Below are 288,358 nucleotides of genomic sequence, written 5' to 3' on the forward strand. Positions count from 1 at the left end.
CTAGCAGGGACACAGGCAGGCTGACAATACCTAGAGTGCAACATTAGGAACGCTGGTGCCTTGACCTCGCCCACAATTTTCTTCTCCCAAGGATTTCACCGATAGGAACTCATTCAATCCTCACAACACTGTTAGGTAAGGTAGGCTTTGGTTTTCCTTTTTGTAGCACACGGAAACTTAGAGATTAGTGATTTTCCAGAAGTCACATGACAGAGCCAGGACTTAAACCCAAGTCCGTTCATTCCAAAAGCATGCACTTCACATGTCACTATTACTGAGCCCAGACACACACAATGGGCTTTGTGGGTGTAGTGGCAGGAACAATAGAATCTGACTTACAGAATCAAAGAAACTGCCCCAGAAAGGCCTATTTGAACCAGGCCTGGAATAGTAAGAAGGCCTTCCACAGAGAACTGAGAAAAGAAAATGGTCAAAGGCATGAAAGTATATATGAGTGGTCTGGTGGGCCCAGGTTATGAGAGGGAGCTATGGAAGTCAACATGCTTGAAAGGGGAATAAGGGACATATCATAGAAGGTCTTGAGTGCTTTATTAAAGGAGCTGAAACTCCTTCCCACAGTGGTGGGAAGCCACAGAGACTTTTCGAGTGAGGAAGTAAATTCTCTCTGGAAAGCAATTTTGTCATCAGTGTGAAGAATGAGTTTGAGCTAGAAAATCAAATCTTGATAAAAGTTAGGTGGTATTCTCTCCTCCAACAGAAAGAAAGCCAAACCTCGTGGATCTGCCCTAACCCCTGGTGAGAAAGGGGGCAGTCAGAACTGGAAGCTGTGCTGCCTGTTGCCAAGACTAAGCCTTTTTTGCCCCCCTCTTATCAATCCAAACGGCTGGACCTTTGAATAAAGGGCAGGGCAGGGGTGGGCCAGAGCCAGCACCGGCTTACCTGCCCTCCCTCTGCTCCCTGCAGTGCCCGGTGCAGCGCTGTAGGCCTCGGTCTATACTTCTCTTCACCCTCGAACATCCTCTCAGGTGCTAAGGACGGGGCTGTGTGGCCAAAACCCGACTCTTGCCCTTTAAGCTGACTTTATCCTTCAAGGCATGTGTCCTAAGGCCCGCAACAAGCTGGGCCTGCTGAGCGCCACCAGGAGCACAGGAGACTACGGACAGACAATCACACTGAACTTTCTCGCTTCTTCTAAAATGCATGTTTGTTAGATTCATCCAAGTGGAGTTCCACAGTCTTTGAGCTGCAAAACCCTGGGAAGAGAAGAGGGTGAAAGCTGTGGGGGTGTGGGACAACCCTGACGGCCTCAGGTCTCCTTTGTAGATGCAAACCGCCCACCGTTGTCGTGGTTGTGGAATCTCTAACCTCTACCTCTCAGAGCCACTGTGCAAGGCCGTGGAGGAGGAGGAGGAGGAGGAGGAGGACTGGAATACGGTGGAAATTCTCTCCCCCCCCCACCCGTTTCTGGTTTCCGCCCTGCACCGTGATGCTTGCATGCATTAAAGAAACTGGGGCTCCTGGAAGAAAGGAAACTTAAGTATAAAAGTGATTATGATCGTATTGCCATTAGCAGTGGTGGGTTTGGCAGGAGGCCAGGGCCACCCGGACACCAGAGGCCTAAGTGACTAAACGGGAGGCTCAGTCTGACTCAGTTGGGTCCGTCATCAGCCAGGACTGTGCTGGGAAGCCTCCTCCGAGGTGGAGACAGAGGGGATGGCGAGGGGCGGGGAGCAGGGAGTTAGACGGGGTGGGGGACAAGGGGACACGAGGTGGCAACGGAGGGTGTAACCAGACTCGGGGCACTCTGGAGAGCTCGGAGCAGGTGCCACCCACGAAGCGAGGTCTCTGGGGGCGGGGCCCTTGGACTGGCCTGCTACTGTGCCAGCCCTCCTGGCCGGATCCCGGGCCTTCCACAGGCCGCGATCCTACTCCCTCGGGGTCAGGCGTACGCGCACCGCAGGTTCGCCGCCGGACGGCACTGGCCTCTGCAAAGGGAGCGCGAAGAGAGCCCCAGGCCAGGGGAGGGGGCCCCGGGGCCGGCTGGGCTTTGCGGGGTCCCCAGGCTGCGTCTGGGCCACGTGGGCGGAGGCTTGGCGCCTCCACGTCCCCCTCGCGGGGCGGCCGGGGCCGGGGCGGGGTCTGCAGGCGGGAGCGCGCCCTGTGCCCCCGCCGCGCCCCGGCACGAGGAGGGGCAGCCCCGGGGCACCGGCTGCTCGCTCTCGGGTCCCGGCGACAGGCTGCGGGTCATGCCCCTGGGAAGGACAGGAGGGGCCTTCCGCGGGCCACGTGGCCTAGGCGGGCCTCGGGCGGGCGCACTCCGAGGACAGGCCCCCCCCCACCCCCAGCTGTCGCAGCCCGTGTCACACCATGAATGTGCAGGCAGGCGTGCACACCGGACTTTTTCTTTAAAACAAAACAAAACAAACAAACCTACTTGCCCCTCTTTGGGAAGCTGTGTGCCAAAGAGCCGGTGTCATCCCCCACCCCCAGGTGACGGTGCTGCGGTTGCAAAGCCCAGCTCCGCCCCGCCCGGGTTGGGGAAGCTGCGTGTAGCCTGCGCAGGCCGCCGCGCTCCCCGCCAGACGCCAGACGCGTGCAGTGCGCTGTGGTGCAGGGGTTGGGGCACGTAATAAACACGTTGCAGCGGAAACAAACAAACAAAAGCAACCCCTTGACTCCCGTCTCGGCCGCCCCCTGCCTGCGGGACTGGGGCCGTCCGCCCCGTCTGTAAATGGGGCCGAGAGCGCTCTCCTTGGGCGCGGGGCGGCCCCGTTTTCCTCTTCCAAAGGGAAAGGCTCAGCCTCCCCCCTCACTGGCCTCTAGAGCCTGTGGGAGAAGTGGGGGCGCCTGGGGGGCGGCAGCTCTGGTTTCCCTGGAAACGCCTAGAGCTGTGGAGCAGCCTCAGCTCCTGCTTCGAGGAGACCTGAAGTGCATGTGGGGTTCGTGGGAAGCAGGGGGCGCCTCCGTTCCCGCCCTCAGCGGACAGGGTCCATGTGACCGCGGGCTGGCGCTCCAAGGGGAAATCACGGCCAGGAGGGCGCCCCCCCACCCTGCCCGCCTGCACCCGCCTGCACCCACCTGCACCGGCCTACACCCGCCTGCACCCACCTGCACCCACCTGCACCCGCCTGCACCCGCCTGCACCCATCTACACCCGCCTGCACCCGCCTACACCCGCCTGCACCCGCCTGCACCCACCTGCACCGGCCTACACCCGCCTGCACCCGCCTGCACCCACCTGCACCCGCCTGCACCCGCCTGCACCCATCTACACCCGCCTGCACCCACCTGCACCCGCCTGCACCCGCCTGCACCCATCTGCACCCGCCTGCACCCACCTGCACCCACCTGCACCCGCCTGCACCCGCCGGCACCCGCCTGCACCCGCCTACACCCACCTGCACCCACCGGCACCCGCCTGCACGGTCCCGCCGGGCACGGGCAGGGCGCCCTCGCGCCAGCACATCCACCACAGTAAAGTAGCAGGAGGGAGCAAGACCATTGGGCCCGGAAGCCCTGGGTGAGATGTGTTTATTCTGGGGAGCCACTTGGGGCCCTCTGCTCTACTGCTGGGTTTCCTGGCCGTGGCGCCTCTAGTGGTGATTTTGAGCCCCCCCCCCCCCCCCCCCCCGGGCCCCATGTTCATCTCACCCAGGAAACAAACTCATCCGATGGAGCAGAATCTGTGCCTTATACCAAGAGATGGGTTCTTCTTATAGACCTTTTCTCTTCTCCCCCAAGGATATTTCATCATTTACCAAAACAGAAAATGGAAGATAGATTACAGTAAGGAGCCACACGGAAAACACCTGGCAGCGGAGCCAGATGGACCTGGGTTCAAATCCTAGCTCACCGCTGCTTTGTCATGGGACGCCTTTGTCACCTCCTCTGCAGGCTGGTGCCCCAGCCTCGCGGCTCTTGCACTTGACTGGTCAGAACCTGGTGGAGGGCTTCTTAACACAGAGGTTGCTGGCTCGACTCAGAAGGTCTGGGGCCTAAGAAGATTGCCTTTCAGCAAGTTCCCAGCTGCTGCTGCAGCTGCTGATGCAGAGACAGGACCGCACTTTGAGAATCACTGCAAGTTCACCTGTACCAGAGCCTCTGTTCACAGAGAGACAGGCACCTGGCGGGAGGAACGTCACAGTTTGCTGGACCAGGAATCCTGAGGGCTGGTGAGCCCACCGTCCTCTTACTAGCTGTGCAGGGTCCTCAGTCGTAAATGAGGCTAATGCCAGCCACCTTTCAGGCAAGAACATACGAGAAGGTAAAAGTGACAGTGCCTTGTAAAGTATAACATTCTATACGATTATAAAGGATTCAATACGAGGATTACTCTAAGGGTTAAAATTTAATGTGCATATAAAGGTCTGTTGTGCAGTGCCTGGCACATAGTGTGGCTCATTAAATATTAATTAAATGAAAAGACACAATATCTAAAAATAGCCACGGACACCATGCCAGAGATTTTGGTATCTGTCATATATTAAAACAAAAAAAATGGTAATAAAGTTGCAACACATGAAATTCATATTTCAATCGTGGGTGGCAGGGACCTCCTTCTTGGCTTCTGATCCAATTCATTATTCAAATCCTTTTACCATAGAGCACTCCACTGCTTAATGTGGAACCAACTATGGATCTTGATAAGAAGAAAAGGCTGGGCTCTGTTTCCACTTTGCTCTTGGCAGTCCTCAGGCCTCCAGGATAACTTTCTTACAAAATGAATAGTGTTGGCTCCCAGAGAGACCAATCTAATCTCATCTTGTCCACTCAGAAGATCCGTATCAAACATTATAGACTGTCTGACTGCAGGAAGGGGCATCTAATTCCATCTGGATTTGGATCAGTGTTTAAATGATCAAGAAGGGAGCCATTAGCATGGTAGAAATAGAGAAGCAAAATATAACTGGCCCACTTTTTAAACATTGTTCTTGTCTAAGGTTTTATTTGAAAAGCTCCCATATGAGACAAAGACAGAGAGAAACAGCACGAGTGAGAAAGAGCAAGAAGAGAGTTTAAAGCCCATCGCCTCCTTTAAAAACACATATGAATGAATCAACATCCTGATTTTTTACTGTTTATGGGCATGACAGTCTGATCAGATAACCATGCTGTGCCAGGAGACCTAATTACAGATCCACTGGAGAATTTAAATTACTTTTAAAGGGGGAAAAAAAAGTCTCTGGTTACTCTTGGTGGAATAAAATGTCACATTTCCAGCGGGCCGTTTTCAGAAAGACTCTGCCCACCTCGAATGGCATTACTGGTGAGCTGTTACGCAGAAAAGGTGTAACTTCAGACAATCAGTTTTGAGAGAAGCTAAAAAAAAAAAAAAGTCAGTTTCTAACACACAAAACTCTGAAGTCTCCACATGGCTTTTCACCTCTCAACCTGGCTGTGTTATTAACAGGGTCCCCAGAATCAGTAAAAGGGATGTAAATGAAATGTTATTGCCACAGACACTTTGAATCAATCTCTAGGGATGCTTGGTGAAATACCCCAATTTAGGTCAAAATGGCTCACACTTGGGAGAGAAAAACCAAAGTTCAGAAGCCAGATTACTCGAGGCCTGGAGGTCTACCCTTTGCTGGATTTTAACACTCCATCAGATGCAGGCTAAAGCTTTAATTTGCTACTGTAAGAAGGCACTTTTTTTTCCCCGCTAAATCAAATTAGGTGTTCAAATGTCAGAGTTTCTTTGATGTCAAGTTTCTACTAAGAGATTGAATGATTTAAATTGGAAAGAAGGAAGAGAGGGAGGGGAAGAGCCGACCTGTGATTCTAGAATTCTGGGATAAGGACTCTTGGACCTGCTCGACTCCCAGCCTCGGAGAGGATTGCGGAGTCCCCGTCCCCCGTCCACTGCACAGCAGGAAGGATTTCTTAATATTCGCATAGTCCCAAGTACTCGTTGCCTGTTTGCTGGGAGGGTGGGGAGTGTTTAGCAATAAAACAGGAACACAGGGTCAGTCGCTGCACTTGGAGCTCACCGTGTGCCTGTCCCAGCATCACTGACAGGCGACAGCTCTAGGAATCTGCTTTGCCAGGTGTTTGACTGCAACTCTAAAATGAACATGGATCCAACTATGCTTTTTTCTATTTCCCTTTAAGTTCTCAGCGCTAATGATGTGAAACATTTCCAAGCATGATTGTAGTTTTGAGGCTTTGGCTTTAGGAAGATCACAGAGATGAGGCAAAGCCTAAAGGCGACTGGTGTGTCGCACTAGATGCCACCGGGCAGCAGCGAAGTTTCAGGGGGGCTCTTCGCCACACCCTCAACCTGGGGCACAACATCTGCATGAGCAAAAACATGGGAATCGAATATTTGATGGCGACACCATGAATTCTGTCTTTCTGATCCTAGTGTTTGGGCGAACACTAGCCTGTTTTATAAACTTGCGCTTGGAAAATAGCCATCATCGCAGAACTGGGGCAAAGGCGAGAGATGTTGAACATTTGTACAGACGCAGGGTTGGCAAACCCCAGTATTGGCAAACCCCAATACTGCTTCCCACTCTCCATTCACTGCTCACTTCCCATCTGTCACCAAACGGTGGGTTTTTCTGACCCTGAGATACAACCGATCCCCCAGACAACTTGCAGAAACCTCCTCAGGGGTTTCCGTGTCCCCCCTTCCAGCCCAGGAGACCATTCTCTACGACTGTGGCAAGTAGCTTTCAAAAACTCTAACATGACGAGCCTCTACTTACAACCCCCATCACCCACTGGTTAAAATATAAACTGCTTAGCTTTAGGATTCAATAGTAAAAACATCTTCTTGGGGGAAACAGCAGAAAAACAGGAAGGACAGAGCCCTTAGCTTCCTCTCCTCTAAGGGAGGGATAAATCCTTGAATGTTCGGATTACACCCACTTCTGTGCGTTGGGTCCACATGTATACTGGTTCCACATGGGTTTCAAACAACTAGTTTACACTGAATTCTGAGAACACAACCCAATAAGATTGGGACTAGGGATATTGCTTTGTGTTTCTCCTTGTTTTACTGACTTTGGAATTGAAAGGTATTAAAACTTACATCTGAATGTTAGCAACGCCTCTCACAGTGAAACCTTATCCTTCTAACCTATGAACCCAATTAGGTGTCTAGAGAAGTAGGAGGACAGACTCATTTGTCAGGAAATTAAGCCTATCATATGGATGAATATGGAGGCTTACATTTTTGAGCCAGCTAATGAGTCCTCGGCATCTAGAACTTGATTGCCTTGGTGCTGCTATTTCAAGGGCAAAACTAAGAGATGAGCTGTTAGGTGTATTAAATTCAAAGGTCTGAAAGGGGGTTAAGAATATATATATATATTTTAAAGATTTTGTTTGAGAGCCAGAGCGAGAGAGAGCACAGAGGCAGAGGGAGAAGCAGACTCCTCACTGAGCAGGGAGCCCCATGTGGCTGGGGCTCGAACCCAGGACCCTGGGATCACAACCCAAGCTGAAGGCAGACGCTTAACCGACTGAGCCACCCAGGTGCCCCAAGACTCTTTTAACAATAACAAAATAGGTGGTTTACCAGGAAGGTAAGAAAGAGATTTCTGCTCAATGCCCTGCATTTCTTCTTGGCCTTTCTTCTCAATGCCTCGTGCCCACCTTTCACATTCCTCAGGCCCGGCGCCCGCTCATGGATGACTGAGCACACGTACACCTCAGCACAGATGTCTGAATAAATGATTCCTCATCTTTCTCTTTCATCTCCACCACAGAAGAGCACGTTAGCGCTTCTTCAGTGCTCACTATGTAGCAGGAACTAAGTACCAAGTTTACACGCACATTATCTCAATCCTTGAACTGTCCATTTTATAGATGAGGAAACTGGGTCTCAGAGGTTGATGCTCGTGAGCGGTGGTGCTCCAGAGCCCATTTCCTAACTCTCGTGAAACTGCCTCTCTTTCGCAGCCTATCGTGGGACTCTCTATTTTGTAACTGAGTCTTTCTAAGGTGACTGTGAGCAGTCCAGCTCTGAGTGTCTGCAGAAGCAACGTGGTGCCTGGTGAAGGGCCCTGGGGGCACTGAATCCTACAGGAAGAGGGGAGATCAGGTGAAGGCGGAGAGCTGTTTTCAAGGTGAATAGCAAGGTGATATCAAGTTTTGCAGAAAGGGGTATGATGATCTCACCAAGATGGTCATGTGGTTTTGAATACACACAGGGCCAAAAGCTGGAAGGAAAGGAATAACCACCAGTCAGCTCTTAGCGGTTATCTTCTCGTGATTTCCCACAGTCATCGTTTTCAAACCAAAAAAGTCATCTATTCAAGGGACTTTATTCTCTCTTATAAAATGACACGGATAAAAGGTGGCAGCAACGACAAACTCAACTTTTTTCCTGTTGTTACTCCTTGAGTGGTTTTTACATTCATTATTATCTAGAAGTCCACTGTACCTTATATACGTCCTTGGAATATTCTTAAAGCTTATATTTAGTTTCACGCTACTAGAAGAAATATAGCAAATCACAAAGAGAATAGCCTTTATAAATTTTTCCTTGTTTGTTCATTCCTGGAGTAGAAAGGGGGAAAACCTGCATTTTGAATTTTGTTTTTGGTGCTGTTAAGATTTGGTTGCATGGTGACACACCTGTGCTCTGTGGTAACAAAGGTGAGACAGGGCATGGAGAAGACAAGGTCAGGCAGTGGTGGGGAGATGCCTTCAGAGAAAGAAAACCCAGGGACAGTGACTTGGCATGTGCATTTCTGTACGTGTTACTGGGGGAAAGTTCCAGAAGCTGAACTGCTGCTTTAAAAAACAGGTAGTGACAGGGTGCCTGGCTCAGTCGGCAGAGCATGCAACTCTTGGCCTTGGGGTCATGAGTTCGAGCCCCATGCTGGGTGTAAAGATTACTCAAAAAATAAAGAAAGCTCACTAGCTTAATTCTATTTTTTTAAAAAAGGTAAGGATGATGAGAGTACGTGAAGGTTTAGGCAACAATCACTGGGTATTAAATTTGTTCTTCAGATGTCCTAAACACCTGGACATCTAACATGATCACCTGATTCGTAAGTCTAAGGCAAATGTTTTCTTTTCTTAAATAGAGTATAGGTTTGTTTGTTGTTGGTTTTTATGTTGAAAGAGGGCAAACCATTTTAGTCCAGGCATCCTCAGCTTTACACAAGTACTTCTTGGCAGTCCACACTGTTCAAATAGAGTATGTGGGCACAGCCACTTCTGGAATATGCAAGTCCAGCCTCCTTCAGCACAATTAGCACCTCCCACCTCACACTTTTCTCATAGGAAATTTGTAGTTGGAGACAAGAGCAGGTATCAGAACCAAGAATATGTTATGGGCACACAGGAGGCATTATAATAATAACTTGTCAGTAAAAAATAAAATTCAGTGGCATTTGAAAATATTTATGGGATCCCTGGGTGGCTCAGCAGTTGAGTGCCTGTCTTTGGCCCAGGGCGTGATCCTAGAGACCCGGGATGGAGTCCCACATCGGGCTCCCTACATGGAGCCTGCTTCTCCCTCTGCCTGTGTCTCTGCCTCTCTCTGTGTGTCTCTCATGAATAAATAAATAAAATCTTAAAAAAAAATCTATTAAATCTTCTATAAAGTGACACAACTAGCGCTCCGCAGGGTCAGAAGGGCAGGCCAGCTTCCTAACAATATTCTAAGAGAGCATAGAAGAGCTTGTAGTTATTAGTCTGCCCCGGGCCAGCAGTTCATATCCACGATGTCCAACCTTCAGTTCACAGTACTGTTCTCCCCATTTACTAATGTCACACCGTAAATGGAGGCCCCTCTCCCATACCATGTACAGACCAAATTCTGTTTCCAATCTTTTCAGTGAACTGGTATGTTATTCACCACAAGACTATATAATACAAAAAGAAGCAATTACTTGCTCAGAACAATGAGCCAGTGGCTAGAAATTGGCAATCTACACAACTGAGAGTTCCTCCTTTAAGGGTGAAAAAACAATGATTAAAAATGTATATTCGGACCCCTGGGTGGCACAGCGGTTTGGTGCCTGCCTTTGGCCCAGGGCACGATCCTGGAGACCCGGGATCGAATCCCACATCGGGCTCCCGGTGCATGGAGCCTGCTTCTCCCTCTGCCTGTGTCTCTGCCTCTCTCTCTCTGTGTGACTATCATAAATAAATAAAAATTTAAAAAAAAAAGTATATTCTGTAAAAGCATCATGGGCATGTCTGCACTGCGTATAAATGTTAATCAGATTACCCCCCACACCTCCTTTTTATTCTAAGAAGATAGCCCTTATTTCCTTTATTCTTCTAATTAAGTGTACGTATTAAGTATACCTTGTACATTTTCTATCTGAAATTTCAATACTAATGATGAAGTACCAAGCAAAAAAGCGGCAGGGGCATGTCTGTCTGCATGTCACAAATAAGCCAGAAAATCATTACAGACCAATGATGATGCATACGTTTCTTGAGGCGGTGATAGCTGAGACATCCAACACCGAGTCCACTTGGAAAACGTCCATCAGTGTCAAGGCTACGGAAGAAAATATTAAAACAGGACACCAAACCATTTTTCCCCTTCCCACTGAGTGTTTATTTTATAGCTTTTGCATCAGGTAATCAACTGAAACACTTCAACAACAGAAAGCTAGCAGAATGTTAAGGAAGAGGAGTGATTATCTCTCCAACAGATGTGACAAAATGGTTTCAAGTTGGAAACAGTATTGCATAAATGAATCAACTGCGTGGGGGGAGGGGGGGGAGGGAGAGGCGGGAGAGCCGAGACAGGAAGGCCGAGCATCTTCCAACATGGATTGTGGTGGGGAAGGCACTGTTTAGCTCTCCGGAGTATTCATAAAGTAAAAGTCAAAACATACAATCCATGTTTCTCAAAATTACATTCAACGCTGCTGTAAAGATGCTCCCATACCCGACTCTCGTGGAAAGCTAGGGAGGCTGTCTAAAAAAAAAAACCACACAGACAGCACCGGTGGCTCTAAATCACAGGCTCACCAGTCATGTGTCTTAAAGAGATCATCACCATCACGGTCCTTCTATAAATAGTACCGCAAAGGTCACAAAGCTGCATGAACTTAAATTATAGGATAAATCTGACTAACCGATCGCCCATTTCAATCTCTAAAATTCCCACTGCGGGAAATCAGAAAGCTCGCTCCACTCCAGAGGAGCTGAATTGGCAGTGCATTTGAAACAGGGTTGCTTTTCCCTCAAAAGGCTGCCTGAGCAGCAGTATAGTTGGCGAGGTATAGCAATTCCGCAGAGGGTAAAAAGATGCAAAACTCTCACAGCAATTGCCCTGCTTCCTCTCAAAGTAAACAGCACTAATTTAGGAAGAGGCAAATTTTCAAAGCATAAAGTCGAAGCACCTGGGCCTCTTACAGACAAACTTCATAAAAGGTTACAGTACCGTACAGCCTGGTACTTCTCCTAATAAAGCCTTCTAGGACCATAGGTGTGTTTGAGAATGATCAGTGGGAAAACCTAGATAGATGGCTTACGCAGATGTTCTCTATGTGGAATTTGAATATAAATTAAAAGACCAGCTATGCACTTGGGAACCAGCCTTTAAATTCTCTAGCGCTTTTAAGAATTTTTATTTCATTTTATTAGAAAAAGAGAATCATTGTCTACAAACTATTTTCTTTCTAACTATGCAAATACAATGAGCAAATCATCTGCAATATCAAAATACTGTTTGTAAATCACTGATGGCACTAACAATTTTAGGAATTTCCAACAGGACATATATTGAGAAAGAACAACAAGAGATTTCAAATTATAGGCATTAACTGAATTTTAAGAATAGAAAATAAAATTTAAAGTTTAAAAGTAAGTTTAAGTTCTCTGATTTTCAATTTAAACCCAATCATTGAGAATTCAAAAGCACCCAATATGTTCAAAGTTGCACAAATGGGTATGGATGATAGAAAAGTAATCCCCATGCAATATTTTAAGTGTTGCTATCAGATATATTTAAGTGATACTTTACAGATTAAAGCTCCGTAAAATCAAAATATATCCTCCCCATCACATTTTAAAACAGTCACAATAATTTATCAACAGTTGCCATTTCACAGCAATTAGAAAACAGGAGTTGATACAAGTTGAACAAAAAAAGTACTTTTTCCTCTTTTAGGAAATAAACATATGTATATATTTATATACACACACACACACACATACACACATAACATCATCTTTTAAAATTCAGAGTGGTTAATTTGCTTTTGTATTATAAAAAAAAAAAAAAAAAAAAAGATTTTCCCTATGGTCAAAATACTGAAAAAGCGCAAAGGCTGAAAAAAGAAAACCACATTTGCCACTTTTAAAAAATACATTATTGTCTCAGTGGTCCTATTTTTTTAAATTATTATTATTATAAAGTTAGGTATTACGAGGACTCTGCACTCGTCAGACTCTTAGGACTGTACTGGACCAGACGGAATTAAACCTAACCCTTTCTCCGTCTCAAGGAAGGATACTCCTTAACCAATCCTACTAGATGATAGAATAAATGCCTCTATTCTGAACTGTTAAACTGGGAAAGAAAACATGCCCACCTGGAAGCAATCTAAGTCATAAAAGTTTATGAATCTGGGGTAGAGACCGCCTGAATAAGAAAGCTATTCTTTGGATATAAGTTAGGAGCTTTTGGAAGTATATAAACTCTTTTCGGTCACTAGAATACAGATTTAAAAAATGATTTCTCCATAAATAATGATCTAATGCGGGGGTTGGTAAACTACAACCTGTGGTCCCTATCTGGCATGTCACCTGTCTTTGAAATAAAGTATTACTGGAACACAACCATGCTCACTCATTTGTGTGTTGTCTGTAGCTGCTTTTGTGTTAAAATGACAGAGTTGAGTAGTTTTGACAGAGACTGTATAGACTGCAAAGCCTAGAACAGTTACCCTCTGGACCTTTACAGGAAAAGTCTACTGCACTCATGACGTAGGGCACTGCATGCCACTCTAGTTTCCTAAGAGTTAATGCACCTTAAGATTTTAGCATGTGCTCCAAGAATAACCTGCATATTGGGGAGTTCCTTAGCAGATTAAATGTCAAACACCCACCTGTGACGTGGTGTTTTCCTTTTGGGCAAGGGAATAATTTGTATAAATTTCCCATAAATATCCGTAAAAGTTAATAAATACACAAAAAAAGCAGAAAGCCAGATAAGGAAACTATATGCTTGTCAGTGTTCTCTTAATGTTGTCTAATTGCTGGGAGAAAAGGGTGCTAAATGATTCTGGAAACTTCCTTTTTAGCTTTTCTTTATATTTGTTTATGGATTGATAAGTAGTGCTCCCTCCACCCCCCTACCATTAATAACCTTTACAGCAGCTTGCCTAAAATGTTTACTTGTTTACTAGTTTGGTGAGGCCTTGTTCAGAAACAGTATTTATTTAAACTAAACACAGTTTAGTTTAAAGATTAAATTTTTTAGGAAATGTTTCTGAAATTCTTCACCTCTGTTACTCTATGAAGGGTAAGACGGTACAGGGAAATTAAACTCTGCGATATATACCTTGACAACCCAGAGGTATAAAATAGCTACCATTTCTCAATGGTAATGTAAAATAAAAACAGACAAATCTCCCAAATTTGAAGAGTACATTTCCCCTGCCCTGAGTCAGCTAACGAAGTCTTTTTCAAGAACTCAAACCTCCTGAACTCAAGCAGCTGTTCATGAATCTTTAAGAGTTCACAGGTGTTTCATATTTCCAAAGTTGTTGAAACAGGGAAGATACAACATGGAAGATATTTATCAAACATAAATTTATATCAAGATTAACCACTTTTCCAACCAGCTTAGAAGTGGACTTTTCCCTTTCTTTGTCCTCCCCCCCAAAAAAAGAAATGAACGTCATGGAACCATACATGAAAGATGTTTCCATCATCCCTTACTTTTCTAGATCGCGTTAACAGTTTTCAAAGTGCCTTCACGTGCCGTCTTGTTTATTCCTCACAACACCCCTGTGAGGTAGGTACAGCAGGTATTAGTCTCCTCATTTCAAGATGAGGAAATTGAGGCAAAGAGAGGTTAAGTGACTTGCCCAAGATCACACAGCTGAAAAGTGGCAGAGCCGGGACCAGAAATCAAATTTTCTGACTCCTTGGCCAGTACTCTTTCCACTCTGACTACTGCCCCCAATTATGAATAATGTACTGTGTATCAAAATTGAAAGGTTACTGAAGTTCATTTCAGTGATGTCTTAACAGTAAAGTTAAACGAGAACTACAAGAACAGTAGGTCTGATGATTTTACTTGAAATAATAAAACTGGTGCAAAACCACTTTTACCTAATTACTTATAACCTTTTGGTCCAAATACATAAAATATGCAATATTTACAGCATTTTCCTTTCTTTTTTTTTGTAAATGCAATGCTTTAAAACACATTATAAAGCACCTTAGTAAAAATAGTCTACAAGTAAAAGTACAGAAGTAGGGAAATCCTACCCATACCACAGCTCACTAATGAGTCATAATATGGAGTCAAATATGTCAGTTTGCCGCTCTACAAATAACCCATGGAGGAACGTACTAAACTTACTTTTTTGATATTAATGTGTGGAAGCCTTAACTAAAATTCCAGAAAGTGTCAACATTCTTTGAAGTGTCTTCCCAGTCTTAGAGACAGGGGAGACAGGAATGAGAAATACTGCTCTCTTTTAAAATTGGTTTTTAACACTAATGATCAGGTTTGGTTTTTTTTTTTTTAAGAATATTCAAACAACCTACATAAATATGGGCAATTCCAACTATAGCAGAAACATTCTTAGCAAACAGTATCAAACATTCCAATAAATTTCATGAGACATGATTCACAGAAACAAAGCACACACTGCCAAACAGTTAGTAACACTATTCAGTAGAGGTGTATAACCCAAACCTCCAGGTGAAGGTGGAAGGAGCAAATGGATTCATCTTCATTCATGGTTAGGTGAAAAAAACAAAAAGCTTTATCAAAAAGAGAATACCAGAACTTTTTTTGAAATTGTATTTAGCCTCCAATGAGACCTGCTATGTGTTTATTTTTGGTGATGTGTAGGCTTTTTCCAGGCAGGAAATTATAACTCCCACCAAAATTTAACTGGGGGGTGGGGGGAGAAAAAGGAAAAAAGAAAGAAAGAAAAAAAGAAAAAAAAAAGGCAGAAACTTAAACCTCTTAGGCCACTGAAACTTACCAGCCAGTATCCACTTCCTCCGTGTTACTGCCCCCTAACGTGGCTCAATACACATGGTCTTATACACCGATCCCCAACCCAACTTGTGGAGCTGAGTACTAAGGTGAAGACAGGGTCAAGGTTTTAGTTCAAGAACCTAACAGTCACACCTGGCACTCAGTTCGATTTCGGGTAAATCTTTTCATAGAAAAAGTTTTGTGCGAGGATGTAGAGGTCTCCGTCTTTTTCCCGTACAGCGTGGGCTCTGATGAACTGGAACTGCTCTAGCGCAAATTCATAGAACTCATTCTCCATTTTCCAAATGTCAGATTGCTGTAGTTTCGCAATGGTTTGTTTAGTTGGGAGTTTCTTCTCTGTGGTTTTCCTAAGATGAGATTTCTTTCCTACTTACAAAGGAAAAAAAGAAAAGGTGAATAATTCTGAGAACACCCAAAAGAGCGATGCTTCTTTATGTGGAGAGATGGATTGAGTTGATGTGGCACACTGAAGGCCATTAACAACTGTTTTTGCATTAATATCATTCAGGCAAAACTGGTACCCTAATCATACTAGAAATATCATTTAAAAAAAAAAAAGATTTATTTATTTTGAGAGAGAGTAAGTGAGCATGGGGGGGGAGGGTGCAGTGGGAGAGAATCTTTCAAGTAGGCTCCCTGCTGAGTGAGGAGCCCAACTTGTGGCTCAAGTCCCAGGACCCATGAGATCATGACCTGAGCCAAAACCAAGAGTCAAACACTCAACCGACTGAGCCACCCAAGCACCCCTAAAACTGTGATTTATTCTTTTATAGTGTAAATCCTTAACCTGTTAAAGACTTAATGAGGGATGTCTGGGTGGCTCAGTGGTTGAGTGTGTCTGTGTTTGGCTCAGGTCATGATCCCGGGGTCCTGGGATCGAGTCCCACATTGGGCTCCCTGCAAGAAGCCTGCTTCTTTCTCTGCCTATGTCTCTGCGTCTCTCTCTGTGTCTCTCATGAATAAATAAATACAATCTTAAAAAAAAAAAAAAAAAAAAAAAAAACAATGAGATGTCAAATACTAAAAGTAAGGATTACCACTCAGTAAAGCGCAGGCTGTCGCCTTTCATGCTATACTGTTCTAATCTCAAATACTTGGTGCTCTGACTAGTTTAATTTTTCAATATGATAGAATCTCTACTTTCAAACTTAATACTAATTTACCATAACCTGTTAGAAGGTAGGGCATATGCATACTCTAGGAAGAGTTACTATATTGTACCTTACCAAAGAACGGGGGAAAAATCCACATTAGATTGGATTAGAGCCCTGTCACTTCCAGATATGTCATACAGTCGAGGCTGCTGAAGCACATTTCACCAGGACAGACACAGCACATGCTGATCATCATGGGTGGGACTCAGTCTCACCATCCCATCCTTACTCTAAACAGCATTAGGCAGGACTCAGGTGCAATATGGTCATAATGTTTGGTGTCTGGCATTAGCTAATATTACACATTTCTAACTAAGGCTGGTTCTGCAGATCATATCTTTCCACTATCCCTACAATGCCTTCTAACTATCATGTTTATTTGCTCAAAAAATATTTAATGAACACCAGCTGTGTGCCAGGCACTGTTCTGTATTGAAAATGGTTAAGAAGAAACAGGCAATATACATTCCTTTATGCAGTTATTTCTTGTGCTTTGAGTTACTCAAGAAACATCAAATCCCACATATTTTTCAGGTTCCAAACAAACAAAGTTAAAGACAGCTTTAACAAGAAACCTATCCTTTATATACCTGTACGGTAGAGTTCTGTAGCACCCCTGAAGAACCGGGGCAAAGCAGCCTCCAGCAACATGATAAAATCTTCAAGTTCTTCAGTAACTCCCACCAGAAAGTATTCATTAATTAGGTTATACTTGGCTTGATCCATAGCCCACCTGCTTCCCACATTCCTAAAACCAAAGAAAAGGAATTAAAAACCTAGCTGTGAAATCTAAGTATTTTTGATGCCTCTGACACTATATACTATGGAGAAAATAAGCACATGTCCATCCAAAATCTTAATGCCCTTTTATTAATGTCTTTGGTGGGAGGGGAGTTGAAGGTCCTTCCCAGTTCTATGAATCTATGAAACATACTAAAGAAGTTCAATTAAAATCACCTCACTAACGTCCAAAAGAGCAGTACCCTTTTATTGCTCTAAGGCGGGGATTGGCAAACTTTTTCTTGTTAAGTGCCAGAGAGTAAATATCTTAGGTTTTGCAGGCCATATGTTCTTGGTTACAAATATTTAACATTGCTCTTGCAGCATGAATACAGTCATAGACAAGAAGTAAATAAATGGAGATGGCTGTGTTCCAATAAAACTTTATTTATAAAAAACAGGTGATTGGCCAAATTTGGTCTCCAGGTTGTAATTTGCCAATCCCTGTTCTAAGGAAATGATTAAAAATTGAGATGTTCTTCCTATGATTCCAATTCTTTTTATGCTGTTATTATGATCTGATATAGTCTACTGAGTAGGACCTTACAGTTCACAATGATCTAATAACATGTTTCATATAACGAGGAAAAGAAGGCATTCCTTGCATTTCTCATCATGGTTTTAAGGAAGAAATACTAACTTTGAATGTGTTCCTCTTTCTGCTTTTCCTATTAAAATGATTAGAACAAATAAATATATATAAACATGTACTATTTTTTAAAAACTGAAAACTCTGCACATTCAGAGGAAATAAACTCTTCATTAAAGATAAAATTTATTTTCCACCTCACGTTTATTAGCAGACTAAACCATAACCTTGGCTTTTCTCAAGGTAAAAAAATCAGTTAACAGTAAAACCAGGTGAATAATGTACTCACTAAGCCTTTTCTTGATCTAAAATGAGTGGCTAAAACAATAAGCTTAGGAGAAAATGAGGTTTATGAAATGACCCCTGGCCTCTAATTAAGAGCTCTGCTGGAATATAGCAAAACATGGTAATACCAAAAACAATAAATTAAAAACCAGCATCTGTGAAAAGACTGCAAGGATATGATGTATGAAGAATCTTTTCTATGCACTTAAAGGTAACTATAAAACTAGAGATTTAATTACATGCTATTTTTAATCCGGTCTTTCACTAAATGCCCTATATCTAGCCCTTGACTAGTACGTTCACACTTGCGAAATACAGAATACAGAGATAATAAAGAAGATTATCAACTTAAGCTAACTATGTCCCTACCAGCATTCCGAGCTGTGGCCACAGAAGAATGGGATTTGAAGCCAGAGCTTCTCCGGAGCACAGTCTGAGCCGCCTTCAGCTACACACTCATCAAAGGTCTAGAACAGACACAAAGCAACATAGGTGAGCCATAAATGGAGGTCTTAGTTATCAAATACCTTAAAAGGGTAAGTTATGAAATACACAGGCAGCAGCGGGTGGGATGAGCTGGCGAATGAAATAGGTGGGTTATAAAAACATACTTCAGATATTAAGGAAAGTTAAGCAGATTTTTCTCCTATCTTTGTTTAATGCCAATGTATATAGGAGTTTTGGGGGGGTTGTTTTGCTTTGTTTACTGCATGAATTAAATCCTCCCCTCTCCCAGGTAATAATTTGTCTTTGAGAATAAGTACTAGTTCATGCTGAACTTGTGTATTTGCATTTTCTAGCTCCCCTACAAGGGAAATTAAATAAAAACAAGGCTAAAGATTCTCTATGTGAAATCATTTGAAAAGAATATAAAGGAGGACTACATTTAAGTCTTCTCCCCTTTTCTCATTAAAACAAACAAAAATTCATTGTACAAAGCAGAAATGACCTCAGATATTGATGATTTGTATACCCTCCTGGCCAGGGCATCTGACTGAATTATTTAAAAGGGAAAGAGACTCACAGGTTATCAAACTAAAATTAATCAGCTTCACTTCCTCAGGTACTTACTGTTTGTCACAGGCATTTTAACAGTAGGCACTACCTATTTGAAATGATACTGAGATCCCAGAGAACAAACTTGGGAGTTCTAGTTGTCGTTGTGAGACTTTTACAAATGCCACCTGTTAATTCTGAGAAGAAAAAGTATGAAAGAATAGAAAGAGCATGAGAGCTGAGTCAGGCCTCTTGAGTTTCTGGAACCAGGTTTGACCTTATACGTGTCTTTAAGGACTCCAAACCTCAGTTCTCTGAGGATAGAGCCAAAAAATCCTTACAGCTGGTGTTGGGTGGCACTGGACTGGAATGATTCTCTTTATCCTGGCAACATTCAAAAGACAACAGCAGACCACAGTTCATAATCTGCCCATTTGTTTTACAGATGATTTTCTCCATGATATAGCAAAAAGGTCAATGACTTGGGTTTGAATCCTGAACCCAGAAAATGTAAGTTTTGCATTTGTTTCCTTATGTAAAAAAAGGAGGACACGATCTTACTTTGAGGAAGACATAAGGGGCAGCCAGGGTGGCTCAGCGGTTTAGCGCCGCCTTCAGCCCAGGACATGATCCTGGAGACCCAGGATGGAGTCCCACGTCTGGCTCCCTGCGTGGAGCCTGCTTCTCCCTCTGCCTGTGTCTCTGCTTCTCTCTTTCTCTGTCTCATGAATAAATAAATAAAGTCTTAAAAAAAAAAAAAAAACAAGGAAGAAATAAAATCATGGATGCAAAAGAATCTACCACAGTGACTGTTCATTGTAAGCATTAGATAAATGGAATGTGTCTGTCTGTGCCTGTCTCTCTCCCTGCCTTGCCTCCCTCATAGTCAAATACAATGTCTTGTTGGTTCTTGCTCTCCCTGACCTAGATAGCATTTGACCATCTCTCGTTTCTGAAAATCTCTTGGTCTCTGCCCCTAAAGGCTTTTTGTCTATGTCTTTGGCCACTCCCCTTTCTGGCTTTGTTGGTTCTCTGTACCTTTCTGAATGCACTATCATCATCTTCTTTGAAGGCATGTCCTTCCATCGGGTATGGAAATTCATCTCAGTGATCTCTTTTCCCACTCCCTTCCTTAACTTATTCACACTTCTTACTTCCTTGGCTTTATTTATCGTTTCTAGGCACAAGACTTCTACATCTGTACCTCCAGATCAATCACTTCTCATCTTCTAATACTTAGTGTGCATTTTCATTTGACTTTCCAATATTACTTCATACTCAATACTTCTGGCAACTGTGAGGACATTTCTAAATCTTTCTTCTACAGACTACATTTAAGTCTTCTCCCCTTTTCTCATTAAAACAAACAAAAATTCATTGTACAAAGCAGAAATGACCTCAGATATTGATGATTTGTATACCCTCCTGACATCATTGAGGTAATGTCTTTCTTTTTTTTTTTAAATGTTTATTTATTTATTCATGAGACACACACAGAGAGAGAGAGAGAGAGAGAGAGAGAGAGAGAGAGAGAGAGAGAAGATAAGGGCAGAGGCACAGGCAGAGGGAGAAGCAGGCTCCATGCAGGAAGCCTGACATGGGACTCGATCCCGGGTCTCCAGGATCAGGCCCTGGGCTGAAGGTGGCACTAAACTGCTGAGCCACCCGGGCTGCCCAGGTAATGTCTTTCTAATCCATCTCTTCTTTTTTCAATCTTGCTCCTCTCAGGGTCCTTCAATGCCGTGTCTCCATTCTTACAATCATTTTCTAATGGGCTCCCTTCACTCCTTCCCTCAATTCCTTCACCCTGCTCTGTACAGTTACCAGATTAGTCTAAGGAGTCACTTCTAATATCCTCTACTCAGAAACCTTCAATGCTTTCCAATGTCTCAACAAAAAAAAATCCAAACTTTTTATCCTGGCTTTAAGAAATGCTTTATACTCTGACCTTGAAATGCTAGTCTAGCCTTATCTCTATGTGTAACTGCCATGTTTGCCAGATTAGCGTTTTACTGTTTCTCAAGTATGTGATATGTAACTTAAATCTATATACCTTTGCTGACTACATTTTCTTCCTCTAAAAGCGCCTTCCTTCTATCAATCTAGTTTACATGAAGGCTATCTTTCCAATGATTCTGGCCCAAAGTTACTCTTATTTTCTTTGGACTTGTGTAAATTAATTGTATACTACCTTCTAATAGCCAGCTCATAGGCTCTAGTTATGTGTATCTATCTATACACCTTTATCTGAAGAACTTGATTCATGTACTTTTTTTTTAATGTGTATTATATTCTCTCCCAACTACAATGAAAACTTCTTTGAGGGATCATGCAGTATGCATTTGTGTCCTCCACAGCATACAATCTATTGCTGTACAAATTGTCTGCAGAGTTGGTAGTTGTAAATGACTGGAAAGACTGTACTTCAGCGATTTACGGAATATTAAAGGCACAGTTCTAGTGAAGATGAAGATAGGACAGGAACATTTTCTCGTGAAGCATTCTGACAGTCCTTAGAGTTCTCTCAAATTCTCTTAGGCTCTCTCTGTAGCTAGCTAGATACACATTCACAATTACACACACACACACACACACACACGAAATGAAAACAACTGAGTTTACTTTTAAGACTCAATAAACCCCATTTCAGTGGCCATAACATTATTTCTGAATTTTATGACATGGTCTGACTTAGATGTGCTGGCCTAAGTCACTTTCTAAAAAGTCGTTTTATTATCATTTATGCCAACTTGTAGCTCATAAAAATAAAACAACTGATGTATGTATCTATCTCAACCATGTTCCAATTTCCAAGAAATCTTTGGCTCAATGAACTGAGTGATGATATATTGGAAGGTTTCTGATTCCATGCCTATCCAATTTAAAAAAGATCCTAGATCATAGTGAGGTGCCTCTGAAGCTCAGAAGAAGCGCTCTGCTTCTTTACACCTCCATCTGATTAGAGTTCCTGATAGAAAATAAATGAATTATTAAGGTGATTGTGGGTGAATGCACAATCTCTACCACCATTTTGTGTGTTTAAGACACTGAAAAGATTTTCTTTAAATATAAGAAACTAGGGTTTTAAAATGCTGCAGTTTTGAAAGTTTCCATAGAGTTACTCTATGGACAACTTTGGGAATTCAAAGATTCACTATTGGAATAAAAACTAATGAATAGGGACACCTGGGTGGCTCAGCCGTTGAGCGTCTGCCTTCGGCTCAGGGTGTGATCCCGGGATCCGGGATCGAGTACCGCATCAGGCTCCCTGTGAGGAGCCTGCTTTTTCCTCTACCTGTGTTTCTGCCTGTCTCTCACTGTGTCGCTCATGAATAAATAAATAAATCTTTAAAAAATAAAAAAAGTAAATAAAAACTAATGAATACGCATGAATTAAATTCTCTAGTTAGCTCCTAATTCCTGTGTTCTTCAAGTATTTTAGTATTGTAAATAAAACAATGTGTAGTTAATCTTCAAGTCTATTTCTGGCCAGTAGTTTTAAATTTGCTAGCCCACTCTAGCAGTCTACAAAATTCATTCTTCATCCTTCCGGAGTCATATAGTTTTAGCCTCTCTTGCAGTTCTTGTCAGTGGACTGAAAGCAGAAGTGATATGAGCAGGCCCTGGGTCATTTGGTTAAAAGGAAACTGCTTGCCCTCTACTTCCTTCCTTCCTACAGGCTGGAATGCAGATGTGGTGATGACGCAAATCCAACCAAGCACATAATGACAACTTCCTAAAGAAGAGCAGAGTAACAACACAGTAGGAAACTAGGTCCCTGAATAACAGTATGGAGCAAAGTTGCTCTAAGAGCCTAGGCCCCTCACTTCTAGGCTTTCAAGTATGATAAAAAAATAATCTTATTTGGGCACATGGGTGGCTCAGTTGGTTAAACATCCGGCTTCAGCTCAGATCATGATCATGATCTCAGCCCCTCCCCAGGGCTCCATGCTCAGCAGGAAGTCTACTTCTCTCTCTCTCCTTCTGCCCTTCCCCTCACTCATGCTCGCTTGCTCTCTCTCTCTCAAATAAATAAAATCTTTAAAAAAATGAAAATAATCTTAAATTACTTGTGTTTCTTTTAGAAGGCCAGCATCTACTTTAATTCACCGATCAAATACTTTATTAGACAATATAAAAATAGAAAAATAAATTGGGTTTTGCATCTTTTATCATTTGGGAGAGGAATTTTGCTCCCATCAACTAAAAGAAACAATCCAAATATGGCCAAGTAGCAAGAAGACGTGGAGAAAACAAAAGACCATGAAAAATCAAAATTTGGTGAATGTACACAAGTGTGCCAGATCTTAGCATAACAGAAGTTCTCTCATTTCTACATAAGTATTTGATGAATTAAGTAAACCAAGTATTTCCCAGTGAAACCAAATTAAGACATCTCAATTCCATCTTTACCACATACACCTTGATGATTCAGTCCACTAAGATTTTAATCAAGATGAGCTGCTGCATGGACTCCCCAACACTGACCTCACTCAGCACCTGGGCTTCTGTACTCCTAAGGCTCAAGACGGTCACTCAGATGCATGGTCATCAGAATTTTCCCGCTTATTTCCAAATTCTATTAGCCTTCTCCTACACATTTGGTCATATTTCAGAAATAGGATTTTCTCTACATAAATATTTTTCTCTTTTAAATTGAAGTCCTTAAAATAACAGAGCAAAAACAAATGAAAGCACTCCAGACACTCTTTCTCTCCCACAAAACCCAGTTCAGTACACCACAGAAACAAAAAATTATGATCAGTTCTTTCACTTAAAAACCATCTAGTTTTAGAAAGAACAATTCAATATGAGCAAGATACAGATGTTTTTAAAAGCATGAAATATCAAAATGTTCTTTAGACTACTTAGATTATTAGTTTAGATATTTAATTCCTAAAGCTGAAGTTTAAGAAAATTAATCAAAATTCGATGCTTGATAGTGATGGCAATTATATTTACACTCAAATCCTTTTCTGCAAATGATCTTACTTCACACTTTATATAAAAAACTGAGGCTAAGAGTAAGCTCCCCCAATTTCCTGCTTAGACAAAAGCCTATCTGCATCTCTAGCCCCCTGCTGCCCTCATCTTTAAAGAGGTAATTCTTTCTCCTATCTTTGAATACCATCCTCACCCCCTTCTGAGACCCTGCTCCATCAATTTTTCTCTAGTCTCTTGTATCAGCCATCACCCTTGCTCTCTTTAGATATATAATATGCCCAAGTGTCTGTCATCTTAAAGAAATATTCCTGATGCTTTTTGTTCCTTCTAAAGCCAAACTTCTATCTCAAGAGTGGTCTTTTCTCTGGGTCTTAACTTCATTTCTCAGTTACTCCTCCACCCTTTGGATTCTACTTTTCTTCTTTTTTTAAGATTTTATTTATTTCCTTGATAGAGAACAAGCAGGAGTGGCAGGCAGAGGGAGAGGAAGAAGCAGGCTCCCTACTGAGGACATCTTGTCTTTGAAGACAAAGACGAAGATGAAGATGAAGATGCAGGGCCCATCCCAGGACCCCGGGATCATAACCCGAGCTTAGTCTTAGTTAGGCAGACACCTAACTGACTGAGCCACCCAGGCGTGCCCCTGGATTCTACTTATATTACTTTCTCAAAAGCTCTAATGACCTCCTCATTGACAAATCTAAGGTACAGTTTTAAATCCTCAATTCACTAAACCCTTTGCAACTGAAATTATTTTCCTATCCATTTGGACTCATTGGGTCTATCTTCTGATTCCCTGACCTTAATCTCCTTGCCATGCTCCTCTTTCTCTGCCTACTCCTTAAATGCTAGCACGACCCAGAGCTACACATTTGCTCCCTTTCTTTTTCTTCTTCCTTTTTTATTTGGACCTTTTTTTTCCCCCATATTCTAGGTCTTCTAAGTGCAGTTTCATGAACTCCCTTGTTTCAATTCCCTTCCCACCTAATGCTGATGACTCCCAAATCTATAATTTAGTTGCTTGAGATACAAATACAATTTTTGGAGGATACCTAAACTGACTTGTACATGACTAAAAATAATATTCAATTTGAACTCATCATCTCTTTCTTCAACTCCATGATAACTGACTCTTCTGTTTTTTCTCTTTTGGTGAAAGGAAATACCTATGGTCCCATCAGATACCTGAGAAGAAGAAAAGTCAAGGCTGACTCTAGGTTGTTCACCTTTTACTGAGACAAAGAATACTAGTCTATATGTCTGAAGCTTTCAAATAAATATGAGCTATAACAAATTATATTGCTTTCCTGTGATGCTTTCAACATATAAAGTACTTGCTATGCAAACAATTTTTTAAATGCCTTTGTGAGACAGAATTGTAAAAGTCATGTTCCATAAACAAAGCATGGTCAGGGGATTGTGAATTGTTAAGAACTGTACAGGTAGTATTTTGTAAGTTAATGACTGAATTGGCTAGCACTAAGTATAGATTTCTTCTAATCTCATTACTTTTATAAACTAATATATATTTTTGGGTAGAATATTCTAAATTCACTGTAATACTTATAGCTGTCAATAAATCTAGTTAATTTAGAGTAAGAAAAAAAAGAATAAAAATTGGGGTAGAAACTGTGATCCCTGGGACTAGTGAGTACTTAACAAACATAAACTGATTCTCCTTTAGATTGTTATTTTGAGCACTTAACTATTTACTCTTAGAAATATGACTCCCTCCCACTTGGTGTTAACAAAATAATAGTTAAAAAAATGTTAAAAAAATAAAAAATGTTGGGATGCCTGGGTGGCTCAGTAGTTAAAGCATCTGCCTTTGGCCCAGGGCATGATCCTGGAGACCCGGGATCGAGTCCCATGTCGGGCTCCCTGCATGGAGCCTGCTTCTCCCTCTGCCTGTGTCTCTGCCTCTCTCTCTCTCTTTCTCTCTCTCTCTCTCTCTGTATGTGTCTCATGAATAAATAAATAAAATCTTTAAAAAAAAGTTTAATAATCAATCTATAGGGCAGTTCAAAGCTGAAATATTTATAATATTTAGACAATGTGAGTGATGACTATTACAGGCACAGTTAATATTACTTAGAAGCTATACGAAGGCTCACATTGAAAGAAGGACTGAGAGACAAACTATGGATTCAAACTTGGATATTTGGTAGATTATTTTCTCAAAATGAATGAAGTGTACCTGCCACTTGGCAGAAAACAACTGACAGTATTAGTAGCCCAGTGGTTCCCAAATGAAGCTGTTCTGACCCAGCAGATAACACCTGGCAATGTCAAGAGACATTTTGGTGCTTACAACTAGAGAGCGTGGAGAGGATGCTATTAGTTTGAGGTCAGAATCACTGGTTAACTTCCTATGTGTATAGGCAGCCCCTTACAACAAGGAGTTGTTTGGCCCAAAACAACAATAGCGTAGAGGCCGAGAAATCCTGTGGCAGCTGATGACAAAAGTTAAGCTTTCAAGCAAAAAAATAAATAAAATTTTGGAAAACCTGATCTGTCACCACAGGTTTGATAGTTTCCCAATATTTAAAGACTTCTCTGATGAGATCTGTGGCAACATTAATGAATGTGAATTTCTGATATTGTATACGAAAATGTGTCAACATTTGGAAGGTCCACCTAATTTAGTGTATGAATGTTTCCAGTGACCAATGCATGATGTTATACAATTATGTTCAGTTAAAAAATCCATTGAAAATATAAAATATATCAAAGGATTTTAATGTAGCAGAGCATAAAAAGTTCATGGCTATGGTTTCAGATTCCATACTCCAACAACTTTAAGAAGCTACTACTTGTCAAGTTTTAGTGTAATATTAAAGAAAAAACATCCACAATCTTCTAAAAAGGCTATTAAAATCCTACCTTTTCCAATTACATATCTATGTAAACCTGGATTTTCTTTATATACTTCAACCAAAAGAATATATTCAAACAGATGGATTCAATAGCAGATATGAAAATCCAGCTGCCTACATTAAGCCAGATATTTAAAATAATTTACAAAAATGTAAAATACAACTCTTTATGCTTTTTTGAAAAATGGTTATTTGCATTAAAATATATGTTACCATATGATAGGTTTCCTATTGTTACTTTTAAATTATTATTTTTAAGATTTCCCAGTAAATTGGTATATTTATTGATACTGATAAATATCACCCAAACACAGGCTCTATGGGGTCTTCAAGAACTTAAAAGTAAAAGGAGTTCTGAGACCATAAAGTTTGAGAATCACTGATTTCTCTATATAGTTCTTTAGCGCTGACCTTTGTATTATTTAATATCCTTATTTTCCAGGTTCTGGGCAGAGATTACACTAAGTAAACCTCTAGTTACAAATATAAAGAACAGAGTATTTGAAATCTCCCAAATAAAACAAATCTTTTGTTTCTTACAAGATCAACTGAAAGCTATCATAGGTATACATATGCCTGAAATGTGTTTGAAATTACTGTTTGACAGTGTAAGGAGGAAACAGTTTAGATTATGAGGTATTACAGTTTAAAACACAATAGTTGCCATGAGTGCTGAACTGAATATTATCTAATATGCTTTCAAGTATCACGTGAGGTGTAAACAATATACAATTTAATGGAAATGAAGCCAATGCAAGGTATTTCCAACCTTTGCCAGGTATTTCCTACGTCATCATAGCCACCTATTAATCCCCCTTATCTTCAAGTACCTTGCCATTTAAAAAATGTTGTATGTCATGTAGTCTTATCAACTCTATAGATATGAGTTTATTAATGAACGAAAGCTCTTTCCAATTTAAGATATGGAGTTATTTGCAATAAAATAACATCATTTAACTAATTAGGTACCAGAATGTTGCCAACACTTGAGACATAATAAGCCATTTTTAATGTGTATGTTTCAAGACCAAAAGGTCCATTTGCCTAACACAAAACAAAGTAATTGTTTATTTTAAAAAAGCATTTGTAGATGATAACACAAAAGTATTTTGCTGATGTTACTAATATTACATCAAAATATTACAACTAAATAAAGAAGTGTATTAATATGTATTTTGCAATGACATAAAAAGACAAAAACAGGGATGCCTGGGCGGCTCAGCAGTTGAGCGCCAGCCTTCAGCCCAGGGCATGATTCTGGAGTCCTGGGACGGAGTCCCACATCAGACTCCCTGCATGGAGCCTGCTTCTTTCTCTGCCTGAGTCTCTGCCTCTCTTTCTCTGTGTTTCTCATGAATAAATAAATAAAACCTTAAAAAAAAAAAAAGACAAAACAAAACCAAATCAAGCTCCATCATTATCAGAGTAAATGGTTAAGTCTCCAGGCTTGAGAGGGCATATATACCTAAAACTTTCAAATACGAAAGGAAAATGATGTTAAAACATCTGCCTGAATTTTTCTGTGGGTATTGAAAATGTAACATGGGAACATCTCTCACAAATAAATGTCAGGTAACATGTTGTATTCCCTCTCTCCTTTTGAAAGAGAATAGAGGGCTTAAGACGGTGAACTCTGGAATTAGAGTACTTAGGTTTAAATTCCAGCTTTACCATTCACTGGTAGTATAACACTGGACATGGCACTTAACCTTTCTGTGCCTCAGTTTCCTTATCTGTAAAATAGAGACAAGAACAGCAGCCACCCTACAGAACTGCTGTACAGGCTTCCTGAAAAAATACACACATCTGTACATATATAAAACAGTACTTGATACACAATAAGCATTCAAGAGATGTGAACTATTATTGTTCTCATATTAAGTATTATGATTACCCTAATTACCCCAACTACATAGGGCAACAATCACTAAACCATGGTATCCAGGGCTTACAGTAACCGATGTTGCATATAAGACCTGATGTGATCGTACATCTTCTCTTTACCCACATTAATATTCCTTTGGTCAAACGTGTGAAATGGACACTAACATTTACTGAGTAAAAACACTGTAAGTGAAAGGGCTAAAATAAAAAGAAAGAAAGAAAGAAAGAAAGAAAGAAAGAAAGAAAGAAAGAAAGAAAGAAAGAAAGAAAGAAAGAAAGAAAGAAGGAAAAGGAAGGAAGGAAAGTAGGAAATAGTGTTGGAGTGAATTTAGAAATAACTATCAATAAATTCTAAAGTACAAAGTCACAAAAGAGTTACATTATTAGATTTTATAAAACATTGCAGAATCACCGTAATAACTAAGTATACATATTTTTAGAAGATTAAATAATGCTAAGAGATCAATGGACATTTAAAAAAAAGATCTGGTCAGTTATCTGTGTTTGAATGTACTTTTTTCTGTTAGAAATTGCTATTTCTTTCCTAAATCTTAAAGCTTTAGGCAAAAAGTACATTAAAAAAACCCCACTGCCTCATGTGACACAAAAGGCACATCCAACTTAAGAAAAATTAATTGTCAGATCAGGTATCCAGCATCGTGATTATGCAACACTTTAGGTTTCAAAGATGCAGGACTCATTCAGTCAACTCATTTGCTAATAAGCCCTTCACTGTGCTGCACACTAGGGAAACGTGGGAGAGTGAGATACAGCCCCTACTTCAGGAAGCTCACAACCTTCTGAAGGAGACAGATATGTAAACCAGTAACTCAAATACCACAAATAAAGGCTTTAAAAAGGGGTCTGAATAGAGTGCTCTGGGACCCTTCAAAGAAGCGACATAACTAACTGCCAATGGCGCACCAGAAAAGACTTCATCGAAGAGCTACCATTCGAACTGGACCTTAGAAGTGGACGGTTTTCCAGAGGGAAGGGGAGACATTCTAAACATGGGGAACAAAGGTACCCAAGTATGGAGTGACAGTAAGTTTGGAGGACAGCAACATTTCATGCGGCTGAAGCACTGGGCATCCCAAGGACAACAAGGCCGGAGAAGTCAGTCTCAGGTGTTGTCAGATTGTGTCTCATGTGCCTGGAGCAGTCTTGTGAGCAATGGGGTCCCAGTAAAGGTGTTCCACCAGAGAAGTGACAAATCAGTTTGGTTTCTCAGAAAAGTAAAAGTGGTGCTACTCTGAAGATGCACTTAAACAGAAGACAACCCTTTTGAATAGAAGACAACCCAAATCCAAACCTGCTAATGAGTAAGAACTGTTATTTTCATCTTGCCTGAAAAAACCCAGCTGCTTTAGCAAAACAGTGTTCTTAAACCAATGAACAGATATCAATATAAATTGCCATGATTGAGACTAAGAGAACCAAAGGACATATACAAAATCATCACATGAATGAATAGTTATAATGGTCTCACAGAAAATTGTTAGGACTATAGTGAGAGGAATATTCAGCCCTGGAACTGAAGTAAACTATCTTTTTTTAAATGACAAAAAAAAAAAAAAAAAAAAGATGTGTACTCCAAAATATCAACTATCGTTTTACTTTTGCTTCTTCATATTTTTGGCTTCTTTTCCCAAAAATTCCCACCATTAGCAAGTAGTACATTATAATCAAGAAAAAAGTTTTAAAGCGTACTATTCATTGCAGTTGATAAACAATTATCTTTATAGACATCTTAAAACTAAAATATTACCTTTTTGTCTCCTTGTTTTCGTCTTCTTAATCCTGGTCTATAATCATCTCCAAATCTCAGAAAGTAATAGTAAGAAACTAGCCTCTCAATAGGATCCCTTATGACATTAATGTAAATTGGCTTCTTCTTCACACCAAATCTGAAACAGAAGAAAAATGTAAAAGGTAAAATCTGTATTTTCACTTGGTTTAGGGGGGTCCTAAAATGATAAATTCTATATGGAAAGAAAAACATGAATTTAAATAAAACAGAGGATGTAGAGATTAGGAAATAGTTTATGATTATTTATGCTATAATACAGTGAACAGGAAATAATTTAAAAATTACTGCTGACGATAAAGACAGGAAGTTTGTATGAAAAACAATTTTACATTTTACTGGTAAGAATTACAAAAAACATTTTAATTTTATGTAGCAATGATTTCTCATTTCTGGCTCACTGAACGAGACACACGTTATCAATGGATTCAGCTTAAATCCATGTAAGTGTGACCACTGGAGTCTACCTTCTGCCATTGCTGATTTTAAAGACAAGAGTGAAAGACATTCAGTTTCCAGCACAGTTTCCTTAGGGAATGAGAAAGAGGTGATAGAACAGAGGAGACAGAGAAGGCTTTTACTGTAGCCACCGGGGCAGCCCCTAGAATCGTCCAGCTGGCTCCTGTTCTAATATCCGCACTGTCCCAGTCTTGAGATCTTCGTGTTATCTTGACCTTTATTTTCCTTTATCCTTCATTTAGTACAGTTACCAGGTCCTTTTGATTCTTCCTGCTGTTGGCTTCCCCACAGATCTGACCTGTCCTCGTTTCTCCCTTTCCCACCACCACCCTCTCCCAAGGCCTCTTGTTTGGATTACTCCAATAACCTCATTGGTTTTCTTGCCTCAGGCTTACCTTTTCAACCTACCTTCCAGACCAATTCCCAACTGATAATCCAAAAGCACCATTGGTTAGATCATTCTTCTTAGGAAGCTGGAACAACTCTACTGTTTATGTTGATATCAAACCCAAACTCCTTTGTCTGGTTGCTAATGACTCAGGTACCACCTTACTGTCCTCAAAGAAGAAACCATCCATCTGTTACAGTTTGGCCCACCTCTTCTATCTCACCCAACATATACTTATTCCTTACACGCCATATATTTCTCCTTACACGCCTCTGCTCCTTAACTAAAATGCCATTCTCATTTTTCTATTCTATTACATTAGTTCATTTTAAAAAATACTTTTTTTGTGTACCCAATACATGCACCAATATTCTAATGCTACGATTACAGCAGTGAGAAAAAAAAAAAAAAGACAAAATTCCTTGTCCTAATGGAGCCAACGTTCTACTTGGGGAAGACGGAATATAAACAAATAAGTAAATATGTGAGATGGTAAAAAGTATGAAGTATGAAAAAAGTATGAAAAAGTATGAAAAAAGTATGAAGTAAGTAAAAAGTATGAAAGGGAACAAGGACCAAGAGAAGTGGGGAGAGAGTACAATTCAAAATAGGCAGGCCTCACTAGTATTATGTGATGAGAGAAGGGAGCCATGGAGCTATCTGGAGGAAAATGTTCCAGGAAGATGAAACTCTAGGAGTATGAAACCCTCACCCCAAGCTGCTAAGTGCCAGGCATTTTCAAGGAACAGCAAGATTAGCCTAGCTGCAGCAGAATCAGAAAGCAAGTAGAGAGAAGGAGGGGGAGTGGAGGAAGCACAGATCATGTAGACCTTTATAAGCACCAGGAGGGAAGCCTGAGTCAGCACTGAAGTGTCATGATGTGGGTTGTAGTCAACAGCAGGGTGACTAGAGTTACCAACACTGTATTGTAAACTTGGGAGTTCCTACGGAGAGTAGATTCTAAATGTTCTCACCATAACAACAGCAACCACAAGATAGTAACTGTGTGAGGTGAAGGATGTGTTAATTAACCTTATCCTGGTAAACATTTTACAATACACAATGTATGGTAAAATAGCATCACACTATACACCTTAAACTTACACAGTGTATATGTCAATATATCTCAATAAAGCAGGAGAGGAAAAAACAACTGGCTGCTGTTTGGGAATAAAATGCAGTGGGGCAATAATGAAATCTTGTACAGCCTAGGAAGCCGATGGCACACGGTACTATCTATCACTGACACCTGCACCCAGCAGTCACTGCTCTGGCAATTCTACTCCCTGCTTATCCTGCTAGTGTTTCTCTTCTTTTTCCCCTAGTATGTATGATTAAAAGCCACTTGAGAACAGGCACAGTACTGTACCCTTATTTTATATATTTCACAGGGCCTCATATACATAAATACTTGCCCACTCATTAGTACTAATTTCAAAGATTAAAAAAAAATTAGCAATTTCTCCTAAAATAGGAATCACAATGAGAAACAACAGAACTAAGCTTAGGTTGTGTGACTCTGGTAAGAGATGGTGAAAGCTGCTTATTCTTTTAACCACTTAAAAAAAAATTTTTTTTTTATTATTTATTTGAGAGAGAGAGAGAGAGAGAGAGAGAATGAGTGAATGAGCACAAACAGGAGGAACAGCAGAGGGAGAAGCGGACTCTTGGCTGAACAGGGAGCCTGACCCAGGGCTCGATCCCAGGACCCTGGAATCAGGACCTGAGCTGAAGGCAGATGCTTAACCGATGAAGCCACTCAAGTGCCTTTCTTTTTAACCACTCTTGATATTTTCACTCATCTGTTCACAGAAACCTTCAATTTTAGCCAATAGATTATAACTGAAATTTCCCTTCTTACTAAAATCTTTTTCCAAAGGCACTAAAAAAGCATATAGCTGAACTAAACAATTTCACATTTCCCTGTCTTCTGCCCACTGCAATCAATGTCTTGCACTCAGCAGGCATTCTATAAATGTTTTCTACTTCGTTCTTAAGCAATTGAGTAGAAAAGAGACAATAGAAGAGAAAAAAGCAGGGTGCCTGGATAACTCGATTCTTTCAGCCTCTGAATTATTGAAAATTAACTAACCAGGAAGTTTCTAATTTACAAATAGGTTGTAATCTATAAGAACCACTTTGTGTGTAAGAAGGGGTCAGCAATCTTGACTTCTAGTTCTTTTCTATTAAGTGAGTGACCCAAAGTCACTAAAATTCTGTGTACATATGGAAATACTGCAAACTACAAAGAATCCTTTGTCAAACATTATCATAATACTAAAGCTGTGAGTTGAACAGAATTAGTATGCATTTTTTTCACTCATAAAACCATAAAACCAATAACACAGTAAAAAAATTTTCACCATTTGTTAAAAGAGGAAACAGTATCATTGCCAAATATATGGCACTGCCATGTTGGGCATTACAGTAGAAGCTCCTTGAGGGCAGGACTGTTTCCCTCGTATTCATGGCTTTATCACTAGTTGTTCAACATAGTGCCAAGACACACTTGTTGAATATTATAGAATTAGGCTGTATAGACTGCTGGGAAGTAACCACTTAGGAAGCCTTTCTGTAGGAGAGCGAACTCAGTAGTGAGAAGAGGCATCAGAAATGCACAGTTGTGGGGTACCTAGGTGGGTCAGTTTTTTTTTTTTTTTTTTAAAGAGAGATGTGTTTATTCCATGATCAGTACAGACCAAATGCATATTCACCGTATGAAAGTCAAACCAGTTAGTGACTCCAAAGTTTGGCCAACACTAAGCCACCAGCGTCGTGGTGTAGAGTGGGTTCTCATGGCACACGTAACCTCACCAAGGGCTCCAATTATAAAATTAAAAAAAAAAAAGTGGGGGAAGGGGCAGCCGGCTGGTCGGGCTGGGTGGGGAGCTGTGGCTCCCCAGCCCCTGGAGCCCCCCTCATCCCCTGACTCTTCCTTTCCTGGTAAAAAACAACTCAAACAGATTTGACATGAAAAACAAACAAGGGGGGGGGGGAGGGAAAAGAAAACATGGCTTTATAATTAAAAATAGACTAATAAAGTTTGAAACTGAGTAAAATATAGGCAGGTTTTTTTTATGTGTGTTTTGTGTGTTTCTTGGTTTTCAGCTTAGGTTGGATCTTGGGGTCCGGAGATCAAGATCCGAGTAGAGTTCCATGCTCAGTGTGGAATCCACTTCAGATTCTCTGCCTCTCTCTGCCCTTCCCACTCATGCTCTCTCTTTCCCCTTCTTTTTGTCTCTCAAATAATAATAATAATAATAATAAATCTTAAAAACGGGGGCAAGGAGCCTGGGTGGCTCAGTGGTTGAGCATCTGCCTTCGGTTCAGGTCGTGATCCAGGGTCCTGGGATCAAGTCCCACATCAGGCCCCCTGCAGGAAGCCTGCTTCTCCCTCTGCCTATGTCTCTTCCTCTCTATATCTCTTGTGAATAGAATCTTAAAAAAAAGAAAACAATTACACAGTTGCTACCCTAACTGAGAGTGCAGAGAGTCTTGTAATAGGAAGCTACAAGGAGAAGAAAGCACAGGACGATGGACAATGACTCCAATCTTAAACCTGTAGGATTCCCTGGGAACCCCCTTACCATCTCCATTATTAGCCAGTGACCACCCTGAGTCATTCTCATGGGAATTACCTCCTTTCCATATCATCTCCCACCATTACTTCCTTTTTTTTCCTTCTCCCCGATCTCTGACATGTGGGACAGACAGCAACTCTTACCAAGTGCCACTAGAAAGGGGATATGGCGCTTTACAAAATTCTTCTTGCTGTCTGGAAAATGACTTTCTGGGGCATGGCTTTGGGTGACATTTATGTGTATGAAGTATGATTTTAATGAGATAACGTGTGAACTCATTCTGAAGATGGAGAGGATTATTATTTATAAGTTAGTATGGTTATATATATACATGGAGACAAGAGATTTTTTTTTTTAAGATTGTATTTATTTATTTGAGAGAGCGATTGAGACAGTGAACACAAGCAGAGAGGAGGGGCAATGGGAGAGGGAGAAGCAGACTCCCCAATGAGCAGAGAGCCCTATATAGGGACTGATCCCAGGACCCTGGGACCATAGCCGAAGCTGAAGCCAAACAACTGAGCCACCCAGGAGCCCCAGGCACCTGTGTTAGTTAGAATTTCTAACAGAAAACAGACATGATAAAAATAGCATCTGGGCTATTCAGCTCAGCTGGTTAGGAAACAAGCATCCTTTTAGGTTTGTAGGTTTAATTCTTTTGCCAGCCAGGTAATTTTGTACACGGGGAAAATGTGTTCTGTAGTCACAAACTCTACCTTTAACCTTGGCCAGGCATCTGAGCTGTTCCTCAGGAGGGCTCAGGTGAAGAAAGAGACAACCTATCTTCATTCCAAAAATAGAAACTATTATTGACCTGTTAGAAAATGATCTTCTTAGGAAAAGAACAGCATATTGGGTAGGAATGTTCTATAAAGATCAAAAGGCAAAAACTATAATCTGAGGAGCAGGTTGGTAAGAAGACACTTTAGAAACCTTATTCTTGCCACATCAGCATATGTGATACGACACAGCAAGGAATACAAGGTAGGCTCCTGTCTTTACAACTACCCTCCATACAGTTTGGATAAATGGGTAAACATCAAGAATGGTTGAAAGAGTAAGTGCATACTCAGAACATTTGAAAGGAACTTGTCCTTAGCTGGGCAAAGCTGACATGGAACATGATGAAGTTGAAAGAGGGCTGACTAGCTTTGGGAAGCACAATGCTTTGTGATTTTTTAAAAAATATTTTATTTATTTATTCATGAGAGACATAGAGAGAGAGAGACAGAGACATAGGCAGAGGGAGAAGCAGGCCCCCTGCAGGCAGCCTGATACAGGATTTGATCCCATGACTCTGGATCACGACCTGAGCCTATGGCAGACACTCAACCACTGAGCCACCCAGCGTCCCTGCTATGTGATTTCTGCTTCATTTTGGATTTAACATCTCTAGGAAAGCAGCAGTCTCACTAGGGACACTGGTATCTTATATATATATATATATATATTTGTGCTGGACTTTCTTAGCCCTTCACAGAAACTTTCAAATCCTTCCCATGAGACAGGTTCCCATGGTCTTGTTTCAAAAATAGTGAATGACTATTTGGCACTATTTTGGGGGTATTTGGCACTCCCACTGGTGATGTCGTTTTTGTAGTAATTATTTACCTCTTAAAAAGGGCATTCATCTACTTGTATCTATTAGAATGGCCCAAAATTTTAAAAAAGAAACAAAAGAGGTCTAACAATAACAGAGGTTGGCAAGGATGCACAGCACCCAGAACTCTCATACACTGTTGGTGAGATTGCAAAATAACACAGCCACATGAAAAACCAGTTTTGCAGTGTTTTATAGAGTTACTATACAATCTAGCAATCCCACTTCTAGGTTTTACGCAAGAGAAATGAAGACATATGTCCACATAAAACCTATGTGCAAGTGTTTTAGCAGTTTTACTCATAATCACTAAAAGCTGGAAACAACCCAAGTATCCAGAAAATGGTGAATGGATAGACTGCGGTGTATCCACACAATGGCATACTATTTATCCAAGAAGTACTAACGGATGCGTGCAATAGATGCATGTCAAAAGCCTCATGCTAAGTGAAAGAAGCCAAACTCAAAAGACCTGGTGACTGATGAAATGTATGTGGTAAGGAAAGGGGTTGAGTTTTTGGCTTCGAGGTCTTGATAAAGAAAAATGGGTAAAATTCCCAAAAGGGAATAATGGAGGCAAAGACAGAGTCTTGAGCAATGCCTTATTAAGAGTTGGGAATAAGGGCAGCCCAGGTGGCTCAGCGGTTTAGCACCGCCTTCAGCCCAGGGCGTGATCCTGGAGACCCAGGATAGAGTCCTATGTCGGGCTCCAAGCATGGAACCTGCTTCTCCCTCTGCCTGTGTCACTCTCTCTCTCTCTCTCTCTCTCTCTCTCTGTGTGTGTCTCTCATGAATAAATAAATAAAATCTAAAAAAAAAAAAAAAAAAAAAAAAAAAAAGAGGGGACTAAGAAGCGCCAGCATGGATTCAGACTGGGAGAAGAAGAAAACACCAGTAAGACAACGTGGTTACTGAGAGAAGACAATTATAAAAGAACATAACACTGCTTTGTGTGAGACACAGAACCTACTGCTTCACATACATTTTCATATTTAATCCTTGCAACCACCAGGAAGTAGTTACTTTAATTATCTTCACTTTACAAATCGGGAAAATGCAGATCTGAAGCGATGTGGCTGAAACCACAGAGCTGGGAAGGAAGGGGTGGGGGTGGAGGGGTGTTTACTGCAGATCCAGCTGGCTTCAGAGGCTGCTCCAGAGCAGTCTACAGGATCAGTGCTGTAGAAAGAGCTGGTGGTACAAGGTCAATAAAAAGGCAACTCTTACATATTGCCTATAATGATTACAATAACTTAAGAAATGTTTCTATAGTGTTGTGACATATTTGCTGAAAACGATAGAAAATGGTGAAACTTCAACTGGTTCAGCAGAGAAGCACAAGGTAAAAGGGACAACCTCACATAAATCTAAAGACTCACAAACTATATTAGGCCTAAAATATTGTCACTTTATTACTCTCCAAGATACTTCAGACCTAGTGAAGCATTTGATTATGTGTTTCTTGTCCTGACATAGATGCTCTTTACTGATTCACCTCAATTGTTCTGAGAAAGACAATGGGTGATATGGAAAAACCAGAATGACAGTGATTAAGACACACACTCATTCCTGGGCACAGCCACAAAGGCATACACCTGACATGCACCTGGATATGACTGCTGTCTGTATCAAAAATAATTTCCAAAGATTGAAGAGAGATGCTGACATGTCACCCATAAGTAGCTAGATCATAGAAAATCTCAGCAGACTCTGATTGAAACCAGCATTCACACAGTTTTCTTTCAGCCGAACATTATTCACTATAAAGGAAAATGTCACTGAAATAAATGAAAGGGATATTCTAATGTTTTTATTTTGTAAAATCTGAAGAAAATCAAAGTGGAGGTAACAGATGCCTCTGGTAAAGGAGTATGAATTTAAAAGGCAGGATGATCTGTAATATTTTCACTATTTATAATGAAACATAATGAACTGATAATTACAGAAAAAATGAGATTTCAGTGAACTCACTGAGGACAAGAACTACAACTTATTTATTCAACTTTATATTGTCTGCACTCTTAGACATTTTGAAAAAGTCCAACCTACACACATTTTTTAGTAAAAAATTTTTAAATTTTAAATTTATAACATTAATGATCCTATCCAATTTAATTTAAAAATTGTGCTGCCCACCAATTGAAATGAAAACAAAAAGTAATTGAACACTAAAGAGAAAAATGGAAAAAGGAACTAGGAAATGTGCTAAAACAAACAAACAAAAAATCGAGAATAAGACCAAGAGAAAAAGGAGCAACATAGAACAGGACATCTCCTTGAAACAAGGAGATGTTATTATGCTGAAGTTCTGAATAAAACCAGAAAAATATAACCAAAACATGGCTTGAGCACATACAGGCTTGCAAATAAAATGTTTATTTCGTAGTGATCAGTCTAAACCAAAAAAACCAGTTTTCTTTTTTTATTTTCTTTATCTTGCTTCCTGGGTTTCCTGGGATATACTGAATTTGTATGCTTTTTAGGGACTCTTTTAAGGCAATTGAAAAGCTAAGTGATTAAACATTTCTTTCACCAAATTCAACTGTTTTCTCCTGAAGGCAAGTATTTTAATGGATTCCACAAAGTACTATGGCAGTCGAGAATATGTTTTGAAGAATAAAGCATTTTAAAAATTGGTGATGTTTCTTTCCTCTTCCTTACTCATTCATGGTCAGTATGTCTGTCAAACTAAAATTAATTTTAAAAGATACTGGTTACATCTACAGTAGTTCTTGACTATATACTTCAAAATATATTTCTTTTAGGTGATTTCTTTAAAGTGTTTGTTTAAAATCTTGTAAAAGTCTATTGAAATTTCTTACAATAGTTTTCACTTCCAATAACATGAGACCCATTATGAAAATATTCAAAACCTTAAACGTTCATGTTAGTATTTAATAAATGAGATTAATCTTTTCAAGAAACTTTATACTTTTTCAACTGCAAGAACCCTAGCATATACCAGAGCTACAAGTACAAGACTTTTGCCAAAAGCAAAAGCACTCAATATATTATTTTAATAATGGAAACTTCAAGTATTAGAAACCAAGCTGTGTGTGGAAAAAAATAAATCATTTAGGTGAAAGGGTAACAAACATTCAATTGAAGGATAATGCAGCCCTGAGGGAAAATATGCATATGAATGGAGTTTATGAAATTGGTTCAGTGCCTCTGCAAGGAAAAAATAATTAGTTTATTTTAAAGCTGCCTATAAAATGTTTTCAATATTGCAGTATGAATTATTTACAGAAAAATGTACATCTAACTTTATTTTTTTATTTTATTTTTTTTACATCTAACTTTAAAGATACCATTTTACCGAGACAGCTAGAGTATTGTGGAACTAGAAATAAAAATATATTGTTTACTGTACGTAGTATCTGGGAGATTCTCTTTTAATTACATGCCTTTCAAAAAGTTCAGGGCTAGTATCTAAATCAGTGGTAATTCAACTCTTTCTCTTCAATATAAGAAGTTAAAGTGACTGGAATATCAATTTAATTTTCAACTTTGATACAGAATGTTCTCTAGAGCTGACAAATACTTGAGAGTATATTACTATTAAGTCATGACTGCTAATGAAATGACTGAGGGAACATATCTTAGATGAAATAATTTTAAAAATACTAATTAAATATGTCTTTGAAGTTAGTACAGGTTATTGGGGAAAAGATTTGGATTTGAGGTTTTAACCATAATGCTACTCTATGTGTTACAAAAAATATTCAAATGGATTCACAAAATAATCTATGTTTAGAATATTCCTTTACCCAGTTTTCTGAATAGTACCTTAATGTGGCACAGACTAGGGGGGATGGGGGTGTGTGTGGGAAACACAGTGCTTGGATACCATGCGTAGGCCTCTAGTTTTATGAACTTTTCTTGAGAGAATCATGATAGAATTACCCTGAACCCACTCTACTCCCCAAAATATGGAAAATCAGAGATATTTATCATCAGTTTCAAGCAAATCACTAAAGGAAAATCACTATTTTTTTTTTAAAGTCAATTTTGAATATATCACAATTGTAAAGCTAAAACTAGGGAGCCCAAAACAAAGTGTACACTTTACTGTGTCCTGGCTGAAAAGTAGATGCAAAGTGGGTATTGGAGTTCTTTGCTTTCTCAGCTCTCAGTCAATAATGTAGTAAGTCAGAATCTGATTGGTCTCTAGGTTAAAACGTGGGGCTCTCCTAAAACAGTGTCACGTGCTTATACAAGACACACACATAGAATAATGTTAAATAACTTTAGAGTATTACCTGTATTGAGTCTACTTTGAATTTCTAAAATTAATGTGACAATTATCAATTTATGAACACTAGAGGGCAGTAAAACACTAGAAGGTGTATTTAAATTACATACCTAAAAGTGGCAAAGGCAAGCCAGTACACTTTTTAAATCAAAATTCTAACAATTTAATAAACTTGTTTCTTTTTAGGTTGCTAAAGTACAAAGCATTCTTCAGTGTGTCATTTTAGGTATAACTTACTTTGCAAAATCCAAATAAGAAACATGTCCATGATAAAACCCTGGTTTCATCTCTTTCCAGGAAGTTATATTCTTTACAAAGCGTACCTAAAACAGGAGAACACACTCATTACTGAAGTTCAATATAAAGGAAAATGAAATCTGATGATAGCAAAATACTTTCCATTTAGACATTTAAAACAAATCACACCAGTTTGACAATTACAGTGCTTGAAACACAGGTTTCAACTAAGGAGAGCACAGTGTGATCTGTAATTACCAATTCATCACAGAGAGAGCTATTATCACCACACTCAGAAAAGAGTGAGAGAGAATCCTGAAAGAAAAACCCACACAGTGCAATCATTTACAATGCTGCACTCTGAGTAATTCACATGGGCGAGGGGAGAGTGGGTACCAACACATATGCCCAAGTCTGTTTTCCACTCCCAGAGACTTGTTATTCATATAAACTCATACTTATCAACGGTTCAACAAATTAAAACAAAAAGTAATCCTTAAGCCAAAATGATTAAAGAAAATCTGATAATTATCAGAGGACTTAACAAAGAACAGATATCATAAGCTTGTTGATAAAAGAGATTAATAAAATTAGAGAGGTGAAATTTTTTAGGTAAAATTTTTAAAAACTTGAATATCTAATTATTACTATTTTAATTTGCTGGAATTAAAGGTGCTCAAAAGATTAGTTAATAAAAAAATTCTTTTAGTGTAAATGTGCTAAAAAAATTTCAAGAACTGATTAATATAGAACGTGATAAGACTAAGTATCACCAGCTGCAAAGCAGTGATACACAATTTTTCAAAGAAATGTGGTATATATTTTTGATGAGCAAATTTCTGCATTATAAGCAGTAAGTGGTTAAGACTCTCTTCTGGGGACTGGCTGTCGGGTGGTGGAGAAGGGCTGAAAGGAAGGGGATCCACCACCTTAAACTGCGCTAAGGCATCTGCAAGCTGTGACCTCAGCCTCTGGAACACAGGCCTGTCAATTGCGTACTTCTGACAATTTATCAATCTTGCATTTACATTTCAGAATAGCGTATGTCACAGGTAGATATTCTGGACCACTTCTATCAGATTAGCCAATAAATTAATGGCAATGAATGATGATGGCCGCCTCCTAGAAAAGGCCTATTTGTACGGCAGAGTACAAAACAGTGCAGAAGCAGCCATATGTCAGAGAATGTGAACTAGGGAAAAACAGAAGGTTCTGGGGAAATTTATTTTTTAGGGAAAGCATTAATAACTCAGATACTAAGGGAAATAATGGAGTTCTTAGAAGGAAAGTGATATGAACCTTATCTTATTATCTTATGCACACATACACACTTAAATCTGAAAATTGAATGTAGATGGTAAAAGTATGTTGCATTAGAAAATACACAATTATATTTCAACAGATATTTACAATTTTTCCCACTAGAAAAAAGAGCCAAATAAATGTATGATTTGAGGTTCTCATGTTCCTTCCTATCTGTTCTTTGAGTAAGGCACAAGAGAATGAAAATATCAAATGGCAAATGAAAATTAAACAGAAAATTAAAATTATATAACCTAAAACTGAATCCTTAAAAAATTTCATGTTGAATATGAAAAGTCCTTATAAACTGCCACTTACTAGTAGATTATTTCATGTAAGCCTTTGGTTCTGTGAAAATCAGTTCCATTATTTCAGCTGAAAGTGAGGGAGAAATAGAAGGAAAAGAGAATAGGAATGGGAGGTGGTGCTTTGAGGGTACTTAAGGCATATTTAGCAACTGAGCTCTATTTTCCAGAAGCCCAGATTTAATGTGGAGGTGATGCTGTAGGAGAGAAACGAAAGGAGATGCTGGATTGAAATCTGAGAAAATGGTGTTATGTAAGCCAAATGTTAGAGAGGATCAATAGTACAAAGTTAAGAGTACATTGTGCGGTGAAAGACGGAAATAAGATGGAAATAAGAGTTAGGTATGAATATAAACTTCAAGGATACTTCTTTCTTGCACCTTTCTTAAGGATGGTCAGGATTAAACTGAACCCTCCTAAGGACATACTTCATCCAATATGTGCCCTTCAGTGTCAGGTGAAGAGCCCAGGAAGCTGGACAATATGTGGACTGCTGCAGGGCTTCTCAAACAAATGAATCATCTGGGACTCACTCCTGATAAAACGAAGATTTTGATTCAGTCGGTCTGGAGTGGGGCCCAAGGTTCTGCACTTCTTACAAGTCTCCACATGATGGCAGGTCAGCGGAGCACACTGAGGAGCACAGGTAGGCAGGCCCAGGAGCTACTGTGTGGTTTTATTTACATGAAGCTTCTTTTTGTAGTTGCTTTGCAAAGGAGGCCCTGAGGTCTATAAAAGCTCTTTAGCAGAGATATACTCTCATGTTCACTACTTTTATGATACGGAAAAAAAAAGTATACTAAAATATAACTGATTTTTAAAGATCATCTTGTAAGCCACCACAATGTACAAAACAGAAGTGAGGACAGGAGCAGAATGAACCCTGCCTGCTCAGTCTCCTACCCGCACACAGTGATGCCTGAAGCATACTGGAACTGAAGCATTCCAAGAAACACAGTTTAAAAACTAATGAAGTGAGAAAAAGGGTTCTACTTCCAGCTGGACTCTGGAAGAGTTTGGAGATGGGCGAGACCAGAAAAAAGCATGAATCTTCCACTGTTGTCACCAACCTCAAACTCTATAGTTTAGAGAATCAGCATTTTAGAGGTGGAAGGAACTTAGGATATCCTGTACTCTTTATTTTACAGATTAAAAAAAAAAAAAACTGAAACTCAAGAACCACACACCTTAAATTTTGGTCTAATAATCCTTCTAAACCACAAGATAATTTCTTTAATTTATTATTGTTCAAATTAAGTTGAGAGGAAAAAAACCCAGAAGGATGTGAAAAGAGAGTAATTGTATCATGACTTTGATCAACAAACTTGGGCACTGAGAATTTCATGTTTTACCCACTGCTAAGGAAATGTCTCAGATCCAGTCATTCAAAAACACCTCAGGCACCTGGGTGGCTCAGTCTGTTAGCATCTGCCTTTGGCACAGGTCATGATCCCAGGGTCCTGGGATCAAGTCCTGAGTGGGGCTCCCTGTTCAGCAGGGAACCTGCTTTTCCCTCTACCCCTCCCTCCTGCTCTTGCTCCTGCTCTCTCTCTCTCTCTCAAATAAATAAAATCTTAACAAAAAACAAAACAAAACAAAACACTCCTCAACCCACAAGATCTCAATCCACCTTGTTCACTACTCTTTATTGGACAAGGATTTTGCAACGACTGCTGATTTATTCTTGCCTTTCTACTATCTTGGGTAACCTCAGGGGTTGTTGAACACTGCTAGTCAAAACTAAGAGACCTGATTTAAAAGTCTATATAGGACTTTAAATTTTATTTTCTAAATTCATTCCGAGGTAAATTTACATGGGTTATTATTGCTTTTAAATTCTCTATATTATTACTATTAAAGTCTCTTAAAACACACAGAATCTTTCTCTAATCTCCAGCTACAAGAATATTGAAGGCTACATATTTAATATATATGTGCATATGTTTTTCTTTCATCTCATCAATATTTAAGGCAATGTGGTAAAGTCTCATTAATAAAGCTGTGGCTGATTTACAATTTGCAATAAATCAAAAGATGCTGAGACTGACCTTCCCTTTACAGAAAAGAAAGTGCTAAGCAAACAAATGATGTCGATAAGGTTCGAGCAGCGGTTCAGACTAATCTGGCGAACAGGTGGAGCATTTAAAAGTGCCATTTACATACTGCTGAAATTCTAGAACTATCCTTTAACCCCCTTTGAAGAACAACCTTTTTAAAGTTCCTTTTTTTGAGGGGCCTGGGTGGCTCAGTCGGTTAAGCAGATGACTCTTGATTTCAGCTCAGGTCACAATCTCAGGGTCATGATCTCAGGGTCATGAGATGGAGCCCAGCATCTGGCTCCATGTTCAGCAAGCAGTCTGTTTCCCGTCCCCACCCCCAACTCCCTCTCCCTCTGCTCCCCCCATCCCCCCTTAAAATAAATAAATAAATCTTTTAGAAAAGCTTCCTTTTCAAAGTCTGAATTTAGCCACTTCTTTTAGCCATGTTCACTGGTTCTCCCCAGAGTTCACCCTGCAGAGTTTTCCCTGCCTCTCCTCCCTCCATCCCCATTCTCACCCTTTCACCAGTCAGCCTCACTGCAGTTCCTGCCCTATCATTTTCTGCCTTCTGCCCTCTCCTGTACCATTCACCTAGCCTTTCAGTTTTCTTCTGGTTTTCCCCTGCAGTGGGGCGTTCTGCTCAAGACCCTGAGACAAGGCTCTGGAATACAGAGGAATGAGTGGACATGGAGATTAGATGAGCAACCTTCCGCACCACTTACTGTGTGGACTCTCCCCGACTAGACCTGACACTAGTGAAAGAAAGTAGTAGGTGAAAGGAGCAAAATGTTAACAGTAGCAAATGAAGTGAAGGAGAGACTGAAGAAGACACTGAAAACAGTAGCTTGGGGAGAAGAAAGTCACCATACCGACTTTATTCAAAGAGTATTTCCATACTCTGATTGAAAGAGACTATCAAGAAGGATGTTTCAGAAATAGTTGTTAGATATAATACATGAAAAGAGACGTTTTTATAACTAGCCTGGAGCAGATCCGAAACTGTGATTTCTGTCAGATTTTATAAGTCAAGCAGAGTCAGGCTAGCAAGTAACCAGAGAAGACCTTTAGGGAAAACACAAGTGGTATAGGGAATGGTGCTGTGATTCATCTGCTAGTGGATTCAGACCTGAATCAGCGCTAGAGGAAAAAGCTAAGAAAGCACCATCTTATAACAGGGTACTCAGACCTACATTCTTAATAAGATTCATCTTAACATTAATTATCTGAAAGAACTTGTTTTCACTATCCATAAGTAGGAATGTCATCCTGACAATCCTGGCCAAATTCCAACTTTGTAATTACTACCTAGTGAATGAATACTACTATTAACTTGGGTAATGACTATACACCAAACTCCTACTCATGAGTATACTTAAAATACACATCCACTGTAAGGCTGTGGGTAGTTTTATGAGACAAATCTAGAGAAGAAATTTTCTACACAAAAAGGAAAAATGAATAATAATTGAATAAAATATAAGAAAGATCCAGCAGCAATAAAACATAATATTTTCACCAAAGTCCAGAACTGCATTGTTCAATCCTTTCTGCAGAGGCAGGGTGGGTGTGTCCCAAAACACCTGAGGTAAGGGGAGACCATATTACTATCAATCAGAGGGGCTCATTCTGCCAGTAATCATCATTATTGGCATTGTGCTCCACTAAGAACTACTTTCAGTACCTAAGCCCATTCATTTGTTCTCTCATGTGTTCATGTAACAGAATTCATAGAACATATGTACTATGACTCAGACACCATTCTAAACACAAGGAATATAGTGGTAAATAAGACAGGAGCTTATACAGAAGAAAAGACCAATAGTAAACAAATAAATCAGTAAGTAACAGGAAAGATAGAGAAAGAAGGGTGATGGTACATAGTAACCTGGAAGATGCATTTAATACATAGGATGGCCCAGTAAGGTTTTTCTGAGAGGATATCATTTAGAGAATGTTAAAAGGATAACTAATATGAAGTCAATGGTGAGAAACCAGGAGATGTGCATTCTAAGACAGAATGGTTAAGTGCAGACAGCTTGCAATGAGAAAAGCTTGATACAGCCAATGAACCAGAAGACTAGGATAGTGTGGCTAGTAAACAAGAATTTGGAGCAATGGACAAAGACTAGATTTAAAAGGGCCTGTTGGCCAAGATAAGAATTCTGGATTTTGTTGGGGAGGTTGGAATTTGAATTTATTATTTTTTTAAATTTTATGTATGTATGTATGTATGTATGTTTGGAATTTGAATTTAATTAAAGGTAAGTACTTCACTATCCTGGGAAGATTATAATATGCATCTTCTCATAACCCACTGAGAACTGTGTTTTGGTCTTTGCTACTCAAACTGTGGTTAAAGGACCAGAAGAACCAGTTTTGGCCTCAGGTTCCATCCCAGTCCTTCTGAATCAGAATCTGCATCTTAACTGGTGATTAATATACATATTACAAGTTAAGAAGCACTCATCTAAAGTGATGCTCTAAAAAATCAGTATCTGAAACTAACACCAAATCATGGACTGTAATGCAAAAGACCAGAAGGTGCCTTAATAGTGAATTAAAAGGGGAAAAAAGTTACTATGTTGTCCTACAGAGAATGAAAATTCTGGATATTTCCAATACTCAGAAAAGGGTTAAATATGATCACAAACCTAAACAGTTAAGAGTAGAAGAGAATTAAGAAAGATCCTAAAAGACGCTGCCACTTAACACTTGACAGTTAAAAGCAAGATGTTCTCTAAAGCAGAGAGATTTTCATGATAGAAGAGTAAACTTCATTTTCCAACTACAAAAGCCAACTAATTACCTGTCTCCTGACAATCCCTGCCTATTCACTGAGTAAAGCCTGCCTCACAGATATAACTCCCACAACTCAGTCCATCTAAGTCTCGTTGCATCCCACACCTCATATTCTCAAATGTTTATTTTTTCATTTCCTTGTTTTCACTTTCCCTCTTATTTTATTTCAATTTCTTAATTGTGAAAAAATCCCTGAACTACAGAAAAGTTGAAAACTAATATGGTCAACATCTGTACACCCATTCACTAAGATTCACTAACTTCACATTTTGTCAATCTGCTTCTCTTTTTGTTCTCTCCATATGCATGCACAAACTTAATTTTTTCTGAACCATCTGAAAACAAGTAGCAGACATTTTTGATCAAAGATCCAATTACAAATCACACATTACACTTGGTTTTCATATCTCTTTAGCCTTCTTACCTCTAAAGAGGACTGTCCTGCCTTACCCCCAACCACATCTTGTTTGACTGTCACAATGTTGACACAATTGTTCAGGACAATTATTCTGGAGAATGTTCTAACAAGACGGATTTATTTGCTTGTTCAAGATTAGGTCTAGATTAAACATTCTGGTGAGAAACAGTTTGGTTTAAATAATTTGGTAAGAATAACATAAAATGATGTTTTCTTTAAACAGTCCTCATGATTCCTACATCTATGTTTTATGTTTCAAGTTAATTACAAATAAGCTTCTTGAAAGATGTAGCCTTGCTTTTTTATTTCTTTAAGAACGTAGCACAATCTCTGTACATACTATATACTCAGTAAATGAAAACTTGAGAGCATAGTTGACAACTGTTTCTAAGGATCAGAGGATGTGCAGAGATAGCTATTACTCACTCAACAGTCTTATACCAGACTCAAAATATTTGGACTTTGCCTCTAAAATTTGAGAAATAATGAAGTATGTGAACAGTTTAGCACAGTGCCTAGTACAGTACATACAAAATACATCCAGGGAAGAGCTGGAGCTAAAGATTATTTCTCTACTCTGCCCCACACAAACATGTTTTAAGTGCTGTTCATTATGTAATCCAACTGCTTTGAAGATAGTGTTTATGCCTCTCCTCTAATGGTTTTTTTTTCTATATATAACTAACAAGGTATTGAAAGAAAAACAGAAGGTTTATCTCATCCAAATGCAACTGGGAAAATGTATCATTACATGATGCCCGTAAATGTCATATGTGGAGAGCTTCCATAGATTCTTATTTCATGAAAAAAATGGTCAGTCAATGTCACCATCAGACATCTTGTAGCTGCCATACAATTTTGTAATGCTGAACACAAAATAAACACGGTAACTTTATTTTCCTAAAAAATATTACTGAAATAAATCTAAAATTACTATGTATTAAGAGATGTTCCTTTTAAACCAAGATGTATTTTGAAAAGCAATCAAGCAAAGAAATTTAAAATCTACCACACACTATATAAAAACAGATTATTTAGGATACTTGCCCTTGAGATATACAATATTACATAATGAATAGTTTTTATGATCCACTTAGCTTAATAAGCTCATGTTTCTTCTCATTTACAGAAGAGTTGTTTAGTTTGGCTGATGGATGCAGATTTTTGGTTTTATGAAAAAGAGTAATTGAAGATGCTGCAGAGAGCCAAGAATTATATGGCCAGATGATATGCCATATACTATTAGCCTTTATAAACAGCTCTCTAAGAAACCAAATCTTAACTTTACGAATCAATGTTATTCTCTTGCTTCAGTGTAAGGATTTTAAGTATGCTTAAGAGTGGGATAAGAATAAATTCTGTAACAATTAAACAAGTTCAGCTGCCCTCAAAGAGATCAATACATTCTTAACTGTCTATCACAAAACCTTTTCAATAAGGCTACCTTAACATGGTATTTAATCCTAGATAGTATTTTCAAATATTTTCTCCTCATAAGGCCCAATTCCATTCCCTTCAATATTTATAGAGAATTCTTTTTTTTTTTTTTAAAGATTTTATTTATTTATTCATAGAGACACACACACACACACACAGAGGCAGAGATACAGGCAGAGGGAGAAGCAGGCTCCATGCAGGAAGCCTGATGTGGGACTCAATCCCAGGTCTCCGGGATCACGCCCCAGGCTGCAGGCGGCACTAACCCTCTGCACCACTGCCCTACAGAGGGGCTGCCCTTTACAGAGAATTCTACTTATAATTATAATCAGAACTCCGGGTGTGGAGAAAATGTGTGCAACTACTGCTAAAGAGATAAGTGATTTTATTTCATGAGATAATTTCCTCCACTTTTCTTAAAGCTATTTCATATCTATATATTTGTTTATCTAAAGTTTCTTAACAACTTAAGAGGCAAGATTATGTTAAAAATATAAGCCACAATCTCTGTTCTCCAGAGTTTGTATCTAATATTATATAAATTACTAGTAAGGATAAGATGAAGTTTAGGAGGCTAGTCACAAAACTGAGGATACAGAACATAGGTATTCATTAAATAAAGATTTCTCTATCATAAAATGAGATGACAGAATGATTTTATTGCAAGGTATCTTGCTAAAAATATTTCATATTTCTAAAAGGATACCATACTAAAGAGCATCATTTTCTCTTCAAAAATTCAAGCTTTTAATAAGTTCATTAATTTTATGAATATTTGAATATATATAATATGCAAAGAAATGTACCAAATACTGTGAAAGATGTAAAATTACAGAAAAGTTGTTTGGTACAACTTTCCCCAAGAGACTTATAATTCATTGAGGTCAGTACAAAAATTCCTTAAAATGCTTTTTCCTCTTGAGATAAAAAATATGAGTGAGGAAGTGTCAGAAAACATTTATTCATCCTCTATGAGTTTACCTGGTCTTGCAGTGACATCACTGGATTATTTTTGGTAGTGTTGATGTGAAGAACATGGTATTTATTCTTTGCACACAGGTCATAGGCAATATTGGTAAAAGAGGTGCTTGCAGTTTTGGGGACTCTGTTATAAATGATCACCATGTCCTCTTCCTCATCCAGTGCTGCCTCTTGCCGAGGGCCATCCATCGTATGTCGCTGCTCAATTTCTCGAACTTCATGTCTTGCAATCGCCCTTTCTGCAAAGAAAAACAGTTATGAACTCAGATTTTAAAGACAATGAAAATAATTTCCCATTCCTGGAACATAATTTTCCTATTCAAGAAATGTGTAAGAGCACTTGAAGAAATGTTCTGAAGACCGAACATTTAGAATTATTCTTCAAAGGATAATACAAAAGCATATACAGAACAACTGAATAATCAGTCATCAACTTTAGAATACCACAGACCAGAGACCAGTGCAGTTCAAAAGTCACACTACATCCTAACAGAATTTCTACAGCCTGAATTAATTCTCAAATACACAAAGACAGGTTGCATGGAATACTAAACTTCACAGTAAAAATGCACTTAGAAAGTCATTGTAACTTAAAGCAAAGATTCTCAAATTTATACTTAGTATTTAATTACTCTCTGGTTTATTAAAAGGTAGCAGGGTAGTGGTTATAAATGCTGGAGTGATTTTAGAAACTATACCATTACAAATCCTTTTTCTTTTTGGTGTTGCATTACATTCTAAGTCCTCGCTATGCTTACTCCTTAAATTCTATGGTTTGTCTAACTCAAATCACTACCATGCAGTTTGAAAAATAGTTAGCATTTTCCATTCTATTACTATTATTCTCTATTTAATATAAACTTCAGCTTTGAATATTTTTTAGAATAAGGAAGCAAGAGAAGGGAAAGAGAGAAATTAGAGGATAAAAGCCTCTAACAAGATTACAAAAGTTACCTTGCACAGAGACAGCTACCTACACATACTGTGCATCCTCCTACCACCAGATCTTTGTGCAAGCTGTCTCACCTGCTTTGAACACTCTTCCATTTCCCCTATACCCTAATGCTGCCTGGTGAATTCCTCAGCCTCCACACAGAAAGCCCAAAGGGGAAGTATTATCTGATCTCCCTAACTAGGTAAAATCATACACACAACACATGCATGTATACCCCATACCACAGGTCTCATAATTGCAATTTTTAAATATCATGTTACTGATGGTCTGTCTACCATAATACCAATACTCCACTTAATATAATACTCCATAATACTCCACTTAACAAAATGACATGAAAAAGCAATGAGGTACAATTACAGTAACAAGTGCAGACTTCAAATATGGTCAAATCATGCATCTTCTATTTTGGTTCAGAAGATATGGTCACCACTTTATAGAAAGTATACTCTGAGCTGAGATTCACAGTCACAAGACTTAAATAAAAGTTCCTGGCCTGCTCTTATTAGCAGTGGGCTTTCCAAAACAGAAGGAGAAGCACATATATTCTATATGTCTATGCATATATGTGTTCTTTTCTTTTTGTTTTCCTCTTGGGAGTGTTAGATGGGAATGTTCAGTAAAGGAAATGAGCTTAATGATGAACACACTGTTAGATTGCCTGGGATATCCAGATGTTATGTAGATAACTGGGCACATGGGTCAAGAGTTGAGAATAAACACTCAACTGCAAGACATCTGGGAAAACCATAGAAAAGAATGAAACTGCTTAGATAATCTAGAATATGTAGCATGGGAAAGAGGCTGTGGGACAGAATCTTAGGAAATGCCAATATTTAAGGAGCAAGTAGAGACAATCTATAGAAGGAGGCTAAGAAGAAAAAGAAAAAAACAGGACAGACTTTTAAAAAAGCACATGCCACATGATAGAATACTTTTCAAATGGACCTATAAATCAAGGTAATACATGAGGCTACAAGCATCTACATAGGATTTGGAAGCTACCTCAGGTTAAATTCAACAAGCATTTATTGAGAGCCTACACACATCATTTTATTTAATAATTTTTAGGGACTCTAATCTCCCAAACAACCTCGAACTGTCATCATAGTCCAAAACTCTTATGATATTGTTACGTACACATACCATCCTCTTTCCACAAAAGAAAATAAAACAGTGCTGCTGTCATTCAGGTGCTAACAGAAACATAAGAAGTCACCTTTAGCAGCCCAGACATGCATAAAATTGCCTTTAAAAGATTCACCTAAAAGCAACAAGGCTGAATTCACTTTAACTAGTTTTTCTGACATCAAGCATTTGGAAAAGAAGATTTTAGGTGTTATTTCATAAGTGAGTACTCATTTTACCTACAGACTACTTAATGACTAAAGAAAATCTGCACTATTAATGGTTTTTATAATTACTCCATCTATTTAATAAAATTTTACAAGCTCAGTAACTGCTGGGAAAATTAGCTACTAAATTAAAAATATTTTTAAAAAGAAGTGACCATTTAGTTTATGGATTTTTTTATTTCTTAAAGTGGTCACATGTTATAAAAATTAATCATAATTCTTGGCTCATCATGTGTATTTAATTATATCCACTGTATGTTAACACAATTTAAAAAGACTTCTATGAAAAGGTACAAATATGGGAGTCACTACTTTCCTGATTCAAATTATATATTCATATGCATTTCCTGTTTTTCAAGCATCTTTGCTTTGACAAACAGAATAATTAACATAATTAATAACATAATTAGTGTTATGCCTAACACTAATAACACATAGTGTTATGCCTAAAACTACATAAAAAGATAAAATTGCGTGGAACGTCAAGAGAACTTTTGTTAGTAATATTTGCTTATAAAATCAAATCTCGGGGTGCCCAGCTGGCTTAGTCAGTTAAGCATTCGATTCTTGATTTCGGCTCAGGTCATGATCTCAGGGTTCTGAGGTAGAGCTGGGCCCATGTTGGGCTCTGTGCTCAACAGGAGTCTGCTTGAGATTCTCACTTTCCCTCTCCTTCTGCCTCTGCCCCTCCTCCTGCTCATGCTTTCTCTCTCTAAAATAAATAATCTTTTAAAAAAAAATCAAATCTTTAGTTGAATAATAGTAACAACTGCTGATGGTAAAAAACTCTCTCTCCACCTGGGACAAATGTAAAACCAGCAAGGGTGTTTGCAACATAGCCATATTCTTTACTTACTAGGTATTTGACATTTCCAGTTCTTTTTTTTTTTTTAAATCAGAGATGCTTTGCATCTCTGCAGAGCATCTCTGATTTAAAGTTAGTACAGCTTCTTCTGATTCTGAGACTCTCTTAAATCAATGGGGAAGCTTTATTAGTTACAGCACATTTGTTGTGCACTTAGAGAATGTAGGCAGTAATTTAAAATACTTACGATGCTTTCTGAAATAATTTTTTTCATGTTTGAGTAACGAATTATAAAGAATCTGCCATGCAAGCTATTTCAGAACTACCACAAAATGTATAGCACCATGGGATGCGATCTGAGAATCATGAAACTACAGACAGGCCAGGTGCCACTGGCACTAATGCTCCCAACACTGAAGAAAGATACTGAATGTCATGGTAATTCTAGTTCTTTCTAGGCTCCTGTGTAAGGCGGCATATCTTTCAGCCCAATGAACCTTTCCATGTGGCAGATTATCAACAAACTTAAGTCTTTTAAAAGTCCATTCATAACAGCAGTGATTACCTACTTCTGAACTGGAAGGGCAATAAAGGTCTTATTTAGTCCAAGAACATAGTGATGAAGCTACATATAAAACACTGCACTAAATACACCAAGCCAGATCCTACACAGCATTAAGTCACAAAGATGTATGTATCAGACATCTGATACATACAGAAAAACGGAATAAAACAGAAAAAGTTCTTTTTTTTTTTTAAACCACAACACAACTTTTTTTTTTTTTTAAGATTTTATTTATTCGAGAGAGAGAGAGAGAGAGAGAGAGAGGCAGGCAGAGACACAGGCAGAGGGAGAAGCAGGCTTCATGCAGGGAGCCTGACATGGGACTCGATCCCAGGTCCCCAGGATCCCACCCTGGGCCAAAGGCAGAGCTAAACCGCTGAGCCACCGGGGCTGCCCCACAACACAACTTTTTATGACAATTTTTTTAACATTATGATTGTTGTTTTGGGGAAACACCTTTCCTCTTTGAACACGTTATTAAATGTTCATTGTACTAAATAATTTAACTTATATCTTTATAGAGAAATTATAGAGAAACAAGTTTTGTGTTTTATACAAATAAAAGGATCCATGCATATGTAACTCTCTCCCCCTGCCACAGCTCAATTTTAAAATGGCCTTAGCAGGAAATAAATACTTCACAAATGTCCAAAATGTGTAGTATTTCTGTATTGTGGATAACAGATTAGGACCTGAGGGACAAAAAAAAAAAAAGAAGAAGAAGGAAAGAGCAATACATTGCCTTGTCTTCAAATACTGCAACTTCTGCATGTTCAAATAAAAAAATGTAGTTAGGTAACAGGTAAATAAGTAATAAATAAGAGAATACTAAGAAAAAATTACCAACTTTTTTCTAATTATAAGAAAAAATGTAGAAATTGGAAATGACACTATTAATACTTCAGTAGATAATAAGTTAAGGTTTAAAAGAGATATAAATCATATATGCATGATACAGGGTGGAGCAAAGGTATTAGTGGCATTATGACTTTTTGGGTCATGGAATCCTTTAAGAGTATGATGAAAACTATGGACCCTTTCTCCAGAAAGACTGACTTGTGCATTTCAGGAAGGGGGCTCTATGACTCCAGATTAACTATTGCGGGAAAAAAAAAAGCTCCGAGGACAGCAAGCCTAACAGTAAACTGCCTTTAGGCAGTAGGATATAATATTATATAGAAAAAAAATAAGTAAGGATTGTAGGTGGAAAGAACTGAGGAAACCAGCAGTGTCCATCTGAGAAATAGCTATGGGTGAGGATGCCCTGGCACAGAACTTGACCTGTCCAGGCCCCATGGCAAGTGTGCCTATTGCACAGCTAGATAAACTGGGCTCTAAGAGCCTGGTGCCATCAAATACCCTAATTAAGGTGGATCTTCAGCATTCTCTAGGGACAGACTTTCAATTGTGTAAATCCCTAAACCGTGTTACAAAGTATAATTTATTCAGCAGGCATAAAATGTGTACATTATGCAAAGTAGGAAGCGACAAAGTGGCACCAAAAGAAAATTATTATGAAGCTATCGAACTGGTCCTTTCTTCAGCACCATTCCCTGTGAATGTACTATCTAACCAAACACCACCTGATCCTTATATACGTAGTACTTGGCAATCATTATAATTTAAATAAATTGGTTGCCTCATTGTATACATCACTTTCGTAAGAATATTTTTAGTCTAGATCAGCCTTCTTGAAATCAATCACCATGGGGACAAAATAAATTTCTATATGAAAGGCTGAAGACTGGACACTTAACACTGGCAAGTGCTTTCCTGTGTGGCTTCCAAGCAGTCAATAAGGGTGCTTGAGCTATCATTAAAAGTTGTAAATTTAAGTGGATCCTCCTGTAAAACAGAGCTGACAGCACCCTTAACTTTAAGGGAGATGGGTTAAACCAAGGTTCTGCTATTCTTTTCACTACGTACAACTAAAAACCCTGCACGTTATATACAAACAAGCACAAGACTCTCAAAGACAGAGAGAGAAGGCAGCCAACAAGTTAGGGTTCTTAGGACTTAGGAATGACAAAGTGACAAGTTCCCTACCTTTTTTTTTAGCTTCATACATCCCAGATTTGGAGCAATAGAGGCTGATAGCCCAGGAATGGGCACACGCAGAAAGAACCCAAACAATACCCTATTCTCTCTAGCCAAAAGACCAAGAGGAGGACAGCAAGGCAAGATTGAAAACTGGTAGACAATGACTCTACTTTAGTCAAACCCTACAGAAAAAAATTGTGGTCTCATGTCCACCCTCAAAGGTCCAAGGACAGCAAGTCTAACAGGTGGGTAGCCCAGACTTCTACCCTCATCATGAAGCTATAAGAAGGAACTCCATATCCCTGATAGGGTGGTTTCAGAGAAGATCAAGGAGGGAGCCAGGACTTTCATCCTGGGCAGCAGGTCTCATATCACCTCTACAGTGTCAGGGAGACCATGCAAACATACCTACTTCCACATGCCAGTAATGAGGGGCCTCTTCCCCTCCCCTCCTTGGTAGTGTTAGAGGAGACCTAGTGGAGAGTCAGACTTGCACCAACCTCCACCATGATAAAGCCACTCACATCCCTGCCCAGCAGTCCCCCAGATCTTGACAGTGGCTGAGCAAGGACCTGGACTTCCACTTGGAAGTGAAAAAGAGCACACCTTCCCTTGTCAGAGCAGTGTCAGAAAAAAACTAAAAGAGAAGGTTTAAATAAGACTGAGTCTCACATAATATAAAAATGTTCAAGTTTCAACCAAATACTATTCAATGTACCAAGAACCAAGAAGATCTCAAACTCAATGAACAGAGACAAACAAAAAATGACAACACTCAGACGACAGAGATGTTAGAATTATTAAAGATTTAAAGTAGTCACGATAAAAATGCTTTCATGAACAATTATGTACAAGGCTTGAACCAAATGAAGAAACAGAAAGGTTCAGCAAATAGGCTCAGTAATGAAAAATATATATAAAAATAAGGACTTAAATGGAAATTTTATAACTCAAATTTTTTTTGAATAAAAATTAAAAACTCAGTGAATAGGCTCAATAGCAGAATGGTAGGTAGGAAAGGAAAAAAGTTCAGTAAACTGGAAGACAAAACAAAGGAAATTACCCAACAGCAGTAACAGTGAGAAACTCTACTGTAAACAATAGTAGCAAAAGAACCTCAGGGAATTGTGGGATATAACAAAAGATCTATTTATTTTAGAAATAGAGTGCAAGCACAAGCAGAGGGGCGGGGCAGAGGGAGAGAGAAAATCCCAGACTCCGCACTGAGTGTGGAGCCCAACACGGAGCCCAATCTCACAACCCTGAGATCATGAGATGAAACCAGGAGTTGGACACTTAACCAAACGAGCCACCCAGGCACCCTTCTGTCACAGAATCTTGAAAGGAGAGAAGGCAGCACCGTAAGGGTACTGAAAGAATTCACAGCTGAAAACACGACATTCTGACAAGAGACCAAAACATAAATATTCAAAATACTGAATAAACTCCTAACAAGAAAACCAAAGATATCCATAAGAGGACACATCATAATTAAACTCTGAAAAATAAAGACAAAGAAAAAAATCTTGAAAGTAGCCAGAGTCCATGAAGCCCTAACTATAGGAGAAAACTGTAATGACAGGAGAATGACAGCATGAAGTTGTACAATGTACCTCAAGTGCTAAAACAAACAAAAATCCAATACTCAGAGAAAATAATCTTCAGGAATGAAAAATATATTCTCATAAGTAAAAGTAAAAAAGTAAACTAAGAGAACTTACCACCAGTAGATTTACCCTAAAAAACTGGCTGAAGAAAGTTATCTAAACCTTGTATGATGTGGTTCTAAATATATACAGAGGAAGTATTTAAGACAATTATGTTGTAAATGGAAGATAGTAAAGGGATGTAAGTGGAGATAAGGTTTCTATACTTCACTTATGGCATCAGTAGACTGTGACAAGTGATATTTATATAAATACATAAAGCAACCATAAGAAAAGCTATAAGAAGACATTACATTCAGAAAGACTAGATAAATCAAAAGTAATTCTAAATAATAATTTAAAAAAACCTACAGGAATGCAGAAAGAACAAAACAGAAACAACAAAACCAGAGAAAACAAACAAAAAGTAAAAGCATCATGGGGAATTTTAAAAAGACACTGAAGTGAATTAAAAGAAAATTTGTGGGATATGGCTAATGCAGGACTAAGATGGAAATTTACAATGCTGCATGCATACGTAAAAAAAGAACAGTCTCGGGGATCCCTGGGTGGCTCAGCGGTTTGGTGCCGCCTTCAGCCCAGGGTGTGATCCTGTAGTCCTGGGATCGAGTCCTGCATCGGGCTCCCTGCATGGAGCCTGCTTCTCCCTCTGCCTGTGTCTCTGCCTCTCTCTTTCTCTCTCTGTGTCTCTTATGAATAAATAAAATCTTAAAAAAAAAATCTCTAACCAATCATCTAAGCTCCTACCTCAAAAACCACAAAAAGAGCAAGATAAACTCAAAGCAAGAAAGAATGGAATAAAGAAGACAAATCAATGAAATTGAAAACAGAATAACAATAAGGGGGAGATCAATAAAACAAATACTGGCTCTTTGAAATAAATCAATTAAATTGATAAAATTTTAGCAAGACTGATAAAAACAAAGACAAATTACTATTAGGAATAAACAAGACACCACTAGAAATTCTGTAGCGATCAAAAGGTTAGAATACTACAACTTAACACACATAAATTTGATAGCCTGATAAAATGGACAACTTCCTTGAAAAATAAACTGAGAATTCATTCAATATGAAATTTATAACTTGAGCTTCTTTGTAACTATTATTTCATCTAGATGATTAGTGTTTTTCTCAGATTCATAATAAAGTTGTAACTTAAGAATTTCACATTTTAAAATTTGTGTAATAACTAAAAAACTATAACCAAGCTTAGCAAGTATGTTAAGTAAAATATAACTCCTATGCTTTTAACTTAGTAACCTAACAACAAAAAGAATTATATTGATGGTTACTGGATTGATGAGATATTTAACAGCTACTTTAATATTCTTATCTAATCAACTCAAGAGCATTAACTAATATATTTTTAGTGGCAGTTAATCAGTGAGATGAAGTTTGGAAAGAAAATTTTATTTTTATGATATATTTTCATTAATGTTAAGAATTAATGTACAATTAATGTACATACATAATATATATGTAAAACATGATTATAAGGTTTAGGAGAAGTCACTGCATGAGTAGAGAAACTCAGTAATTACCTGTTAAATTAAAAATAAATGAGTGCTGGGATGTCTGGGTGGCTCAGTGGTAATCCTGGGGTCCTGAGATCGAGTCCTACATTGGGCTCCCTGCAGGGACCCTGATGCTCCCTATGCCTATGTCTCTACCTCCCTCCGTGTCTTTCATGAACAAATAAATAAAATCTTAAAATAAAATAAAAATAAATATAAATGAGTGCTTTATACACTGTTGAGTGTCTTAAAAATGCTTTTGTTTAAATATTAATGAACCCATATAAGATCTTGTGAATGTTTTTAATAATTTTTAAAAGTGAAGTTCTTATAACATAAAATTAATCACTTTAAAGTGAAAAATTGAGTGGCATTTACCACATTCACACCATTTCTATCGAGTTCTAAACACTTTCTTCACCCTGAAGGAAATCCAATACCCAGGAAGCAAGTGCTCCCCATTTCCTTCTCACCTGCCCCCTAGCAACTACCAATCTGTGCTGTCTCTATGGATTTACCTCTCCTGCATATTTTGTTATGCATTATCATGATGCTACATCAACAAATATTTATCCATATTCAAAAAATGAGCTGATAGTGAAAACTTAAGAGGTATGTTTATATGTAAATTTTAAGCCCTCATTTTAACTTTCAACCTAAGTGCTACCTTTTTTCTCCTCAGTTTAAAATTTCCTTTCTCTTATATATATTCGAGGGGGAAACACCAACTTACACATATGAACACATACTGATTGTGAAGAAAATACTCACATGGGCAATGTACCCGAATAGATATTTCTCCAAAGATGATAAATGACCAACAAACATATGAAAAAGTGTTCAACAAACTAGTCATTAGGGAAAAACAAATCAAAACCAGTCACACCCACTAAGATGACTATAAGTAAACCAATCCAAACCAACCAACCCAACAATAAGGATGTGGACCGCTAGTGGGAATGTAAAATGGTGATGATGGGAAGGGGCTTGGAGGCACACTACTGAATGATGCATGTAGGCCCTAAAAGTGATTCTTGATAAGGTTAGAATTTGGGAGAAGGGGTAAGGGCAAGGGAAAACATGAGACGGATCAGTGGGCGGAGGCCCGATCAGTGTCTTAATCACCACTGTGGGGATATGAACTTTGAAGTCAGCAGTTCTCAAACTTACTGATCTTGGAACTTCTTTATATACCTAAAAACTGAGGACTCCAAAGTTTTCGTTCATGTGGATTATATTTATCATGATCCTACTAGAAATAAAAACTGTAAAACTTAAAAATATTAATCCATTTAAAAATAATAAAACATATTAGAATAAATGACATATTTTTGTGCTTTTTCCAAAGGAAAAAAAATTTAGTATAGAGTTTTTATGTATCTTTTTAAATGTTTGGGTTAATAGAAAACTAGATTCTCATACCTGTTTCTCTATTCAAAATGAAAACATATTCTTTGGATTGGAGTCTATGAAGAAAATCAGACTCCTACAAATGCACAGTTGAAGAAGAACATTTTAACAGCTTTTGCAAACAATTGGGAATAATCTTTTTTGATGCTACATTAAAATTCAAGAAGTGTTGGTTTCTTAGAGGTTAATTACAATGGGATATAAAACCATATTAATAAACTTTTCATACATTGTTATATTGATCTACCTAATACTGTCACTTTAAAAATACTGGTTCAGGGGATCCCTGGGTGGCTCAGCGGTTAGCGCCTGCCTTTGCCCTAGGGCGCGATCCTGGAGTCCCGGGATCGAGTCCTGCATTGGGCTCCTGGCATGGAGCCTGCTTCTCCCTCCTCCTGTGTCTCTGCCTCTCTCTCTCTCTATGTCTATCATAAATAAATAAATAAATAAATCTTAAAAAAAAAAAAAAAAGAAAGAAAAATACTGGTTCATGGTGTTATACAGATCCTCCAAATATTAATACATTTAATGATACAATCCCACCCCCTGTGCAAAAAAATTACAAGCATTACATCACCATCATTCTCATGAGAAAAGTTCTTAAGTATTGGGAAGATGTCATGTTTGCGGTAGCAGTCACAAGTTTGTCAAATTTTATAACAGCAATAAATACTTTCAGTCAGCTGGTTTTCCTTGAAATGACAAGTTCACTTTGTTTCTTAGGAAATGTCTACCCAAGTTTGAATAAACATAGTTTACCTGTTTATTTTTCTTTCAAGTGAAAACAGTATACTATGAAAAATCGGCTTGTTGAACTTACAATTAAAACAATCAACACAAGCACTTTTCCTCAAGATGACCACTGTACTTTGAAATGCAGAAGTGCTTGGTGTACTTTCCATTTTGTCACAGAATATTAAAAAAAAAATTAAATGGTCAAGATTTAATAAGGTCGATGGTTTTGACTGCTTTATAAAGGATATTCTTACATGAAAATGGCTTCATTTTGTAACTATGAATCAATGTGGTAAAGAATACAAAGATTACTAGTATAGTCTGACATCACAATTGCTTTTGTACCATGAGTACAAATGGCAACTAATGGAAGAGGCAACTAACAACTCAGAATTATTATGGAAATAGTTGTGGACTACTCTCTGAACACCCTGAAAGGATCTTGAGAAGCCCTGATATCCATGGACCATCCTTTGAGAATGACTTTTTTGTAAGCAGTGTAGACACATTCTTGAAGAGTTTTAAGTAACAGCCCATATAAGACCTCTACAATGCAAGGTTCCATGAAGCATCATTTTAGAGGGATACCCCTGGAGTTGACTATTCATCTTCTGAAGACATAGTGGAGATGAAGACCTGAAGGATGGCAGTTGTAATAAGGATGAAGCTAGACAGGTAGGAGACAGGTGAAGAGAGTAGAAGCTTAGGAGAAAAAGCAGATGAGAAGCTGGAAGAGATTAAGGCTTTTCTCTAAGCTGTTGTACCAAGAAGGAAGATGATGCCATTCACTGAGTTTGAGCATTAGGAACAGGAAGAAAAGCAATTGGGATAGGAGAAGAAAGGAATTCAAGACATTTGGGAATTGACATTGAAGTTCAAACTGAGAAATCAAATATGTAAGTGCTATGTTGAAGAGTCTATTTCATAAGGGCTTTTATCTTGAACTTATATAAGAATACTACTACCAAGTTCAAGAGGTCTGGAAGACAGGGTAGAGAAAACACAATAGCGGGAAAGATCTGGAATGAGTGTAATATGGCATTTCCTCTCTCCCAGCCTCATGGACAGCTAGATATCTATATATATCTCCATGTGTTTGAGCTGTTGGGGAAAGGAAAGGCAGGACAATGATAAAGGAGCTGTTTTTAATGAAGAGATCTGTAATACACAGGGTTACTATTTTAGTTAGGGAAACATAAAGTACTAGAACACATAAAATTTCAATCACTTACCACAACAGAAGCTTATTTCTTATTCAAGTACCAATTTGAGTGCTCCAGATTGGTAGAAGGCCTTCTATAGTGAATCAAGGAATCAGCTTCCTTCCTTCTTATAACTTTGACATTCCTCCAGGAACTCAAAGTATTTTGCAGCCACTTAGCAGATATGGCAAGACAGAGCGGAGAAAACACAATAGTGTCTCAACTACCTTGGCAAACATTAGTCATACGGCTACACCTAGCTGCAGAGGTAGTGGTAAAAAAATTTAGCTTTGGGTGGGCAGTTGCACCCTAGCAATAAAGACACACTATGAGAGGGAAAGCATGAATAGTTGTTATATAGTTAGCCAACTTCCTATATGGGCAAACAAATCATATTTACAAGTGACAAAGTATGCCATGGATGGGGGCGGATATTAAGAAATTTCTCTATTTCTACATGAAACTTGGTATCAATCCTGGCACCATGAAGGCTCTAGAACTTTGACATTTTCTCTTGGGGAAGTAGCAAAGACAATGACGCTTGACTGGGGATGGTTGCTCAGTTGACAAAAAGGAGATAGGGAAGATCTTGGAAGTAGAGGGGATTCTTTTTTTTTTTTTTTTCAAACACATTTGAGGTACCTCTGGAAAATTTCTGAAGTATCAGAATGACATTTTAATGGAGAATAAGGTCCTCCCCATACATCTGGGGTCAAGACCAAGAGAAAAATAAGCTACTATGCAATTCTGATTCCATAAACATTCACAGAGCTAGTGTGAGGAAAACCTGGATTATCAATTTTAGACATAATTGGTTTTAGGTGCTATGGAATATCCAGCCAATAATGTGTAGGTTGCTAAAAACATACAGCTCAGGAGAAATTTCTGAATTAGAGATAGAATTTTAGCAGTCACAACCAAAAGCAACAACTGATACCAAGGGAGTGAATAAGCTCATGAAGGAAAAGTAGAGAATTAAAAAGAGTATATAAGTTTCAAAACAGTATATAAGACCACCAGCCTTCAGTCTAAAGATTTCATTCACTAACACTACCTATATGTGCAATACAACCAAAACCAATCTAAGAATATTACTGCAAGATCATGAGTTTACCTACTAATTATAGACATTTCAAGTGTTTCTGACCACACTGACCACTTTTAAATATCCGTATTTAGTGCACTTCAACAAGCAAAGCAGTTGTAAGACCTATACCCTTGGCTTCAATCTTACTGATAGGCCTTTGGAATGCCTTTTGAGTGCTTGATGTGTTTTCTAATTCAGACAGTATATATTTGGGCCTGATTACTACAGAATGCTCATTACTAAAATAAAACTCTACTAGCATTCTTTTTGAAACGTAAAATAAAGATGTGATAACACGAAAGATGTGAAGGTAGAAAGTAAGTTATTCAGGGAAGACAAAAACGGTTCCCAAGGACTCAGATTCTAGCGTAAGTCCAAACTGCCATTAAAATAGATGTGCTTTGATTATGGAAATAAATACCATACCAAGAAAATTAAAGCATTTTCAAAATCAAGAAAGAAACGCCAATACTGTCTACAAAGCTGAATTATTTTCACACTTCAACAACTGCACCTGATGTTCCCTTGACTAGTAAGTAAAAAGAATAAGGAGTAACTAGGGCTCAACTCCAGCTGGGTTTGGAGATCATTAACTAAAACCTAATGCAACAGCTGTTTGAGTTAGAATTTGTGATGCTGAAAACTTGCCATTATTTCACTGGAGCTTGATATACATCATTCCATAAAGCAGTGGTTTTCAGTTTGAGCACGTAACAGAATGACTTGCAGGATTTGTAGAAAAGATATTACTGCCTTCCCACCATCTTCAGTTAATTAATTCAGGGCCCAAGGAATTTACATTTCTGTCAAGTTCCCAGGTGATGTTGATATGATGGTCCAGGAACTGAGAATTCAAGTTTTACAGACTATTTCTTTTGGATCACTATGAAGACAGTTGTAGATGTGATGAGCACTGGGTGTTATACTATATGTTGGCAAACTGAATTTAAAAGGGGGGAAAAAAAAGGAAGATGTATGAAAATGAAAAAGAAAAAAAGTCTCCCAATGTGATGGAAGACTCTGAGTGACCTAAAAGTTGTGCCAATAGGAGTCGTTACAAAGCCTACTAAACAAGACTAGAACCTGGCTAATACATTTTTGTTAATTCTAGTTTATGACCCCCTAGGTATCATTCACCATTTTATCCTTACATAAAACTAACATATAATGGAAGAATTCTCTGAGGCATAACGTCTGACCTTTGGAGGCCATTTGGTTTCTAATAGAGTCCCTGTTTATTTCTCAATTTTGCCTTTTTTTTTTTTTTGTGGCTGAAGATAAACTGGAAATAAAATCTAAATATAATAAAGTGGTCTTAAAGACAAATAAAATTTAGGAACAAGGTTACTTGATAGGATCTACTAAATAATTCAAATTCTTAAATCCTTACTTATAATTATGAAAGTTGATATTTGCACATTAAGAGCAAATAATATATAAACTGCAATGAAAAGGCAAAGACTGTCAAACTGGATAAAAAAGTAAGATTCATCTATATCCTGCCTACAAGCAACCCACCTTAAATAAAAGAAACAAATGATTTAAAAGAAAAAGGATGGAAAAAAACATTTAACATGTTAACATAAATCAAAAGAAAGCTGGAGTGGCCATATTAATAATGAAGGACAGCTGAAGGGCAGGCAGGCAGGGACAATGGACCTTGACCCTAAGAGGTAACCACCCTTAAAAGGATTTTATACCACCCTGGAAGGAGCCCCCCACCCTTTCCCACGTGAACAACTACCTGATAGATAGGATGGACACAGGCACAAAAACCTGGCTGGGTGACAGGCACATGGAGGGCTCATCAGATTAAAACAGCCTGCCAACAAGCCCATAAAAGCCCTTAGACTTAGAAACTTTAGTGGCAACCTTCTTGGGTCCCCTCCCTCTTTGGGAGCTTTGTACTGTTGGCTCCATAAACTTTGCTTTGCTGCCCACCACCCTTCATCTGGTCTACCTCTTCATTTTTCAAAGTAACCTGACCAAGAGCCATGGGCACTAAAAGACAAAGAAATCCTGTAACATTAGTAACATGGATTTCAGAAGAAAGAGTATTGCTAGAGAAAAAAAAAGTTATTCCATTATAATAAAGAGGTCAATTTATGAAGCAGACATAATGACCTTAAGAACCTGTGCACATTTAAGTCTCAAAATACACAAAACAACCTCAAAAAATAGACAAATCTACAAATATAATTGGCGATTTCATCATTATGCTTTCAATAATTGACAGAACAAGTAGACAGAAAACCAGTAAGGATACAGAAAACTTGAATAATACTATCGACTAAGTGGCCAATTGGCATTTATAGAACACTCCAACCAGATCACAGATAGACTTTCTTTTCAAGTGCACCTGGAACATTTAACAAGATAGACCATATTTTGAGTCATAAAAAACAAGGCTTGATAAATCTGAAAGAATTCAAATCATACAAAGTATGTTCTCTGACTACAATGGAATTAAATGAACAATAATAGAAAAGATATTTGAAAAGTCTACAAATATCTGAACTAAACAACATACTTTAAGTAATCCCAAGGACAAAGAAAACAATGAAAGGAAATTAGAAAAGCATTTTTTCGAACGTAACAAAACTGAAACATATCAAAATTTCTAAAAAGTAGCTAAAGCAGTGCTTACAGGCAAATTTAATAGTACTACATGACCATATAAAAAAAGCAGCAAGGTCTAATATTAATGAACTAAACTTTGCCCTATGAAACTAGAAAGAGTAAATAAGAGCAGAAATCAACAAAATAGAAAAGAGAAAATACAGGAAAATCAATAAACACGAAACACTGCTACGTCTGTAGCTAGACTGATGAGAAAAAAGACAAAATTATCAACATCAGGAATAAGAAGTCACTATAGAAAATAGAGTAACATTATATAAACAAGTCTATGCCAATATATTTGACAGCTATGGCCAAATTCTTTGGTAAACAAAAATTAACAAAGCTCAGTCAAGTATGGGTAACTAAACTAAATAACCTTTTATCTACTAAAGAAATTAAATTTGTAGATGAAAACCTTCCCACAAAACAAACAGACCTTCCCACAGATAAAACAGTAGGCCCAGATTGATTGATTCACTAGGAAATCTACCAAACATTTAAGAAAAATACCAATTCAACACAAACTTAAGGAAAACTGAAGAGAGAACACTTCCCAAGTCATTCTACATAGCCTTTATTACTGTGATATGATACCAAAGTTGCTTGCAACCTGCTGTTCATGGAGACGAGAGTTGGACTCTCTGGTCGAGGCTATTATTGCTGGTGGTGATGTCATTCCACATATCCACAGATCTTTGATTAGGAAGGAAGGACAACTGAAAACTGTTGAAAGGATGCCTAGATTCTTATTATCTCAGGACTCTAAATATTCTTAACAGTTGTCCAGTGTTGATGATTCCAGGGGACTATACCTCTGTGAAAAACACGGTATTGCCTCTTTGTAATTCTATTTGAGCAAGTTAGAAGTTTAATTATCTTTCCAACCAACCAAATGTCTGCATTTGAGTTTCAACCATGTTTAAGTGTTACTGTGGCTTCAAAGAAGCTATTGATGCTGAAGCAGTGCATGTTGATTGAGTTGACTGTTTTTAAAAAATTGTTTGGATTTTAATTGTGAGGCAGAAGTTATAACAACAAATGTTTGGTTCCATACAGGAATTATTTCCACTCCAGTGGATAAGCTCAATAAAGATCATATTCTCCACCACCACCAAAAAAAACGACTACAGACCAAATCCCATAGGAATACAGAGGCAAAAATTGATTAATTTATTTAAGTAATTAAGTACAATATATAAAAGGATAATCATCATACCCATGTAGGAATTCAAAGTTGGTTTAATATTCAAAAATCAACATAATTCATAATACCAAGCTAAAAAAGAAAACCTGTATGATCATCTTAATACATGCAGAGAAAGCATTTGACAAAATCCAACATCCTTTCATGATAAAAATCTGAGCACAGTAGAAATAAAATTTCCTCAAAATGATAAAAGTATATCTTTGAGAACTCTATAGCTAACATCATTATTAAAAATTAAAATGGATGTCTTTACCCCAAAATTAGCAATTCAGCACATTTCATCACTTTTATGCAACACTGTCGTGGAGGCTCTAGTCAGTACAATAAGGTAAAAAAAAAAAAAAAAAGAAAGAAAAGAAAAGAAAAAAAAGAAAAGAAAAGAAAAGAAAAGAAAAGAAAAGAAAAGAAAAGAAAAGAAAAGAAAGGCACAGAAATTAAAGGGCAAAAAGTAAAACTACATTTTGTTGCAGAAAGCATGGTTGTCTCTGCATAAATTCCTGAGGAATCTACAAGAGACCTAGGAGAATTAATGAGTTTAGCAAGGTCACAGGAAACAAAAATCAGTAACATGTCAAATTATTTCTATATACCAAAAACAATCAAATATTAAAATTTCAAAAACTACCACTTAAAATAGCATAGAATATGAATAAATTTTCAAAAATATATATAAGACATACAGTGAAAACTACAAAACATCACTGAGAAAAATTAAGACCCAAATAGAGACATACACTATGTTCATGGATGAAAGATTATTGTAAGATGCTGATTCTCTCCCAAATTTATTTATAGATACCATGCCAAAAAAAAAAAATCCTAATTTTTTTGAACGGACAATAGTCTAGCAGGCTTTTTGGTATAAATGTTTGGTATAATACAATTTTAAAGCTTATATGGAAATGCAAAGGATCTAGAATAGCTAAAACAATTTTGAAAAAGAGCAGTATTAGAGAACTCCTACTACTTTATTTCAAGGATATTGTCAAGTTACAGTAGTCAAGACAGTGTGGTATTGGTGTAAAGACAGACATCAAGATCAAAGTAATAGAACAGTTAATCTAAAAATATAACCATATATATATATATGATCAATTGATTTTTGAAAAAGTTAGCAAGGCAGTTCAATAGGAAAACTGATCACTCTTTCATGAAATGATATAGAAACAACTGGATAGGCATATGTTGAAAAACATACTTCACACAAGATAGAATTCTTACTTCACACTACTAGAAAAACAAACTCAAAATGGATCATAGACCTAAACATAGGAACTAAAATTATAAAACTTCTAGAAAAAATACAATCTTAGTAATTTCAGGTTTGCAAATATTTCTTAAATATATCACAGGAACTACAAAAGCAAAAATCAACATATTCAACTTCACTGAAATCAAAAGACATGAAAGTTAAAAGGAAAGCCACAGAAGAGGAAGTAATATTTGCAAAATATATAGCCAAGATTTGCACCTAGTATATGCAGAAAACCAACCAAATTTTTTTGAATGGACAAAATACTTGGATACTTCCCCAAAGGAGACAGAGATAACAGATAAGAATGTAAAGGGATTTTCAAAATTCTTACTTGTTAAGGAAAAGAAAATTGAAAACACAAGGAGATACCACACATTGCTTAGTAAGATGGCTAAAATTAATGAATGACCATACCATACTAAGTCTTCAGAAGAATATGGAGAAACTGGAATTCTCATGAACTAGTGGGAATATAAAACTGGACGACTCTGGAAAAGTTTGAGAGTTTCTTAAAAAGTCAAATATACATCTGACCGTAGAACTCAGCCATTCTACAACTATGTATTTACCCAAGAAAAATGAAAACATATATCCAAAGTCTTATGACCAAATGTTCCCCTTTATTTTTAATAATAGTTTGAAAGAGAAAACATCAATATGTTCATCAAATAAATGGCTAAACAAACTATTAAAAGATAAAAACCTATTGCTATATGCACCATGAATGAATCTCAAAATATTAAGTTAAGAAGCCAGATCCCCATGTCCCTCCAAAAGAATACATACTATACAATATATACAGTAACAAAGAACAAAGTTGCTAGTTTCATTAAGTTCACCTTTTGGTCAACTGTTCATTCCCAAACTACTTTACAACTAGTTATATTTCATATTGTAATTGTATAAATCAATAATATATGCGTGCAAAAAGTAAGAGGGCTGTTGCTTCCATGACAATCAAACTGGATACTCTGGGAAGACCAAGTAAAAGTAAAAATTGCTCTTGAATCATATATTGATAAGACAACTGCAAAAAAAACTTGAGAAAAAAATTTGGAGATCTAGGCTGCTTTGCAAAGGTATTGCTTTTCTCTGTTACATATTAAAGAAGCCCAAAGTAGAACATACAGACTAAGTATTGTGTGCTTTTAATAAAACAAAACTAATGTGAACTCCCATAAGTAGATTCATAGTCAAAGAAAAAATTTTCTTTTATATTTTTGATATATGCATGAATGAATGTACTTATATATTCTGACTTAGAATATTTACGGTACAATTCCCACATATACCAAACAACAAAGAGGGGCTTAGCCCCACTAAATAGGAATAGTTTCTAGGGTCTTTTGAGTGTAGTTTTCTCCTGCTGCAAAAGCTGATACAATCCTGAAAAAGATGGAGTCACAAAACTATAAAGAAGAAGAAAATAACAAACAAGCTCGCCATCCAAACATAACCATTGTAAATATCTAGGAAGATTTCTTCAGTTTTTTTTTTCCTATGCTTTTATTAAACCAGTAACTATAACATACAAATACTTTTGTATCTGCCTCTTCCCCTTAACTTTATACACATTTTAGTTCTCCCGTATCACCGAAAAAAATTGCTGTTTCAAAGAAATGCATCTGCCCCAGGCTTCTAAAATTATTACAGAAGACACACACGCACATACTAATATCTATCTATACTGAGGCACAAAGAGAGCCATTCATTTCTCTTCTTGAACTGAAAATTAGAAATTAAAGACAATATGGATTAAGAAAAGAAAAGCTAAAAACTGGATTCCTTAAAGAGATATGCTAGGCAATAAATAATTGCTACTTTAAAAACAAGGTCTGCTCTATTATTTCTCCCCTTTATTCTCAGTTATTATCTCAGTTTATTTAAATCTATAAAAGCAGCTTCTCAGAAAGGCTGAGACAACCAGAAAATCGCTGCTAACTCAAATAGCAACCTGTGGCATTATCAAAGCACTTCCCACTTCTAAGGAGAACAGTAAAAACAATTACCTACGTGGAGTTTCTAAAACACCCTCATTTATGCGTCAAGACAGAAATATATTCTGACATCTCATTCCTAATGTCTAACTTCCACTTTCCTATGTTTGCACTCCAGAGAATCAATAAAATAAATATGATAAAGATGACAGGAATGGTTAATGATGTCAACTAGGAAGCTAAGAACAAGTATAGCTGAAATGTTAAAAAATGTGGTTACTGACCATAATTGCTGTTTATTTAATGGCTTTTATTTTCTTCTGTTCTAGTTCCATATAGCGACAGTAACACATTTCAAAATTATATGACTGAATAATGCTTGTATTCAATACTACAAAACCCTTTTCCTACCAAGTGGTTTAGCCTGTTGATTACAATTTGTTCTAAGCTCAAATTTCATGATTCTACATAAATTTCAAAGTTTAACTGCTCTGAGACTTAAAATACAGGGGTATTTCCCAGTTATTTTCCAAATTGTCTAAAATAAGCATTACTTTTGGAATCCAAAGAAAATTTATTCTCATAGAATATATTATAGCACAAATATAGTCACCCAACTAAGATACAAACTACTATATATTTCTATACATGCATTTTGTGGCAACAGCTACACTTTTGCTGATAAGCATTAAAGCTGATATATAGAATGAGAGATGATGCATTTAGCAAAGTCCTATGCTAGAAGCATTTTTATGTACTTAAGAATATAAACAGGGCAGCCCGGGTGCCTCAGCAGTTTAGCGCCGCCTTCAGCCCAGGGCCTGATCCTGGGGACCCGGGATGGAGTCCCATGTCGGGCTCCCTGCATGGAGCCTGCTTCTCCCTCTGCCTGTGTCTCTGTCTCTCTCTCTCTCTCTGAGTCTCTGTGTCTCTCATGAATAAATAAAAATAAAATCTTAAATATATATATAACATATATATATATATATATATATATATGTTATATATATATAAACATCCACTTTTCTCAGTAAGAAAGATGTTTTAGTTCCAAATGACCATACTCACAGCAGGGAATGAACTAACCATGCAGAATGTAAGGCAGGACTTTAACAATAAAATCTTTACTTTCACTTCTGACCTAATTAGAATGTAACAAATAATAAATCTCCACCATCTGTTTCTTTAAGGAAAAAATTAAATTTTGCTTTACAATAAGTTTAGAATAAATTTTTTTATTTATTCTAAATAAATACTGATTGATTACTAAATCAGTTAAAGTGAAAGTCACTTTAAACAGGTTTACTTGGTCTTATAAAATGATTCAATCTAAAGGCTTAATTTAGAGCCACAAAGTAACACTATGGACTAGTCTTTGGAATGCTAATCTTAAAAGATTAACAGTTCTTGAATTTACAAAATTTCTTACATAATACCCAGAAATAGGGTTAATTCTAAGGATACAGATCTAGGTTATTATCCCTTCACATCAGTCCTGCTCCATACAAAACAGGGTTTAAATTATCATGAAGATCCTCCCTAGTATCACTTCTTTGCCTTGTAGTATCTTTTGAGTTATAAGACCCAGTTAAGAGAACTGTTCTCTATATAGACAGACTTGTTATATGCATCCCTTTACACAAATATGTTCCTTTCCATAGGCAAAATCTATTCTTGAAGGGTGAAAAAAAAAGGGGGAAAAGAAACAGTAACATAGCTCTTCACTTTCATTTTAAATGATCACATGAAAAGAGCTGGGTTTTAGATATGCTATTAGCAAGGATACACTCATTTAATTTTTTCATGCGTGTAAAGCTGAAAAAAAAGTCTAGAAATTACTATGAATCATATACTTTTTTACACAGTATTTCATTTAACATATTCTCTAAAATACAGTATTATAAAATATAGCCAATTATAATCTATTCAATGATGACTATGGAAATACATACTCTCCAATAAATGGTTTATTTATCATCTTGATGCTCTAGAAGAATTAATACACAAGATTTCTTCATCAAGATTGTAATTTGTTTGGGGGCACTTGGGTGGCTCAGTCAGTTAAGTATCTGCCTTTGTTTCAGGTCGTGATCCCAGTGTCCTGGGATTGAGCCCCATATGGGGCTCCTGCTCAGCTGAGAGCCTGCTTCTCCCTCTCACTCTGCCCCTCCCCGTTTGTGCTCGCTGTCAAAATAGGAGGAGGAGGAGGGGGAGGAGGGGAAGGAGGAAGGGGGAGGGGGAGGAGGGGGGGGAGGAGGAGGAGGAGAAGAAGAAGAAAATCTTTAAAAAAAAAACGGAAGTTAATTTGTTTTGAAGGAAAAGGCTTGTATGTTTAGGTGTATTTGGTGGGCAATGCAAGAGAGCACTTTTTCTCTATTTTACACAGCTAAATCCTATTTCTCCAAAAATGTTAAAAGGAGGCATGCATAAAAAGAAAATGGGCTTTTCATTTTTATTTTAAAAATAATAACTGCTGTAAAACGGAAATGCAACTTAAAATAGATTAAAGACTTAAAATTAAGATTTGAAACTCTAAGACTCCTGGAAAAGCTTCGTGACATTGGTCTTGACAATGATTTCTTAGCTACATCATCAAGCACAGGCAACAAAAGCAAAAGTAGAGGGGCACCTGAGTGGCTCAGTCAGGTAAGTGTCTAACTCTTGATCTCAGCTCAGGACATGATTTCAGAGTTCTGAGACTGAGTCCCATGTTGGGCTCACTGATGGGTATGGAGCCTGCTTGAGATTCTCTCTCTCCTTGTCTGTTCCTCCCTCCATTGCTCACCACCGCCCCCCCCCCCCCCACAGGCGCTCTCTAAAAAGAAAAAGAAGAAAAGCAAAAATAGATAAGCCAGACTACATCAAACTAAAACTCTTCTGCACAGCAAAGGAATCAACAGAATAAAAAGGCAACCTATGGAATGGAAGAAATTACTTAGCAAACCATATATCTGAAGGAACTCCTGTAACTCAGTAGCAAAAATACAAAAACCCAATTAAAAAATGGACAAAAGACTTGAATAAATACTTCTCCAAAGACATATAAAAGGACCAAGAGATATAGGAAAAGATGTTCAACATCACTCATCATCAGGGAAAGGCAAATCAAACCACAAAGAGGTATTATCTCACACCTGTTAGGATGATCATAAAAAAACAAACAAAAAAAGAAAAAATAATAAGTGTTAATAACAATGTGGAGAATTGGAATTCTTGTACACTGTTAGTGGAAATATAGAATGGTATAGTTACTATGGAAAAGAGTACTGAGGTACCTCAGAAAACTAAACAGATAAGTATCACATGATCCAACAGTTATATTTTTGGATATTTATCCAAAAGAATAGAAATCAGGCTCTTGAAGAGGTATTTGTACTCACATGATGACTATAGCATGACTCATAATAGCCAAGAGGTAGAAACGACCTAAAATGTCCATCAGTAGATGAATGAATAAAGAAAATGTGGCATATACATACAATGGAATACTATTTAGTCTTGATAAAAGAAGAAAATCCTGTCATACACAATATGGATGACTCTGGGGGATGCTAAATGAAATGAACCTGTCACAGAAGGACAAGTACTGCACAATTCCCACATGTCAAGTATCTAAGTAGTCAAACTGACAAAAACAGAAAGCATGGTAGCTGCCAGAGGCTCAGAAATGGGAAAATGGGTCGTTCTTGTTCAGTGAGTATAGTTTCAGTTATGCAAGACAAAAAAATGTTCTAGAGGGCAGCCGGGTGGCTCAGCGGTTTAGCGCTGCCTTCAGCTCAGGGCATTAACCTGGAGGCCCAGGATCGAGTCCCACGTCAGGCTCCCTGCATGGAGCCTGCTTCTCCCTCTGCCTGTGTCTCTGCCTCAATCTCTCGCACACTCTCTCTCATGAATAAATAAATAAAATCTTAAAAAAAAAAAAAGTTCTAGAGATCAAGTATACAATATTCATGCTAATAGTTAATAATAATATACTATACACTCAAAAATTTGATATGAGGGTTAAAAAAAGCTCATGATTATTTTTGCCAATTTACTTTTTCCATTGGAAATTTAAAAACAATTCATAATTGGGGATCCCTGGGTGGCTCAGCAGTTTGGCACGTGCCTTTGGGTGTGATCCTGGAGTCCCTGGTCAAGTCCCATCATCAGGCAGGCTCCCTGCATGGACCGTGCTTCTCCCTCTGCCTGTGTCTCTGCCTCTCTCTCTTTCTGTGTGTCTCTCATGAATAAATATTTTTTAAAAAAATTTATAATTGTATATAATAGGCACTCTATTAAAATTATACATTCTTTTGAAGGGGGAAGCCATTTATTCAAGTGGTTCAAATATTAAGAAGTATTTTTAAAAGGATATGCAAAACATCTTGAGAGATCTTATTCCAACTGCCCGATTTCCATTCTTCACAATATGTAACCACTGTTCTTAGTTATCCCTTCAGAGATCATTTTATATAAATATGAGCAAAAACAAATACCTCTTTTTGACACAAATATTAGGATTATATTTTACCTTGCCTTTATTTCTTTTTAACTTAAATATATCTTAAGGATTTTTCCATATCAAAGCATAAAGACCTTCCTTGTTCTTTTTTTTCCCTTTTAAAGCAGCACAACGTACACTATGTAGATGTATCATACTTTCTTCAATCAATCCTACTGCTGGTTTCTGCTCTTTAGTCATAATAAAAATATATTGCATTATCTGGCAGATATATCAAGTTATGGAATTTTTCATCCTTAACAATGAGTGCTGAAAGCTTGAGGTACAAAACTCTTTTTTTAACAGGTATGACTGACACAACCCTTTAATAATTTTTTCTCTCATCTGTAAAATGAAGGGTTGGGGCTGGATTAGATCTCTATGGTCTCTATAATTTTTACCGGACTTTTCATAACATCTGCCACATACAATATTTTTTAGCTCTAGTTTTATAAACTTCAATTAATTTTCCTGAACTTGTGTTTTCATTTGACAGTTTTGAAATTTTTCATGACAGTAACTTTACAAGTAAAAGTTAGAATAATATACAAGAGTAGTTTACTTACATGTATATTGAGTCTCCATGATGGCACCCCTCAAACCCAAAATAAAATGCATGAACTACTAATAATATTTGCTTAAAATAATTATTTCAGTGATAGTGATGAATATACACATCTGTGTATTCAATACATTTCACTATTTTCCTTAGTCATAAAAGATTCATTATGAGATAACTGCTGGGGGCTAATAGCCCAGCATACTGTAACAGAACACATCAAAGCCATCCTGATTAAAAGAATGATCATGACATAACCAAACATAATTTGATAACTTTTAAAGCTGTAATATTAAGAAAGAATAAAGTTTATGTCTATTTATAACTAAAATATCATTGGTTAAAATAAAGCATATTGATCACTAATACTACAAAGCTTTTGCCTATCACTCTTCTTCCATAAGAGCATCCATAATCAAATTCTACCAGATGAACTAAACACTGACCAAGAAACAAGCTCCCAATAAAATGTTAAATGAGAAAAGAGGCCACAAAAATATATAGACAGTGGAATCTCAATTTTATTAAAAATAAAAATTATACACACACACAATATGTTGGGAGTACAATCTGGTACAAATCACTCTGAGGGCAACTTGGCAATATAAAGATATGCATCCTGTGCCAAGTAATTTTGTTTCTAGGCACCTACTAAAAAAGCATTTGCTTATGTGTACAGAGAAACACGAATAATGCCGACAGCTAAATTGCTTATAATTGGTTAAAAAAAAAAAAGATGCAACTTAAAAGTCCATTAGCAGGAGAATAAATGAAAGACAGTACATCTGAGCTACATCACAGCTAAAAGAACTAGATTTAGAAATATCAACATGGCTAGCTACCAGAACTGAGTGAAAATGCAAGCTTTATACAGAATGACACATACAGTGTGATAAACATCTCTGTACATAAAAAACATTTTTTTCTATGGTTACATACATGTGAGTGAAAATATTAGCAAAAAATGGTAGATAAACACACATCCAATACATAATTACTTCTAAAAGAGAGACAGGGTTCAGAATTAGAGATGGTCAACTTTTCAGCTTTATTTGAAATTTCTTTGTTTAAGAAATAATTTATCTGATTTTTAAAATGTAGCTATGGCTAAAAGTCTGGAAGTAAGTACGCTAAAGTGTTAATATTTCAAAATTCTGAGAGAACAGAATTAATTTACACTTTTCTGTATTCTTTTAATTTTTAAACTGTTTTATAAAAGAAAAATACTGAGCATAACTTATGTACAGATTTATTGGGCCGGAGAATTTTATTTTACAGTTACAAACATGCAGAATAAATAGAAAGACTAGAAAACATTTTAATTTGTGCTTTTCACTTTTCAACAGTTATCGAACTCACTAACCACCTTAGCAACCTCCAATGGCTGTCTCACATCACAGGAAGACATTTTTCACTTTTGGACCAAAAGCAAACTATCACCAAGACAGTCACTATTCAAAATATTACATAATTAGTAAACATTCAGGTACCTCTTTACAGATAAAGAAAATGACAGTATCTGTGAATGTGATAATCAAAGAAATAAATCAATTTATATTATTCATTAGAAGAGGAAAACCACTTCAATTACCAAAATGTATACTGTGTCATTTAACAAATATGGTTGGGAAATGATGTGACATATACAAGTGAATTTTCCAGATAACCAGAACTCATCCTTTTAAAATCAAAATCTTACAATTTAACCATTCTGATGAAAATCCCTCAAAAATTACATACCTCCCTGTGGTTTAAAACACATATATCAAAATAACCAACGTTTTCCTTGAAAACTACAAGTCACCATTCATTCATTTATTAGCAAATGAGATCTGTCTTCACAGACCTTCCAATCTAGATGCTCTAATCTTGATATTAAATAATCTGATTAAGGTAATTTTACTATTAGTTGATCAATTTAATTAAAAATAAAATCCAAAAAAAAAAAATCCTACAAAGATAGAAATTTTAAGCACTTTTTCACTTCACCTTAGTATCTCACTCTTTCCCTAAATAAAGCTTCTCTTATGTCCCCATTACCTAGTTCATTTTTTCATATTTTTGAGCCTTTGCTCAATGTTTACTCCACTTGGAATATTCTCCCTCCAACTGCTGTCAGTTACATCCTTCAAAGCCCATCTCAAATTTCAACCATACTATGAATGGTATTTGTTATTTTCCTAATTAAATTAACCATGCTGGGATCCCTGGGTGGCGCAGCGGTTTATCGCCTGCCTTTGGCCCGGGGCGCGATCTTGGAGACCCGGGATCGAATCCCACGTTGGGCTCCCGGTGCATGGAGCCTGCTTCTCCCTCTGCCTATGTCTGTGCCTCTCTCTCTCTCTCTGTGTGACTATCATAAATAAATAAAAATTAAAAAAAAAAAAAAAATCAACCATGCTAAAAATCTAAGATAGTCACTTTTCTCAACAACTTGTTTTATTTCCTAAACTATAGTACTGGAAATTGAACTATATTTATTTTTTATTTTATTTTATTTTATTTTTTGGGGGTGGGGAGGGGCATCAGGAAAGTGAGACAGGGAGATGGGGTGGGGGGCAGAGAGATCGTCTTAAACAGGATCCACACCCAGCACAAGCCCAAGGCAGGGCTTGATCTCACAACCCTGAGATCATGACCTGAACTGAAATCAAGAGTCAGACATTTAACCCAAGTGTTCTTGGAACCTGAATTTTAAATCCTTCTTGGGAAAAAAGATTTACACAGCAAATACTAATTTCTTTCAAACTAATGGTCACTGGGTCACACTCAGGACTCACTTGTAAAATATATATAATGTCAAACTTGCAAAGTTATTATGAAACTTGTAATCTATATAAGGTATCTATAGCAATGATGGTCATATAGTAAATGCATGAAAAACTGATAAATATAACTTACACCACAAGTGGAAAACCATGTTACTTGCCAGACTATCATGACAATATCATTCTTTCACTGGTATGTAGGACCATCAGAAAATCTGGGCCATGGAACTCAACTATGTCATAGGTCTAATAGAAAAAAGTAATTTGCAACAGGGGGTCACTCATTTATCTGAGTACATGGAAAGTCTGAATCCTAAAGGAGAATAAGTTTTTCAAGAAAAAACATATTTTTAAGAAATGTTTAGAAGTACTGCTTATAATGTGAATAGGTCAATGCTACTGTTGAAAAGTATCCCTATTGTTGCTGTGACAAATTACTACAAATATATAGCTCAGAAGAACAGAAATTTATTGTAATTCTGGACTTTGGATGTCCTAAAATCAAGGTGTTAGCAAGGCTACATTCCTTCTGGCAGCTCTAGGATAAAAGAAGCTTCTTCCAGTTTCTAAGAGCTCTCTGTATTCATTCCTTGGCTCATGGCCTCTGCTCTGCCTCTACCTCTACTTCCAAGCTTGCATATCATAACATCTTCAAATATCTGATTATGACCCCTGACTCCATCTTCTCATCACCTTTTCTATGACACTCCTGCCTTCCTCTTCAAAGGATCTTTGGAATTACACTGAGATTACCTAAATAATCCAGAATAATCTGTAGATCTCAAAATGCTTAATTTAATCATGCCTGCAAATCTCTTTTGTCATGTAAAGTAACATACTTACAAGTTCTGGGGCCTATTATTCAATCTACCACAATGAATATTTTTATCTCTTTAATTTTATAAAGATTGCTGACACTTTAATTCTTTTATCTAATTTTAAATAATATTTTAAAAAGGAAAAGCTTACTACAAATACTTGGTAAAACTGTAATTGTTTCTCAACTGATAGAATTCAAAAGGTTTTTGAAAGTTCAGATACTTGCAAAAGATTTTGATTTCTTAAAGCCTCACTCTACTAGCCTGATACAGTATATTTGCATTTTTGAAAATGTAGTTCATTAAGTGGTCACACTTATTATTAGCACATTTACACTTGAGGATAATTTTAGTGAGTAATTTAAAATCCCATAATGAAAAGAATTACAATTGCTTGAAGAATAAAATTATCAATCCCATTATTAATTTATTTTCTTCCCTCTGGAATCCAGGAAAACCATACCTAATAGTTACCCTGAAAGCCACATATCACAGGAATTGAAGAGAAAAAAAATAAAATCCTAAGTGCTCTAGAATAATGATTTTCCAAGTGTATAATATATATTATTTTCCTATAATACTAATATTTCTAATCTCATAGAATTTACATTTTCATTTGTCATTGAATAACTTACTATGATTGTCTTCACTGGTATCTTATTAAGTCATTCTTACAACAAATTCCATTTTTATTCATTTATTTTTTTTAAGATTTATTTATTTATTTATGATAGACATAGAGAGAGAGAGAGGCAGAGACACAGGAGGAGGGAGAAGCAGGCTCCATGCCGGGAGCCTGACATGGGACTGGATCCGGGGACTCCAGGATCAAGCCCTGGGCCAAAGGCAGGCACTAAACCACTGAGCCACTCAGGAATCCCCCACAAATCCCATTTTTAACACCTTGAAGAAAAATAAAAGGTAGGCAGTCTACTCATTTTTTAGATTTAATCAAGATTAAGAACTACTTCTGGGATCCCTGGGTGGCTCAGTTTAGTGCCTGCCTTCAGCCCAGGACGTGATCCTGGAGACACAGGATGGAGTCCCACATCAGGCCCCCTACATGGAGCCTGCTTCTCCCTCTGCCTGTGTCTCTGCCTCTCTCTGTGTCTCTCATGAATAAATAAATAAAATCGTTTTTTAAAAAAGAACTACTTCTGTCTTAAAAGGAGCAAGGGAAAAACAACTAGTTATGAACAAGGAAATCCCCCAAAGACTGTTAGCTGATCTTTCAGCAAAAACTTTACAGGCCAGAAGGAAACAGCAAAATATATTCAAAATGCTGAAAGAAAAACAGAACCAAGATTACTCTACTCACCAAGGTTATCACTCAGTACTGAAGGAGAGATAAGGAGTTTCCCAGACAAGCAAAAGCTAAGAGAGTTTAACATGAAACCAGCATTACAAGAAATGTTAAAGGGACTTCTGGGGGGGGGGGGGGCACAAAAATAAGAAAATTATGAAAGAAAATATCTCACTGACAAAGGCAAACATAGTAGAGGTAGTAGATTAATACCCTATATAGCTAGTATGAAGATTGTAAGACAAAAGTAGTAAAAATATCTAAGATCTACAGTAATTAGTCAAGGAATACAGAAAATAAGATGTAAAAGAAGATATCAAAAAATAAATTGTAAGGGAAGGGGAGTAAAAATGTAGTGCTTTGAGAATGCACTTGAACTTGAGTCTACCAACTTAAAATAGACACAGGATATTATATATGAACCTCTTGGTAACCACAAATCAAACACCTATAGTAGATGCACAAAAAATAAAGAGAACAAAATACAAACATAACACTAAGGAAAGTCACCAAATCACAACAGAAGAGAGCAAGAGAAGAAAAAAGAAATGGAAAACTACAAAAACAATCAGAAAACAATAAACAACATACCAATAATACACAAAGACACTTCATACTTATACTGCAGTCTTAGTAATGTAGTTACCATATGAATCATTTAACTCCAGCAGAAAATTCCTATTTCCCTCTAGCAGATTCTTCATTAATTATTACTTTTGAACACCTGATGGGCTTCTAGTAATTCATTCATTCTAGTTTGCCAAATATGTGTGTCAATAACTCCCTTGAGGAATATTTATAAATGATACAATGTCTAAGATATGCTACAGGAGGGGGTACAAATGACATAAAATTGTGAGTTCATATTGCTGTAGCTTGATAATAAGTATACAGGGATTCATTTTACTATTCTAGTTACATATTTTGAAAATGATTCAAAAATATATATAATCTCAGCTTTCATAATTTATTAGGGCATTTAAACAATGGCATTTATCATTATTATTTTTCAATCTAGAGGCTCATCATAATTAGAAGACTGGGTTTACAACATACTAAATTGATTATGAAAACTAAAGACTGGGAATGAGTCAGATGAAAGGGAGAAAATTATTTTTATAAAGGGCAGTCATCACAGATGGTCAAATGGAACCAGCTGTTCATCCATTAAATCTATGGGAGTTAATCTGGAGCCTATTCAAAACTTTTAATTACACTGCTCTTCTAATATATATACATTTCATAGCTTTTTAGGCCAAGAATACGTGTTTTGGGGACTACCTTCAATAATCAAAATAATTGGGGAAAAAAAACAGCAACAAAAAGAAAGGAAAAGAAAAATGTAGTCTTATTGAAACTAAGAACTCAGAATAGATCAACAGGAAGCAGGACCATAAATAAAAAGAATACTGACCACTTCGGAAATTAACCCTTGATAGTAAAGAGCTATCCTAGGCAATCTAGAATAACCTCCAACAATCTATATTTACTCTGAGATAAAGCAAATAATTTCCCATAAACATCAAAATAACAAAGTATCAGGCAGCCCTGGTGGCACAGCGGTTTAGCGCCGCCTGCAGCCTGGGGTGTGATCCTGGAGACCCGGGATCGAGTCCCCTGTCAGGCTCCCTGCATGGAGCCTGCTTCTCTCTGCCTGTGTGTCTCTGCCCCACCCCCCTCTGAATAAATAAAAAACAAACAAACAAACAAAATAACAAAGTATCAAGTGTATCAGTAACAGAAGTTGAGATGACCTAAACTGTCTTAAAAGTGAGTAATTCAAATTAGAGCTTCAATTAAGTTAGCATTTTGATATTCAGTTCCATTTTTGTCCTTTAACATATAAAATTATGCAGAGTTGGGAAAGAGAACTGACATACCACAGTTACTCCAAAAAAGATGAATTTTCCCCAATACTGTTTATGGTACTAATATCTTCTGTGAATATAAAGATGTTTATAAATTTATAAGTTTCACATCATACAATCAACTTAAGTTTTTCTGTAATAGTCAAAAAGTTCTCATCAGCCTGTATTCTCAGTCCACTCATGAATAACCTTTTTGGTATGAGTTATTTGCAGATATAATGTTTATTGATTAACTGGTATATTTAAAAGCAACTATATTCTTAATTTTCTTCAGCTATCATTACTGGAATCTTATTCAATAGATCACAGAATATTTTACATTTTAAAACTGACCTGCAATCATTTTTAATAATTAACCATGTGTAATTCAATTATCTCTTGTGACAATAAAGAAAGAATGGTGCACTGAAGCAGTAAATTATGCCATAAAATATTAGAATTATAATATCATGGTTGCAGAGTGGAACGTTTTCCATTTTAGAGGATTGACACCTAAACTTTATCATTTGTCCTTTAAAAATTTGACACACAATATTTTTAACCTTCCAAACTTTACCATTTCCATTTTCTAATTAACATTCTTGTTTATTATGACTTTAATATTGCAATAGCGATTTAATTAGCAAATTTTAGACAACAATATAGTGAATATTCAGCCATAATTTAAGAACTAGGAAAGATAGTCTTCGAGAAAGTGCTACTTAAAGGTCTCATTTGAGGGCAGATAAGGACCCTGAGCCTGAATGTAAATTAAATTCACTATTTTCTAATCAACAAACTCTATCAAAAAAAATTTTTTTTTCAGCCTAATTTAACAATGCAATAGTGCTTTACATTCTGGTACAAGCTCCACACGTCCTCACGGACTGGTAATAAACATTTGGAGACTGGCAGGCAATCCATGAACCACACTGAGTCACACTGTCTCATAGATCATCTAGTTCAGTGGTTCTCGATCTTGGCTCCACAGAAGAATCAACCAGAAAGTGCTAGAAAATATGAACATCTAAGCTTTGTTGCAGAGATTCTGATTTAATTGGTATTGGCTGGTGCATAAGTATTTTTGCTGATCTAAGCTCCCCCCTTTCTGCACATGCTAACACTGAGGCTAAGAGAACCAATTCCCAGTTTATAAGGCCTAAAAATCAAAGAATGAATATTCATTACAACATACTTCCCACTATATCCCAAACATAAGATTAGTTACAATTATTACAACACCATTTTACATTCAGAATATTTTAAGAATGGCAACCTTTGTGAATTTTTTTGTTTTTTACTATTGAAATAAGGCATGATAAAGTGTAAGGGAAACATGACATGGTTAAATTTAGGCTACCTAAATTTTAGTTAAATTTGGGTTATCTATCTTATGATACAAATTTCTGTTACCAGAGAAAAACCCTAAGGGGGTATTACTAAGTTAAATACTCTGGGCTTTTCTTTAAAATACTGACTTACCAATTCTTCTTCTTCTTCTTCTTCTTCTTTTTTTTTTTTAATTTTATTTATTCATTCATGAGAGGCCTAGAGAGAGACAGACAGACAGACACAGGCAGAGGGACAATCAGGCTCCATGCAGGGAGCCTGACGTGGGACTGGATCCCGGGTCTCCAGATCAGGCCCCGGGCTGAAGGCAGCGCTAAACCCCTGAGCCACCTGGGCTGCCCTGACTTATCAATTCTTGAGCAACAAGCTATTAGCAAATTAACCTGTTTTCATATCAAGTGGAAAGACATATATCTTTTCTAAATTTGAAAAGATCCTATGAATATCAAAGACATATGGTCTGTTTTCTTTCTCTCCTGATTTAATGCGAAAACAGTCAACCAGCTCATCCTGGCCACTGATGAGGATGTTTTAAATAAGGACCATAGGGCTTTATGTCACTCTATCAGGCCCATAAACCATCAAAAGCATAGATGGGAGCAAGCCAGAAAAAACATTTCTAACTTATGGAATGCTTTGTTTCATCTGCATTTGAAAATAAAACTGCACACTGACTTGTTTTCTTTTTACTGAACTACTTTTCTTCTGGGACATGAAACCAAAAAAAGTAGTATATATACCATAAGCAAAACCCAATTCTACTTAAAAGATCAATATGGTTAAACCTGGTCTTTATCCATCTGTATGAGTCCTTTGAAAATGTTTCTTCCCCTTTTGGAGCTTCAGCTTCCTAATCTCGATATATCTCATAGCCACTTTTCTGAACATCATCTTCCTTACCCAGATGAATTGGTTGCCTTTCCTTTTCATTTTAGCCTCCTATATAGACAGCTATCTCATTTTAATGAGGCTACATGGAACCATTAAAGAAGGATAGAAGGTAGCACATAACCAAGTATGCAACTGTGTGGTTTTGACAGTAAAAGTTATGCATTTCAGAAGAAAAGGGGGACAAACAAGAACTAGAACTGCTTCGTACATGAGATGGGATCTGACCTGAGCTTTGAAAAGTGGGTAGAATCTTAAGATGGAGGAAAGCAATGAAGCAGGGTGTGTTAGTCGGCTAGGGCTGCTATAACAAAATACCAGACTGTGTGGCTTTAACAAATACATTTCTTTCTCAGGGTTCTGGAGACTGGGAGATTGCTGTTGATTTGGTTCCTGGTTGAGAGCTTTCTTTCTGGCTTGAAGATGCTCATCTTTTTGCCAGTGGAAAGAGTTCTCTGGTGTATTTTTCCCTTTTTAAGAGGGCTTTAAATCCTATCATGAGGGCCTACCCTCATGACCGCATATGAAACTAATCATCTCCCAAAGCCCATAACTAAATATAATCACTCTGGGGGTTACGGCTTTAAAATATGAATTTGGAGGTGGAAAATTCAGTCCAGAGCACAGTATCCCATCAGAGAAGAATAATATTAGTGAAAGCATTGAGGTGATAATGAACACAGCATGTTAATGGACATAGGCAGAGACCTAATTCTTCAGATCCACTGAATCTTAGAATACAAGAAATCCAAGAATTCAAGAGATATAAAGAATGGGATCAGATTATGGAAGATCTAGAAAGCTAGTTAAGGGCAGCCCGGGTGGCTCAGCGGTTTAGCACTGCCTTCAGCCCAGGGCGTGATCCTAGAGATCCAGGATCGAGTCCCTCGTCAGGCTTCCTGCATGGAGCCTGCTTCTCCCTCTGCCTGTGTCTCTGCCAGTGTCTGTCTGTCTCTCTCTCTCTCTCTCTATCTCTCATGAATAAAAAAATAAATTAAAAAGAAAAAAAGAAAGCTAGCTAGCTTAAGATTTGACTATGCTAGAAATAAGGAGACACCAAATGTTACAGAGCAAAGTAGTGACAAATGGAAAAGCATTTTTTAAGACTAGCATGGCAAAACTGAAGCTTGGCTTGCAGTAAGACTTACAAAAAATACCCTAAACAACTTTAAACCAACATGTGTGCAGAGTTAATTCAGTATACAGGGACCCTAGAGACTCAGGAGTTGAGGTGGCCTAGGGATAGATATGAATTGAGATAGAAGCCACACTGCAACCTGTAATTTTGTATCAGATATTAAGGAAGTAACAGAACAACCTCAAAGTTGAAAACCTGAGTAAGGAATCCCTGGATACTTTATTGTTTCACAATCTTGTCTTTGATAGACTTCTCTCAAACATCATCATCCTCATCCTATCACCATCAAAACAAAACAGACCAAACAAACAAGTACCCATTGTACCACCACCCCCACCCCCACCCCCCGCCTCCACCACCACAATGAATTTAATCTAAAAGAAAACACTTAGGAAGTGTAAGGAACACTTAATTTTGGAAGGTTAAGTTCTCATGTCCAAAGGAATGATAATCCAATTATTTCAACCAGGAATAGAACACTAGAGCAAATTTTGTTTTGTTACCTTTGTAGAAAACAGCCTCTGACTTCAGTAGAGGTTAAAACAAACAAACAAAAAACCGTACCAACTATATTTTTTAGTTGAAACTTATTTTTCAGTAGAAAAATAATAAAATAATGGTGGCAGTAAACTTCAGAAATATAAGCTTTCTTTTTACAATTTTTTTTCCATATAATCCTCTTTGACCATGAAGTCTAAAAATGATGGGCCAATATTATCTTTAGCCCTGGGGAAAGAGCAACAATATTTCAGTCGGTATGATGTTCCACCCAAATAGAGTATATGCTCTTTAGGAAATCCTTTCAAATATATTGCTAACTTCCCAAAACTAGACTCTACAAGTATATATGTGTCCAATATATAATATATTTCTCACTGATAAAAATATCCAAAAGAGAAGTTTTAATTCCCTATTCTTTCCACCATTTATTTATAGGGTGGTAATCAAACCAATGTTGTCAGTTTCATGTGGAAGAATAGAGAGCAAAATCTCTTTAGAAAAAATTTCCCAAACTGAGTCTGCTAACCATAAAGGAAGGGCAAGTGTTATTTGTGGGAAGGCTCTTCCATGGTTATCCCAGTTACTTTTTTTTAGAACAGATCTCCTTCCCCTAGTAAAGTCTTTTGCAAAGAAACCAAATAAATTTAAAAAAAAAAAAAAAGGACAATGTGGAAGTGCTTTGATTTGAAGGGTGATTCAAAGCCCAACAGGTTTCTACCCTGGTTCTCAGAGCTGGGGGTGAGGCACATTTATTAAGACCCTGAGGTTACCTAGTATGCTATCTAGAAATCACTGCCCAGATTTATCTCAGCTGGAAGTTTCAAAATGGACTTCTCCTGATGTGAAAACCACTTGACTGGTAGACATATCCGAAGAGTCCATTTCTGAAAGTTTTGGTAATTCTCCAGTGTTATCCTATACTTTCAGGCCCTTCAAAGGAATCTTATTATACCTAACAGTAGTAGGAGAGAGGTAACAGTTAATGCCAGAAAACCACCAGATATAATCAAAGGCAGTATTTCTTAATATTTTAAAAACTTCTGTCCCATTCTGATAACAAGACTTTTTTTCCCCCACTTTTCCCAGTTGAGGACTTGCAACTTTTCATCCCTACCAGTAACTGAACTTTACTCCCGTGGATAGTATTACAAAACACTATCTTCTTAATTTTCATTCTCCCAGCATAAAGTTATGGTATCACATGTTGTGTGCTTTCCAAACAATATCACCACCTATTTTGATCTATCTCTAGGATATGATTCTCATTAAGAAAGAATGATTTAAGCACTATATGCTGACTTCTCATCCAGGTTTTTAAAAATCATGCCTCTTTCCTATAATGTTCAAACACATTGTCCACTATATGCTTCCCTTCCAGTGATCAGTAGTAAAGTGATTTGATTATAGTGCTTATTTTACAAATCTCCAAGACACTGAGTAACTCAGGGCATAAAATCACAATAATTTAATTAAGCAATTGTCCTTATTTGAATGTGAACACTAAAGAAAGGATGTGGAAGCAGCTCACGAGAATAAATACCTATTAGAATTCCAGTTAGAGAAAAAAGGGTTAACATGTAGAGCTGTGTACAGTGCTTGAAAATTGACACTGGCATCCGAATGGTATTTCATAACCAAAAATCTACACTTCTTTCAACCAGTATTTTTCTTAAAGATTTATTTATTTGGGGGAGGGGGGGGAGAGGGAGAGGGAGAGAAAAATCCAAGCAGACTCTGCTGAGCTCAGAGCCCAACACAGGGCTCAATTTCATGACCCTGAGATTAGAGCTGAGCTGAAACCAAGAGTTGGATGCTTAACCAACTGCATCATCCAGACGCCCCTCAACTAGTATTAACTAACTGACCTTCTTCATCTTCATTGCTGGGAAAAACATGAAGAAAAATGTTTCGATACACATTTTAGACTATTACCAACATAGATGACAATGCTGTGGAGGGTTGATTATGATTAATATAAATCAGAAAACCAAGGTGATTTTAAATTTCACTATTTAAATCAACATATTAATAAATGGTTTCCAATAAATTTCAGGATTATTTTAATCAAGAATTTCCTGATTCTTTGCACCTAATATCGTATTTTTTTTTCTTCTAAGCTGTTAGTTAAAGACTCCAGTTTTATGTTGCCATTGAATTGCCATTAAAGTTAGGCATACAATTTAAAGCTCATAATTAATGACATGAAAAAGAAATATCAAAAAGAATTTCTAAGAAACTTTACCAATATGTTTTGTTTTTTATTGAATAAGATATTCCTTAACAATTGCAACCAAACTACAAATTTTGAATAATTTTGTTAAATGCTTAGAATGTAAAAACTGTAAAATCTACCTTCCTCAAATAAAGGTATTGAGATATTTTAAGGGTAGTAAGACTATTTGCTAACATTTATGTAACTTCTATAAATCACTACAATGCTGCGTGTGACCAACTCACACAATTCACCTGAAGTGTTCCTTCAGGCAAAAGAAAAGCAGTTTCAAAAGTATGGTCATAGTGTATTTTTACAAAAGGTGCATGCTAAAGCATGCTTAACAGCAACTACAAGATTGCCCATTAGAAGACAGGAACACATTTCAGTGACAAGGGCCAAGAGACAACCATGGCTTCATTGGGAACTGAAATGTAATGGACATGTCTAGTTGAAACATGTCTTCATTGTATCAGCACATCTGCTACGGATTCCAGTATCTGGGGGGAAAATATTACTTTCTTCAAAAATACCAAACTCTTCTTAATAAAAAACACAATTGTGATCTATTGGTTCACTTTGGTAAAGAAGAAAATATCTTTTAAATCATAAAGACAGCTTTATCCCTAGAAGTACACCCTGCTCTGACAGGAACCAAAAAAAAAAAAAAAAAACCCACATTAGTAATTTTACTCAAATGATATCTGTGACTGCAAAAATGAAGTCATACTTTAGTTTATAATTTTAGAATGTTTCATGTTACATTCTGCAATCTTAATTCCTGGAAGAATCACATACAAAAAAGAAGGAAAAGGTTTTCTAGAGACACATGGAATTTTAGATCAAATTTTTAACAAAGAGTTGAGCTTGGAATTCTTGGTCAACTCAGTCATCTTTTCTGGAATGAACATATTTCAAATCATTGATGAAAAGTGTGTGTACAGGTTAAGTCCCCTCTAGAGGAAAAAGGATTTCAAAGTGCAAAGTTTCAACATGAAAAAATATATAAATGTGGTATTAAAAATATGATAACAGAGATACTCCAGAGAGGTCTCTGAGCCATCCTTCACACATTGTCTCTTAATTCCAAATTTACCTTTCTGTACTCTGTTGAGTGATCCTGGAGTTAGGGATATGCAAACTTACACATTCAATTCTCCAACACCTATTTAACCAGTTCCCCATATTAAATTACCTATGTTTTAAACCTTGGCAGATACAGTCTCTACAGTGTTATTTGTATCCATGTAATCTTGGGTAATCACCTTAACTGAAAAACATATCTTATTATTATTAAAATATACATTAAGCATGGTTAGCACTCTAGAGGGGCATTTACTAAATTCTCCCAGCTCAAAATTTTATTTTTGCTATGATAATTCAATCACAGACATATACAAATGTATACTTAATACATAAAATAAAACTTACAAAAGTATCAGCTTTACAATGGACCCAGAAACCAAACAATATAATTTTGTACCCAAAAGCATTCCTGTTTTTTTTTAAGATTTTATTTATTCATGAGAGAGAACGAGAGAGGGGGGGGGGGGGCAGAGACACAGGCAGAGGGAGAAGCAGGCTCCATGCAGGGAGCCCGATGTGAGACTCGATCCCGGGTCTCCAGGATCACACCCTGGGCTGAAGGCGGCACTAAACCACTGAGCCACCCGGGCTGCCCTAGCATTCCTATTTCAATGGCAACAGCCACCATTTATTGAGGGCATAATATGACATGGTATTGGGTACTTTACCTTTTCTTAAACCTGACAGCAATCCTATGAGATACATTTTATTGTACTTGTCCCACAGTTAAGGAAATTTAAAAAGCTAGGTTTCTTGCCCAAGGTCACAGTAGTTCCTAAGTGGCACAGCATTCAAACCCAGATATGCTTGGTTCTAAAAAAAGGACTACAAATCTCTCCATTTTACCATTAATCCTGACAGGAATCTTTGTACAAACAATTGCTACCAAAAGGCTTTACAATAAAGCTCTTTCAATTGTTAATAGCTGCTAGCGTGCTCTTTCATTAGGCTGAAATTTGTCTCCATGTATCTTCTATATCTATTATAACCCTGTTTCTGTCCTTTGCAAAACACAGAACTAACTTAAATAATGCCTCCTGGTGACAGCTCTTCAAATATTAAAAACTTAACATGTCTGTCCTTCATCCTGTTTTCCTCCTTCTCCAATTTCTTCAATGGCTCTTCATCATTTAGTTTCTCTACAACAGACTATGTTGCATTAGCATGACCCCCAAAGACACATTTAAACCAAAACCCTAATAACAGGATAATGTTCTAAGTATAGGAAAAAAGCTTGCTGCTTGAAAACAAAACAAAGAAAAAAAACAAAAACCAGGAATACAAATGAATACCTTAGTAACTCAATCATCATCAATTGCTTTTACATTTCATATTCTGTATATCAAATTTTCTTACAGATACGAATGTTAAGAGACATGTCCATTTTCTCATTCAACATGTCCTTATTTGTGTGCTTGGTAAGAGCTAGGTACTATGCACCCTGTTGAAGAGAGAAATATAAATAAAACATAATTCCTGTCTTTAAGGAACTCAGTCTTATTATCAAGATATTACTGTGGGCTTCAGTTTTATTCTGTTCATATAAACACACACACACACACAATACTTTTCATGCAAGTGATAGCATATTATACATACTGTTCTAAATTCTGGTTTTTAAACATATCTTGAGGAGTATCACACACCAGTTTGTGTTAAGTGGTTATCCTTAACAGCAGCACAATAGTCCTCAGAATGCAAGAACCATTATTTAACCACTGATCCGCTGATAGATATTTAAAATGTTTCTAAACTCCTGTTACACACTACTGCTTCAGTGAATATTCTTGTAAATTCAGTGGAGTCTGCTTCTCATTCTCTTCCTGCTCACGCACACTCTAAATGAATGAATGAATGAATGAATGAATAAATAGTTATTAGATTTATGTATGTGTGACCAATGAAATTTTTGAGTGGTGAGCCCCTAACCTCATTTCTCTCACAAGCCCTGTGGCTTTTTATTGCAGGATATTGCCTAGCACAGCGACTTTTTTTTAGGAACACATATGTCAAAATATGGCAAAACTGACTCTACACTCTCTTTAACAATTTATGATGACTGTTTTCTAATATTTATTTCAAAAACTGCAATGGAAATATTTTAAATCTTATTAACATGATAGGTTAGAAAAGTACCTTAGGGGTTAACTTGCATTTTAGTTGTATTTTTAATACAAAGAAAAATTAAGAAATAAAAATATTCACTTTTTCCACTTATTGAGTCTAGTGAATTGTTGAATTAAAATCATCTCTGTCGGGGATCCCTGGGTGGCTCAGTGGTTTGATGCCTGCCTTTGGCCCAGGGCGTGATCCTGGAATCCCGGGATCGAGTCCCGCATCGGGCTCCCTGGATGCAGCCTGCTTCCCCTCTGCCTGTGTCTCTGCCTCTCTCTCTCTGCATACTCATAAATAAATAAATAAAATTGATTTTAAAAAAATAAAATAAAATCATCTCTGTCAAGATATATCTGACTTCAGCCATTCTACTACTTTTCCTTTCGAAAATTTTAGAAAACCTGTACCAAAACAGTATACCTGCTCCCTCCACACTTTATAAATTATCTCAAAGTATAAAACTGTCGCCTCCAGAGTATTCTGTGATCTTCAACACCAGGTATTATAAAAAGCAGGGTATCATCTTCTAGGTGATACAAAATAAATGAGAATAAAATTCTTGGTTGAAATATAAAGAGTTTATGGATCTGCGCTATCAAGAGGTGTATGAAATAATATTGTCAGCTACCAACTATGAGATGGGTCTTATTTTTGTTTGAAAAATATGACAAGCTGAGTACCCTGACTTAAAATGTACAGTACTTCATTATTCCAAGAAGGGATTCATTAAAAGATGGAGTTTTTGTAAGGCATTACAAAAACAATTATTATTGGCTGAAAGAATGAATCAATACCATGTGGTCTCTGAACAGCGTCTAAATTGCATGCTTCTTGCAAACTCAAAGTAAGAGTTGGAAGGAGGGCAGATCCAGAGGGCTAGTAGGATGGACCCACAGGAGATCTATTTCTAGGTTATGAAAAAACTTGATACTTAAAGACAAATCAGTGGAAACCTTTAGGTAAACACTCTCCACTAAATCCCTTTAATTACCCTTTAATTATCTTCCTAGCCAATATCTAGGGTAGAGATAAAGGTGATCCTAAATGAAAATTCAAAAGAACTTGATTTTAAAAGTGGAGGAGAGGACTCTTCAATGCATCTTTACAGAATGATGCTCAAACTGTTAATGGTCATGCTTCATTTGGGTGAAGGCTAAAGATCTTGATATGTGAACCGTATCCACCTAGTGATACTATAATAAGAAATAAACAGACAGGCTTCACTCAAATAAACAGGTGGGCTTCACTCCACCTCTCGACCAAACCTCCTTAAATCCCTTGAAATTTCCTAAGTGAAAGAATGAAGGAGCACCTTTTACTATCATATTTGGTCTTTTGTCTATATGAGTGAAAAGACTGTCTTATGTTCTTCCCAACAAGCCCCTTAACCACATCTGTGTTTATGCTTGAGATGACTTGGAAAGTCGATAGATAATCTTAGGATGGAGGGGTAGTGCGAGTTTGAGTTAATTATTAATGGTCAATGATTTAATCAATGTCTACATAATAAAGCCCCTCTCCTTTTATTCCTCTATCGAATTGAGTTTGGGTGGACTGTTTGGGAAAAAAAGAGGGTGCGGGGATTGATGGATTGCTGAATGCAATGCAGGTGATGAGACAGTGGCATACCTGGAGAGCACATGGAAGGTTGATATCCCTTCCCTCTGTACCTTGTCTTATGCATCTCTTCCATCTCACTGTTCCTGAACTGTATCTTTTTATGATAAGCCAAAAATCTAGTAAGTGGACTTTTACTGAATTCTGTAAGCCATTCTAGGAAATTATCAAATCTGAAAAGGGCATTGTGGGAACCTCCAACTTATAGCTGGTTGATCAGAAAAACAGGTAACAACTTGAACTTGTGCCTGGCATCTGAAGGGAGGGTGGTGTAAACTGTGGGACTGAGCCAGTAACATGTGGGGCCTGATGGTAACTCTAGGTGATTAGTGTCATAGTGAATTTTACAACACCCACTTGGAGAATAGAGTACAGAAAGTGGAAGAAGTACTCCCTTATATACAGCCCCTGCCCTATTCATATTTTGAAGTCATAACCTCCAAGTACCTCAGAAAGTAACTCCATTTGGAGAAGTGTCTTTAAAGAGGTAACTAAGGTAAAATGAGGTCATATGAGTGAGCCATAATCCAATCTGACTGTTATCAAGAAGAGATCAGGACATAGACAAGCACTATTATGAAGACAGACAATAGCCAGAGAAGATGGCCATCTATCAACTAAGAAGAGGAGAAGAGGAGCCTTGGGGCGGGGGGGGGGGGGGGGGGGGGGGGGGGGGGGGGGGCGAATAATCAACCCTGCTAATACACCTTCATGTTAGGCTTCTAGCACACAGGGCTTTAAGAAAATAAACTACTATTATTTAAACCACCTAATCTGTGACAATTTACAATGGATACAGACCGAAAGAAAATGGACAATGAAAACAATTAATCAAATTAAGAACAGTAAATAAATGTGTTTGAAACTCAGGAAGGAAACATAGTGCTACTTTGTAATTATGAGTGCAGGGGAACACAGGATGGCGAGAAGTATGGTTTTCCTCACTCACTGCAGCACTGCATCTGCTGGCAGAGACAACAGATAAGAAAATGACCAGATGGCAGCCGGTCAGACCTCAGAATGAAGGGTGTATCTGCAATAGTGGAATAGAGGCAGCAGACACTGTGGGAACGAAAATCAGTGGGAATTACTCAACACTTTATATACCCCAAAGACCATCACATTTATCTCCTTTCTTCTATTCTCAACTGTAGAGCCAAAGAGATGTGAAATGGTTAGAGTTCCATATGATAAGGGGAACTGTTTTTATTTAGTAAATGTGAACACAGTCCCAAAATAAAATTTAGCAAAAATTATACTGTGACATAATAAAAAACCCAAAATAACCCCCCACCCACTCCTGAAGTTAAACCACACCAAATAATGGAAGATATTCTCCATGGTAATAGAAAAAAGATATTTTTTAAGGATATTGAAATTGACTTACACTATCTCCCTGCCTGCCTGACTTCCATTATTAGTATACACATGAGCAAACTGTCAATTTCTATGGAAGTCAGAAAAAGGTTTTATTATTGACAGCACAAACACACACTATTGAGCAGATGCTGTCATCAAATTGTAGTATTCAGTTACTCTCCTTTGAAATTAAGTGAAGTACTTGTTTAAAAATGTTTTCTCATTAGAATATACAATGATCATTTTAAATTCTATCTGCTGCAATAGGACAGTTCTATCACCCTACAATCTGGGCTATGCCATAAACACTATTGTACTCGAACAGATGGAAATCATAAAGTGATATTTAGCTACAGATTTCCTGTCATATAGTTTTGCAAACTGAAAACGGAGAAATCAACATTTGCAATCAACTAAAAACAAAATACTATCTAGTAAGATAAAGTGATGCTAATGTGACACAGGAATATAAATGCCTTCAATTTAATGTACTGTAGCATCCAGGGAAAAGAAAATATTAAAATGATACCTCACAAAGTTAGTCAAGACCATGATATGTGGGGGCAGAGCTGGGGAAGGGGTGATATGTAAGATACCTACACAGACTTGCCGGACATGGTGCATGATAGTTTTAACTGATCAAGTGATATATGTTCCAATGAGCTTACCATTTGATGCTTACAAAATATCCAAGAGTACTAGGGAATAGCCTTTGAACTTTAGAGTCTTAATTTCTTCTTAAAGAAAATGAGGTGGTGATACTTGCAACCTAGTTCATAAAATTACCTAAAAAACTAATAAATTTATGTAGCATACTATAAACTGCATGGAGTTTGTTTTTTTTTTTTTTTTTAACTCAGTAGATGGATGTCTAATCTATTATTAACCACAGGATATAAGGTCATATTGCTGATGCATGTATCTAAAAATTCTGAGTTCTGAACTTAGTTGTAAAAATCAGGTCATCGAAATTAACATTATGATGAAATATATTCCACTCCCATGCCCTAGAACAGTAATCTAAAGAAACATCTCAATGGGAAATTTTTATGTATTAGACTTCATGCATTTTACACAGTATTTCAGTCAAGGTCCAATTAGGAATTAAATCCACCCTTCCCCCAGCAATTTGAATAGAAAAAGTGGTTTGGGTTTTGTTTTTCTTTTAAAGTAGGTTTCACCCCCAGCGTGGAGGTGAACATGGGGCTTGAACTATCAGACCCTGACTGAGATCAAGATCTGAGCTGAAATCAAGAGTGGGACTCTAAACCAGACTGAGCCACCCAGGTGCCCCAAGAGAAAGTTCAATATAAAAAATTATTAACTATACAGGGTATTGGAGTAGTAAGAGATTGGCTACCAAGAAGAGAACTCTGAAGAGTAAAAACAGTAGATATAAGGAACAACCCACTACCCATAGGACTCTAAGAGTGACCAAGAAAGAATCCCACATCCCATGCCTGGCTAAGATCCAGATATTGTTGGAAAGGTCACAGCTACAATTCACTGGATAGCAGAGAAGCTGCTGTGGTGCTGCACCAGCAGAACTTCCTGGAAATCTATCCTCAAGAATGTTAAAGAAAACCATTCATGGTGAGGTGTCTTACCAGAAGCACTCCATTATGAAACCACACAGAAACTGCTGGTTGTCATACAGTGCAGAAGGTGGACACCGTTGCTGCAGGTGCCACAGGGAACAGAAGTACTTTGCTACAAAACTGTGTGGTGGGTGGAGATGCAGGTGATAAAGGACTGAGGAGGAAGCTACTGGTTGTTCAGGGGTTGCTGACGACTGTGCACTGCAGGAACCAGGGAAGCTGCAAGTACTCCAGAACCACAAAAGAGCTCCGTTTCTCCTTCAATGGGACTGTGTCATGACCCTCAACTGACAATATTTGACACTGTGCCAAGTGGAAAAGGAAAAACATTTAAAACATTCACTTCAATATTTCCAGAGCAGCCAGTGAAGGTGAATATGGAGTTGAGAGGTAATAAATTGATGAGTGGAACACTCAGCTAGAATTCTAAACTGCTACAACATTTTACCTTGAAACCTAAAAATAAAGATATAAATGAATGAGTCAAGGACAAAAGAACCTTAGATAAAATTCATTCCTTGAATCCCAATTTCCCTAATTTACTAATGAAAGAATCACCATTCACATTTAAGACTCATTCGAGGGGAACAGATTAATAAAATATGTAACTGAAGATTCACATTTGGGGCCTGTTTCCCTCTGAAATTCAGGTGAGGGCAGGGGGAAAAACACACTTGTGTAACAAAACAAAAACAAAAACAAAAAATAAAACCGCACCTTATAAGGTGCAAGAGGAAATGGATGAGAGAAGAGACAGGAAGAGGGACAAGTTCACAAAGAAATATATAAAGGTTTACATGTGCATACCTGATTACCTACAACACAGTAAGAAAAACACAATTAAAGCCAAAGCTACTCACTTTGGTTTTAGATAAAAACCAAGGTATGCATTGAAATAGTAATTTGGGTTTTTTTTCTGTTAATTTATTAGTGTAGTAAGTTATACTGAGTTTTCCAATTAATAAATCACCTATCATTCCTAGGATAGACTCTTTTTAGCCTTTTTTCAGTTTTAGTGAGCTACAATTGACAGACATTTGACATTATATTAGTTTAAGGTATACAGCATGAATTGATGTATGGGTATGTTGTGAAATCACTACCATAAATTGAAGTTAACACATCCATCATTCCCATAGTTTAAAAAAAAAAATTGTTTCCTTGTGATGAGAACTTAAGATTTAAAGCCACAGCAACTTTCAAATATACAATACAGTATTGTTAACTGTAGTCACCATTCTGTACATTACATCCCTGGAAGTCCTCGTGATCATACCTCCAGAGCGCCTTTGTTACTAGAACAGAAATACAACGCTACTTGATTCTCTGCCCTCAAACCGACCCTCATCATCTCATGCCCAGGTTATTAGAGTCTACTAGTGATTCTCTCTGCCTCCAACTCCTTTACTTTTAGGTACTAAATGTTTTATATACTTGCTCTCTTCCAAGAGAAAGCAGCTTATTTTAAAAAGATATGTGTAATATGACTGATAAAAAGGAATAAAAAGAAAAGAGAAAAAGAAAGCAACTATGTCAACCGTAAGGTTCAACATACATAGCTACCATGACTGTTTCCAAGGCACTCAAGGCAAAACTTCCATGAAGTTTCCAAGCACTCAAGGCACAAAAGAAAATTCAATCTTTCACAGAAATCTTCATTACCAAAAATGAGGAAACCTACCATATCCTATAAGATATATCCCAAAATAAACTTTCTTAGAAACTTGTCATTTGTAATATTATGTAATATAATGAACAGTGTCCTCAACAATAGTCTTCCAGTAAATAAAGACAATTCACAGAGCTGATTTCTCCAAAGACTTTTTTTAAAAAAGGAAAGTGGGCACAGCCCGGGTGGCTCAGCGGTTTAGCGCTGTCTTCAGCGCAGGGTGTGGTCCTGGAGACCTGGGATCCAGTCCCATGTCAGGCTTCTCTGCATGGAGCCTGCTTCTCCCTCTGCCATGAATAAATAAAATCTTTAAAAAAATAAAATTAAATAAAATTTAAAAAATAATAAGGAAAGTATAAAACTGAGGTACAGTTCAATAATTTTACAAAACATTAGGGTGATTTGGTCCAAACATATATTCTCTTAGGAACCTGAATGGATTAGGGAAAGGATTTAAAGTGCCTAAGGAAAGGATGGACAGCCTGTTCTTTGGACAAAATGTTTCTACATTTTATTCTTTAGATCTTAATTCCCCCAGAATCCCTAAAAGGGTAGGCTGATCTAGGGCACAAAGTAGAGAGGACAATTCTAATCCCCTTAGTAAATCAGTACCACTCTAATCCTATGTCTATATACAGGCATTTAAGCCATAATGTGTTATATGAGTCCTAGGAAAAAACCTTGTCTTCTACAAAGTCACACACTATAAGTAATTGGCCTTGGGAGGAAAAATAGGGTTAGTGCAGGCCATTTATGCTATGCAATTTGAACCAGAGAACTAAAAGACATAATAACTACTCAAAAAGAGACACGTGATAAGTCCCTAATGAATTATAAATAGTAAATATGGGGTATTTTAAAAATTAAAGAGAGCTTGACAGAAAGGAATGCAAGAAACAGTTGAGTTTATGAGAAAAAGGGCTGTGGAGCACAGAGAAGAAATACTTTTAAGATACAGTATGTGGCCAAACAAAACCAAAAGGTAGAATGTGGGGTGAATGAGCTATGGGCAGTTTCAGGATTCAGTTTAAGAATGCTTTCACTCAACTGCTACAATCTGGAGATACTGAGAAATACCACTATAAATCAATCCTACTTCCAACTACACTGACATTGTTACCTTATTTACCAACTGTGTATAAACCAAATGAACAGTGTAACAGGACCAACTTACTATGTTTCTCTAACATTTTATCTGAAAAAGAATTATACTGAAAAGAGGGAAGAGAGATGTATGGGAGGAACAAAGAAAGAAAAAGGAAAAGGACAGGAAAGAAGAAAAAGAGAGGAATTAATTCATTTACTAATTTGAAAAACAACTGTATTACATTATCTCCTAAAATTGACTTCTCCCATCCAGGTTTCTAATGGGAGGTGAAGAGGGAATGAATGACCTCAAGATTAGTACTACTGATGATAAACTAAGATTCCTAGAAGCTATGCCATTCTGTTTTTAACTGGGTCTATGCAAAGTGAGTTGACATTTGGCTTTAAAATCTGAGTTAAATGAAGATATAATACCTAGGAAAACCTTCTTTCTTTTTGAGAAAAAGAGCTAAATTATTTTTCATAGGTGGTAATTTTCAACTCTGTGATGTAAATCCAGATATAAACCCTATCACTCCAAGCCATGAAGTTTAACTTAGAGGAGGATGGACCATCTGAAGGTGTTTCCTTCCAAATGCCCTTCTAGAAAACACCTAACTTGAAGTTTGATACCAAAGAAAGTTACTGATGAGTAAAGGCATATAATATAGCTATTCTAAAATTTTATTATGTGAAATGAATGTCTGACAGTGATAGAAAAATCTATGATATAGATACAAGTACCAGTAAAAAGGTAAAAATACTGATGGGGAAGTAATTCTCAGATGAAGAAAAAATACGTGGGCAACTTCTAAACATTATTGGCAGTTTCTATTCTCTGAAAGCACTGTGAGACTGTATTATGGAGAGGTGTGAATTAATTAGTTATATATAAATGCAATGCCCATATACTGAAGGAAAACTTTGATAATTATGTTAGTACTCAGCTACAAAAAAATGAATTGAGAGACAACTCCCTTCCTAGTCACTAAAAATATATAAATTAATACGTCCTAGGTAAGCTACTTGCATCTCCAAAATCATGTATAAAGAAGAAAGTTACAGCATCAATTCCTCAAAGTACATACCTGAGACCTAAATCTGTCATTTTGACAAACTACCTTTAGCTTTGCACTGTACTGCTACCAAATAAGAAAAATTCTTGTCTACCCTGATAGAGGTGCTCAATATGATATTAAGATTTAAATTATGCCGATTTTGCTAGATAAGACAGATGGCTGCCCTATAAAATAACAATACACAATGCCCTAATTCTATTATTAATGAGTGAACTGAGGAATGAAAAGGAAAGAAAATACATTTATAGAATTAAACCTTTCAAATGGTATTAAGAATACCAGGGAGAGCGGCAGAAATAGCTCAGTTGGGAGGAGGTTTGACTGAAGAAAATTGGGGATACAATTTTGGCAAAAAGTTAATGGTAATCACTACAGAAAAAAAAAATAATGAAACCAGTTTTCTATGAACAGAAAGGAAGTTCAGAATCCCTATTTTATGTTTGGCATGATTTGCTGTACATTAGCAAAAGTATTTCTCTATAACGGATTTGAAGAAGCCTCAAAAATATGTGGGTTATAGGACTGCCACAATTCCCACACATCCTAATATATTTTTATTCAGGGTAATTTATTCTTTTTAAAATCTCACTTAGTTATCACCAGGACACTATCCTGCCTAAAAATTATGTCAAAACTCTTAACAACTATGCTGCAAGGTAAGTATTATTCTTTAGCTAAGGAAATTGCACCATGGAGAGGTTTAGGAACTTGTGCAAATTGGCAAAGCTGGTAAGGAACAGAGCTGAGACAGAAAGTTCAAGTGAACAGAGAAGTTTCTGTTTCTATCCCATTTTCCTGAGAGTTTTCTAGGTGAGTTGGTATTATCAGTTCATTCAATTTCCACAGGAAAACCAATTCTGAATTACAGATAAGGAACAAATGATATAGAACAGAATCATTTCTGTAACTTGGGACCTCTTTCTGTATTTCATCCCATCCAATGGCTCGAATGTGACCATACTGTGTAGAGTAAAGCACGGGAATATGCCTCCGGAGGAGCCTGGAAGAGCAGAGCCAGGAGGGGTGGCATTATAGAATAGCACACGCTTTTAGATTTAGCAGGAACGTAATTCAATCCAGTTTGCTTGATTTCTTTTAATCTACTAATTCACTGTTCATCTTGTTCTATTTTGAAGACTTCATGAAAGTCAAATTTGAGTTTTGTCTAATGTTTCTGATAGGTTAAAATCTCCATTTGTTACTTTATCCTCCATTTTCCTGTCCCAAGTAACTGCCTATGACCCTACAGGATACCTTTTCAGCATCTCTCTTGCTTCCTACTTTTATTTGGTTATTATTTCTTGGCTTCATCCCAGAAACCTTTGTCAAATCATATCTTTTCAATCTACAAGGCTATTGTCATAGACTTACTTTTTAAAATCTCTAGCATGAATGAATGTTAACAGCTGATTCCCCTAAATGCAGGGGAATGTTCCACAAAGGAGATAGGATTTTATGACTGGAGAGAGGTTATTATTTTATCCTATTAAACAAAAATTCTTCAGGCCATTAATCCAAACTTCTTAGTTGGCAAATCAAACTCCTCGTAATCAAGCCCCAAACAAGCATTTCCACTTTATCTCCATTTCCTTCTCCACAGATTTCTCCCTATTCTCTATTTAACACAGTCTTGTATAGTTCCCTTCACTCTAAGTACTATTTTTTTCCCTGAGATACCCCTCTAAGCTTCCTACACAGTCTTAAAAGGCCCAGCTGAAACCCACCTTCCTTGAAAACATCAGGGGCAGGCCTCTAGACACTAAGTTCCAATAATTTGCCTCCATTTATAATTCAGCAAGAACACATGTTATAGTTATTCACTATTTGTATGTTTGTCTTCCACACCAGAGGTGTAGGTCATCATTTATAACCCAAACTTCTAATCCAAAGCCTGGCATAGATAATGTAAGTACTCGATTAGTGTTCACTGTTCAAGCAATTAAGAGTACCACATCGGATGTTAGCAAAACTGCAGAACATGAAGTTCCAGCTCTCACTTCCTCAAGGAAACATCAATTTAACAACAACTTAAACACCAAAATACTTTACAAGATTTCTAGAGTCCAATTAAAAACTTGCAGTACCCCAGACAGGCACAAAGCCAAAAAGAGCTGCGCTGATACAGGTAAAAAGAAAATCTCACTATCCCTGCATCAATCCTTCCACCTAGCCAGGACAGATCAGCATCAAGAGATAGGCTTGGCTTGGAACTTCTCACTGGGGGTAGAGGGAGAGAAGAATGGACTATGCATCAAACATTCTGGCTTTTTAGGAGGAATACCTGAGGGACTAGTTTCTGTCACACCCAACTTAACCAAAGAAGAAAACACTTGCACAATGAAAACTACAAACCATTATTGCAAGAAGTTAAAGACAACACAAATAAAAGGAAAGACATCCCATGTTCATCAATTAGAAGACCTAAATAACACTAAAACATCCATACTACTGAAAATGATCTATAGATTTCAATATAATCCCTATCACAATCCCAATGAGGTTTTTTGTTGTTGTTGTTTCAGAAATAGAAAAAAAGAATCCCAAAATTCACATGGAACTACAAAGGACCCCAGAGACCCAAAACAGTCTTGAGAATAAAGAACAAAGCTGAGGGCCTCACACTTCCTGATTTCAAAACATATTACAAAACTACAGTAATCAGAACAGAATGGTATTGACATTAAAGATGAACATATACACCAATGAAACAATGCATCCCAGAAATAAATCCTCATATATACATACAGTCAAATCATCTTCTACAAGGGTGCCAGCACTCTACAATGGGGAAAGGATGGTTTCTAACACATCATGTTGGGCAACCGAATATTCACAAGCAAAACAATGAAACCAGACGCTTATCTTACACCATACATAAAAATCAACTGAAAATGGATTAAAGACTTAAATGTGAGACCTGAAATTATAAAACTCTTAGAAAAAACATAGGGAGAAAACTTCATGATATTGGGCTTGGCAATGATTTCTTGGACAGGATACCAAAAGCACAGCAACAAAAGGCAAAAATAGACAAAGCAGGACTATATCAAACTAAAATCTTCTGTTGGGATGCCTGGGTGGCTCAGCGGTTGAGCATCTGCCTTTGACTTACGGCATGATCCCAGGTTCCGGGATTGAATCCCATATCAGGCTCCGGCAGAAAGCCTGCTTCTCCCTATGCCTATGTCTCTGCCTGTGCACCCCCCCCCCCATAAGTAAATAAATAATATCTTAAAAAAATAAAATCTTCTGTTAATAACTCTTGTTACTTTATCAATTAACAAAATGAAAAGGCAACCTACAGAACGGAAGAAAATTCTGCAAACCATATATCTCATAAAGAATTAATATCCAAAATATATAAGGGTCTCCTATAACTCAAATGCAAAAATACATCTGAATTTAAAAATGGGCAAAGGACTTGACTGTATACACATTTCTCTTAAAAAGACATACAAATGGCATACAGAACACATTTGTGTATTGGAAAAGACATTTAATATCACTCATCATCAGGGATACGCAAATCAAAACCACAAGATATTACCTCATACTTGTTAAGATGGCCAATATAAAAAAATGCTGGCAAAAATATGAAGAAATTGAAACCCTGGTGCACTGTTGGTAAGAATGTAAAATGCTGTGTGTAAAACAGTATTGAGGTTCCTTAGAAAATTAAATATAGAAGTACCATATGATCTAGCAATTCTACTTCTGGGTTTTTTTCCAAAAGAATTTAAATCAGGATCTTGAAGAGATACGTGCACTTCCATGTTCACTGCAGCACGATTCACAATAGCCAAGAGTTGGAAACAAAGGTCCATTGACATATGAATGGATGAAAAAAATGTTGTATATACATACAACGGAATATTATTTAGTCTTTCAAAAAAAGGAGGAGGGGCATCTGGGTGGCTCAGTTAATGTAGTGTCTGCCTTTAGCTCATCAGGTCACGATCCCACAGTCCTGGGATTGAGATCCATATTGGGCTCCCTGGTTCTCCCTCTCCTGCTCCCCCTGCTTATGCTGTCAAATAAATAATTAAAAAGCTTTAAAATAAAAATTTAAAGAAAGAACAAAATCCTGTCATATGCAACAAAATCTATGTGCCTGGAGGACATTATGCTAACTAAGCTAGTCACAAAAGGTCAAATGCTGCATGATTCCACTTATATGAAGTATCTAAAGTAGTCAAACTCACAGAATCAGAACATACCTAGAATGGTGGTTGAGAGGATGGGGTTGCTGGGAGGAAGTGAGGAGTTGCTGTGCAATTGGGTATAGTTTCAGTTACACAAGATGAGAAAGTTCTAACGATCTGCTCTACAACATTGTGCTTTATAGTTATAAATATTGTACTTAACACTTAAAGTTTCTTAATAGTGTAGCTCTCATGTTATGTGTTTGTGCTTTTTATCACCAAAAAACCCAAACAAACAAAAAAACCCTAAAACACTACAATGTTGATGATATGTCTTTGGGAGTATTACAGACTATCTTGGGAAAAGGCAAAGAGCTTGCTATATAGGTCAGCCAATAATGGATGATTCAGGTTGCCAGGATGGGAATGTGTACTTTTACAAAGAGAAAAATTTTAAGTAGACACAACTTCCAAAGTGGGAGTACTAACCAGAATGGAGACTGTGTCAAGTTACTAATAAGTGTAAACTAGGATATGTAAACACAAGGAAGCATACTTAACATTTCAGCAGAGAGAAACTGGAAAGAAAAATCTACTCTGATAGGGTTATACCCCTAAGAGGTGCTTGGGGATCATTTTTACTGTATAGTAATCACAAATTTTAAAAAGGTAGGGGGTGTCTGGGTGGTAGAGTTGGTTGTGTGTCTGACTCTTAGTTTCTCCTCACGTCATGATCTCAGGGTTGTGAGATCAAGCCCTGCATCTGGCTCCACACTCAGTGCAGTCTGCTTGGGAATCTCTCTCCTCCTTCTGCTCCTGTGCTCCTATACATGGGCTTTCTCTCTCTCTCTCTCTCTCTCCTCCACTCCCTCATCCTCTTGTGCCTCCACCCATTCTCTATTTAAAATAAATCCTCTTTAAACACAGACACAGACACACACACACATATACAGGGGCGAAAGGAGGGTGGGAGGCAGGAGATGGGAACAAATATCCCAGATTCTGGATGTTACTTAAGTAAGAAGAGTCAAAGTCCTCTATCGAACTCTTAGAAACAAACATTACTTCAGTATCTAAGCCAAGAAATCACTATGGAAATTTGCTTATTGAGAACAGTGAAACCTAGCACATCAAACTTGAGGGTATCAACTCTTAAGCACTGGCAGGGTTCTCATTAAGAGAAAAAAATAATTTGGGACCATACAGAAACCATCAAACCCCACCGTAAATACAACATTCTCTTAATAAGACAATGCATATAAAAGTGCATTGTAAACTATAAAGTCAGCTATGTTATTTATAGCTATATAGGTTTATATAGTGATATATTAATAGTTTAGTAATGCTCACATAGCAATATTTATATATTGCTAATTTCTAGTGTAATCTAACATTATTTTATGACAGATAATCTGAGCCATCTGCAATAGCTTTTTTTTTAATTTTTTTTAAAGATTTATTTATTTATTTATTTATGATAGACATAGAGAGAGAGAGAGAGAGAGAGAGAGAGAGAGTCAGAGACACAGGAGGAGGGAGAAGCAGGCTCCAAGCCGGGAGCCCGACGTGGGAATCAATCCCGGGACTCCAGGATCGCGCCCTGGGCCAAAGGCAGGCGCTAAACCGCTGAGCCACCCAGGGATCCCCTGCAATAGCTTTAATATCACACAAAAAATATTAATTTAATTGTAGTTGTTTTCTGTTTACTTAATGGGAAAGGTGAAATTTTTTTTTGGGGGGGGGGGGTGAAATTTAACCAGTGTCTGGTATATTATATTCTAGCTACTAAGATTGTTATTAAAATATTATTTTTATTTATTTTATCTAGCATTTTATTATTTTCCCTTATATAGACAATTTTCTATACCAATCCTCCTCAAAGTTAACATGAGGCATATGACACCAGACAGGCACTAAGTAAAATATTGTCATTATCTCATATCATTTTGTAATGCCATATCCTAACATGCAAAGTCCCTTGCATTCATTAAGTGGCAATTGTTCATTTAACGATATGTTTCTAACTCTAAGCAGAAAATGCAGCATTTTTAACACAATAAACACTTAACTTATTAACACAAAAGTCATTTTTAAAATTTCTAGGCTCCATTTTATTCTCTTAAAAACTATCATGGGGGTACCTGGGTGGCTCAGTGGTTGAGCATCTGCTTTCCATTCAGGGCGTGATCCGGGATACTGGGATCCTGGGACTGAGTCCCACATCGGGCTCCCCACAGGGAGCCTGCTTCTCCCTCTGCCTATGTCTCTGCCTCTCTCTCTGTCTCTCATGAATAAACAGGTAAATAAAAACTATTAATAATACACAGTATAAAAAAAAATAATACACAGTATAGACTTGAAGGTTTATATACACATTTAGTCTTTTCCCTTCATCTTTACCTCCTACTCTATTTTTTCTAATCTACATTGCTTCTCCCTTCCCCCAAAGTTGCTTCAAATTCTGTGTATTCATAAAATTTACAAATTAATATTTAAAATAGCACTTAAAAATACAACAAATGTAACTGCTCAGAAAATTTTTTTTTTATTTTCACAAATATTTTGGATTGAATGGATGATATTCTGCAGTGATGCAGAATTAGAAGTGGAATTGAGTAACTTAACTTTAGAGAAGACTGCATCACATAAACCAAGAATTCTGTTTCAATTACTCCAGCAACTAAACACAGCATTTATTATTACAATCATAACATTTGAAATGTGTTGACAACTTTTTAAACAAAAGCATTACGGATCTAAGGGAAAAAAAGAAAAAAGCTATCTATTTAAAATGTGGCTTGTTAAGGTTTATTCTGACTACTCCAACTTTATTTTGTCTATACTTAACTATCTTAAGACTAATTTTCTTCTCTAATCCTAGGAAACTGCCTGAAAGACTAATTAAGAAACAAAGCAATAAACTAATAATTGCAGAGGTTTAAAAGAAAGAAAAGAAAAGAAACAAAGCACTACTTTTTTTTATCTGGTTTTAATGAAAGATGGGCAGGAAAAGAGCCTGGAAAATCTGAAACACATCAATACCATTCCAGTCACTATATATTGAAGGAGTATCTTTCAAGTTTTGTTGGATCTGGTTTGGATGGGATAACTTTAGCTCAATAGTCTCATCAAACTGACTGGATAAAAGAAGCACTTTTTCCACTTAGAGTGGGAAGAGAACTATCCTGAATACTAGTGAGAATACTGTTTCAGATCTGGTGTTGGTTAAGTTCTTAATGAGACAGTCTCTAAGGAGTAGGTGTTTGGTTTTTTCTTTTAGGAGTGGGTCTTAAGGAGCCTGCCTATGCAGAAGTGAAGACCATTAAAATATTATCAAAACCCCAAGACAGTTTAATAACTAAAATCGAGCATGACTTTATAATATACAAAACCACTAGGACAATTAAAGTTAAAAAAATCTAATTTAATTAAAAATTTTTTTAATTAAAAAAATAAAATCAAACCACTAAGACAGATCTCCATTATAGCACTTATATTTTATATTTATTATCCGTCTTTCTCAGAACAACTCAAGACCTAAAAGATTATAATCATCAGTCAATAGTCTGCTAAATGTACATTCCAAAATGTACTAGTTGGTTTTAAACCAAATACAAACCAAACAAAATTTAAAAATAATTTTTTAGTGAAAAATAAATTCAGAGAATCCAAAGTAGATGCAACAAATGATGGAACAAAGAATGTAGAAAACTATTCTGATATAGCAAAAAAATCACAACTCCACATTCTACAAATGAAGACCCAAAATATATTAAGATATACCAAAAAGTATGCTTTTTTAAAAGGACAATACAACTTATAATTAACTTTGACAATTTCCAGGAAGGAGTGATTTGTACCATTAAGTAGTTGGTTGCTAAATTTGTGTGACAGATACTTTTAACTCACTAAAATTACAGTTCTGCTCTTTTCCCAATGTTAACAAATGCATGATTGACATTATGTAAATATACCCCTTTTCTGATCAGAAACAGGAAGAATACTTCATTAAGATATGCACACAATACACAGAAGTCAGTCCATATCACCACAGTAACGTTTCTGCAGTAATAACTAAGCACTAAGCAGAATGCAGGCTGGCTTATGGAAGGCAATACAATGAATACCTAACAGTAAATATTAGAAAATGTATATTGCTTTAACCAAACTGAAAGCAAAGAAGTATATTTTGATTTTTAAATGCTTTTATTGAATTTTAAATAATAGGGATACCTTACTTTAAGAGCTTTGGTACTTCAAAAAAAAAAAAGAGCTTTGGTACTTCAAAATACTTCAAATTTATATCCATATGAACACAAGAGCAGAATATCTTTTAGCCTACTTAAGAAAATTTCTATTATCAGTTATAAAAACGTATATTACAAAGTAATTTGTCATTCTAAATTTCTCTATTGGTTCATTAATCCCCCAAAAGTATTCTACCGAAAATATAAGAGGGGGAAGAGATCATTTTTTTCTACATTACTGTCAACTCTTTTTTTTTATAATAACTCAGAAGAGTGTGGATATGAATGACAAGCTCTGTAAACTAATCTCTCTACACTTACTAGTGTTAATCATTTTACTGTTACTTCTTAATTCTTGTTAAATAATATGTAGATAGTAATTAAGAAAAAAAGTCGGGGATCCCTGGGTGGCTCAGCAGTTTAGCACCTGCCTTTGGCCCAGCGTTGATCCTGGAGTCCCAGGATTGAGTCCTACGTGGAGCTTCCTGCTTGGAGCCTGATTCTACCTCACCTGTGTCTCTGCCTCTCTCTCTCTCTCATGAATAAGTAAAATCTTAAAAAAAAAAAAAAAAAAAAAAGTCAAGGGGTGTCTGGGTGGCTCAGTCAGTTAAGTGGATGCCCTAGGCTTGAGTCATGATTCCAGGGTCTTGGGATCAAGCCCCGCAATCAGGATCCCTGCTCAGTGAGAAGTCTGCTTCTCTCCCCCCTGATTGTGCTCTCATTCTCTCACTCACTCGCTCGCTCACTCACTCTCCCAAATAAATAAAATCTTTAAAAAAGAAAAAAATCATATAAAAGCTTTAAAAAAGGTCTATACTTCTCTATAATAAACAGTAGTGGTAAGGAGCTGGTTGGTAAGGGTGGGGAGATAGAAAATTTAAGACCTGTATGACAGATTTTATTACTGTCCTAATATTATCTGCTCCTCTTTACTGGGTCTATTTCTATAGGAGAGTTATATTTCCTGCTTCTATTTGACCTGCTTTTACCAATGAAATGTGAAAGTGAGATGCACCAGTTTAAGACCCATCCTAAAGTTCCATCACCTTTTCCTTCTCCTTCAGGTCTCAGAACGAGGAGGGCATCCAGCAGAGAGTCACGGTAGATCCTCAAAGTATACATAAGAGGAGAGTAATTAAGCCTCAGACCTTTAGAGTTGCACACTCACAATGTAGCGAAAGTTCTCTAATACATCCCATCTAAGGCATGTGAAAGGAGTACCCAATATTATAAACACGGACATTAAGAAGTCAAATGGTACATATCCATGACAACCATTCAATATAAAGCCCATTTCTGTATTCCTAAGTACTAGCCTGGTTAAATGTCAGGAGACCGCCATAACAAGGCCAGCTGTTTCCATCTTCTTGGATGCCACTCTGATGTCTGCAATTCCATTTAATTTGAGCCTGCTTAACTTTTCTATCACTCTCCAAAGATTACATTAGGTCAATAACCACATTTACATTACACACAAGGCAAAGGGATGGGGAAAGGAAAAACAATGCATGTTGGACACCACAGAGGTGGCAGTAGCCAGCTAGACATTAACCATCATGGACACAAGAATTTTCTGATCTCAGACTCCTCAGTTTTGCATTTGGACAGCTACAGAATTAGCTATTTAATATTAGCATGAGGGATTTTTACTATAATTGGCTTACTTAACCTTCTTGAGATATACCATCCAAATATAAACAGTCATTACATCTATTCAAAGTCTTTTTAATTCTATTTTGTATTGTTTCATAATAAATTCACCTACTTGCCATGTTAAAAGGCTTGTCAAAACATTAATTCATATGCTAGGCTAAAAGGTTACATACTGCGGAGTTTAGAAAGTTCACGGAAGAAATGTGTTGAAGCTTTCAGATAACAGTGGAATAAATAGTACTGAACAAGGCATTCACATGTCACTTTTGCTCCACAATTATGTTTCAAAATAACACAATATATAAATGCTTTGTCAAAACATGGCACAAGCAATCAGTCTTCATTTTTGCTTGAGTACTAGATATAATTTAATTATCAAATTTCAAAAACGAACCATTAACTAATGGTATGTATGTCCCTCAACATGTCATATGTTATTTTGCCCCGAGAACATGAGCTGTGAAAAGAAAAATGAGACAGATTTCCATGTAAGACTCAAACTTGTCTTGTAATATTTTAGTCCCCCCCCCATATACAATGACTATTTAGGGAAGATTTTATATAAATTAACTCTGAGATTTAATACAGGAGTTATTTGATTTAAACTACTTGTCAGAAAGCCTAGGTCTAAGCAGTGGCCAAGAATGCCTGATTTAGATAATTTTCTGATACAGTATTGTTTTCGTCAGTTCAGAAATATGAATATCTCCTTTAGCCATATATGCTACAATTTAAAGAAGAAAGTTTTACTTTTATTTTTTTTAAGTTTTTATTTATTAATGAGAGACACAGAGAGAGAGAGCGCGCGTGCGCGCACATGCAGCAGAGACACAGGCAGAGGGAGAAGCAAGCTCCCTTCAGGGAGCCTGATATGGGACTCGATCCCGGGTCTCCAGGATCAGGCCCCTGGGCTGAAGGCGGCACTGAACCACTGAGCCACCTGGGCAGCACAGAAATTTTTACTTTTAGATTAATTTCACAAATAAGGTGAGAGGACAAAATGATTTGCACCATTTTATTTTACTGAAAATAAAGATAACATAATGGAGATTACTGCCAGTTTTTTTTTAAGATTTTATTTATTTATTCATGACAGAGAGAGAGAGAGGCAGAGGGAGAAGGGCTCCATACAAGGAGCCCGATGTGAGACTCAATCCCAGGACTCCAAGATCATGCCCTGAGCCGAAGGCAGACGCTTAACCGCTGAGCCACGCAGACATCCCTACTGCCAGTTTTAAAACTGGATATAGAGAAGTACACAAAAATCGTAAGTACAGCATTTAAAGATTTCTATGCTGTGTTTAAGTGATACGAGACAGTAAACACAGTACTCAAAAATTACCGAGAAGACATGTATAGTAAGCTCAGAATTACAAAAATATATTAGCTGTGTGTAACATCAGAGATGTCAGAGGAGTCCCATGTATTTTGAAGTTAAAAAAAATAAACCCCTCTGGATGGAAAATAAGAGATGAGAAGTTAAACAGTAAGAGGTGATTTCACTACCACATTTTAACTAAACTTGCTGTGCATGGGTACCAAAGTAACTGCCTCATAGCACTTCACTTTGCATCCTTCTGTGTGTTTTCTGACACCCAGAGGCCTGTGCCAATCATTGTGGGTATCTTGGCAGGATCTACAAATGAAATATTTGGTAGATCTTTTCATTCCCACTAGGAGGCCAAAGATCACAATATCTAAGGGAGACAGAAAGATGCATGTCCATAAGTGTATATCTCTTAGGATTTTCTATGTATGTATGTGAGGGTGTATGAAAGTGTATTTGAAAATCTAGCTTTTCTTTTTTTTCTTAAGCTGTAAGAAATAGTCTCATAAACTCTGATGAACCTGAGTTCCTAAATGGCTGAGTTCCATCAGCTTCTGATGTGGCCATAGGCCTGAAGAAGAAGAAAGAGGATTATTTAGGTACAATGCATACAGAATTTATTAACCAACAATTTTTTTTATTAATATTTCACCTTTTTTAAATATATATTTATTCATTCATTCATTCATTCATTCATTCGAGACACAGAGAGAAAGAGAGGCAGAGACACAGGCAGAGGGAGAAGCAGGCTTCCTGCAGGGAGCCCAATGTGGGACTGGATCCCAGGACTCCAGGATCATGCCCTGAGCCAAAGACAGGCGCTAAACCGCTGAGCCATCCAAGGATCCACAAACTTTTATAGTATTGTTAGAAAAGAATTTAACTTTTTTGGATATCTTTATCTACCTAGTTGAAAAGCACTACTTTAAAATGCTTTCCCTTTCATAAAATTGATATTTCAACCAATCTACATAACAGAGGAAAAAAAGTTTTACGTTAAAAAAATACTAGTAACCACAGGGGCATTTGGCTGGCTCAGCTGGTAGAGCATGGGACTCTTGATCTTAGGGTTGCAAGTTAGAGCTCAAAAACAGGCATACAGATTACTTTAAAAAAAAAATAAATAAAAATTAAATAAATAAATAAAATAAAATCAGGGCACACTGGCTTGGAGCATGCAAACAGCTCTTGTGAGTCAGGGGTTGTGTTGAGTCCCACACTAGATGGAGAGATTACTTTAAAAAATTAGGATCCCTGGGTGGCGCAGCGGTTTGGCACCTGCCTTTGGCCCAGGGCGCGATCCTGGAGACCCGGGATCGAATCCCACGTCGGGCTCCCGGTGCATGGAGCCTGCTTCTCCCTCTGCCTATGTCTCTGCCTCTCTCTCTCTCTCTCTCTCTCTCTCTCTGTGTGTGTGTGTGACTATCATAAATAAATAAATAATTTTAAAAAATTTAAAAAAAATTAAAAATACTATTAACCACATAAATGAAAGGATAAGAAAAATTATACAACAAAATATTAGTAATGACTTGTCTTTAATGCTAACTCAGCAGCTGCTAGTGAACCAAAATTACGGCTATAGAGGGATTAAGCCAGCATTTTATGTTAGCAAATATTTGAAGGTTCAGTTCAGATTAATCATAATATATTAACATTAGAAAAAAATTAACTAAAATCATTCAAACCTTACTTAGAATACTCATAGCATGAGTTATCTTTAAGTAGCAATTTTAAACTTCAATAATTTCAAGTAGAATGAGTCAATATAATAAAATGATCCAATCAGAATTTTCATCTGTACCATTTTAATTAACTAAAATCTATAATCATTTGGCTATTAATCATTTGTCCACAGAATTACTGAACTGTTACCTTTAATAAATACAATCTCATGGTAATAGGCCTCATCAATCAGTAGGCAGGTATCGCTTATATATGCAAACCAGCTCCTGTTGACTAAGTGCTCTGTGTGCATTATTTATTTTGATGCCCCTTATTTAAGGTTTCCCATTTAGGTAGTGTTGTTAACAGTGAACCAGTTCAGCAACTCCTATGGCTCACAGCATTACTAACTGTCTTCTGCTGGATATTTTGACAGCAAAAAATAAGCTGAGTGGGTTATGTCAATGCTAAAATTTTTCATTAATTCACTACCATCCCTAGGCATTAGTAGTACATTTTAAGGTACTGGAAAACATTACTAGGAAAACAGTAAGTACTCCTCAAATCACACTGGGATGCTAAATGGCCTATTACAAAACTTGCCAGCATGTTTTAAGAATTTCATGGGAAAAAATAAATAAATAAATAAATAAAAATAAAAATAAAAAGAATTTCATGGGAATATTCATCTAAAATTTTGTTTTTGTAGCAAATTAGAAAAGAATACTTCCTGTTCTACCTGATATTTAAAATACTGTGAAAATCCCTACTTCTTTGCAAAAATAATATGGCTTTAGCAATACATACATCTTTCTCTTCACTCAATTACATAATGAGGATATTTTCTTTACATGAAAGAAGCAGAAGCAAAAGTGATGTAATCTTCCACGGCATGCAAAACTAACAGAAATACACTCTTTTCTTCAAGTATACCCATTCTAAAAAATTGGACTAAAAAATTATTTCACTAGAAAAGAATTCTTCCAAATATACTAAGTTTTGGTAATGTGATTAGAGAACAAAGATTGGCATGTGATGCCTTTCACGAATTACGTTTTAGAAGCATCTCAGTTCTTTTAATAAAAAAGATCTCTTAAACACACAGAAAAGCAATCTAAATACTCCTATCCAAAAAGTAATTTGTCATGGAAGAGCTTTAAAAATATCCCACTCCTGTTGTACAATTCATGATTGCATAGACTGAAAAAACATGAAAAGCAAATGTATAGAATTTTGCCATTAATGCCTCTGCTCAATTAATTTTGTTACTAAAATATTTTTCTTAAGATATTATTTATTTATCCATGAGAGAGCCACAGAGAGAGGCAGAGAAATAGACAGAAGGAGAAGCAGGCTCCATGCAGGGAGCCTGATGTGGGACTGGATCCCGGGACTCCAGGATCACGCCCTGAGCCAAAAGCAGACGCTCAACCACTGAGCCACCCAGGCGTCCCTGTTACTAAAATTTTCTTAAGATTCTTCTCTTTATAGCTACTCTGCATCTTCCTAAATTTTTTCTCTTCTTAGTGTACTCCTAACTAAAATACATATTCTCATTTAATTACTGAAACCAAGAAGATCATAAGTGTTAACTATTCTTTCACCTGGTATAAACCACCACCATCTAATTAAATATAAAATTTCTATTATCACTCAATTTTGGCTTTTATTGTAGTTAATTTTTAAAGACTATATATTCACTATGTCATTAAATACAGTGATTTTTAAGAGACTAATTTTTTAAATATACATGGAACTGATAAAATATTTTCTTTGCCAAATACAGTGATTTTTAAGAGACTAATTTTTTAAATATACATGGAACTGATAAAATATTTTCTTTGCCAAAAGATTAGGGATTAATCTGAACATTTAGATCATGTAACCAGCCCCCCACCAAACTTTCTCAAACTATCAAGGCATAAAACATGAAAAGCTCAAGAAAAATGACAAAGCAGACATACACAGAAGAGATTCTGCCTAAATGTGGGCAAAGGGAATTGATACATGATAAATGATCCTTCTGAATTTGAATGTTACAGCAAAAGATATATACTAGGCATTTAAAAGAAAATTTACTGGAGGAGCATGATAAGTATCTTTAAACAGGTCAACTGCCATCATGTGGAACTCTAGATAAGATTAGGCTTAAAAATTATTAACTCAAAAAAAAAAAAAGTTAGCTCCAGAAGGCAAAACAGACCACAGAACAGAAAATAAAAGGCACCTTTAGCTTAATTAACAGGAATTTTCCAATAATGATAGCTCCTTAAAAATGAAACTGATCATCCTTTACTGTTACTGTTGGTAGAAATTTTTAAGTAGACGACTTATGCTGGCTTATCAAAAATAATATGGATATTTCTATATTGGTTGAGAGAGTGGACTATGTAGGTTCTAAATCTCACTCTATGCTTAACATTCTTTGAAATATGTGAAGCTCTTTAGCATCTTAATGTTCACCCTGAGTCTTCTGCCAATTTTGCTAGATAGATTTTTTTTTTATATTCTCATATCAAACTGTGTATCAATGAGTTCAGGGAACACATTCAAATTGGAGCATAAATTTTTATTTGGTCATTCTTCAGATGACAGTGATTCATTACAGAAATAAATATTTCTTTTATAAAAGCTTATAAACAATATTTGCTCCTCGGATAGAGAAGCATCTCCTTAGTAAATAATCACATATAGTAACAGTTTATTTTTTTTTTTAATTTTTATTTATTTATGATAGTCACACAGAGAGAGAGAGAGGCAGAGACACAGGCAGAGGGAGAAGCAGGCTCCATGCACCGGGAGCCCGATGTGGGATTTGATCCCGGGTCTCCAGGATCGCGCCCTGGGCCAAAGGCAGGCGCTAAACCGCTGTGCCACCCAGAGTTCCCTATAGTAACAGTTTAAATCCTGAAGTTAAATGTTTGAGATGTATGGCTGGCATTCGATATTTTGTTAATCAATAAGTAAATAATAAAAAGTATTTGGAAATTATGTTTGGTATCATAAGCAAATATTTTCCTTAGCCACATACTAAGAATCTTATTGCAAAATACACTAAGCTGCTGATTAAAGCCACACAATTACATATCTGATGGTGCCCATAAAGATAGCCAAAATTCAAGACAAGCACCAAATTATATAAAAATTAACTCTTTTTGTTCTAACACAAACTCAGAATATGCACCAGTACATGGGATTAAATGGGTCAATGTAATGTACACATGTAACTGTGTAATGCCATTTCATGAAAAGAAAAAAGACAATGGCTTTTTTTTTTGCTTGTGATCACTATGCATTCAAAGTTTATTTTTTAACTTTGGTTAACTATATATACAATTCCATCTAGTATGGATACTAATGGTAAGTTTCTATCCACTATCAAGACTGTGTAAACATTTTTCTTTTTTCTCAACTTTAGTCTCAACTAACTTCATATCTAACACAAAACAGATGTAAAGCATCTTAAACAGCTGTTGATTTAATTCTATGATCTATCTCAAGGAAATCAACCATAACCAACCGTTACTCAAAATTTATGAGACAACACACTTTGCTTTCCCTTTTGAAAGATCCTTCTTTATCTGATCCATCACTCATGAAAGGCCTATTCTTAATCTAGACTGGGATCCTGGGACCCCGCTCCCCCAGGGTCCCTTGGCTTACACAGTACATGGGGCTAAAACCCCATCTCTGCACCTACTGTCTCAAAAGAATAATATATTACTGTCTTACATTTATACATGCTAAGCTTCTATGAAAGATTTTAAAGATTTTTTTTTAATTTTTATTTATTTATGATAGTCACAGAGAGAGAGAGAGAGAGAGAGAGAGGCAGAGACATAGGCAGAGGGAGAAGCAAGCTCCATGCACCAGGAGCCTGACATGGGATTCGATCCCAGGTCTCCAGGATCGCGCCCTGGGCCAAAGGCAGGCGCCAAACCGCTGCGCCACCCAGGGATCCCCTATGAAAGATTTTAATTAAGGAGTTCCACTGCTAAAATGTTTGAGGAGCTATTGCTCTACTATATAGGCCTGACTGATCAATGATTCCCAAAAGGCCTCCCATGATACACAAAAGGTCCAATCAGGAGTAAAGCAAGGATATTCAGAATTGTTGGTGATTAATTAGTGGACCATACAAAGTATTCAGTGGAAAAAAGAAAAGAAATTGACATTTTGTTGAAAAAGCATGTTAAAGAGTAAGAATTTTATAATAGTCTAAAAACTACACGGAGATAAGGGAGATACACAGGCTTACCATTTTAGAGTCTAAATAGTAGCGACATACAAAGTTGTCACCTACTAAAGATTTAGAAGCAAGTGTCACTAAAAAAATACAACAGGAACTTAAAATAAAAACTTCTCTTGGTCTTCTTAATATTATTCTTTAAAGTTCTTTATTCTTTTTTTTTAAAGTTCTTTATTCTAAACTCTAAAGTTCTAAAAGACTCTTTCACTTAATTTCAGAGCATAATTGTTTCGAATCTTTAAAAATCACTTAAAAGTAAATATCTGAAGCTACATTACATTTAGACCTCAAATATCTTCCTTGCAGATAGCCCATAAAGAAAAGGATGGCATAAGGAAATTTTGTAAAATGACTAAAATAGACTTTACTTTTCAAACAGCAATAAAGATTTGAATCTCTTGATACTAACAAAATTTAATCCAGAAATTATTTTGGAGACAGGAACTTGGTTCAAAAAGATACACAGTAGATTATGAGAAATAGCCTGTAGAATAAACCCACAGTGCCTCTCCTCCTGACCATCCTCATCAAACATTTTAGCATTTTAGGAAATGTTTTTTAAATAATTTTTGCTCTAGTTATTCATCTAATTTTCCAATTCTCCAAGCTAATATAGTGAGATTACCAGGGATATGCTCATTTCAATGAACACAAAAATTTCCCCTCATTTATACTTGAGACTAGAGTTCTGGGTAACTGCTCACTTCCCTCACTGCCCAGTCCTCCCCAGGCCTGGTGTATGTCTGGATAACCATCGGTGAGCAGAAGTTACTGTGACTCAGATCCCTTTCACATATGTACTCATGTCAACTGCACAAACTCCCTCCCCATCGAGGGATGAGGCTTCTCTTACTCTTCACAGAGTCCCAGGCTCATGTGGGAAACCTCAATGCACCCACTAACCCACTCACCAATTAAGACTAACCCACCTCATCAAAACAACAACAAAAAAGAAATAAACCTGGAAACCAAAACACTCTGGACATAAATTGTGATGTGACTGGTATCCTAAATACCTTTAAAGTAATAGTAGGAATATTTAGTTACTCTTCAATAAAAACTGAGAGTAAAATTGTTAAAACTGTTTCAGTAGTTATAACCCAGAAAACAAGGGAGTTATTTTCCAAAGTGTAAAACTGAATACATTCCCACTGTGCTATTCAGCTGAAGCATACAGAAACTATAAAAGCTATAAAATGCTTGTCACACCTTATAAAGAAAAAGTTGGAAAAAAACGCAAAGAGTGAAACTTGGCAAAATCTTACAGGCTTTTAAACACACAATTGTAGATGTCTCCAACAATCCATTAACCACAAACTACCAAGCACGTCCTACTCTTTAGATCATTTTTTAGAACATGGAAGATTTTTGTGTTTAAAATACTCACATGCATAGTGTGATGCCAAATGTTGTCGTTTAATCTAAGTGCATATAACCTTTTATTACAAATTAGAAGTACACATAATTTGGAAATTTTACACCTTCAAGCTTCTGGACTTTAAAAATCAAAAGCTAGGAGCACCTGGGTGGCTCAGTGGTTGAGCGTCTGCCTTCGGCTCAGGTCCAGATCCCAAGGTCCTGGGATCCAGTACCTCATCGGGCTCCCCACTGGGAGCCTGCTTCTCTCTCTGTGTCACTCATGAATAAATAAATAATAAAATCTTTAAAAAATAAATCAAAATCAAAAGCTGAGAGGTGTGCCCTGCATACTTTTTTGACATGAAACAGAAACATTTAACTGCTGTTCCCTTTACTATAACATTAAGGGAGGTATGATCTTTAATGTTCTTCCATTCTAAAATTATTTTTTAATAGAAGTTTGTATTAATTAGTTTCCTTTTGTATGATTTAATACAGCTTTAAGAAATAACTACCCGTCCATTTTATACTAAGCTATCAAATGTAAATGTTAATTTCTCCTTTTAGGTACCTAAGGGTGAGTGAATTCGTGTATTTGTTTTATAAAAATCATTCTATTGTTGGGGGTTTTCATTTAGTTTTTGGTTTTCAACGAGTCAAATTTGGTAAGAGGTGGTTACTGCATAACAGGGAAACCTCATTAACTATACAACACAAACTTAAAAATCAAAGTTCGCAGTCAGCCAATTCAGCCAAATGTATCTGCTGCCACACTATTTTCAACATAATGATTTACAGTAATTTTTTAATTTAAAAAGATGCATTTATTTCAAAGACAATCTTGTATCAGAAACTATGTATAGAAATAGAAGTAATGTGAAAATAAGAAGTGTTGAAGACATGAATTCTAACCGTATATCTTCTAGAGCGGATGAAAAGTGGTTACAGAAATAATGGAGAAATTTCTGTATACAAAAGAAGTTGTAAAAAGATGTGGAGAATTTGAGGCTTTACTATAACCTAAAACAGATAAAAAGGAAGTTAAGAAAGAAAGCACTGTGCAAAGGATGATAATATATTCTATCTGGGTCACAATGAATGTCCGAAGTATAAGATAAGAACCAAGATGGAGAACTTAAGGCTGATAATGATTTTAAAAGTCTACAGCAAAAAGCTGAGAACTAAAGATGTGACTGGATTAGCAAAAAGAAAGGGGATAAAAAATAAAAAAAAACACACACACACAATAAAACCACTAGGAACAAAATTATTATTATCTTTACAGCACAGATCACATCAGCCTCTCATATTCCTCGAAAATTTTTTTTAAATGCTGATCTTGGGGTGCCTGGGTGGCTTAGTCAGTTGAGTATCTGCCTTTAGCTTGGGTCCTGATTGAAAGGTTAGATAGATTTAATACAAATGCTAGAAACAGGCTGTTCAATCAGTGCTCCTCAAACTTTAATGTGTATAAAAATCACTGGAGCATATTAAAATGTATTTATTGGGGCACCTGGGTGGCTCAGTGGGTTAAGCACCTGCCTTTGGCTCAGGTCATGATCTCAGGATCCTGGGATAGAACCCCCAGTTGGGCTCCCTGCTCATCAGATAGCCTGTTTCTCCCTCTCCTTCTGTCCCACCCCCATGCTCTCTCCCTGTCAAATAAATAAAATCTTTAAATAAATAAATTAAATAAATGCAGATTATGATTCAATAAATCTGGGGTAGGACCTAAGATTCTGTGTTTCTCGTAAGCTCCCAGGTGATGGCCAAAGAGTGTGATTCAAAGGACCAAAGTTTCAGTAGCAAGATTTTAGATGAACTTCTAAAGATTGTGCCATAGATTAGATTTTGATAAAGAAGTAACAATATATTACACTTTGTGGATTTTATTGAAAAGTTCAACTGGAGATGCTTGAAACATGTTAAAAACAAACATATATTGTGATAAAAAAAAAAACTAATCTTTTAAAAAGCTGTATTGTGTGTATGTGCATATACTATTTATAGGAAAACTTAAGACTCCCCTCAAGACCTAACAAAATCAATCTTAAAAAAAAAAAAAAGACTAACAATTCCCATTAAGAAGAAAAGAGGAATGACTTTTTATACTTTTGTAGTATAACTACTGTGAACATTAAGTAAATAGAGCCATTATGTCACCTGAGAGAACAACAATTTTAGTGTTCTGCTTTACATATTGCTTGAAAACTTTTTAGTGCACTTGACTTACCAGACAAGCATATTTGAGAAGGTACTTTAAAAATAATTGTCAGCAATAGCTCTGTAGAAAATTCACTGTAAAAACAAACAAACGAACAAACAAAAATGCTCCTAAGTAGTGTATGTTTCTGCGGATGCTGAATGCATATGGTCATGCATTAAATGTGGTCAATCCTGAGGATATTTTAGTGCTTACATCAAATTTCCCTAACCACTTAAATGTCGGTTGTATGAAATGAAAACTTTTAGCAAAATAAAAACAAAAACAAAAAAATGACTTACAGAATTACATATAGGCCAACACAAGGATATCTGTGACCTCTAAGTACTTATCTCCTATTGCAAGATACAGCAAATGAAGTTAGTTAAGAATCATATACTGTTTTTTTTTTTCAGACAGTATACAGTTATGACCCAAAGATGTATTATTTTCACAGTTTAATCTCTAAAAACTCAAGCAATATATGTGTTTGGGACATATCCTAACTCTTCTCTATTTTATAAGACAAAAGATCACAATGTCTAATCTCTTATATTTCTTTAAACAGATTCTCTTTCATCAATAGCTCTTAAAAACAAAGAAAGTAACTATACACAGATGAATATATCCCTGCAGGTGTGCTTTTTTTTTTTTTTTTTAGATAATTGCTTCAGTGTGTCACTTACTAGTTTTGATGGACCTGAACTCTAATCTGTATCCCCCACGGTGGCTGAAATTTCTGCTCAGCTGTTTATCCTCATAGTCAACGTTGTCTGATGGGTTTCTAAAGTCCTGCCTGCCCTGGGCCTGTTAGTATTAAACTACCACATTTGAGGTATAGTTCACATGCAGTATTATATGTAGAATATTCAATTCCCTATAGGTTTCTTGCCTCAGGGATTTGGCCTCAGTTCCATTTTATGGACCCTTCACCCAGTAAAAATGCTGCTTTCTGCTTGAGCTCTATTGGGCATCAAGAAGTGGAAAATTTCCTAGAGGGAAAAACCAGGAAAAATCTAAAGATCTTTCATGAACTTTCCTTTTCTGAAGAAGCATAGTCCCTCAAGTCCAGTGGATATTGGTTGCTCTCCAAGGCCCTTCAACTAGTTGTCTTACATACATGGCTCAACTGTTATAACTGGTTTCAGTAGGAGGGTTCATCTAATATAAGCTAACCAACACAGACTGAACCAGAAGGCTCACCCACTTACTGTGTTTTTCATTTCTAAGTCTGGTTTCTTTTCAAGTCTATGTTGCTTTTTATGGTTTTCTTACATATATTTTCACGTGTGTCACAATTTGTAAGCACAGTTATTAAGGAAAAAAAAAAAAGATTTGAGAGAGCAGAGAGACAGGCAGATGGACAGACTCTTGAAGCTGACTCCCTGCTGAGCTCATGACCCTTTAGATCACAACCTTAGCCTGAAGTCACAAGTTGTCGCTCAACCAACTGGGCCATCCAGGCACCCCAGCACAGTTATTTTAAATCTGTGTCTAATAATTTCAGTATCTGAAGTGTATGCAGTTTTGATTCTGTTTATTCCTGCTGGTTCTTATTAGTTTAATTGCCTTGTTATCTTTGACCACCTGCTCAGAAGTGAATTTGTAAGGGTTCATTGTAAGATAATGTGATTCGTCTACAGAAGTTTAGACCATTTCCAGCCAAGTTGGGCCACATGTATCGGCCACACAAACTGTATGAAAGGCAGTTAGTTGGTGGCCATACTTCCCAGTTATTTCTTTTAAAAATACCTTTCCATTTAATTCTTTATTCTGCTCAGTGTTAAAATATTCCTATCTGGTTACAGGCTGTTATGTAAAAAGTGGCTATTTTTTCAGAGCTTCAGTATTTTTAAAGCATTTAAAAATATTTTTTATACAGTATATTTACTCTCAGTGAAAAAGCTGAATAATTTAGCTTACCATTTTAAGAAACCAGACACCACTGGTACTCTCTCATCATCTTAATTATCACCCTTTCTGAGAGACCTTCCATGAGCACTGAATCTAAAATAGCTCCCCCAATCACTCTTTATCACTCTATCCTCTATTGTTACCTTCATAGGAAACACTTATTGCTCTATGAAATTATCTTGTTTACTTATTTTTTGCTATCCCTGAATACAACATAAGCTCCAGTGAAGCAGGAAGCCTATCCATCCTGTATAGCAATATATCCCCAGAATTTACCGAGCATAGTTACTAACATGGCATAATTGTTCCAATACATATTAAAGGAATATATTAAAACAATAAACAAGGTTACAAATCTGAAATTTCCAAATAAAGTAGTAAGCCCAAGGGGGACAGGGCAGGGGGAAGGAGTGGAGAACACCTTTCATTTCATTTCTCTCTTTAGAGAAACCTCCAGTTTCTAACAGCTCAGTCCCAAAAGGCCAAATCTAATCCCTTCTATCTAACACTTTGTCACATCTCTATATTGCCAAGGAACTGCTAATAAAGAAGAAAAATATAATGTTGGTGTTTTTAAGAGCTTTCAAGTATCAGACTGTGAAAATGACTGTGGATCATATCGTGGTAAACAGATTAATACTCATCAGAACTCTTAAACGCTAAGGTAATCATACATGCATCACCAGTAGCTATTTTTATACAGAGATGTTAATGCTTAGGGTAAATGGCTTACAACAGATTGAAATTTTTACATTTAAATACATACTTTTGAAAACAAACAGGTCAATTATAAAACCAAATGTAAATGTTTGTTTTAATTTCCCAATTGAGAATCAAGAAATCCAACAACTGGGACACCTGGGTGGCTCAGCATTTGCCTTTGACTCAGGTCATGATCCCGGAGTCCAGGATTGAGTCCCACATCGGGCTCCTTGCAGGGAGCCTGTTTCTCCCTCTGCCTAGGTCTCTGCCCCTCTCTCTTGTCTCTCATGAATAAATAAATAAAATCTAGAAAGGAAAGAAAGAGAAAAGAAGAAAGAAAAGAAAAGAAAAAAGAAAAGAAAAGAAAAGAAAAGAAAAGAAAAGAAAAGAAAAGAAAAGAAAAGAAAAGAAAAGAAAAGAAATCCAACAGTTAAAGAACCATACAGGTTTGGACTCTTTCATCTTAAAGCATAATAATTAATAAGATGAGAGTTAGGTAAGGGAGAAAAAACTTCCTAAATTGAAACTTAACTTTTTTTAAGGTTTATTTATTTGAGAGAGAGAGAGAGAGAGTAGGCAAGTGTGTGTGAAAGGGGTGGTAGGGCAGATGGAGAGAGAGAAAAAATCCAACAGGAGACTCCCTGCTGAACACAGACCCCAAAGCAGGGCTCAATCTCAGGACCTAACATCATGACCTGAGCTGACCAACTGAGCCACCCGGGCGCCCCAAGACTTTTTAACATATAAAACACCTTTTACATTAAAAATATTTTAAACAACAGTCAACTTTCTTCTTTGTTCTTAGTATAATTAATACTACAAAAAAGTTTTGTCAACGGAAAAGAATTAGAAATTTGAAATACTCACATTCCTAAAGTACTGTTATATGGTTAACAGAAATCCAGAAAACTTCATAACTGAACACAATTAGAGTGTTAAGCAATAAAACATGCATTTTTAGTCTATTAATTCTTCAAGAAACAATACAGCTTCCATCTTAGAATAAAAGAGCCTAAAGCATTAGCTTTACTTATCCAGCATTAGGTTCAACCACTGAAATTTCACTACAGTCTCACATCTCACAAAGATTACAGGATATTCTCATACTCTCCTTCTGAAACCACCACTATTGTCTTTTCTTTTCTTTTTTAAACAAACTGATTCTTCCCAAAGCAAGGGAGGGCATCTTTGTGCTGAAAATTTCAATCTCACAGCTCTTATCACAAATACTTTTGTATTCTAGAATTAGCCAACAGTCAACTTGGAGCGGTTTTCACTATGAGACCTAGTAAGCTGTAACAAAACAATTTTGTTGTCCATAATTAAGAGAAAACATGTACCCCATCCAATTTCTCTACACACCACATAAAACACCCACTGAAGAGCATTGAAAAGGAAAATGTATAAAACTACATATTCTGTAGAACATTAGTTTGTATCTATACAAACACCAGTTTATCAAATTGCATCAAGAGAATGCACTCATATTGAATAGATTATGATTATAAAATGATTAAAGTTCTCCCTCTTGGTGCAATTTGGCAAATGTTAATTTATGTAAATGTGCAATGATAATTTATACATAATTCATATAGAAATGGGACTAAGGTTCTTACTATTTAACACACTTTTAAAAACACTACACTTATACACTGTTAAGTATCAATATAGTTGTGTGTATATGTGTTTAAAGTACCGTTAAGGGATCCCTGGGTGGCTCAGTGGTTTAGCGTCTGTCTTCAGCCCAGGGCGTGATCCTGGAGTCCCGGGATCAAGTCCCACATCAGGCTCCCTACATGGAGCCTGCTTCTCCCTCTGCCTGTGTCTTTGCCTCTCTGTGTGTGTGTGTGTGTCTCTCATGAATAAATAAATAAACTATTTAAAAATAGATAAATAAATAAAGTACCATTAAGACCCAAGGACATGGGACGCCTGGGTGGCTCAGTGGTTGAGCGTCTACCTTTGGCTCAGGGCATGATCCCAGGGTCCTGGGATCGAGTCCCACATTGGGCTACTCCCAGGGAGCCTGCTTCTCCCTCTGCCTATGTCTCTGCCTGTGTCCTTCATGAATAAATAAATAAAATCTTTAAAAAAAAAAAAAAAAGAAACCTAAGGACAGGATCTATACAGTATCTAGATGTGTCAAATAAGAGTGAGTGTGTGTGTGTGTGTGTGTGTGTGTATGTGTGTATGTGTGGGTGTATATATTTATCTTAGTGATAAGACTGCATTTATAACCCCTGCCCCGAAAGGGTATATAATCAACTTTTAAATAATCTAGAAATAAAGACAATAAAACTTTAAAACAGATGTTCCTGCAGACGTGAAAACAGGAGACAAAAAACAATGCTTTTTTTTTTTTTTTTTTTTTTTGCAAAGAGAAAACGTTTTTTTTTTTTTTAAAGATGTTATTTATTTATTCATGAGACACAGAGAGAGAGAGGCAGAGACATAGGTAGAGGGAGAAGCTGGCTCCCTGGGAGGAGGCTGATGTGGGACTTGATCCCAGATCCCAGAATCCTGTCCTGAGCCATAGGCAGATGCCCAACCGCTGAGCCACCTAGGCATCCCAAGAGAAAACAATTTTTTTTAAGAGAAAACAATTTTGATATAAGTACCAGATAAGCACATGTAGGTTTAGCAGCAGCCCCCCCACCCCCATACCCTTATGAGGTTTTAGATTTCTAAGTATGGTTGCACAAATTACTAGCAGGACTTTTTAATCACATAGGATTCAAAAGCTTTTGAAATGAAAGCCAATACATATAAAGGAACAGAAAACTAAGGTATTACAAAACTCCAACTAACTTTCAGAGTATGAGTTACTCAAAATGGGAAAGTTTTCCAGATAGTTGAAATCTAATCTCCTTGAGACTCAAAAAATATTTAATAATTTGAGTTACTAAAATGTATCTTACTTCTTAGAGTGTACTGGATGTACTTTATCCTCTTGATACTGAAGGTTAGCAGAATATGCCATCACAAAATATGACTAGGACCTCAGGACAAATTTTGGTTACTGATTATTTTGAGCTGTAAGAACTTGAGAAACAGAAATGCAGGGAGAAGCTTTTTGTGAACTTTTCATATCTACCTAAAGAAAATTCCTCTAAAAGGAATTCCACTGTCTTAAGTCTCCTACCCAAGTCATCAACCAGAAGACTGACTCCTATCACAGGGGAGAAGACTGGAAGCCAACACCACACCCTGACAAACTTTGTCACAAGTTATCATACCTCACATCTATTCTATAAGGACCCACTTATCTTTCCTAAAAATCCTTTATTCTCCCCTAAAACACCTCCATACCCCTTCCCTTATTAAGATGGTAATTAAATTCTAAACCACTTCAAGGAGTTATTCCTTTTCCCTGGGTATATATCTCTCTTATGTATACATGAGGCATACATGTGAATAAACTTCTGTTTGTTCTTCACTTATTAATCTTTTATTACAGGGGCCTCAACTGAGAACTCAGATGGGTAGAGGGAAAATTATTTTTCCTAGCCTACAACACATTAATATGGGCCTCAAGGGGGCCAAGTATGCTGGATATTTTTATAAATTTTCTCATTTAATCCATTAAAACAACTCCATGAGACAGGCCTTATCATTTCCATTTTACAGATGAGCAAAAGGTGCCTTGGAAAGGTTGTTTCTTGTCGGAGGAAATGGCATGCCTGGGATTTACCCATAGCATGCTTTACTCCACATACTAGCTCTTTTTAAAATAAGCTGCTGCCCAATTAAAAAAAAAAAAAAAAAAACTATCAACATGGTTTTTACCTGACATGTATATACACAGAGAGAGCTTCATTATGGGTTTTTTATCTGAAATGCATAAATAGAGCTTCAATAGTAAAGGTAGGTATACTATAATCTAAGAGTCAAAATCTTGAAAAAATGTGGAAAAGTTATGTTATACTCTATTTCTCTACATTTCTTAGTGTAAACAAAAGTTAAAATATATTTGTAATATAAATTAAACTGCAAGTGTCTTTAAGACAATGTCTTCTGAATCCTTGCCCCAAAAGAATTGGGATTGATCTATTAGCTGACTTAAAGAACAAAATGAAAAATAGAGAATAATGTATAGGGTGAAGACATAGGAGGGGAAAACAAATTCAGAGATAAAAGGAAAAAGATGGAAAAAAAAATCAAAGGGGTAGCAAAATGAATTTTATTTCTTAAAAAATGCAATTGGGAGTGCTAACAAACAAACAAACAAACACAGGACAGGGAGGCTCTTACTTGAGGAAATAAGCACCCCAGAGGTTTAGACAATATAGACAGTAAAGAGGGGCAGCCCTGGTGGTGCAGCAGTTTAGCACTGCCTGCAGCTCAGGGTGTGATCCTGGAGACCCAGGATCAAGTCCCACGTCGGGCTCCCTGCATGGAGCCTGCTTCTCCCCCTGCCTGTGTCTCTGCCCCCCCCCCCTTTCTCTCTCTCTCTCTGAATGAATGAGTGAATGAATGAATGAATAAATAAATAAATATATTTTTGAAAAAGACAGTAAAGAGGAAATAAAATATAGAGGCGAGAGCAGAGTCTAAATACTCATTGAGATGTTACATTGGCATTTGTGTTCTGCAATATTATACTGTGACCTGCAGTTTCCTCTTCCCACAGGAGCGGGTAAGGCAGGAAAAAGTCCTCAACAACAAGCCACAGTGACCTCTCTTACCAACCTTGCCACCATTCTTATCACTTTTGCTCCTAATCACATCATCAAAAGATTTAGGAGATTATTTTTTTAATCTTACTTTCCATCTTTTTCATGTGACCTCAGAAAGACAGCCTTTGATCTTCACCCAGACCTTCAATCCCACTGCAAATGAAGCTGAAGTGAGAGACACCAACAACTAGTATTTGGATCATCAGGAGAAATCAAGCTCTTAATCCTGGAAATTTGAATTGCAATGGCAGGGGTGTGTGTTGGGAGGGACTGTAACCCAGCAGCCACAGACTCAAAAGTCAAAAACAGAGATGGCAGGAATTAGCAAACTGGGGAGGAATGATGCTATAAATTTAAAGGAAGAAGGTGTGTATGCTTGACTGAGGGTAACTTCTCTTATACATTGAGCAAATGGGTTGTTACTGCGCAGCAGCAATGTGCATATACTCTTGAGGACAATACTGACTTATGTAGAAGAGTATTCTGAGTAGCCTGAAAATATTCCAGGGAATAAGAATGACCTGTATAGTCTCAAAAGAAAAGAGGAAAGACTATATATAGATGCCAACAGGTACACTTAGAAGTTAAGTGTAAACAACAACTGTTCTTAAAAAATAATAACAGCTGTTCTATGGAATTTCTCAGAATTCTGTTTGAGGATATCTGGGAAAATAAGGAGAGCAAGGTCAGAGTATGTACTGCAAGTAATGTGAAGCAGGTCTACCAATTTTGAATATTTATTGTATGAATAATGCCTGAGAACCACCATAATCTCTCACAGGGGCCTTGATACAGTTAAATCATGGTGCAAGCTTTCTTGACAATATATCCACCATCAGCCACATCTAATGACAGTAATAATCTTGAAGTTGATCCTATCTAGCCTTAAAAACTGATGGAAATAAGGGAAGAATAGATGATGCTCTTCTGATTAGTGTGGAAGATAGTTTTTCATGTTGAATACTTTAATTTGATCCATGCGGATGGTTTAGGGAGATGTGAAATAAACCTGCTCCTTATCATTAATTCCTGTGGTTTACACAGATCAAGATCACTTACGTAGAGGGCAAGCAACATTTACCAAAGTTCCTCCTTCTAAAGAACACATATAGGGCAAAGAATTGAGAGAATTTTAATACCTAAGAAAAGCATAGTAAAGATTTCTTGCAACCTACAGAATTATCCATAATGGGGTATAAAACTCTGATTCTGATGTTATCTTCTAATTTAGCAACCACAAACTTTTCTTTAGTTGCTAAGAAGTCATAAGACTGATTCAACCTTATTATCATTCATTGCTAACCTCTGAAATGTAAAGAACATATAAAGACAGGTAATAGAAATGAGAGGTTCTATTAAAAAAAAAAAAAAAGAAATCTAGGGCAGCCCAGGAGGCTCAGCGGTTTAGAACCTGCCTTCAGCCCAGGGCGTGATCCTGGAGACCCGGGATCAAGTCCCACGTCGGGCTCCTGGCATGGAGCCTGCTTTTCCCTCTCTGTGTCTCTGCCTCTCTCTCTATCATGAATAAATAAATAAAATCTTTTTAAAATAAATAAATGAATGAATAAATAAATAAATAAATAAATAAATAAATAAATAAATAAATAAAATTTTAAGGATCTATAATTTGGATAGCCACTCTTTGAATGAACAATGAGTTCACTTCATATGTCTACTTTGAAATGGGTGCCAGTATTGTTTATTTTTTCCTCCAGGGTAAGTAAACTTTTTTTTTTAAATACATGTATCTAATAATAATGATTGCTCTGCAAAATCAAAACTAAAAATACCTTTTCAAATTTATGTTCAAATGCTCTACCATATTATTTGTGGATAAATCAAGTCAGTAAAAAGTTTCTTATTCTATCTTAAATGAACACTAGAATTTATACAATACTAGTGAAGAGCTGTGAGGAGGGATGCCTCAATGGCTTAGTGGTTGAGCATCTGCCTTGGTTCAGGTCATGATCCCTGAGTCCTGGGATCAAGTACCACATCAGGGTACCCAAAGGGAGTCTGCCTCTCTGTGTCTCTCATGAATGAATGAATGAATGAATGAATGAATGAACAAATAAATAATCTTTTTTAAAAAATAAGCTGTGAAGAAAGATTGAGAACTGACCCCAATCTGTTAAACAAAGACTCAGCTGTGCATGACACATGCACATGGCAGTAAATATAGTAGTAGAAATAAAATTAAAGTAATTCCTCTGAACTACCAGAACACCCTGGTAAGGTACTTATATTTCACAATAATCACTTATTCTACAGATTAAAGGATAAATAAAGCCACATTCAATGAAAGAAGTCTTATTTAGAATCAAAAAAAAATCTCGAGACAAAGAATATATAATGGGTCATGTAGCCCTTCCAATTCTTGAAAAGCCAAAAGCACTTTCAGAAATGTGTGTTTGCTTCTTCAAGAAATATTTATTGAGAATCCATAAAGTTTTGGCACTGTTACAGGTACCAGAGATATATCAACAAAGAAAAATAATTACTGTAGTGGAATGAAACATAATTTTTTAAAAAACCAACTGAGTAGATTGCATAGCATATTAAAAGGTGATAAATAGGAGAAAACTAAAGCTAAGAGGATTAGATGTATTCACATGGGTTAGAACTATAATTTTAAACAGGATAGGCATGGAAGGTCTTAGGGCAATAGTGTTATTTAATGGAAAAGCTAAAGGTGAGGAAATAAATCATGCAGGAATCAGAGGCAAGGGTGCCAGGTAGAAAGAAGAACAAACACAAATGCCCTGCAGCAAAAGCATAATACAGTCTAGAAATAGCAAGAAGACAATGTTCCTAGACCAAAGTGAATGGGCATAAAGGAATAGGAGATTCGGTCAGAAAGGTAATGGAAGGGTCAGAGAGTTTATGCCAATGTGTATAACAGTAAGATGTAGGTCATGGCAGAGGCAAATGACCTGGAGCAAGCAGCTGTTGTAGCAGCCTCCAGATTCAGTGGCTTCCAAAGCATAGCACAGGGAGTAGAACAACTTAGTCTATCTACTTTTGCAACCTGGAAGCTCAACCTATTCATCTTGCCCTCCCAACAATTCCCCATATTATAAAGCCCTTTAAAAATCCGTGTTAAAACTTAGCTACAGTGCATTCTTTATCTGTGACTATCCTGTCAAATCCAACTCTTGATAAGGAGGAGAGCCTATAGACTGTAGCTCTGAAGTCAGCAAGGGGAGAAGCCCTCCCAGGCTGATTAGGAGGCATCATCTAGGCTTAGAGTGAGTAACAAGAACCAAAGGTCATGGGAGTTTGGTGGTGTATTATTTCTATAGATGTCATAACAAAATACCATAAGTTTAGAGGCTCAAAACAACACAAGTGTATTATCTTACAATTCTGGAGGTAAGTCCCAAATGGGTCTCACTAGGCAAAACTCAAAGGGTCAATAGGATTGCATTTCTTTCCAGAGTCTCTAGGGCAGAATCTGTTTCCTTACCTTTACCACTTTCTAGAACCCTCATTCCCTGGCTCATGCCCCTTTCATCTTCAGAGTCAGCAGTGTCAGTCAAGTCTTTCTCACATGGCATCATTCTGACATTGACACTCCTGTTTCCCTCTTCCACATTTAAGGATCCTTGTGTTTACACTGGGCACAGCTGGACAATCCACGACATCTTTTATTTAAAGTCAGCTGATACCAACCTTAATTTCATCTGCCCACCTTAATTCTTTAGCATGTAAAAAAATTTATATTCACAAATTCCAGTTATTAGGACACAGACATCCTTGGGAGCCCATTATCATACCTACCGTAGGGAAGAGAATCAAAAGACTGGCTGGGTAATGGGCACTAAGGATGGAACAATTGTTTAGCAGTAAGATACCAACCTAGTAGAACTAATACAACCCTGAAGTTGACAAAGTAGCCAAGGTAACTGTAACATGGGCCAGCGTTTTTGCTTTGTGGATTTACATATATAAATATTTATATAAAGTTATTTTAGGGGCACCTGGGTGGCTCAGTTGGTTAAGCATCTGCCTCCAGCTCAAGTTGTGATCTTAGAGTCCTGGGATTCAGCCTAGAATCAGGCTCCCTGCTCAGCTTTGCCCCTCCCCACTGCTTGTGCTTGCCTTCTCTCTCAAATAAATAAATAAAATCTTTTTTAAAAAGTCATTTTAAAAATTCACTACATGATATGAACCTTAAATCACATATTCAATTAATCACTTTTAATAAATTTAGAAGTAAAACAATATTTACCAAATGCATCAGCGAAAATAATCTTTAATTGCATGAAAATAGGACTATTCTGAAAACCAGAGAGGCTTTTTCAATTTCTGAATAAAGCTAAGCTCATTAATGTATACAGATAATGAACACCGTAATATGCCATAAACATGCAAAGTCCATAAAAGGAAAATAATTTGTATTACTTTCTAAAAAACCAGGTGTCAATTCCTACCTTCTAGGTTAATAAAAACAGTTGATCTCCTTCGTATGGTTGCTGTAGATCAAATTTGTTAGGTAGAGGGTGAGCAAAATAGGTAAAGGTAGTCTAAAGGTACAAACTTCCAATTATAAAATAAATAAGCCCTGGATATATAATGTACAGCATGTGAATACAGTTAGTAATACTGTATTTTATATTTGAAAGTTGCTAAAACAGATTAAAAGTTATCACAAGAAAAAACACTGTGAAAAAAGAAAAAACTGTGTCGATGGTCAACAATGTTAAAAAAAATTATCAGTGGTATTAAGCTAGAAGTAAGGAGGACAAGCGCATAGTAAAATACTGTAAAAGATTTAGAAACTTTGGTCTTTGAAAATATGTTCCTTTTATAGATAAAATCTCCCTGAACTAACAAGACTGCAGGTGTCACATATATTATCAAGTAAACAATGTAAGATTTTCTTTTTGGGGGGAAATTTAATCTCAAACACTTTAAAAAAAAATCAATTGTACATGTGTACCAAAATTGGAATTGGGATTGTTCTGTTAGAAAGGTTTATACTTTAAAAAACTATTTGACCACAAATTCCAGAAGCCACACCATAGAAAAACTTTAACTTCAACACCTTTACCTAAAGATCATTGAATCAAAACAAACTGGCTTAAAATTAACCAAGAACTGGTGTTATAAAGATTCATAAATAACTTTGAGGAATTAATTCACACCTTGATTTGTAAGCCAGAATGCCAATTTACAGTATTTACTGATGGACAAAACAAAGACAGCAGAGTCTCTATCCCTATTTGTCAATAACCATTCAATAAGCATCTCCATACCAAAAAACATAGCTAAAATATATTTAACTATGAATATCATGTAATTAAGGAATAAAACAGAATAAGTGGATATCAACATCTAGGAAATTGAGGGAGATTTATACATCTTGTAATATTTTGCAAATGCTAACAGGATACTTAATAGTTTATTGTATTCAACTGGATTAAACTGTTATCTGTAAGAAATTGCGCAATTTCTTTCTTTTAAACATTTAACTCAAATGAAGCTTTGAAAATCCCATAAGAAAACAGTACTAAACTGAGTATATCTTAAATATCTCTTTTTCCTTCCTTTTCAAATCCTAATTAATCACCTTACCTCCATTTTCTCTAATTTCAAGGTGAGGTGGGGGGTGGGAATGACCACAGGGGACAATGACTCTTGGAAAGAACTTCTTCCTGGAGAGCTGAGATGACAAAATGAATTCAAAGCTAGATATCATGTAAACTAGGCAGCTACAATATGTAGCTAGAAATATTGAATCAAGCAGAAGAAATCTATAAATATATCCATTTCTAGGCCTTATTGGACATCTTATCTAGTTTATTAGTTACTGTTTTTATAAGCCTAAAACATGTATTATTAACTTGTGACTTCGGAAAAATTGACTAACATTGCTAAGCCCCAACTTCCTATTCTATAATATATACTTCTACAGGGTTAGAGACACTGCATGCTCTGTAATGCCTGGTAAATATCAGGCATCTAATAAATGGCTTATTACTCAGCTGAAATTTCTTTGAAAGGGGCATTTTCTGTACTGGTCAGGAAAAAGTGAGAGGAAGAGTTCACTGAAGCAGTGGTGGTCTTCAACAGTCAGAAAGCCAGAGTCTAGGATAAAGAGTAGTGAGAAGCAAGGGTCAAAGCTGACTGACTGGCTCCCTTTCTTTCTTCCTTCAAAGGCATCTGAAGCTTCAATTCCTGCCATAGCTTCCATCTCTGCTCCTCTGCCATAGCAACACACAGCTTCCTCCCCAGAGTCTCTTTCTGAAGTGTTATTCTATTACTCAGTAATACACTGTACTTGCTATGCTGAGGGGTACTCTTCAAATCAGAATGTGACATCAATTTAGAATAACATAGTTATTCAAAATTCATTAACCTTTTATGATCTTACATATTACCAGGACATATTTCTTTTAGCCAGAAAGAACAGACTATAGCGAATTTTCCACTATTTCTTTTCTTGATTAAAACGACAAGTTCTCTTAAAAAAATTAAGGTGTTTTTTAAGTGATACTCCTTATTTACACTGGAATATTTTTTTTAAAGATTTTATTTATTTATTCATGAGATACAGAGAGAGAGAGAGCGCGCCAGAGACACAGGCAGAAGGAGAAGCAGGCTCCACACAGGGAGCCCGATGAGGGACTCGATCCTGGGTCTCCAGGATCACTCCCCGGGTTGAAGGCGGCACTAAACCTCTGAGCCACCCGGGCTGCCCTACACTGGAATATTTGGATAGTGCTGGGTAGAAATTGACTAAAACTAAAAACTACCTTCCTAAAGTTAAAATTTAACATTCTTCTTTGATCACAATAAACTCTGGATTTACTTGGCATGAATTCAAGGTAGACAAAATGTGGGGATCCCTGGGTGGCGCAGCGGTTTGGCACCTGCCTTTGGCCCAGGGCACGATCCTGGAGGCCGGGGATCGAATCCCATGTCGGGCTCCCGGTGCATGGAGCCTGCTTCTCCCTCTGCCTATGTCTCTGCCTCTCTCTCTCTTTCTCTCTGTGTGACTATCATAAATTTAAAAAAAAAAAAAAAAAAAAAAAGGGTAGACAAAATGTTCATTAATACTGAACAACATAAGAGAAAAAAGATTAAAACAGCATCCATAAATTCCTTTCCATTAATGTATATGTAATTATCTGTAATTTCTAAAGTAATAATAGGTGCACACTGTAGAAATTTCAGGAAATTTAGAAAAATTTAGAACCACTGTTAATATTTTTTTATATTATCTAACAATGTCTTTTCACAAGCATTTTTTTAAATGAGGTTGTAACTAGAAAACATACAACATAAAATGCTGTAATATGTATGCTTTAATATGTTAACCATTTTCCCTGAATACTGTATTCCCTGAATATTGTATACATCCTCTTTGAAGCCACAATGTTTTACAAATAAATTCCACAACAGTTATTACATATTTTGTGTGTGTGTTCATTAGCTTATTGTCTGTTTTTCCCATTAAACTACAAGTTACCTGAGGTTAGTTAGGGGCTATGATCTTCTTATTCATCACTGCATCCTCACTACTTAGTACAGTGCCAGGCATAAAACAGGTGTTTGATACATATTTGTGAATAAATGGATGAGTAAATGAAAATATATTTAGCCATTCTCAAACTGTGAAATAATTCTCTGCCCTTAAAGCAACAGCTTATGCAGTATAGTATCTTTCATATTGAACAAAATTTTCTTAGGAAAATATAATAAATCCAGTGAAGAAAAGGATAATCCTAAACAGAAGTAAAAACAAGGATACACTCCACACCCCTTAGGATGGCTACTGTCAAACAAAGCAAAACAAAACAAAACACAAAAGAGCAGGTATTAGCAGGATGTAGAAAAACTGCAATCCTTGTGCATTATGAATGGGATGTAAAATGGTGCAGCCGCTATGGAAAAAGGTATGGTTACTTCTCAAAAGTTATACAAAGAATTATAGTATGAGGGATCCCTGGGTGGCGCAGCAGTTTGGCGCCTGCCTTTGGCCCAGGGCGCGATCCTGGAGACCCAGGATCGAATCCCACGTCGGGCTCCCAGTGCATGGAGCCTGCTTCTCCCTCTGCCTATGTCTCTGCCTCTCTCTCTCTCTCTCTCTCTGTGACTATCATAAATTAATTAATTAATTAATTTTAAAAAAGAATTATAGTATGATCCAGCAGTTCCACTTATGGGTATATACTCAAAAGAATTAATAAAAGCAGGGAATCCAACAGATATATTTGTACACCACATTCATAGCAGCATTATTCACAATACCCAGAGGTAGAAGCAATCTGAATGTCCACTGATGAATGGATAAACAAAATGTAGTATTCACATACAGTGGAATATTATTTAGCCTTAGAAAGCAGTGAAATTCTGATACATAAGTATGAACCTTGAAGACTATGTTAAGTGAACTTAAGCATAAAAAAGACAACTACTGCATGATTCCATTTAAATCAAATACCTAAAATAGTCAAATATTCACAGGAACAAAAGCTAGAGCAGTGGTTACCCAGGATTGGAGGGAGATGAAAATGGGGGAGTTACTGTATAATGGGTGTAGAGTTTCAGTTTGGGAGGATGAAAAAGTTCTGGCAATAGATCGTGGTGATGGTTGCACACAATGTGAATGTACTTAATGTCACTGAAGTATACTTAAAAATTATTAAAATGGTAAACTTTTATGTTATAAATATATTTCATCATAACAAAAAGTGAAATACAGAAACCAATAAAGATTCATAGTAAAACAAATAAACCAATCAACCTAGGAATCAGTGTTTTTCAATTAAAAGATTTCAACTTTAGGTAACAATGCCAAAAGGAACTAAGATATAGTTCAATACTCATCTTACTATTATCAATATACTCTCAATCACAAATAACTCCATCTCTATCATTATGCATGTATAATTGTCCAATTAGGAATGTAATTATGATGAATCACATATTCTCAATGTTCAGATCTTCTGCAACATGCCAAATTATAAACTAGGATTTATTAAACATACACCTATAATATCATCTGATGACTTAGATGCTTTTAAATATTAAGTCTGACCCCTTGCCCATATGAATATCAGCTATAAGAAATATTTCTCAATGAATTCAAAATTGATATCGTATACCCTAAAAACAGGATAGAAATCTGCCTTTTAATATTACATATTCCCATCTTTTAGAGTAAAACTTGTCTAGTACAGATACATTTGAATTAGCTCCACCCTTTGACACTACCCAATATTATTTATTGACTAAAACATGCAAGGTACATAATAGTTTTGATAAATTCTTAAAATTCCCCTAAAAATTTAAAAATACTTAGTTCTCCAAGATTTTTATTAAATTTTATGTGTATTAACAACACACAAAACAATGCCCTGAACTTCTCTTTTTACTCTTAAATTTCTGTGACATCCATCTCCACATTTCCACACATCTCAAAGGCAAAAACAATAGGTGTTGCCTTCAGCTATATACATTCATTCCCTCAAGTACTTAGCCTTAAAAACATTACCAAATAGCCAAAGAACAGAGAAACAAGACTCAGATAAATTGGAGACACTGTCTTACTTTCTTTTGTACCATAGGTTAACAGCCTTTCCATTCGTCAGTTAAGTATTAAGAGGCATACTCATTTAAATACAAGACTTTTAGTATTTTATTAGATGGTCTTTCATATGCTCAGATGACCAAAGAATCATAATTCTGTCTGAGAAAATGTCACCACAATAGCTGCATTATCTCAGGGCATGACATTATATATATTTTTTTTTTTTTTTAAGATTTTATTTATTCATGAGAGAGAGAGACAGAGAGAGAGAGAGAGAGAGAGAGAGAGGCAGAGACACAGGCAGAGGGAGAAGCAGGCTCCATGCAGGGAGCCTGACATGGGACATGGGACTGGATCCCGGGTCTCCAGGGTCAGGCCCTGGGCCAAAGGCAGGCACTAAACCACTGAGCCACCCAGGGATCCCCAGGGAATGACGTTATAAATATGTAATGTGTCTTAAAGCTCCTAAGTCAATGATACAAAATAACCTCAAATTAATCAAAGGCGTGTTTGTTAGCTTTACAATACACTGATACTGCACATAGCTCAGTGTGTATATTAAGGATCAAAATCACAGAAATTGAGGGCAATGCAAATAGAAAATAGTCATTTACCAAAAAAGATCTCTCTCCCAAATAAAAAAACATGACTTTTTGAGCACACAATAGTGTGAGAGGATTCTCTCCAGTATTTCTACACTGTCTGAAAACAAAAAATGTGTAAAGAAAAAGACTAGATTTTTAGTTGGAGGTTAATACCCATCACATAGCTAATTATTAGTCTAGGAAGAGTTGAACTATCATTCTTCCTATAAATAAGGTAATATAAAACAAAATACTCTTCAAAAATCACTTACAGCAACCAAAATTAAAATGCCATGGTTTTCAAAAGAATAAGTGGAAAAATGAGGAGCAGGAGGTGCTAGGATATGTTACTTTCTTTTAAAAACATGGACATACAATTTCATAAAGAAAAGATCAATCTGCACTTGTCTCATGAATCTGGAAGTAATACTCAGAAGTAAACCCTTTCATAACATACAATTTGGATGTTTCATTGAATTGGTCAAAAGTAATGCTATATTGACTCATTTTTTTCTTTAAAAATATCTAGCTTTATCTTGACTGGTTTTAATCGAGAAGAATCCATTCTAATTATATCTAACTGAAGCCAATGGTTTTATTAAGCTTTAGTCTTTCTAACTTACATCCCATTAGGAAGCATTCAGCTTTGTCCCAATGAAAGCTTCCTAACAGAACAGTTCATCCTTCCTACTCATGGGAATAAGCAGCCAGATAGATCACTTCAATGGCAAAGATAAAAGATGAGATAGCAAGTAACTTTGCCATGGCAACAACTTTTAAAATTCTAAACAGATCACTTTCTCCTATTTAAATATAAATGCAATCTAAAGCAGCTGCTACAGTGACAGACAAGTTCTCAATCAAAATCTATTACCATGAGAGTTTCCAACTTAGGATGTGTAATAATATCTGCTACTGAACAGATACAGAAGCTTAACATGTATTATTCCAAACTATGTTTCAGCTATCGATACCTAATTGCAGCATGAGACTAATCTTAATCGTGTATTTAATAAAAGTATACTTTGTTTTATTCTAGAGAATGAGGACAAATAAATATCCCATATATACATTTGCCTTTTTTTTTTTTTAAGTGTGGGTTGTAAAGCTGGATTTCACAAAAGCTATTTAAATCCTCCCAAGTATTTGTCAAAATGTATAGCCTATAGAAATAGCTAGTAGAAAAACAGTATCCTTAGTTATTAGATTTTGTACCCCACCGTAAAATAGGTTCTCACAAGAATATAACATGAAAACAAACCTTACAAAACTTCTCTATTAATAATGCTCATACATATTATGTATACTATACAACATACATATATATAAAGATTAATAAATGCCATCAGTTACATTTAAAAGAACAACACAGGGATCCCTGGGTGGCGCAGCAGTTTGGTGCCTGCCTTTGGCCCACGGCGCGATCCTGGAGACCCGGGATCGAATCCCACATCGGGCTCCCAGTGCATGGAGCCTGCTTCTCCCTCTGCCTGTGTCTCTGCCTCTCTCGCTCTCTCTCTCTGTGTGAGACTATCATAAATAAATAAAAATTTAAAAAAAATTTAAAAAAAAATAAATAAAAGAACAACACAATATTTGGCAGAAGGTATAAAATATATGGTATCTTAAAATGAACAAAATGAACAGGTAAAAATCCAATCCTGATTTTTTACTTCAGATTTAAATACAACACATAATTGTTAACTTATCCAGCACAGTTTGATGTCATCTTGATATCACTAACAAAATTATATAAAGCACCAACCAGGAGTCAAAAGCTCTACCCTTGCCTTTCTTTACACTATCATTTAGTAGCTTCTCTGTAAATTCAGAATTTCTATTTAAATATATTATTATCTAAAAAACTGATGTCATTGTACTTAATCTTTTCGGCCTTAGATCTTTTCAGGGGGAGAGTTGTCAACTGAATTTACTTCAGAGAAAAACAAAATTAAACGGCCTTTAATATGCTGCCAATTAACACTTTGAGCACTACAAATCCCAACAGCACTGCTTCCTTTGCCTAGCATCAAAATAAGAAAAGCCAGAATTACAAGATACTGATCTACTTTCTATAGAATATGACTTGTAAATCACATGGAAAGGAACAAGATTTTAAAATACACATATAAGGGGTGCCTGGGTGGCTCAGTCAGTTAAGCACAAGACTCATGATTTCAGCTCAGTTCACGATCTCAGGGGCTTGAGGTTGAGCCCTGCATTGGGCTCTGTACTCAGTGGGGAGTCTGCTTTAGATTCTCTCTCTCCTCCTCCCTCTCCTTCTGTTCCCCCCACCCCCAACACATGCATGCACACACATTCACTCTCTCAAATAGATAAATCTTTTTTAAAAATTAAAATACACATATAAAAATTATTTCTCTACGTCTTTAAGCATTCTAAGAATAAATTAAACATAAAGCTCATGTGTATATACACACATGGGTACACCGACAAAATTAGTCTTAAGAACTATAGGTTACCAAGTAAGAACTTGCAGGGGCTCATCAGGGTCTGGCAAGTTCTGGAGTTGCAAAGATAAGACAAAATTCTGTAGTCAAAGTGTTTCAAGAAGTTGATTTCAGTCAACTTGACCTCCTGGATAATCAACCCAAAACGTCCTCGATAATTAATTTAAAACGTTCTAAGAAGATAAAGGTTCTAAGCACACCAAGAAGATCCTAAGGGTTTGGAAACCACCTTAGGAAGAATGACTTAAGAGTCTTAGACCTAAGACATACTAAAATATAAAGACTACAGACCTTAATGAACTTCAGATCACTCTGCAAATGCCTAAGGTGACACAAGGCTCCTCTGAACTAGGTGAGAGTTAAGATGATTTCTTTTTTTTTTTTTTTTTTAAGATGATTTCTAAAATCAAAGGCTTTAATGGATTCCAAGTAATCATATCTTGCATTGTTTATGGAAAACAATGTTCCAAAGGAACAATTTCAGTTTTTAAATTAACTTCACTGATACACAATTTATATACAATAAAATATGCTAATTTCAAACATACAGAACGATGAGTTTTGGAAAAATAATTAAGATTTAAGAATTTCCTTCATCTCAAAAAGCTTCTTCAGCCCCCTTTAAATCAACTTCCCAACCTTGGCCCCAGGCAACTAATGATGCACTATCATTACAAATAGTTTTCCCTTTTCTAGAATTTATATTTATTCCTCATTAATAATTCTGTGACATTAATGTTTGGCTCAGTTAAGCAAATTACACAATTTCACACAACTCCAAGACTCAAAATAAGGACCTGAAATCAGGTCCCTCTGATGCCAAAGCATACTCTTAAGTGATACTACAGGATCTGAGTCTTGTTCATTTTTACATTCCTAGTATTTTGCATACCTGACCCTGCAAACAAAGAACTGAATTTAAGGAAACTGACCTGAACTGGGTGGGACCCAAGGAAAAGAAAGATCCATTTTGAATGATAAATCAGTATGCCTTGGGAAAGGGAAAAAAGAAAGATAAAGGGTCTTTGTTATTTGCAGAGTCTCAAAGTATCCCCCAAGAAATTTATTAACTACAAAGGGAAAGATCGTAGCTTTACAGTGAAGAAATCAGCAGAAACCACCTTAACCAAGGGAACAAAATCAACATCACTAGTAAATAAAACATGTTGATTTCACAAATACATATAATTTCTGTGATACTCTTGTCAAACCTGTATAACTTTAGTCTAATTGATGAGGAACGGAAGCAGAAAAATGCTCACCTTTAGCCCAGAAGGCTGACCTATAGCCTGCATAGTTTCTATGAGAATCAAATAAATGCTGGTTTCTGTATTCTTAAAGGGTCTCATGACTGCCTGCACCTCTCATCAATAGTTAGTACTAAGCTGAATGATAAGCACCAGAGGAATCTTAGGAAAGTAGTTTTTTAAGCAGAAATTCGAAGAAAACATTTATGATCTAATACTCCCTGCACACCCCTCCCCCTTGAGCACTAAGCATATAACTACCAGCTTCATACAGCAAAAGTGCAGCTCTTTCTGCCCACACATTCTGTCCCTGTGCAACGTGAATAAACTTACTAAGTTGCATCATGAAACAGCTCAAGAATTTTTTTTTTAAGGGCAGCCCAGGTGGCTCAGTGGTTTACGCTACCTTCAGCGCAGGGCCTGATCCTGGAGACCCGGGATCGAATCCCATGTCAGGCTCCCTGCATAGAGCCTGCTTCTCCCTCTGTCTCTGTCTCTGCCTTTGCCTCTCTCTCTCTCTCTGTCTCATGAATAAATAAAAATCTTTAAAAAATTTTTTTATTTATGGCGGGGGGCGGGGAATGAGCAGGTACAAGGAGCAGCAGAGGAGAGGGACAAGTAGACTCTGTGCTTGGCATGGAGCCCAATGTGGGGCTCAATCTCTTGACCCTGAGATCATTACCTGAGCCAAAATCAAGAGTTGGACACTTAATCGACTGAATCACCCAGGTGCCCCAAGAATTCTTTCTTGACCATAGTGCTCAACAATCCTGCAACATAATCATGAGAGAACACAGAAAAACCAAACTGAGGTCATGAAAGACGAGAAAAGTCTGAGGAACCATTACAAACTACGGAAGAATAAAGATGAAATAACAACTAAATCCAATGTGGGATCCTGGAAAAGAGCATTAGTAGAAAAACAGGTAAAATTCAAATAATGTCTATAGTTTACTTCATAGTATTATACAACTGTTAATTTCCTAGTTCTGGTAACTGTCCAATGGTTATGCAAGGTGTTAACATTGGCTGAAGCTGGTAAGGGATATACAGAAACTCTGTCCTATTTTTTCAGCCTTTCTGTTAAGTCTGAAGTTAGTTCAAAATAAAAAGTTAAGAAAAGGAAGGTTAAACCAAACCTGTGATAAAGTTATATATAGTCAATTTCTATTAAATTCAAAACATGCCAACATTTATTGAACGTTATCTCTATGTAAAATGGTATAAAATATGGTGACATGGTGACTGCCTTCAAGTCATTTATGATTTAATAAGTGAGCTATGAGAAGAGTGCTCATTTTGGCATTCCTGGGTGGCTCAGTGGTTGAGCATCTGCTTTTGTCTCAGGGCTTGATCCTGGAGTCCTGGGATCGAGTCCCACATCAGGCTTCCTGCAGGGAACCTGCTTCTCCTTCTGCCTGTGTCTCTGCCTCTCTCTGTGTCTCTCATGAATAAATAGATAAAAATCTTTTAAAAAGAAAAAAGAAGGGCACCGGGGTGGCTCAGTTACACATCTGCCTTTGGCTCAGGTCATGATCTCAAGTCCTGGGATCAAGTCCCATGTAGGACTCCTTGCTCAGCAGGGAGTTTGCTTCTCTCTCTCTCTCTCTCTCTCTCTCTCTCTCTCTCTCTGTCCCCGCCCCCCCCCCCCATGATTTGTGCTCTCTAATAAATAAGATCATTAAAAAAGAAAGAGAAATATAAAATGTTGGAGGTCAGAATCTTGAAAGCATTAATTCAAAACACAAAACCGATTACTCTAAAAAGTAATCGTTTTCACATCTTCTGAGACCAGAGTATTTTTGCTTTTTTCATCTTTTAAGAATGAAGAATTCAACATCAGCCAGACTATTAAATAGAAGTACTAGATCCTAATTTCCAGAAAATTCCTACAAGTTCTTAATGAAAACACGAGATACTATAGAATACAATTTGAAAATTGTATGATATGAAATTTGAAAATATATATTATAGGTATATGCTGTAGGGACATTGTTTTGTTGCTAGTGAACAAAACAGAACAGATTTCTGCTGTAAAATGCTCATTTCCCTATTCTTAAGATTCAAATTGTTAAGAAGCTACCATCTGTATGCAAATCCCACTGTCCAGTCTAGGGGTAGACCTCCGACCTAGGCAGAGTCCATAGTAAAATTATGGTCCAATTATATAGTAAACTCTTTTGGTTTAAAACATTTAAGAAATTATAAATAAGAGAGGGAAGCAGTCAGCTTTATTGGGAAGATTGGACAGATACTGGGTGAAAGCTCACATAACTAAATAAAGAAATCATCAGGATGACAGAACCAAGGGAATTCTGTAGACCTTAATAGTATTTATTTATGGGCCTTCCTCTTGAATGCCACCATTTCTATGTCAAGCCACAATTTAATCTGTTTCAGGGGGGCAAGAACTTTATCTGTCTTTTCCACCAGTGTATCTCTAGCAATTGAAACGTCTATTATATAATAGGCCCTGAATGAACAAACATTTGCTGACTGAATGAATTGATAAAATTTGCTAAAGTCATTCCTGGGTAAGGAAATGCCATTGGCTCAGTTTATATCAGGAATCTATTCCTTGATCCTATATAAATTGATGTCATTTTGGGGCCTTTTCCATAGACAAGACACTTGTAAATGATGCTAATGGGCACCTATTAGACATACAAATATCAAAACATTGACTGTAAATTATCCTACCACATCAAAGAAAGGCATTTTTAAGTAAATTTAAAGTCCTCCAGATTTGGACATTTGTATCATCTCTTAATTTTCTTATGTTTTTTCTCAAAAACAATATGTGAATCAAAATAATTTTAAACATGGACAATCACCCATGCCACTACTGGCAAACTAAATAAAAAGCACAAATGCTAAAATTAGGCTTAAAATCTTTTAATTGGGTTTCATGAAGCAGATTAATCATTCAGTTTTTGATTCATAACTGATCTATATTTCTTTCAGATTCTTCTCAGTATTAGATCACTAACACAGAAAATTAACTTAATCATGTTTATTCACATTAATATATTATTTGTAAAAATATGCATTGGTAGAATAACCTAAACAAGGTTTAATCATTCTGTTATGAAATGTTAAAGTTATTTCTTTTACTGAATACTCTTAATTTTTTTAAAAATATTTTTAACATTTTTATGTAACTCAATCTTGTCAGTAAACAGGTTTAATCTAATTGTTATAGCTCAAAAGTAAAAGCCAACTAAATATTTATCAAATTGTATTTATAAACTTTTAATATTAGCTTCTCTAGTTCATACAATAATTCTAAATTTCAGAATACCTATACAAATGCCTATTTGTTTATAACACATGTTTTAAAATGTAACAGTATTATAAAAGTCAAGCCTCTGGAAAGAAAACCATTAAATCATTACAACCTTCAAATTAAGAAGAACTATATGAAATTAGCTGAGAAAGAAATACTTGCAGCTGCAAACCCTCAACATCTTTTTACACATGCACAATTGTTTAAAAGCTACTTCAGCAAGTCAGAATTAGAGAAATGGGCTCCATTAGACATATTAAGATGTTTGCTTCAGAAAGGGAAGGCACAGAAGGCAAATTTATCCTTAAAAGAAAAACTAACCCAGGTTTTGAAGAATCTAACTAGATACTTGCAACTGAGCACAGAATTAAGAAATAAACCTTTAAACCTGAAAGGCAATTTTAAACCTAAAAGATTAATGGAACTTTGTTTATGAACAGGGTTTTAAGAAAGAACCTCTATGGGTCGATCAGTTGCTATAAGTCAAGTAAGAAAAGTATACTTAGGATTTCAGAGCACAAAAAGTGAAATCAAATTACCTTCAATCCTGGTTGACCTGTATTAGCTGTATAACTTAGAGTAAATTACTTCTCTATGTTTCAATTTCCTGATTTGTAAACACCTCACAGGTTTGTAAATATCAATGTAATACTACACACAAAACACCTGGAACTGTATTTGGCACACAGCCCTCAATACAGGCTAGTAATTCTTTAAAAACTGTTGGGGATCCCTGGGTGGCTCAGCGGTTTAGCGCCTGCCTTTGGCCCAGGGCGCAATCCTGGAGTTCCGGGATGGAGTCCCACATGGGGCTCCCTGCATGGAGCCTGCTTCTCCCTCCTCCTGTGTCTCCGCCCCTCTCTCTCTCTCTAGGTCTATCATAAATAAATAAATCTTTAAAAATAAATAATGTTAGATACAGTAAGGGAAATTCTTTACATTACATAAAGAAACCATTGCAGTATTTTTCTAAGGACAAATTAGTTGTCCTCATTTAAAGCTCAACCTTGTATTAACCACATCAACTAACAAAATAATTCTCATGAGGGGTGGTTCTAAGAAGCTCCTTTTAACACTTAACTCCTACACTATTTTTTTCAAATAAGATCAATGAACTAATTCTAGGAACTGAAGAGATTTATAAAAATTTATGTAAATGGTTGGTTGTCATAGGACTGGTTAAAATACTAATTAACACAAATGAATATCACCACCATGGCTAACAATTTTCATAATACTTTCTTAAGTCCTAGGCACTGTTCTAAGCACTTAGAATATACATGAATTAATTTAATCCACAACTTTATAAAGTAGATCATTGTATTTTCTCCATTTTTAGAGATGAAATGATAAAATATCCTACCTTAAAGCAAGACTAGAGAAAGAACCAAGACTTAAGTCCATGTAGTTCCAGTGCCAATGCTCTTAACCAAAGGCTCTGAAACAAACATCGTAAAAACTTAGGTCACTATCTTGACTGGATTGGGCTATGTCTTCAGTACAGATAGATGACCCCTGAACAATACAGGGGGTTAGAAGTGGTGACCTACCCGCTGTGCAAACATCTGCACATAACTAAATTAAGTAGTTAAGTCAGCCTAAAACTTAACTACAAAGAGCTTACTGTTGATCAGAAACCTTATCTATAGAAACAGCTAATCAACACATACTTTGTATATGTGTTATATATCATATTCTTACAATAAAGAGAAAAGAAAATGTTATTAAGAAAATCATAAGGAAAAGAAAATACATTTACACAACTGTACTTATCAGAAAAAAATCTGTCCGTAAACGGACCCATGCAGTTCAAACCCGTGTTGCTCTAAGGTCAACTGTACTTGTGGAGAGTTTTTGTTTTTAATCTTTGCTTGCAACATCTTTTTTCTCTTTTTTTTTTTTGCTTGCAACATCTATTCCAAATGTTCACTCAAAGCAAAGAAATAAACAGATTTTTTTCACAGAACTTTTGATATGGCCAATAAAAACAATCTTTAAATCAATGGTTCTTAATCTTGGCTAAATATAAAAAAAAAAAAAATCTGGACATTTTTAAAACATACCAATACCGAGATCCCAACCCCAGAGTTCTAGTTTAAGAGTCATCCTTATCATAGTCCAATTAAATCAGAGTCTCTTAGAATGGGGCTCAGACATAATTTTTTTTAATTCTTCAGTAATTCTAGGTGGAAACAAGATTGATGGGGCAGCCCCGGGATGGGGGGGGGGGGTGGCACTCAGCGGTTTAGCACCGCCTTCCCTCCAGGACCTCATCCTGGAGACCTGGGATCGAGTCCCACGTCAGGCTCCCAACATGGAGCCTGCTTCTCCCTCTGCCGGTGTCTCTGCCTCTCTCTCTCTCTCTGTGTCTCTCATGAATAAATGAATAAAATCTTTTTTTTTTTTAATGAATAAAATCTTGAAAGAGAAAGAAAAAGAAAGAAAGAAAGAAAGAAAGAAAGAAAGAAAGAAAGAAAGAAAGAAAGAAAGAAAGAAAGAAAGAAAGAAAGGAGGGAGGGAGGGAGGGAGGGAGGAAGGAGATTGAGATCCACAGCTTTAAATAGTAAGGTTCTAGAGGAAAGGAGATCTTTTACATGAGTTTTCAGCAGTTCCTATCAACAATCAAGAATCCTATTAGCAAACACTAGATAAGGGAAACACTGTCCAAACAAAACAAAACAAAACAAAACAAAACAAAAAAACTCTGGAATCAAGAATCAAAACTAACCAAGGCCATGAGATTAAAAGGAACAAAAAGGGGGAAAGTCCATGAAGCAACTACTTCCAAAGTCAATGATTAAAGCTCTGCCCTGTGGATAAGAGCAAGCTGAGATGCCAGGGTTCCTTTTATGAGATACTGGCTAATACTCATAGGAATGTAAAAGGGAAATGACCTTCAACCTGACATAAGAAAAACTTAAATTATGTAAAAGAAAGCCTTAGAAAAGGAGACAGTGCTTTCTGTCTGCTAGGACTCTAACAGGCTACACCTGAGGAGCAATCATGTGAATCAGAAATAAAATAGCCCTTGTACAGCCTGCAGCAGCCTGGCTTTAAGTCATCCCCATTCCCTAGAGAATCTCAAGTCCCCAAACTGAAGGTGATTCTGATTACTAGTACTCCAAGGTACCTGACCCAGGTACATACAGGAAAATCCTCCCTGGAGAAAAATAACAATGACCAAGGCTTCAAATTATCTCTATAAGTAATTTCTTAAATATAAAGGCCAACATACACTCAAAGGAGATAAGACCACCCAATAAGAACCAAGAGGGGATGAAAATAAGCACCAAAAACAGCCTTCAGGACTCCAGATATTGGAACTGTCACTGACTGTGAACCAACTATGCTTATGTTTGAGGAGTTTTTTTAAAAAGAGCCGAAAAACTTGGCAAGGAACTAGAAAACTCCAAAAAAGGCAATTGAGTGATTTCAAAAAGAAACAACCAAAAATCCTACAATGGAAAACATAACTAAAGAAGTAACTAAAGAAGTCAAAAGAGAAGTTGAACAGCAAATTACATCTGAAGAGCTTTACTGAACTAACAGGTCAAAAGAAACTATGCTGAAAGAAGCAGAGAGAGAAAGTAATGGAAAGTACAGAAGAGATACAGAGAAAACAATGAGATATCCCAAAACACATTTAAGAGTTCAGAGGAATAAAAAGTATGTGGCAGAGATAATATATCAATGGATAATGGCTATGTATATTCTAAAAGTAATAAGAAATCAATCCACATATCCCAGGAGTCCAATAAATGTAAAGCAAAATAAAGAAGCACATTTAAGAAAAAAAAAAAAAAAAAGATTTCTTTTTTCAGGCAAAAGAAAAAAAATATCCCTAGAAGTAGTAAAAGTAGAAAGTTAAGACCAAATAAAAATGGATAGTACTGGGGCATCTATGGAATTGAAGAGAAATCAGGCTGGGGTATATGAATGCAGAAAAGGAAGAGAGGAAAAGAAAGGAAGGGAGGGGACAATAAGGGTAAATCCAGAAATGAAAGAAAGCTTAAGTCTCATCATCTTGGTTCAAAATAATTACATAGGAAAGAACAAAGAATTTAAAATCCCAAATTAAATCAAACCCAAAAAAACACTAAGATATGGTATGAGGATCTATGGTTCATAATTCTCCACCTTCAACCTTAGTACCATAATATTTTTGATAAAAATCTGAAAACAAACATAATTCATCTTCAAAGAAAACATTTTAAAAGTTCATCTGGAAACTTGACGTTTAGATCTTAAAACACATCTTACGAAAGAAGTCATAAATGATGAACAGATCTGATTCCCAGTCCACTCTATAAAAATACACTTCACATGAGAATTATAGGTTGCAATGACAATGATATAGTCATTTTTTTTAAGTCTAAGGAAAATGTTTGAGAGTTTCAGTGTCAAGAACCTTTTCCTCAGCTGCCGGGTACCAAGACAGTATTTTTTCTTTTTCCTTATCTCACACACTTATATAGCATGAGAAACCCTAACACCTGGTCCAGGGAATGGGGGTAGTTATGTAGGCACTTGTAGTACCCAGGAAGTGTTTTCCCTGTTTTTGGAGCAAGACATAGTTAAAGCACTTGGAGAACAGAAGTCTATAATCACGAAGGGGAGTGAAACGATGAGGTTATGGGGTAAATGAGAAGGAAAAGTTGAACAAAGAAGTTGTATAGTTTTTCAAAAAAAAAAAAAAAAACTGAAAATACATGTCCCTACCTAACGGATACACATATGTCAAGAAATCATGTATTTGGAACAACCTTACTTATATGGAATTAGTAAATGAAGAATTTGATGAAAGTGTCTTTATTCCATTCTGTCAGCAAAAAATCCAATTTTCTATACTCTCGCTGAATGGTATTGATTTCATATTCCTGTCTTGACATAAATAATAAGAGAATAAAATTAGTTTACAACACTTATTTTCAACAGGGTTGAAATTAAATTTCCAAACATGTTTTTTTTAATATCTTAAATCTTAAAATCTAGCAGCATGAAGTTTTGTTTTTAAAGCACACCAAAGATACTTAAACAGTCCACAGAGAGGAACCACTACGTTTCAAAGATTAAAGAGATTAAGTAATCCAAAACTGACCTAAGCCAAAACCATACAAATATTCATTATGTTTTTGCCAGGATTTCAAGAACATTGCTACCCAATACATATATATGCATTGAATATCATGCAAAGCCTACATCTGAACAAATAAATCTCCAGGAAAGAAATACAGTGAAGTGGCCACATATTAATGAACTAATTAGAGTTAACAGGACACTTAAAAAAAAACTAAAGATCCTAAAACTTGTTCAAAGACTACATAAAGATCTATAATTATATTGATAAACTTAGCAAGTATCTTAAGTGTTAGCTGCTTTTGTATTGTGTTCCCAAGAGCCCTAACGGTCAAAAAAAAAAAAAAAAATCAAAAGAATCAATTAAATAAATTCTCAGTAATATGCTCTAACAAGGCAATATAATGTACTACACTCTTCTTTTCATAAAGAAAAAAAGGTCCTTGTTGAAATAACTCCCTTGTATACTAACTACAGTGCTGATCTTAAATCCCTAAAAAATGGAACACATTCTATTATTTTTTAAAATAATCCAAATTAAAGACAAGATTTATACCATGGATTAAAATGTAAGAAACAAAACAGTACCAACAGTATTCTTAACAAAATAGTTAAAGGACAAGAAGTATTACTTAAAAGATGATTACAAATGTATTTAACAATGTTTTACTTAAGAAATTCATTATAAAGATACACTTCCCATCAGATTTCTAATCCAACTGAGAAATAATATTAGTAAGAATTTTCCCCCATACTCATTAGTATGAGTATGTCCCAGTGGCTAAATCCAGGCAGAAGGCCCTGAGACAGAAGGAAGTGAAAATTCAGAAATGAATCTAAAAGCTAAAAGGCAAATGATAATACAAAACACACCCCAAAAAATCTTTCCCGGTATTAGTAGATATCATACAGACCTTATATTTTATCATTTATTTATATCATATCCTTGTCTAACCTACGCCTTTTCCCACATAGTAGGAAAAATTGGTTTAAAAAATAGGTAAAAAATAAATAAATAAAAAATAGGTAAAAAATAGTCCTATATTCCTCATTTTAATGTTATTTTTAAAAATTCATTATGATGGGCAGCCCGGGTAGCTCAGTGGTTTAGCACTGCCTTCAGCCCAGGGCGTGATCCTGGAGACCTGGGATCCAGTCTCAGGTCCAGCTCCCTGCATGGAGCCTGCTTGTCCCTCTGCCTGTGTCTCTGCCTCTCTCTCTCTCTCTCTCTCTCTCTCTCTCTCTCTCTCTCTCGCTCTCTCATGAATAAATAAATAAAATCTTTAAAAAAACTCATTATGATATCTAAAAAATCTAAGGATTATTTCTAAGTAGGTCAAGCCCCATAGGATTTCAAGGGTCATCTACCCCAGTAGTTAGATTTTAATCACTGGCTAGATATTTTAATCATCTAAGAAGTTAAAAGACAAAATGAAACAAAAATGCCCAGCCCCCTCAATCCTGCTCCCAAACTAATTATATCAGAATCTCCAAAAGTGAAGCCCAGTCATTGGCGGTTTCTTTAAAACTTCCAAAAGTGATTTTAATGTGCAGCTAGGCTATACAAGATATTGCTAGAATTCTAAGGATTAAAAACTAAAATATACTCATACCACCCTAATGTCACAGCCAGAAGAGGGCAGCAAGGAGCTATTATGGAAAGTTACACATGGAAAAATAAGATACTAAGTAAGAAGCTGTCCTCAGGGAAAGACCCCATGGAGATTTAAGTGCTCTGGGAGAAATGTCATGTCTCAACTGGGAACTAATGAATGGTAAGGAATCAAGCAGAGATGAGCCAGCAAACACAAGGAGTTGAAGGAACACGAGACAGCCAGGAAATGTCTAAGTAGTGCCTGACACAAAAAAAGACCATTTAAAGGATGGAAAGTATAAGTTTAGAGTCACTGGCAAGCAGAAGGTAATTCCCCAAAATAAGATGACAGGGGTTAGAACAGTTTCTTGAAGCCTCCATCTTTAACAATAACAGCCCCTGCTGAACTAGAAAAATAGTGTGATTCTTGAGAGGTGGTTTTGGAATTCACAAAAAAATAAAAATAAAGCTTTAGCATAAAATAGCTTTAAAAAATATCGGGCAGTATAATATAAAGGACTAATATGAGATGTCAGAGTATTCCATAATAAACACATATTCATTTTATTATTTTAAGGACTTCATTTTATTATTTTAAGGACTTTATTTATTTATTTATTTGAGAGAGAAAGTATGAAAGAGAAAGAGAGCATGGGGGGGGGGGGGGTAGTAGACTCCCTGCTGAGCAAGGATCCAAAAAGCAAGACTCAGGATTCTAGGATCCCAGGATCATTACCCGAGTGACGGCATATGCCAACCAACTGAGCCACTCAGGCACCCTCATATACCCATTTTAAAATCAAAACTACAGAACCTTTAGCAATGAGTATTAAGATTTCATATCCCTCTTTCATAGGATGCTTGAAAAGAAAACAAGTATGTGTTCCAATTCAGACACTTATCTACAATTATTTATATCTATATCTCTTTTGGCAAAGGAAAAAAAACACCTCTTATTTTATAAACTAATCCTTCTCTTCACTGGTCATTAGGAAACTCACAGCTTTTAAGAACCTTCTCGGTCTTCTAAGGTTGCATTTTAAGGCATACATTTTTATGTATTAACATTATTCTTAGAACTATTATCTTCCTCCTGCTTATTTTCCAGTCACTCTGATCTCCTTAGCTATTTACTGTATCTTATTGTATCAATGAAAAGTGAATAAAATCCTTTTTGAAATGAGACTGAGATTAAGGGAAGCGATTAAAATATGATCCAGACTCATCTAACCTTTGCTATTGGATCATTTAGTACTTTATAAGCACTATTAGTAATACTACAAATACATGATACTCAAAAATAGTCCAGGTGTGAGTTGAGTTTACCAGTACAAATCTATCTCAGTGATTAAAAAACAAAAAACAAACAAACAAAAAACAGCTCTAAGCATATGGGAGACTCATTCTTTATAAATGAAGACAATATATGTATTACTACCAATATCCCTGCCTACTAACTACATAATAAAAAGAATAAATTGAACTAAAGGATTATGCCTTTAACACTCAGACTGGCACTGAACCAACTGTTCATTATTTTAGGAATACAAATAAAATTACTGAAGAGTATTTTGAAAGTTACTTTAGCTTTAAGATTTAAATTTTTGACAATTTTTTTCATTTTTTGACAGAAAAAGAGAGAAGGGCATTCAAAATGTCTTGGGACCCTTGGTTTTAAGCTAAAACCTCAGCCATTACCTATTCAAAAATAAATACAACAAAACCACTTGTTCCCATGCCATCATTTGCCAGGGGCTGAGGAGCAGAGGAGAATCATAAGCTTGGAAGAAAAATCAATTATCAGATTTTTCACTTGTAACTCACTTGTGATCACAAATGCTTAGGTGACCACAGCATCCAGGTGAGCTTAATATCCTAACTAATCATCTGTGTGCAAATTTCGTATTTTATAGTTTTATAATTAACTCAATCTATAGCACCTTAAAATTACTTCATAGGTGGCCTCAACTCTATGCGGTGGCTCTGTAAAATGTGTACTGTTCATCTTCTGCTTTTATAATGACACAGTAAAATTCCACATGCTAAATTATGTTTAAATTTCTTGGGAATAAGGGCCATGCTTAATTTATCTCTGTATCTCTCAATATTTAACACAATGCCATTGATGACAGTAAATATGGTCCCAATGAAGTCTTTAGCCTTATTTTTTCATTATTACATATGTATCTTACATATACTGCATGAAACTAAATGTACAGAATGATTTTAGTGGAACTATTAATAATGCCCAAAAGTTAGAACCCAGACATTCCTCAATGGATAAATAAATGAACAAGTCACGGTATGTACATATAATGGAATATTATTCAGCTATAAAGAGGGATGAAGTGCTGATACACCCATAACTTGGATAAATCTCAAAACATTATGCCACCCCACACTGAGCACCCTGCTCAGCAGGGAATCTACTTCTTCCTCTCCCTCGCACCCCCTCCCCCCGCTCATGCTCTCATTTCGCTCTGTCAAATGAATAAATCTTTTAAAATTAAAAAAAAAAAAACATGCTAAGCAAACAAAGTCGGACAAAAAGGTCAAAAAGGTCACATACTATATGATTTCTTCACATATTCGGTATGGGTAAATCTAGAGAGACAAAAATCAGATTCAAGATTATAAAGGGATTGGAGGATACACATTATTGGACTTCCAGATAAAGCTATAGCAATCAAGACAGTGTGGAATTGGTGAAAAACAGACAAGTAGATCAATGAATCAAAACAGCCCAGAAATAGACCCACATAAACACAGTCAACTGATCTATGATAAAGGAGCCCCAGTGGGAAAAGCATAATAGTCTTTTCAACAAAAGGTGCTGGAAAAAAAAGATATTCTCATGCAAAAAAAAAAAAAAAAATCTTTTACAAAAATTACCTTAAAGTTGATCATAGACCTAAATGCAAAATACAAACTTACGAAACTCAGGGCACTTGACTGACTCTTGATCTCAGGCTCATGAGTTCAAGCCCCACCTTGGGTGTAGAAATTATTTAAATAAATAAAACTTAAAACCACACACACAAAACTATAAAACTCCTAGAAGATGACATAGAATAAAATTATGACCATGGGTTTGAAGAGGACTTTTTAGATACATATCAATGTTAAATACATTTTTATTGTCCAAAGATTCAGGGAAAAGGAGCCGTATTTTACAATTTCTAAATATATTCCCTAATTCCTTAAATTTAACTAAAAGATCTATGAAACTAGTAAGACAATGATACCCAAAGTCTAAACAGAGAAAATCATGTAGCACTACAAACCTTTCTAAATAGAGGATCATTTATAATGGAGATGTATCAAGCACCATAGAGTAAGGTGACATTTTTCCTGGTGGGGAAATCTTTTTAGTGGTACCCTAAAAGAAGCCAATTCTTTATACATTAACCGCAGGTTATCCTGTAAGAAAATCACAAATCAAGACAGCAGAGCAAAAAGTCAGATCACACAAACTGGAAGTAAAGGCCTCGTAAGGAGATAATCTGAAGAGGGGAAAGAAAATGTCCCTTCCACCATCAGTTCCTTGTGGGCAGGTTCACATTGCTCAAAATCAGATTTTCACAGGAGTACTATTGATATTTTTCTGTAACCACGGTGGCCACCTGGGAATATTGTCTAAAACTATCTTCCAGCTAAAAGTATCTAGGCCATGCTACGTTTTAAAGAATTTTAAGGACTTGACTGATTCCTTTTCAGCACTAAATCAAACATAGAATTATTCCTTCAGAAAACCCTGGCTTTACCTGCAGGTTCTCTATTGGCCTACTTTCCTCTGAATGTGGGACAAGCTTGGATTCAGAAAGAAATTTTTTTAAATCCTGAATTTTCAGAAAAGGAAATTGTGAGATAATAAAAAATATATACTGGTCTCCCCCCACTTCCTGGCACAAAGCTCCTAAAACCCTTATAATTTCCTGGGTGATAAAAGTGTCTTCTGTTCTAATGAGGTGGCTGTGAGTGGGTTGCTGGATGGTGTCACTGAGCTTGTGATTGTCATTTGAAGGCAGCAGGGTCATTCTTGTGGGACTGCCCTTAACCTGTGGCATTTGATGCTATCTCCAGGCAGATAGTGTCAGAACTGAGTTAAATTGTAGAAGATCCCACTGGTGTCACAGAGAATTTCCTGTTGGGGAAAAAAACCACCACACATTTGGTGACCAGAAGTATGAATTCCATGTAAGTAGTAAAGAAGACTCAGAGGGAAGAAAGACCTAGTAGGGAAGAATTGAGTTTTTTCCTCCACATAGAAGGTGGAAAATAGTTTCCTTTACAGAAACCATTACTTTCATGTTTATTCCTTAAAGCAATAAATATACACCTAATTGATAATCCAAAATAACTGTCATTCAAGCCCCTCCTTTGCCCAATTATTATCAATAAGGAGACTGAAAGAAATTATATCTTTCATAATACATAGATATGTATACATATACTCACACATAACTTATAAATGTGTGTGTGTGTATATATACATACAAATATAAAGGAGAGAAAATGAAAACTCTTATCTGAAGGATATACAGATTAACCATTTCTTGATATACTCTGGGTTTTATTTTTGGATAAAAAAATAGATCCCCCACCCTCCACCTCCAACAAAAATTATACCTCAGCATCATCACCTCAGCTTTCACTTAGGACACTGTTAGCTTTGTGAAACGCACTACGTCATTCAATACACCCTACATAAAGCCCCATTCAAGAATTTTCTCTCAGAAATAAGAACTAGGAAAGTTTTTGCCCCCTCCAAGGAACCAGTGTGTTTTATTTTTGACTTTAGACAGGAGAAGGAAACTCTCAGAACCAAATTCTCAGATCAAATTCATCAAGCTATATACTTCAAGATTTACACAATTTTCTGTAACTTATAACTCAAAAAATTTTTTTCACATCAAACTAAGAAATGATTAAGGACTCTGAGGTAGCCTATGTGTTCTAACTGTTCCTATAGTCTTGACTTACTATTCTAATTTATATTTTACCCTGATTCTAAAATTGTATTCATTTTTCATCTATTTTATTTTCCATTGATACAGAGATAATCTGGAAAGGTCCTACAACATACTAAAAACCACTAGCTTGGAATAGCACTGTCCAATTCAACTTTATGCAGTGATGAAAATGTTCTAGACCATCAACAGTGGCTACGAGCTACATGCAGCCATTGAGCGGTTAAAATGTGCCTGGTAGGACCAAAAACAATTTTTCATTTAAATTTAAATAACCACATGCAGCTTAGTGGTACTGTACTAAACAACACAAGAGAGCCTTCACTTTAAAATCTGGATCATCATTTTCTGGGATAGCTTACCACTTTAATGCAAACACATGTAACACACATAAGCAGCTTTAAAAAATAATAATATGGTAAGAGGAGTAGTAACTATCATTTGAGAACTTTCTAAATGCCACATTTTACATAAGATGCTTTACAGGTATTCTCATTTAATCCTCACTATGACCCTTTAATCAAAAGTATGCCATTTTGGAAAAAAAAAAAGTATACCATTTTGAGAAATGTTTCATAATGAAATTACCCATGTAATTAGAGCATCGATCTCTTGAATAAAATATATTTAGAGGGTCTAGGGTCCGTTAAATTGTTAATTGGATCAGTATTTTGCTACACTAAAAATTTTTAATATGAAAATAAAAGCATTAGTTGGAGAAAATCAACTCTAATTGCTAGACACTTTAAAACATTAACAACACCTTTACTACTCTGGAGTTTAAGAAAGGGCAGAAGGGAAACTTTATTAAATTTCTAATGTCACAGACAGCTTAAGAATATAGACCATATTGTGCATGGAGCAAGTGATAAGGTTTTCAAATGTAAAACAAAACCAGATTCTAGTCAATGAGCAAATATAGAGGTCTGGTTAAATAAAGCTATTTGAAAATTTCATTACTGTGGGGGTATTAAATTAAAAAATTCCTGGCATATAACAACTTTGAATAAAGGACAATCTTTCATATCTATATGTACATCACACTTTGCCCATGACAGGCACACTCAAAGCATCTGAAATAAAACACAGAGAAAAAATGTTTTCAGGTAAAAAGAGGAAAGTAAAGGGATAGCATGTTTTCTTTCAGCATACAAGAATTTTAATATCTTAAGAGAAAATTCAGTTAAACAGAACACCTTTCAACTAACTAAGCAAGTTAATTTTCATATTACTATACTTGTAGATGTATAGGTAAACAGAAGTTCTTTTTCTCAAAATAAAGACAAAGTGCGCAGTGGTCACACTCCTAACACTATTTATTTTTTAACATTTTTCATTTAGATTGAGAATAAACAATGGCCAACTTTGTCTAATACAATATGATGCCTATTGGGAGACATTTTTCCACTGGTCTATCTATCACATTTCTGCATGCTCTGCAAGCAGAGGCAGTGATTGCTCTTTGGTCCAGACTGCTTTAGGTGGCTGTAAAGCGATAGTCTTGGAAGATGGGGATAATGTCTCCTTCTAGAGCAAAAATTAGAGCACAAAAATTTGTGCAACTCAGGGCTGCAGGAATGCACCTCACTAGGTGTATTCACCAGCCCACTTCATGGAGCTTCTTAGTCCGCACTATGCTAAGAGGAACTAAGGAAGCTGGTACAAAAGGCTAATACTCCTATCTTCTTACCAACATCCATAAAACTATGGCAGTCTAATTTACTGGTTTAAAATAAAATCTCAGAATTTACATACCCATAAAAGTAATCATATAGAAGAATCAGAGGTCTCACAAATCTTATATTTTTACTTACAGTTTTTCAGAACATGTATGGATATCTTTTGTGAACACTGTAAAGGATAACTTTATGGTATCCATCGACAATATGGTTATTAGGTTACTGAGCTACGTGTTTTCAGACACCTATTTTCAAAACACAAGAATATTTTGCATGCTTTCTAGACACAGGACCTATGCTTGCTGATTAAAGATGCTCTTAATATGATGGACTCTTTTGCCAACTAGTTTTAAAAGAGGGGTTAGTATATGTATTTTGTGAAAGATTCCCAGAAGATTCTAACATACAGCCACAAGTATCTCATCCACCTAGGACCATGGCTACAGGTAGTCCTGCCTTATAACCACTAAGAGACTCTGTCAGTTATGGCAGTTGTTCACATATACTAAGTGGGTACCTACACCGGGGTAGTGCCATTTGGTAAAAAAGAGTTCTAGCTCTAACAGCCTTAAATAAGGAAGTAGCTGCAGCCACATCATCTAATTTCTTGCTTCATCTGCCTTACCTGTACAAGAAGACTTTAGTGAACAATTACTAAGATCCCTTCAACCCCAAAGTTCTCATGCTGTTACTAAAATTGCTGTTGTTCAATGGAAGACATTCACCTACTACAACAATAACAAAAAATACTTCTGTTTGGCATTCCTTTATTTTATTTTTAATGGTTGTGTTTTCCTTTTTTTAAGATTTTTATTTATTTATTTATTCATAGAGACACAGAGAGAGAGGCAGAGACACAGAGGGAGAAGCAGGCTCCATGCAGGGAGTCCGACGTGGGACTCGATCCCGGGTCTCCAGGATCACACCCCAGGCTGCAGGTGGCACTAAACCACTGCACCACAGGGGCTGCCCATGGCATACCTTTTTTTTTTTTTTTTTTTAATTTTTATTTATTCATGATAGTCACAGAGAGAGAGAGAGAGAGAGAGAGGCAGAGACATAGGCAGAGGGAGAAGCAGGCTCCATGCACCGAGAGCCCGATGTGGGATTCGATCCCGGGTCTCCAGGATCGCGCCCTGGGCCAAAGGCAGGTGCTAAACTGCTGCACCACCCAGGGATCCCCATACCTTTAAAATATAAAGAATGCCACTTCTGAGTTAGAAAAAAATTAAAATAAACACATATGATTCAGCTTCTAAATTCAATTAGCCATTATTAGTAAAAACCAGATGCTTTTTGACCCAGACCTAAACTATCAAATACTTAGGGCCTATATAGAGTGATAAGCGTTTCCATGAACATACAGGTTGGAGTATTTGTCTCAGAGACTTTCTATTATTTTAAAGAGCCTTGGATATCGAGAAGTTATTTTGTTATCCAAAATAAACACAGTCTTCTTTTTGGGGCCATCAGTTCATGATCCTGTACTAGCAGACTCATATTTGAAGTTCTTCTGAAGTTTGGCACATTTATAATCATGGCTCTTCACTCAGTCCAATATTAACAGTGATTGCCTAGTTTATAAGAATAAAGTTCCAGACCATTGCAAATTTCTTGTATAAAATCTACAGGGCACTATAAACTAACTTTAATTAGCTACAGAGGCCTAGGATGGCAGCATAGCTTAAGAGAGATGTGTGGATTCAAATCTAACCTAGCTCTTTGAGTCTTATCAACCTATTTAACCTCTCTAAGCCCCAGTTTCTTCAGAGGAATAGGAATGGTGTTTTTAAGAATTACATGAGATTATTTCCTAAAAAGATTAACACAGACCTAGACACACACACCTAAGTGGTCAATAATCGATAGATAATATTACTAAATGACCTGGCATTCACTGAGTTCCACAATCTTTTACCTATCTTCTCCATGGTTATCTCCTTCTATATAACCTAACAATACATTTTTACTGTCATATTACACCTCATATGCTGAATATACTGCATGTGCCTCCATTTTCATACCTTTTTTCCCCCTATTTCCATACTTTTGATCATGCTATACTCTCTGCCTGAATTTTTCCTGTCAAATTCTTATCCATTCTTAAAATCCTTGATCAAATTCCATTCTCCTTCAAAGGAACTTCAAATACCTACTCCTTTCAGAGAGTCAGTCAGAATGCTGGTGCTTGCAGCTGGTGCTCAAAGGGAAACAAATTATTAATCCCCAAGAAAATTTAGAAGGCTCTAAGAGATAACAGGTGCTGGCTTTGCAGAACTAGCAGCTTGAACATTAGAAATAAGCCAAAGGAACAGATCACTTTGAAGCTAAACTTACAGCAAAAGTGGGGCAAAGACAGCAGAATGTCCAGTATACACAAGAGTTGCCTCATGACTATTTGAGATAATGAACATAACAGGAAAAGCCTGGGAAATTTAAAATATTATTTTTCAGGCAGCCCCAGTGGCCCAGCCGTTTAGTGCCGCCTTCGGCCCAGGGCGTAATCCTGTAGACCCGGGATCGAGTCCCGCATCCAGCCTCTTGCATGAAACCTGTTCTCCCTCTGCCTGTGTCTCTGCCTCTAACTCTCTGTGCCTTTCATGAATAAATTAAAATAAATAAAATAAAATATTTTTCTCACTTCTATGCAGATTCAGGAACCAGGATACCTATGTTAAAGAAAAAGGCCCACCACAGCCATTATAGCCTTTAAGCAAATATGCTTTCTATCACTTAAAAACAAAAACAAAAAATCCTAGATATCAAGATATTATTGAGAAAGATATATCAATTTTCACTAATGCTTCACTTTTTTAATCACTAGGTCAAAAAATGTTGTGTCATTCTGAGACTTAACATTTTCTGATTTATATACTCAAAGTGACTTCCCATTCTACCTTAAAAGTAAATTCTCAAAAGCAGCTACCTGTCCTTAAAATTTTGTTTAGGCTTCCTATCCACCCTTGCAGACATTTTCTACTATCAAATAAATCTTTTTATAATTTTTTAGTATTTTCATAAAACCAATAACCTCTTTTCACAATGTATGATACCCAAAGAAAATGAATACACTAAATCTTTCAAAGAGACTTTTGAAATCCTTTGTAAGAAGACTTCAGAAATAAAAATTTTGAATTAAGACTTTTTCTTTGGGGACCAGGTTCTCCCACTTGCCCAGATGCTGGTCAATACAAGGTTAGAGTAAATTTAATCTTCTTTCTTCAATAAGAACTAAATTTTTTCTTCAGGAAAAGTTAGATACAAGGCTCAGTTTCACACATTTAAGCCTTATTAATATTCAATGATTCATATGTAATATTAATACTAAGACTTCACACTCAGTACAAAGTTCTAAATGTCTCATTCTCAATTTCTAGGATCCTTTTAGTTAGGTCAATCTGATCTAAAATCAGTACTTTCTGTTCAAAATTTATTATTAATATTCCTTCAACAAGCCTTTAATATGACATTTTAACATTTAATTTTAGATTGTAAAGGTCATCATAGTATTTTAAAGCTGGAAGAAACGTCAAACATCTCATGCCTGTTATGAAATGAAAACCTTATAGTAAGCCTAGAAGAGAAAGAATAGAGTACAGAAGTTTCGTAATTGACTATACATAAAGGGAAAGAGTCAAGGATCACTCCTGGTTTTCAAGCCTAAGAGATACTTAGTAGTATCTCTACAAAGTAGAGCTCAAAAGGGAAACTAATTTTGGGGGCAGGAAGAGTGGAATGCAGGGAACGTTGCTTTGTTGTTGTTTTAAATAAACGAAGTAGGATGCTAACCTTATCTTATCAATGAAGAAAAGTATATTTCTTCCTAGAGAGGTGGATGAGGGCAAGGGGTTGAGAAGATGCCATTCACAGCATCAGCTTGAAGCAGAAAGGATCTAACCACACAGATACTTTTCCGTTTCCCACAAATAAATAGCTAAATTAGTGCCCCAGGTAAAGTCCTCTAAAAGTTGATTTTCTTAAAAGTAATAAAAAATATTTCCATTATTTCTGAAATAATTTTACTTACATTTTTGAACTCTAAAATGGTCTATAATCTTTGTTTTACCCTCTTCTGAATTACTTCAGCTCTTTTCATGGGAACCAAATAGAACAGCATAAAGAATCAGGATAACCTAATCAACAATAACCTATTTCAGCAATGCATCGTAAATTACAGTCCTAAAAGAATTCTATTCATTATCTAAAATGTAAAGGAATTGATCTCTTATTTGACAGAGATAAAAGAGTTGGCTGGTTTCGGTGATGCTAGCACTGTTAATTGTGCCTGCCAACAACCTACTCCCATAAACACTGAATTCTGTTCATCCAATGGTTCCTTGTCAACAAGCCATAATCACATTTCAACACACATTACTAGATTTTAACAAAGCAGAATTAATCCTCTGTGGCCCCTTACAGCCTAGGTTCACAAGCTTTTACAAATTTTTAACAGGAAAGTCTTTAAACAATCAGTAGAGAACATTCATATTCAGGATGAAAAAAAATCTAGACGCAAAATTGGTTTTATCATTATTAATAACCTCTAAGTGAGGTATCAAGTGTCTGCTCATAAGGTTTTCCCTCCCAAATTTCATTCAGATTGATTTGGTTTATGAAAATACTTCTGAAGAAAATAAACTCCACACAGTGGTTACCTGTGCAGAAGAAAAGAGGGAAATGGGTTCAGTTACAAATACCAGAGGCTCTGATATACTTGTAATGTTTTAGTGTAAGTGTAGGAATATATTAATATTTTAAAAAACCAAGTTGGGGATACCCAGGCTATATGGTAAGCATATGGTTGGAAGGAAAATTTTAAGAAATGCTTTCTCTGTCAACCCACCATTCTTACTCCCCCCTCCAGTAATAACCCTATGGGTAACAGAAATTTTGATCAAAAGGAGAGAAGAAATTTGGGAATATTATATATTTCATAGGAAGACAAATCTACACACTTTATAAAAGGTAACTGAAAAGAATAGCTTCACAGCACAAGAGACAGAGTAGGAAAGACTCCAAAAAATAGGCAATTTTAAAAGTCATCATTTTCCAAAGTCATATGAGAATGCTGGTTTAATTAATTTTCCCATATCCAAATATGAGAATAAAATGGTCACCTTTCCCGAAGTGACATCAGCTGCTCTGAATAGAACATTAAATGTCAGTTTAAATCCAATTGGACTTCCTACCATAGCCTATAGAATTTGGAAACTATACGAAGTCACCTAAAGAAACTCCTAAAAAAAACATGCAGCTTTAGTAAATAATAATTAACTATTATTAGAGTAAGCAATGTATTTTAATAGCACTTGCATATAAAACTTCAAAAATGTGTTCCAATTTTGAAAATGAAAGAAAAAGGACTAAAATTTACATGAATTTACAAAACACCTTGTGAAAACATATTGCTAACAGGAAATGTACTAAGCTTTTATTCACACCCCTGAATATAAGTTATGAAATGAAACAACAACAACAAAAAAAAAACAGTATTTCTCTACTTATCTTTTTCTTATATTTTGAAGGAAATAATAGCTCACTATGAAAGCCAGTTTATCTTTTGGCCAAATCTGGTAAACTTGCAAAACACAGGTAGTATCAACAATGCTTGTTTTAAGGTAACCATGGTAAATTCAAAAACATAATTTAAAATATTCATAATGGTCTCGTAACTATGACAAAAATTTTTAGGAGCTAATCCTAAAAAACATTAGCCTGTGTTCAAAATGAGTGGATTCAGTTTGAGTCTTTAGAACAGAGGCTTCCAACCTTAGCTGCACAAGAGAGAATCACACCGGGAACTGATGCCCAGGCAATCAAATCAGTCTTCGGAGGGTGAGGGTGAGACCCAGCCAGCACCGGGGTTTTTTTTTTTTTTTTTTTTTTGCTTGTTTGTTTGTTTGTTTTGTCTTTAAGCTTCTGAGGTGACTCCAAGTGACTAACACTGAAAACCACCACTCTAAGATTCTAACAGTATAAACTTGATTATTTCACAAACAGAAAATGAAAACACATATATGATATGGAGTAAAAAAGCTAAGTAGTCTTTGTGGTACAACATACAGTAACATTTTTCTAAGTGATCCTGACATACTTCAGCTCAAACAACTTAATTTTTCCATCACAAAAACAAACTCAGCAAATGGATCAGAAAACAGATAACACACAGATTCGGGAGGAATGGAAAAGACCTTTTACAATTGTATTAATAAAGAGCTGCAATTAGTCTAGACCCTGAAATAAGTGGGAGATTGGAAACATTTATCTTTCCAAAGGATTTACATTTAACTCTTATCCTTACCGAAAATAAAAATCCAAAAAGTTAATGATGAAAATGGCTCAGCCCTATCGATGAGAAATCACCCAGTCTGAAAGCAAACGTCAAGAAGCCTTCCTACACGCTTTCTGTGGCAAGAAATTTAAATTTAAATTTGCATAAACATTTCACAACTTTTTTAAAAAACAACACTTCAGTTTTACATATGCTCAAGGACTAATTAGTATTCAGAATGAAAGACCATACAGAAACTCAAATCCAATCTCTCCCTTAAAGGAAGATTCTTCTACCAGTTCAATTACTTTTTTTTTTTTTTCCCAACATAGCTTTTACTGTATCATAATAGTAGTCTGCATTTATACTGCTTTAACATTTCTCAGGCTCTCTAAGAATCAATTAATCCATCCAACACCTCACTGAGGTGGATACTAATCAGTTATCCACATATTATTCTCAACTCCTATTTTTTTCCAACTCATTTCTAAGGCTGAAAAAAATTACTCATAAACAGTTACTGATCTGAGCCAAAGGTGAATGATACAAAAGAAGATATACCTGAACACTTGCCAACATTCACTATTTTTTGTTTTTGCTTTTCTACTAATCTGCACCACCTTAGCCAATAAAAGGAAAGTTATAATGTGAACATTTATCCCACTGTTTTTCATAACTGGGCTATCACAAAAGCTAGGTAGGGAGTCCTTGCCTTCCAAAAAAAAAAAAAAATGCTGTCAGAAAAGACTGAGTATAAAGAACTCAACTGAGAAGAGAATGAAAAAGCTTAAAAGAGAAATGGGAAGGAGGAATTGAATTATTCACAGCAACTTAATTTAAAGTGATGGATATTTGTATTGGGAAAGAATATTCTCATTTAAAGAATTAAGCAATGGAGCTAGACAATACCCTAATGCCAAAAAGAAAAGTCTATGTACACTTTAATTTCAAAATTCAAGCCGTTTACCTCTAATAAGTTCACTCACCTTCTCATTACCTTAGCAAAGAACTTCTGAAAAAAAGACATCCGTAGATATAGTCCATCTTCAAACATAAAATACTTTATACACCAATGTACTTTCTACCAATGTACTTTCCTTTGACCAGAAGAAATCAACATACCAGAAGAAATCTTTATCTCTCCTTCCAGAAGATTTCAGAGAAGTAATGTTATGTAACAGCTTGGTGAAAGTAATGCAAGCTAAAAACATTTAATGAGTGATCCAGTCAAATATCAGAGAATAACTGTTGAGTACACATGTAACCAAAGTCAATGACAAAATAAAATACAATTTAAAGGATTAACTTATTACATTGTTAAGATAAATAAGCACAAGCATGGTTTTACAGCTTTTACCTAATTAAGTTACTGAAATAAGTTTAAGTGAAACAAAAGGAAACAATGAATGCCAATGCAAAACACAAAAGTGCCTAAAGAAAACAATATAGGTACACTAAAACTGGCTCAAATTTGAAAGAGATATGTACACACAAGACAGGAGGAAAGGCAATGATTTTAAAATTAATTAAAGACTGCAACTAGAATAAAAAATTAACCCTTTTCCCGCAAATAACATGCTAAAAAATGTCAGAGAAGTAGTATTCCTACAATGGAAAGGAAACTGAGTAAAATGTCCTTCAAGGCTCATTTGAAATAAAACAGTCTATATTACTCTATCATCTTAAAGTCATCAGAAATAAGAATCCATACTAAATTTAAACTGCAAGGGAGATCACATTTGATGTTCCTGAAAAAGTTAATGTTCTCTATAATTAAGTATACAATATTAACTTCTTTGTACTCCCACAATTAATTCCACATCCATCTTACTAAAACAATCTTGACATATTTAAATACACAACAATAGCTATACCTGCAAAAGAAAGGGAAGGAGAAGCAGTCTTCGTACTTCTATCCTTTAAAGAATATACATTTTTGATACGTATACTTAAACACTGGAATAGCAATTTGCAAAGTATTTAATCTGAATTTTATAAAATTAATTTAATTCCAGAATACCACCCCATAGAATTAATGCATGCCCTAGAATCAAATTTATCCTGAATAGCTTAAAATTCATCTTTTGTATTGCTATAGGAGATAAAGAATTGTTAAATGCAAAATGAATAAAAAACTTGAGTGTGAGCTAAGCCATGAAACTTTAAATTATTTAACCTAAACCAATATACTACTCATCTGTAAACAGAGACAATAGTGACACCTGTTTTAGGAAGTTGTGAAGATTAAATGAGATGATTTGTATAATGTCGTGAGAATTCCAGAAACATGGCAAAGCACTCATTACATATGAATGATTAATTTTAATAGCAAATATTAGAGAGATCAACTAATAATACATATTGATAGCTGATTTTCCCCTTAAATGTGAGGCCCAAAGGACAACTACAGAAAAATCAGAACAAAATAACTAGAAATCTAGCCAGTGCAATATGACAGGATACAGAAAGAAACAAAAATAACACTATCAGCAAATGAGAAGATTATATTTCTAAAAACCTCAATGAAAGCAACTGAAAAGCTTTTAGAATTTCAAATCTGTTGGCAAAGCAGCTTCCTGAAAATTAGTATCATTCTCACTCTCCAATAGAGAGGGAGAGGAGGTAAGGTAGAAGGATGAGAGGGCAGGAAGTGTGTAGTAAAAGGCCATTGCAAAAATAGCAGATATATAGACGTATATATTTAAGAATGCATGTAAAAAATTATGAAATCCAAATAAAGTCCTTAGTTAATAGTATCATTCCAATGTCAATTTCCTGGCTTCGATAACTATATTACAGTTTTATAAGATGCTACCATTGGGGGAGCTATGTGAGTACACAGGAACTCTGTGTACTCTATTTGAGCAACTTCCATGTAGGTCTAAAATTATTTCAAAATAAAAAGGTTTTTAAAATGCACAAAATACATCTCACAAAAACTTACATAACTGAAAACAAATTATAAACCTCCAACTGTAAAAGACCTGAATAGCCAAAGATAAAGATTTCCAGATAGGGAAGTCCAAACAAAACACTACTATTCTAATCCCATTATTTATCTGAAGTATTTCAATTAGTAATCTTAATATCATTTTTTTTTAACAAAATGATTCTGAAGTTCAACTGGAATAAACAAATAAAGCAAAGAATCATGAAGGAAAGGTTATCCCTACCAGACACTAAAGAATATAAATAGGCTATAAGAATTTAAAGCAGAAAACCCTAACCCAAAAATTGTTAAGCAAAGTACTGCAAACAGATACATACCCTATTCCCTATATTCCTACAAATCTAAATTCCAGATGGACTGAAAACATAAAAGTCAAAAACTAAAAGTAGCAGAATAAAATTGTGTGATTACTTACAAAATATCACTAAAGGTGTTTCTGGTTAGATGTGAAAAGAGCTTGGAAGTCATTACTACCATGTTCACAATACGAGAAAAGCTGAACAAACTGAAAATCAACAACTCTTGTTAGATCCATCAGAGAATCGAGGACCAGAGCAAACTGCGCCCTGAAAATTAGAGAGACAGGTGAATACAATCACAGCTTACAGGAGCTGTGAAGCCCACAGGTGGGGCCAGTATCTCTGGGAACACTAACTATAATTGGTAAATTACTGAAAGTTCAGTGTGGACTAACTTGAACAACAACAACAACAACAAAAAAAAATTTAGGGAATGGGCAGACTTGGGGAGATGAACTTTCCTAAGTTTTTTTTACCTCCAGCTGCATCAACAGGTTTACACTATGAAGACCTGAGAAAAATCCCCTCTTACTTCCAACAGAGGGATGGGGAAAAGCAGCCATTTGAAATTCCCCAGAGCTCTCTCTGTTCTCCATAGCAAAGTCCTGCTCTCAAAGAAAACTACTTTACCAAAGCCTATAACCAACTCAGGGTAAAGGAAATACCTAACTTCCATCCTCTCCAGACTTCTTGTCTCACCTGTTGAGGGCAGGAGAGCTAACAAGCACTCCAGAAAGTCACTGCACAGGCTCACTAAAAGACTTAAATCTAATTATAGGATAATAGAAGGTTTTCCCCACCCCCATACCTACCTGCCAACAATAAGGCATATCTTGTAATATCTAATAGCTGTAAGAAATACAAGCCTCAGGAGTTACTAGAAAAACCCAAAGACAACAAGGACATTAAAGAAAATTTTAACCTCGGACTTACAGTTAAAGCCTGCTAGCCAGATAGCATAAAACTTCACACTGAGGCCTATTTACCTGAGTTCCTTTTACTCAGTACATCATGCCAGGCTATCAAAAAAATCACAAGGCATGCTAGAAGGCATGTTAAGAGGCAAAGCAAGCATCAGAATCAGACTCAGATATAACACGTATTTTCAGAATTACCACATCTGAGAATTCAGTATCAATGACTAATATACTGAGGGCTTCCATGGAAAAAGTGGACACCATGAAGGAATGCGTAGATAACGTAAGCAGAGATATGAAAACCCTAAGAACGAATCAAAGGAAAATGACAAAATTAATTAACACTGTAATAGAAAGGAATGCCTCTGATGGGTTAACAGACTGCACGCAGCCAAGAAAGTAATCAGTAAGCTTGACAATAAATCAATACGAATTCCCAAACTGAAAGACTATGAGGAAAAAATAAACATAAAAAAACTCAGAATATCTAAAACTGTGGGATGATTACAAAATGTGTAACATATGCATAACAGAAACATTAGGAGACAAAAGAAAAAATAGAAGAAATCTGAATGAATAATGGCTGAAAATTTTCCAATGGATGACAGATATCAAATCACAGATCCATAAAGCTCGGAGATCACCAAAGAGAATACTGAAAAAAAAAAATTATGCTTAGGTACATCATATTCAAACTACAGAAAAGCAAAAACGAAGATCTTGAAGGAAGCCAGAGGAAATAACACCTTACCCACGACAAATGACATTAAGAATTATATCCGAGTTCTCTTCAGAAACCATTCAAGATGGGACTCCTAGGTGGCTCAGCAGTTGAGCATCTGCCTTCTGCTCAGGGTGTGATCCTGGGGTCCCAGGGTCAAGTTCCGCATGGGGCTCCCTGTGAGGAGCCTGCTTCTCCCTCTGCCTATGTCTCTGCCTCTCTCTCTCTCTGTCTCTCATGAATAAATTAAAAAAGAAACAAAAAACAGTAGGTGTGAATTTTCAAAAAAAAAAAAAAAAAAAGAAACCATGCAAGCAAGAAGAGACTGAAGTAAAAGTGCTGAAAGAAAAAAAAAAAACCACACCAACCTAGAATGCTTCATCCAGCAAAATGATTCTTTAAAAGGTGAAGGACATTATCAAGATTTTCTTTTTTTTCTTTTTTTAAGATTTTATTTATTGATTCATGAGAGACAGAGAGAGAGGCAGAGATACAGGCAGAGGGAGAAGCAGGCTTCATGCAGGGAGCCCAAGGTGGGACTCGATCTCAGGTATCCAGAATCAGGCAGCACTAAACTGCTGAGCCACCCAGGCTGCCCAAGATTTTTTCAGAGAAACAAAAACTAAGGGAATTTCTTACCATAGACCTACAAGAAATGTTAAAAGTTCTTCAGAGATTTAAAAAAAAAAAAAAAAAGATGTTAGAAAATACGTTTAAATAAGGAAATGAAATTTCTTAAAGAATAAATGAAGATAAACTAGAATACCGGAGCACATACTCACTTAAATAAAATTATATAGATCTGTTACACTCATACATATACACACACACACACACACACACACACACACATACAACCAAAGGCAAAAACTCTAAAGGATGAATAATTTTGTCAAAATCAAAATCTATGGCATACATAAAAACACCATGAGCCAACCTGAAAAGCCAACTACTATATAGGGAAAATTGTGAAGTTAATAGCCTTAATACCAAAAAAAAAAAAAAAAAAAAAAAAAGGCACATTCATAGTGTGGGGAGGGAAAGAGTAAAAGATGGATTTTTCTGATGAATTTGGGAGATGGAACTGGGCATGCTTTGTTCAGTGTCACATAAATTCTTTTTCATTTAGAGCCAGTCTTTATCTGCAGATACATACAGTTTTTGCTATTCTATGTTGTAGACCTAAAGGAAAACATATGTTCTGACCTGCAGTTGTCTAGTGTAGGAAATGGTTGGAAAAATCATCAGAGATGAAGAGTAATTGGGAAGACCATAGTGGTGACACATCTAAGCCAAACTTTCTTTTTTTTTTTTTTTTTTTAATTTTTATTTATTTATGATAGTCACAGAGAGAGAGAGGCAGAGACACAGGCAGAGGGAGAAGCAGGCTCCATGCACCGAGAGCCCGACGTGGGACTCGATCCCGGGTCTCCAGGATCGCGCCCTGGGCCAAAGGCAGGCGCCAAACCGCTGCGCCACCCAGGGATCCCTAAGCCAAACTTTCCAATCCAGCTTTATCCAACCAAAATTCTGATCTACACCTGAATTCCCTTATGTATTTGCTCAACTGGTACAGAATTTCAATGGATGGGGAGGGATTAATTATCTGTTCCACAGACCTAAGCAGTTATCTCCAACATTAACCAACTTTTATAGCTTCATCTAATGTTTCACAAATGAAGTATTCACAATTAAAAGGGCTGAGTAAGTAAAGAGACAAAAATATATAGATGGAAAGATGTACAATTTGCTTTAAAGAGAAAAAGAACAGTCCTTTTGTATATCAGAGAGTACTCTCCTTCTTGGGCTTTGAGTATCATGAGGCATCAGAAGGATGGAATCACTGTGGATTTATACTATAAAACTAATAAAGTTAAAACTTTCAGTTCATATTTGGCATGGTCCCCCTTCCAAAAGTCGTAGACATGATTTTCTATTCATATTTTGTACTTTTTTTAAAAAAGGACCCCTGAAATTATAAAAGTTAGAGACCTCACAAAACCTTGATCAGCTCTGAATGAAACCACACGGCAAAGGAGAATAAAATTAAATATATTCTAGATTGGGATTTCAAATTTCAATCCAACTAAGGAGAATCTGAAACTTATATGTTATTATATTTAGAATATTACAGCTAAGTGAAACAAAATCAATACAAATGATTATTTTATAGTTTACCATAATGAAAGGCTGAAATCCTATTAAAAAACTATTTCCTCGGGGATCCCTGGGTGGCGCAGCGGTTTAGCGCCTGCCTTTGGCTCAGGGCGCGATCCTGGAGACCCGGGATCGAATCCCACGTCGGGCTCCCGGTGCATGGAGCCTGCTTCTCCCTCTGCTTGTGTCTCTGCCTCTCTCTCTCTCTCTCTCTCTCTGTGTGACTATCATAAATAAATAAAAATTAAAAAAAAAAAAAAAACTATTTCCTCTCCTCAAAAAGGGAGCTTATTATTCCACAGTTATGTTAGCTATTGTGACAACCTAGGAATATGTTTATGATCTGATGTTAAATGAAAAGATAAGGGACACCTGGGTGGCTCAGCAGTGGATCATCTGCCTTTGGTTCAGTTGGCGATCTCAGGGCCCTGGGATCAAGACCTAGTGGGGAGCCTACTTCTCCCTCTGCCTATGTCTCTGCCTCTCTCTCTATCTCTCATGAATAAATATTTTTTTAAAATTAAAACAATATTATAATGACTTTTATGTAAGAAACCTACATGAAAGAAACTTGCATAGAATAGGCTTGTTAGTACACGAAATAAGGATTATCTTTCCTTCCCCCTTTTCCAAATAATCTATAATTATTTTATAATTTAAAAATTTAAATCATAATTTTAAGCTTTGCCTATAAAGAAATAAAAATGACCTTGTATAGTTTTATTAAAAAAAAAAAAAAAAAGATTTGAGAGGGAGCATGAGTGAGGGACACAAGCCCAGGTAGAGAGTCAGAGGGAGAGGGAGAAGCAGTCTCCCCACTGAGCAGGAAGCCCAATGTGGGCTCAATCCCAGGACCCTGGATCATGACATGAGCTGAAGGCAGACACTTAACCGACTGAGCCACCCAGGTCCCACAACCTTCTGTAGTTTTAAAACTTCTAAAACCAATTCCATACAATTCCAAAATATTTTTTGCAAGTATTTTATTTTTATTGTATAATTTTCTCAAGGTGACAACTTTGAAAAAGAGTCTTATTTTGTGCCGTATTATTTTAAAGGCATACTGTAAATGCATTAGTTTCTTCAGAACTGCGCTCAGAAGCTTTTAAGGAAGCCAGGTCACCATACTAACTTAACCTAGATTGTTGCACTTTTCCTCTCTTCTGCCTCCTTCCTTGAAAAGAGCTCCCACTTCTTATGTCTGACGGTGCATATGCTTTTAGTAGCCATCTTCCTTATCTATTATAAATACTATTCTAATATAGAAAAAAGACTTGCTATTATGTATTACTATTTATTAAATCAGTAATTTTAATTTTATAAGTCATACATTAACATATTTGATCATGACCCTGGCCTAAAACAAAACATTATACGACTTCTGTGCATCACTTTATTTATTCAGGAATATTTCCATCCCCAGGAAAGATAATTAGGTTGCTACTGCTTGGACTATAAAATGAATCAGTATATCACATCAGTTATGTGATACTGTATGTACTATGAACAACCAGAGAAATGGTTAAAAAAAAAATTAAAATTAAAAATAATGGCAACAGCTCTCCTCAAAACGATCTTTAACTTAAGCTTTGGCAATTTCTTTTTAGCCTTTAATGTTAATCCAACAATACTTACTTTAAATCATATTTGAAACCTGTAGCTTAGAAATGTCAACCCAGCCCAATTCTTCTTAGCTATCATGGCTATGCGAAGAAGTTATAAACTATCAGATTTTCTTAAATTAAAAACCAAATAGATTACTTACATACTATTATTTTTTTCTAAATTATCAACAATGTGGTCTTAAATTCTCTGTCAAAATTCAGTTAATAATAAATATATAAGGTTCTACCTTAACAGGTTTTACAGTGAGAACCACTGTAAATCACAGAGCCTGTAATATCATAGCAAGAACAGGCACAAGGCATTTATGCTACAATATCATATAACCTCAATCCTTATAATTAAATGCCTGATTTTCCCAAACTGTCTTTTGTTATTACTAAGTTAATAAGACCTTTCCACTTCACTCTTATTGTGTAACCAAATGCAAATATGGAATGTTTCCTTGACTCCTTAAATAAAAGGTAGCAATGATGCTATTACTCCAAAATTTACCTCTGAGGCTGAAGTGTTTTATTTAATTGTAGTTGAGTGTTGAAAAATTTCTGATGCTGTGTCTATTATTTAGGAGTCTCATAATCTCAGCATTAAATCTATAAATACAATTTATTCTATAGTCAAATAAAAAAGTAAGAAAAGTTCAAATTCATCAATTAAAATAAAGGATACAGAACACATTTTTCCCCCTGTATTTGAGAATATGACAATGAATCACTGTGGGGAAAACTGACAATAAAGGAACTAGCACATAAAACTTTTCCATAGTGGAGAAATAGGCTTGGGCTCCTTTTTCCTACACTAATTTGAGTATCAACACTTTTGAAAAAATTATTTAGAACCTAAGGAGTATTACACACACACACACACACACACAGGAATTTCCTTGTCACAATTCAATTTAACATGCATTTTATAAAAATCTATCCTAAACTTCCAAGTTGGCAAAGATTAGTAGGAAAGAGTGAAGGAACTTCATTCACCTTAAAGAGCCAGGACTTTTCTGTAATTTTCATCAAAGTAAAAAGATGTCTATCTTTAGGAGCAAATAATAATAATACTGTCAGTGATTTTTATTCCTTCCTAAGTGAGGAAAGAAATAGTTAACCCGAATGCCAAATCTTTAACTCATGTAACATCATTATTTATCTAAACGCTATCAGACAAGTTGTAATCCTAAGAGATAAAGCACTGGACAAAGCCTACAGCAGCAAAAAAAGAAAGTAAACTCAGAACTACAAAAAGACAACTACAAAAAAAAAAAAAAAGAACTACAAAAAGACAACAGCAACAAAAAGAAGGTAAATATATTATTATCACTATTAATAACTTATAGTTGTAGTTTTTTTTATAGTTTACAAACATTTTCACATTCACTACACCATTTGAGGATCATTTTATCTTCCCACTGAGGATGGCAGAAATAAGCAACATTTATACTAAATGAAGTTATACATATAAAACACTAAAAATATGTCTAGGTTACAGTAAGTATTCAACAACTGTTAGTTATTATTATATTATAATAAAGGTTCATGGGTCATGATGGCTTGCCATTGGTGGGAAAAGCAGAAAACCACTGAAAAAACATGGGCCCAATGGTAAAGAAGGAAGAGATTCAAATCAAGTAAAAAAAAAAAAAAAAAAAACAAAGGGAAGTCAGAGCAGTCATGAGGAGGACTAGTTGTAGCTAGTCACAGGCTTAATTAGTCAGAGTTCTAACCTAGGACAAAATAAAAAGGGTGCAAAATGACATTTCATCAATCAGACATCCGTGGACAGGTTTATCCCAAATCAGAGAGAGGCTATCACTAACAATTCCCAGGTTTAAAAGCAAAAGTCACACATACCCCTAATTTTCCTTGCGGAGAAATCTACTATGAAACACAAATTTCATTAGAAGTATGTTTGCTTCTTTTGTTTTAATCTTCAAAACATGAAGGGAAGATAAGAAATTTATGTTCTAGGGATCCCTGGGTAGCACAGCGGTTTAGTGCCTGCCTTTGGCCCAGGGCGCGATCCTGGAGACCCGGGATCGAATCCCACATCAGGCTCCCGGTGCATGGAGCCTGCTTCTCCCTCTGCCTGTGTCTCTGCCTCTCCCTCTGCCTGTGTCTCTGCCTCTCTCTCTCTCTCTCTCTGTCTCTGTGACTATCATAAATAAATAAATAAAAAATAAATTAAAAAAATTAAAAAAAAAAGAAATTTATGTTCTAGAGGACAATGGTGAATGGTTTTTATTCCATCCTATTTAACAAAATGAAGAAGCTGTTCACTTAAATATACCTTAAGATCATGTTAAGCCAGTTTTTCTAATTAGTTCTTCTACGAAGGAAAAAATTTAGCTACGCTGGCTTTCTGCCACAGGTGTATAACACACGGAACATGGCAACACTTTATTGGAGATGGCTGTATTTTATTAAAAAATACTATGGTGTAATTAAAAATACTGGTAATTAGAGGCAGCTTCCTAAAATCTAAACACAAAATAATCACAAACTTCTCAGTTGTATTTGACCAACAATCTTCATGTCAAAATCAACTGTTGAACTAGTTTTAGTATAATATGAACAAAGCTAAAACAATTAAATGCAAGGCTGGAGGAGGATTTTATCAATTTTAATTCAACAATTCATTTTACTCAAAGCTCCAACATTCCTCCCTATATTCGAAATATTAGATTTATCAATGACTACTTAAGACATTGTCTTTTTACATTACACCTTAGAAATTGGAAAAACCACAGATAGCCCTACTCACTAAGCTCCTTTCAGGTGAACAAAAAGAAGGGCTGAGTTTACAACTCTCTTTACTGAAGACGAGATAAAAATTCATTTTTGCAGTAGGACTTCAGTTATGATGTTTACACTGTGCAGCTAAAACTTAATTCATATTTTTTAAGTTACTATTAACCAAAATAACATACACTGTATCAAAAATATTAACTAACATAATATGCATATTAAAACATGAAGAAAATTACAGCAAGGCCCATTTTAGTTACTTAAAACCTAGTGAAAATCTTAAAAGCAGTCAAAAGAAAAAGGACATTATGTACAGCTTAACAAAGATAATAATGATGCAGCCTCATAAGAAACAATGTGAGCCAAAAGACAATGGAGCAACATTTGTAAAGCACCGAAAGAAAAAAAAAATATCAACCTAAAATTATATACCCAGCAAAAATATCTAAGGCAACTAGGGACTTTTTCAGACATACAAAAGTGAAAAGAATTCATCACCAACTAATTTTAGTCCCCTTGCAATTTTATTTGTTTCAGACAAAGAGAGAACAAATAGTGGGGAGGCACAGGGGAACAGGGAGAAGCAGACTCCCCACTGAGCTGGGAGCCCAAAGCAGGGCTCTATCCCAAGACCCTGGGATCACAACCTGAGCCCAAAGCAGGTTCTTAAGTGACTGAGCCACCCAGGCACCCCAGCATGATTAATTTTAAAGGAAATTCTTCAGGATTAAGGGAAAATAGTACCAGATGAAACATGCATCTACACAAAGGAATGAAGAGCACTGGGAATGGAAAATGGATGAGTAAATAAAAAACAGGAATTTTTAATCTCTTTAAAAGAGAGCTATTTAAAATAACTATTATGGAACCTATATGTTAAACTAAAATATATAATAACAGTAGCAAAAGCCAAGAGACAGGAAATGGAAGTATAATTAAGGTTCTTACATATGACATACTATAATGTATGCCATAAACCCTAAAGCAACCACTAAAAAAAAAAAAAAAAAAAAATCACACGGAAGTGCACTGCTTATAAATTAACAAATGAGATAAAATGGAATAGCAAAGTACTCAATTAAATCCTAAAGAAGCCAAAAAAAGAGAATGGGGGAAACAAGGAATGGATGGAGCAAATGCAAAACAATTAAGAACTCACACATTTAAGCCCAACCACATCAATAATTACATTAACAGTAAATGCTCTAAACACCACCATTTATAAGGAGGATTTTGAAATTGGATGCAAGCCCCAACTACATGCTGCCTATACAAAATTCACTTTAAATAAAAAGATACAAACAATGTAATATCAAAATATGGAAAAAGATCTATCATGCTGACACTAATCAAAAGAAAACCAAAGTGGCTAATCAGATCAAGTAGGTTTCAAAGCAAAGAACATTACCAAGGATAAAAGGGGTCATCTCATAAAGAAAAAGGAGTTAATTAGTCAAGAAGACGTGACATTCCTACACATTTATGCACCTAATCATAGTACTTCAAAATACATGGAGCAAAAAATAACAGAGCTTCAAGCAAAAACAGACAAAGCCACAATTATTATCAGAGACTTCAAAACCCCTCTGTCTATAATTGATGCAAGAAGAAAGCAGAAAGATGATCAAGGATATAGAAGTACAACTTTACCAACCAATTAGACCTAATTGACATGTACTGCATATTCCACACTATAACAATATACATTGAAAAATAGTCACACAGTACACTTACTGAGACAGTTTATATGCTGAAGCATAAAACAAATCTAAATAAATTTTAGGATTTATGCAAAGGGCTTCAAAAAATTCAAATGTATGCTGCCCCCTTCTATAATACACAGTTGTAACTGGTAAGAAATTGCCAACTAAAAACCCCATTTCCCAACCCCACACTCCTTCCATATAGATAGTGAATAGTCCTCACCAATAAACTGAAGATAAGAGAGACCGAAAAGTTTAGAAAAGGGGACCTCCTCACCCTTTTCTTGCCCCTTCTCAGGGCTGACAGCAGAGAACTCCAAAGCCTGAATGATAGAACTAGATGACAGGAGTACCCAAGACCCTAATCAATCACCCATGTAGAGGAAAACTATCCACCAAAATAATCACCTAATATGTGAACAGGAAAAAAAAAAAGTTATTTACCATGTTCAGCCAATAAAACTGTGGGCTTTGTTTTAAAAGCAGCTAGTATCACTCTAATTCAGGAGTGATAACCTCTCAAGAGGTTTTTGGGTTTTTTTTAAAGATTTTATTCATTTATTCATGAGAGACACACACACAGAGAGAGAGAGAGAGAGAGAGAGGCAGAGACACAGGCAGAGGGAGAAGCAGGCTCCATGCAGGGAGCCCAACGCGCGGGACTCGACCCTGGGTCTCCAGGATCACACCCTGAGCCGAAGGCAGTGCCAAACCGCTGAGCCACCCGGGCTGCCCTCAACAGTTTTATACAGAGGGACGCGATGTGATTTGATTTACATCTTAAAAGGATCACTCTAGCTGTTATATTAAGAATAGTCTGTAAAGGGGATCCCTGGGTGGCTCTGCGGTTTGGCACCTGCCTTCGGCCCAGGGAGTGATCCTGGAGTCCCAGGATCGAGTCCCAAGTCAGGCTCCCTGTGTGGAGCCTGCTTTTTCCTCTGCCTGTGTCTCTGTTTCTCTCTCTCTGTCTCTCTCATGAATAAATTAAAAAAAAAAAAGAAGAATAGTCTGTAGAAAGTCAAGAATGGAAGCAGACAGACTAGTTAAGACATGGCAGTAATCCAGGGAAAAGATGATGGTATCTTGAATTACGGTGAAAACAGTGCAAAGGCAGAATAGTAGTCATATTCTAGAAATATTTGAAGGTAAAGCTAACAAGATTTTTCTGACAGATTAGATGCAGAGTGTGAAAAAAGAAAAGTCAAGTAAAACCCTGGCAACTGAAAGGATAGAGCTGCCATCAACTGAGATAGGGAACGTCAAAGATAAAAGGGATTCAGGTTGGACGAGGCAGTGGACAGAGATATCAGAAAATCCATTTTGGACACTTTGAGCTTGAGATGTCTCTTAATTACTCAAAGACAAAACTCAAGTGGTTAGCCAAATTCCTAGGAAATAAACTTGAATTAGAAATATATATTTGGGGATCCCTGTGTGGCGCAGTGGTTTGGCGCCTGCCTTTGGCCCAGGGCGTGATCCTGGAGACCCAGGATCGAATCCCACATCAGGCTCCCGGTGCATGGGGCCTGCTTCTCCCTCTGCCTATGTCTCTGCCTCTCTCTCTCTCTCTCTCTCTCTGTGACTATCATAAAAAAAAAAAAAAAAAAGAAATATATATTTGGAAGTTGTCAGCATATAAATCACCAACTGAGGGAGAATAAATAGGGAAGAGTTCCAAGAACTGAGCCCTGGGCTATTCTTATGCTAAGAGGTTGAGGAGAAAAGGAGACTCTAACACAAGATTCAGAGAAGTAACCACCAATGAGGTGGGAAGAAAACCAAGAGTATAGTATCTTAGAAGAAAATCTATGAAAAAAAGAAAAAGTGACCAATTGTGTTAAATTTTGCGGATAGGTCAAACCAAACGAAGACCAAAAATTGACCACAGGATTTAGGGAAATTACCGGTGAGTTTGACAATTAGAGTCAGTGAGACTAAGCAAGTTTTTAGTTTTATTGCAAAGGGAATACAAAATTTGTACAAAGGTTGGTTGAGAAAAGGGTAGTCAAGAAAGTATTGATGGGGATGCCTGGGTGGCTCAGCGGTTGAGCATCTCGGGGCCCTGGGATCAAGTCCCGCATTGGGCTCCCCACAGGGAGCCTGCCTCTCCTTTTGCCTATGTCTCTGCCTCTCTCTGTCTCTCATGAATAAATAAATCTTTTTAAAAATGTATTGTTTTGGTTTTGGGATAGAGGAAATAATAGCATGTTCATATGCTAGTGAGAATACTCAAGCAGAAAGAGAAGTGATGATTATAGAAGAATGAAGGAAAACTTCTGGAATCCTGCCTTGTAGGTTAGAAAACTCGTTCAGGTGCACAAGTGGCCCAACAGGCAGTTCATCTATGGTTAAGAGGCAGAGTGCATAAACACAGTTACTAGTAGGTGGGTAGATAATTGTAAATAATCAAGCTATAGTGAACAATGGCTGTAAAATCCAGATATCTATAAGAACATCCTTCAGAAGTGGTCTTCTGGAGAGCAGTGTTTGAATATTCATTATTTCAATTCCACCAGGTGCCAAAAAGCTATTAGAAGTCTTAATAGAGTGGTAGACAGACATCCTGGGATTACCTTAATTGAGATCAATTGTTTCCAGTGACTACTTCATAGCACTAGATATCCTATCCAGGACTCAAAAGTGAAGCACTAATTAGCAATTCTAGAATGACTGCATTCTAATTAATCCAAGGTCTTCTAAGCAGTAGATCCTGTGAAAATTTCCAACAATTTCAAAAGTAGAAAAATCCAGCATTCTTGGCAACATCACAGATATTGTTACATGATTTCAGGTACTTTAAATACTACCAAATTCCAAAGAGCAGTCTCAACCTTTTTCCTGGAGTTAGTTCACTAGTTTAGGAGGATTTTAAGAGTAAAAAGAGTAACACAATTTTCACCAGTAAAGAGGAATACATAATCCATTCAGAGTAATTGTCCTCATTTAAAAGATTATGTCCTAAGGTTCACAAACTCACATAGTGGTGTTAAAGCATTTGAACAACAGATATTATTTTAAATGTTTAGATCTTATTGAAAATAAAATCATCGGGATGCCTGGGTGGCTCAGCGGTTGAGCATCTGCCTTTGGCTCAGGGTGTGATCCTGGGGTCCAGGATTGAGTCCCACATGGGGCTCCTTGTGGGGAGCCTGCTTCTCCCTCTTCCTATGTCTCTACCTCCCTCATAAATAAATTAAATAAAACAAAGAAAGAAAAGAAAAGAAAATCATCAAGCATATAATTCTGACACTGATATAACAAATTCATTGCACTATTTTCAACAGTCAGCATTAGCAACAGGTATCTCTTGAGATTCAGAAAAAAACTTTGTAAAAGCAACAAATTTGGATATGCCATTCTAACAGCTAAGTAGTAAGCTAAGTAACAGTTTTCATTGGCTCCATGTTATCTCCCATATCTCATTAGAAAAATTAAGTATACATTTTAATAAAGTTTTTCAACATAACACCCCAGAGAACTTTTTACATAACTAATGTGTTTGTATCCTGAATGTAACTCACAACTTGCATGTTATAACATGCTAATATTAAAAACAAAGAAATAAAAAATGTGCTTCATTAAATACGAACCATCTACTGCAAGTCAGTGTTTCCTACCATTAAGGGGATCACATATGCCTTTGCAAATCTGATGAAACCTATACATATAATTTCAGAGAATTCATGGATGCCTTGAAGCCTATCATAGGTCTTGAGAGTTTAAGGAATCTGTAACTAGTAGAAAAAATGGAGTCCAAAATCAATCCAAAAACATAGGAAATTTTAATATATGAAAAAAAGGAATTGTAATATATGAAAAAAAGAACTGTAACATACAGAGGAAAACAGATGATTCGTTAATATATTATTTGCCATAAGTTGCTATTCATTTAAGAAATAATCTCTATAAATGTATAAATGCTTTAATGAACTAAATGTAAAAAATAAAAATTATAAGATACTATAACAAAATATAGAGAATGTACATAATCTTGGTTGGGAAAAAAATCTTCCCAAGTAACAAAAGAAATCTACTTCCCTAAAATGATAGATTTGTGTAAACTTTATAACTTTTGCATAAGCCTGCAAAAACCCTTACACTTAGAGAAAACAACTCCAGACTTTTATGCTACAACAGAAATAAACTATTTCAGTCATTTCATTGTGTAATATTATTATGTTCATTATTTAGATATAAACAAGGAGCAGACATTACACTAAACCAATTTCTTTGTGTCAGAAATTAGATTTTCCCAGAATTATATTCATTCTTAGCAATAAATGCAATTAAACATTGATATTACTATTTAAAAATTCTATTCAAACTGCTAAATCTTGGTCTAATGTCAATATAAAGTCCCAAGCAGCCTGGTATAATTAAAGAAGCACTTGATTTGGAATCACACGTACCTGGGTTCCAATCCTGACTTTAGCACTTTTAGCTATGTGGTCAAATGTATAACCTATAAGCCTATTTCTGCATCTGTAAAGACAGCTTTCTATGGTGTTCTTGGAAGATTACATAAGAATATCACATATGGAAGTGCCTGGTATAGAGGCTATGGTCAAACTATGCCTTCTGCTTTCCTTCCCTAAGGAAGATTATTAACTGGTAATAACTCTTTTAGTACTGCTTTTTGTAAGGCTTTTCTTTTTAAAAAATCAAGACTGCTGATACAAAGTTACACATTTTACTTGCCATGTTTTTGCAGCTCCAGAGCATTGATATTTCCTGCAAGCGTTTTGTATTTGAGCTCTTCTTGGCTCATTTTTGAGTATTTGGTTTGATCTGTACTTCCTATTTATGATGAAATTTAAAGGTTTCTTGTAAACAATCATGAAAAAAAAAAAAAAACAGACCTTCTACCTGTGGCTTTCTACACGTTAAGATAATCCTCTCTTTAAAAATCAATTAGGTTGTGTCTATGGAAACCACTTTCAAGTGTTATGAAAAAAATCTGAGGCAAAAAAAAGAAAAAATTGAAGTTATCCTAACCACTGCAATGTGTTCAAATCTTAATTTTAACATAACTTTCAAATTTCTCTAAGATGAGTCATTTTTTTCTGTAAAGTTGGATCATTAATGAGGCCAGAATATGGCCCTGAATGCTAAGTGGATCCAAACAAAAAGGAAACGTGTTTTGGTCAATTGTCAATGTTGAAGGTGATTAATTTTTCCATCACACAAGACACATTAATAAAATCACGGTAAATAAACTTAGTATCTCTTCAAAATTGTACAGGTAAGTTTTACCCTAGCGTTGAGGACTGGAATTATCCTCAGCTCCTCCTTCAATTTTAGTTGCACTTCGATTAGATTTGATAGATGGCTCTTTAAAACGTTTCCACGCTTTTTCCAAAGTCTGCCAAAACTACAAATAGGCAGCTGTATTTCTAACGTTACAACTATTTACTAATACTTTTCCCTTCACGTTAATTATCATCCACAGCAGCTTCTGGCTGTCACTTGGTCTAAATGATTTTGCTGCTGGTATTTTAAGTGCTTGCTTCTCAAAAAGTATTTCAAAGGCTGCTGAGGTGAACGTATACACATAAAATCACTTCGCATTACTTCTCCATATTCAAACTACCGCCTCTTGAGCCGACTTTTAAATGCCACGTACATTTTTAAATCAAAGTGTATCGCAAACATTCTTTTAACACCTCCTCCCCATCCCAAACGCCTCCCAAATGCCAAAGTCCCCTCTTGATTGGATGGGACCTATTACCGGTGCGTTCTGCTGGTCGTTCACAACTTCATACCCCAACGTTATACACTTCAGACCCCTCCGCTCATTAAAGTAAGCACTGTTAACTCCTTAGTTACTTAAGCATATGCTGTATTAACTGTGTAATTTTACTCTTCCTTTCACAAATTTGTCTTTTTTTTTTTTTTTTTTTTTTTTTTTTTTTTTTACAAATCTAAGTCTTAACTGCAATTCCCCTTCAGCGTTCCCTCCTCCTATAAGCTCACTACATCATTCCTGGGGGCCACGTACATACATATTCCTATTCTTAAACCTGAATATTAATGAAATTTAGCTTCCCCCCGCCCCGCAAAAAAAAAAAAAAAAAAAAGATTTTTTTTAAAGTAGTTAAATGCCAGGATGCCTCCTTTCAGGATCACGCTGAAGCTTTGTATTTGCTTTCCTGTCCTACCTTGGCAGCCCAGTTCTCCCGTCGGTTGTGTGGTCCCTTGCTGCCCCCAGCACAAGAGTGCAACTCACTACAGTGTATTTCTTTCACTCCCCATCATTCCCAGTATCTCCCTCCATTTCCGAGCATCCATCCCTTGGTGAACCTGTCCGTCCCCCGCAAGGACCTGTATCCAGAGGTGCCCACATCCCAAATCAGAATACCCCTGGACTGACACTGCTCGGGCGGCTTTCAGCAGACTCCAGGAAACACCCGAGGCTGCGCGTTTCTGCCTCCAGCAGCAGTTCCCGCTCCCAGCGAGTTCGGCGTCCTCCTGCCGCCTCCCCCGGGGGAATGCCGACTTCTGATCCCCCTTCGGCACGGGAAAGCCCACCTTGGCGACCTCGCGAGCCCAGCACGCCGCTCCAGCTCGACTCACACCGTCCCCAGAGCTTGTGTTTTCGATGCCCCCAGCCCCAGCTCTCTCTGCAAGCCCTTTCACCCTCTTGCCCCCACCCCCCCGAGCCAGATCGCAGGTTTAGACGCAAAAAGCCTCACTTGCTCCGGTTGCAATGCCTCCCTGTGGCCCGGCCTCTTGCACACCACTCACCCCGGAGGGGCTCTGCTGCTTACCCAGCTTCGATCGGGACTCCTCCAGGTTCTGGATTTGGTTCTCCAAGAAGAGCATCGCCACTGCGAAGGCCACCACCGCCAGCAGCTGCAACTTGGGCGGCATCATAATCCTAAGGAGCCCCATGAAACCCGCTGCTCGGGATCAAGACATACCGCGGGGGGCGGGGAGCGGGGCCCCGGAGGCGAGGCGGACGCCGCGGGGGAGCCCACCGAGCCGGGAGAGAACGGCGAGGAGAGCGCGACAGCCAGAGAAGCACCGCAGCGACCCCCCTTCTCGCCTCCCCGGTCCCCCGCCCCCAGGCGCCAGCACCGACGCCGCCGGTGCCCGCTTCTCCCGGACCGACTCGGCGGCCGCCCCCTCCAGAAGCCCGCGCAGCAAACAGCGCGAAGCGGCTGCCGGGCTCTCGCCTCTCCTACTGCCTCAGCCCCCGACCCCCGCGCCCGCCCGCCCGCCCGCCTGCCTGCCCGCCCGCCTCCTTCTCTTCCTTCCTTCCCTCCCTCCTTCGCTCGCGGCCGCGCGCTCCTCCGCCAGCGCTGCGGCTGCGGCTGCGCCGCCCTCGGCTCCGCCCCCTTGCCCATCCCCCTCCGCCTCCACGCGCACGCATCCACGTACGCTGCTCGGCAACCAGAGGCCCCGCCCCCTGCTCCCGTCCCGTGGCGCCTATTGGCCCGAAGAACCCCGGGAGCCTCCGCTCGTGGTTCGTGTTCCGGTTGGTTTCCTTTGCCAGGGGTGTCAACCAAATCGGCCTGCGATTGGGTAACCCTGGAGAAGGAGGCCGGCCGAAACCGGCGAAGGCGGGGTTTCCTGGCGGCAGGACGAAACGTCGTGAATGAAAAGAAGGAGCTCGGAGCGGCTCGGACTTGGGGGCTTTAGCAGAATGCCTGATAGGGGTTTTCGAAAGGACCCGGCGACTTTATATTCATCTCAAATATAAAGATGTGTGACGGCCTTTTAAGCTTCCATTTACCCTTAGGTAACGGCCGTCTCCGCGGAGTAGGGGATTTGATGGCAACGGCCCTTGGCAGCCAGCTTCGGATCAGGCTCCGGAGTGGACGCCCCTAGCGGAGGGGTCCTCCGGGCAGCCGCAGGCCGACGGCCGAGCGTAGCGATGGCGCCTGGACCCGGCGGGCGGCTCCGGACCGGCGCTGCGGCTGCGGCTGCTGCTGGCTGCGGTCCTTCAAGCGGTGAGTGGCCATCACCTCCGCGGCGGCCCGGAGCGAGGGAGGACTGTTGCGCCGGGGAAGACGAGACATTCAGTCCTGAGTTGGTAGCCACGCTTGGGGAGAGTGCGAGGACTGGGCTTCCTTAGCGCCCGCTGCGCCCAGAAGGCGACGTGGCTTCGTTCCCGGGTTGATGCTTCCCTTCCCCTTCCCCTTCCCCTCCCTTCCCGACTTCTAGCGGCTTTCTCTTGACTTCAGAGTATCTTGAGTAGTACTTAACCTTCTTTTGAGTAGCGCTTCTCTTTTGCAGCGTTCCACCTAAAAACGTGTAAACCGCACAGCGGGGGGGGGGGGGGGGCAATAAATCCCGGAAAGGAATGAAGATGGTTTTCCGACGGGCAGAGGACAAGGGACTACCGTTGCTTGTGATAAGACTTACGAAATTTTAAAAGAACCCCCACCCCCCCACCACCACCACCAAATCTTTGGTCCAGGCTACACTTCCTGTTTCCTTTTTTCCTTTCAATGGTCAGTGGTCTCTAATTTCACCGCTAGCGTTTTCTCTCTGGTCTCTCTTATTCACGTGCTGCTGGATGCATTTCAGGGCCGTCTGCGGTTTTAGACCGTGTTGTTGCAGTAAAGGAGCCACTCGATACTAGAGCATCATTTATCTTTGAAAAAAAAAATTTTTTTAATGCTAGCCTTCATCTCGTTTAAAGTCGGGCACTGTTAACCAACGTTTCTATGTAGTTCTTTACTGACACAACAGATAACGCTCTTAATCTTTGAATGAGGAAGGGCTGATTTTTGTCTTATTTTTCTATTCACTCGTGCACAATTAATATTGGTTAATTCCTCCTGAGAAGGTTGCAATCCATGTTTTGCTACGTGAATGACTTGTTCTTGTCTAGGCACTGTGTAGGAGCTTTTACACATTTCATGAATCAGCTCAATTCTTCGAGTATTCTCTTTGCTGACCCTTCTGAAAAGTTCTTCTCCTAGGATTCCTGGTTTCATTAACTCGTGCGAAGTTTAAGGGAGTTAGGGCCTGTACCGAAGGCCTCTACAAACAGCCTCTGCTTTTCTTTCCTCGGAGAGTTTGAAGATCGTGCCTTTTTGTTTCTGCAACCCCTAAAAGGTGGATTTTTAACTTCTCTAGTATTACGGTATTCTGTTATTCAGGCATTTGGTGCCTTAGAAATTACTGGAAGACCCTTCTCTAAACTTTGTACTGGAGTTTTTTTGTTTTTGTGCATGTGGTTTTTTTTGTTGTTGTAGTTTTTTTTTTGTTTTTTTTTTGTTTTTTTTTTTTGTTTTTTGCCAATCTTAGGTAATTTGAGTTCACCACCTTGCAAAGATAAGGAATAACATTTTACATTGACTTTTCCTGATTTTTCTGTCTTTAATTATCAATGATGTGTAACCATCCCAAAATTTGGTGGCTTAAAATAAAATTTCTCATAATTTGTCAACAGTTCCTCTGTTGATCTCCTCTGGCTCATTATGGAGCTGTGTTGAGCTAGTAGGTCAGCTGAACTGAAAGGTCCAAGTTGGCTTCATTCTTTGCTGTCAGCAAGGGTGACGTGGTTCTCTTCCATGTGATCTCTCATCCTCCAGTAAGCCAACCCAACTTCTTTTCACGGCAGTCTCAGAGCAGCACTCCTAACGAGTAAAAGCTGCAATGGCATTATGACCATTAGGTAATCTACCACTGTGACCATCTACATAATGTAAGTCAGAGAGTTGGGTATTATCTTTGACTCTTTTTTTTTTTTTTTACATGTCTCATATCAGGCAGTTACAAAGTCTTGTCAATCTTTCCTTCCTAAATATCTCTCAGATCCTTGTCCTTAATGTTAATCCCCCATTCAAACCACCATTATTTCTCTCCTTAGCATTAATTGCCTCCTGGTTCACTCTTCTAATTATCAGAACCTAAATGGTTGGCTTTGTCAGCTTCCCAATTGCCCAAGCCAGTAAGTAGTCATTTTAAAAGTCATCTTCACTCTCTGAACCCAATTAACCATTAAACCCTTGAAAATCTCCAAGCCAGTTCACTTAATTCTGGATCCACCAGCAGTACCTAAAATTTTGCTTGCCCACAACAGCTTCCTTAAACCAGGTTCCATATTTCATTTTCTCCCTTTCTAATCCAATCTCTACAATGCATTGAAAGTTGTCTTTTTGAAACTTAAATCTATTATTATTAAAATTCTTCAGTGGTGGGACGCCTGGGGGGCTCAGCCTTGATTAAGCATCTGCCTCAGCCCAGGTCCTGATCCTGGAGTCCTGGGATCAAGCCTCACCACCCCACTCACCCTGCCCTCCTGGTTCCCTACTCAGGAGGGAGTCTGCTTCTCCCTCTCCCTCTGCTCTTGCTCTCACACTAGCTCTCTCAAATACATAAAATCTTAAAAAAAAAAAAAAAGTCTTCAGTGGTTCCCTGTTGCTTTTAAGGTGAAATCTGTTCTGAACCTTCCTTAACAAGGCCTGTTTCACCTGTTACTTACTTGTCTAGCCAGGCTTAATCCCCAGAACTTCTGCAAGAGCCAAAAAGGTAGAGGTGAAGAATTGGAGTCATTTGTTTTAGCATATCTGACATACATATTCTCCCTGTCAGGCCTAAAGTAAAGTGTTTAGGTAAAATGTAAAGTTTAATTTCATACCATTTCCCGATAGGCAGTCAGAAATACTCTCTTCCTTTGCATATTCTATCATCCTGTCTTACCCTCTGTTATACAGATCCACAATCTTAACAGCACCAGGCCTCTGCGTGTGTTTTTGTATCCCTCCACTCGCCCTGCTCCTGTGCCAAGAATGTAGCTTAAAGGGAGTGCAGAGACCTTTTTTTGGTATTTTTTAATATTGTGCCTCATATGTATTCAGTAAAAAAAACATCCCTCAGCAGTGTGAATGGCCTCCTAAGTAGTTGACTTGTGTTCCTTGCTATCAGAATCCTTAGGATGTCTATAGTTTGTGTAGATTGGTGATGAACCCCACTCACTCCCACAAATACAAAATGACTCCAAAAATCGAGTCCTGAACAGTTCACCTTTGTTGAACTAGTTTAACTTCCCCAAGGTTTATTTCTCTTTCTTCAGTAATGAGTAGTAGTGTTAACATAAGGCAATACCTTAAGAATGAAAAGGGAAGTGTGGGGGATTGTTGGAAAAATACTAAAGAGTTATAAAACTGCGTTTCACAGTGCGTCTGTGGGGGAGGGGAAAAGACCAGGTGGAACATGTTGTTGGCAGTGTTTTAAAAAAAAATCTTTGGAACCTGACATGAATAAAAAGAGAATGAGAGAATCTCTTGGCACCTTGAGGTTGAACTACCAAGATGGAGAGAGGACTTAGCCCCTACTTTTGTTGATTTATACCTCAAAGTCCTTAGACTAAACAAGTTTTTACCATTATGCCATGTGTAGCCCTAATTTAAAGTTAATAGCAGTGTATCGTCATCAGCATTTCAATGAGGTGACAACTGGGAGGATATAAAGTAATTCTGAAAATGCATTCTGAGTATGCTTTAGCATTAGAAAAGTAACATCCTACCGGAGCGATTCTCAGGAGCACCCCAAAACTAAGTGGTATTCAAGTCTTCTTTCAGCTCCTACATAGTATTTATTCATATACTGGAAGCAATATGGGATAATACTCTGTATCTTTGATCTTGAGATGTAACACCTCATCCTTCTTCACAAGTTAAATTCCTTGTTCCGATGGACCTCACAATTTTAATGGCCAGCATTTTTGTTATTATTCATAGTGGTGTATACCATAATGATGTATCCAGGATTCTGGGAGATACAGTAGTTAATAATAAGGGTTTTGAGGGCTGATCAGGATTAGAATCTTGTTGCTACCATCTACTGTTTACTGTGTTGTCTTTGATTACCTTAACTATCCTAAGCCTGTGTTTCCCTGTCTGTAAAATGGGGATAAACCTATTTCATAGAGCGGTTAAAATTAAATAATAGTGATGGAAAGTGTGTGGCAAAATATCTGGTGCTTTGTGAGAACCAGCTGTAATGGTTATGTTTCTGGTATTCGTTTTCATGGGTTCTTCTGTAAACCCATCTGTTTGGTTTAGTCTCATTTTTGAAATCTGTTTACAATTGCATGAGAATCCTATGAGTTTTCTGAGATTAAGGACCAATTAAGAGACAACTAATATATATGTATAATAGGATATATATCTATACCAGACTTCTGCCTGAAAAGATAATGTTACAATATGGCTAATCCAGTTTCCCTGTCTATAGTCCAAATCTACAAAGAAATAATACTAGAAAAATAAACCAGTTAGTAATGTATGGGGGGGAAAATGGAGTCTCTTAGCTTGTCAGTCCTACTTTGAACTGGAGAAATTAAATTTAAATGATTATCCCAGTCAGGATTAGACTCTGTATCTTTCTTAACAAGCGTGACTGATTATTTTAAATTTTAATGTTTAGCCTTAATTAAGGTGCACATTTAAGTGTTACTCAGTTCCTTTTTGGTAATAAAAAATGAGCAGGAAATAATTTACAATTTTGAACTCCTATAGTATTTGATATTTGATATTTATCAGTGAAATACTTAAAAATATTTCCCAGTATCCTTAGATTCAAAGCCTTGAGGGGCATCTGGGTGGCTTAGTAAAGCATCCAACTTGAGTTCGGCTCAGACCATGATCTCAGGGTTGTGAGATGGAGCCCCACGTCGGGCTAATGCTGGATGTGGAGCCTGCTTAAGATTGTCTTGCTCCCTCTCTCTACCCACCCCCAAAACAAAGCCTGAGTCTGCAGAACTAACTAATGATAGAAGACCAGAAAGAAGTAGTTCACTCATGAAACTCAAGTTAATCTTGTATCTCTACTACGCTTATTCTCTTATCTCATGTCTAATAATTAAAACATAAGTGGTGTTTTGTAGTTCTTAAGAGGGTTGAAAGTACTGGAAATTGGGAATAATGCAGACATTTATCAAGTACCCACAGTGTCCTGGGTAGAACTAGATGTTTCCTGTACTTTTTCTCCTTTAATCTTCAAAACTCTGTAAGATAAATGGTAGTTATTCCTATTCAAAAATTCAGAAGTAAGGTTGTTCTGTGCTGGCATTTGAATCAAGATGTCATCAGACTCCAAAATACATGTTTTGCATATTTATGCCACCTGTCAGAAGGTGCTCAATAGATACCAGAATAAAATCAAATAATATGATTGCATGATCATTCAAGATTTTTGTTTTGTAAAATATGCTTTGGTAATAACAATTTCTTATATTGTTAAGCAGTTCGTGGTTTCAAAATGATTCCACTTTTATTGCCTGTTTTAGTTACCATAGCTGCAAAATACACCCCTGTAAAATTTAGTGGTATAAAACAATTATTTTGCTTTTAGATTCTGTGGGTCAGCAATTCAGACAGGTCACAAGAAAGCTGTGTGTTCTATGGTATCTCAACTGAAAGGGCTGAATGTGAAGTTCTTTATTCGTATGTCTACTAATTGATGATGGTTGTCAGCTGGGAGCTTCAGTTGCTCTCTACATGGGACTTTCCATGTTGTCCCTCTAATTTAGGTTACCTTAGAGCACAATGGCCAAGTTCCAAAGGTGAGTGTTCTGAGAGAGGCAGAGACACAGCATGTAGGAGCACTAGCCACTCAGAGGCTGTTTCCTTTTTTATGACCTGCCCTCAAAAACCTCATTGTATCCCTTCTTTTATACTCTGTTCATCAGAATCAGTCACTAGCCCCTGCCCAGATTCAAGGGGAGGAAAAACAGACTCCTACTTCTCAGTAGAGAACTGCCAGTCACATCGTAAGAACAGCATATGGGATGATGTGTATGTATTGGTGTGGCCATCTTCGGAAAATACAAATTAACCTGTGAAATAGGTTAATATCACTAATCAAGAAATTACTCAAAGTACTAATACAGTAGCCCTGTCTTAGGTGCTTCCCTTAAGACTGGGATCTATTTTGAATATACATACATTCCACATTATTACTGAGATAAGATCAAAGATGTATAACGAATCAAATTAGGGTATTGACCAGCACAAGCCCAATGAGTTAGTTGATCAACATTTTCAGAAAGTGAGGATTTTTATTTACCTGGTTTGTCTAGAAAAAGGTTGGCAAACTAGCTAGTGGGCCAAAATCAGCTAGCCCTGTTCCTGTAAAGTTTTATTGGAACACAAACAGTCATTTATTATTGTCTGTGACTGCTTTTGGGCTGCCATAACGGAGTTGAGTAGTTGATTTAGCCACCGAAGCATAATAGAATTACTATCTGATCAGGTTCTTGGATGTAAGTTGAAGTTAACAAGATGAAAAGGGAGTCTTAAATGTAGGAAAAGTATGAGCAACTGTATGAGTAGGAATTTTATTCTTCTAGGAGTTCATTATAGCTGAAAGTAGGGTGGGATTGGAGAAGTAAAGTTAGGACTGGCAGTGACCATGTAAGCCACTGAGGTAAAAAAATGATTTGAAAGCTCTTTAAGAAACAATTGTCAAAACTTGTTAACTAATTGCTTATGAGAATGGCAAAGAATGTACAAACCTAAGATGACTGACCTGGGCAACAAGGTGGTCAGGGAAAATGGTGCCATTTTACTAAAATATCAGATAACATTGGGAGGAATAGATTTAAGCAGAAAAGAGAAGTTTCACTGTTGGAGATTTTGAATTTGCAATGCTAATAGAATATATAAATGAGGTCGGTTAGGCTGTTGGCTTTAGAAGTTTGACACTCAAAAGACTGAGGAGTTTTCAATAAGTGGGTATTTGAAGCCTTGGGAAAGATGCAGTCATCTATAGAAAATATGTAAAGCAAAGAGAGCCAAAAATAGAAATGAGAAACAGCAGCACTTAAGGAGGACAGCCCTTGGAAGGAACAGCTGGAGCTAGAATAGTTTTGAGTCCCTTACCATCTAGTGATTTTTGGCGAGTTGAGTAGAGTGGTTGGATCAGAAGCTAGACTATAGTAACAATTCAGAAATGGCAGAATGTGGTGAAAGCAATTAGAACCATGAGGCTTGAATACACTGAAGAATTGAGTTACCGATTAAATTAAATCCCTGTGGAAATGGCAGAAGATAGATTCCCAAGCTTGGGTAGAGAGATTGACCTTAGATGAAGGTATACTGTATTACAGAGACATGCATGAAGAATGGACAAGGGAACAGAACAGATATTTTTGAAAGCCTGCTTTTGCCAGTCGTTCCCATTGCTTGCTTAAGTCATTTCATTCATCTTTACTGCAATCTACTTTATGTAAGAATTATTGCCCCGTGCTTTATCCGTGAGGAAATCAAAGCCAAGGGAGGTTATCTTGCCCAGGGTCACACAGTTTATAAACGGTGGAGCTGGTACCTACACTCCAAAGTTTTATTTCTGACGCGTTCCTGCTCTTCTCACTCCATTCTCTTCCTCGCCCTTCCCCCTGCCAGATGTTAGTGAAGATAAGTATGTAGGATGTGGTAGAGACCTAGAGGTTAATGTTACTCCATAGGCCCACATCAACAGGTACTAAGTTCTTAAAATGACATGGGAATTTTTCTTCATAAGGAAATTCCTTTTCAAAAAAATTCTAAATGTCTAATAAAGTTTTTTATATGCAATATATATACCATAAACTATTATGTTTTTGTTAATTCAGATTTCAGCTAAGCTGAAAGATGGCAAGTTTTTAAGAAAATAAGAAAAAATTTTGTCAGGGAATTGGGAAGAGCCAAAGACTCATAAGGTTATAAAGTTTAAAAATAATTAAGAATTTGTCCCCAAATGAGGCATTTCAGTAATTCATCTCTACTGTGTTCAATTTTGACAACCCTAGGTTTTCCTTTCTTGGAAGCTTTACAATGTAAATATGAAATAGTGTTTTATTTCTCATTATTTTATTTTCAGGTGTCTACATTCGGGGCAGAGTTTTCATCAGAAGCTTGCAGAGAGTTAGGCTTCTCCAGCAACTTGCTCTGCAGCTCTTGTGATCTTCTTGGACAGTTTAACCTGCTTCAGCTGGATCCTGACTGCAGAAGATGCTGTCAGGAAGAAGCACAATTTGAAACAAAAAAGGTATCGTTTTCTAGTATCTCTCTTCCATTAGTTGGTGTAGTTGAGATAAGGTGAAATGTTAATTTGTCTCATCAACTTAAGTCTCTAGCTTTTACATGTTGTAATTTTAGAAAGTCAACTGATTTCTATCTGACCCACTAGATCAATTAAAGCAACTGGGAAGGAAAAGTTAAGGTTTATATACCAGGACCCCATTCCACCATGGTTGTTTAGCAAAAGGGTTGCAAAATTACTATAGAATGCTTGGATTCTGAAGTTATCCAGTATTTCTAAACTTCTGGCCACATGAAGACACTTCTATTCATTTGTAATAAGAACTCAGTCTTAAAATGAAATTTGAGATGAAAGTATAGCACCTACCACCTGGCACAGAATTGTAGGCAGTGAACTATAACTTACCTGGTTAACAAAGAATATGGTCTGTTAATAATATTTACAGACACTTAATCTCATCTTTAACACCTAAAAATAGCCAAGGATAGATAGTTCTGTCTAATAAAATCTATGTTTTGTCTCATTGTTCAAATTAATAGTAAACTTGTTCGATTTTTAAATCTTTTCACGAAAGCCCCTACACTTTTTAAAATAGAGACATGACCTGAAAAGATCATTTATATATGCCACATAAAACTGAATTAGTGAGTTCCCTGTATTGGGGGGGGCGGGGGGGGGTTAGTTAGCAACTCTGTTATGTTTCCTTTTCATGTTCTTTCACTTGTACATACTGAATTCTGTTTTGAAATGTCATAGTGTATAAGGCTTTTCATAACTATCTTACTAGGTAGTAAAGGTTTTTCTATCTTACTGGGTAGTAAAGGTTTATTTCTAACACCAAGTATAATTTTATCATTCTAAAAGAAAAATAAGCAAATGTTTTAAAATGTTAATATTTAACCATAATTTAATATTTGATTTCTCCATTGTGAACCTGAAATTCCAGCTGTCCCAAAAATAGCTTCCAAGTCTTCTGTGTTTTTCATTTTCTTGGATTCACATATACTATTGGTACGTTTTTCATGTTTAGAAGATTTCTATACATATGAGTTAGTCTTCGTTGCATATAAGGTCATATCTAAAGAGTGTTTAAAAACTTGATTTTAAATAGATTTAAGATGTAGGACTTAACTAGTTTAGTAAGACCCCTCCCTTGATTAAGGGTTTTGTTGTTGTTGTTTTCTTGTTTTTTTTTAATGAGATATTCACATGAGACAAATTGCCAAAGGAATCTGTATGTCATCTTCTAATCATAATACTGTTCTATGATCCATACTACTACTTAGTCAACAATGATTTCCTGAGACACCAAACTTAAAAGAATTGAATAAAGGTGTATTTATCACATACTACGTCATGTAATTAGGGTAAATTGAGAGGTTCTGTCATTTAAGTGATATCAGATATTCCTTATTTTTAGTTTTTTTTTTTTTTTTTTTAATTCATAAGAGACACAGAGAGAGGCAGAGACATAGGCAGAGGGAGAAGCAGGTTCCTCAAGGGGAGCCTGATGCAGATCTTGATCCCGGGACTCTGGGGTCACATCCTGAGCTGAAGGCAGACACTCAACTACTGAGCCACCCAGGAGTCCCTATATCAGATATTCCTAAACTGTAAACCAGGTGCATATAAAAGCTATTTTTACTTAACTACCCTCAGTAATCCTTCATGGCATACCATTTTTATGTTATACTTTTGCTCAAACCAGACTTGAATCACACACTTCTCAAATTATATTCCCATTCAGTTTTAATTATCACTTGAGCTCTGTGTAGTATCTTGATGGTTCTCAGCATTTAAAATAACCATTGACAAGTAGTCTACCAGTTAATATATGTCTAACTGGTTACAAACTGAAATAATTATCAATTATCGCAGGCACAAGTGAGCCTGTATGGTAATAAAACTTTTATGCTGTATCCATTGTTTATTCTTTACTCCTTGTCCCTCATCTCTACAATGTGCATACTTCTCATTAAGCATTTGCTAGCACACTGTTGCACAGAACCGGTGAATGGTGGAACTAAAACATGGCAGAAACATTTAGAAATGTTACTGGACATACAAAAGTATGGCATTTTGGACAAGCTGCCAATTAAGTATAGAAGTAATACTTGATTTAATGTGTACAGTGCAGTACTGCTCTCTACATTATTGGTACATGATCATATATAACATTATATACATTTTTTAATCTCCACCCTAGCTTAAGGCTTAATTTTGAAATCATAGTTTAATTTAGTCTTAGTTTGATAAAAGTAAAAATCTGCAATATGTAGACTAGTGCCTTACATTAAAAATTTTAAAGATCCTGAGTATTTTTACTCAGTAAATGTATTTTACTCAGTATTAAAAATGTCTGAATGTGTGTATGTGTGTAAATCATTGTGAATGTAAATTCTTCGAAGAAAAAATTGTACTTTATATACAGGAATGTTTTAAAAATTTATGTATACTGTAAGACCCATTGGCTACCACAGCAGCTATGTGGAATATTGCACTGAAGTACAGACAGATGAAACCCTAAAGAGCAGATATTAGATAAGCAATCCCATAGATAACTGTTACCCGCCCCCCATGACGAAACAGCTTCTACTTGAGCTGTCTTCAGAGATTTAGTTCAAGTATCCATGCTTCTGTGAAGGCTTCTAGTTTCAACTCCCTCAGCTCTCCACCACTAGTACTCCCAGATTAACTATACCTCTGTATTCCCAAAGCATTGAGGATACCTTGATATGCACTTACCTTCATTCTACTGTATCTATTGTTTTGTTTTTCTTTCTCTTCCCATAAATTATGCTCTTTGAAGTCTAGGACAGTTTATTTCTGAATCCCCAGCCTTGAGCATATAGTATTTCATAAGTTTTTGTCCTTGAATGAGGCTGTTTTTACTAAGAACAAGTTGGAAAGGTGTTTCTTTGTTTTTTTGTTTTTTTTTCATTAAACATTTACTGTAATACCAGGCACCAAGCCAGGCATTGTTGATTCAAAAATTGAAGGGCATGGAGTGCTTGGGTGGCTAAGCATCTGCCTCTTGATTTGAGCTTTGGTCATGATCTCAGGGTCATGAGGTAGAGCCCTGCATCAGGCTCTGTGCTCAGCACGGCCAGATTGAGATATTCTCTCTCTTTCTCTCAAATCTTTAAAAAAAAAAAAAAAAAAAAAAAATTGAAGGACAGTCCCTGCCCTCAAGAGCTTACAGTGTAGTGGGGATATAGACCAGTAAGCAGGCCGGTAAGCCCAGAGCGATAGGTGTGGTACGCTAGCAGAAAGGGGAACAAAGCTTGGAGGAAGTGAAATCTAAGTTGAGAATTGACAGAAAATGTACCCATGTGGGCAGAAGAAAAGGAAATCAAAGTGGCATCTCTGGATATAGGAGACTGGGACCCAGAGAGCAAGGTGGCAAGTGATGAATCCAGACAGGCAAGCTGGAACCAGGACATCATGAGTCTCACAAGTTATGCTAAGAGGTCTGAATGTTTTATCTTGAGGGAATGGGAGCCATGGAAGTTTGTAAGGCCAGGAAGTAACTTGATCAACTATGATCAACTACTGAAAAACATAAAAAAGGTGATTTAAATATATATATGTATATATGTTAAAAATACATGAACTTTGCAGACACTTGTGAAAGACCTTTTTCATATATTTCAGTTGTATATACTGAATATAAGTAAGATTTCTCTTTGTTGGCAGTTATCAATAATGTTTTTAATTATTCATCTAAATGTGTATCTCATTTGTAATTTATAAGGATATTGCAGGCATCCCAAATATATCCAAAAAGATGTTAATTTTTTTAACACAGATTTTGAGTGATTGCAATCTGACTGCTAACTTTAATACTTTTTCAAACAGTATATGACTGTCAGATTAAAAGTTTCCTGGGATTTTTCCTGGAGATAAGCATAAATCAAATATTTCTTTTTGTTAAGAATTTTTTTAACTTCTAAGATTTATTTTTTTTAACATCTAAGATTTATAAGATTAAATGTAGTGTTTCAATAGATGGGCTATTTTTCTCATCTTTTTATCATCTTTCCAGTTAGTTCTGTGAACTTGAACTTAAGACAGCTTGGAGCTTTTTTCTATCTCCTCATTCATTTAAGGCTTTCATATCTTAATGATTTCAGCTTCTTCTGGACATAGTTATTATAGAACTTTTCTATTTCTCCTTAATTGTATGTTCTTATTTCCTTAACCTAGTACATGTTCTCTTTAAGATCTAGATTCGAGATTCTTATAGTCCCCCTGTTTTCCTTTTGCTTTTGAAATATTTTTCTGTAGTTATTATTTAATTAAATAATTACGAATTATTTAGCTGATTTTTAGTACTCCTTATTCTTTCACATTAATACCTATCTTATCTGTGAGCTATCAATTCTGAAGGTTTGGCTAGCAACAAAACCAGAGTACCTTCTGAGAAAAAAATGGACTTAGCTGAATTAGTCAGAAATCTGAACCAATAAGCAAATGATTTCAACTTAATTTGCTCTTCATTCAGTCTTGATTGTATCAGGAGAGAATTGAGAGTAATTAAGAGCACAGGCTCTGGAATCAGACTAGGTTCAGAAAGGTTTTTTTGCTATTTAGCTGACAATCTTGACAAATTACTTGATCACTCTGTGTCTGTTTCCTTATTTATAAATTGGAGATAATGATAGTTACTCTCTCATAGAGTAGTTATGATGCTTAAACAAGTTAATATATATATACTGCTTAGAATAATCCCTGGCATGTAATAAATTCTAGGTAGATAGTTGGGGCTGGTGGTAGTTATCTGATTTGTTGATTTAAAAAATAATAATAAAAAATTTAGGGGACTCTGAGAATAGAATAATAATTATTGTTGGCAAAGTAGGATAAAAAAAATAGATAAGAGATACAGCATGAACTAATACACTTGCCAGTGTTAAAAATTTGGAACAAAATTTTGTTCCTCCACTTTCAAGCTCCTGAATCAGTTGAATCAAGAAGAACAGTTTCATGATTGGATTGTTTGTTTCTTTGCTGTTGAGTTTAATAAGTTCTTTATAGATCTTGGATACTAGCCCTTTATTTGATATGTCATTTGCAAATATCTTCTCCCATTATGTAGATTGTCTTTTAGTTTTGTTGACTGTTTCTTTTGCTGTGCAGAAGCTTTTTATCTTAAGTCCCAATAATTCATTTTTGATTTTGTTTCCCTTCATTGATGTATCTTGCAAGAAGTTGCTATATGAATTAGTAGTTTGAAAACTTTGACCATTCACAACTACTTTTTCTATGTTTATGTGGAACAAAATAAATTATGCTGGACGTAACTAGATTTCAGATTTTTGAGTCCTACTGATTGGCATATTTTAATAAGAAAAATATCACAAAAATGAATTTTAAAAATATGTACCATTCTGATCATTTTCAAATGCATATGAAAATTGCATTTGGAGAGAAAGGATTTTACTAAAAAATTTCAAAACAAGGGCACCTGGGTGCTTCAGTTGGTTAAGCATCTGACTCTTGATTTCAGCTCAGGTTATGATCTCAGGATCGTGAGATGGAGTCCTGCTTTGGGCTCGTGCTGGGCATGGAGCGTGCTTAAGATTCTCTCTCACCCTCTCCTTCCTACTCACCCCACTCTCTACTCACACATGTGGGCATGCATGTGTGCTTGCTCACGTGCTTTCGCTCAAAAAAAAAATTATATATATATATATATATATATATATATATATATATATATATATAACCTATTCCAGAAATTGAATGAGACTCTTTTTTTAAAGTCAGTTTAGAATAAAGTATATTACTAGTTTTCAAACATTTTCAGATGACACATCAGGTTAAAGCTACAAAACTTCTTTGAAACCCAAAATAACATTATAACAGAAAGTAAATTAAACTCTGTTTGTAATATAAAATGATCACTTTGTGAAAAAAAGCAAGTTATCAGACTAATTACAATCTGTTTTCCTACTAACATTCCTCTGCTGCTTACCATTTTATTCTAATACATGGTAACAGATTTCGAAGGTTTAAGAAAATTTTGGAAGAGAAAAGCTTAAAAGTGATTTTTTTTTTTTTTTAACTCTACAGATTTAGAAAAGGTTTCTTTTGTTTGAATTTTGGAACATCTTGGTCTCATTCACAGAGTACAAGTAGAAGCCAAGGCTGCAGGTCCCTAAATTATACCATAACTGGTTCTGGAAAATAGCCCAAAGTTCAAGTTGTTTATAAAAGGCTTTTATTTTCACTTAAAAATATACTACTCTGATAATAAAAAATATTTATCTTTGAGAATGATTGTATTACACTATATTTAAATAAATGGACCTAAGTATTGCATAAAATAATTTTAAGAATATATTTAGGTCTCTTCCATTTCCCACCCCATTACCTAATTGGAGTTAGACTAATGCTAATTGACTCACTTTATATAGTAGCATGGCCATTTTCTATGTATATAATACTCTTCCTTCACATTTACATGCATTCCTAGCAAGCCAGAGACCATAGAGACGAAGTATTAATATAAGTATAGTTTATTAGAAATTTGTCCTCTTCTCTCTGTTTATGAAAGTTTTTGAAAGAGTTGAATTTTTATCTTAGCTACTAGTTTCGTGACTTTGAGTTAGCAAATTACTCTGGAATCTTCAGTTTTGTTGTAGTAATTACATTGACTCACCTTTGAGTGTTTATTGTGTCTTGGTTATATGCTACAGTATCTTACCTACATTATTTAATTCTCACAAAAACTCTATAATGTAATACTACTATTCTTATTTAACAGAGGAAACTAGGGTGTTATCTATCCAAAGTTACCCAAGCAATTAGTTGCCACAACCTGGCTTCCTCTCAAGTCTGTAGGACTCCAGAACCCCAAGTTTTTAAACCTCTATTCTATTTTGGCTCTCATTTTGAAAATGTGAATAGTAATATCTACTTAACAGATGTACTGAAAGAAAACTAATGAGTTAAATATAAAACACCAGACTGACTTTTTGAAGGTACTTTTTGCATTTATAGTTAACACAATTCCATCACTAGTTTTTATTTTAAATTATTAAATTTTTATTCTTCAGTTTACCTTAGATCTTAGTGACTCCCATTATTTGGTGGTTTTTTTGAGGTTATATTAACAAATTTGGCTTATTTAAGGCCCAAACATTTTAAATAAGCCACATAGTATTTCATAATTCAGGTAAAAGAACATCAAAACATTTAGTTCTATTCAATTTACATGGAAAATCTGTAGCCAAATCAGAGTAATTTAGAAGTCAGCTGAAGCAGCGTTATTCAAGAAAGTGGCATCTGTTAAGCTTTAGCCTATCTACTACTGGTAGAGATGCTACTGGCTTGTAAAACATAGAAGGATGAATTGGAGGTTAAGCTAACTGTGCGTGAAATTGTAGTCACTAAAGAAATTTCACAGTTGCTTAAAATAGCTTTTGTAGTGTCTCTAGCATCAATACACGAACTGATTTCTTCAAAGGAAACAAAAATGTAAGTCTTAACAGATTACTCTAATTATAATATTAAAACATTCACAAAGGAGCTTTTTTTAAAGACGTGAATAATGTTTGGCAACAGTTCTAATTCAGTGAAAGAATCAAGACTCCTGCATAGCAACACAAATATTTACTTGATAATAGCCGCTACCATTTGTTATTATATGAAGGCACCGTTCCAAGTCCTTTATATAAATTAATATAAAGTCTAAGGCATAGACTGCCTTGAGTCTAAGGCATATAGATTTTACCTAAAGTCATTCAGCTAGTAAATGGTTATAAATATATGTATTATATTTATGTAGCAAAAATCTTAAAATATATTGTGTCATTATTGAACTAAAAATACTTAGTTTTTTAACATTTTCTAATTATGGCATTTCCTGTATCTTTAAGTTTAAAATGTTAAGGTTTTTTTAGGTATTTACAAAATAGAATCAAGATTCTATCTAAGCGTGTTAAAACATTTTATCACATTTGCAGATTATAATATTTAAACCCTTAAAGTAATTCATAGTCTATGTCCCTGCTGCTTTACAACTGATTTCCTAGACATACCAACCTCAGAGTCAAAATAGACTTTATTTATACACTAAGTATTTCTTCTTGATATAGGCTTTGAGAATGTCAAAATAAATGGTCATTGTCCCCAAGGAGTCAAGTAGAAGAAATAGACATGGAAATAGAATCCAGTTGGCAAGATATTTTATTAGGCTAAAACATAATATCCAGTGCTTTGGAGATGACCACTAAAAGAATTAGAAATAAAATAAAAGTTGAAAAGAGGACAGAATCGACAAATCTCTTAAAGTTGATGTATTCAGAACTATAGCTATAACCACATTTAATCATTATGGAAGTGACCAACGGAAGAACTAAAAAAAGTTAAAAAGTTGAGTGGCAGGTGGGAGGCAAAGGAACTTTTTTACTTCTTATTTTATACCTTTTTGTACAGTTTCTTTATTATTTCCAAATAGAATTGGTTTCTTTAAAGAATCCAGTGAGAAATGTGCTGTTAACAAAATATACTCAGGGGGCATCCTGAGTGGCTCAGTGGTATAGCGCCTGCCTTAGGCCCAGGGTGTGGTCCTGGAGACCCAGGATCTAGTACCACGTCGGGCTCCCTGCATGAAGCCTGCCTCTCTCTCTGCCTGTATCTCTGCCTCTTCTGTCTCTCATGATTAAATAAAATATTTTAAATGTATATATATTTTAAATATATATATACACACACACTCAAGTGCTCTGAAAGCACACAAAAGAGTCGTACAACCTTTTGACAGATGGGGTAAATACCACCACTTATGTAAAAGTTACTGTTGCTGCTAACTTGGAAAATAATTAGGAGAAAATCATCTCTGGCAGAAGGAAAAGTTAATGAAAAGGCAAAGTTGTGAAAAAGATAGCCATGTGACATAGGATGGTAGTGCCTGTGTGCCTTGATAAGAACTTTGGACCATCCTATAGGCAGGGGACAAAATTAATAGATTATAAACAATGAACTAGCATCAAATTTGTATTTCAATGAATTTTATTGTTGGTGTGAAGGATAGTTGATACAACAGAGGGGACTACTGTTGCTGAAAAAATAACTTATTGCTGTTTTCTAGAGGCAAGATAAAAGGGCTTAAGCCAACATATTCGTAGTAAAAACAGAGAAAGGACAGATCTGAAACAGATGTAGGTAATAAAACCTTCAGGATTTATAGATTTACTGTATTGGAAAGGGGAAGGGATGAGTAAAGAAGCTTGAGAAACTGGTAGCCTCAAGGAAAGAAGGCTACAGTAGACTAGCTAGTTACAAGGTAGGGTAGCCCAGTAAGGCAATGGTGGAAGATGGGTGGAGCAGCAGTAAAGAGAATGAGTTTTCATAGAAGCTTACCCTTCAGGTACAGACTGCCTTTTCAGTTTCCTTTTGAAGAAATAAGTGTTGAAAGTTTTAATTTAAAACACCATAGCTTATCTGGGTACCATAACGAATTCTAAAATTGACAGTGTGCTTGTCAAAAAGTGGGCAAAAAATGAAAATGTGTGGAACAGCCTCTAGTGTCTTTTGTTCTGCTTTCCTCTTGCCACCTTAATGTGTAAGATATTTAAGCTTTTGATTATAGCTTTCTTTTTGTATCTTAGTATATATTAGGTGATTACCTTCTTTAGATTCAATAGAGAACAACCATAATATAATTTGTGCTGGCTGATTTTTTTTTTTTATTTCAGACATTTGCAACCTTTCTTAAAGATGATCATAATTACCCATTGTGGGACAAATAATGATCTTCAATTTTGGCGTGGTAATAACGCTAACACAACTGAATTGAAAGGCAGCTTTTGCTGCCATGTAATAGCACCCTTTTCTATTTTTGAGGCTATTGAATGTTTGGGTGTTGAGCCATATTTTGTCTGGATCTCAATTTTTCAAATTAAGAGGAAAATAGGTTGTAGTTTTCAAACATTTAGGAGTAAAAAGACATTGGATTTTTATTTATTGAGTACTAATATACTAAATAGTTTGCCATTTTCTAAAAACACTTATACTTATTACCAATGGGCTAGTTGGTTTTATTTTAAAACTACTAAGATATTCAAGCTGACAGTCTAGATATCACTCGAATTGAATGCATTGTTCCCAGATGATGACCCTGGGTTATTCATACCGTAAATAAAATATAAATGAGGAGGGGGTTGTATCTTTGAGTATATTTCTTTTCAGGTGAAAGTCTAATCATTACAGTCCTAACTCATGGTTATGAAATTCTTTTTAAGTACGTACACACAAATTCTGTTATTCATCACAATAATGAAAGAAACCTTTTTTCTGTTTTCCCTCGGATTTCATAGTTGGAATGGTCTAATTTAGAATGTGGTGATGTCAAAGAAACATTTTGTTTCTTGGTTTTTTTGTTTCATTTTGTTGTATTTTTAATAATTTTCGTTGAGCGTCTTAATGGAGCAGTGATTTTATCTTAAGAGTCTCCTAGTGTATTCCTACTTTCTTAAAACTTAAAGTAGATGTTACCTTGCTTATTTGGTAGCTTTCTCAATCTCAAGGCAGGTACCAAATATATAAAAATGAATAGTACTTTCATAGTGTAGTAGAATAAGCTTTAAACTTAGCTTCCTTAGACATAGTCGTTGCTTTGTATTTTCAGAGTTCATTAGAAAACACCTAAAAATAGTGTAATCTTAGGGATATAATATTAGAGAATTATATTTACCAACTTCATTTGCTAAAATTGTAAAAACTGAACTTATTCCCATAATCCCTCATAGTCATTCATTGTTCCTTTGCAAGAATGCCATTAGTCCAAGTGTATGGAAGTGTCAGCATAGAAACCAGTTGCTTTATACGTCTGCTGCTTCACTTGAAGTGAAATCTTGACAAAAGCTTTACTACTAGATCTCAGAAAATGTAGTACCCTAATGTCCATGTGTAATTGTAGCTTGTTGCTTCTGGCACTCTATGCACTTTTAGAAATACCAAAAAACATGGGAATGATTTGATGATGAATAATGAATTAAAATTTAAGACGTCAGCAGATCGCTAAACATAGTCTTGGTTGAAAACATTTTCCCTGAGAATTAACTAGCCAAATTTTGCTAAAAATTGTTTCAGCATCATGTATTTTTCTACTATATAAAAGGAGTAAAGTCAGTTTTAAGAAATTACACTGGATGCAATTAATGTTTGGAAGAATGGCTCACTTATATATTTGTGTACATCATGATCATTTTTATTTAAGAGCTCTCAGTAATATCTCTACTTTGATTATGTTATAGCCATACTTCCTTATTTTAAAATTCCTACATTTAAGAGCAAGCCTTCAGTAGGCCTATAAAATAGTTACTCCCCATATCTGAATTCTATTCAGCAGTTAAAATTTTTCCTTTGGTTTGCATAACATTAGAGCATTTTCTTCATATTGCTACTTCATATTGAAAGTTTCTTCTGATAGTGCTACTGAATTTTAATAATACTAAAGTTTTGCCTTTAAATGAGGATTTCGAAAATAAGAATGTATGCCTATAAGCAATGTTTCATAAGGGAAGAAAACAGTATGAATTGGTTAGTCTTTTGAGCAAAAGCTTACTGTTTTTATTGCAATTTTTGCATTATTAATACTTGAGTGTAGTCCAAGGCAGTGATTCTCATCCTTGGCTGTTCATTACAATCACTTTTAAAGCTAACCCACTTTAAAAGTAATAATAGTAATTAAAGTATTCATACCTGGATCTTATCCCCAAGTATCCTGATTTAATTGCTCTGACATTAAGCAAGTTTATAGATTTGTGGTGGTGATATGATGGCAGTAAAAGTTAACAAATGCAATGCCTTCTCTCAAATTCAGAAAATTTGCTAACTCAAAAGTGTTAGTTCAGTGTTTAAAAATTAACTTCTTCTGTAATCCCGTTACCTGGTGAGAAACTGCACTTTTTTTTTTTTTTTTTTTGTCTTACCTGTTAATCGAACCACTTTATAGCCACATAGTTTTACTTTAATTACAGCAAAATTATCACCATAAAATTCCGCTTTTGGCTGTTTGCTGTATATGAAAACTTCATTATAAGCCCAAACTAAGATTTTAAAACAAGGGGTTGGACAGGTTCGTATAAGAGGGAAAAAATTATTATACATGGCCTAAGGTATGTTTCCTCTAAATCTACATCTTAGAGTTTTTATCATGAATGGATGTTATACTATTTTTGTTATGCTATTTTTGCATATTGAGATGATCATACGGTTTTTATCCATCATTTTGTGAATGTGGGTCACATTGATTTATTTGTGAATATCCAATCACCCTTGTATTCCTGGAATACATCCCTCTTGATCATGGTGAATAATTTTTTTTAATGTACTGTTGAATTCAGTTTGCTAATATCTTGAGGATTTTTGCATGTATGGCCATCAGAGATACTGGTCTGTAGTTTTCTTTTTCAGTAGTGTCTTTATCTGGTTTTGGTATCAGGGTAATGCTAGTGTCATTGAGTGAATTTGGAAGGTCTCCCTCTTCGGTTTTTTGGATTATTTCTAGAGGAATAGTTATTAATTTTTTAAATGTTTGGTAGAATTCATCTGTAAAGCCATCTGGTCCTGGCCTTGTTTCTTACAAGTTTTTTGAATATGGATTCAGTTTCATTGCTAGTAATTGGTCTGTTCAAATTTTCTGTCTCTTACTGATTCAGTTCTATATTTCTAGAAATTTATTCCTCTAGATTGTCCAATTTATTTTTATCATTTTTCATAATAATCTCTTAATACTCTGTATGTCTGTAGTGTTGGTTGTTATTTCTCCTGCTCTTCTGATTTTGAGTCTTTTTTTTTTATTTTTATTTTTTTATGAGTCTGGCTAAAGATTTACCAATTTTATCTTTTCAAAGAACCAGCTCCTGATTTCAGTGGTCTGTTCTATTGGGTTTTTAATCTCCATGTATTTATTTCTTTTTTTTTTTTTAAGATTTTATTTATTCATGGCAAAGAGAGAGAGAGAGAGAAGTAGGCTTCATGCAGGGAACCCAACGTGGGACTTGATCCCGGGTCTCCAGGATCACACCCCAGGCTGAAGGCAGCGCTAAACCACTGAGCCACCGGGGCTGCCCTCCATGTATTTATTTCTGATCCAGTCTGTATTATTTCTTTCCTGTTACTGTCTTTGGGCTTTATTTCTTATTTTTCTATCTCCTTTAGGTTTAAGGTTAAGTTGTTTGAGATTTTTCTTGTTTCTTGAGGTAGGCCTATATTGTTGTGTTCTTCCCTCTTATAACATTTTTTGCCATATCCCCAAAATTTTGGATCATTGTTTTCATTTTCACTTGCCTCCATTTATCTTTTGATATAGTCTTTGATTTCTTAGTAGACCCATTCTTTGTTTAGTAGCATGTTATTTAGCCTCCATGTATTTGTGTTCTTTCCACATTTTTTCTTGAGTGATTTTCATCCCATTGTGGTCAGAAAAGATGCATGATATATCAGTCTTTTTTAATTTATTTGGACTTGCTTGTGGCTTAACATGTGATCGTTTCTGGAGGATGTTCCATCCGCACTTGAAAAGAATGTGTAGCTCCTGGGTGGCTTAGTCAGTTAAGCATCTGACTTTGATTTTGGCTCAGGTAGTGACCTCAAGGTCATGGGAATCAGTCCCACATTGGGTTCAGCACCTGGCACAGAATCTGCTTGAAATTTTGTCTCTTATTCTCCCTCTGCCCCTCCCCTTCATGCTCTCTCAAAAAAAATAAAATTTCTAAATTAAAAAAAATAGAATGTATATTCCTCTATGTTTGCATGGAATGTTCTGAAAACATCTATTAGGCCCATGTGGTCTAATGTGTCATTCATAGCTACTGTTTCCTTGTTAACTTTTTTTTTTTTTTTTTAAGATTTTATTTATTTATTCATGAGAGGCACAGAGAGAGAGAGCGAGGCAGGGACACAGGTAGAGTGAGAAGCAGGTTCCATGCTGGGAACCCAACATGGGACTCCATCCCGGGTCTCCAGGATCACACCCTGGACTGAAGGTGGCGCTACACTGCTGAGCCACCCACCCGGGCTGCCCCCTTGTTGAGTTTCTACCTGGCTAATGTACACATTGATATAAGTGGGGTGTTAAAGTTCCCTACTATAATTGTATTACTGTCAGTTTCTTCCTTTATGTCTGCTAATAATTGCTTTTTTAGGGACATCTGGGTGACTCAGTTAAGTGTCTGCCTTTGGCTCAGGTCATGATACCCAGGGTCCTGGGACTGAGTCCTACATTGGAATCCCTGCTCAGTGGAAAGTCTGCCGGTCATGCTGTCTGTCTGTCTCTCTCTCTCTTTCTCTCAAATAAATAATAAATATTTTAAAAAGAATTGCTTTATGGACTTAGGTGCTTCTATGTTGGGTGCATAGATATTAATAATTTTTATATCTTGTTGGAAATAACAAGTGTTGGCAGATATATGGAGGAAAAGAACCCTTATGCTCTGTTGATGGGAATGCAGATTGGTGTAGCCACTGTGGAAAACAGTATGGAGTTTCCCCCAAAATTAAAAATAGAATTACCGTATGATCCAGTGATCTCACTACTATTTACCCAAAGAAAATAAAAACACTAACTCTAAGAGGCATATGCTCTCCTGTATTTATTACAGCATTACCAGATATGGAAGCAACCCCAGTGTCCATTGTTAGGTGAATGGGTAAAGATGTATATGTATATGCATACACCCAAAGTGGAATATTACTCAACCATAAAAAAAGAAATCTTGCCGTTTACTACAATATTGATAGATCTGGAGGATATAATGCTAAGTGAAATAAGTTAAAGATAAATGCCATATTATTTCACTCCTGTAGAATTTAAGAAAGAAAATGAATGAACAAAGAAAAAAGACAAACAGGCTCAAATACAGAGAACAAACTGGTGTTTGTTGGCTGAAATAGATAAAGGGAATGGCTAAAATAGATAAAGGGGAGTAACAGTACACTTATCTTGAGCACTGAATGTGTAGAATCAATGAACCACTATGTTGTACACCTGAAACGAATATAATACTGTTAATTATACTTCAATTATAAAAACCGCTTATTTTTAAATGAGGTGGAAATTAAGGAATTCAGAAGTCATTGTTTACTAATAAGGCAAATCAGTTATGAGCTGAAGCAGTTAGATATTTTTGCTTTCTACCAGGAGGATGGTTTAGAAAGTTTAGGAAAATCTATTAATCATAACTTATGTGGAAATTGGTATGGACTCCTAAGGGGGAAAAGAATGCCATTTTTCATATCATTTGTATATTTTTCTAAATATGTCCATGTGTTTACATTTAAATTATTTGGGTTAGTATAATATAATGGAATAAGGTCCTACTAGTGCCTGGAGTTAGATTGTCTATACAAATGAGCTCCTGTGAGGCATACAAAAAAGAGGCCTACCAATTTGGTATTAAAAAATAATAATAAGCTTGCTGTATAAAAGTTACATAGTTTTTTTATTTCTTTTCCATTGAGTAGTTTTCTGCAAATGTTGAAGGTCAGCATTTTTTCTATGGCAGTGATGTTACTTTAAAAAGACCAAATGCTAAGGGAAAGAGTCAAGGAATTACAAGTGTAACATTTTTTAACTCTTTCATACTTTATACCCTAGAGAATTCCTATTAAAAATAGCACATATTTTCTTTCTTATGTGAATTTGTGTGATGCCAAAGATGCTTATCAGTATAAGTCACCAAAAATTTATCATAATTTGTAAATTATTTACGAGGAATAACCAGTGTTTTTCTATGAACACCACAAACTCGTAAGTAAAACGCCAACTAGTAACTCAAATTAATGCTTTGAGAATTTGATATTAATACTCTTAGGCAGCTCTGCAATAAATTTTCTTTTTCTTTACCCTAGACTGAAATTAAGCACAATGTACTCTACAAGTATGTCAAAGGAACTTGAAATAGTTTTAAAGTTATGTAATGAAAAAAGAGGTATTTAATTCTGTTAAATGAATAATTCTCTCCATTCAGCAAACATACATTGAGAAGCTTTGTCTACTTCTAGGGTAGTTATGATAAATAAGACATTTCCTTTCCACTGTTAAGTTACATAATACTTATAGTACATTGTAGGAACAAAATTCTGCAGAAAGTACCTGAACTGGGTAGGAAATCAACAAAAGTTTTGATTGTCCCATCTGAGCTGCCTATTTATTAAAGAATACATTTTTAGGATTTTTTTTATAAATTTATTTTTTATTGGTGTTCAATTTGCCAACATATAGAATAACACCCAGCTCATCCCATCAAGTGCCCACCTCAGGGCCCGTCACCCAGTCACCCCCCCACCCCTCGCCCACCTCACCTTCCACCACCCCTAGTTCGTTTCCCAGAGTCTTTCATGTTCTGTCTCCCTTTCTGATATTTCCCACTCCTTTTTTCTCCTTTCCCCTTTATTCCCTTTCACTATTTTTTTATATTCCCCAAATGAATGAGACCATATAATGTTTGTCCTTCTGTCAATAGACATTTGGGTTGCTTCTAACTTCTGGCTAGAAGTGGAAATTGCTGAATCATATAATTCTATTTTTAATTTTTTAAGGAACCACCATTTTATTTTCCCTAGTGGCTGTCCATTTTACATTATCAACAGCAGTGCCCAAGAGTTCTAATCTTTCCACATCCCCACCACCACTTTGCTGCATTTGTGTTGTTTTTAATAACAGGCATCCTATCTAGTGTGGAATGGTAGTTCATTGTGGTTTTGATTTGCATTTCCCTAATGATTAGTGATGGTGAACATCTTTTTGTGACCTCATTGGTAATATGGCCTGATATTTTTTAAGATATTCTGGAAGCTTGTCTAACAAGATTGACTAAATCTTCAGAAGTAACTTACTGCATAAAATCAGATTAACCTAATATCAAATTATTAATGCTGCAGAAAATCTTTGGAGATATCAGAGCTCTTCATCTGAAATCCATCAGTGGTTTCAGAGAGTCCATGAATAGTCTCAAAGCAAAAATTCATCAGATTCTCAAAAGTACCTGTGACCCTCAAAAATTTCACAACTATTGATCTAGCTCAGGATCTCCAAAATGTTTTTTAAAAATTCATTATCTCTTGGATAAAGTAAATTTCGAATTTCTACTCTGCTTTTTTATATTTCCAAAATGTTTAAAATAATCATAGTACATAGTGCATTGATATTTATGCTATTTTAGAACTTAAAAAGTAAAATCCATCTTTAGCTTTTGGACCTACAATAAAAAAAAGTGTAAAAGCTAACAAGAAATAAAATGGATACAGTATGTTCTTAGAATTGCCTGCCATTTCTTAGAGCCTTAGGATCCCCATGTTACTGCAAAAAGAATGGGCAGGCTCTACAGCTGAAAACAAGTGATGTTTACCATCGAATCCATTTCAGCTGAATTCATTGCAGTAAAATATTTGCAATGGAGTTTTTTATAATGAGCTTTTACTCTGAAAGAGATTGTGTAGGTTCTAAATAGCTAGAAAAGCAATATTTATCATTTAATTCATTTCAAGTGAATTTCATTAAAGGAAAGTATTTGCATTTAAATTCTTTCTAACGAGGGGCATCTAGGTGGCTCAATCAGTTAAGCATCCATGCTTGGTTTGGCTCAGGTATTGATCTCATGGTTCATAAAATAGAGCCCCATCTAGGGTCCCTCTCTCCCTTCCCTCTGAGGGTGCACATGCATTCTTGCTCTTTCTCTCTAAATAAATCTTTAACAAAAATTCTTTCTAATGAGATTTTACTGGTTTTCTAGTATCTTTACGTACTGTATATTATAATTACTTTTTAAAGGTGTTGGGGTTTTGTTTTAAAACCGTGACTGCTTAATTTTAACAGCAACCAGGAAGAATTCTCCTTAAGTATCTATGTTGGATAGATGAATACAAACCTATCTTCAGTCTAGCATTCTAAAACTCTACCAGTTCAAATCATGGTCAATTCAACACATCTCCTTCAGTCTTTTTCCAAGTAGGGCTTAAATTCCTCAATCATTTAATATCCTTGGGCCTCTATCTCCTCTTCAGTCGGCCTAGAACTACATAGTTCTCTCCAACTCCTAACATTAGACTCTATGTTTAATAGTTATGCTGTGAAATAACTATATTTTAAAAATTATAACAGGGAGCATCTGGGTGGCTCAGTTGATTAAGCTTCCAACTCTTGATTTCAGCTCAGGTCATGATCTCAGGGTCACGAGATCGATCCCCACATCAGGCTCCATGCTCAGTGCAGAGTCTGCTTGAAAGATTCTCATTTTCCCTCCCACTCCCGCTTGTGCTGTCTCTCTGTTTCCAAAATAAATGAAATCTTAAAAATAAAGATTATACCAGTTTTTTAGATTCTTGTTTTTTTCCTTTTGCAGCTTTATGCAGGTGCTATTCTTGAAGTTTGTGGATGAAAATTGGGGAGGTTCCCTCAAGTCCAAGGTATGTAAAATCATCTCCAGTAAACTCTCACTGTAATAACTTAAAATGAACATTTTACAAGAATAATTTCATTAAATATTCCCAAGAATAAGAATTTTTAGGATTATAACTTTCTCAATGTATTTTTCCACATTTATTTTCATGGAGGTAGAGTTTTATAGTAATTGTTGAATACAAGGTTACTTGCAGCAGGCATAATACCTGATACATCACATGATGAAGTGGTTATTTCCTTAGGAGAGCCTTTGTTTTACCAGATATAAGTGTAATCTCTTTAATATACCATTCTATCTTAAATGTAACTTGATTCATATAAAAACCTCATAAGGAACAATTGGAGTGAGATAAGACCTATATACAAAATGACTAATTGTCAAGAGATAATTAATTACCATAGAACTTTGAAGTGCAGAGGAGAAGCAGTCATCCATGTAAGTTGTCACAGGAAATTTTAAGGATAAATATATGAAAGAATAATTGTACAAATATATTCTTTTGGTTGATATCAAATAGTAATGGAGCTTTGCATCTCCAGAAGACTTGGACTAAGACTTTTCTATTCTGTCCTGGCATGTCATTTGAAAATCAGTTTTGTAAAGCTGAAATTGTATAAAGGTAATGTTTGGGTTTTTTTTTTCCCTGAAATATGTAAGTGCTCTATTTATATACCTTATTTTTACTTCTGATTTCCTCATGGTTTCTCACCTTGTTTACTTAATGGCAAGAGAATTTTTTGGATTTAGTATCTTATAAAATTACCTTTATTCACACATGCCCTTTATTGCTGACCTAGAATTATTTATAATAATATATTGTTCTTTTTGGCACAAATGTATTAGAATAATAGCTTGGCTTGGGGACATTTTATATGTAGCCCAAAGCAGATACACATCTAATTAAATACAAAATACATTCTTTGTCAGAATAAACACATTCTGATATAGTACAGAATATATCTAGTTCCTTGTGCTGAATTTTTTTTTTCCTTCTTCACCACACTCTAAATTGTACCATAGTTGCTTTTGGTTTTTATATCCAGTCTCTCAATGATAGTTTGATCACTCTTATTCCTAGAAATTGTTTTCAATTATATTGTTCATATTTACTGACTTATTTTAATAATTTTTTGTGACTTTGATTTTCATGATGTTAAGAGTAGCTTTGATACCACAATTAACCTTATTCATGATACCAGATTTTATTATGTCTTTGGTAATTTCTACAGTTGGAAGTTCAGTCTTCAGAAAACTTGAGTGGAGTTTATCAGTCCTTGTAGTGGAACTTAATTATATATATTTCATAGGCATAGTTAAATATCGTACTTTGGGTACATGTAGTTATACTGTTTTTTTCCTTTTGAAAACAATTGGATTTTAATTCTACATATAAATAATAGGGTTTTTTGAGTGAAAATAATTATTTCTGTAATGCATAACTATATTCAGTATAATTATGTATAATGCCAGTGTTTTCTGAGTCCATAAGAAACTGGTGTATTTTAAGTATAGCCATTTTTATATTCCCACTTTTAGACTCATTATCTTAAAGATACTGTGGAATAGTGCATGAAGGACAGTTGTCACTTTTTACAATAATTACATATACCAGGACACCTGGGTGGCTCAGCGGTGGGGCATCTGCCTTTGGCTCAAGTTGTGATCCCATGGTCCTGGGGATCGAGTCCCACATCGGGCTCCCTACATAAACCCTGCTTCTCCCCCTGCCTCTGTCTCTGCCCATCTCTCTGTGTGTCTCTGTCTTTCTCTGTGTCTCTCATGAATAAAATTCTTAAAAAAAAAAAAAAAAAAAACTAAAAATAATTACAGATGCCAAGCTAATCTTCATGTCCTCATTGCAGTATGGTCTTTGTCATCAACATCCAGTAGGCTCTGGATTATCATAACTTTCATTATATTTTATCTTAATAATTATGATCTTTAAAAATAAAAAAATAATAATTATAATCTTTAAAATTCACTTAATTTAAAATACCTATGTCATAAAAGAGAGAAGTAAATTAATGTTAAGTTATTCCAGAAAGGAGAACCAAATTTTGAGACATTTTATTGAACTTAAACCACTCAGTGTTGGTGGGGGAAAAAAAAGTCTCAGATTATATTCCAAAGCCAGTAATAGATCCAACTCCTAAGATTCTTCTAATTTCCATGTTTTGGTTGTGTAAGTAGAAAGGGCAGCATGAATGCTTTTCTTTTAATCCTTAACATTTTTAATAATTGAAGTATAATTGACATAGTGTTTCATGTGTACAACATACTTGGTTTGATAATTCTTTATATTACACAATGCTAACTCCAATAAGTGTGATCATCTGACATCCTACAATGTTATTATAATATGATTATTTTTTATCTGATTTAATATTTATTTTATAACTTTAAAGTAGTATCTCTTAATCTCCTTAATCACCCAACACTTCCATCTACTTCCTCTGTGCCAACTACCAGTTCTATGTATTTAAGAATCTGTTTTTTGGTTATTTCACTTTCTTTCAGATTCCACATTTGTTCAAACTAACTCACATAGTACTTGTCTTCATCTGGCCTATTTCACTTAGCTTAATTGCTCTCGATCCATCCATGTTGTCACAAATGGAAAGATCTCATTCTTTTCTATAGCTGAGTAATATTCTATTTTGTATTCCACACTTATTTCCCATTCCTGGAAACCCATGACTCCCACTCCCATTCATCCATTTTACTCATCCCGCCCCCCCCCCCCCCCAACACACCCCTTTTGGCAACCATCAGTTCTCTGTATTTATTGTCTATTTCTGCTTGGATTTTCTTTCTTTTTTACTACTTCACTGTTAATGTTTAAAAATACAACCAATTTCTGTATATTAATTTTATAACCTGAAATTTTACTGAAATCACTTATCAATTCTAAGAGTTTTTTGGGGGAGTCTTTAGGTTTTTCTATATAAAGTATGTCATCTGCAAATAGTAGCATATCATGTCATCTGCATAAATTGGCAGTTTTACTTCTTAACAGTTTCTGTGCCTTTTATTTCTTGTTTGATTGCTGCAGCTAGGACCTCCAGAATAAAAGTGTCAAGACAGCAGTGGACATCCTTGTCTTGTTTGGGATCTTAGAGGAAAAGCTCTCAGTGTGTTACTGTTGCGTATGATGTTGGCTTTGGGTTTTTTAATTTTGGCTTGTATTATGTTCCCTCTAAACCCATTTTGTTGAGAGGTTTTTATTTTTGATTTTCTTTTTTAAGATTTTATTTATTTATTCATGACAGACATAGAGAGAAGCAGAGACATAGGCAGAGGGAGGAGAAGCAGGCTCCAATAGTAGCCCGATGTGGAAATCAATCCCGGAACTCCGGGATTACGTCCTGAGCCAAAGGCAAACGCCCAACCGCTGAGCCACCCAAGAATCCCTGTTGAGAGTTTTTTCTATATCTGTTGAGCTGATCATTTGGTTTTTATCCTTTCTCTCAGTAATGTAGTATGTCAAAGTGAATGATGTGCAACTATTGAACCTTCTTTGCGTCACTAGAATAAATGCCATTGACTGTGGTCAATGATTCCTTTATTGTTGATTGAATAATATGTTGAGGATTTTTGCATCAATGTTAATCAGAGATACCTATAATTTCCTTTTTGTGGTATTAGGGTAACACTGGCCTAGTGGAATGTATTCGTAAGCTTTTCTTCTCTTTTTTGGAATAGTTTGAGAATAGTTATGAAATCTCGAAATACTTGGTAGAATCCATCTGCTGTCAATCTTGTTTGTTGAAGTTTTTTGATTACTAGATCAATTCCTTTAGGAGTTATTCTGTTCAGGTTTTCTGTTTTATTTCCTGATTCAGTTTTGTGTGTTTCTAGGACATTATCCATTTCTTGCAGGTTGTCCAGTTTGTTGACGTATGTTTTTCATAGTAGTCTCCTAAAATACTTCGGTTTTCTGTGGTTTTGGTTGTTACTTCTACTCTTATTTCTGATTTGGAGTCTTCTTTTTCTTGATACGTGTAGCTAAAGGCTTATGAATTTTGATTATTTTTTTCAAAGATCCAACTCAGTTTCATTGATCTTTTATACTGTATTTTTAGTCTCTATTTACTCTTGCTCTAATATTTATTCTTCTACTAACCTTGGGTTTTGTTTGTTATTTTTCTAGTTTAAGTGTAAGGTTATATTGAAACTTTTCTTGTTTTGTTTACAGGTCAGTTTTCATTTTCATTTGTCTTCATGGTTTTTTTTTTTTTTTTTTTTTTTTTAATTTCCTCGATTTCTTCGTTGACCCATTGGTTGTTTAGAAGCATGTCTTATAAAGCTGAACCAGGGACACCTGGATGGTTCAGAGGTTCAGCGTCTGCCTTCGGCTCAGGGCGTGATCCTGGGGACCTGGGGACATCGGGCTCCCTGCATGGAACCTGCTTCTCCCTCTGCCTGTGTCTCTGCCTCTCTCTTCTCTCTCTCTCTCTCTCTCTCTCTCTCGCGCGCGCGCGCGCGCGCACTCATGAATAAATAAATGAAATCTTTAAAAAATAAAAAAATAAAGCTGAACCAGGTGAGAGCCAGGAGGCCCCAGTGTGCTTTGTGCCAGGGCCGTCTTAGAAAGCCAGTGTTTGTGTCACATTGGCACAACTACTGGATCTATAGTGAGCACTGACCAGGGGTGTCCTGATGTGCAATGTGCTGGAGCTGCTTTTTTGGGGTGGTTGGGGCTGGTGTGGGCTAGGGACCCAGGACTTACTGAAGCAACAGGCTGGTTAGGGTATCTGGACCCTCCCATCCAATTTTTAAAGGTAGAGGGAAAACATAAACCATGGCACTCACCCAGCTCCTCCAACCTGGAGAGAGTGCCAGCAGCTTTCCCACCATTGGGCAGAGTTCTAGTTCTGGATAGTCCCTTTTTGGGGGATGCCTGGGTGGCTCAATGGTTGGGCATCTTCAAAAAAAAAGGTCTTCCCTAATTTTGTAGATGTAAGCAAACTTTTCTGTGAAAGGCTAGATAATAAAAATTTCTAACTTTACAGGCAACAAAGATAGATGCTACAACTATTGAACTCTACTTTTGTAGTATAGAAGCAGCCATAGACTATTTTTAAATGAACATGGGCTTTGTTCTAGTAAAACTGTACTTACTACAGCAGTCTAGACTATGGACCTCAGGCCATAGATTGCCAGTTCCTTATTAGAATCATATACCAGGACGCCTGGGTGGCTCAGCGGTTGAGCGGCTGCCTTCAGCTCAGGGTGGGATCCCGAGATGTGGGATCAAGTCCCACATCAGGCTCCCTGCATAGAGCCTGCTTCTCCTTCTGCCTGTGTCTCTGCTCTCTCTCAATGAATGAATGAATGAATGAACGAACGAACGAACAAACAAACCTTAAGAAAAAAAGAATCCTATACCTATGAAGGCAGAAAAAAGTTTTAAAATAATGTAGAACTGAGATAGCAGATTTTTACTACTCATACCAATTTCTCATACCAGTGATACCTAAGGTTATGAAGCTACATTGGAGTTTTGCTAGAAGTAGTTCATTAGTATTCGCTTTACCACAATTTCTCATTTATAAAATGGGTAATAGATGGTATTAAATCAGTAAAAACTCATGAGATTGTTTTGAGGATTAAATAACACACCTAAATCACTTAGTATGTGTGTGGCACCAACAAATACAGAGTAAGCCATTGAGTGCTTACAATGTGTCAAGCACTATTTCAGTACTGAGGATATTAAATCGTGGGTATTGTTTTTTAACTTACACTCTCTTTAGGTAATAAATTTCTATTGGTAACCATCAGGCATTTTTATACTCCTTTATCTTTAAAAAGTAAAAACAATTCAAATTAGTGTATCAGTTATAGCTACAGCCTGACTTCTACTCTGCAAAATTTTATTTGCTGCCAGCCATTCTTCTAGCTGTGACTTTCTGACATCTCTTTCTACCATTTTACCTCTTGACTGTTAAATCTTACTTGACTGTAGCATTTGAAACTCTTCCTTTACTTGTGTGAATTTGTTACCTCCTAGTTTTTCCTAAATCTAACAAGCTTTCCATCTGCCTTTCCTGGCATCTCATCTACCACTCACCTTTCAAATGGTAGGTGTAATTGGGGTCTATCTTTATATTTTCTTCTTTTCTCCTCAGTGTCCCACTCTGTTCCAATTACAGCATTTTCCTGATAACTCCTATCTATAGCTTTAGGTTACACCTTTCTGTTAGAAATCACATTTCTGACTGCAAGTGGACGTTTTCATTTGTATATCTTGTAGATACCTTAAGCCTATGTACGTAGGAATCATCTGAAGATCTTCTTAAATGTAGACTGTAAATTCTGTAAATTTGGTGTGAATCCTGAGATTCTGCATTTCTAATAATCCTCCTGGTTGTGGCCCACATTTTTGGTAGAGAGGCCTTTCCAAAAACTGAATTAATACTCCTCTTATAAAAGTGTACCATCTTCTCTCCTGTTTCCATAAGTGGCAATATCAACAAGCAAAAGCATAAAGTACAAGAATCATGACTGTCCTTTATTTAACACTTCATACCCAAGTAGGCACCAAATGGTATCTCTTCCTTTCCTGAAGAACTTTCACATCTTATTTCCTCGGCCTTCTCTGTGAATTTAATCTAGCCTTTGGCATCTTTCTCCAGAAGGATTACTTGTTATATGGTCGAGGTATCTCTATTCCCTTTTCCTTCTTTTGTTGTATCCTCTATACAACTACCAAAAAAGACTTTTGCCAAAAAAAAAAAAAGAAAAAAGACTTTTGCCAGTAGACACATTTGGTTTCTGTGCCCCTTATTTAAAATCCTCTATAGTTCCCCATCACGGGGCAGCCCGGGTGGCTCAGCAGTTTAGCACCGCCTTCAGCCCAGGGCCTGATCCTGGAGACCTGGGATCGAGTCCCATGTCAGGCTCCCTGCATGGAGACTGCTTCTCCTTCTGCCTGTGTCTCGGTTTCTCTCATTCTCTCTCTCTCTCTCTCTCTCTCTCTGTCTCTCATTAATAAATAAATAAAATCTTTAGAATATATATATATAGTTCCCCATCATGTACAGTATAAACATCAAACTCAGTAGCTTCCCATACAAGACCCATCACAACATGCTTTCTCATTTCTTGTTCACATCTCTAGTTCACATGCACAACTGTGTCTGCATTTCTTGGAGCTCTGACTTCTAAGGCTTTGCACATATTTCATGTTCCTCCTGACTTATGCCCCTTCCAGTTCTTGTGGCATGCTGCTATTCATTCAAAATTTAGTTCAAGCATTCTTGTTTGTGGCCTTTAGACAGAATTTTTCACCTTTATATTCCACACTTGCCACAAAATATTATTATGTATTTATTTGCTTTGTTGGTCTTTTGCCTCTACCAAACTAGGAACTCCTTAAAGCCTAGAATTTAAAAAAAAAAAATTTCCATCAGTATACCCAGAATCTACCTAAACACCACTCCTTGTATTAAGAGGAATTCAAGGGACATCTGCATGGCTCAGTGGTTGGGCATCTGCCTTCGGCCCAGGGCGTGATCCTAGAGTCCCAAGATCAAGTCCCATATCGGGCTCCTTGCATGGAGCCTGCTTCTCTCTCTGCCTCTCTTTCTCTGTCTCTCTTTTGCTCTCATGAGTAAATAAAATCTTTTTTAAAAAAGGAGGAAAATTCAAATATTTATTGAATGGATGAGTAGATTTACAAAATTTATCGAATTCACAAATTCCCCCATTTGTGACAAATGGAAATCAAGTGAAAAGCCTGTGTTTACATTGGTTAATATATCCCTGGTGAACTTATAAACATTTTTTTCCTGACTTCATCATTCTGCACTAAGTCGTGTTTTTAGTTTGTCTTGTCTTCATTATCGTACCTCTGGTTTCCTTAGATTCTTTCAGGTTTTTAAGTTATTCTTCTCAGAATGTTTCCAAGTGCTTTTAAATGGTCTTGTTGAGAAGACCCAAATGACTCCTAATTCTACACTCCAAATGGTTTGTATACAATAGTAAATTTTTATTTTGGGTGTACTCTCCTAGGTACCCAGAAGCTTTCTTGAGCATAGTTGAGAATTCAGTTCTAGTGTATTGTTGTTTCTGGGTATGATATGACATTTTTATTTAGACTATATTTTGATTCAGATGGTTATTTTTATCAACAGGAAACCATCTAATTGTCGTCTTATAATTTTATGTGATAGTTCACAAGTCTTAACCATACTTGTTATAAGCCCTTATAATCAAATCTTAAAATGTAGAGCACCTTTTATGACTACTGATGTGATCAAAGGTATATTATTACATTTAGCCAAGTATATTGTCTTTTTTCATTTGTATTTTCACTTGTTTATTCTGGAAATAAATTCAAACATTTTTCTTTAACTTCAAGACCTACCTATCCTTTCTATTATCCCATCTCCAATTTTATCCTCTTTTTGGAACTAGGAGGATAGATTTTAGTATTGTTTTTAGTTAACTCTGAAGAGTCTGAAATATAAGAGTTCTACAAGTTTGAGTAATATGTATAGCAAAAATAAGCTCCTCTCCAGTGTTGCTGTGTAAATGACATGCTGATAAGAATCCAGTGAAAAGTTGAAACATTCCCTGTGTTTTCTAATCTTCTGTATATTTGAACATTTTCTGGAAATGCAATGACTGGATTTCTTTAGGAATCTTCAAACTGATGTTATTGAGCTAATTTTAAAATAGTAGAAAATAAGTTACTGTGAAGTCTTCTTGCAAGTTTTATACTCTTGTATACCCTGTCTTAGTGCCTTGTGTACATAAAAGCCCCCCAAGTATCTGTTAAAAGATTAATTCGCAGCTTATAAAATGTCATTAAGCTACTTACTACAGGGTATTTTAACAGATACTCCCCTCATTCAAAATTAGTAGGCTTTATAGATCTGTGTTTAGCAGAACAGAGCAAAAAACTAACAGTCATTAGTGACTCATACTAAATTTAAATTTGTTCATTTCAGCCTATTAAAAATCTTTTGAATTAAAAATTATTAAATGTGCTAGGCTCTATTAATGGAAACAAAATATGTAAGAACAGTTCTTTCCCTAGATAAGTTTCTTATGCAGGAGTGTCCTGGGTTTTGCAAAGGTGTACATACCGCGGTTCCCAAAGGGATGCTATAAAATGCAACAAGGTATCATGAGATTGTCTTTGCTCAGGGATTCAGGAGTCTGCAGAGTATTTGGATAAATCCTAAAGGATGAAGTTAATCGAGAAGAAATTCTAACAAGCAGACTGACCATCGGTTTTACTTTGAACTAAATTCTGCAGGGGAAATATAGATAGGATATCTGAATCTCTTCAACAAGTTCTGAACCTTAAAAACTGTTTACTACTGGTCAGCTCGGATGGCTTAGCAGTTTAGCGCCACCTTCAGTCCAGGGCGTGATCCTGGAGACCCGGGATCGAGTCCCACGTCGGGCTCCCTGTGAAGCCTGCTTCTCCCCCTGCCTGTCTCTCTCTCTCTCTCTCTCTCTATGAATAAATAAAGTCTTTAATTAAAAAAAAAAAAAAAAATCTATTTACTACTGCTTTACTGTCCTAAATGCAGGTATATAAAGACCTTTGTAATAAAACATGTCAGTAAAGCTATTGCTAGTTTAATTGTAAGTTTAAAAAATAAGTTCTCAGAAGCCTGTATACCATAAAATCTAAGAACTATCGAGTATCAATATGAAATATGTTATTTTTAGAAAAATGTTCTAAATTCAACATCATTACTAAAAAAATTGGTAAAATATAGATCAACAACCCAAAAAAGGGAAAACATTTGTTTAAAATTTCCCCAAATCCTATGTTCCAAATATAACTCCTTATTAAAAGTAAAATAATAGTTAACATTTTTAAGGGTTATAAGATTCATGAATAAATTAAAAATTTTTATAACAACCATAAGAAAAACTGATCCCAGACTTGCCTTTTATGAGTTTGCTTCTATGTCACTAAATAGATTAATTTTTAATTATTGGAAGCATTCTATAGTGTGGTCCATGTTCATTTATTTAACCTGTAGCTTCTTATACATATGGATTTTTTTCCGCATTTCTAGGCGTGGTTAATAGTAGTTTATATATCTTTTGCAGTATGTTGTATGGTTATTTCCTCAATACAGAAATGCCTACCAGTAGACTTTCCGATTTAAAGAATATATACGTTTTAGGACTTTGGGTTCATTTTGATAAATACCTCTCTGGAAATATGTGTCTATTTCTCCCACAAGTAACCCCCCAAGAAAATCCGTCTCTCCACCCCCCAACCTTAAATAATTCTTTTTAACTTTTGGCACCCTGAGTGAGGGTACCTCACTGTTTTGACATTTGATTTTCAGTGAGGATGAACATTTATTTCAAATGTTCATTGACCATTTGTGTATCTGTACATTAGTCCATTTCTCCACCTAATGCATATTTCTTATTTATGAATTTCTTACTTACTTCTATACATTATGTTAGAGATTATTCTCCCCAGTATATCATTTTTACTTTTAATTTTGTTTCTAGTAGTGTTTAACTGTCCTGAAGTTTTCATTTTTGTATAGGCAGATCAATAAAGCATTTCCTGTACGGTCATGGTTAGGAAGAGTTTTATATTCCATATTCAAGTTGTTTTTGTTAACCTGTCTGTAATACTTATCACAGCTGAAATTATTAATGTGATTATTGACTTAGCATCTCTCTCCCTCACTATACTGTAAACTCTATAAGAGCAAGAATCATGTTTTGTATTGCTTTATTTCTGCTGTCTGGCATTCAGTTAGGTCTACAATAAATATTTGTTGAATGAATTGAAAATCTTATATCTGAATGACAAGCTTTCTCTAGTGTGTTAAATAACTCACACACACACTCTCCTTCCCTCTCTGATTTGATAGTTTTAATCTCTTTGGATTTCCTAATCTGTTTTATCCTGGTATCAGTATCACATTATCTATTAACAAATTCTTCTCCCATATTTCACTTTTTTCTAAACTACCCAGACTTCTTAAACATTTATTCTTCTAGAGCTTTACTACCATTTTCCCAAGGCCTCAGGACCCCTTTAGAATTTGGGATTTTATTAGTGTCAAACAATTAACATCTTAAAATATTATTCTCATTGAATAGTATAAAATGCCTTTCCATTTATATGGTTGAATTTCCTTCATATATATATATATATATATATATATATATGATCACATGTTTTATTGAGTGTATCTGTACCTTTTGTATTAATCTTTGTGGCTAGCTTGAGTTTGGAAGTGAATAACTGGAATCTTTTTTTCTTAAGCTTTTGTCAGGAGTGACAAACCCAAACTATTCAGAGGACTACAAATCAAGGTAAGAGGATTTTAATGGGATTCTTTTTTTTTTTTCCCCCAGTTTTTTAATTAAAATATTTCAAGTTTTTTTTAATACCTTAGAACAATTTTAGGTATACAGAAAAATTGATCCAAAAGTAGGCTACTTCCATATATACCCCCTCACTACTCCGATCTCCCCACCCAGTTTCCCTTATTAATATCTTGCATTTATGTGGTACAATTAATGAACCAATATTGGTACATTAACTAAATTCCATGGTTTGCGTTAGGATTTTTTTGTATCCTACAGTTCTAGTTTTGCCAAATGTATATGATAGCACATATGCGCCATTTTCATATCTTCCAAAATAGTTTCATTGCCTTACAAGTCTCCTGTGCTTTACCTCTTCATACCTCTTCTTGACCCACCCCTTACCCCAAACCCCTGGCAACCACTGATCTTACTGTCTCTGTAGTTTTACCTTTTGCGGAAGGTCATGTGGTTGGAATCATACAGTATGTAGCCTTTTCAAATTGACTTCTTGGATTTAGCAATATGCAATTAAGGTTCTTCCCATATCTTCCTGTAGCTTTCTTGTTAACACTAAATAGTATGAAGATTCTATTGTACCATGGTTTTTATATTCACCTATGGAAGGACATCTTGGTTGCTTCCAATTTTTGGCAATTATGAGTAAAGCTACCGTATATATTTTTGTATAGACATTTTGTAAGTTTTCAGTTTAACCGTAATTACCTAGAAGCGCAGTCGCTAGATTATACAATCAGATTGTTTAGCTTTGTAAGAAATTCCCAATCTGTCTTCTAAATTGCTGTATCATGTTGTATTCCCCACTAGTTATGAGAGTTTCTATGGTTCCATGTCCTCACCAGCATTAAGTATTGTTAGTGCTTGGCATTTTAGCCATTCTATTAAGTACACTATGTACTTATCTTGTTATTTCAATTTGCAATTCCCTAATTGAACATCTTTTCATTATTCTATTTGCCATCTGTAGATCTTCCTTTAGGTATCTGTTCAGATCTTTAGCCCACTTTTTAAATTTTTAATTGTGACAAATTCATAATATTAAATTTACCATCTTAACTATTTTTAAACATACAGCTCAGTTCACATTGTTGTGAAATAGATCTCTAAATTTTTTTCATCTTGCAAAACAAACTCTATACTCATTAAACACTAATTCCCCTATTCTCCTCCCAGCCCGTGGACTAACCACCCTTCTGCTTTGTTTCTGTGATTTTCACTATTTTTAGAGACTTCATAGGAGTTGAACCATGCAGTATTCATCTTTTCATGGCTGGCTTATTCTACTTAGCATAATGTCCCCAAGGTTCATCAATATTGAAGCATGTGACAGGGTGCTTTTTCGGCATCTACTGATATTTTTCTTATTTAGCCTATTGGTGGGAATATATTACAAGAATTGATTTTCAAAATGTTGCACGAGGCTTGTATACCTGGAATAAATCCAAATTGGTCATGGCATGTAATTCCTTCATACATGGTTAGGTTTGATAATATTTTGTGGAAGATTTTTATAGCTATGTTCTATGTAAATTTTTATCTTTTGTGTACTAAAGTGAGTTTTTGAATAGTCAACTCTTTACAAACTATTTTAAGATAATCTAACCAAAAGTGGTTAAGTTAGTAATGGTAGATTCATTACAAACAGGTTGAGAATATACCAAATGCTAATCACATCAGAGTTGGTCTTCACAACCTGAAGAGAGAACTGAACTGAAGAGAACTGAAGCATAAATTGTTGAAGGCAGCTCTCAGAACCTCTTTCATCATCACTACTATATTTTTGGTTATGTTCTAATTAATTTAGCATTGAAGATTGATTTTTAATGAGTTGGGATAGTGTTTAGTGTTTGTTGATCATGTTGGTCACATTTAGCCAGAATTAGAATTTCTCGATTCTCTGTCAGAATATTAGGGTCAACTAGTGGGTCTGAAGTTTCAGAATTCCCCCTAATCCTAAACTAATTCTCATCACAACAATGAATTACAACAAAAAAAGAATTGAATTTCTTAAAGAATTTTAAAATTCAGTACAGAATTTTGATAATTGGTGTGCACAGCCTATTTCTACATTAATCTTAGTCATTCTAATTTTGAACTTGTCTGCCTCCATTAGGTTTGAAGCTCATGTAGAGTTTGAGTGCTGTAATAAATATTTGTTATATTCAATAATCTTAAATCTCAAACCATCTTGGTACCAACAGGTGTTTTTCTTTTTAGGTGTCTTTTTCTTTTTTGTAATTTTTTAATTCTCATTTTTTTGAAATTCTGTAAGACCTATTATCTATCTACAAGCCTTTTTTATTACCATTAGGTTGGGTTAAGCTGGATTGGATTGGTTTTTGGTAGAGACTGAGAAGGCTTTTCTAAGCAGATACTAATAATAATGTCCTTCTTTTTGTAGTATGTTCGTGGTTCAGACCCTGTATTAAAGCTCTTGGATGACAACGGGAACATTGCTGAAGAACTAAGCATCCTCAAATGGAACACAGACAGTGTAGAAGAATTCCTGAGTGAAAAGTTGGAGCGCATATAAATCTTGCTTAAATTTTGTCCTACCTTTTTGTTACTTCATCAAATGAAATATTTCAGTACCTAGAGAATATTTTAGTTTTGCTTCCTTCTGATCAGTCCTGGTCTCTGAGGCATTAAACATCTAATTAACAGTGAAGTGGCAGCACAGCCCTTGGTATCTAAGGAGTTGGCAAGCTTAACAAAACCCAGTTTTCAATAGATTTCCATCCTTCTACATTTGTTGATACCACTAATGAAATGCTTTGTAATAGACTTGGCTAATTATGCAAATGATGGTTTGTAATAATTGGTCCAGTTTTACAAACAACAGATTTTTAGATTAGGGAGGTTAATAAGGGAGATGCCTACTGTGCCTCTTGCGTGTGCTGGGTGCTCTTTGAAAGCATCAGCAAAAACTACAAAGCAAGTAAGATCTGAGCCTCAACAGATTGCCTGGTTCTCATTCTCCCAGCTTTCTTTTTAATAGAAATGTTATAGTTCATAATGAATGTATTGCATTAAAACTTTATGGCTTTATTATTGTAAAACAGATTCAAGATACAGTAAGAGTGAAACATTCACAGAGATTTGCATTAATGAAGACTACACAGAAAACCTTCAGGAGGATTTGTGTGGATCTGATATTTAGCAAAATTTTGTGTTTCACACTCTTACAGAAAAATCAGAAATAATCATTTGTTTAAGACCAAAATATAAATAAAGTTTTAAAAAAAATCAATGAGAATTTGAAATTCTTCTGATTTATCCTCATGTTTATTCTCAGTACATTTTTATTTTTCCATAGAAGCTCTCCCTATTTTATCCAAATGTTAAAATGGCTACACTGTGTCAAACTTATTGTGGGTAAAATCTCTTTATACTTGTGTAGCAGCTTCTTGAAGTGCTTTCTTCTGTGAATGCATTTTTATTGATATCTCTTTTAAGGATAGCTTTTAAAATGCAGAATTTTTATGAGCTATTAAAAATTATTTTTCTTGCTTGACGTTCTGTCTGGTGGTTGGTTCAAGAACATTCATCCAAATGAGTTTAGGTCATTTAAACTTCTTACTAACTTATCAGATTAGACTAATTTTATTATGTCAGCTAAATCTCCAGATAAAGTCTTAAAAATCTAGAAACTAAAAATAAATTCAGAATTAAACCATCTTAATGAAGGATATTTGAAAGTCTTTTAAAGACAACTCTCCCAGGAAATGTTCATAGAATATTTTTAAGAGATTGGTTATTTTTGCTAGCATTTTATACTATGTCCTATTTTAAGTATATTTATAAAGTCATGAAGAGAAAATACTATGAGTAGCCTTGGCAAACAGAGTAAGATCTATTTTTGATCATTTAGAGTAATGAGAGCCATCGTTTTGATAGTGCAAGATCCTGGATGGTGTGGCACTAATCCCCAAGGGCCATTATTACTTGAGCAAGACGAAGGTGAAGCCAGTCATGGACAGTGGGGAAAAATAGACGACGAGGTGCTACCACACACAGATGAACAGTAGGATAGAATGGATGAAACTTCAAAACTTCTGAGACTGGCACAGGAAACTAATTGGACTGCTGTCTGGGCAGGAAGAGCCAGTTAAATGAGTGTCTGGCATTGGTTTAAAAAAAAGTGAAGTTTAAAAACTATTCAAGTTATTATATTCAAGTTATTATGAGAGATCAAACGAGGCTAAAGAATCCCATAGTATCTTAGAGCTTGAAGTTCTTGGGTTGATGAATATCCATCAAGCTCTACTATGTTAATTGGGAGGTTCAAATTAATCAGCCAAATTCTACTTATCACCAGTTCCAATCTAAGAACAGCTAAAAGCTCTTTAAAAAAAAAAAAAAAAAAGACAAAATGATTACCAGGAAAGAGATACAAATTCTGATCCAAAAAGTGCCATTTTGTAGCTTATTCAGGTTCACAGATATGAATATATAATACTCAGTTTATAAATGTGTTTCCCCTGCCAAAATGTTATTTATAACCTAAAAGTTAGTTTATCTTTAAATTCTTGAATTTGGCAAAAGCTTCTTAAAAAAGAACTATGAACTAAAACTGACATTTCCTGTTTTAAGAGGATTTGAGGCTTAAAAGCTAGTCTAAAATTAAAGATAATAAAATGCAAAAAAAAAAATACTTCTGAAAGCAAATACATGGGAAGGAGCTATATTCCAAATAGCACAGCTAGGTAAGTATTTGTTTTACTTGAAAATTAAAGTACACACTTTAATTACATTCTGTGGTGACTGAGGACTTGTTCTGGGAGAAGGCCTGCCTGCATTTGTGATCAAAAATTCAGAGTAGACTTTTGCTGAACATTTTACCTTCATACTGGCCTGGCCCTTTGCCAGAAGTCAGTAACATGAGACATGATTATATAAAAATATGGAGGAAATAAAACTAAGAATAATTGTCTGAAGCCTCTATAGTCTTTTCCCATTAGCCACTCTTAAAACCTATTTCACAAATACAGCATTTTATCTGTCCAGCATTATGAAGATAGTGAAGCTTACCCCTAAAAAAAGAGTTTGGTAGAAGAACTACAGTTGATTCTTATCATTTGTGAATTCCATATTTTCAAATTTACCTACTCGTTAATATTATCTGTAACCCCTACAGTCATAATACCCAGGACACTTTTGAAGTCATTTGTGGATGGGCACAGAACAGCAAAAAAATTTGAGTCACCCCCCTCCACCCCCAGCACCACTGTGCACACGTTCCCAGCTCCAAACAGGGTGACACACTGCCATGTTCAGCTCTCATGCTATAAACAAATATCCTTTTTGTAGTCTATTCAGTTTTTTGCATTTTTGTGTTTTTTGGTGATTAGGCCTTTTAAAACGGCCCCCGAGCACAGCGCTGAAGTGCTGTCTAGTGTTTCTAATAAGAGCAAGAAGGCTAGGATGCACCTTAGGGAAAAAATGCACTTTGGGTAAGCTTTGTTGAGACATGAGCTGTGGGCCATGAGTTCAATGGTGATAAAGCAACAATATGTATTAAAATGTTTAATTTGAAACACATGAAACAAGATTATAGATAGGTTGACAAAAATTTGGTGACCAGAGGCTTCCAGGAACGTAACCTGCCTGTATGTCCCCGAGATCAGTGGTCTGTTGCAAGTTCAGTATTTACAGCAACTTTATAGAACTGTGAATACTGAGAATGGACTAGAACTTTAACATTTGTATTCAGATTCATTTAAAACCACTTAACTGCCTGGGTGGCTCAGATGGTTAAGCATCTGCCTTCAGCTCAGGTCATAATCTCCAGGTCCTGGGATCGAGTCCCATGTCAGGCTTCTGGCCCAATGGGGAGTCTGCTTCTCCCTCTCCCTCTGCCTTTCCCCTGTTCATGCTATCTCTCCGTCTCAGATGAATAAATAAGGTCTTTTAAAATAAAACCCACTTAGAGTGTACATCTCACTGTTTTAGTATATTCAGAGTCCTGCCACCATCACACTATCTAAATTTAGAACACTTTCATCACCTCAAAAAGAAATCCTCTCTATACCCATTAGCAGTGGGACTCCCACAGCCATCTACACCCCAGCCTGACAACCACTAATCTTGCTTTCTGTCCCAACAGGTTGGCCTATTCTGGATATTTCATATGAATGGACTCCTATAATAGCTGGCCATTTATCTAGAGTCTTTCATTTAGTATGTCTTCAAGCTTCATCTGTATTATGGGTGTATCATCAGTACTTGATTGCTTTTTATGGCTAATACTCCTTTGTATGACTATACCGCATTTTATCCATTATTTGGTAGACATTTGGGTTGTTTCCACTTTGGGGCTGTGATGAATAAAGCAGCAATATATATTCATGTACAAGTTTGTAGAAACATTTTCATTTAGAAGGGAACTGCTAAGTCATACAATCTATGGTTAACTCATTAAGGCACAGCCAAACTTTTCCAAAGTGGCTACACCATTTTGCATTCCCAGCAGCCGTGTACAAGGTTCCAATTTCTGTTAAGTCCTAACTTTCTTGATCTCTCATTAAAAGTGCTTGTTTTACAGCCCTGTCAGGGACTACTGAGATGTCCGTTTGACATTTCCCTTCATTAACTTTTTTAAGTTCTTTATATATGTTTTATGCTCTCAATTTTACCTGCCTCTTCTGCCTACTATCACTTTACTACTGAATTTCATTTTTCTCTTCCCCAACTATAGTTATTAAAAAAAAAAAAAAAAAAAAAAAAAAAAACTAATGTCTCTAAAGCACCTGGGTGGCTCAGTCAGTGTCTAACTCTTGGATTTTGGCTCAGATCATGATCTCACGATCATGAGATAGAGCCCTACGTTGGACTCCACACTAACCATGGAGCCTGCTTAAGACTCCCTTCTCCCTCTGCCCCTCACCACCCCCCAAAAAAAATTTTAAAAAATTTTAAAAAACTTTTCGGGATCCCTGGGTGGCGCAGCGGTTTGGCGCCTGCCTTTGGCCCAGGGCGCGATCCTGGAGACCCGGGATTGAATCCCACGTCGGGCTCCCGGTGCATGGAGCCTGCTTCTCCCTCTGCCTGTGTCTGCCTCTCTCTCTCTATCTGTGTGTGACTATCATAAATAAATAAAAATTTATAAAAAAAAAAAAAAAACTACTTTTCAACTTGCTTTTAGGACAAAAAAAGAGAAGCCTAAGCATAAATGTTATGTTTTATGAGAGTCTAATATTCATTTGTAAACACATTAAATGAATTCTTAAAATATTAACTAGTTGGGATCCCTGGGCGGCGCAGCGGTTTGGCGCCTGCCTTTGGCCCAGGGCGTGATCCTGGAGACCTGGGATCGAATCCCATGTCAGGCTCCCTGCATGGAGCCTGCTTCTCCCTCTGCCTGTGTCTCTGCCTCTCTCTCTCTCTCTCTCTCTGTGTGTGTGACTATCATGAATAAATAAATAAAATCTTAAAAAAATATATTAACTAGTTATAGGAACTAATATTTCATACTTACTCAGGCATCTTCCTTGCCATCTTTAAGCGCTAATCTCAATTCTACCTCCACTGAAACATTGTGGAGCTCCAGCCTTGGAACTATTTGACTCAACATCTGAGATAATCTCTATTGTTACCACCTCCATAGTAACTAGTACCAAAGTTCTTGGGACTGGTTCAATTTCCTTCTATACTCTTTGACCTAAGTCCCTAGAGTCTGGGTTATAGACATTTATTTGTTTTAGAGAGAGTTGCGGGGAAGGGCAGAGGGAAAGAGAATCTCAGGCAGGCCACACAGTGTGGAGCCTGGCATGGGGCTCAATCTCATGACCCTGAGGTTATGACCTGAGCCAAAACCAAGAGTCCTGCTTAACTGACTGAGCCACCCCGGCTCCCCTAGCCCAGACTTCCTGATGTGATTTCTGTGGTTTCATAACTCATCTTCTTTAAATCCACATATTTAATCTCTGTATCTCAGTCCAACAATACAGAACTCTCAGTTCTTTCTCATATAGAATGAAATCTCTGTCCATCTCTACTTCCTGCCTATCCACTTGGCACTGGCTAGATCTTACCCCACAGGCCCAGCCCAGATCCCAGCCAAACACCTAGTCAAGTTTCTTTTGCTGTATAACAGGCCGCTCCAAAGCTTAATGGTTTAAAACTGTAACTATTTAACTCTCAAATACATACTTTGGGCAGGGCTCAGTGAAGATAACTCATTTCTGCTCCATCAGGCATCAGCTGGGACAAGAGGATCCACTTCCAAGATGGATCTGTCTGACAGCTAGCAAACTGACAGGCAGCTTCAGCTTCCTTGCAGCGCGGTGGCTGAGTTCAAAAACTTCCTTCTAAGATGCAGGAGGTGGAAACTGCCCATTTCTTAAGGCCTGGGCCCAAAAATAACATGGTGTCACTTCCACCGTATCCTATGGGTCAGTCACAGGCACAGTTTCCTTCCCCAGATTCAGGGGAAGGAAATGTGAACTCAATGGAGGAGTGTCAAAGGATTTTTGGAATTGTGTTCTGTTAAAAACACGACACTTGCATAGCCCAATGCATTCAGGTGGCTTTTTTGTTTTTTAACACCCTCTGCGGGTCTTTATTTTCCTTGAGCATTTTTCTTCAGATGTGCTTTTAGTGCTGTTTGAGAAATTCTTAGTTGCTACAGGTGGCTTTAGGTCTACGTTAGACATTCCCAGCGACTTAAAACTTTCACACTTCCGATTAGAGCAAAGCAACTTGGTCAGTTTTGAACTGCAAATTTTCAAAGCAACATGAACATCTCTAAGCTACATGACAGTCCCATACTTAAAACCAATGTCAGACGCCTGCCTGCCGTCACAGCACAAGTCAATCGTTCTGTTTCTCTGGTCACCTTATTTATAAATGGTATAAAGATCACATTCATGAACGTGTATGATGATTTGGTTTAAATAATTAACATTCCTTCTTGTGATGGGTCGAGTTGGCCAGGCCATGCCATGGTTCTCAGTTGTTTAGTCAAACACTATATGTTGCTATAAAGGTACTTTTTCAAATGTGGTTAATATAATCTGTAATCTGGGTGAGCCTCATCCAGTCACTTGGAGGCCTTAACAACAAAGCCTGAGGTTTCCTGAACTAGAAGGAATTCTGCCTCAGGAGTGCAACGCGGAGAGTGTTCCAGTCCCAGATGGCAACGTAAGACCCTGAACTCACATCCTTCGTGGAGGCGCCCAGTCTACACCTATTTATAGAGCAATTCCTCCCGAAGAACAGGCCTGATGGAACAGCTTCTACAGGATAAGAGACCACATGGAGGAGGCCAAGTTGAGACAGAGACACAGTGACGGAGAGCCCTCAACACCCGAGTCTGCAACCTGCAGGGGGGAGAGGCGGTACTGAGGGGCCCTGAGGCAGGAAGAAAGGCACTAGGGGGCGACTAGAGGCTGAGGAGTCACGGTGGAGGAGGGGCCCCAAACCTTGTCTCCTCCTTGAGTACAACCAGGTAGTTCCCAGTCATTCTGAGCCCCCGAGAAACCAGTCAGAGGTCTGAGGAAACCGACGCGGCGAGTCTACAAGTAGAAGCGACCACCGTTTGGGCGGTAGGAGGTGCGGAGACCTGAGTGTGGTGTGATCCGGCTGAGGGGACCGGGTGCGGGCGGGGTTGGGGGGGGGGCGTCCAGGTGTTGCCGCCAGGAGGCCACCACAGAGTATCGCGAGCCACCGAGCACAGAATCGGAACTCTTGGACGCGTCAGCCAGGCTGGGGGACGTGCCTGGAAGGTGCTCGGGCGCCCCAGCCCCGCAGGAGCCCGCGGAGGTGAGCCAGGCCGCGTGCGACCCCGAGGTCACCGGGGCACCGGGGTCACCGGAAGAACGGGCGCGCGTCGAGGAGGAGGCCTGCCAACCGCGGCCCCGGCCCCGGCTCCCGCTCCCGCCGCCCCAGGCACGAAGCCCCCAGCGGCCGTGGCCCGGCTTGCCCGGGAGGAGGCCGCGCCAAGCAGGAGCCTGGGACCTCGGGAATCCCTACAACCGGGAGTTTGGGGATCCCCGGGTGGCTCAGCGGTGTAGCCCCGCCTTCGGCCCAGGGCGTGACCCTGGAGACCGGGGATCGAGTCCCACGTCGGGCTCCCCGCACGGGGCCTGCTTCTCCCTCTGCCTGTGTCTCTGCCCCCCCCCCCCCCAATGAATAAATAAAATCTTTAAATAAATAAATACATATATACATACATACATTAATTAATTAATTTAAAAAACCGGGAGTTTTGAAAGCCAGTCACATTCCTGAGATAAAAACGCCAGGACACAGGCGGGGTGAACACAGTTCTGACAGAAACCAGGACACAAGAGCCACCGATCGCTCTTCTGGGAGGGCTCACTTTAGAGTAGTAGGGGGCACAAACGTTCCACTGAGTGAAAAGACCATTTCTAGTGTCCAGTCTGTCCTACCTGCTCTTGCAATTGCCAGTGCTCACCGTAAGGCCTTGCTCACAATTGCTGGACATGTTGATGGAGAAGCTCTGAGTACACTCGTTTTAAAGAGGCTAAAAGGTGGTCTTCATGTTGTGGCAGTCAAAGCTCCAGGTTTTGGTGACAATAGCAAGAACCAGCTTAAAGATATGGCTATTGCTACCGGTGGTGCAGTGTTTGGGGAAGAAGGATTGACTCTAAATCTCAAAGATGTCCATTCAGCCTCACAACTTAGGAAAAGTGGGAGAGGTCATTGTGACCAAAGATGATGCCGTGCTTTTAAAAAGGAAAAGGTGACAAGGCTCAAATTGAAAAATGTATTCAAGAAATCATTGAGCAGTTAGATATCACAATTAGTGAATATGAAAAGGAAAAGCTGAATGAACGTCTGGCAAAACTCTCAGATGGAGTAGCTGGGTTGAAGGTTGGCAGGACAAGTGATGTTGAAGTGAATGAAAAGAAAGAGTTGCAGATGCCCTCAATGCCACAAGAGCTGCTGTTGAAGAAGGCATTGTTCTGAGAGGGGGTTGCGCCCTGCTTTGGTGCATTCCAGCCTTGGATTCAATAACTCCAGCTAATGAAGATCAAAGAGTTGGTATTGAAACTATTAAGAAAACACTCAAAATTCCTGCAATGGCCATTGCTAAGAATGCAGGTGTTGAAGGATCATTGATAGTTGAGAAAATTATGCAGAGTTCCTCAGAAGTTGGTTAGGATGCTATGCTTGGAGATTATGTGAATATGGTGGAAAAAGAAATCATTGATCCAACTAAGGTGGTAAGAACTGCTTTATTGGATGCTGCTGGAGTGGCCTCTCTGTTAACTACAGCAGAAATTATAGTCACTGAAATTCCTAGAGAAAGGCCCAGGAATGGGTGGAATGGGAGGTGGTATGGGAGGTGGCACGTTCTGATTCCTAGAATAGTGCTTTACCATTCTTTTTTTTTTTTTTTTTTGCTTTACCATTCTTAATGAACTGCGAGAGGAAGCTCAAGACTGTGTTCCTCAACCAACCAACTTCAGAGAAGTCAGTTGAAGGAAATGACTGAAGAAAAGGCTGGCTGATGTTTAAGAAAATCACTATAACCATCAGTTACTGGTTTCAGTTGACAACATAAAATGATTAACTGCTGTCATTGTCCATGCCTACAGATAATTTATTTTGTATTTTGAATAAAAAGACATTTGTACATTCCTGATAACTGAGTGCAAGAGCCATGTACCAATGTACTGCTTTCAATTTAAATCACTGAGGCATTTTTACTACCATTCTTTTAAAATCGGGATTTTAGTGTTTGCCATCACCAGATAAAAAGTTAAGCAGCCTTTCTGTGGAGAGTAAGAATAATTGTATGCAAAGTAGAAAAATATCCAATTATGTGACAACCTTTGTGTAATAAAAATTTGTTTAAAGTTAAAAAAAAAGAGTAGGGGGCACAAATTTTCAGCTCTAGAGCTAGAAGTGGGGGTGGCCACCATAGCACCCTGCCCATCAGTACCGAGAACCTTCAGGGAACAAAATCAGTGCCACCCAATGAAGTCCAGAACCTGGAACCATGCCCTGCTGTCCACAACAGGAACACCCAAGGCCGTCCAAGGCTCAACCAGGTCAACAAACCACCCAGGAAGCACCACTCACATGGCTGGGTTGCTACTTCCAATTGTTTCAGTTTTCCTTTGGCTGAAATTTTTCAAACCAAATCCCATAGAAGAAATGATTTAGTGTTATTAATGAGAACTCAACAGAAGGGGCCCTGCCAACTGCTTTTCTCACCACCTTCTGCAATGACTTAAACAGGAAAGGTGCATTTGGCCAAGGGGTCTAATCTTCCCCTCTGCAAAATCAAGCAAGATCCAGTGGACACACAATGATGTATATATACACACAAAGATGTATATATTTCTTTCCTATTTTGGGATCTAGTTTCTTTTAACAACGAACCAAAACCAAAACATACCCAGGATCTGGGGGGGGGGGGGGGGGGTTGTTTTGTTTTGTTGTTATTCTTTTTTTTTTTTTTTTTTCTTTTTTTTTCTTTTCTTTACTGGACAAAATGATGAGATGGAGAGATTCACACCCCAGAAAAAAAAGAACAAGAGGTAATACTTGCAGCTAGAGATTTAATCAATGCAGATATATATAAGACATCTGAACTAGAATTTAAAACAATAATTATAAAGATACTAGCTGGACTTGAAAAAAGCATAGAAAACACTAGCAAATCTCTTACTATAATGATAAAAGAAATAAAATCTAGTCAGGCCAAATTTTAAAATGCCATAACCAAGATGGAGCCCCAAGGTGGGGACCATAAAAATGAGGATGAACAAAGGTTACCAAATCAGTGATACTGAAGATAAATGATGGAAAATAATGAAGCTGAAAAGAAGAAGAGGAAATGATGACTATTAGATTATAAAGGTAGACTTAGACAAATCAGCAATTCCATAAAGTGAAATAATATCTACGTTATAGGAGTCTCAGAAGAAGAGTGGGGAAAAAGCAGCAGGTTTATTTGAACAAATTATAGCTGAGAACTTCCCTAATCTGAGAAAGAAAACAGGTGGGGACACAGAGACACAGAGAACTCCAAAAGACACAGAGAACTCCCCTAAAAATCAACAAAAATAGGTCAACACCCTGATATAGTGAAACTTGCCAATCACAAAGATAAAGAAAAAATACTGAAAGCAGCTCAGGCCAAAAGGTCCTTAACCTACAAGGGTAGACACATAAGTCTGGCAGTAGACCTGTTCACTAAGACCTGGAAGGCCAGAAAGGACATGATATATTCAACATGCTAAATGAGAAAAATATGCAGCCAAGAATACTTTATCCAGCAAGGCTGTCATTCAAAATAGAAGGAGAGATAAAGAGATTCCAAGACAAACAAAAACTAAAGGAATTTGTGAACACTAAACCAATCCTGCAAGAAATATTAATATTTCTGTGGGAAAAGAGACCAAAAGTAACAAAGACCAGAATGGAACAGCAACTTTATGAATAATACAATGGCACTAAATTCATCTCTCTCAATAATTGCTCTGAAGGTAAATGGACTACATGCTCCAATCAAAAGACATAGGGTATCAGAATGGATTTAAAAAAAATAAAAGACCCATCAATATGCTGCTTACAAGAGACTCATTTTAGACTCAAAGACCCCTCCAGATTGAAAGTGAGGGTGTGGAAAACCATTTATCATGCTGATGGACATCAAAAGAGAGCTGCAGTAGCCATCCTTATATTAGACAAACTAGATTTTTTTTAACTTTAAAATTTTTATTTTTATTTTTATTTTTTATTGGAGTTCAATGTACCAACATATAGCATAACACCCAGTGCTCATCCCACCAAGTGTCCCCCTCAGTGCCCATCACCCAGTCACCCCACCCCCCCGCCCACCTCCCCGTCCACTACCCCTTGTTCATTTCCCAGAGTTAGGTATCTCTCATGAAGACAAACTAGATTTTAAACCAAATACTGTAACAAGAGATAAAGAAGGGCACTTTATCATAATAAAGGGGTCTATCCAACACAAAGATCTAATAATTTTAAGTATTTATGCCCTTAACTTGGGAACAAAAAAAAAAAAAAAAAAACTTGGGAACAGCCATATAGATAAATCAATAACAAAATTTTAAAGACTCATTGATAATTCAATAATAGTAGGGGACTTAAACACTCCACTCACAGCAATGGACATATAATCTAAGGAAAAGATCAGCAAAGAAACAAGGGCTTTGACTGACACACTGGACCAGCCGGACTTCCCATATATTCAGAGCATTTCATCCTAAAGCAGCAAAATACACATTCGTTGAATGCACATGGAACATTCTTCAGAACAGATCACATAACTGGGCCACAAATCATGACTCAATTGGTACAAAAAAGATTGAGATCATATCATGCATATTTTCAGATCACAATGCTGTGAAACTTGAAGTCAACCACAAGAAAAATTGGGAAAAACCATAAATACATCAAGAATAAAGAACATCCTATTAAAGAATGAATGGATCAACCAGGAAATTATCGAATTTTAAAAACACATAGAAGCAATTGAAAATGAAAACATGACAGTTCAAAACCTTTGGGTTGCAGCAAAGGCAGTCCTAACAGGGAAGTATATAGCAACACAGGCCATCCTCGAGACACAAGAAAAGTCCCAAATATACAACCCAACCGTACACCTAAGGAGCTGGAAAAAGAACAACAAATAAAGTCTAAATCCAGCAGAAAAGAAATAATAAAGATTAGAGCAGAAATCTATGATATAGAAATCAGAAAAACAGTAGAACAGATCAATGAAACTAGGAGTTCATTCTTTGAAAGAATTAACAAGATTGATTAAAACTCTAGCCAGACTTCTCAAAAAGAGAAAGGATACAAACAAAATCATGAATGAAAGAGGAGAGATCACACTCAGCACCAAAGAAATACAAACAATCATAAGAGCATTATTATAAGCATCTATATCCCAACAAATTAGGCAATCTGGAAGGAATAGATAAATTCCTAGAAATATATAAACTACCAAAACTGAAATAGGAAGAAATAGAAAACCTGAACAGACCCATAGCCAGCAAAGAAATTGAAATAGTAATCAAAAATCTCCCAACAAGAGGCCAGGTCTAGATGGCTCCCCTGGGGAATTCCACCAAACATCTAAAGAAGAATTAAGGGAAGCCTGGGTGGTTCAGCGGTTGAGCACTTGCCTTTGGTCTAGGGTGTGGTCCTGGGGTACCAGGATCAAGTCCCATGTCGGGCTCCTTGCATGGAGCCTATTTCTCCTGCCTGTGTTCTCTGCCGTGCTCTCTCTCTCTCTCTCTCTCTCTGTGTGTGTGTGTGTTTCTCATAAATAAATACAAATCTTTAAAAAATAATAGCAAAAAAATCCTTCTTAAAAAAATAAAAAATAAAGAATTAAAATGAATATTAAAGAATTAAGGATGACTATTCTTCTGAAGCTATTCCAGAACATAGAAATGGAAGGAAAACTTCCAAACTCATTCTAGAAGGCCAGCATTACCTTGATCCCAAAACTAGACAAAGACTCGACTAAAAAGGAGAATTATAGGCCAATATCCTTGATGAACATCATTGTAAAAATTCTCAACAAGATACTAGCTAACAGGATCTAACAGTACATTAAAAAGGATTATTCACCATGACCAAGTAGGATTTACTCCTGGGCTGTGGGGCTGGTTCAACAACTGCAAGGTAATCAATGTGATACACTACATTAATAAAGGAAAGGATAAGAACAATATAATCCTCTCAATAGATGCAGAAAAAAAAGAGTTGACAAAATATAGCATCCTTTCTGGATAAAAACCCTCTACAGTGTAGGGCTAGAGGGAACAACCTCAGCATCATAAAAGTCACATACAAAAAAACCCACAGAGAGTATCCTCCTCAATGGGGAAAAACTGAGAGCTTTTCCCATAAGGTCAGGAACATAACAGGGATGTCCGCTCTCATCGCTCTCGTTCCACATAATACTGGAAGTCCCAGCCTCAGCAATCAGACAGAAGAAAGAAAAGGCATCCAAACTGGCAAAGAAGTCAAACTTTCACTCCTCAAAGACAACATGATATTCCATGTAGAAAAACTGAAAGACATCACCAAAATATTGCTAGAAAACTGATACATGAATTCAGCAAAGTTGCAGAATATAAAAATCAGTGCACAGAAGTCTGTTGCATTTCTATACACGAACAATGAAGCAGCAGAAAGAGAAATCAAGGAATTGATCCCATTTATAATTGCAGCAAAAACCGTAAGATATCTAGGAATAAACCTAACCAAAGAGGTAAAAGATATATACTCTGAAAACTATAGAACACTCATGAAAGAAATTGAGAAAGACACAAAGAAATGAAAAATATTCCATGCTCACGGATTGGAATAACAAATATTGTTAAAGTGTCTATGCTATCCAAAGCAATCTACACATTCAATGCAATCCCTATCAAAATACCACCAGCACTTTTCACAGAGCTGGAACAAAAAAGTTATAAAATGTGTATGGAACCAAAAAAATCCCAAATAGCCAAAATAATGTTGAAAAAGAAAACCAAAGCTGGTGTTATCACAATTCTAGACTTCAAGTTATATTACAAAGCTGTGATCATCAAGACAGCATGGTACTGGCACAAAAATAGACACATAGATCAATGGAACAGAATAGAGAACCCAGAAATGGGCCATCAACTCTATTGTTAACTAATCTTCAACAAAGCAGGAAAGACTATACAATGGAAAAAAAGATAGTCTCAACAAATGGTAATGGGAAAATTGGACAGCAACATGCAGAAGAATGAAACTGGACCACTTACACCATACACAAAAATAAATGCAAAATGGATGAAAGATCTAAATAGGAGACAGAAATCCATCAAATCCTGGAGGAGAACACAGGCAGCAACCTCTTTGACCTCCACTGTAGTAACTTCTTGCTAAACATGCCTCCAGAGGCAACAGAGACAAAAGCAAAAATGAACTATTGGGACTTCATCAGGATAAAGAGCTTTTCCACAGAAAAGGAAACAATCAACAAAACTAAAAGTCAACTTATGGAATGGGAGAAGTTATTTGCAAATGGCATATCAGATAAAGGGCTAGTTTCCAAAATCTATAAAGAACTTATCAAGCTCAATACCCAAAAAACAAAAAATCCAGGCAAGAAATGGGCAGAAGACATGAACAGAGATTCCTCCAAAGAAGACATACAAATGGCCAATAGACATATGAAAAAATGCTCAACATCACTTGGCATCAGGGAAATACAAATCAAAACCACAATGAGATGCTACCTCATACATGTCAGAATGGCTAAAATGAACAACCCAAGAAACAATAGATGTTGGTGAGAATGCAGAAGAAAAGGGAACCCTCTTACACTAGTGGTGGGAATGCAAGTTGGTGCAACCACTCTGGAAAACAATATAGGTGTTCCTCAAAAATTAAAAATCAAACTACCCTACAATCCAGTAATTAAACTACTGGGTATTTTATCCAAAGAATACAAAAATAGTGATTTGAAGGGGTACATGTACCCCAATGTTTATAAAAGCAATGTCCACAAAAGCCAAACTATGAAAAGAGCCATTGACTGATGAATGGATAAAGAAGACGTGGTGTATACAAATACAATGGAATATTATTCAGCTATCATAAAGAATGAAATATTGCCATTTGTGATGACGTGGATGGAACTAGAATGTATTATGCTAAGTGAAATAAGTCAGTCAGAGAAAGACAAGTACCATATGACTCATATGTGGAATTTATGAAATAGATGAGGGACATCGGGGTGGCTCAGCGGTTGAGCATTTGCCTTTGGCCCAGGGCGTGATCCTGGAGTTCCGGGATCAAGTTCCACATCAGACTCCCCTGCATGGAGCCTGCTTCTCCCTCTGCCTGTGTCTGCTCTGTGTCTCTCATGAATAAATAAAATCTTAAAAAGAAAAAAAAGAAATGAAACAGATGAACACAGAGGAAGGGAAGGAAAAATAAGATAAGATAAAAAGGGATTGAGAGGAAGACAAAGAGACTCTTAACTATAGGGAACAAACTGAGGGTTGCTGGAGGGGATATGGGTAGTAGGTTGGGTAATCCGGTGATGAGCGTTAAGGAGGGTACTTGATATAATGAGCCACTGGGTGTTATATGCAACTGATAAATCACTAAATTCTACCCCTGAAACTAATAATACAGCGTATCTTAACTAAATTGAATTTAAATTGAAAAAATAAATAAAAGGGCAACTAGAATATGAACGAACCAGCCCTGGAACCCTATCAAATGGCTGGGGAGCTGCTGGAACTCTGGGCCAGAGGGCTGGCAAACACCAAAGTCTCCCTTTTCTCTCCACCTTGATAGTGCAGACAGGAGCAGGGTCTGGATGCCCTAGCCAACCTACCATCTCAATGAGCCCTGGGTCCAAGCCCACATCAACCCAAACCATCTCACCAAGGAGCTCCAAGCAAAGTGTACACCAGGACAATCCTGGTCAGTGCTCACTACAGCTCCAATTGTCTTGCTGAGGTGACACAAGTACAAAGCACCCTGAAACCCTCCAGGCCCACACCATTTTGACTCTGGGCACCTTGTTAGAACACTGTTGGCACAGAACACCCCAGGAACTCCCAGTTCATAACTGCTTTGGCATTAACCATCCCATCATGGTGCCTTCTTTATAAAGTGACCTGGGACTCCCTGGCCCATGCGTGCCTCAGCTCCTGCTATAGGATCCTGGATCCCATCCTGGATCCCATCACCTGGAGATCACAACCTAACCTGAAGAGAAGAATCAGACACTCAATGACTGGGCCATCCAGGTGCCCTATAGTAATTTTTGAAAAGTTTTTCAGCTTATTTCCAATTTATTAATTGCTTTTGTTTTCTCCTCTGTTCCTTTATTTTTTTTTCTTACTCTCTTTGTGGATCCCCTGCACCATATCCAATTGAGCTCCATGCACCCCAGCAGGGTACATCCACACTAAATGCCCCAGGATGACTTGGCTTACACCAACTTCAACTATCCTGTCAAGGCATCTTCAGTGCTCTGAGCCCCAGGACCCACTGGCTTACACTTACCTCAGCTGCACCTATCCTGCCAGAGCACCCTCTACACACAGGGTACTATGGGCCCCTGACATGTACCGGTTTCAGCTTTCAGCTGTCCTACCAGGACACCCTCAGTGGAGAACCCTAGGTGTACACTAGGCCCATGCCCACTTCAGCTCTGACCATCCCATTAGGGCCGCCCCAGCAAGGAGTGCCCAAGGTCCCCCAGTCCATACCAGCCACAGCTCAGGCAACCAATAAGTCACCAGGCACAAGGGACAACCATACACAGAGCATTCTTTTAATTTTAGAAGTAAATGTTCCACCTAATTCATAGGAACAGAAAACCAAGTCAAATGAGAAAAGAGAATACTCTCTAAATAAAAGAATACCACAAAACCTTAGTAAAAGAACTAAAAGAAATGGAGTTAACCCATCTACCTGATAAAGAGTTGAAAGTTGTAAACATGCTCACTGGCCTGGAGAGAAGAACTTCAACAAAGAGATGAAAAATATAAGAAGAACCAATCAGAGTTGAATAATACAATAACTGAAATAAAAAGTACACTAGAGGGAATCAACAGTGATTAGTAGATGAAGGAGAATGGATCAGTGATTTCAAAGACAGGGTAATGGAAAGCACCCAAGCTGAACAACAAAAAGAATACAAGTTTTGTTTGTTTTTTTGTAAAGGAGGAAAGGTTCAGGGATCTCTTAAACAACATCAAGTGAAGAATCATTACCATTATAGGGGTTCCAGAAGGAGGAGGGAAAGAGAAAGGGGCAAAAATGTATTAGAAAAAATAATGGCTGAAAACCTCTCCAACCTCGGGAAGGAAAGACATTTAGCTTGAGAAAGCACAGAGTTCCCAGCAAGATAAACCCAAGGAGTTCTGCACAACTCTTTTTTTTTTTTTTTTTTTTATGATAGTCACACAGAGAGAGAAAGAGAGGCAGAGACACAGGCAGAGGGAGAAGCAGGCTCCATGCACCGGGAGCCCGACGTGGGACTCAATCCGGGGTCTCCAGGATCGCGCCCTGGGCCAAAGGCAGGTGCCAAACCGCTGCGCCACCCAGGGATCCCTGCACAACTCTTAATAATTAAAATGTCACGTTGACATTTAAAATTATTAAGAGTTGTGCAGGGATCCCTGGGTGGCGCAGCGGTTTGGCGCCTGCCTTTGGCCCAGGGCGCGATCCTGGAGACCCGGGATCGAATCCCACGTTGGGCTCCCGGTGCATGGAGCCTGCTTCTCCCTCGGCCTGTGTCTCTGCCTCTCTCTCTCTCTCTGTGACTATCATAAATAGATAAATTAAAAAAAATAAAATAAAAAAATAAAAGCAGTGAGAAGCACCTAGTAATGTGCAAGGGAAACACCATAAGGCTATGAGCTGATTTTTTTTTTTTTTTTTTTTTCAGCAAAACCTTTGAATTATCTTTTCACTCCCTTCTGGCCTGCAAGGTGCTGAAAGGAAAGAACTACAACCACCAACACTCCACCTGGCAAAGCTATCATTCAGAAATAGATAGAAAAAGACTTTCCCAGATAAACCAAAGTTAAAGGAATTCACCACCACTAACCAATCTCACAAGAAATGTCAATGGGACTTCTTTAAGTGGAAAAGGCCATAATTAGAAGAAAATTATGACATAAACAACTCTCATGAGTGAAAGGAAACATACAGAAAAGGTAGCAGCATAATCATTTATAAACCTGGTATAAAATATAGTAAAATTTAGTATACCTAAAAAATTTAGTTAAGGTTAATCACAAAATAAAAAGATGAATATGAAAAATACAGATAAAGCAGAGGGAACAGGGGCACCTGGGTGGCTCAGAGGTTGAATATCTTGGGGTCCTGATCTGGAGTCCTGCATCAGGCTCCCCACAGGGAGCCTGCTTCTCCCTCTGGCTATGTTTCTGCCTCTCTCTGCGTCTCTCATAAATAAAAATAAATAAATAAAATCTTAAAAAAAAAAAAAAAAGAAAGAAAGAAAGAAACCCAGAGGGAGCAGTAAAAATAAAGTTCTTTAAGAATGAGGTTGAACTTGCTTTCTGCCCCTGGACGCCGCCGAGTAAGCATCGTTAAAGTCTCCCCTCCCACCACTGTCATGTCTAAGTCAGAGTCTCCCAAAGAGCCCGAGCAGCTGCGGAAGCTCTTCATGGGGGGTTTGAGCTTCGAAACAACCGATGAGAGTCTGAGGAGCCATTTTGAGCAATGGGGGACGCTTACGGACTGTGTGGAAATGAGAGACCCCAACACCAAGCGCTCCAGAGGCTTTGGGTTCGTCACGAACGCCACCGTGGAGGAGGTGGATGCGGCCAGGAACGCCCGGCGCACAAGGTGGACGGAAGAGTGGAACCAAAGAGGGCTGCCTCCCGAGAAGATTCTCAAAGACCCGGTGCCCACTTAACTGTGAAAAAGATTTTTGTCGGTGGCATTAAAGAAGACACTGAAGAACATCATCTAAGAGATTATTTTGAACAGTATGGGAAAATTGAAGTGATTGAGATCATGACGGTCCCAGGCAGTGGCAAAAAGAGAGGTTTTGCCTTTGTGACCTTTGACGACCACGACTCTGTAGACAAGATTGTCATTCAAAAATCCCATCCTGTGAATGGCCACAACTGTGAAGTAAGGAAAGCCCTATCGAAGCAAGAGATGGCTAGTGCTTCGTCCAGCCAAAGAGGCTGAAGTGGTTCTGGAAACTGTGGTGGTGGTCGTGGAGGTGGTTTTGGTGGGAATGACAACTTTGGTCGTGGAGGGAACTTCAGTGGTCGAGGTGGCTTCGGTGGCAGTCGAGGTGGTGGTGGATACGGTGGCAGTGGGGATGGCTATAACGGATTTGGTAATGACGGAAGCAACTTCGGAGGTGGCGGAAGCTATAACGATTTTGGAAATTACAACAATCAATCCTCAAATTTTGGACCCATGAAAAGAGGAAATTTTGGAGGCAGAAGCTCTGGCCCCTATGGTGGTGGAGGCCAATACTTTGCCAAACCACAAAACCAAGGTGGCTATGGCGGTTCCAGCAGCAGCAGCAGCTATGGCAGTGGCAGAAGGTTTTAATTACTGCCAGGAAACAAAGCTTAGCAGGAGAGGAGAGCCAGAGAAGTGACAGGGAAGCTACAGGTTACAACAGATTTGTGAACTCAGCCAAGCACAGTGGTGGCAGGGCCTAGCTGCTACAAAGAAGACATGTTTTAGACAATACTCATGGGTATGAGCAAAAAACTCGAGGACTGTATTTGTGACTAATTGTATAACAGGTTATTTTAGTTTCTGTTCTGTGGAAAGTGTAAAGCATTCCAACAAAGGGTTTTAATGTAGATTTTTTTTTTTGCACCCATGCTGTTGATTGCTGAATATAATAGTCTGATCATGACGCTGAATAAATGTGTCTTTAAAAAAAAAAAAAAAAAAGAATGAGGTTGAACTTAAATAATTATCACATTACTACGGACTACTTATTTAAAATGTTATATATGAACTTCTTTACAACTACAAATAAAAGAACCTATTAATAGATGCATACAAAATAAAGCCAAACGTGAGACTACAGAAAAATCACTAACCACGAGTAAAAAGAGTAAGAAAAAAATAAAGGAAGAGAGGAGATTAACAAAAGCAACCAAAAGCAATTAATAAGTTGGCAATAAGCTGAAAAACTTATCAAAAATTACTATGGAACAACTGGATGGCCCAGTCATGGAGTGTCTGATTCTTCTCTTCAGCTTAGGTTCTGATCTCCAGGTGATGGGATCCAGTCCCATCTAGTCAGGTGTTGGGCTCCTGGCTCAGTGTGGGTTTTTCTCTACCTCTCCTTCTCCCCCTCACCCCTGCCTCCCTCCTTCACACTCATGCTCTTTTGCTCTCTCTAGAATAAACAAATCTTTTTAAATGTCTAAATGCTTCAATATGACACATAGGGTGATGATATGGACAAAAAAACAACCCATCTATATGCTACATATAACATAGATTCATATCAGAAATAAGGACGCATGTACAATACAAGTGAAGTGGGTATAAAAGAAAATAGTCCATGCAAATGGGAGTGGTGGTGGTGGGGAAAGAGGTTATAAAACTTATGTCAGACAAAATAGACTTTCAAAAACAGACCGTCACAAGAGACAAAAAGGGCATTACATACTGGTAGAGGACTCAAAACAAAAAGGAGATATAACAACTGTAGATAAAAAGACTCCAAAATGTGAGCACCTAACACATAGGCAAACATTAACAGAAACAAAGAGAGAAATTGGCAGTGATATAGTAATAGTAGGGGATGTTACCACTTCATATACATCACAGGATATATCATCCAGGCAGAAAATCAATAAAGAAACAGTATTTTTGAAAAACCTGTTTGAACAGACTGATTTAACAAATATATACAGAACATCCCATCGACAAACAACAAAATACATGTTTTTCTCACATGTATACAAAACATTCCCCAGAATAGATCAAACATAGGCCCCAAACAAGTCTCAATACATTTTAAGAAAATTCAGGGATATCTGGAATCAATTCTGAACAAGGTGATATGAAACGAGAAATAAATTAGAATAAAAAGCCTAACAAGCACACAAATCAGTGGAAATTAAAGGGCATGCTACTAACAAAAAATGAGTCAACATGAAATTTAAATTAATAGGTGAAGGTGCTTGGCTGGCTCAGTGGGTGGAGTGCGTGACTCTTGATCTCAGAGTTGGATTCAAACCCCATGCTGGGTATAGAGATGACTTAAAAATAAAATCTTAAAACTACAAAATTACAAAAATTAAACAATAAATGAAAATACAGGAAGGATGAAAATACACAAATATCCAGAAAAAAAAAAAAAAAAAGAATCAAACCAGAAACTGGTTCTATAAGAAGGGACCAAAGTTAATGACTCTCTTGTCAGACTAGTCAAAAAAAAAAAAAAAAAAAAAAAGACAGCACCCATTAAATAAGTAGACTAAGATAGGGAAAAGGAGATGTAGCAAGTGATACCACAGAAACAAAGATGACTGTAAAAGATTATTACAAAAAAATATGTGTAAATTGGATCCTCCCAGAAGACATGAGTAACTTTCAATAAGTATACTGTCTTTCCAAACTGAACCAAGAAGAAATAAAACATCTGAACAGGCCAGTTCCTAATAATAAAATTGAATGGGTAATCAAAAAACTCGAAGCTAAACAAAATCCTAAATCCAGATGACTTCACAAGTGAATTCTACCCAACATTTAAGAGACTTACTACCCGGGGCACCTGGGTGGCTCAGTCAGTTAAGCGTCTGCCTTTGGCTCAGGTCAAGATCCTAGAGTCCTGAGATTGAGCCCTGTATCAGGCTCCCTGCTCAGCAGAGAGCTTGCTTCTCCCTCTGCCTCTCCCCAACTTATGTTCTCTCACTCGCCTGCTTGCTCACACACACACTCTCTGCCTAAGTAAATAAATAAAATCTAAAAACAAACAAACAAACAAAAACCCTACTCTCCTCTCCTCCAAGGACTCCAAAAATAGAAGAGGAAGGAAAGCCTCCAAATACATTCTAGGAAACCAGCATTACCTTCACATGAGGATAGAGGCAAGGAGAAACTACAGGTCTCTATCCCTGATGCACACAGACACAAAGAGCTTCAATAAAATACTAGTAAAATACATGCAACACCACATTATAAGGATCACTTACCACAACCATGTGGGATGTATTCCAGGAATGTAATAGTGGTTGTTGAGCATTCATATGTACATACACCAAAAAAACCAACAATAACAAAACAACAACAACAAAAAAAAATCAATCTACGTGACCCTCACATGCACAAAATGAGGGACGCAAACCATAGCATCATCTCCGTAGGTACACAAAGAGTATTTGACCAAATTCCTCATCCATTCATAAGAAAAATTCTCAACCCAGTGGGCTTGAGATGGAACAAACATCAATATATTACAGGCCATCTGAGAAAACCCACAGCTAACATCAAACTCAATTGTAAAAGCCTCACAGCTTCTCCTCCAAAATCGGGAACAAGACAAGGATGTCTACTCTTGCCACTTTTATTTCACATTGTACTTGAGGTCCTAGCTGTAGCCATCATATTGGAAAAAGAAACAAAAGCACCCATATGATGGGAAAGAAGTAAAAACAGTCACAGTTTATTTGCACATGACATGATACTACACAGAGGAAACCCTTAGAGATTCCACCAAAAAACTATCAGACCTGATCAACAAATCCAGGAAAGTTGTAGGATCCAGAGTTAGTAAATAGAAATGCAACTGATTCTGTACTAACAATGAAGTAGCAGAAAGGAAACCAACAATCACATGCACAATGGCACCAAAGGGAATAAAGTGCCTATAAAGAAACTTGACCAAGGAGATGAAAGGCCCATTTGCCGGAAGCTATAGAACATGGGTGAAAGAAATTGCAGATGACACAAACTGGTGGACTCACAGACCATGCCAATGGACTGGAGGAATTGAAGTCATGACAATGTCTTTACTGCCCCAAGCAATCTTCAGATTCAGTGCAGTCCCTGCCATAATACCAATAGCATTCTTCACAAAACTAGAATATTCCAAAAACTGGGGTGAAACCCTAAAGAAACTTGAACAGCCAAAGCAGTCTTGGGAAGAACAAAGCTGGACACATCCTCATCCCAAATCCCAACATATACCACAAAGTGACAAGAATCAAAATAGGATGGTGCTGCCACAGAGATAGACACCTAGGTCAATGGAACAAGATAGAGAGATCAGAAATAAACCCATGATCAATTAACCTCTGACAAAGAAGGTGAGAAAATACAAAGTAAGAAGACAGTTGCCTCAATAAACAGTGCTAGGAAAACTGGACAGCCACATGCAAAAGAATGAAGTGGGACCCTTTCTTACACCCTACCCAAAAATAAACTCAAGATGGGTTCAAGACCTAAATGTGAGACCAGAAATCAGAAAACTTCTGCAAGAACACACAAGCAGCAACCTGTTAACATTAGCCTTAGTGATTTCTTTCTAGCTATGGCTCCTCAGGCAAGGGGAAGAAAAGCAAAACCAAACTAAACTATCTGGGCTACACCAGCATAAAAAGCTTTGGCACAGAGAAGGGAACTGCCAACAACACGAAAAGGCAACCAACCAAATGGGAGAAGACAAATGCAAAGGACATATGCAATAAGGGCTTCATATCCAAAATATAGAGAACTTGTACAACCCAACTCCAAAAAGACAAACAATCTGATTAAAAAATGGTCAGAGGACCTGAAAAGGCATTTTTCCAAAGATGATATCCAGATGGCTAATGGAAACGTGAAAAGATGTTCAACAGCAGCAATCATCACAGGAATACATATCAGAACCGCAACTGGACGCTACTGGACACGACTGGACCCCTAGCAGAATGGCTGGAGTCAAAAGATAAGACATAACAAGAGTTGGCAAGGAAGCGGAGGAAAGAGAACCCTCCTGCGCTGTTGGCGAGTGTCAGTTGGTGCAGTCACCGTGGAACCCAGTACAGAGGTCCCTCAGGAAAAATAACAAATAGAGCATGTGATCAGTAACAGCCCTGCTGCATATTCGCCCAAGAAAACCAAAACACTAGTTTGAACAGATATCCCCACTCTTCCGATGATTGCAGCATTACTTACAAGAGCCAAGATGTGGAAGCCACCCGAGTGTCCACTGATAAACGAGTGGGAGAAGAAGATATGGTCCCTATCTGCACGCAGTGGCCTAAGATGCAGCCACACGCACACGGACACCCACACGCCACACATGAGACCGTGTGATTGGCAGCAACACAGACCGACGCAGAGGGTGCTGTGCTCAGTGAAATAAGTCAGACTGAGAAAGACAAATATCCTGGGACTTCATTCCTCTTGTGGAATCTAAAATACAAAACCAAGGAAGAAACAAATTAACAAAAAGCAGAAGCACACCTCTGAGCTCAGAGAACCAACCGATAGCTGGGAGACCAACTGGAGGCGCGGTAGGCTGGGCAAGGTGAATGAAGCAGAGAGTGCCAGGTAGAGGATTTCCCATGGATGGAAGCAACTGGTCGTGACAAGAGAAGGCACAGCACGAGCAATACAGTCAATACTATTGTAATAGTTTCGGGACAGATGGTAGCTACACTTCTGGTGAAGTTCTCATTATGTATAGACTTGTTATTCACGGTGTTGTTTACCTTAACCAAAAGAATATTTTGTGTCAATAACAAACCAATCAAGAAATGACTCTAATACAAAAGTCTTGTTTTTTAGTCCGTTTAGGCCCAAGAGAACATCAACATTCACCTGAATTTCTCACCTGATGTATTACTATATATAGTAGACTTTCCAAACTGCGCCATGAAAGGAGTCAGTTTCTAGATATGATAGCTGATGGCAGGACTGGTAATTCGTCGCTGTTTGAGAGGTCAGTGGGTGATTGAGGAGTCCTCAATGTAGCCAGAAATCTTACTTTGTCTGACATTATATAGTTATTTGTGAAGTTATTTGTGAAGTAGAAAAAAATTTGATCTAAGTTGCCTTAGTTTTTATGTGTGTCCATTTGAGAAAACTATGAACAAATGCTTCAAAAGTTTTCAGAAGTCAGCATAAAGCAAAGCAAGTGACATCTTCAAGTGTCCATGATGATAGGACTTACTAGAATCATGTTACTTGGTGGAGTGGGGTGAACAGTGCAGAGAACTGGAGATTCCCTTTCTCTCAATCTCCGCCCCCCTCCCCCCATTGGTATTTGACTCTCATTTGCCTTCCCTGTGACTTCCCTTGGCCTAGACTACATATCTGCCTCAGCCTCACACTCCTTGGTGCCAGTCATCTATGAAAGTAGTCCCTCTGCCCTTGCTTTTAATATTTGGCCTCCTACTGATTTTTCTCCATTGCTGGGTGCATAAGACCTTTGTCTTTTCCATGCTGTCATCACATTTTGAGGTACTGAAGATTAAGACTTCAACATTTAAATTAGGAAGGGAGAACACAATGCAGTCCATAATACTGCCAGCAACCCATTTTCAAGGGAGGTAAGAAAAGAACGGAGTTGAGAAATTGGGAGGTGGAAGTAGAACTGTTTGGAGAAACTTGAATGATTGGATTTGAACTTCAAAGGAGCATTTGTTTTGTTCTGTTTTAGTGTGAGAGAAACTTGAGTGTATTTATAAACAGAGGGGAAGATGCCTGTGAAGGAGAAATAAAACAAGAGGATGTGTGGAGAGGCTTGGCTTCAACCAGGAGCGAAAGCCTAGACAAGTGATAAGAAGAAGCAAGAGCATAAACAACACGGTAGGAAGACAATATGGCAAGTGTAGGGACCTCTACTTTCTCAGTGATATAGGAGGCCGAGGGCATTCATCAGGATTTGAGAAACAAGACCAAGGTACATAATGGATATGTAAAAAAAGGTTTGGAATAGCTGCCGAGGAAAGTAAAAGAGATAGCAGGTGGAGGACAGTTCTAGAATTGCATTGATCTTACTATTTGGAGTCTAACCCTGTAACTTCACTAACCTGCTCCGTGAGTTTGGCTACATTATCTAATTACTTTTCATGTTATTCTCATCTGTGAAATAGGGTTAATGGTAGCCACTGTGAACATTCTTCATTACCGTGAGGATTAAATAGGAAAATGGCTTAATTTTCAGTGACATTAATAGCATTCTGTTTCTTGTATTACTCACCACTAGGACCCTGGGTTAGCTAACTAGTCCTAACTTCTCCTTTTTCTTTATTCAAGCTTCACCTGGGCCATTTATCAAGAGTGCGCTTGTCTGATCATATAGATTTGATAACGGTATTCCCATTTTTCATTCAAAACTTTATCCTGGAGGGGTTGCCCTGCCCATGGAGTCTTAACTATATCCAGAACATCCCAAATAAAGCCTGCCCTTTCTCAAAGAAAAGAAAACATACACATACCAAAACATTTTCAAATTAAAATAGGCATGGAACAGACATATTTCTGCCAAGAATAACCTCTGCTCTACTCAAAGCTGGTTTATAGGATTGTAAATTGAGACCAGCCTTTGCTACTTACTCTATAGGGGCAGTGAGTCAGGATTTCCTGAAATTAAGCAATCATGTAAAATGCATTAGTGGCTTCTAAAAGACCTCCTGCTTCCTTGTGCTCAGAAATTAACCTGTTTTCTACTTGGCAGCTCTTTTATATTCTCCAGTGACCTTACTTAAGGTCCTCCCAGCAGTCTCAGAGTCAGTATGACATTGGAGCGAAGATTCATCGATGAGAATATATTTTGTTCTAGAAACATTCAAGCCAGGCGCTGACTGCTGTCTATCGGTGAGAAGGTGGGAATCCAAGTCTGACTCGTGATTTTTTTTTAGTCAAAGCTCCATTAGCTATTAGAACTAGTTCAATTCCTTGCTTTGATTAACCCAATTATAACCTAGTCTAGGTCCCACCTTTAATAGTAATTCCTAATTGCTAATCCCCATTCTCATTCTATTTGATCTTTCTGTACCAATTTCACTTCTCTCTTGAAACACATTTTGCTTTTGGCACACTTCTCCCAGTTCTCTTCTATCCTTCATTGGTTACTTCTCCTTTGCCAACCCCACAGAGATCCCTCCATTGCCCGCCCTAATTGGCAGGTGTCAGAAATTCAAATGGCAGCAGGGGCCAGGCCAGGCAGGCAGCATGCAGGTCAGATATAATTAATAGGGAGAGAATGCATACTCCATATGAGGGCACCCATAATGGAAAGTTTCTTAAACACCATCTTGGCCAAAAATCCTTTCATGGACCACATTAGATGGTAGAGCTGTTTAGTGACAGCAGTTCTCAGGACCCCAGTCTTCTTGTCCAGGATTCTGAGGATAGGACCCATTTATAGGGTGTTTTGTAGACCACTTAACCCCTGCATAATTAAACAATCATTCTTGACTTTGGGTAAGTTGCCCAACTAGATTTACTTTTAATCTATAAAATAGACTTCCCTAGAGACTCATATTTGTTTGACACGACGCAAACATTTTGCTAAGTGGCAGTGACATCATTTAGATCTGAAAGGTTTTCCAAAAGGCCCTTTCAGCTTCTATAACATAGAAGAAATGTCACCTCCATGCATCCTGTGGTCCTGTCATCTGGGTCACCCATCCAGAGTTCACTTACACCATACATGTGGCACGTGGGCAGAACTTATGAGGGAACATCATAGTTCATTACAAGGAAAGAATTCACCTTCTTTATCCAGAAATGGTTTTTTATTTTTTTATTTTTTATGTTCTCCCTATGCAGTGTTGGTAGATTCTGTTCTCCTGGGCTTAGCATTACAAATATGTGTTTAACATCTTTTCTCCCTGAAGTTCAATTTTCTATGAGAAAATTTGCTTCAAGCAGAATCTGAATGAAAATCCCACTTCTGAAGCCACTTTTTCTTATACAGACTAAATGTTAAAAAAAAAAAAAAAAAAAAAAGAATATTTTGAGAAAGTTCTTGAAAAGATACAGTCTCTCACAGTTTTCATGTTTGCTGAATCTGCTATGTGTACACCAGAGGAATTACTCTATAGACCAGAAAATAAAAAGACACAGCTGCTTTTCCACGATGTGTTATCACCAGCTCAGCAGGGCCAGTTCAGTTTGGCTCAAGAACCACTGGTCCTCACTTTTCAAGGTTCCAAACAAGTGAACCTTGGTTTGAAATAAAAGATGACCCAGGTTAATAAGGTAGAAGACAAAAAAATAGACACAGGAAGGAGCATAAAGGCAAAGTTTAGGCCTCCCACACCCTCCTACGCTAACTTTTCTTGGTGTCCCCTACTTTAATCCCCTCTGCATACCAGAGATTAAAATACCATGTGTTTTCATCAAGTCCTTTCTTGAAGCAGTTACTCCAAGCCCACCCTTCTCCAGTGTGCATCTGCTTGCCTTTGCTCTCCAACTTTGCCTTTAACAACGGATACAAATTTTCTCCTTATACTGGTGTTGCCTGCATACCCTGCCAGAGTATAAACACAACAAGAGCAGGGGCCCTGTTGTTTTTATTAGCATTGCATTCACAGGGCTGTGTCCAGTGTCAGGCTGTGCTTCTTAAATTCCTGTCAAGATAAATGGAATGTCCATTCATAGTGCCAGGTCTTTGTTCCAGTAATTCTATCTGGAATGTCTTCACTCTTCATCTCCAAATTCTCCGGCCCACATTCATCTCTGTCATAGACTGGATGTCTGTGTCGACCTGCCCCTCTCTTGAAAAATATTCGTAAGTTGAAATCCTAGCCCTCAATGTAATGGTATTAGGATGTGAAGCCTTTGGGGGATGTTTAGGTCGTATAAGTGGAATCTTCATGAATGAAATTAATGCTCCTATAAAAAGGACCCAAGAACTCTCTTATCCTTCAACTCTGTGAGGACATGGCAAGAAGATGGTTATCTATGAATGAGGAAGCAAGCTCTCACCAGACACCAAATCTCCTGGTGCTTTGATCTTGCACTTTCCAGCATCATGTAGTGAGAACTAGATGCTTGTTACTTATCAAGCCATCCAGTCTATGGTATTTTGTGATAGCAGCCGGCTGAACTAAGACAATCTCATTCTCTTCAGGGGGTTGGCATTTTAAGTTTGCTCTATACAATTCAGTGCTTGAATATATCCCACAGTGGTGATATCCTTTCAATTTTCAGGTCAAGATGTGGTCTATTGTTAAGTTTTTTGCTGCTCCTTACATGTTAGATTGCTCAGTGAACTCTGGAACTCAGTAAGTAGATATTTATAATACCGACAACTTGCCAGGAGGAGCTCCATTTATGTTTGAGGTGAGACTGCAGTTCAGCTTTCAAATAAGTCAGCTTCATTCCAGGAAAGTCTGAGTAATTGCAAGAAATTGGTCAGGGAGGATAGAACAAGCAGTCCTGATCCAAGAACATAAGATCCTCCTTATAGGGGAGTCATTTCCTAGGGAGTGTGATACATTTTCTTGACAGGAATATTTGGGTTTTTTCCTAAAGAATTCTTCCCCTCCACACAACACCCCCTCACTCCCATTTTCATGTTGACTAATTAAGAATCCTTCTTATGGGATTATTAGCATTTGTGGATGACACCCTTTGGGATCCTTCAGAGGAGTATTTTGGTCTCTTGCGGATTGCTTGCTCTAAGGCAAAGCCACAGAGGGGTACTTGTTCCTCTTTCATGACAAGGAAGGAGATAAACACCAGTTAAAATCCAACTTCTGAGGCAGTGACATGTGACCCTAAACAATTAGCAGTTGCAGAATGGACTTAGAGAGGGAATTTGCACCACCACCTGCCCCCCCCCCCAGAAGTTTCTGCTTGTGACAGAAATGACAGATTGATGTACCATTAGGCAGTCAATCGGTGATGTACAAGAATAATTAAGGTTATATTTAACCAAATGGAAGATTTTATCAGGACTCTTTCCATTGGATTGCTATAAATCCAACTCAAACTAGCCTCAGCCAAAAAGGGGATTTAGTGGCAAACCTAACTGAGAAGCCCCAGTGTGGTGGAGCTGGCAAGCTATAGCCCATTGTCTGCTGTTGTAAATAAAGTTTTGCTGACACATAGCCATGCTTGTTCTCAGACAGATTTTCTACGGCTGCTTTCAAGCTAAAACAGCAGTATTGAGTACTTGCAAGAAAGCCCTTATAGCCTGCAAAACCTAAAATATTCACCATGTAGTCCTTTCTAGGAAAAGTTTGCCCACCTCCAGCCTTGGAGCTCAAATGTCATTAGGATTCTCTATCTCTTGAGAGTTGTCTGACATGGTTTCACTTTGGGGCTTCACATGTGTCCTAAACAACTCCAGTAGGGAGTCTTAGGATTTACTCTCAACTGACAACTTGGGGAGATTCCCATCGTGGATTGCTGCCTGTGGATTTACACTGAATGGCTTAGGCTTGGGTCACACTGTTAGTCCTGTTGCTGGGATTGAGTCAGCCACCTCCAAGCCACGGAGACTGAAAACAAGGGAGAGGCTCTCTAAGGGGGATGCTAGTAAGTCGAAATCTACAAATGTCCCTTACAAAACTTGTCCCTCCAATTCGTAGTTGGTCACATTCTGATCCTGGACATTTCTCAAGGCCTGTCAACGAGGCCTTTATGTGATTTCGCAGACACTTAAGGGATTACTAGTAATAATTCTAATAATCAGTGGTTATTGGTGAGGTTCCAGTCCCAATAATTCTGATAACCAGTTGTTATTGATGAGGTTCCAGTGCCAAACACTATCCTAAGCACTTAACATTTTCTCATTTATCTTCCCAAAAGCTCTTAAAAATTAGGTCTTCTTATTTCCATTTTACTCAGGGCTTGTGTGACAGTGCCTGAGAGTTTGCCATAGTGGGTGACAGGACACCCAACAAGTGCTCCCTCCATACTCATTCCATAGCATCATTTCCATTGCTTCCTATCAGGTTTTTTGTTAAGTTTAAGAATAAAGGTTTCTATTGAAAAAAAAAAAACAAAACATAAGACTAGTAGATCTCCAAGATCTCCGCCAATATTCTCTACTTATTGTTGCAAAACCCCTCTGCTTTTCTCCACCCTGCTCTGTATCCTGGGACGCTCATCTGTATGGACTGCATCAAAAGGTTCCCTTGTGCTCTGGCTTCCTAGTGAGTGGGTTTGGTCAATAAGAGAGTACTGGATAAACAAAAGATGAAAGGAGACAGAGGTCAGGGTATTAATTCTCAGTGGCTAAGTTCAAAGACTACAGCTCCTGTTGGGTCCTCTTCAGGTTTGGGTGAATGTGTCATTCTATGGCCCCATCTGGTCTAGAGGTGGTAATGACTCACCGCTGTTGCTAGCACTGGCCCACATCACCAGCCTTTGGATCCTTGTTGCAATGAAAACATGTCTAGTTTAGGTCTATACTTTTGTAAATGGTCCCTTTTTAAAATATTCTTCCTTTGCCCATTTTGAATGGGCCATTAGAACCCTGATTATATAATCTATTAGGATTTCAGGATCTATGATTCTATGCATAGTAAACTTAGGTTCACCTCCCCCATATCCATTCCCACACCACTTACATGTCTGCTATATGCCAGGGACACCTGACAGTGGATAGTTCCTTTAGCTCTAACATCCTTTCAGCCTTTGACTCAAAGGGCTTTATCAGATTTTTTTTATATTTTATTTATTCATTCATGAGAGACACAGAGAGAGAGGCAGAGACATAGGCAGAGGGAGAAGTAGGCTCCCTGCAAGGAGTCCGATGTGGGACTTGATCCTGAACCTTGGGATCACGCCCTGAGCTGAAGGCAGATGCTCAACTGCTGAGCCACCCAGGCATCCCTATCAGAATTTTTTTAAAAGAAAACTAAGCAAAAGATAGAAAAATAAATTGACATCTGTGGATTTCTTTTCAAATATCTAGAAGAGTAAGTACATACTTTTCCCAAATGTTATTGCTTTTATTTCTTTACTCATCCATTTAACAAACCTGGAGTACCTGCATTCTAGGTATTTGGATTGGCTTTGGAGATCTAGACCCAGCACAAATGTCAAGGATTTTACAGACCCATGGAGGAAAGACAAGTAAGTTTACCTATCATACTCATGATTCACTTTCAGACTTGCAGAGATATCCTGCAGCACCAAAGACAGCTCAGAATCAATCTTTCAATAAGGATTGCAATGGAAATGTGTCTGGTTAACTTTGGTTACTCTGAGAATAAATTTCACTGTTAAAATAACAGTAAATAAAATAAATAAATAGAAACCTATTATGGTTTCTAAAATGAATTCTCATTCATTTGGATTCTACTGATTTAGATTTTGATTCATTGAAATTTTCGTCTCCACAACTGATTGGAATTTCTGAATATGGTAATTCTTTCCTCTGTAGATTATCAGAGTCTTTTTCATTAACATAAAGAATTCAATACAAAATGTTAGGGTTACTTGGATTAAGACAAATACATAAGTAATTTAAAATAATGTAAAATAATGGAGAAATAGGAAAACTATGAGAAGCATTATGCTCAGAGAAAGAAGCACAGTAAGGAGATAATATTTGAATCTTAGGGCCAGGGAGGGATCGGTTGGTAGAACTTGGAAGGGAGAGAGTATTCCAGATCAAGACCATAAGCTCACTAGCAGGAAATGATAGAATGTGCTTCAGACACTATAAATAGTTCTATTTGACTATAATGCCTGTGTTAGAGACACCTATTATCTTTACCACTCAACAACCACAACTATTCATCTTTCTTATAATATATGATGTTACTAGATACTGTACTAGATTTTATTTATTCATTCATGTGAATTGTAGATATTGTAGATATTGCATATTGAGAATAACTCCCCTGGTATTATCTGATTAGAGATGAGCCAGGTTGTGAGACAGACAACCTTCAGTTCCAGGGTTGGCCTCACTTGGTCAGTTACTCAGCACATCTGGATCACAGGCCAAAGGGATTGGTCTAAATTAGCTTACATGCCTCTCACTGAACCAATGAGAATCAGATGCCGGACTTCTATTTGATGTGGCAAAGATCTAGTGAGAATCTCTAGAGAGTTTTCTTCCCACTGGATTTGAAGTTAAGAGGTGGTAGAGGAAGGAGCTGCTGCAGCCAGCCTGTGACAGTGAGGGGAAAATCTAAGAATGAAGCCAGTGTAGAGGAAAGGCATCTTAAGACAGAGAGAGAGAGAAACTGGTCTCTGATGTACTGCTGAAGCTGAGGTAATCCTTGTGTATTCCATTAACCAACCAATGATTACATTTCTCAGTACAATCCTAAGCCAGTTTTAATTAGGATTTCTAGGTCTCCATGTAGATGAAAAGAGAGTGATAAGCCTGGATAGTTTGAAATCAGAGTACAAAAGGCCTCGAATACCAGGTTTTGGACTAGATTCAATAGCAAGAATTTTTGCAAGGGTTGACCTAATTCTTCGATTTTTTTCTTTAGGGTGTATAAGACATTTTCACACAAATTAACTCATTGCATCTCTAGTAACCCAATGCAATACATGTTATTTACAATTTGTGAACAAGGAAATGGAGTGCCAGGAAAGTTAAAGGACTTGCTTAAAGTCATGCAAATCATCTAAGAGAGAGGAAAGCTTCCATCTTGGGTCCTTGATTCTGAATCCATGATGCTAATACCAAAGCTGTCTCACCAACACGCACAAAATGCTGAATCTGAAAATCTCATAGGATTCTCAATCACAAAGATACCTTTCTGGTTTCATGATCTATCTGTATTGTAACTGGTGTAACTTTTGGACAGAATGAGGTAAAGCTGGTATAGATCTCTTCTGATCCTAGGAAGCATCTAGAGTGTGTTGCCATGGAAAGAACATGGGCTTCAAATACATAAGGCACTTGACTACTCTTTAACAGCAAGGCCACTGGGCAAGTCACCTCATATTTCCTCTTTTGTAAAATGTTGATGACCGTAATTCCCACCTTGTTGGGTCAATATCAGAAAATAATATGGAGGACGGCCCCGATAGCGCAGCGGTTTGGCACTACCTTCAGCCTGGGGTATGATCCTAAAGACCCAGGATGGAGTCCCACATCAGGCTCCCTGCATGGAGCCTGCTTCTCCCTCTGCCTGTGTGTCTGCCTGACTCTCTCTCTCTCTCTCTGTCATAAATAAATAAAATCTTAAAATAATAATAATAATAATAATAATAATAATAATAATAATAATAATAATATGGAAAGTTCCTGGCACAGAACAGGCTTTCTGTAAATGTTAGCTCTATTATGGAGGATTGTAGAAGCAAAGCTTTTGAATCACAGAAGTGGGTTCAAATCCTGACTCTCCTCCTAAAGTACTGTATGAACTCAGCTATACAGTAAGTTTCAGGATGGCAGAGACGAGCAGAATGAGCCTATCCTCATTCTTGCTGAATCTACAATGGCCCTAGGAGGCAGTCAGTGAATATTTGAATGAATTTAAGCAAATGACCTAAGTTTTCTCTTTAAGATTTATTTGAGAGAGAGAGAGAGAGAGCACAGATGAGAGGAGGGACAGAGGGAAAGAATCTTCAAGTAGCTTCTCAACACAGAGCTCAATCCCATGACCCATCAGATCATGACCTGAGCTGAAATCAATAGTTGGACACTCAACCAACTGAACCACTCAGGAGCCCTAGTAAATGACTTAAGTTTTCTAAGCCTGAATTAAAAAAAAATTTAGATAATATTCAAGACTATTCTAAGGAATGGAGGATACAATACATATAAGATACTTGCCTCAATGCCTAGCCCATAGTAAGTGCTCAGTAAATAATATTTGTGGCTAATTTCTATCGAAGGCTTACCACGCTTCTAAACACTCTACATATATTCATTCGCCTAATTCTCAACCTTCTCCCCTTCCCTACTTTACAGATAAATGAGTTGCAGCCCTATTTTTTTTATTATTATCTAAATACTTGATGCTGTATTAGGCTCGGAGACTCCCAGAGTCCAACTCTTTCTTTTCTTTTTAAGGTTTGAGACCCTCAGGCATCTAATTCAGGGTCTGTTAAATGAGGGCTTCTCTTTTTTCTCTTTTGCTTTATGAAGAAGAAATAAAAGCTCCTTTCTTTCAAAACACAATGAAGACTTTCTCTGGTCCTCCTCCTCCTTCCCCCATTATTTCCAGAGAGTGAGGCTGGACTGCCTGAGGTTTTGTCTGGCAGGAGCCCTTTCATTCAAAGGACCGCCAACAACTCAAGGAGCCAGCCAGGCCTTTGCCCTTTCTGGGCTGACTTGGAAGCCTCAGTGGGGACCTCCCTGGTTCCAGAGGTTTCTCGATTTTTCCCTGAATTGCCTGCTGCCATCTGCTGGCCGAATTAAGTTAGAATGATCACCTTGTTTTCCAAGTCTCCCAAAGAAGCTCAGGCCGTTTCTCAGCGCGACCTCCTGCAGCATCTTCAGCATCTTGGGGGTCACCAGACCCACCGGGCCAGACCAAGCCCGCCTTGGTTCAGGCCCAGGGGCTCAGGCAAAGCTGGCTGTCAGCAGATGTCCATTCCGGAGCGCAGAAGTGAATGTTCAGCTCGCCTCACAGGTGGAAGCAGGGGAGCTCTCAAACCATTATCCCAAAACTAATCTGCCTCCTAACCTACAACTGTGCCATCTTGTCTGGAACCAGGTATCTCACCTCCTTCACCCCCTACCCCACCCCCGTCTCCCACTGGCCTCCTTCATCTGCACTAGTGACTTTGCACAAGACTCAGATTACCAGGACAATCAACTATGATTTCTTTCTTTCTTTTTTTTTTTTTTGGTAAACAATCCCACTGGAAAGGTTATCAGGATAGTGAAAGAAGCCCCCATATCCTTCTCCCAGAGGCCCCACTCAAGTTTTCCCAATTGTTAGTAGCTCCTTTATAGCAGAAGAGTCAACCCAGGATCACATGTTGCTCCATTTGTCATGTTTTCCTAGGATCACTCAACCTGGAATGTTCTTCATTTTTTCCTTGAAGGCCTATTATGACTTTCATAACCTTGGCATTTTTAAATAAGTTACATGCCAGCCGTTTTTGTAGACTGTCCTTCAAGTTGGCATTTGTCTGATGTTGTCTCGGAAGAAAACCCAGTTTATGTATTTGGAGATAAACTATAACACGCTATGTCTTTTCATTGTATCCTACCTGCTGGTACACAGTGTCTGTCCCTCTGTTTCTGATGGTGTTAGTTGTGATCACTTTCATTAAGAGTCTCTGTCAGATTACTGTGAAGTTATTTTTTTTTAAAGATTTTCTTTATTTATTCATGATAGAGAGAGAGAGAGAGGCAGAGACACAGGCAGAGGGAGAAGCAGGCCCCATGCAGGGAGCCGGACACGGGACTCGATCCTGAGACCCCAGGATCACGCCCTGGGCCAAAGGCAGGTGCTAAACTGCTGAGCCACCCAGGGACCCCTGAAGTTACTCTTTATAATTGCATTAGTCTCCTATTGCTTCTGTAACAAATTACCACAATCTTAGTGACTTAAAGCAACACAAATTTGTTTTCTTACCGTTTCGGAAGCCACAAATCCTATGGGTCTCACTGAATTAAAATCAGAGTGTCCGCAGGTCCATGTCACTAATGGAGACTCAAGGAGAGCATCGGTTTCCTTGCTTTTTCCAACTTCAATAGGCCACCTGCATTCCTTGGCTCATGGGCCTTCCTCCCATCTTCAAATCTTTCTCTGACTCCAAACCCTGCTCCTGCTTATATCTCCTTCTCTGCTTCTCTTTCACTGATGAGGACACTTGTGATTCCATTGGGCCCACCTGGATAAACTCCCCGCATCAAGATCATTAACTTAATCACATCGGCTAAGTACCTTCCACCATGGAAGAAAATGTGTTCACAGGTTCTGGGATAGTACGTGAACATCTTTGAGGGGCTGTTAAGCTGCCTACAACGGTAATCGATAAATATTTTATGGAGAGGTATTTTGAGACGATGGAAACTTCTGTTACCGATCCCACTTTCACCCATGAGTTTTAGCCTCCACTGATGTTCTCCTGATTAATGATTCCTATAGTTATTACTGATACCAAATAGTGATTTTCTAATTCTAGTATTCTTTCTTTCTACATGTATTAGTTGGCTTTCTACTGTAAGGGGAAGCTTTCTCTTCTCTCCATATATTTATCCATTCATTCACTTATTTATATCAGTGTGAACTTCTTAAATTTGTAGATTAGGATCCATTATTATTGGTATTTATTCTGATGCTTGAATTGCCCCAGATTTGGCCAGTGGGAGCCTTTTGAAGTTGCCTTTTATGTCCTTTAAAAAAAAAAAAAAAGATTTTATTTATTTATTCATGAGAGACACACACAGAGAGAGAGGCAGAGAGAGAGGCAGGCTCCATGCAGGGAGCCTGATGTGGGATTCGATCCTGGGACTCTGGGACCACGCCCTGGGCGAAGGCAGGCACTAAACCTCTGAGCCATCCAGGGATCCCCCCTTTTATGTCCTTTTAACATTCCCTGTCATTCTTCATTACTTTCTGTTAAAAGTTCAAGCTCATCTTGTCATTTCTTGGCTCCAACCCTGGAATCAGCCATTTCTCCAAGGAACCCTGGTTCCTTCTAGTGGAGAGAGATGCTCATAATCCAGGATCTGGGCAGTCTGTATGCTCATTGGTACTGGAGTATCACGGCTTCCAGCTCCTCTCAGGCGGCAGAGCCAGGAAATACACATTTACATGTCTCTATTCCTATCTATCTGTATATTGTGAAAACCGAGAGTTCATGATGTCCACAATTCTAATTTACCACCACAGGATTCATTTTAGATTTTCTTCTTTGCATATTTATGCCTTTGTGAGAAAACTGACTCAGAGTTACCCTCAATCTATGTAAGCTATTTGCTCAATCTTCCTGTATGTGGTTGATCTCTTGACCTTGCTATGGTGCTGTCGCCGTTCTGTGCAGACTGTAATCCCTGCTCAGGCCTGCCTCCTCCACTTGGCCTGCCAACTCTGTTTGCTCCTGCCTAATCGCTTTTTGATGGAGAAAGGGAAAAAAAAGAAAGGCAGGCTTTTTTTTTTTTTTTTTTTTTTTTTTTAAGGGAAGGGAAGGAAAGAAAAGAGGAAAAGACAGTCATACACATTTTTAATGGACTTCTCATCCCTACCACTATTGTCATTACTTGTTTAGACATTATTTTCTCCATTAAAATTTAAACTCTGTGGAGACAATGGCCTTGTGTGCCTTGCTCACTGTGGATCGAATCCCTAGGGCCTAGCACAATGCTTAGCACATAGTAGGCACTTAACATATTTTAAAATAAATGATTCTGTAAGGCAATAATAGCACAGTTGTAACTATCGAACAGTTTACAACACAACCAAAGGTACACCATCTAAGCAGATACCAGTGACTACATAGCCCAAATCATCTGTGACCTTTTTTCAACTAGAAACCATATGTTGACACTTTAAATAAATTTGCTTTTTACTTTATTTATAAAGATTTTATTTATTCATTCATGAGCGACACAGAGAGGCAGAGACAGGCAGAGGCAGAAGCAGGCTTCCTGCAAGGAGCCTGACATGGGACTCGATCCCAGATCCTGGGATCATGCCCTGAGCCGAAGGCAGACGCTCAAGGGCTGAGCCACCCGGGCTTTTTAGAATTTTCTCCAAGGCCGAGCGCCCCGGGGTAAAGAGATCCCATTTAGTGAAGCTTTCTCGTCATTAAACATTTCTCTGGTTTTGGAATCTAACGTTATTTCGAACAGGTTTTTGAAACAAGAATTTCAGTGCAAAGCTGTATTGTTGGACACTTTCAAAAATCATTGGGCGCCGCACTTGGCTGAACTGCTGCTGGCGGCGCAGGCCAGACGACGGCGTGTTCCGGGGTTCTGCACAAACACCACTAGCATACCTATGACACACGATTGTTTTATTATTATTAACGATGTTAGTTATTTATTCATGGGAGACACAGAGAGAGAGGCAGAGACCTAGAGGGAGGAGCGGCTCCCCGCGGGGTCACGCCCTGGGCCTCAGCAGCGACCCCCCCCCCCCCCACTGTGGCCGACTGTTCTCAGCGCGGGGCACGCCCGGCCAGCAGCCCCCCAGCATTCTCTCCCACGAGCATTTTTAAAAAGAGCTGGGGGATCCCTGGGGGGCTCAGCGGTTTAGCGCCTGCCTATGGCCCAGGGCGTGATCCTGGAGACCCGGGATCGAGTCCCGCGTCGGGCTCCCGGTGCATGGAGCCTGCTTCTCCCTCTGCCTGTGTCTCTGCCTCTCTCTTCTCCTCTCTGTGTATTCTCATGAATAAATAAATAAAATCTTTAAAAAAATAAAAAAAATTTGCTACCAAGATGATTGTCTTATTGAATAGATCACTATCAAATTTCTTTAAATATTGATAATTTGCTTTTTGTGGAAACAAAATGTAAAGTCCACGTAAATGTAAAAGAAAGCAAGCCTCAGACCAGCAATAAATTACTTAATTTGGAGAAAAAAAAAAAAAAAAGGTTCACAACTCTGACTGCCTAGAATCATTTTTATTAAAATCTCAGTGTCCTGGAACCACCACCACCACTACTGATTCTGATCAGTAGATTCAAGGGGTGCCCAGGCACAAGTCCATCCATTCAAAAGCGGGCCCTGTGATTCCTGGGGGCAGCCAGGCCTGAGAACCACCGTCTGCACCCTTGGTCCTCGTAGGTGTGTGTGAAGATGAGTCCAGGCACCCCAGGGAGCGTGAGTTTCCCCTCAGCACAGTGGTTCTCTATCTTGACACACCTTATAATCACCTGGGAATCTTTCTAAAATCCCAGCACCCAGGCTGCTCTCCAAGTGAATTACATCATAATCTCTGGGGATGGGATTCAGGATCTGTATTTTTTAAAGGCTCCTCAGGAGATTAAAATGGTCAGCTGAGTTTGACAGCCACTGAGCTTGAGTGTTTCCCAGGGTCTTCTGAAACGGTGCTTCTCAACTGTCTGTGGTTAAAGGCCAGTTTTGCTTTTTTTCTAACTTTTCATTCTTTGCTGATGATTTTGTAAAATGCAATAAAAATGAATCACTAGAGGGGCACCTGGGTGGCTCAGCTGGTTAAGCACCATATTCTTGATATCAGTTCAGGTCTTGATCTCAGGGTTGTGAGTTCAAGTCCTGAGTTGGGCTCCACAATGGGCATGGAGTCTACTTTAAAAAAAAAAAGCATCACTAGAAAAATAAGATTTAGAAAGCAGACATAAGAAAATACAAGCTCAGATATTTTAATTATTAGATCGCAAGTCCCAAAATTTGCTGTTAAGTTTCTAAATCGTCTTGATTTCTATACTTATGGACTGTTAACGGCTTGTGAACCAGTGCTGGTCTGCGAGCCACACTTGGAATAACAGTGTTCTAGAAACACCATTACAGGAACTATAGATAGATGTTGTATGTGGGAGAGGGAATCAACCAGAGTTGTTAAATATGGTAGAGTATCTCTAGTTCAGGACACCAAGGGCCCTCGGCTTTTGAGGACTCTGATAAGTTCTGAGGTGACAAAAATTGTTTTTTTTTAAATTAATTTATTTATCCTTTGAATAGGCTTCATGCCCACAGTAGGGCTTGAACTCACAACCACTGAGGCTGAGAGTCCCCTGCTCTGCCGACTGAGCCAGCCAGGCTCTCCTGGTGCAGCTCACCTAATTCACTGTTTCCCAGTCTTCTAGGATGGGGCGGCTTCTCCCGATAAAGCAGCGGCTTTATTGCAGGTATGAAGTGTGATCTGCTTAACTGCTCAGCTTCCGTCTGGTGAGGCCTGCAGGCTCCGGCGAGGGAGGCACATAGCGGAGTCTTGCCCCGGTCCCGGCCTGTGCCCGGCGCCGGCTCCCTCGCCCGTGGCTCCGCGTCGGTGGCCTCGGGGCGCTCATCGGTCCTGCCCGACCTTCCCCTAAACGGGCTGCGGTCTGTCCACTCCCGTCGCTGCCCTCCCCCCCACCCCGCCCCCCGGACACCACCGTCTCACTCAAATTGCTGGAGCCCTCCTCGCTGGTCTGTCCGCCCTTGCCCCGCCGCCTCCCCTACCCGGCTCGGCCCGTCCGGGGCCTCTCGGTGCCCCCGGTGACAGCAGCGCCTGGGCCTGGGCGTCCTTCCGCCGCCACGGCTGCTTCCAGCTGCTCCCACCCTTCCCGGCCCGCCCGGTGGGTCTTCAGTGTGGGCCCACTAGGACTTAAGGGTGGGCCCATTAGGTCTTCAGGATGGGCCCATTAGGTCTTGGCTTGGGTCTTCAGGGTGGGCCCATTAGGTCTTCAGGGTGGGTCTTCAGGATGGGTCTTCAAGGTGGGCCCATTAGGTCTTCAGAGTGGGTCTTCAGGATGGTCCTACTAGGTCTTCAGGGTGGGTCTTCAGGGTGGGCCCATTAGGTCTTCAGGATGGGCCCATTAGGTCTTGGGGTGGGTCTTCAGGGTGGGCCCATTAGGTCTTCAGGGTGGGTCTTCAGGATGGGCCTACTAGGTCTTCAGGGTGGGCTCATTAGGTCTTCAGGGTGGGTCTTCAGGGTGGGCCTACTAGGTCTTCAGGGTGGGCCCATTAGGTCTTGGGGTGGGTCTTCAGGGTGGATCCATTAGGTCTTGGGGTGTATCTTCAGGGTGGACCCATTAGGTCTTCAGGGTGAGCCCAGACATCTCCGCCCAGGGACGTCTCCCCACAGCCACCAGCTTAGGGGGGTAGCCCCCTCCTGTGGTCCTTCCAGACAACTCATCCAACAGCTTGGGTTTCCATCGACTGTTGACCCCTCTAGACTTGAGCTCCTCTAGGACAAGACTCGAGCCTTCCTCGTCCTTCCATCTTCGGCACCTGGCCCTCTGCCCATGCAGGCGAGGTGATCCGTACATACTCACTGACCTTGCCGGGTGGAGGAGGGAGCAAAGGGATCCAATGTTGTGTATGTGCAAACCACAGGAGCCCCAGAAGACCCCCTGAAGATTGCGCTTCGGCAGCCCAGAAAGCCCTCAGGCCTGCCCTGTACCTCCAGTCGAACTGCATCATCAGGCCAGGAGCCCAAGGGTCTTCTTGTTTCTTTTCCCAGGGTCCAGCCTCTGTTCAGCTCCTTCAGGCTGACGTCTTTGTGGCACAATCTGCCTGATTTAGAGTTTGGGTTTTGCGTGGTTGAAACTGCCTCTCAGGTCGTCCTCAGTCGTTGGCCATAGCCAAAGATGTGGGGTCCTCCTTTCTGGACTGTGGAGCAGCAGTTGGGCTTTTGCCAATTCCCTGGTGGGGTGAGGGCATCCAGCCCGAGGCCACTGCATCTACTTACCTCAGTCCTTGGGCCCGGGTGACCTGGCCAGTGCCAAGGACTTCCTGAGACTTGTGGGGTTACTGACCTGCTGGGCTGGTTATTGTTTGCTCCTCTGTACTCCTTGTCTACCCTTCTCTGTCGTGCTCTGTGCATCACATTGGCTTCCATACCCTGCGGGTTCCTGTTGGATTTAACCAACATGAGGCACTGAAAGGAGATTGGAGGTTGGGCGGAGAGAGAAGTCTGGAATGTATTCCTTGGCTCCATCCTGTTGGGCTGGGGTTTTGGTAGTGCCTGAATTCCTCTCTACCACACTTCCTGTGGGCTGGCCTCTCTTCCAGGGCTCCAGCTCTCACCAGCTTCTAGAAACATCATTCCCTACCGTTGCCCCTTTCAGGCTGCAGGATGTAACAGCTTCCTGCTGCTGTGAGTCCTTGGGTGCTTCTTGTCTCTTGCTGGTTCACTTCACCTTGCCCACACTTCTATAAATAATTCTCTGATTAAACTCACTTTAATTCACCCCTTGAGTGCACCATCTGTCTTGCTGGCACCCTGTGTGATGAGATCCTCTTCTGGTACCATGTCTTCACCTCAGGGAAGCTAGAACCCATGTCTCTTGGACTAGTCCGGTGTCTTTCCGCCCCCATTGTCATCACCACCCTTGCTCTGGAATCTAGAAACTATTTTCTTTTTTAAAAGATTTTATTTTTCAGCAATCTCTACACCCAATCTTGAACCCACAACCCCGAGATCAAGAGTCACACGCCCCACCAACCTGAGCCAGTGAGGCTCCCCTAGACTCTAAATATTAACCATATAACAATGATACTGTCATTTTGATTTTTTTATATGCCAAACATCATGCTAAATTGTTTTACATAAATGATCTCATTTAATCCTTACAGCAAGCTTGTGAAGCAACACTGTGACGCAGGTATTATTTATTATCCTCATTTTAAAAATGAAAAATCTGAATCTTACAGAGCTTAAGTTACCCAGCAGAAGTCATGCAGCAGAGAAACAGCAGAGCAGGCATTTGAGTCTGACTGCTTGACTCCATAGCTACCACTTTTAGAACTACTGGGTTATTTGCTTGTGAGGTGACCCTATCATTCTACTGACTCTTAGAACTTCCTGTCAACCAAAACCCCATCACATGACAGTTGTGGTCTGGCTGGGGCCAGCTGGGAAATCAGGGTGAGGGAAAAACTGCCCAGAAAACAGCCCTGAGATGAGATAGCTCTGATTGAACAAAGGGGTTGACACAGAGTCAGAGTTTAAAGACCCTGGTGGTGTCCTAACAAAAGAAAGGGCAGGACAGGCTTCAGGTGGAAAACGCTGCAGGCAGTTTACGTCACACTCCTCACTGTGGCCAGCTTTGGTGCCCATAAGGCTAAGTAAGAAAAGTTCTGGAGCGCCCAGAGGGAAGTCAGACTTATGCTTGGATTTTAAAGAGCAGGAGAGCAGACTTGGCCCTTGCAGGCATCCAGGCCAGAGTCAAAGTCAACATTGTCTGTTGACCACTGACGTCTCCAGGTGAAGGAAGAGAAAACAGGAACCTTTGACCACGGGAAGACCAAGCTTCTCTCTTTTGCATTCCTCATCCTCACATGGCCCAAAAATGATCAAAATGCGACCTTTATTTTGTCACTTGTCCTCCAGTAAGAGTCAAAAACTTGAGTTCTATACTTCTTTGTTTCCTTATATATGTGTCTCTTAAAATTGTTATTTTTAAAATAAAAATACATTTTGTGGAAATTTAAAAAAGATACAGAGAAATAAATGAAATAAGTAAAATCACCTTTAATTTCACTTTCCATAAATAATTGTTAATGCATTTTGATGTATGATTTTCAAATTGTACCAGAGAACTCCCTGGAATATGGACGTGTCTAGTTCATAGCATGCAAGAGAACACATGGGCAGTGCCCCAGGTCCCCCACTTGGATCATACCAGAGCTGTTCCCTTTAATTTCTACTAGAATTTGGGATTCTGCATGAGATTTTGAGTGGGGTACACAGAGCAGCTTTAGAAAGTCATGAAAACAGGGGCCCCTGTGTGGCTTAGTGTTTGAGCATCTGCCTTCGGCTCAGGTTGTGATCCCAAGGTCCTGGGATCAAGTCCTGCATCGGGCTCCCCGCAGGAAGCCTACTTCTCACTTTGCCTGTGTCTGTCATGAATAAATAAATTTCTTTTTTCTTAAAAAAAGAAAAAGACATGAAAATGACTGCTCTGCATCTTCATATTTAGTGGCTTCATAGTATACAGAGAGGTCACAATTTGTCAAACTATCTGCCCAATATGAGACAAGGTCTGCCTTCAGAGAGGTGTCTGGGAAAGAACAATAAGAAATAATCAGTTGAGAGAGTTTTCACTCTCCCCATCACTGTCACATTTCTCTTATTAGAATTAAATCCCAAACTCTTCAATTCCCAAAGACTCCTTAAGACGTTGGTCCTGTGAGTACCTCAGTTTCTTTCTCTACCAATTATTTTCTTAAATTTACCTCCAGAAAAATAACCATTCAGGGAAAAAAATATAGTGACATTTAATGAATATCTGCCATTTTTTCTCCTTCCAATGAGTTCAGAGTTGTGGACGAACTCCTATATTCCTTCCAAAGACAGAGTGAACGATTGTAAGATGTTTTCCTAAGAAACATGGAGAACTGGGGGATCCCTGGGTGGCTCAGTGGTTTAGCACTTGCCTTTGGCCCAGGGCCTGATCCTGGAGACCTGGGATCGAGTCCCACATCTGGCTCCCTGCATGGAGCCTGCTTCTGCCTCTGCCTGTGTCTCTACCTTTCTCTTTCTCTCAGTGTCTCTCATGATAAATAAATAAAATCTTAAAAAAGAAAAAAAAAGAAACATGGAGAGCTGGGAGGTTATTGTTGCTGTTATTTTTTCTGTTCTAGATTACAGAATGAAGTTCTGGGTGTCAGCGATGTTTCTACATTGCACAGGTAGCTACAGAGGAAGAAAATGAAGAAACCGGACACCGTGTTATAACCATTTTCCCAAGCTCATTTCATGTTCTCTGAGAAATGAAGTTATTTATTTATTTATTTTAATAGTTTGACTTTTTAAATTTTTAAAAAAGATTTTATTTATTTATTCATGAGATACACACACACACACACACACAGAGATTGAGAGAGAGAGAGAGAGAGAGAGAGAGGCAGAGACACAGGCAGAGGGAGAAGCAGGCTCCATGCAGGGAGCCCGATGTGGGACTCGATCCTGGGTCTCCAGGATCACGCCCTGGGCTGAAGGTGGCGCTAAGCCACTGAGCCACTCAGATGTCCCGAATGAAATTATTTTAGAGTGTGTACCATTATGAGTGCTTTTCAGTGGAGAGCTACGATTCCAAAGGCACTACATTTATGAGGTGGCAATTTTGCAGTATTACATACAAGACAGTATTACATATATGATGGAGCCATCGCACCTATGAGAAGCAATGAATGCTCTCAATGGAAAGTGCACGTCTAGAAGGAAGAGGAAGGCTGAGAAGCCAGGGCAGGAGAAAGAGGAGAAAAAGGTGGGCACGGCCGCGGGTCAGGATGCTGTCCCCAATCCTTTGCACAAACCCCAGTGTCTGTTGGGAGGCTGACTTTCTATCAATGCCTTGTGTTAAGGTTTAAACTCTACACCTTCCAGGCTCATCCCACCAAAGAGTGTTTTATTTGCAGAGGGAGAACTGTCAGATCTTTCTTTTTCCTTTTGAAGTGGCAATTTCCCAATTCATGCTTCCGATTTTAACAGTTTTGCTTCTACTTATAATTGTGTAGAGACATTTTAAAGCCTTAATTCATTTTGCAATCCTAAATAGTTCCCCTTTAATCGTTCGTGTCAGACACCTATTAACATTTCTTAAAAATTTATAAAACAGTTCTGATCTGTCAGAAAAAGAAAACCTCTTTAAAATGCAGATTATTAACTTGCTGCCTGTTCTCCATGTTAATGTGCTTTCTATCAGTCACTGGTTTCACAAAACTATTTGTACAAGGCTTAATATTCAGAAAGTAATTTTATATTTTTACACCTGGGAAATGTTTTCCTGTACTCTTAGACTTAAGTATGCTGTCTGTCAACCTCTTCTATTTGTTACATTTTGGTTTATCTTTGACTCCTCTCAATGTCTTTCATCTGAAGGGATTGATGACCACCACTTGGGGGAACTGAGGTAGCCAGGTAAACAGCAGTTAAGTGCATGGCTTTGGAGTCAGGCCGGTCTAGGTCCAAGTCAGCATGGCCTCTTCCTAGCTATGGGACCTTAAGTAAGGTAAAATCTTCTGAGCATCAGTTTCTACCACTGTTATGTAGACGGACAGTACCTACCTCACAGGTAAAGTTCAAGGTGAAGATGCTAGCATGGCCCATAGTAACTGCTTTCTAAATTGTAGTTACACATATGTGAACATGTGCACACTCACGTACACAGTCTACAATGGTCTGTTAGCCTCGTGGTGAAGTTACCGTCCATCCTTCCATCTTTAGGGTGAGATAGTTGGGAGCCATTTCTATTACTCACAGGAACAACTAGAATAAAGGCATAAGAAAATGCAGAGATGGAGGATGGAAGTCATCCAGGTTTGTTAACTTCCTCTGTGGTATTGGAAATAGACTCAGTTGGTAGAACTCATGGATATGAACAAAAATTGACCTAGACAAGTAAATAATGTGAAATGGGTTCTTGGACATCCTTAGGTATTACAAAGATTATTTCTTACCCTTTTCCATTTATAAATACTCTTAACTACAGCTCAGAACAGGCATGGTAAATGTGTAGTTGATAAACAACAATTATTACTCCATACCTATGACATGCTGAAGAGAATATTAAAAACATGAGATCATCCTGCTGCTAGAGTGGAGAGAAAGGCCCTGGGGACTGGGTAAAAATCCTGTGAACAACTTAAAATTTCCTCTTCTGTGAACTGGAGATAAGAGGAAATCTCTCACAGAGGGGTTGTGAAAGAGAGACAATGGATGTAACATTACCCAGCCCTGTGCCTGGTCCTTGGGAATGCTCAGTAAATATTAGCCCTTTCCCTTCAGAGAGCTTATAGGTTTTGTAAGAGGAAATAATTAGAAAAGATGGTTCAAATGTCAAGATGCTAAATATAATCAAGAGTAGAGAGAAATAAATAGGTGTCTCTAGAATGGTGAGTGAAGGCTCCTGGAGGAGGGGGCGGTCTTAAAAGTCAGGTGGAGCTGACGAGAAGATATCATCCATAAATCCAGAAACCTACCCAGTTTTCTACTTTTCGGTGAGACAGGGGCCTATGTTTGGGCACTAGTGCTTCCTAGACAGCAGGCTCCATCCAGAACCCTCTGATCATTTGCTTCAAGCTAGAACAACTTGGGTTATGAGTCCTCTGAATCCTAAGCAGCAGGCTGACTGGCACAATATTCTTCAGTGTCCCCTTCAAGAAGCCAGTATAAGCAGATCATGCTAGAATCAAGGGGCGAGGCCATATTCCATTGCTTTCCAGACTGCGAACCTGGGAGGAATCTCACCTGCCATCACCCAGTTTTTAAGCTAGAGCCTGGTTATATTTCCATTTTTAAAAAGCAAGTAAGGAACGAAGATGTCTCAAACCAAACAAACCTTCCCTGCCATCTCCTTTCATCTGATAAAGGCCCCTTTCTCCCCTTCTTGCCCACTTTGGAATCTAAAATAATCTCAGCGTCCAGCAGTGGAATCCCACTGGCAGGTCTCAGGGGCCCCAGGCACAAAACACAGCTGTCCCCTCTCCTGGTGACCTGTGGCTTTCCCCGCATTACCCTTCACTTACGTCTGTATTTTCACTTCCCGCCTTCTCTCTGACAGCAGCTGAGGGAAAGCTCGTGGGAGGGGAACAGTTTTGAGAAAAACTGAGGGCCATGTTAGGCTTCCGAACCTAAGCAATGTATGTTTACCTTCAGGCTCTCTGTGAGCGGCTCCTAAGGCCACAGATGGAGTTCTTCCCTCTGAGAACCCTCCATAACGGCTAGGCATTTCGGTTGGTTCCAGGCACCCACTAAAGACAGAACTGTGGTCACATTTTCCCTTTACTCCAGAGAGCAAAAAAATGAGTGAGAGGGGAAGAAAGCCACAGATATGCTTCTGAAAGCTTGACACTTGCCAGCCCTGACATGTTTTAACAGGGATGTCAACAACCCCAGGGAGGACCCCATGGGCCACAGCCGTGAGAAACCGCTCTCCCTGAGTCCAGTCCAGCCAAAGTAGGGCCTAGAGGTGGGGGTGGGGAGGGCCCATGAAGCTCATTCCTACTGGAGGCTCCAGTATTCCCAGCACAAGGGCTTCTTAAAGGCTACTGAGCAAAGCAAGCAGGTGGTGAAGGAACATAAAACTCTGCCACTGGAACAGCTGAAGGAAAGCAGAACAGTGGTCTTTACATGGGAAAAGTGTTGTTAGGGAGAGAAGAGATTAGGTTTGTTCCAAGTGAACTTGGACCAGGAGGTAGATCTACCACCCGGGGCATTAAATCAGATATCTGTATTCTAAATGGCTGATTTGTCAAAGGACTATTTTTTGAAGTAGAAGCATCATAGGAGAGGTCGTATTGGTCAACTTTCAAAGTCCCTTTCTTAAAAAACAAAACAAAAACAACAAAGTCTCTTTCTTCCTTTTTTTTTTTTTTTTAAGATTTTATTTATTTATGTGTGAGACAAAGCATAAGCAGCAGGGAGAGGGAGAAGCAGGCTCCCTGCTTAGCAGGGAGCATGATGTGGGGCTCAATCCCAGGACCCTGGGATCATAACCTGAGCTGTAGGGAGGTGCTTAACCAACTGAGCCACCCAGGTGCCCCTCAAAGTCTCTTTCGATCTTGAGATGCTGTGAAGAGCAAAGGAGAGGTGCCACCGCTCTGTTCCCTTTCTTTCTCTTTGCAACAACCTCCAGTGTGGTTTGGACACTGCATGACTCCATTTTTTGTGAGCCAGTGGGAGTCCTGGGCTATACCAGTTAGCTCATCACACACACACACACACACACACACACACACCCATATGATTAATTTAGTCTTTACTGGACATGTCCCTGTAGATTAAATGACAAGAATTTTCTAGGCCTTTTAAAACAAATACTTTCTTTTTTCTGCTGTATCTGACTAAGGAAGCAAGAAGTCCTAGTTGCTACTGGCAGATATTTGGGACCACTATCAAAGCCATCTTTAAGAAAAAGGCAGAGATGGGGAAAGGAAAGACAATTGTTGCCTTGAGTCAAGCCTTATCTGAAGTCAGACCTAACTCTGGGCCTTCAGTGCTATGAACCACCACAATCCCTTGACTGTGTAGTCAGTTTCAGTTGGGTTTTCTCTTATTTGCAAATAAAGTGCCTCAATCAAAGCAGGAGCACCAATAAGAAATCTAAGTCTCTCAGTCCCTGAGAGACATTAGAGGAGATGAGACATTTCTAGGATACATAGAATAATATAGGAGAAGAATATAAGAGATGTTAGATGTGGCTGCATAAGGTAAAGTACAAAATGGGTATCTCCCAAAACATAAAAAACTATAGGAAAGACTGAAAATGATTCTGTAAGCTACTGAAGAACAGGGGCTGTGTTCCATCTCCTTCCTGCCTTATTTCTGGTAAGCATGGTGAGGGCCTTGTGGCCCAATGATTGACGGCATGGTCTCTGGAACCAGATTGTATAGACTTGACTTCCAGCTTAGCCATTACTACCTGTGTGATCTTAGGTTAGTAACTTAACCTTTCTGCACCTTAATCTTCTGAGCTCTAAAATGAGTATAAAACAGTAATTACCTCTTAGGGTATATACAATGTACAGTAAGTATGGCTATTACCATGATTCAAAAAATAGTTTGTGAATACCTATGATATATTAAACACTCTATTTAGAATAGGATAACAATGAATGAAACATAGTCTTTGCCTTTAAGAAGCTACAACTTTGATGAAGTGTACAGAATAGCATACAGGCAATTGGATGAGAAGAGCAGAAGAAGAGGAGGAGGAGAAAGAGGGGGGAGGGGGACGTGAAAGAGGAAGAAAGATGGACAGATGGTAGAGATCTGTCCACTTCTCAAGTGGTCTCTTTGGTTGAAAGAAATAGATTTTCCAGTGAGTCTCTGTGAGGCTTGGGAGGGGGATGAAGGCTGGAGGACAGCTGTTCACAGGAAATTGTGTGGGATCCAAGCAGGAAAAGAACATAGCGGCTGTTGTGGGTGATGCAGCTGATAGGGTGTTTCATGGACCATGTGGAAACCCCTTTTAGAAATACTTGGGAGAGAGGGGAGGGACTTAAAGGGAAGGCCTGAGTTCCTTCTGTGTGTGTATGTTTGTGTGTGTCTGTGTGAATGCAAGGGGGGTGGGGTGGCAGTTCATGCATGACCTTGTAGTTTTGGCACAATTGTAAAGAAATCTCATTTTTGGGACGCCTGGGTGGCTCAGAGGTTGAGTGTCTGCCTTTGGCTCAGTGTGTGATCCCAGGATCCGGGATCGAGTCCCACGTCGGGCTCCCTGCATGGAGCCTGCTTCTCTCTCTGCCTGTATCTCTGCCTCTCTCTCTCTCTCTCTCTGTGTCTCTCATGAATAAATAAATAAAATCTTAAAAACAAAAAAAGAAATTCTCATTTTCTAGTTATAGGCTGGAGGCCTGGTGTTTGAACCGGACAACCTGGTGTCAAGGAAACACAAAGAAATATCCTGGGTAAGGATTTAAGTTTTACTTAAATTTTACTATTTACTATTTACTATTTCGTTTCCATGTCACTTGAGCGGGGGTACTTTTGCTAACCCTCTCGGTCCTTGGGACACGTTGCTATGCCAGTTGGCCTTATTGTGGATTTTCCAAAAGCCTCAGAGTAGCACAGCTGAGCTGGATCACAGTACAGTTTCTGCAAGCTCACAAGGGCATTTTCTATTAGAGAAGATAGGAGGTTTCTTTCTATAAAACTAGAAGTAGTATTTAGAAGTCCTTTTTTAAGGTGAATGATATTTGTTAGTTTTTTTTAAAGCCACACTATATGAATTTTAAAAAGTAATTTAGGACAATACTTTCTAAAGGTCTTTAATTATGGGAAATTCTAAATATACTCTGTAACAACTGATAAGAAATATTTGATCAGAAATTTCCATTCATGGTACAAAAAGATCATTTACCATCTTATGTAGTTAAATTTACTTCCGTTGGCAAATGTGCTACATGAAAATCTCAGTGGTTTGGGAATAGATGTGTCTTTTAGAAAATCAACTGTATTGTGCTCTGAGTACTTTGAATCTGACTACTTTTAAGGAAAATTCCTTTGATGAAGAGATTCGAGTCTGGATATTTTGCCATAGAATAAAAAGCTCCTTTGTTTTAGGAGGAAGCTGGTGCATTTATCTTGTGTTCTATTACCTTAAGGAGGATATTATTTCTTGATAGGTAGAAATGCCTTAAAAAAAAAAAATAAGAGAAAGTCCTTGAGTGCCCTGCCCAAAGACTTGGACTCCACCACCTTAGTAAACTCCAAGATTTCCAACTGCCTGTGTTGGTCTCTTCATGCCTGAGAACTTTCTCCAGGACGAAGGCAAACTCCCATTTAGCAGGCAGGATGTACTAGAGGATTAATACTACCCAGGAATAGTCCTTGATAAATGACTGATCGGAAGTGGTGTGTAAACACCCAAGCTTGACCCTCCTTTGGGGGGGATTATTCTGACATTTGTGTTTTATAATGTTTCTTTCAGTTTCCTTATGGGATTAAGCTCCAACATCACTCACAATGGTAGTAGGCTTAATGATCCGCTTTAATTAAACAAGGAGGCCATTAGACTGAGGTTCTTTCGAATGCTTTAGTGGCCCACATAGGCAAACCAAATTTAAGCCTGCAATGCTTCAAGTCTAAGAATTCAAAACTAAAGACGATCAATCACAAATAGCCAACGAGGCTTTCCCAAATAATGCAACTACTTGAGCTATAGCCAATCAAATAATTTCTCCTCTTCTACTTCTTCTCTATAAAAGTCTTTCCTCCAGCTCCTATTTGTGGAGTACTCCTAACCACTTCTGGTTTGGTGCTGCCCAATTCAAATCAATCTTTGCCCAAATAAACTTCTTTTTTTTGTGGCTCAGTAATATTACATTGTATATAGATACCACATCTTCCTTATGCATTCATCTATCAGTGGAAATTTGGGTTGCTTTCATATCTTGGCTATTATAAGTAATGCTGCAATAAACATGGGGGTGCATATATCTTTCTGAATTTCTGTCTGCCAGATTGGATGCAATTTGATTCATAAGTTGGATAAAGCCAATAAGATCTCCATAGTAGTCTAAAAAATAAATATCACAGGACACAGCACCTGGGTGGCTCAGCGGTTGAGCATCTGCCTTTGGCTCAGGTCATGATCCCAGAGTTCTGAGATGGAGTCTCACATCGGGCTTCTCCCTCTGCCTATGTCTCTGCCTCTCTCTCTCTCTCATTTATTTGTGAATAAATAAATAAAATCTTAAAAAAGAAAATCACAGGACATATATCACCATCCTCTGAAAATTGTACCTTTTTAAAAAAATTAATCTTAAAGGAATCTAAACCAATTTCTTTAACATCACAATATATTTTTCTTCCCCATGTCCAGTTGTGATCAATGATGTAAAAAGATGTAGATAATGAATTTCTGCCTTCCACTGTACTTTGTTAAAGAGTCCTGAAGGATTATCCCATTATCAGCTAATGAAACCCACCTGCCCACTGCCGAGTCTGCTTAAACACTCAATTTGAAAACTCAGAAAAGATAAGTGAGGAGCACCCCCTGCTCTCTGACACCAGGCAATTTGTAGTGGAAAACTTTTGCATATTATCAGGAATTAAGTGGTGGTAGTTCAGGAGACATTCTCAAAACCTGAGTTCAAATAGGCTCTTGTCTCCCTTGATCTCTTTAAAAGCCAGCAACCCCTGAATGCTGGCAGGAGAAGGGAGCATTTTCTCATTGTAAATTGAATGACCTGATTTTTATCTCTAGTTGGATTCCAGAAGGAAGCATGATGTCATTTCAACCACTGGCCAGAAAACTTCTTGCTTAATGAGCACTTTGAGCTTACTGGCAGCCAAGAAGGTCTTTGTTTACAGTGCTTAGAAACAGAGGTCAAAGATCCTCTTTCTCTGACTTGAAGGAACAAAGGGGCAGGCTTGCTAACCAGCCCTTGTCTGTGAGCAAGCCTGAGAGAATGGCAGACAGATAAGTACAACGGGCTCCCCCCAAAAGGTTATAGAGTCTAAGAGGTCAATCAGACCGGAAAGAGGAGCTGAGATGCCATCAAAGATGGGGTTTTGGCCTTCCTACTGTGGTTCCTAAGTCATCCCTAGCTGACCACATGTGGGGGCTGACTTTCAGCCCCTCAGCCTGTGGCAGGTGTGTGCCCCCACTCTCATGAGCTCCTGCACTGAGCCCCCAACCCCCGGCTGCCCTCAGCTGTCTGAGCAGTTGCTGCAGGGCTCAAGTGGTCTCCACCCACTGGCAGCTGCTGAGATCCATTCTGAGAGTGGGAGCAGAGCTCTACAAATCCGGTTACTAACTGAGGGCAGTATCAGCAAAATTAGAGAAAAAAGGGGAGTCGTTGATTTCTGCTTGTGGTACATAGTAAATTATATATTAGGCAAAAAGGTTGAGTATTAAGGAAAAACGTATAGTGAAGCCCATTCTCCAACAGAGACAGTATAAGCCCTCCGGTAGTTTTTCTTTTGGAAGAACAGCACTATTGAGGTATAATGGACATAAACTGCACACGATTAAAGTGCACAATTTGAGAAATTTTGACACATCCATCACCACAGTCAGGATCATCACCTCTGAAGTTGCCTCTCCGTCAGCCCTGCTCCCCGGGGCTAGCCCTCCCACACCCCGCTTTCCCCAGGCCCGCGTGGCCTCACTGCTCCTTGTCACTAAAGAGGAGTTCGGATTTCCTAGAGTTTGACACACATAGAGTCATTCACTATATGCTCTTTTTAAAACCTGGCTTCTCTCACTCAGCATATTATTCACGTTGTTGTGTGTAGCAGTAGTTCATTCTTTTTATTGCTGAGTAGCATCCCATGTGGCTACACCACAGTCTGTCAATTTGTCTATTGATAGACATTTTGGTTGTTTCCAGGTTCAGATTATTACAAATAATAATACTACTGGGGCACCTGGGTGGTTCAGTCGGTTAAGCATTTGTCTTTGGCTCAGGTCATGGTCCCAGGGTCCTGGGATCGAGCCCCGAGTTAGTCCTTTTACAAAGGGTAACAGGTACCCCATTTTACAAAGGGTAACTCAGTGGGGAGTCTGCTTCACCCTCCCTTCCTGCCCCTCCCTCCTCACTCAGGCTCTCTCTCTAATAAATAAATAAAACCTTAAAAAAAACAACAACAAATAAAGCTACTATGGACATTTACATACAAGTCTGAGTATGGACATATACTTTAATTTCTCTTGAGTAAATACCTAGGAATAAAATGGTTGGGTCATATGGTATGGCCACATTTAACTTTTAAAGAAACTGCCAGACTCCTTTCCAAAAGGGTTGCAGTATTTTACATTCCCACCAGCAATGTTCGAGGGTTCTAGTTCTTCCCACCCGGTCATCAACAGTTCGTATGGTCAGTCTTTTTAATTTTGGACATTCTAGTAGATATGCAGTAGTATTACATCATGGTTATAGTTTGCGTTTTTTCAATGACTAATGATGATCGGCATCTTTTCCTGTGTTTGCCATTTGTATATCTTTTTGGTGAAATGTCTGTTTAAATTTTTTGCCATTTTTAAATTAGGATGTTTATTTTCTTATTATTGTTTTGAAAGTACTTTATTTTTTTTTAAAGATTTATTTTTTTATTTATTCAGAGAGAGCGAGAGAGAGGCAGAGACACAGGCAGAGGGAGAAGCAGGCTCCATGCAGGAAGCCCGATGTGGGACTCGATCCCGGGACTCCAGGATCGTGCCCTGGGCCAAAGGCAGGCGCTAAACCGCTGAGCCACTGGAGCTGCCCTGAAAGTACTTTAAAAGGGTGCCTGGCTGGCCCAGTCAGTGGAGCATGTGGCTCTTGATCTCAGGGTTGTGAGGTCAAGCTCCAAGTTGGGTGTAGAGATTACTTAAAAATAGAATCTTAAAAAAAAAAAAAAAAAAGAATACTTTATGTATTCTAGATATAAGTTCTCTATCAGATCTATCATGCAAATATTTCCTGTCAGTCTGTATCTTGTCTTTTCATTCCCTTAACAGTTCTTATAAAGAGCAGAAATTCTTAATTTTGATGAAGTCCAATTCATCAAATTTTCTGGTACTACTATTTCTGAAAGGTTAGAACACTATTTAGGTAATGTGATAGACTTGATTTAATTTTAAGAGCCATCTCAGAATTATGACTTGATTTAAATTTTTTTTTTAAATTATTCTATTTTAAGGTAGTGGGATTTTTCTTAAGCTAGTGTTTATTTTTAACATGTTTTTCTTGTTCTCAGAGTTCATTCCTAATTTTAGATTTTAAAAAATATTACATAGTCTTTTTGCTAAGTAATTCAAACTTTGACTATCTTCTTAATTTTGAAAACATCCTATTGTATCCAAAATAGAAATACAATCTTCCACAATTGCTAATTCAAAAGTGATTTGTTATTTATTTTCTCCTGGAATGCTCTAAAGAGAAGTCATTCCATGGTATTGGATTTAACCTAGGAAGTTTTTGTTTTAATAACAATTTAGTTTTATAAATCTATTTCTCTAGTTTTCTGATATTCTTACATTTTCCCCCCAATATTCTTAAATTCCTCAATGAGGTTTGTCTTTCCCTCACATATTTATCATACTCTTTAATGTCTATTTCATATTTACATATGAAATATGTATCCTTAAACATTTTCTCCCTATATTTTTCTTTAACCTGTATGATTTTACCTGAAAGTTACCACCTTCCATTTATTCCTGTTACTCTTTGTAAAATGACGATAGATTAAATACTAGTCTGTTTCATTATTTTATTATTTTCTCATCACTTTGTATGACTTGTTTTTTTTTTTTTTTTTTTTTTTTAGGATTTTATTTACTTATTCATGAGAGACACAGAGAGAGGCAGAGACACAGGCAGACGGAGAAGCAGGCATTCTGCAGGAAGCCTGATGCGGGATTCAATCTAGGGACCCCGGGCTCACACCCTGAGCCAAAGGCAGTTGCTCAACCACTGAGCCACCCAGGCTTCCCTTATGACTTGATTTTTAAATGTGGACTAGCAAGTTCTTTCCTGGTCCAGTTTTGTTACCAAAACAGTAAAATAGCTACAGGATATCCAAGTTCCAGTGCATACCTACTTATTTCAAGCAAAATTTGATAAAGCAAAATTTCAGTACCAGAAGGAACCCTGCACTGTGGCAGTGCTATTTTTATAAGCATAGCTCCAGGAAAGGATAAAGCCACTGAGCTGAGCTTCTGGGGGCTGTGGGAAGAGCAGCTTTCTCTTCAACTGCGGGAGATAATAAGGGCCAGAAAATTAGGCCCAAATCACCCATGAATCAGAAATAAAGAGATTCCAGTTCTGCCACCGGGGAAGGAATGAGCCATGGCTCTTTACACAGACATTGGCCAGCTGTGCATTTTAGCATGAGAAATTCTCCACATGCCTCCAAAGGAAGCCAGAGCCTTACTTTTTTTTTTTTTTTTTTTTTTTTTAGATTTTATCTATTTGAGAGAGACAGAGCACAAGTGGGAGGAGGGACAGAGGGAGAAGCAGACTCCCCACTGAGTGTAGAGCCTGACTTGGGGCTCCATCCCAGAGCCCCAAGATCATGACCTGACCTGAAGTCAGGCGCTTAATCAACTGAGCCACCCAGATGTCCCCCAGAACCTTACTATTTTAAATTATTTACAACTTAGATAATGGACTCAAATAATAAAAATAACAGTTAATGGCCAGTGCTTATGCTTGCTAGAGGTGTTTTCTCATAGTATCTCATGATCTTTTTTTTTTTTTTTTTTTAACTAAAGAACATTTATTCATTTTCTACCAAGACTTTATCTTGAGGACATAACTAAATTGTCACCACCACCCCCAACCCCAACGTGAAGAAGGGTTAGTACAGTGAATGTTATAAAGCAGATATGAACAGTTTGAAGGACTGGAACCAACATTAACTAACAAAAAACTTCCATCTAAATTATCATTAAAATGTTTAAGTAAAAAAAAGGGGAGGAGGGGAAGGGGTTGATGAGGACTTCAGATTGAGCAAGATCCTCGCATTTCATCTATTACATTCAATCCTGGCTAGAGTATTCCAAAATGGAAACAGGATTACTATAATACAAAACTTCCACTACAGCACGCTGTGCACACCTCCCCCTCCCCCACTCCCTGCTGCTTCCAGCTTCCACTGTTTCCCAGCCTGTTGGGCCTGCCGACGAAGGAGCATGTAGATCTTGACAACCCTGTGAAGGAGGTGCTAGGGGATGAGGAATCTGAAGCACAGAATGATTAGGTGAGCAGTACACTAGACAGTTCTGACCCCAGGGTCTAGCCTCTTCTTCCTCATCCCCTCCTGACACTTCCTCATGGCCCTTACATGCCTGGACTCTTGTGTCCTCATGAGTGGTCTTAGTTTGTGTCTTGTTTATTTAGGTCTATTCCCTGCTTAAGTGAATCACCTTAGAGAGGGACCATAAGGAGGTCACACAAGCACAGTGCTGAGCCTAGGAGGGGCGGTGGGTGCCTCCAGACCAGTTGCCCTGCCATGTCCCTCAGCCCCTGCACCCCGGCACATGGACTGCCTTCATTCAGCCCTTGTGCCCTACCATCAGGGCCCTGTGAGAAGTCTGGCTCCCTCATGAGACTGGGGGCCCCTGTCATCCTAGTGCTAGTGTTTATTCAGCTGGTTCTTGATAAACGTCTGCTGATTAAGGGAATGAAGAAATCTCTTAAACTAGCCCTGATGAGGCCTTTGATTCTAAATTTTCATAGTTAAGAAGGACTGACTATTTCACATAAAAACTCAGCATCCAGGTAACCGATGGCATGTGCCAGATCAATTCTTTTTTTTTGTTGTTATTTAATAATACTTATTAAAGGTTATAGATATAATTAAATTAAAGAAGCCTTAACATATATATTGCTAGATACTATTATACTTTTTTTTTCCTATTTTTTTTTCACATACACAATACATTTAATTTCAAATAGTTTCACATACCTCCAACACAAACCTGTTTGGATATTAAAGTTATTAAGGACCTAGCTTCTAAAGAGTCTTATAATTTTTATTTATTTTTATGTTTTTATTTTTATTTTATTTTTTTTAATTTATATTTTATTGGTGTTCAATTTACCAACATACAGAATAACCCCCAGTGCCCATCACCCATTCACTCCCACCCTCCCCTTCTACCACCCCTAGTTCGTTTCCCAGAGTTAGCAGTCTTTACGTTCTGTCTCCCTTTCTGATATTTCCCACACATTTCTTCTCCCTTCCCTTATATTCCCTTTCACTATTATTTATATTCCCCAAATGAATGAGAACATATAATGTTTGTCCTTCTCCGATTGACTTACTTCACTCAGCCAGATCAATTCTTCTAGCCGAGTGGTCAGGCCAACTCCAAAGACACTCAGGTATCTTTATTCTGGGAAAATACTGTTATCTTGTTGCCAGAATGATTCAGAGCCTCTCTGTGGACATGAGTAGACTAACAATGAGGGACTTTGGTATGTGCAGCCACAGGATTATGGGTAGTCCATAACACCTCAGTCTTCAGGAGGAGCCTATGCCACAGTCATGGAAGGAAAGAAGTGGGGGAACTTCACCCAGGGAAGCCTTTGAAAGAATCATCATCATGATACTGGTTGTCCCTTATAGAGTCTTAGCTGCTGTTGCCCTGTTCTTTACGCGTGTTAACTCACCTTATCTCCAACACAAGACAAATGAACAGTGAATCACCAATAGTAGTGCAAACCGATCATCTTTTTATAATTTGTATCAAATTTGTATCAGTTTTATAGATATAGTTATTTATATGCTTTTATCTTTTAAATTCTATACCTGAATTAAAAGTGATTTATGACCACCATTAAAGTATTTAATACTCTTTGTGTATTCATAGAGAGCTTTATATCTTTACATTTTCATATGCATTTGTGTTGCTGCTTAGAATCCTTTTGTTTGAACTTGAAGGACTCCCTTTAGCAATTTTTGCAAAAGCTGGTGTAGTGATGATGAATACCTTCAGCTTTTGTTTCTCTGACAAAGTCTTTGTCTCCCTTTCATCTTTTTTAAAAGGGGAGAGGGGCAGAGGGAGAGAGAGAATCCTAACCAGGCTCCCTGCCCAGCACGGAGCCTGTCATGGGGCTCCATCTCACAACCTGAGATCATAACCTGAGCTGAAATCAAGAGTTGGATGCTTAACTGACTGAGCCACCCAAGCACCCCTGCCCTTCATTTTTTTTTTTTTTTAAAGATTAGTTATTTGAGAGAGAGCAAGAGCAGGGGGAGGGGCAGAGGGAGAGACTCTTCAAGCAGACTCCCGGCTGAGCATGAAGTCTGATACAGGCTGGATCCCATGACTCATGAGATCACAACCTGAGTTGAAACCGAGAGTTAGATGTTCAACCGATTGTACTCCTCCCCTTCATTTTTGAAGGACAATTTTGTCTTGAGAAAACAACTCATCATGTACGAGGAAGCTCCCCAGTTAAATGAAAGTTGAGTGAGTTCATCATCACTACTAGGCCTGCTGATTTGGTCCAAATGAAACAGCTTTTTTGCTCATTTCAATGTGGCTGTTCTTGGCTTTGAACTTGCCTTGGGTGCCATGACTTTCAAACTGATTTCTTGATTTCTCATAAAGGCTTTTTGACTATGTTGTTGACTATGTTGTCTTTATAGGGGAACAAGATCTGGAGCTTCCTATTCTGCATCTTGCTGTGTCACTCCATAACCTATGCAGTATTTTTACTAAAAATGTTTAACCTGAATCTAAACATGAGGAAATAAACAGATCCAGAGGCAAACTGAAGACAACTAGCATGCATATGTCAAAAGTGTTAATGTCATAAAAATCCTCCTTCACCCTCAAAAAAGCAGAGAGAGTATCCTGGGTTAAAGGAGACAAAAAATGGGATGCCTGGGTGGCTCAGCAGTCGGGCGTTTGCCTTTGGCTCAGGGCGTGATCCCAGGTCCAGGGATTGAGTCCCACATTGGGCTCCCTGCATGGAGCCTGCTTCTCCCTGTCTATGTCTCTGTTTCTCTCTGTCTTTCGTGAATAAATAAATAAAATCTTTTTTTTTTTTTTAAATAAAGGAGACAAAAGATATGGTAGTACAACTATGAAGCTTGACTGGATTCTGAATTTTTAAAAGAAAACCATAAAAATCGTTTTGAAGATCATTGAAGAAATTTGGATATGTACTGTTTACTAAAATCAGTAGTAAATGTTGGGCACCTGGGTGGCTCAGTCAGTTAAGTGTCCACCTTCAGCTCAGGTCATGATCCGGGGGTCCTGAAACTGAGAGCTACATTGGGCTCTCTGCTCAGCAGGGAGTCTCTTCTCCCTCTCCCTCTACACTTCCTGCCCCTGCTCATGCACTCTCTCTCTCAAATAAATATATAGATAAATAAATAAATAAATAAATAAATAAATAAATAAATAAATAAATCTCAAAAAATAGTAAATGTCTTAGGTGTGATAATGACATGGTGGATATGTAGAAAAATGTGTTTGTTAGGTGATGCTAAAATATTTAAGGGGGAAATATCATGATGTCTATGATACACACACAGAATGAACAAATATGACAAAATGTTAACTGTTGGTGAATCTACATAAAGATTATAAAGGTATTCTTTAAATTCATCATAGATTTAGTTTTCAAAATAAAAAGTTAAGGAGAAAAATCCTATGAGACATATATTCTTTCATCAAGATATTCTTTTTTCAAAAAGATTCATTTAGAGCAGCCCTGGTGGCGCAGTGAGTCCTGGTGGCACAGCGGTTTAGCGCCACCTGCAGCCTGGGGTGTGATCCTGGGGACCCAGGATCAAGTCCCATGTTGGGCTCCCTGCATGGAGCCTGCTCCTTCCTGTCTATATCTCTGCCTCTCTCTCTGTGTCTCTATGAATAAATAAATAAAATCTTAAAAGAAAAAGAAATACTCTAGTTTTCTTTTTTTAAAAGTAAAAGATTCATTTATTTCAGAGAGAGAGAGATCACAAATGGAAGGAGTAGAAGGCAGAGGGAGAGGGAGAGAGAATCTCAAGCAGACTCTGTGCTGAGCATGGAGCCTGACTCAATCCCAGGGACCCAAACATCACTACTTGAGCTGAAACCAAGAGCTGGATGCTTAACCAACTGCACCACCCAGGTGCACCAAGATATTCTTTTTTTAAATGTATTTATTTAAATTCAGTTAATTAACATACAGTGTTATGTTAGTTTCAGCTGTACAGTATAGTGATTCAACACTTCCAAATATCACCTGGTGCTCATGTCAGCAAGGGCACTCCTTAATTCTCATCCCCTGTTTCACCCCCCACCTCCTCTCTGGTAACATCAGTGTGTTCTCTATAGTTAAGAGTCTATTTCTTGGTTTGTCTCTTTCTTTTTCCCTTTGCTCATTTGTTTTATTTCTTAAATTCCACATATGAATGAAATTATATGGTATTTATCTTCCTCCAACTTATTTTGCTTAGTATAATACTATCTAGCTCTTAGCTCCATCTATGTCATTGCAAATGGCAAGATTTCATTCTTTTTTAATGGCTGAGTAATATTCCATTATATATATAATTATAGAATATATATAATGAATGGTGGTATGCATATATGTATATACATATATATATATATATATATATATGTATATACATATATACACACCACATCTTCTTTATCCATTCATCAGCTGATGAACACTTGGGCTCTTTCCATAGTTTGGCTATTGTTGAT

General features: G+C 37.5%; 2 protein-coding genes, 1 long non-coding RNA gene and 2 pseudogenes across 4 annotated transcripts; 3 read left to right on the top strand and 2 right to left on the bottom strand.

The window, feature by feature from the left end:
- Positions 1 to 11,483: 11,483 nt before the first annotated feature.
- On the bottom strand, positions 11,484 to 185,247 carry HS2ST1 (heparan sulfate 2-O-sulfotransferase 1). 2 transcript variants are annotated; one of them, XM_038541464.1, is made up of 7 exons: positions 184,813 to 185,247; positions 50,247 to 50,485; positions 40,966 to 41,051; positions 30,407 to 30,545; positions 18,308 to 18,405; positions 16,875 to 17,032; positions 11,484 to 15,499 (listed from the first exon to the last, which is right to left on the bottom strand). In XM_038541464.1, exons 1-7 carry the CDS (start codon positions 184,934 to 184,936, stop codon positions 15,270 to 15,272), a joined length of 1,074 nt encoding a protein of 357 aa, XP_038397392.1. In that variant the 5' UTR covers positions 184,937 to 185,247; the 3' UTR covers positions 11,484 to 15,269. The 2 variants fall into 2 exon arrangements, with proteins under 2 accessions (XP_038397392.1, XP_038397393.1); XM_038541465.1 differs by having other exon boundaries at positions 11,484 to 15,496; positions 184,813 to 184,936.
- Positions 185,248 to 185,636: 389 nt separating this feature from the next.
- Positions 185,637 to 227,286, top strand: SELENOF (selenoprotein F). Its single transcript, NM_001114760.2, is given in 6 exon segments — positions 185,637 to 185,947; positions 185,949 to 185,997; positions 193,865 to 194,032; positions 212,383 to 212,446; positions 223,709 to 223,758; positions 226,175 to 227,286. Coding segments are annotated over 6 exon segments (489 nt in total). The 5' UTR covers positions 185,637 to 185,921; the 3' UTR covers positions 226,307 to 227,286.
- On the bottom strand, positions 193,826 to 231,370 carry LOC111096415. Its single transcript, XR_005361308.1, has 2 exons — positions 231,251 to 231,370; positions 193,826 to 193,998 (listed from the first exon to the last, which is right to left on the bottom strand). It is a non-coding gene; the product is annotated as an uncharacterized LOC111096415 (long non-coding RNA).
- A 2,757-nt stretch (positions 231,371 to 234,127) lies between these two features.
- LOC100684497 lies at positions 234,128 to 235,179 on the top strand (annotated as a pseudogene).
- A 9,697-nt stretch (positions 235,180 to 244,876) lies between these two features.
- LOC100688578 lies at positions 244,877 to 245,835 on the top strand (annotated as a pseudogene).
- Positions 245,836 to 288,358: the final 42,523 nt, after the last annotated feature.

Source organism: Canis lupus, chromosome 6 (assembly GCF_011100685.1).
Source record: "Canis lupus familiaris isolate Mischka breed German Shepherd chromosome 6, alternate assembly UU_Cfam_GSD_1.0, whole genome shotgun sequence".
NCBI lineage: Eukaryota > Metazoa > Chordata > Mammalia > Carnivora > Canidae > Canis > Canis lupus.

Bases quoted from the DNA above. Each gene is read 5' to 3' on its own strand.
- HS2ST1 (XM_038541464.1), bottom strand. From the start codon at position 184,936: ATGGGGCTCCTTAGGATTATGATGCCGCCCAAGTTGCAGCTGCTGGCG. The intron at 50,486-184,812 runs GTAAGCAGCAGA...TTTTCTTTGCAG, and splicing joins GGAGTCCCGATCGAAGCTGG to AAAGGGCGATTGCAAGACAT. The intron at 15,500-16,874 runs GTATATAAAGGA...TTCCTTTGTAAG, and splicing joins TACAGAACTCTACCGTACAG to TAGGAAAGAAATCTCATCTT.